This window comes from Canis lupus, chromosome 15, assembly GCF_003254725.2.
Source record: "Canis lupus dingo isolate Sandy chromosome 15, ASM325472v2, whole genome shotgun sequence".
Classification (NCBI taxonomy): Eukaryota; Metazoa; Chordata; class Mammalia; order Carnivora; family Canidae; genus Canis; species Canis lupus.
Window position 1 is genome coordinate 52,006,443 of NC_064257.1, and position 245,351 is coordinate 52,251,793.

The following is a 245,351-nucleotide window of genomic DNA, read 5'->3' on the forward strand; positions in this document are numbered from 1 at the left end:
GTAAACAGGAAGGAAACAATATATAATGGGGGTATTTCAGGTCACAGGGGAAGGTTATTGCCACCGGAATCACTGATAATCCTCTTGGATGAGAAGAAGAAGAAGAAGAAGGAGGAGGAGGAGGAGGAGGAGGAGGAGGAGGAGGAGGAGGAGGAGAAAGAGAAAAAAAAGCAAAGGAAAGTTATTCCTACCTCATGCAAAACAGGAAAATAAATTCTAGGTGCACTACAGATGTACACGTGAAACAGGAAAACTATTAAAAATTTTAAAAGACAATGTAACAATATTTCCATGATCTCAGGGTAGTGAAGAGCTTCTTCACTTACAAAACGGGAAAATTATAAAGTAAAAGACTGATTAATTCTAACTCATCAAAATAAAAATGTACCAGTGAGAGAGTGAAAGACAAGTCACAAACTATAAAAAATATTTGCAATGAAAAAACAGAAAGGATAAGTTCTAATAACATATATGAAACATCCATACACCTCAGAAAGAGAAACACAAACAACCCAGTAGAAAAATAGACAAAGTGTATCAGCATGCATTTCATATGGGAGAAAACAAGAATGGCCAAAACGCTATGAAAAAAATGCTCACATTCATTAGTAATAAAGAACTATGAATTTCAACCACAGTGAGATACCATTTCACACCCACCAGATTGGCAATAGAAAGTAGGACGCAAACAACCGTGATAGCTCTCATTCAGTGCTGATGGAATGTAAAGTGGGACAAACCACTTCATAAAACAATTTGGCACTATCTGTAATGCTGAACATATGCATCCTCTGATGTATATGCCCAGCCTAGACTCTGGGGCCTACAGAACTCCTCACATATGCACCAGAAGACACGTATGAGGTTGTTCCTAACAGCCCTTGCTATTATATCCCAGACAGGAAATCCTCACTGTCCATCAACAGTGGAATGGATAAATCAGTTGTGACATAGACTTAAAACAGAAGGCCATAAAGAAATGAAAATGCAGGAGACCCATCTGCACACATTAACATGAAGAATTCTCATTTTGAATACAAAAAATTGAATCCCAATAAAATATACAGATCATGAATCCATTTAAATGAAATTCAAAAATAAACAAAATTAAACACTTTTATTATACTGAAATGCATTTAAGTCACAAGGGAATGATTATCCCTGAAAAGGGGACATGAGTCAGCCTGGAGCAGTGGACAGAAAGGAAGCAATTGGAAAAGGACTCAAAGGGAGCACTGATGATAATGGTTGTGTCCTAGGCACCAGGTACATATCATTCTTTGCTACTCCTCTTTAAAAGTGTGTACTTTAAAGTGTGCTTATGTACTACAAACTACAGTCAAAATGTTGAGCAAAAGAATTGAGTCACAGACAAGAGGACATTAGCATGATTCTATCATAATGTTTATAGCAAGCAAAAACAAACACAGTCTGAAAACTATCATGAACACAAGGCAATGATCAATACCAAATTCAGATTACTGGTTATGGATTGCCTTGGGTAAAAGAAGAGAGATGTGACAGGGGAGGGACACACGCAGGACTTCCTGAGGTTCTAGTAATGTCTCATCTCTGGAGATGGATGGCAAGTACATGTCCTCGAAACAGTTTTCTCTGTGTTAGCATATCATCTTGTAGCCGTTTCACAATAAACTTGTGAAATAAATCTCAACATAAATAAATACTTAATTGAAAAGTAAAGAGTTTTCTGTGGAAGATCCTTTTGGACTAACTATTTTACCTGAATTTTAATGAGAGATTCCAGAAGAAATAAGGCCAAGTCTGGGCTGTGTTCAAGGGTGAGGTGGCAGAGGGGTATGGGTAGTCTGGGAAATTGCACAAACTCTGCTACTCTCCTTCTTCCTAAATGTTCTAATCTCAGCTCCTTTCCCAGGACCTTCAGACACCTGGACTGCTAGGGGCCTAAGGCTTGAGGGTGTTCACAAATGTCCCGCTTGTCCCGCCATAACCAAATGATGGGGTGAAAAGATGAAGAGCTACCTGGCTACCTCAGAAATGTTGCTGACCAAAGACGGTGTGGACCAAAAAGTCGTAACACTACCAGGATGAGAAGGCATTTGCTTGAGAAATTATCCCCTCTCAATTCTTCCCATGTGCCTGTAGTACAGATTAAATAAGGCAGTTGTATGGTAATATAGAGATTATTAAAAACATTCTTCTTGAGGTTTGACAATGGAGCAGTAGATATGTATCTACTACATAGTTGTTAGTCAAAAAAGTATGTTTCAAATAATCAATTGGTATTCATTTAAAACACAATAATGGTCTTATTAAAGTTAAATTTAATACATGCTGTATTTGGAAGTAATTTCTTTACCACCACACAGAAACCTTTCCAGCTGTCCTTTTTTTGTTGCATTGTTGACATTCAGTGGCGAATTAGAAGAATCTCATGATGAAAATGCCCTCCAGCTAGACGTGTGTGGTTATTTTCAATTCAAGCTCAATATTGATGGTCTTCCTACTATATCTCTCATTTTCCCAAATAGATGAATAAATTATAAGTGGAAACCAATTTATCTTCAAAAATTCAAAGGGTAGGCTAGGTACTGCCTAATTTGGAAATGTGAAGAACAGGATTCTTAGTACTTGCAAACAAAAAGTAGTCTTGATTTCCCATGATTTCTCATCAGCTACTACAAAAAATTGTTTCTTATTTGCCTTTCAAATGATGTACTTCTCAGTTTTCTACCTTTCAAATTTTGAGTTTCTTTTGCAGAAGTATTTCTTACTAGTAACATTAAATGTAGCAGAAAATGAAGCTATTACAGGAGAGAGAAGGATCACCTGAGTTGGAGCACAGGGAAAAAACCCCATCTTCATTTCCACTAAAAATGGAATATTTAATGTTGTCTTGTATTGGGTCAGGAGCGACAGCTTTTACAGTCACAACAGAAGTACCTGTAAAAAATTAGGTAAAAAGAGAAATAACTTTAGGAAAAGAAAATTACAGGCAAAAACAAGAGCAAACACTGGGTATTTATTATTTGCTTACTACATTTTCATTTGTTCATTCAGTGAGTAGTCATTGAGTGTCTTCAGTAAGCCAGATCCCATGCTAGGTGCTACAGAGAGAGTGACAAACAAGTTGGGAAAGATCTCTACCTGATGGTGATTATTAACTAAAAGAAGGAGACAGACAAGAAACCATTAGACAAATACATATTCAGAGTAGATTTCAGATGTGCCAAGTACCCGGGAAGAAAAAAAACAAGGTCACGTGATAGGAAACACTTTTTTTTTTTTTTTTAATGTGTAAGAGGCAGACATATATCATTTCAAGGTACAGAGAACAGACTGATGACCAGCATGATAGAAGAATTAGCAAGCACTAATAGAAGCAACAAGACAATTGGTGCGATGAGAACTGAGATTTCACTGGAAGGTTCTCAAGAATCTATTCGGGCTCTAGGTTAGCACTTTGTGGTCTTCGTGTGTAATATCTCATGCCTTTTGCTATTCACCTCCTAAGCAATCACTGATTTACTTTCTATTACTTTGTTTTGCCTCTAAAATTTTATACACATAAAAATTATATAGTTCCTCTTTTGAAAAGCATTATTTTTTTTAGGAATTAAGCATGTTATTCTGTGTATTAAGAGCTCATTCCATTTCTATTGTAGAGTGTGTTCTACTGAATGGACATACCATCATGTGTTGATCCATTTTTCCACATATGGACATTTGGATTGTTTTCAGTTTGGGGCTATTATGAACAAAGCTGCTATGAACATCCATGTATCAATGTTTGTGTGGACACATCTTTTCATTCTTCATGGGTTAACACCTGTAGTGAATGTTTACTCATGTTTAACTTTACAAAAAACTGTCAAACTGCTTTCCAAAATGGTGCTATACTGTTTTACATCCTGTTAGCAATATATGAGGATTCTAGCTGCTCCACATCCACTGGTATTGTCAGTCTTTTAAATTTTAGTCATTCCAGTGGATGTGTGGTTTTAATTTTAATTTCACTGATGTCTAATGATGTGAATCTTTTCATGTGCTTATTGGTCATTTTCACTCTTTTTTCAGATCTTTGTTCTTGGCTTTCGTTCACTATTTACCTACCACTTCTGAGAAACTTTCTCATAGTTCTTTACTAGTCCTAATCCTTTTATCTTTGGCCTGTAACTTACAGCATCTACTTGGACGCCTATTCAGATAGTGGCCCCTGCCTCTCCTCTTACTGTCATGCTGCCTGGTGAAATGCCACCTATTGGCAAAGGTATGCACGTTGTCCTAAGTGGGAGATGGGAAAGAGGTAGGCTCTGTAGGAGGCTCTCTGGCTGCTGAGTGTGCAGCAGTGGGAGCCTGATTTAGGATGGTGTCAGAAAGGCACAAGAGGAAAAGTAAAAGGAAACATTAGATAGGAACACAAGTGTTGACATGGTGTCAGACATGAGTACAGAGCAGGGATCACTAATTCAGATGCCTTTGGGTAAAAGTGAGAAGTACAGACAAATGAAGGAGCCAGAGACTGTCTGATGTGCTTGAGACACTTAGCTTCAACTCATCACTGCCAGTAGGGAAGGAAACCGGCTTTAAGATGCTTGAAATTCAGGTCTTTTCAAGGGATGCTAAAACATTCATATTTATTTTCATGTGAAATCTCCCAGTTCATAAGTGTCAGAAAATAATTTCATTCAGAGGACAAACATAAGCCATCATATGGGTTGAACAAAACACAGCTGTGGCCTGACCTGAGTCTGCTCATTTAACCATCTCTGATAGAGAAGACGAATCTCTCTTTTGTTATCAGCCTCCAGCACTTAGACTGTGGTACATATTTATCATCCATGGACTTTACTGGACATACTTGAAGACCGATCTTATCTTCCTACTAAGTTGGACTAAATTCCATGAAAGCACAGGAGATTCTCTATATATTTGTGTTTTGTATATTTCTGCAACTTTAGATTAGTTTTGCTTCTAAAATTTCATATACTTGAAAATCACAGAGTGCCTGCCTTCTTATGCTTAGCATGCTTTTTTGAGAATCAATCATATTGTTCTGTGTATCAAAAGTTTGTTCCTTTGTATATAATAGGTGCTCAATAAGGTTGAGAAGAAAGGAGGTAATAGAGGAGACAGAGGAAGTAAGGGGTGGAGATGCTCACTTAAGTGTTCTAGCCTGAGAGGGTTGAGAATGCCACTCTGCCTACAGGGCCCTTATAAAGCAGCAGCAATTATTTTTTAAAAATCAGAGGCACTTGAGTGGTGTAGTCGGTCTGACTCTTAGTTTTGGCTTAGGTCTGATCTCAGGGTGTGAGATCAAGCCCCATGTTGGGTTCCGTGCTCAGCATGGAATCTGCTTAAATATCTCTCTTCCTCTCCTCTGCCCCTCCACACTGTGCTCTCTCACTGAAATAAATAAATAGATCTTTAAAAAATAAATTAAATTAATTTTAAAAATAGCTCCCTGCTATAATACACTACCTGATAGTGGGATTTGCAGTTGTTAAAAAAAATAAATAACATCTATTCAAGACCTCTGCTGGGCTTCCACACTGATTCCTACTGTGCAAGCTCCAGGGAACAAACTCAAAAGCCATCCTGCTATAGGTTACAGTAAAAACAATCCCTAAACTAGAACAAATCAATAGATACATTTTTTTTTTCTGGATACTTACAAGGGTTTCACTAAAAAGAAGAGAAGAAAGAAAAGGCCCTAGCACACATAATATTTTCCCCAGGAGCCTTTGCAACATTCAACATTCAAAGACAAATGCCATGATCACCATACGCATTAAAGGAAACACGTATGTGGTACTGCTCACAAAACTGAAAATTTACTGAGAAAAGGCATAAAAAAGAATTCAATATGTAAAAAGAACGGGAAAACCAAAGCTGGATATATTACTCTCTTTAAAAACGTTATGTTTAACATAAACTGTGACAGTTTTAAAATCATTTATTGAGGCTTCCAAATGGTGGTTCTTTTCAAGCCAGATATGAAATCATTTAGTGACAATGTAAAGAATTTTAATTAATCATGGTGGAATCAAGTTGCTGCACATGTTGAGGATCTTTCAAGTTGCATTATAATCCAACGTTTATTTTGTTACATTTTAGGAGACATATTGTTAATACAAAAATGCCTTACATGTTCCTAGGAATATGCCTTCACAGTAGTGCAGTGTGTTTTATCTTTAGTGCTCAATCACAATTCTGTGCTTCCTGATACAATTTAGTTTTTAAACACAGGAAATTTTATTTCAACTGGCTTGTCATATATTCTTAAGAATGGCGGTAAGAAAAGAGAAATAGCTATGCAGGCAAGAGGTACAATCTTGCTGATGGTCTTTTCTCCACACTTAGGATGCTTTAATTATATGCCTGATTACAAAAGAAAACATGGAGATTGCTTGCAAGTAAAAGACAAAGATGAGCACAGAATTGTAAAGAAGAATCACATATGGACTCCCTCATAAAAGGAACAATCTTATCTTTATTGCAAATAAAATGTTCATAATATCAAGTAAAATTGTAGCACACACAGAATTTCATTCAAAATACTTCATACTAGATGCTAAAGTCAGCAAAGAACTGCAAATGTTTATATATGTTCTTACTCAGATGAAGTTTAAATTTGAGACTGTCCCCCGAAAGAGGAAATAACTGAAGGGCCTTGAATCCTTCTAGGTCTTGGCTTATCATGCACATTTTACTTTATTTATTAAAGATTTTATTTTTAAGTAATATCGACATCCAACATGGGGCTTAAAAAGCACAACCCTGAGATCAAGAGTTGCACACTCCACAAACTGAGCCAGCCAGACACCACAGCTTATTGTGCACATTTTATGTCTGTCTGTCTGTCTGTCTGTATTTGAGAGACAGAGAAAGCACACAAGCTAGGGGAGGGGAAGAGGGAGAAGGAGAGAGAGAATCTCAAGCAGACTCCCACTGAGCATGGAGCCTGATGAGGACCTTGATCTCACAACCCTGAGATCATGACGTAAGTTGAAATCAAGAGTTAGATACCCAACTGACTGAGCCACCCAGGTGCCATGTGCACATTTTAAATAAAAGTCATCTCTGGGCATCTAGAGAAGATTTGCAATTACTGCTCATTTCATACCAAGGTAGAAATGATAAAATGAAAACCAACACTGTACCTCTAATTCCCTTGAACCAAGTGAAACATAAAAACATTTACATTTTCAGCTTTTATGAATTTAAGCCTAACATTGCATGAAAAAGTATAATACATTCAATGTTCTTGTTTTTTTCTTCTTTACAAAAATGCAGTTGAAAAATTAATAATATCTACAGCAGCAGTGAACTATTTAATAGCAGAATTATGCAAAGATTAATGTTATAAAAATCAATATTCATGGAAGTATTTAGGTAAAATAATAATAAAAACATTCTATTCAGAGCTGTTCATGAGTAAGTACTTCTAGAGTTTTACTTCTGTCATATCTAAGCAACAAAAGTATTTTCTTATTGATTATTGACTTCATATTTTTTAAAGCATTCGGATGGTTTTGAATCATCCTGCCACTGAAATGCTGAACATATTTCAGTCATTTAAGAAAGAAAGTTGGGAGTGACATAGCAAGATGGCTGAATAAAGTCCTCATCCTCATCCTCTATAGACACTGAATGAAAAACGATAGTATATGGCTCAAAAAGCCTTTATGAAAACTCCAGACTAGAAGGGAGTGGTATGATATATTCAAAGGGCTGAAAGAAAAAAACCTGCCACCAAGAATACTATATCCAGAAAAACTGCCCTTCAGAGATGGGAAAGAAATAAAGATCTTCTCAGATTAAAAAAAAAAAAAAAAAAAAAAGCTGAGAGAGTTCATCACCACGAAACCTGTCTGACAAGAAATGCTAAATGTTTCCAGTTGAGAAAGGAGACTATTAACAATGTGAAAGCATATGGAAATATGAAGCTTTCTGGTAAAGGTAAATATATAGACAAATAGCAAACAAATCTCACAACACTGTAATGATGGTATATAAATCACTTTTAATTCTGGTATAAAATTTAAGAGATAAAAGCATAATATAACTATAAAACTATGTGAATAGATAAAAATATAAAAAGATGTAATTTATGAAATCAGTAACATGAAGTGGGAAAGGAACAGATTTTTTAAATGTAATTGAAGCTAAGTTGTTACTAGTTTAAAATAGATTGTTAAAACTATAAGATGTGTTATGTAATCCCCATGGTAACCACAAAGAAAATACCTATGGAAGAAATGCAAAAGGAAATAAGAAGTGTCTCAAAACATGTCACTATGAAAAACCAATGAAACACAAGGGAAGGCAGCAAGAGAAGAAAAGAAGAATAAGATCAGAAACATACAGAAAACAATTTAAAAATGGCAGTAATAAGTCCTTTCTTGTCAGTAATTTTTAAACATGTAAATCAATGAAATTCTCCAATCAAGAATCATGGAATGGGGCAGCTTGGATGGCTCAGCGATTTAGCGCCGCCTTCAGCCCAGGGCCTGATCCTGGAGACCCAGGATTGAGTCCCACATCAGGCTCCCTGCATGGAGCCTGCTTCTCCCTCTGCCTGTGTCTCTGCCAATCTCTCTCTCTCTCTCTCTCTATCTCTGTCTCTGTCTCTCTTGAATAAATAAAATATAAAAAAAAGAATCATGGAATGGCTGAATGGATTAAAAAAACCAAGATCCAAGTACAAACTGCCACCAAGAAACTCATGTTAGATATACAGACAGACATAGGTTGCAGGAGGAAAGATGGAAAGAGATATTCCATGCAAATAGTATCCAAGAGACAACAAAGGTGGTTATACTTACATCAGACAAAATAGAGTTTAAGTCAAAAACTGTCATGAGATAAAGACAGAGTTATATAAAAGGTTTTTTTTTTTTCACCAGGAAAATCAAGAAATTATAAATATATGTGCAACTAACAGCAGAGCATCAAAATATATAAAGAAAACGCTGACAGAATTGAAGGGAGAAATAGATAGTAACACAGTAATAGTAGAAGATTTCAATACCTCACTTTCAATAATGGATAGGTCAACCAGACAAAAGATCAATAAGATAACAGAGAACTTGAATAATATTATAGATTAATTGGACCTAACAGACATACACAGAACCCTCCGCCCAACAAAAGTAGAATACACATTCCCAAGTATATTACACATTCCCATATATATCCTGAAGTGCACATGGAACACTCTACAGGATAGATTACATATTAGGGCACCACACTACTGTTAACAAATTTAATAATATTAAAATCATACCAAGTATCTTTTCTACGATGGAATGAAAGTAGAGATCAATAGCAATGGAAAACTGGAATACTCATAACACATGGAAATTAAATAACACACTCTTAAACAATTAGTAGGCCAAGGAAGAAATCTATAAGGTAATTAGATATTATCTTGAGACAAATGAAACAAAAGCACAACATACCAAACGTGGGCTATAGCAAAAGCAATACTAAGAGGGACTTTTATAGCCATAAATGTCTACATTAAAAAAAGAAGAAAGAGAGGCACCTGGGTGGCTCAGTTGGTTAAGGAACCAACTCTTGATTTTAGCTCAGGTCATGATCTCAAGGTCCTGGGATCGAGCCCCACATCTGGCTCTGTGTTCAACGGGGAGTCTACTTGAGGATTCTCTCTCTCTCTCTCTCCCTCTAGATCTCCCTCCCTCTCTTCTTCCCTCCTTCTCTCTCTCTCTCTGTTAAATAGATCTTTGAAAAAAAAGGAAGAAAAAGAAAGACTGCAAATCAATAACTTAACTTTACACCTCAAGAAACTAAAAAAAGGAACAAACTAAAACCAAAGTTAGCAGAAAGAAAAAAATAATAAATATTAGAACAGAGATAAGTGGAATAGAGAGGAAAAAAACAAGAGGAAAAAAATCAGTAAAACTAAGAATTTTTTTAAATCAGCAAAATTGACAAATTCTTAGCCTCGATAAAAAAGGTAAGAAGCCTCAAATTACAAATATCAGAAATGAAAAAGGAGATACTACAAATGATGCCACAGAAATAAAAAATATCATGAGACTACTACAAACAATGACACACCAACAAATAAGACAACCTAGGAGAAAAGAATACATTTCTGGACACACACATTCTATTAAATCTGAAGAAAGAGAAAAATCTGAATAAATATATAAATGGTAAGGAGATTGAATCAATAATCAAAAACCTTCCCATAAAGAGAACCAGATGGTTTCACTGGTGAAAACCAATCTTTCATTAAAGATTAACACCAATCTTTCTCAAACTCTTCCAAAAATTGAAGACAACACTTGCAAATTTATTTTATAAGGCCAGCATTACTCTGATACCAAAACGAGAGACACCACAAGGAACCTATAATCTAGATGCAAAGATCCTCAATTCAATACTAGTAAACCGTACATTAAAAGGATCGTAAGTCATAACAGTATAGGATTTATTCCTGGGATGCAATGATGGTTCAATGTTTAATGTATGAAATTCAATCAATCAATGCACCTTAACAGAATAAAGTATAAAAATCACCTCAATACATCTCAATACATGCAGAAAAAGAATTTGGCAAAATTCAACACACTCATGATAAACACACTCAGTAAACTAGGAACATAAGGCAATTAGCATACATCATAAATAAAGGCCATAGAAGAAGAGCCCATAGCTCTAACAACCTACTCAACAGTGAGAGCAAAAGGCTTTTCATCCAAGAATAAGGCAAGGATGCCCACTTTCACCACTTCTATGCAGCATAGTACTGAAAGTCCTAGCCAGAGAAATCAGGCTTTGAAATTAAAAGCACCAAAATTGGAAAAAAAAAAAAAAAGAAAAGGATAAAATGATTCTTGTATTTAGTGACATGATCTTATATACATAGAAAATGCTATAGATTACTCACACACACATACACATGGACACACACACACTCACACACTCACACTGCTAGAACTGATAAATGAATCCAGCAAAGTTGTAGAATACAAAATCACCACACAAAAATCAGTTGTGAAAAAAAAAATCAGTTGTGTTTCTATGCACTAACAGTGCATGATCTAGAAAAGAAATTAGGAAAACAATCCCATTTACAGTAGCATGGAAAAAAATTAAGATAAACTTAATCAAGGAAGTGAAATGGAAAAATATTGTGTTCATGGAGTAGAAGACTCACTATTATTGAAATGTTCACACCACCCAAAACAATCTATAGAATCAGTGCAATCCATATCAAAATCCCAAGGCATTTTTTTTTCCAAGGCATTTTTTACAGAAATAGAAAAAAAACTTTTAAAACTCATATGGAATCTTAAATGACTCTAACAGCCAAAACAATCCTAAGGAAAAGAAAGCTGGAGGCTTCACACTTACTAACTTCAACAGTACAGACTTACAGTAATCAAAACAATCTTGGTATTAAGATATTTAGAGACCAATGGAACAGAATAGAGATTCCAGAAAAAAACCATCATGCATATTTTCAAATGATCTTGGCAAAGGTGCCAATGCTACACAGTGGGGATAGGTTAGTCTCTTTAACAAATTGTATTGTATATCCACATTCAAAAGAATGTATTTGGACTTTTACTTTACCACATATTCAAAAATTAAGTCAAAATGGATTAAAGACCTAAATGTAAGACATGAAACTGTAAATATCCTAGAAGAGAAGTTTCAGGGGGAAAGCTTCATGACCTTGGATTTGGCAATAATTTATTGGATATCACAGTAAAAATACAGGTAGCAAAAGCAAAAAAACAGATGAATGGGACTACATCAAAATGAAAAGTTTCCACACAATAAAACAAACCATCAACAGAGTGAAAAGTCAACCTATGAAAAGGGGGTTTTCAACCTATGAAAAGAAAACCTATGAAAAATATTTGCAAACTGTGCATGTGATAATGAATTAATCTACAAAATACACAAGGTACTCCTACAACTCAAGAGCAAAAAAAATTTTTTTTAATGAACAAAGGACTTGAATAGACATTCCCCCAAAGAAAACAAAAAAAATGACCAACGGGTTTTTAAAAAGATGCTTAACATCACTCATCATCAGGGAAATGCAAATCAAAACCACAATGAGGTATCACTTCACATCAGTTAGGATGGCCACTATAAAAGAAAAATAAAAACAAGAAAATAACAAGTATTGGTAAAGATATGAAGAAATTGGAATCTTTGGACACTGTTGGTAGGTGTTACAAAATGATGTACCCAGTATGGAACACAATATAAAAGTTCCTCTAAAAATTAAAATTAGAGCTGTCATATGATCCAGAAATCCCACTGGGTATATATCCAGAGAACTGAAAATAGGCTCTCAAAGAGATGTCAGCACATCCATGTTCACTGCAATATTTCTTATAATAGCCAAGAGATAGCAATAACCTAAATGTCCTTTGATGGATGGATGAGTGGATAAAGAAATGTGGTATACACATATAGTAAAGTATTATTCAGTCTTTAAAAAGAAGGAAATCCTGGGGTGCCTGAGTGGCTCAGTTGGTAAAGCATCCTACTTTTGATTTTGGCTCAGGTCATGATCTCAGAGTCTTGGGCTTTGCCCTCAGCCAGGAGTCTGCTTGAGATTCTCTCTCTCTCTCTCCCTCTATCCCTCCCCCACCTCCTCCAATCCAGGTCATGCACCCTCTTTTTCTCAAATAAATAAATATTTTTTTAAAATAAGGAAATCCTGTTATAGGCACTGATGAACCTTGATTTCATCAATAACTCAGTTACAAAAAGACAATACTTCATTACTCCACTTATATGAGGTATCTAAAGTAGCCCTACACTTAGAAGCAGAAAGTAGAATGGCGATTGAGGGGGCTGGAGGAAGAGGAAAGATCTGTCGTTCAGTGAGTATAGAGTTTTAGTTTTGAAAGATGAAAATGCTCTAGAAATCCATTGCACAACGATGAAGTTATCACTTCTGTACAGTGCACTTAAAAATGGCTACTTATGATGGTAAATCTTGTTATGAATTTCTTACCACAATGAATAAAAGGAAGAAAAGTTGATTTTTTTCCGTCCCACCTTCCCATCATCAAAAAATGACGGAACATATGTTACTAAAGCTTTCCAAACAATTCACCCCTGAGATGAGACAAAGCATGGAAAATCTCAAAATAAATAATTTTCCATAATCTGTGAACAGATGAAAACCATGTTTTAAAACGTAAATGGTTTGCAATCTTGAACACATTTGCTTTTGCGAACACCTGAGGAAATAATAGAGGAAGCTACACAAAGTGCTTATTGACCTTTCGTGAGCTTTAGGAAAAGAGAGATGTGGAAGAAAGCCAGCAGAGAATTAATACATGAAATGAGAAGTAAACAAAATTAAGTCTGAAATGTATTTTTAATGGGATTACAGATTTTAGTGGCCAAATATTTTAAAAGAAGGATTATCTATAAATGGATTCAATCGTTTGAAATTCACTCATAGCAACTCAGGGATAGGTGGGTGCTGAAGTGATCCCTTGACGTTCCTACAACCTCTCTAATTCTGTGCTTTACAGAAGATTTTATTTATTTAAAGCATGAGCTTGAGAGTTTTCAGTGTTGCTTCAATATTGGATCAGACTCCAAATCTTGTCTGTGGACCCGATGCTGCTAAATCTCCCCTAATTTGCCAGTGATTCCCTGTCTAGTCTGCATCCCTAGGTTGCTGACCAGACTTCAAATTCCCATCATTTTCAAGGGCTATCCTTTTTCTCCTTTGCAGCTCCCAAGCCAGCCTGAATCCAGAGCCTGCACATGTCCAGAAAGAAAGGTTGCACAATTTTTCCAAACAAATGATTCTCGACTTTGGTTGTTAGATACCCAGCATATTTCCAATTACTTCAAGAAACAACACAAATGCCTCAAAAAAAAAATCTTAAAAATATGCTTTACTTAGATTAAAGAAATGCCTTTTAAGATGTTTTTAGCTGCCACATAATGATTACTCTAATAAACTATTTTAATGATTCCATTTGATTGTCATAGCTTTAGGGAGATGTATTGCTGACCTTAAAATACATGAATCCGAAACCAGGGTTCAACATCCAGAAATGATAGATGCTAATTGAAAACAAAAAGGAAAGAAAGGAAATTCTGATATTTCTAAGTGTTTTATTCTGGTTTGTACTCAAATATAAATGACGTATCTTGGTAAACCTCACAGTGCTATAATCACAAATATCCAAATCTCTTCCAGCTTTCAAAAACAAAACAAAATGCCCCTCTGATCCTCAGGGCTCCTCAAGTTATTGGCACGTTCCTTTGTCACCCTTCATGGCCAAGCCTTGTGAAAACAGACTGAACTCGCCACCCCCACTTTGCTCTACATTTCACTGTATTTTGGCTTCTAAAATAAAGTTCTAGACACTTCATTCTCCCTACTGTTTACCATCCTCTCCAAAGTTGCTAAATTCTATTTGGCTGCACACAGTTTCTGTAAGCAGCCACAGATGACTCTGGAGTGCATTTAGGTGGTCTCAGCTCTTGGTCTCTCTTCTTGGCCAAATCCTGAACGGTTTCACCAAAGCAAACTTATTTTTCAGAGCTTCCTTTCTGGACTCTCCCACCTTCTTATGTTGCCAATTGTGTCATTTTCTCTTACTGTCTTGTCTTTTATATTTGATGCATGGACTTATCTTTTCAGACAGGCCTTCCTTTTTACTGTGTTCTCACCTCCTTATACCGAGGTGGCATCCTCAGATCATCTCAGGCAATACTCCTCAGTTCCATGGATGAGAGGTTCTTTGAGCGCTGGGTGACAGCCCACCACCTCATGCACTTCTGCTTTGGGAACAGACCTCCAACTGAGCTAGTTGTCACCTTTTAGACCTTATCTTACCTAATCTCTGCTGCAAATCAGAAGTTGTTGGCCACTTCCTGCTTCTTAAATGTGTCACTTTCCTGCTCCCCTACCACAACCCTCCAAGGAATTGTCACGGGTGCACATGCTAGCCCATCCACCTCAGTCTCCTTGGCAGATGCATTACTTCAACCTCTGTAAGATATTATCATTACTTTGGATTTCTTCCAGGCCCTCTCTCCACCCCTACCCTTGGCTTGCATGCATAATTACATGGGAGTTTTTACCAATTCACAATGTCTGATGTATCTTCAAGAATCTCATTTAATTGCTTGGGGCTAGGGATGTCTGGGTAGCAGTAATTTTTAAAAGCTCCCCAGGTATCTCTACATGTGGATTACCATAGTACCCTCCTAACTCAGATCTCTCCCCAGCTTTCACAAGACATCCAAAGTCAGCTGTTTTATCACTTTTTTGGTAATTTAGAGGCCATTAACATTGCACTAAAAAGCTCATGAGAGCCTCTTCAACTGTTTAGGATTAAAAAACAATTTTCTGATTATGAGCTTGGCTTCCTGTGTCCTTTCTCCTAGAAAGAGAGACCAAGTTATCCTGGCATGATCATCGTCATCCACATGGCAATCAAAAACTGACATTCTGATCTACACATCAGTCTCCTTTATATTGGTTAGTAAGTCCAAATCCTGGGAGAAGAACTCCTCAGTTTGTTAATAAGATAAGGCCTTGAGCCTATAATGGCTGAGGCCCAGATATGAGACTGGGGTTAATATGCAAAGATGAAAGCTGGCTTATGAGGTGTTTATCTTTTTTTTAATTAAAAAAAATTTAAAGATTTTATTTATTTATTTATTTATTTATTTGATAGGGAAAGAGAGAGAGCAAGCACAAGCAGGGGGAGCAGCAGAGGGAAAGGGGAAAGCAGCGCCCTCCCCCCAACTGAGCAGGGAGCCCAACATGGCCTTGATCCCAGGACCCTGAGATCACAACGTGAGCCAGAGGCAGACACTTAACTGAGCCATCAGCACTCCTTCTTTTTTAAAAAGATTTATTTTTATTTATTTGAGAGAGACAGACAGAGGGAAGTAGGGGGAGGGAGAGAATCTCAAGCAGACTCCCCCCTGAGCATGGACCTCAAGACTGGGCCTGACTTGGCGGCTCAATCTCATGACCCTGAGATTATGACCTGAGCCAAAAACAAGAGCTGAGGCTTAACCAACTGGGACACCCAAGTGCTCTGAGATGTTTATCTTCTTCTGAGCCGGCTGACCCTGCCTAAGGCAGTCTTCTCTATCTCCTCCAAAGCTATCTTAGTCTTAGGTAAGGTGATGAAATTCCATACTGTTTGGAAACGGTTAGATAGCATTCATTCCAATGAGTTTCATTCCACATAGAAGACTGGCCTTAAATAAAATAATGAAAAAGGGATGACAGGGAATAATTGCTTCTCTCTTTTTTTTTTTTTTCATGATCATAAAAATGTATATGTTGGGGCCTGTCCCAAAGTCATTGATAACATAGATTATGGGAACTCTTCTAAAATTATGAGAATTTTGTCACCTTGGAAAGTCTAATTGTTATCTTGTTTGGAGAGAGAATGGAGCAGAATGGAATGGTAGGGCTTTAAAAAATTCTAAGTATTTTACCATTGTTACAGAATTGTTGTGTAATAACTGGTTGCTCTGGTAAGAATTTACACTTGGTGAAATTTAGAGAATTCTATAAAGGATTTGAGACAGAAGGAGGATAGCCATAAAAAGAATAAAAAAAATGACTAGCATATTCTATGACTTCATTTAATCCTTACAGGAGCCCTGCGAGGAAATCCTTATCCCCTCCACTTTTAGGAGGAGAAAGAGAGCTCCTATACTGTGAGTGTGACCCATGTAGCTACACTAACTTCCATCACACCATACTCTACATATATGTGCCCAGCTTACCAAGAGTAAGAGCTAAAATTTAATGGATCAATTGCCAAAAGGCTAGAAGAAGGGGCTGTCCTCTGAACCATCAGAATCAGGTTTGTTTATGATACAAAATTAAATATAGATAATTGACTACTTAGAATGCCCCTATGGATCATCATGTTTTAATTTTATCTCAAGCTCTTTAAGGTCTGAGTTTTTACTTTTAATCACAGTATCAATACAATTCATAATTTCATTTTCTTCCCCTCTTAGCCACTACAGGAAATGCACGAAGTTGTGAATTGTCCACACTGGGAATCGTGACCTCAGGATACCCAAAGCACTGGGAGTGAAACAAGAAATAAATGCTGGCTTCTGGAAGGTTCATTTAAATTACTTAATGGATTGAAACAAGCAAGTGGTTGATTTTTCACTTCAAAAAATTCAGGACAGTTAGATTTCTCCTCATCTGGGTTGAAGAGGAACAATGGCAAGAGTAAAAAGAGGGGAATCACTTGGATTTCAACTCTTTCTTTCATGTTGCTATACGGGCAGCCTCTCTCTTACAGACAAATGGTATCCTGGAGAGTGACTCTTTCTTTAAGTGCACATATCATGACCAACTCTTAAAGAAACTTTACCTATGAAGGATCTGCTTTTCAAATGGAAACTATGTACTGAACTATATATTATTTTAAGCAGTTGATGTTAAATTTAATGTTGTTAGTAGATGAAGGCAATGTTAACCAAAATTCAAACCTGTGGGCTTTCCAAGAAAGAAACGTTAAATAAATATAAATACATTAGAGTCATTTGTTTCAACTTTTTGAAAGATTTTATTTTATTTTTTAAGATTTTATTTATTTGTTAGTATTAGAGATAGAGAGAGGGAGAAGGAGAAGCAGAGAGCCCTACATGGAGCTCAATCTCAGGACCCCAGGATCATGACCTGAGCCGAAGGCAGATGCTTAACTGACTGAGCCACCCAGGTGTCCCTTAGCTTTTTATTTTCTTAAAAGAATATTTAAATGTAAAAATTAGTTTAGGATGATGAAAATTTATGATAAAAAATAATTCATTCAGGATGTCAAGTGATACCCACTGATAGGATCTGAATAACCCACAGAAAATTTAAACTTCCAATAGGCACATATTTTTAAATTTGAAAATAAAATTAAAAATTGAACACATATTTGGGAGGAAATAATGCTGGAAGCTATAAAACATTATTTATTAATTAATTTATATCAAGGCCACACTAGCACTAATCAACGGATTTACAGTCTTTTAAAACCACTGGAATTCAAAAGCAAAAAGAAAAAAAACACCTTCTGGTGCCTATGATATGATCCAACAGTCTGAACTGAATTTAGGTCCAGGCAAAGCTCTGGTCAGCTTGAAATGTCAATCAATATGTTGTGCACCTTGTCACTGTTATTCACAGCAGCTTAGGAAATCCAAGTGTAGGTTAGTTGTATCTAATCAAATTCAATAGTTCCCTTTTTTTTAAAGATTTATTTATTTATTTATTTATTTATTTATTTATTTATTTATTTATTTATTTATTTATTTATGATAGAGAGAGAGAGAGAGGCAGAAACACAGGCAGAGGGAGAAGCAGGCTCCATGCCGGGAGCCCGATGCAGGACTCGATCCCGGGACTCCAGGATCGTGCCCTGGGCCAAAGGCAGGCACCAAACTGCTGAGCCACCCAGGGATCCCCAATTCAATGGTTTCTTAACTGTCATCTTTTCCTTTTCTCTTTCTCCTTCCTATTCTATGGGTAATGTTTAGCTCCTTTCTCAATTTAGACTTTATGTCCTTTACACATGTCACAGTGTAGGTCCCAACCATTGTTTCAGTCGTCTTGATATGTATACCTACCTGAATGTTTATGGATTCCATATGCTTGTGGTACTGCCAGCAGTATTTCTAGTCGTCTTTATGAGCAAGATTTAATAAATTGATTTTTTGGAGTGTTAAGGTCTATTAAGATAACAGTCAAATTTAATTCAATAATTCTAAATACAAGAGGACTAAGAAGAACAATTCTGATCAGAGGTCAAAGAAAACACAATGGTGTGGACAGCTGGATGAAGGCTTCCCATCCATTTATTCATTAGCTTTTCTGATTTAATCTCAAATAGGAGGCCCGTCATCAGAGGTAAGAAAGTAATTTGGTCCTCACTGTCTCCAGCCCTAACTTTTATTTCGGACTCGTTACTCTTAACCTTACTGACTAATCCCGATTGTGATGGCTGCGAGTGGACTGAAGGTGTACAGATTTGAGGTGATGCTGCCCAAGTGGTGGGCAATAGGCTAGAGTCAAGGTAGTCCTCTGCCAAACGGCTGCCTCCTATCAACAGGGTGAACCTGTGACCTACAAATGAATGGCACGTAGTAAAAACAAAAACAGGTGCAAATCTTGTACTCCCATGGCAGTTGTTATTAGTGTTATTTTAATTCAGTCCTGAATTCAACCACAAATAGACTTACTAATCCATAACTTTTTTTTTTTACTAATCCATAACTTGATTTCGTATTGAAATGTTTTCTGTGGGGTGCCTTAGATATTGACTTATATTTAGGTTTAATTCTGCAAACAAACTGATCCCGGGTGAGTTGAGAAAGAATATTCTAACAATTAGGGAAAGCCCAGGCACATTACTTAGTATTTAGAAATTTCATTCACTAATGTCAAAAAGTGTGATAACAGTGATGACTTCCCATGCTGATTTTTTTGAGGAATAATATATGTAATCCCTATTACTCTGGAGAATTTATATTGGATGTGAATGTGTACTAGTAGTGGTCAGAAAGCCTATTATGTGAAGGACAACCAAATGAATTAAAGAGAAAACTACTTGAGTAAAACCTAAAGTGCCCCCAGTGGTTGGCGAGGCCCCACATGATCTGTGAGTCCTTTTACTTCCTTTCCTATTATTCTTGCCTTTGCTTGCTCTGTCCCAGCCACACATCCTCTTTGCTGTTGTTTGAACAAACCAGGCAGGCTCCCACCACTTTTTCCTTTTTTTTTTCTGAAATCCTCTACCCCCCAAAATACTGTCTCCTCTCTCTAGGTCTTTGCTCAAATGTGCCTGCTCCACGATGCCCACCCTTACCTACTATTTAAAACTGAAATCTGTCCCCTACTCCAGAGCTCCCAAGTCCCTCTTAACTTTGCTCTGCATTTTTTTTTATTTGATAGCTCTTATCACCATCTAAATATAGTTATTTATTATGTTCATTGACACTGTCCCTCTATTCCTGCTAGACTGTAAGCCTCACGGGTGCCTGGGTGGCTTGGTGGCTTAAGCATATTAAGCATCTGCCTTCGGATCAGGTCATGATCTTGGGGTCCTGGGATCAAACCCAGGTCTGTGCCCTGCTCAGTGGGGAGCTGCTGCTTCCTCTCCCTCTCCTGCTCCCCCTGCTTGTGCCTTCTCTCTCTCTCTCTCTCTCTCTCTCTCTCAAATACATAAATAAAATCTTTGAGGGAAAAAAAAAAGAATGTAAGCTTCACAAGGACAAATTCGTGAATATAGCCCAGGAGACAGTACCTGGCACTTAATACTAATTAAAAAATATATATATGTGCAAGGAGCAAATAAAATATCTGAAAAGCAACTGTGTAGAGCAGTGGAGTGCTCCAGAAGGCAGAACTAGATTCATGGATAGACAGAAAAGAAGCAGAGCTGGGCCTCCAACATATGAATGACTTTCCAAGTAAGATTTTCCAACTTTGCCCTGCAGTCAAATCCTCAGTGGAGCTTGTTAAAAACAGTCCCTGGCCCCAGACCTAATGAGGCAGGCAGAAACTTCCCCGGGTGGGTTACAGATCATTAGTTTCACACCCAATTTCAAGAACCACCCTTCTAAGTGCTCAGTCACCAAAATATTCAAGTAGAGACGATAAGACCACATGTCAAGGATGTTTAGAGAAATCTTCATATTTGTACTGCAGAGGAAGGCTGGGCTCAAAGGTTCTGTAATTTTATCAGATCAATTTCAAGATTGATTAATATATTGTATTTTGTGTTATATTATTTAGAAACTGTTTACTTTCCATCAGGTTCTGCTCTGGTGTTGGAATGTGTGCATCTTAAGAGTAATAGAAATACACCCCGAGGAGTATATTTTATTGTTAAACATTCACTGCTTATGTGGAAGTCTCGTTACACATAAGAAGTTGGAAGTCACTATTATTTCATTTGATGCAGATAACTGCAATTTACTCTTAATTATGTTTAGAATCAATAAGAGGCCTTCTGAGGAAGCGACCTATGGGATAACCATAATTCTGAAAAGGGTCAAAAGTCAAGTTAATAATGTGTAACTGAGGGACGCCTGGGTGGCTCGGCGGTTGAGCGTCTGCCTTTGACTCTGGGTGTGACCCTGGAGTCCCAGGATCGAGTCCTGCGTTGGGATCCCTGCAGGGAGCCTGCTTCTCCCTCTGCCTATGCGTCTCTGCCTCTCTCTCCCTCTCTCTGTCCCTCATGAATAAATAAAATCTTAAAAAAAAATGTAACTGAAAACAACCCTAATTTAATATTCAATATTAAACTGAATATTCTTTTTTCATAGAGAAAGCAGTATGAAATGTGTAACAGGTATTTTCACTATGAAATTAGTAAGTCGATTTCAGAAAATGCAGGTTGTCTTTTAAGTAACAACTTGTGTAGGTATGGATAAAGTGAGATTGAATCCTGATGAAAGACAAAATGCAAACAAAAAAATGCCACGAGCAGGTGCACAGCACACAGCACACCTTTAGCAACCAAACTCCTCCTCTTTGTGCTTTGCCTACTTGGTGGAAAGAATCAGTAGATTCCTGTCTCCACTCTCTATTTAGATATAATTACCCTGGTCAAATGTCTTTCAATTTACAAGTATCTACACGGGAGGGTTTTTTTTTTTTTTTTCACATTGCATTGGAAAGATAATTAAAATTAGTTTTTATTTACGTTTCCCATTATGGCATAAATGTAAGGAAATAATTGGAAAATAATTTAGTGTTACTAGGAAAAACAGTTACTGTTCACAGAAGTCTGGTCTGAGCTGTGCTGAATTCTTTGGGGATCAGATATTACTGCACTGTTTGAAAGCCACTGCTGACTGTATCAAAATGAATGATAATAGTACTAGTAGTTTCTATTTACTACATGTTCACTATGTGTCAGATACTGTTTTAAGTGCTTTACATGAACCAGCTTATTCAGGCTTCAGAACCTAGTGAGGTAGGCATGATTCTTATTCCTAATTTATGGATTAGGAAACTGAGGCTCAGAGGATGCAGCTGCCCAAGGAGGAACAGTGGCTGAATTTAGATTTAAACTCGGGCAGAGGGGATCCCTGGGTGGCTCAGTGGTTTGGCGCCTGCCTCTGGCCCAGGGCGTGATCTTGGAGTCCCGGGATCAAGTCCCACATCAGGCTCCCTGCATGGAGGCTGCTTCTCCCTCTGCCTGTGTCTCTGCCTCTCTCTTTCTGTGTCTCTCATGAATAAATAAATAAAATCTCTTTAAAAAAATAAAAAATAAAAAAGATAATAAATAAACTCTGGCAGAGCCCAAGCATTTAACCACAACCTACCTCCTCTTTTATTGTATTGCTAAGAAAGTACTTTAGGAAATATACACTTGTTAAGGAATTCAGATACATTTAAATAAAAAGAATTTTTTTTAATTGTAAGCCTAAATTAACTGAAACTTCAAAAGCCCTAAATGATTTATTTTTCAGTATTTTTACTCTTTGTTGTCTATAAAGGTGTGTGTGTGTATGTGTGTGTGTGTGTTTCACTGTATTTGAAGGTACCGTGCTAATACTGTACTATGGATGAACATCAGCATATCAAAAATTGGCTGAACTCAGAAACTGGCAACTTAATCTCCAACAGCACTCCTGTTGTATAATTGTTAGTTTTAAGCATTTTGCCAAATCAGGTACAACATACAAAGACTTGAGGGGACACTCACCTGCATCACAATTTTCGGTCACAGTCCCTGTATATAGAGGGTGATTGAAGGAAATCTTGACATCTTCTCCTTCCATGTGAACGACCAAGAGGCCAGTGGCTGTCCTAGCTGGGACCCCCTGGTCCCTAACTTTTAACTGCAGCCAGATCGGAAAATATTCTGAAGATGTGTGGTGCTGAAGTTGAACTTCTCCTGTATACTTATCAATAGAAAACATTGACTGGGTCTCTGCAAAACTAAAAACAACAGTTCCATTGGGTCCCAAGTCTGGGTCACTGGCTGTCAGGACAGCAGTTGTCTGGTTAGTAGGTGCCTGGGGGGCAAGAAAAATTTCAAAGGGGTTCTGCTCCCAAACTGGATCATTGTCATTAACATCCGTGACATGTACTTTTATAATTACTGTGGTGCTTCTAGAGCCTTGGACACTACAGTCTCTGGCCACAGCCCTAAATGTGTGCTGAGATCTGGCTTCTCTGTCCAGGGTGTGGCGGGTTCTCAAAGCACCTGTCACAGGATCAATGGTGAATGCACCAGAAGCCTCATCCACTAGAAAATACTCAGTTTGTCCATTCAGACCTTCATCCCTGTCCACAGCAGACAGCATAAGAACCACTGTTCCCACCTGGGCATCTTCTCTCACGGAGGCCTGGTAAAGCAGAGTGGGGAAGGAAGGGCCATGGTCATTGTCATCCAAAACTCTAACCTGCAACTGCACTAGAGAGCTCCTTGGTGGATCCCCCAGGTCAGAGCACAAGATGACTAGGGTAAAATTGCTGACTTGCTCCCGGTCCAAAGCTCGAGTGGTTGAGAGTTCTCCTGATGTTTCATTAATAGCAAAGTATTCATCGGTATTTCCATCTGTTAAAGAAAATAAATTCAAACTCAAATTTCATTTGAATTGAAGAAGTAGTAACCCTCTGCTAGGTATATATACTTATACATATGATTCATATATATGCGTATATATGATATATATCAGTCATACATATGATGAAACATATATATAAGCATATATATATAATCCTATATATATATATAGGATTCATTCATCAACAAATAATCTGTTTCATGATTATTACATCCAGCATTTTTATAACTATTGAGGATATAACAGTGGACATGATAAAGGCCTTGCCCTCATGAAGCTTCTATTATCAGGGGATACACAAAATAATATAATTCAATATCTATCTTAATTCAAATAATTAGAACACTTGCTTAGACTGATTTGCAGCAGTATGGATTTTTGTGAATGTATTCACAACTTTTTATTTTCATATATTTTCCTCTTGAATGACTAAAATGTTTGTTTTATTTGAAATAAAACAATACCAGATGGGATAAGAAACAGGATATCATGTCCGTTTTTAGATATCAATAACAAATGAACAGATTCATAGTAGTAATGTGGACACATTGATTCTCTTCTACATTCCCATGAACCTTGTGCATGAATCATGACACTTCTGTAAGAGATAGGAGAATTTTTGTCTATTTCTTCTCCAACATAAGGAAGGATGATATGTTTATTCTTCTCTGTATTCTCCAAAAAAATCTTCCCTTTCCTATTGCCCATGTACCAAGCAGAATTAAATTTAAGCCTGAACACAGAGACAAAACAAACAAACAAACAAACAAAACATTCAAAGGCATTTTAAAGTCATCCTAAAAATTAGGAGAAATACAGTTCAGTAACTTGCTGGCAACGTCTTGGATGAGGGGCATATTCTTGGATGAGATGCACCATTCCAAACAGAGTGGGAATGGTGCGTCTGCCAGGGGCATAAGGGGAAAGAAGAAGAACAGCATTCAAGAAAACAACAGCAGAAGTAGGGTTGGAGGCTGAGGAGAAGCACTTGCATTTGTATTTTGTTCATAAAACACAACTAATTTGTACCAAATATAGGGGTGATCAGTTAAATCTACATTTCTGTGGCATTTGTAGTTGATAAAATGATGCATTCACTCAGCAAACATTTAAGGAGAACTTGTCACATGCCAAGTATGTGCTGGGTGCTGGGAATGCGAGGGCAGTAAGGCATGATCCCAGTGTGCAAGAATTTACAGTCCAGAAAGAACCTGGGTCAGTATTGAGTCAGTACTGGGACATTAAAGTGAAAATCATATGCACAGGGCACCCAGCAGCACAGAGGAAGGGTGCACAGTCCTGTGTGAGGATGGGCAGGAATGTTTATTACAAAAAGTGACATCAGAACTGGTTTCTAAAGCAGAGGAAGCCTGGCTAAGAGTTTTGGAAAGTGTGTTCTATGCAGAGGGGAGAGCCTGAGGGAAGTCTTAGGACTATGGGAACTAAAGGCTGCAAATGTTTTCATGTAGCTAGAACACAGGGTCTCCTGGGGATTTGTGTGCAGAGGATAGGGAGACGGTCAGGCGGAAAGACTCAGATTTAGTAGATAAGCAGGGGGCTAAGTCATGAAGCACCCTGTGTACACTGCTGAAGAGTCTACCTCGACATCCATAGGGAGCTCCTGAAGGATTTGAGAAGGGAAAGGGTCATGAGTCACATTTCTGCTTTTGGAAGGGAGCTGGACAGCAATGACAAAGCTGGGTTAGAACATAGGAAAGTTAGGGGGCTATTGCCGTACTCTGCTTGAGCAGCCGGGAGGTTCTAAATGAATACGTGCATAGAGGAAGTGGACACATCCCAAAGATATTAAGGACAAAAGTAAGGAGTAAGGGATGAAGGATTCATGATGAGGCTTGAGTGAAAGAGTGAAGTTGTGTTTAAAATGAGATCAGAGTACCCTTGGGGTCATATGAAGTTTTCTAAGAAGTATCTGGAAACTAGTAGTTTTAAGGTAATTCCCAGAAGCCTAGTTTACATATTCTTACTCCGAAAATTGTTCTGAGAAATCACCTAAAATCACTTGAGTCTGTCCTTTCCACATTCTGTAATGTTGTTACCTCTAGTATATCTTCTCTAGTCTATCTCTTGAGCATGGTGCCTTGGCAGGTGACTTGGCTGGTGCGGGGTGCTTCTAGAAAGATGTCTAAGTCTCTCAGTGTCTCAGGGTGCAGGACTCTCAGCTGTGGGCCTGACCTAAGAGTCTGGGCCTGACCTTTGGCTTGGGCAGGGCTGGTGGGAATGAGGGAAGGTAAGGGGCATGGCCTGGCCTTGAACAGAAGCCTTCCCCTGCCTGGGAAGTATATGTATGGTTTTTTTTAGAAGTTCACGTATATTTTTTAAAGTATTTTTTATTCTAGTTGATACTTTTAAAAGGTGACAGCTGTTTGTTTTAACATGCCAATATTTATCATATTCTGAGCAATACTAGTTAAACTTCTAATAAAAATTTTTAGTCAATTACTTGAAAAAAACATGTGCTGGGAATACATGGTTTTTCAAGATTCCACTAAGGATAAGTTGAGCAAGGTGTCTGGCAGAGACTCTAGAAGGAGATCCTGAGTGCGGAGTACAGTTGGGGACACACTGGCAATGCGATGTTGTTGGGCATAACAACTGGGTTCTTGAGATGAAACCATTTGAAATGAGAGGGAAAGAAGTGAGTGTGCTAGGGTGAAAAAAAAAGATTGGTGAATGTCTGGTCTGGCTTTGCCATTTCAGTTGGCTTCTCCCTTCACTCTGCTCTATTTTATCACTCTCTAAACTGTTGAAACCTGATAATAATGCAAAGATTCTTGTCCACAAATGCAAATTAATTATGTAGTGGAATGTCTTTGGTTATTGTCCTGCAGGTAAACCTCCTCTACATTTCAGAACTCCTTATTTCCTGGGTGTGCGAGTTGTGTGTGTGTCTATCTTGGGATTCTCTTGGACCAATTTTAACATCTTTTTGTTTGCTCATTAATCAATGACTTAAATAAAAAAAATCTTTGGCAACTGTTATTTCATTTTTGTATGAAAGTCATTATTTTACTTTTTTAAAAATGCCCCTTTTTATTTTAATATTTTATTTAAATTCAATTTGCCAACATATACTATAAAAATGTCCTTTAATGGGGCTTAGATTTCAGATACAGATAAAGATAAGGAGATACAGGGGTGCCAGTGGTGGCTGAAGATGAGGATGGGATGAAATGATGCAGTAAGAGTGTGTCTATGAGAAAAGTAAAAGAATAAGCACAAAACACCCAGGAAACTCCAATAAGTCAGAGAACCATCCACAGAACAAGTACATTGGGAAGGCTTGTCTAGGAAGGCAGATGAAGGATCAGGAGAAAGTGACTTTCTGAAGTCAAGGTGGAATCAAGGGTCCAGATCATGGTGCATAAAGGCATAAAGCAGTACGATTAAATTAAGAAGTGACAAGGAGGGACATCTGGGTGGCTCAGTCTGTTAAACATCTGCCTTAGGTTCAGATCATGATCTCAGGGTCCTGAAATCCAGCCCTGAGTCAGGCTCCCTGCTCAGCGGAGAGTCTGCTGCTTCCTCTGCCCTTCCCCTGGCTCACGTGCATGCTCTCTCTGTCTCTGTCTCTATCTCAAATAAATAAAATCTTTTTTTTTCTTAAAAAAAAAAAAAAGAAGTGATAAGGATCCACTGGATTTAGCAACAGCAAGATCCCAAGTGTCTTTTTGCAGGGGTAGTTTCATTGGAATATACATTATAGCAGGCTAAGAAATGAAAGTAAGGTAAAGATACAGAAACCAGAGTGTACACAACAATTTTTAAGAAGCTACAGATTGTGAAGGAAAAGAGACAGTGAAGGGATACACCTGAGGGAAGGCTTATTTCAAGATGGGAAGGATTGATAAATATTGATGGATAAAACCAATAGAAGGGGAAACTGACAGTATGGGGAAAAGAAGAAAATGAACAAATACTAATGCAGTGATGGGTGGCACTCTGGGGATTGTTTGTAATCAGTGCCTGACAAGATAGACACAGAATTTCAGAGTAAGCATTTAGAAAATCTTACAGAGACTTGATGGAGTTATTTTATGTCTGCATAATACCATCACAGATTTATAACTCTGGGGCTTGCACTTTGTATGCCTTGTGTTTTTTCTCCTCAGAGTAATTCATATTTATCGCATTTTACCAAAGTTTCAGCGCACAACAGATCGAAAATTAAAAAAAAAAAAATAGATCCAAACCCTGGTCCTTAACCACAGATTGTTTGGGAAGTTCTAGAAAACAAGCAGAGTTTACAAAGGAAAGAAAGTACCCAATGCAAAAGAAGCAAAATTGGGCTTGCTTATATAAATTAGCTTGAAAGGGCATTGTTCTTCTAGATGACAATACACACAGACATTTTAAATACATATGCCCTTGGATGTAATAACTCCACTTACATTTATCATAAGGAAATAATTGGGTAAGTGTTCAACTGCAGCATTTTTATAATAATACGACTGCTATTATGGTCAATATTTAAAAGACCATAAAAGGGAATGGATGAAATAAGTGATATTTTACACATGCAACAATAAGAGACATCATTAGAAATGCTAACATATATGTATATTTACTGATATGAAAAGATCACATAGTATATTTAAAAAGGACTTAAAAAATGAGGTAACAAGATAGCATATATAAATTGTCCAATATATGTAAAATTGATGTCTCCATTCACTAAGGTTCATGGAGAAGTGTTTTTCAAAATAAATGAGTTACCTCTGCAAGATACAAATTTTTGTTTTCCATAAATCTGTATATATATTCTATGCTATAGCAATTATGTATCATCTTTATAATTAGTCAAAAAGGCAATAAAGCCATTCTCATTTTGGAGTAAAATGGATGGTATATAGAAAAAGCCACTGGTTATGGATTTTTAGCAAATAGAAAGTGATAGCTTTCAGAAGCTAGTCCCACAACTGTTTTTACAAGAGCTGAAAGCAGCTTCTCCCCATCAGATGCAGTCTCTGAAGCATTACTTTCTCCTCAACTTTTATCATTCTACGTGCATGCCGACATATGCCAAAAATCAGATTCTTCGATCACTTTTTCTTTTAGATGAATAAGAAGATGTGGCTCTCTCCATACAAATGCTAACTTGATTTTGCCAGAAAGTTTTGTGCCTCTGATTCAAAGGGAGCAATATCACAAAATGATCTTCTGGGTAGAATTTCCTACAGACTCTGATCAAGGGTGGGATGTGGTTGTAGATCTTAAGTGTTACGCTGGTATTCAGATCTAGGAACTGTCTATTTCTGTGTCTTCTAGGTTCCATTTAAGAAAGAACTAACAGAAGTCTTGATGGCTCAAAATAATAAAAATATTAGTGATCATATGAAAGACACAAAAATAGAAAAAAAAGTTATGTGTTCCATCTGCACATCCAGTAATGTTACCCTAGAAAAATTCACCAGAGTTGTTGAGGGGAGATTTAGGAATTTGAAAGCCAGTGGCTCAGGGTGTCTGTGGAAAGGACACACGTGGCACCAAACAGCCCTTACTGAGTGTGTATTCTTTAGACACTGCAACACACACCACATAGAGAATAACCACCGGGGTGCTCCTTGGGGTATGTTCTGAGGGGAATTTTTGCGGAGCAAATACTTACCAATTATGTGATATCTGACAGCTCCATTATTGCCAGCATCCATATCAGAAGCCAAAACAGTGTAGAGAACCCCTGGCTCTTGGTTTTCCAGAACCTCGACGTTGTGACCAGAGACAGTAATATCCGGTGCGTGGTCGTTTTCATCTTCTACAGTACAGAGAATTGTTGTGGTGCTGGATAATGAAGGCACCCCTCCATCTCGTACGAGTACTGATATGAAATAAAAGGTGGCACAGATTGTGGCCATTAATTCATGCCTAGAATATATTGCCCCAAGGAGACCGCATCAGACCAAACTAACTGGTAGCACTGGGTCAATGACATTGTGCTTAAAGACGCTCTACAGAAATGTAAAATTTCACCACTAACCTCCTGCTGCCTACTATGCTACAAAAGTAGCATAGTCGGGGACCCCTTACCTCGAAGTGTGAAAACTTCCTGAACCTCTCTGTCAAGTGTGGCTGTCGTTACTACCTCTCCGGTGTCAGGATTTATCTTGAACAACCCAGATGAAGCACCTGGCATGATTTCAAACTGAAACTTGGAATTGATTCCTTGAGAAAAATATAAAGAAAAACTTACTAATTAGCTCTCTGGAAACCATGTTAGGCCATAGATGAAAAAGGCAAGATACTAAACAACCTTCAAATAAAAGTAAAACACACACACACACACACACACACACACACACACACACACACACACCCCTTTGCTGTTCTTGCTAAATAAAAGCCTCATGGGCTGAAATGCTTGATTTTCAAAAGTCTTAGGAGACTTCCCAACAGTGAATGCTTAAGATTTTTTCCCTCCCATAAAAAATTTCTTATGAGTGCGCAACCCTACAATATATTCCTAATTACTCCTTCTAACACCCCTGATTGTGATTTAATGACATAATTGTAAGCTTAGGGGGCAAATGACAATTTCTGTAGATCGACCTCTACTTAAAAGCTTGTACTTGGTTATGTTCTATTTATTCTCCAGCACAAGAGGCAAGCACATAGGCTTGCTTATATGCATATTTTTGTTTTATTTTCTACTTAGTATTTAGTCTCCTATCTGGAGTGAGAGGTGTGGTGCCACATTAGCATGCATTTTGAAAACAACACTTCCTATTTTTTGTGGTCTCATGTCTTCTCTGAGAAAAATATCATGTCATTTCCATCATTGATTATGAAAATCATTCATGCCATTAATTTAATGAGTTCATCCCACACTATTATAGCTTATTTGCATCTTATACAAGTTTCTTTTCATTATTTTCCTATCTTTTTTCTTAACTTACAATAATCTACAAATAGACATGAATAGACGTAGTACTCAAAACATATGATTTCATACTTCAACAGAAGATAAAATACATTTTTTGGCATTAACAAAAAACAACAAATTTCAACTACAAATCCCATCTTTCCAGTCTTAAAAATTTTCATTCCACTATTTACTGGATATAATACAGGATTGAGTGCCGGAGGGAGCAGAATATAAGTCTAGTTTTATGTAAGAACGAATATGCGTGTCTTCTTACTCTGTCACTTGAAAGAAAGGATATTTGACATAGTCTTCAGGCATATTAATGACCTTAAGAGGAAAAAAAAGCCTAATAAAATATAATCAATATATTCGATTTGGTATGGTCAGAGGTCACCAAAAAATACCATTCAGTCAGTAGACATTAGGCACATTATTCCATTAATGATTATTTAATAAACATAGTGATTATTTTGGTCACATAATGGTCACATAATCTCTTCTACAGCCAAGACAAAAATTCTAAAAATCCCAAGTAAAATTTGTTATTCCTGTCTGTCTCTTTGTACATTAGGAAAATGGAAACAATACCATCTTACACCTACTTTCCTGTTCCTCAAATACTTGGTGAACAAAAATAGATGTCAAGCACAGTGCTATTTGCCCAAAAGATGGCAGTGAATCAAACAGATGTGGCCTCTGCCTTCAGGGTACTTACATGGAGAACAGCACCTTTTAATTTGGGACCCTTTACTTTTGAAATCAATTCACTCATTTGTTATATGATTTTATCATACATTATGCATTATGTTATATTTTATACATTACATTATATGTTATTTTAAGACGTATTTAAAATATTTGATATTTTAATTCCCAATACAAATAGACACGAATAGACGTAGTACTCAGTATGAAATATGATTTCATACTTTAACAAAAATTCTTTCTTCTTTCTTACTTGTTAAATCCTATTCATCTTTAGAGGCTCAGCTTATGTAGAAGGTAACCATCCTTTCCTAGTGATGTCTATTTTTTTTTTAAAGATTGTATTTGAGAGAAGGAGAGTGAACAAACCCAGAGAATGTTTAACATAAACTCAAATCTTTATGTCTTCCCTCCCTCTCATTGTTCTCATCATTCTGTAATGTGTTTTACCATCCTACCCAATACGTTACTTTTTTCTTTTAAGTATATTTTTTAAGATTTTATTTATTTATTCATGAAAGACACAGAGAGAGAGGTAGAGACATAGGCAGAGGGAGAAGCAGGCTCCCCACAGGGAGCCTGATGTGGGACTCGATCCCAGGACCCCAGGATCACAACCTGATCCAACAACAGATGCTCAACCACTGAGCCACCCAGGTGCCCACTGTCTGATGTGAAAGGAAGGAGCAAAGGGAGAGAGGTGGGAGGGAGAGAGAAAAGAGAAGAGAGAAGGAGAAGGGAGAGGAATTCATTCTACCTCCTGCCCAATTCACTGTCTTTGGATTCTATCCATTTGCAGATAACACCCATGTATCTACACTGAGCTCCAGTTATGTGATTGTTTTGCTTGCTCATTCATTCATTCATTCATTCATTCATTCATGTGTTCATTCATTCACTTGTTCATTCATGTAATGCATATCTACTGAGTGCCAAGCACTGGAAAGATACCCTTGAGTAATAAGTAATTATTTTGGTCCTCAAAGTTCCCCTTTAGAGGGGGGACAATTAAATCAATGAATTATGGACAGTGTGGTAGGATACTTGAAATCACTAAGGAAGTGGACCAGGGAAGACTTGCCCCAGGTAGACAGTTTGTTCATTGATTACTTCATTAAATAAACATGTATAGAGAGTGATAGCAGGTGCCAAGGTACTATGCCAAGTTCTAAGACTACAACTGCCAGCAGGCAGACAAATTCTCTACCCTAACAGCGCTGGCAGGAGAGCAGTGCACACGGATAAGTAAGCAGGCCATTATGATTCCATATAAGACATCCCTGGGAGGGGCACGTGGGTGGCTCAATCAGTTAAGTGTCTGCCTTCGGCTCAGATCATGATCTCGGGATCCTGGGATTGAGTCCCACGTTGGGCTCCTTGCTCAGTGGGGTATCTGCTTCTCCCTCTCTCTCTCTGCCCCTTCTCCCCACTGCTCATGTTCACTCTTCCTCTCTCAAATACAACCTTTAAAAAAAAAATAGACATCACTAGGAAAGGATGGTTGCCTTCTACATAAGCTGAACCTCTAAAGATAAATAGGATTTAACAAGTAAGAAAGAAGAAAGAATTTTTGAATATATTCAAAGTAAAATCCAAACACCTTAGCACAGTCTAGGAAGTCCCATATGATATGGGCTCTGCTTATTTCCCCACCTCTTCTCACGTGCTTTCTCGCTATGCTCTTGGTCCTCTGGCTTCCTTTTTCCTCTCTGAATGTGCTACATTTCTTTCTGTCTGAGTCTGAGTCATGGCTGTTTCCTCTGCCTGCTTCTCCCTCAGTTCTTTCCATGGCATACTAGTCATGAAGCCATTGTGTGTCAGGTGTGTATGTATTTTGCCCTGCTCTGCCCTGCGATGCTGGGTCCAGGGACCCGCAAGCCACATTTTTCTCTTGCCAATCTCCCCTCTCCCTGGGTCTGCTGCCAGGGGACTCCGAGGGGAGAGTGAGAGTCAGCAGGAAAGGAGGTGGGACTCCTGTTTGCTCACTATCCTTGCTGGCACTGTCGCTGCACCTGCGGCAGCACGCTCATGGCTCTGAGTCTTTGAGAAGTCCCAGAACCAGGCTCTGCAAGACCTGGCCTCCCATTTTCTCTTTAGGTTCTCGCTCTCTCTCTCTTTTTTTTTTTTTTACAGTCGGATAACCTTGACCTCTTCTGTTCCCCAAGTGTTAGGGGTGCTAGATGTTCCTATGGTGATTTCTCCTGGGTTACTTCTGGATTCCCTTTTTGCTTTACCCAGCCTTCAACACCTGTATTAGAATCTCTGGTGGTCCTGAGAGCACCTGACTGCTGGACTACTTGGCAGCAGGAGTGGGTCTCAGGTATGAGGGATTCTGGGTTTGGTTATGCCTTGGCTTTGCATGCAATGCTGAGTTCTTTGACCAGAGGAAATGGAATACCAGTCTTGAGGTGATATCATAATCAATGAAATTATCACCTTTGTCGTTGGTGAAGAAATCACAATCGAAGGACCCCAGTTCCCCAGGGGACCAAATGACTCTGGCTGCAGGGGAGTACAAGGGAGTGTGATGGGAGATAGCTAATCTCTGCATGTACTAGGAACTTGCACAGAGAAAACAAACTCAAGCTTTCAACTTGCAGCTTAGTCATGGTTAAAAACCAGAATGCTTCTTTTTTTCTTTTTTTAGGATTTTATTTATTTGACACAGAGAGAGACAGAGAGAGAGAGAGAGGACAAGCATGAGGAGCTGCAGAGGAAGAGGGGAAGCAGACTCCCCACTGACAGGGAGCCCAAAGTGGGGCTTGATCCCAAGACCCCAGGATCATGATCTGAGCTGAGGGCAGTTGCTTAACCAACTGAGCCACCCAGGTACTTCCAAAACCAGAATGCTTCTATATGAGCCCTAAATCTCCTGAAGATCAGACCCAAACCAAGTGACAAATACAACAGGTAACTTCCAGCAAGGAGATGTTTATTCACATAAAGACCCATGACTAGAGTCATCTCTTTTGCAGGCAGTCATATGCAAATCTGACTCTCTTCTAAAGAATGGCAGGAGTTTTCTAATTTTATTGGAATAAACCTAGGGAATCTGTGTGCAAGTCATTTCTAAGGTTGTGAGACTCAGGAAAATAAAAATAGAACTTTGGTTTAGGCTGCAATTATTGGTGTCATGTGCTTAGCAGAGATTCTGAATTGAATGTGTTAGTTCATATAGTTTCTTATCTCGAAAGTTTCTTTTTTTTTCTTTTTTTTCAAAAAAGATTTCATTTACTTATTCATGAGAGACAGAGAGAGGCAGAAACACAGGCAGAGGGAGAAGCAGGCTCCCTGTGGGAAGCTCAATGTGGGACTTGATCCCGGGACTCCAGGATCACACCCTGGGCTGGAGGCAGATGCTCAACCGCTGAGCCACCCAGGTGTCCCATCAAGTTTCTTTGATGGACTGATTCAATAATGGCCTATCCTCACTAAGGTGGAGATGCCAGATCTCTTGCATACTGTATAGTAAGAATCCAAAATCTTGAAGAACCACAAATGTTAGGGCACGTTTACCATGTATGACATGCCTACCACCTTACCCCTATAACACTTCCCAAAAGTTCAGAGGACTCTCCTTTATAAAGATCCTGGGGAAGACATTGGTTGGAGGGATCCCAAAATTCTGTAAAAGCCCTCTGCTGGCTGGCCTCTGGAGGCTGTGAATGATGGTACCACCGGTCTTAAGACCATCTTTTGAGATCAAACACTCTAAACCAACTTGAAAAAATAATCAGAAATGATTTGTTTTTACTCATCAGAAATGATAGAGGACATCTTTACGTAAACTCTTCCGCTATTGGCCATCATCTATTTGGCAGAGATATTGCTCATCTTGGCATCCAACAGAACATCATATTGATCTACTATGTTGATGACATTATAATTGGATCTAATGTGCAGAAAGTAGCAAGTAACTTAGATGTCTTAATTAGATATATCTATTAGCCCAGCTGTTGGCAAATTACAGCCCACTGGCCTAATCCAGCACATCCCCACTTGGGTAAAGTTTTACTGAAACACACCCATACTCATTTCATTATGTATTATCTACTGATGCTTTCTTGGTACAAAGTCAGAGTTGAGTAACAGAAATTTTGTGGACTGCAAAGCCTAAAATATTTACTATCTTGCCCTATACAGAGAAATATTTGCAGGGCTGGGTCCTGGAGTCAAGGGTAAGAGAGTGATAGCAGTTGAGGATAGAGAGGAAAGCTAGAGTCACTTCATAAAGTGCCTGGCTGTTAAGCAAAAGAAAATAAAACTTCATCCTCAAAACCATGAGGAATTAATAAAAAATGCTGACCATGAAGTGTTATTTTCAGATTACTTTTGAGGAAGATCATTTTTCATGAATCCCTCAACTGTACAATGCTCACACAACTCAAAGTTCTAAGGCAAAAACAGGATCATGCCTGACTGAGTGAATGAATAAATAAATGAATGAATTCTGAAGGATGAAGGCAACTTGAAGCAGCTCCAGTTTCTCAGAACACAGAATCAAAAATATTTACTGAGCTCTTACGTCTTAGCTTGCACTGTCTTAGGGACCTGGGATAACAGTGAATAAAAGGTGTCCTGAATCCATGAGAAGTTCACAGCGTAAAGGGCAGGCAGATGAGTGAACAAGGAAGCAATTACAATACCCTGTATTAAATGAAGTAAGACTCAATCAAAGTTTTAATAGTGACTATCTCTGGGTGAGTGAAGTTATAAGTGGTTCTTCTTTCTTTCTTTCTTTTTCACGCTTACTATTTCATTAACTCTAAGACGCATTTCCCTCCACATTTTAACATTTCTGAAGTTAGATGAATTTTATAATTAATGATGTTTTAGAGTCGGTAAAACATGAAATAGTGTCATGGCAGCGTTTCTCCCTTTCATTCAAATGCAGGCTGTTGTGCACAGTTGTAAGCCAGCACAGGACATTTTCTAGAACATTAGTTCTGGAGTGAATTCAAAATAAACCCAGACAGAGAATACAGTTGGCCCTTGAACAACAGGATTTGAACTGCACGAGTCCACCTACATGTAGATTTTTTTCAATAAATACGGTACAGTACTGTAAATGTCTTTTTCTTCTGATTTTCTTAAAACCATTTTTCTTTTCTCTAGCTTACTTTAGTGTAAGAATACAGTATAGATGGGCACCTGGGTGGCTCAGTTGGTTAAGTGTTTGACTCTTGATTTCAGCTCAGGTCATGATCTTGGGGTGGTGAGATCGAGCCCTGTGTCAGGCTCTGGAGCTCATCGCTCATGGGGAGTCTCCTTGAGTTTTTCTCTCTCTCTCTCCTTCTTTGTCCTCTCCCTCTCCCACCCCGTATCCAAAAAGAAAAAATACCATATAAAATACATATAACATACAAAATATGTGTTCATTGACCGTTGATGTTATCCATAAGGCTTCTGGCCAATTGTAGCTATCAGTGGTTAAATTTGGGGGGATTCAAAAGTTAAACTTGGATTTTTGACTTATGGGAGGGGCAGTCAGCACCCTTAAACCCCAAATTGTTCAAGGGTCAACTATACATTCTTTTATGGAATGGAGAATAAGATCTCATTATGGAATTTGGCATTTTTGCATGGCAGTGTGCTGTTAAATTATTTTGTATTCACCACTATTGAGTAAATACATCAGCAGGGGGTGAGTCATCTTCCCTGGTAAGGCTCCCTTTCTCTGGGGACTGGGGGAGGGGCGCCCTGTGAGTAAATGTTTTCTCACTAACAATAGAACTCTTGTTGGTGGTACCAAAAGCTGTAGCAGTTTTAATATCTTAGTTAAAACCTGGTAGTTGTTTTTCCCTTTTAATACATGAAAAAACTCATGTTAGAAGTAGTGTGAGTCATACATCATAAACATGCAGCGCTCGAAGTCCCATGGGGTTTGAATGCCAAACAACACTCTAGGCTTACGATGTTAAAAACTGCATTGCAGAGTGCTAGAAAACACATGTTCAGCTTTCTAGTATTAAGTAATACTATCGTATTTTTAAATATATATACTGTAAAGTAAACCATTCATAAATTCCAGTGTGATGCCAGTTATGTCAAAATCTTGACGATGATATTTAATTCTTATGCATAATTCGTTTTCATTTTGGGGGAATGGCTGGACCAGGACAGACACTCAGGCTTTCAGTTTTAACCCAACAAGCAGACATAAAAAACAAAAAACAATAACAAAAGATTAAGGGAAAATGTATTCAAAAGCACTTGCTTAACAGATCTGACCTCATTAAAAACACTGAGATTAACAGTAAACCTAAATTGTCTCCACAACATGTGGAGGTGCATGAGACTCTTGAAGATGCTGATGTGTATTTCACACATCCATAAATGCAAAGCCAGCAAAACAATAATTTTGCATCTAAACCCTCCATCAAGCAAACCGTAATCTCTAGAATAATGAACTCTTCAATGAACAGTAACACTTCACATTTCACCTTGACAGTAAAAATCAGAATGCATATTTACAGTAATCATTTTTAGTTGATATATGCAAAAATTTGAGAGAAATGCTTTTCTCTCTCTTCAGACATTAAAAGGAAGGATTCCCTGGTAGTGTCCATTACCAAAAATAAAATTAATAAGATAAAGTAACATCAAAGACAAGAAGCATTTTACATATTTTAATAATTGCTGATGAGTAACTATTGCACTGATCCACATCAGTGGTTGGTTCAGCATAGGTCTGTGAACCTTGTGAAATAGTTTCTGTGCTGCCCAGAGCCCTATAGTGCTCAATTTACACCAGAGTACTCTAAGAGAACTTTATTGAACTACTGTGAAACACAAAGCTGATGTATATTTTCCATTGTTTCTATCAGCCTAAAAACCATACTGCCAGAAATGTGCTAAATGAATTCTGTAAGTACAAACTGGGAGGGGCAATTGTTACCACTCTCCAGTCAAGTGTCTTTGAGAATAGTAAGAAAAATTTTATGATCATACTGCCCCATTCTGGTCAAAAGAGAAAATTAGGTTAGTCTTTGAAAAGAAAATTTTTGTAGCATCATATACAAATTCATGAAAAATGCATTTCATGAGAAGATGATGTTTTCTACAAGGGCAAAGCATCTAAAATGGTATATAATTTAAAAGCTCAAGGATATCTATCTATTACCCTTTAGATGAACAATTTAGGAAGAAAATGCTACTGTTAATGCTATTCTTTCCATGGACACCTCTATTATAATTCTTGTAATAAAAATTATACTGATTACATAATGCCACTTGCTATATATGAATGTGAATTTAAAAAGATTGGCTTATTCATAGATTAGAGGAATTAATATTGTTAATATGTTTGTACTATCCGAAGCAATCCACAGATTCAATGCAACCCCTAACAAAACTCCAGTGGCATATTTCATAGAACTAGAACAAATAATTCTAAAATTTGTATGAAATCACAAAAGCTCCCAAATAGCTAAAGCAATCTTGAGAAAGAACAAAGCTGGAGGTGTCATGCCCCCTTATTTCAAACTATACTAAAGTTATAATAATCAAAACAGTATGGTACTAGGATAAAAACAGACACACAGATCAATGGAACAGAATTGAATGCCCAGAAATAAACCCACACATAAATGGACAAATGTACACCTGAAACTCATACAACAAAAAGAATATATATATACATGAGATACAAAGGCTGGCTTATTAAACTATTTCTATTAAATCAGATGGGGAAAATTGGCATATGCTTTCAATGACAAATATTTCACCATAATTTTCAGAACTATTTTGTTTAAAATATAGGACACCTGGGTGGCTCAGTTGGTTAAGCATCTGCCTTTGGCTCAGGTTATGATCACAGAATTCCAGGATCGAGTCCTGCATTAAATTCCCTCAATAGAACAGGGAGTCGGCTTCTCCCTCTGTCCCTCACCCTGCTCATGCTCTCTCTCTCTCCCTCTCTCTCTCACACACTCTTCCTGTGTCTCTCAAATAAATAAAAAAAGGTCTTTACAAACTTTTTAAATTAAAATATAAACAATATTAGTAAAGTTATTGAACCTTAAATACCAAAAAAGTCACAGTGATATTGAAAAGCAACTCTAAGACATTTACAAATTCCTAGCTATAGTAGCTATTCACTTCAAAGTTATTTATCTGGACATAGTGGCTGATATTAATAAGAATAATAATAGTAATGACAGAAGTTGACCTTTATTGACTATTTATTGTGCCAGTCACTGGTCTTAGCTCTTTACATGTAATAACTCATTTCTATTCATAACAGAACTAGAATTTAGGCCCTATCATTATCCCCATTTTCCAGAAAAGCTAACAGAGCAACAGAGAGAATTAGCTACTTATTCAAAGTTATACAGCTGAAGTAAAGGGTAGCTCTAGGATTCAAATCCAGGCAATCTGATGCTGGCATCCTCTCTCTTCCATTGTGCTATATATACAGAGAGGAAATACAGATCCATTTACCTTTTTGTACGCAATGTATCTAACCACTATACTCTGAATAATATGTGATACTTTATCTATTACCCCTTAGATTACTATAGATGCAGTTTATTATCAAGATAAAAAAAATTATATGTTAGTTATATATGACTCTACCATAAATAATAATGTAAATAAATAGATACAAATGTCATATAAAAAGCACACATAACCAGGGATCCCTGGATGGCGCAGCGGTTTGGCGCCTGCCTTTGGCCCAGGGCGCGATCCTGGAGACCCGGGATCGAATCCCACGTCAGGCTCCCGGTGCATGGGGCCTGCTTCTCCCTCTGCCTGTGTCTCTGCCTCTCTCTCTCTCTGTGACTATCATAAATAAATAAATAAATACCTAAAAAAAAAAAAAAAAAAAAAAAAAGCACACATAACTGAAGGGTGCCTGGGTGGCTCAGTCAGTTGGCTGAGGCACTGGGCTCATGCTCCGTGGGGGAGTCTGCCTGAGATTCTTTCTCCCTCTCTGTCTGCCTCTCCTCCCTCATTGCATACTAAATAATAATAATAATGCATAATAAATAATCTTTTTTTTTAAAAAAAAAGCACACATATCTTTACATGGGAATGGTCTTTATGTGTATGGTAATCAAAGAGGTATTAGAAGTTTGAGATACCTAGCAACTGTCTTCATTTTCCCAGGCCATAACTAGTTTAAAGTATGTGAATTTTTGTTTTTAGTATTAATCACCAAGTTTCTATGTTTTTAAATTACCTGAATCTTTGTCCATAGCTTCAACCCTTGTGACAAACTGCCCTGGATTTTGGTTCTCTTTAACTGAAGCTTCATACAGGTTCTGCTGAAACACTGGTGCCTCATCATTTATATCAAGAACAGTAATTGTCAGAGTTTGAGATGAAGATAGTGCCGGTATGCCATCATCCAGGGCCAGGAGGGTCAGAATGTGCTGAGCTTTTACTTCATAGTCCAAAGGACAAGTGGTTGTTAGTAAGCCTGATTTGAAAGAAGAGAAAAGCAATATAAAACATTTTCTAGAGAAGTTGTGCTTACTCTACCTTTGTCTAACACACCTAATTTGCTAAAGATTCAGAAACTTTCTTCGTTAAAGAATAAATCTTATTAAACCAATGTTAAGTTTCTATATTATCAAGAATAAAAAGATAACTTTTTAGTCAAAAGAGTCATTCTGGTTTAAATTGTAAAGATGAATGAGAATTCAGAAATAATCTATCATGTATCATTATCTACGGAGATGATTACATCAAAATTATTTTTCTACTTTCATTAAAAAAAGTCTAGATGAAGGGTGCCTGTCTGGCTCAATCAGTAGAGCATGTGACTCTTGATCTCAGGGTAGTGAGCTCAAGCCCCATACTGGGCATGGAGCTTGCTTAAAAAAACAAACCAAAAAATCTAGGTTGAAACAGTAAACTCCCCCATGTCAAATAACACTTCATGTTTAAAAGTGACTAAGCTACAAAAAGGTGAGTATGTCTACATTCCTTAGGATAAAGAGGTATAGTCTCTTTATACTATCTCAGTTAACTATCTTGTTTTACTAACAAAAAGATACAAAGACTCTTTAACTCAGGAAATAAACTTCACAGATAAAACGTGTCTCCATCCTACTGCCATTTAAGCAAATAACTCATCTAAGCAAAGTGTTATAAAGTCTGGCACATGTACAGCTGTCCCATGATTCCAATAATCCCATTTTTTTTCTTTGAGGATTGCTGTTTGCTTCTTTAACACATACTCATCCTATGAGCATTCATAGGATTGCCTTCAAATAATTAAAGAAGCTTACCAATTCAGATTTTATAATATAGGTTTTCAATAATTTCTTATTTCAGAGCCAAAGCCATTGCAAAACTCACTGTATCTTCTTCATAAGAAATGTGAGCTTTGCAAAGAAAAATAGCCCGTCTCCTCTGAATGCATTCAGCAATGATCATTTATGTCTTTGAAAAATACCTCAAACTGAAAGAGCTAGTACAATTGTTCAAGAATCATAATACCTATATTACTGAGGCACGACTTTAATTTTATCCATCCTCTTTAACAATCTGAAATAGACTTTCCTTAGCCATGTTGGAAAACAGTTTAAGTATCATTGAAACAGGTCCATGGAGACCCCAGCTCTAACAGAACTCAGCAACCGGGTCTGGACTATCTCTCTGTCAGTTAGATTTTTAGCTGGTGGTCATGCATGCCTCAGAATGGAACCATATGTACAGGATTTAATAAATATTTTGATGAAATTTTCCAACAGTATATAACTAACCTATCATCATGACTTCCAAATCCTACACATTCAGTCCCATTCCAAATAACGTTCTTAACTAACAGTTGGGCCAAATGGTATGCATCTGAGATGTTTTTGTCTAAGACTCTCTAGTTTTGAGAGAATGAGATGGTAGTCCATCTCTTCCATATCTCCTAAAAATCAGGTTGAGGGATGTTCATTTCCAATTTCACAAGAATGATACTTTATACATGTAGCTTTCCATCAAACTGCATCAGAACTTTTAGTAGATGTTATCTGGCAACATGGTGACAGCAAGACAAGTGAAGTGACATTTCTACAGTGTGGACAGTGAATAAATGCCTCTGCAAAAAAATAAAATGTTACAGCTGATGTGAGAAGTAAAGCTCCTAATGCCCAAATCAACCCAACCATTTAGAGATACAGTATTTCCAACTATTTACAAATGTATATTCGTACGATCTTAAAGATAAGTTTCCATTCTAAAGTCTTTGAATAATGCTGATGGTTAGTCACATTCTGCCTTGATTCATTTTGGTCCCATCTTCTACCCTGAGAGGACCACAGTGCAAAGTAGCAAACAAGTTTACTACAAGCAACAAACAAGTAGCAAACAAGTTTACTCACCCCATGAAATATGAGCTAGCCACAAAGCATCATCAATATTAGCAAGCAGGCCGATTACAGGTGGCTATTTGAGTACAACCTCTGTGCCTTTCCTATACATGAGTTAACCAGTAAATCAAGTCAAGTGTCTTTAAAGCTTACACATCTTGAGAACTGCCATTTTAACAGAGGAAAATGAAGAGGACAAATGTGAGCAAGCGATCAGAACTTTAACTGATAATGGCAGACAGTACCTGATGACTCATCTAGCATAAAGGCCATGTTTTCATTTCCTGAGAGGATACTGTACGTTATTCTTCCATTCCTTCCTTCATCTGGATCTTGAGCCATGATGTGGTGCACCAAAGAGCCTACCGTGGCATTCTCTTTGATGTGGGCAATGGGGAAAGACAGAAAAGTGGGGCTGTGGTCATTGACATCCAAAATCATGACCTTTGCCATCAGTGATCTCAGTCGCCGGTCTGTCACATTCACAGCCTGATCCGATGCAGTTATTGTCAGGATGACAGTTGGAACTCTCTCCCTGTCAAGGGGGGATGCAGTGACTAATGTGCCAAATGAAGGGTGAATGAGAAATGGACTCACTCCAGGGTGGTGGGATTCAATGAAGTACTGAATTCTACTGTTCAAAAAACTGCCATCCCCATCTTTGGCATTGAAGACATGCACCAGGGTCCCTATAGGGACATTCTCTTCTACGCTTATCACAATGAGCTCTTCTTGGAAAGATGGGGAATGGTCATTCTGATCCTCCACATCAATACTAAGGAAGACTGTGCTATTAAGGGGAGGGGTTTTGCTATGGTCTTTGGTAACCACCCTGAAAAGGTAATGAGATGTCATTTCATAATCAAGTTCCTTAGAAAGGAACAAGTCCCCTGTTGAGCTGTCAATTTCGAAGTGGCCATCCTTGTCATCTGCAGCAATACTAAAATGTAACTTTCTGTTCTGATGTTGTTGAAGGTGATCAGGTGACTTTACCAAACTCATTATTTTTGCAGGCTTCAAGTTTTCGGGTAAGACTAAGTGTCTAATATGCTGAGAAATGATAGCTCTCCCTTTAGATAATGGTATCACCTGAAATCAGAGTAGAAAGGAGCTGTTAATTCAGGGTCCTTTTAAACAGTTGAATCAATAGATGCGATGATACTATTTTGGAAGCTAGTTCCTTCCATTTGTATAATACGTGTATGTTAATTGGTGAGAAAATGTCTTTTTCAATGATAGAATCACATTATGTCTCTGAAGATTGAAAACTGCATAACATCTAGGAGATAAGAAAGTACAAAATTTTCCACTTCCCTGTTTGTTCTAATGTGTGAAATAAGGTTTGGTGAGACCATACTATAGTTAAGTTGAATTGTAGCTTTGTGATTCTCCAATGAGAATGTGGGATAAATGGTTCTCCAAATTACTCTAAATCCTAGAGACCAATATATCCATAATGACAACATCTGTGCACATTTATGTATCATGTGTCTTTGTTTATCTGAAACCAGAGCCTTGGAAATATTACGATACAGAATTTTCTCCTAACCCACATATCCTCAATCAATAAAGAATATAATTTGGAAACAAAACTCTTAGAGATATATATATTCTTGGTTATTATACATACCTTCACTAATATTACTGGTCATTATGTGCATGAGTAAAGAAATCTAGCTATGCACCAGTCATCTCATTTTTCACTGGTTAGTGTGAATTTTTCCTACAGTGAAGACTTCCCACAAGCTGTTTGCTCATTATGATTAAAGCAAAGCCTTAAAATATGGTTCTCAAGTGACTTTTCTAAATTTAAAAATAATTACAAAAAAACTATGTGATTTATTATGGACGACTTGTTTATATACAAGTTTCTCCTGCAAACTTACCAGGTCCTTGCAATTAGGAACAAGTAAAAGACAAGACACTTTTTTGTTCTTTATAAGCAAAGCAACATAAATGCCTAGGTAGTGATAAAGGTGAATATCTTGTCAGGAACTGTATAGTTAAAATGAAAAGTTATTGGGGTCTAATCATTTTTCAAGTGATGATAAAAAGACACAAAATCTGCAATGCTCTCTACGAATAGCATTAAGATGTTTAAGGTACCTTCACAGTACACATTTGTATAAAAATAAAACAAAAAGCTTCTGAACATTTTTTCCACACTTTATGGTGACGATGGAACATTACCTGGATATTAATGACTGCCTGGCCTTGAAGAGGAGGCACTCCCTGGTCACTGGCAATTACAGTCATCCTGTAGGAAGGTCTATAATCATATGAAAGGATTGTGGTAGTTCTTATTTCACCACTGTTGGCATCAATCTTGAAGTGATCAGAACTGTCTTCTATACACATACACACACAAATTAAGAAATTGATGTTAACCGACGATGCAGAAAACAGAGAATCTACATATACCTGTGATAATTTGGAAGATTTGCTCCTTTTAAGCTCTGTGAGTGTATGAACATAAAATAATATTGAACATAGAGACAGGAAACATGACAGATTTTAAATGTTTTATTATGGAAAAACTCCAACATATATAAAAGTAGATGGAATGACATAGTGAACCCTTATGTGCCTGTCACCTCGCTTCAATAATTATCAACTCATGACCAATCCTTCTTCCCTACTCATTCCTCTTTACCATTCTCTTTTGAAGCAAATCCCAGATATCCTATCATTGGAACAGTTCATTATGGAAAATCAGGATAAATGCTTGATGTTAAGCTTTTATTTAATAGTGTTCAAAATAATGGATTGGTTCACTAACATCCTCCTGCATTCTAACTATGATCATTAAAAGTTTGTTTAGTTTCTATTTTAAGAATCATAAGCATGAATTTAAACACATTAGCAGTGTTGAACACTAAATCTGAGACTATGTACTATATGTTGGCTAATTGAATTTAAATTAAAAAAAATAAAATAAACACATTAGCAGAGTTTCAATCTATTGACATAATTATTCTTATCAATGCTCAAATTGTCCCATCTTTGAATATTGGAATCCTCTTGAAGTTAATTCCCAAACTTTTCCTATATGATCCTAGTAGTCTTTAGTAGCCTCCTTACATCTGGTGTGACAAAATGGTACAGACGCATCTTGTAAATTTCTTGTCCAAGACCTGGAGTCAGCCATTTTCTTCAAGGACTCCTGGTTCCTTTTGATGGAACACGTTGTTAGGAGGCCATACTCTGAACATGAGAGGGTGCTTATTGCTTCCGGCCAGTCATTGTTTCTAGGCCTTTTTCAGTGGACAGAGAATACACACATGCACACACTAAAATATATCATAAATTCATACTGGTACTTCTAATCAAATTGATTATACAGGGTTTTATGCTGTTGTTGTTAAATAACAGGCTTATATTCTTTAATAAAATCTAAACACTTCAAACAACCCCAAAAAAACTCAAGACAAAGCCTCAGCTAGTGTCTCTCTCTCATCACTTTGTTCCAGTTTGATGAATCATTATCACAGAATAGATAATTTACCAGTTATAAGAAATATAAAGACAAATAAGAAAGAACTCTTGCCCTTAAGAAAGAGGGTAGAGCAGGAAATTATGTAACATCTCTTAGTTGTGATTTATATGCTTTGATCCATTTATTCATTTTGACATCAATAATGAAATTTTGATAAATGTTATATCTGTATTTGTTTACATTATTTTATTTAATTTCTTTTCTTTCTTTTATTTCTTTTTAGAGAAAGAGAGCACATGAGCTGGGGGGAGGGTCAGAGAGAGGATATAGAGAATCCAAAACAGACTCCATGCTAAGCGTGGAGTCTGACATAGGGCTTGATCTCCCAACCCTGGGATCATGACCTGGGCCAAAATCAAGAGTTGGACACTTAACTGACTAAGCCACCAACCACTCTGTATTATATTTATTTTTAACTCATTATGTTTTTCTTACATTTTATAGTTGGCTCTATTTAGCAACTGGATGAAGTAAAAGCAATGGTATAAATAACATAATATATACCATCATATTTTTTATATTGCTACACCCCAAGTATCATTTAAAAGCTAATTTTAAAAAATTTTCAACATTTGAAAATATATGATGAACCATGAAAACATTTCCAAATTAGTGAATTCCCCAAATTCTTCAAAAATTTTAAATAAATAACATAGTATCACTACCTCAGATGATCTGGGTATACCCCCAAGTCTCATTCCCCTCCTTCTTCCCTGTATCTAGCCTCTTTTCTAAAGTGGTGGTTTATTTTTCTAGTCCATATATTCATGAATAACATATAACCTGGTTTTGTTTCTTTCTAAATAATGGTATTATAGCAGGATTATATTTTAATATACTAATTTCTCTCTTTGTGTGTGTGTGTGTATGCAACAGGCTCATTACCATTGAATATGTTGCCTTTAGGATCTTGAACTTTCCCAAGCATGAACGTAATATGCTTTTCACTTTTTTGTTTAAAATCCTTTGCTAATATTTCATAATTTTCTATATAGAGGTCTTGAATGTCTATTATTGAAATTTTCCTCCGTATACTCCTTTTAGGATGTTCCTGTTTTGGGGGGCTTTAAAACATATAATGTGAGGGGCTCCCTTTAAGAAAAATGGGACAATATTACAAATATAAATTGTCTGCTCACCCTTACTGTCATCCAGAGTTAGCTCTTCAAGTAAAGGGACCTGAAACTTAAACTTTATTACTTCATAGTAAATCTGCCTCAATACCCTGTTAATGGTGAGCAAGATCTTTGAAAATATGCTTTAGTTTGTAAAATGCTAGCAATTTTTGGGGGGGTGCCTGGGTGGTTTAGTTGGTTGAGTAATGGACTCTTGGTTTCAGCTCAGTTCATGATCTCAGGGTCGTGAGATTGAGCCCTCTGTTGGGTTTGGCACTCGGCAGAGTATCTGCTTGGGAATCTCTCTCCCTGCCCCTCCCCCTCTTCTCTCTTTCTCTCTAAAATACATAAATCTTTGGGGCACCTGGGTGGCTTAGTGGTTGAGCATCTGCCTTTGGCTCGTGATCCCCGTGTCCTGGGATCAAGTTCTGAATAAGGCTTCTCACAGGGAGGCTGCTTCTCCCCCTGCATATGTATCTGTCTCTCTCTCTCTCTCTGTGTCTCTCATGAATAAATAATAAAATCTTTAAGAAAAAAGTTAAAAAAAAACTTTGAAAATATAAATAAAATGATAGTGATTTTTTAAAAGATTTTATTTATTTATTTATTGAGATAAAGAGATAACGTTGGGAGCAAGAGATAGCATTATGTCACATTTTGTGACAAACATGACAAAGCAACAAAAATCTTTAAAAATATTTTAAAATGCAATGCCAACTAAAGGTAATCATCAGAATAAATCTGAGATCTGTGCATTCTAAAAGGAAAACATAAACATGAGACTTTTTCAATGAAGCTCCAACATACACTCCTATATAGGTACTGTGACATTTTCTAAGTATGATTTACTTTGACCTTAAGGATATTTAGTCTTCATAGAGATTCATGGATATTTAGCATTCACAATCATATTTCTTTATACTTAATATCAATTTTAATTCACTACTACTTTAATTTTAATAAAAGTATATTTGTATTTCAGATTATTGAAAATGATCCATTTAAGATGGATGTTTGGTTGGTTTCTATTTAAGACAGAAAAACTACTATAATTTTATATTAAACTTTTAAGTTATTTAAAAGTGAAGGTGATTCTGAATAATCACAAATGCATTTTTTTTTTTTGGTACCTGGTATTGTTTGCAACATTAACCATTTTCCCAGAAGAGGATAGATAGTTGGAAGACAAAGAGGAAATTCTAAAAGCTCCTAATCCTTTATGAGGGGTGACTTTTACCTGAAGATACTGAATATACAACTTCTGCATTGTTTCCTTCATCAAAATCCTTTGCAAACACAGTTGTAACCAACATATTTACTGGTTGGCCTTCCAGAACCTATCATTAAAACAAATGGTTTAAAAATTAGTGAAATTTTAGAAAGAAATATGAACCTTTAAGTGAAAGAACATGTTGCTATTAAGCTTCTTAAAAACTATGTTAAAATCCACCCACAACTCAAATATCTACAGTATAAAAGCTTTATATGTGCAAATCCATGAAAAGAAACAACACTACAAATTTGAATAAATTTGTTCAAATTCAGTTTGGGCAACTTATCTGCAGCATTTGAATTAATTTTGAGAAAAAAATCAAATTGACTAAATAATCTTAGATTTTGTATATATTTTAAGATTTCTAGCATCTTCTCGTTTTTTAAAAGGTCCAAAATATGCTAAAGACAAATGTAAACCTTTTATTTCAGGAGACCCATCCCTTCAGGTAACATAACTTATTAGTCAACAGGAACTTTCATGGAATACTGAAATTTACATATGGAACTGAAATCCAAGTGTAGAGTCCTGCTACCATGTGCTATTTTAATGATATAATTAAAATCAAAATAATACTCCAATCAAAATGATTTGCTTTGATAGAATTTTCTTTAAATACAGCTTTGGAAGATGACTTTAAAGTTATTAACTGTCTCAGAGCCTTTTTTGAGTTGTTCAATATACATATCTGAATACAATTTGAATGTCCAATTCAGTTGTTTTGGAGCAACAGCTTCCAAACCCTTTATTCAAATAACCTATTAATTAAACAAGTATAAATACCTCCAAGATCTATTTATTAATTATGTACATGAACAAACATTCTAATTTATTATGTATACGATAAGACATAGAAAATATGGAAATGAAAAAGATGAAATAATATAAATGTAAATAGAAATTTCCACATGTGCTACCAAAGATTGAATTTTGTAATCTCTGGTTGTGTGTCTTTCTACTTTAGAGGTAAAGATTGCTCCCTTATATTTAACTAACCAGCTTAGAGATGTGTACCAGTTGCCCATAAGGAGATCTTCATAAAGATATGCATGCAAATTACTGGAAAAACAATCCATTATCTGAGCATTACTGGTAATGAGGCACCATTATGTTTGCAAACAACAGTCAAAACTACATTATCATAAAACTAGATGTGTGATCCCAAATAACACATATGACCATTTTATTTTTTCTTAATTTGTGGAGCTTTGTGCATTTTTGTTTTTGTTTTTGACTCGTGCACAATTTCTAGATCTTCTGGAAATGTATGCATTGCCACACCAACACTGATTTGCTAAATTCACACTTTTTACCACAAGATGGTGCTCAAAACAAACAACTAAGAATATTACAAAATCATTGCAAGGCTACTTCACTCCACAAACCTTGATGTGTAATTCCTTCCCAGGGAGACACTGTGGGAAATACGGCCTGTTATCATTGATGTCAGTAACTGAGACATAAACCACCATGGTGGCATTTCGTGGTGGGGAGCCATGATCAGTCACTAGGACAGTCACCTGATGGTGTACCTGATGCTCGTGATCCAATGCCACCCAACTGATAAATTCACCTAAGGAATACAGAGTAGAACAAAAGAGGCCATCACTATGTACTAAAATTACCACATCCAAGCTAATTCACAGGAAGGAAAACCAGATACAAAACTCAGAGTAAATGCACAGTTCTAAGTTGATGTACATTAGTAGTTTGGCTCGACTGCTAATTTTCTGAAGTTTCTCCTGAAAATGCCACTTTAAATTTGTCAAACTACCATCCACTATTTGAACTAAAAAAAATGAAGTCATAAAAATAAATGATAAAATATTCTGTGGGAATTGAGTAGTAATTTAGGAGATTTAAAATTACGATATATCCTTCTTCATACTCCTACACAGAATAACGAAAAGCATCCCAGCTCTGACATTACAAGTTCTGGGTTTGGACCCCAGTTTCTCCACCTCAGACATGGAAGGATCTCTCCTTAACCTACCTCTGAGGGCTACCAGAAACAAATACAATCTTACATTTAAAAATATTTTGTAAGCTGTAAATTATTACAAACGTGACAGTTGTTATCATTACTTTAAAATCATGCCAAAATACCTTCCTGAAAATCAAATACATTCTGTAGGCAATGGTTTGTCTTTGTAAATAGTTGTTTTTCATTATTATGTCACAAAACATATGTGAAGCAATGGATAGTGACTTCCCAGACGACTCAATGCTTTGCAAGCCTTATTGTCCATGTTCTTTCTCAGAACTGCTTTCTAGCAACCTTCCTCATGGTTCAGCCAGAGACTCAGGTATAAAATCATAGCTGCCTCTACCTGTTGCAAAGGACCATTGGAAGCCACATAGTCTCCCCCGACAGCCCAGCTGTAGAGTTCCACTGGTCATGGTTTCCCTCACCATTTATGGAAATATCTATTAGTGAGAAAGTCAATATGAAGGAACTTCTAGCTAACATTACCCTTTCTAAGATTGGTTTTACCCCCTTCATCCAAATGAAAGGACAGTAAAAACAAAGAATGAAATCAAGAACAGAAAGGAATATTCACAGTGGGTAAGTTGCTGAATTGCTGAGCTTAAATGCAGTGTTTACATATACATCTAGTATATAAGTTACATTTATATAGTATTTGCAAGAAGTGTGATTTTTAACAAAAGTCATCTACCCAACAACTGCATTTTAAAAGTGCCAAACTAATTCTCCTCTGAAAACACTAAATCCTGAATGGCAAGCAGCTTTTTATCCAATGAGCCAACTCTGATTGACAAGTAGCAGTATGGAGGTCAGTGGTGTTAAAGGCTTTGAAGCTCAGTCTGGAACTGGGCATGGGGACGCCAACACAGGCCTCCATGGGAGCTAGTCCCAGAGCACCCTCTGAGCTAGGCTCAGAGCACCAGGATGTGGAGATGTGGAAGACCAGCACACCTGCCATACTCAGAAGGGGGCCCTTGACCCCTGTATTGGCACACTGTACCCAGCCCTGGTGAACTGGAATCATTTGCAAGAAGGTAGTCTTGTAATCCCCTTCATAGGCTTTAACTCTTTCCCTCTCAGAGCAGGAATTATCTCTTCTATTCATGGTAAGGAAACTGAGCTCTGAGGTTAAGCTTCTTGCTTAAAGCCATACAGCAATTCTAGGAAAGGACACCTGGTCTTCTGAATCTGGACACAGGGCTAATTGTAGGATAGAGAAAACCATGGGGAAACCAACTGTATACTTTATTTAAAAAAAAATCAAGTGAAATAGAAGACCTTGGAAAACTACCTATGTGGTAGGTATGTGGTAGGTATGTAGGTAGGTATATGGTAGGTATGTAGGCATGTGGAAGTCAAGAGCCAGCAGATCATCCTGTACTGCTGTGCAGTTTGTGCCCTGCAGAGGGCGTCCCAGCTTGGGCGTGAATGGGAACTGAAATCCACTTAGCAGCCTTCTGGGCAAGTCATGTGCCCTGGTGTAAAGCTCCATCTGCTGGACGAAGGAGCACCTGTTCTTAATTCACACAACGGGCACTTTAAGGGAGTAAAGGCTTGAAGTTCATCAGAACTGAATTCAAATCCTGTCCCACCACGGGGCAGAGGGTACCAATTACAACATAAATGGTGCCTCCCGGAGTTGTACAAGTGATGGCCTCCTCTTACTTCCTTCTAGCTTCATAATCTAGGGCATGTTTTTTGAGCGGAGTCTCAGTTTCTACAGGCTGCATGGTTGCCATATGAACGTATTTTATTTGTAGGTGGTTGCAGAGTGAAATAAAATCTTTGTAAATTTCTGCAATATAAATTTTAAAATATAATAGCGTTTTAATATTTAGCTTCATAATGAAGACTTGAAAAAATACTCAGTGGAAATATTTGCCTCTTTCATCATGGTTCCCTTATCAGAATGAGAATAGGGAAATGCATCAATAGAGTGATTTTGCAATCTTACCTAATTGGATTTTTTTCTAGCTTTAGTTCAATAACATTTATAGTTTATGAAATATTATTTGGCATATTTTTAAAAAAATCTACAAGTGAAATAGAATGGTTGGGGGGATAATTAGACTTTGCATAGGGACTTATTTGGTCCAATCCTGACTGTACCTCTAATTCAGAATAAAAGCCATATACTGGCAATATGTGGGTGTGAGGCAAGAGAAGTATGAATCAATACAGGTAAAATTCTATTCAATTTTGACTTCATTTTAAAATCACAATTCTCTAACTGAATAAGGTATCTACTAAAAACTAATTTCAACTACATGTTTGTACTAATGTTATAACTAAAAGACTTGAGTTTTGTTAATTTCGATTTTAAAGGAGTAAGTGGAAGCTACAAAATGCTACCTGTATTAGGATTCATCTTGAAGAATTTTCCATCAGACAAAAGGAAATATGACAGCTGTCCATTCTTTCCCGAGTCTCTGTCAATTGCTGTAATTTTGCCTATTACCCCTTGGGGAACAGGGCTCTCCTCGACTTTCAAAAACAACACATCATGCAAGAAGGTAGGGGAATTGTCATTCTCATCCAGGACATGAACAATTACTGAAGTGCTCACATTTTGCGACAATCTGTCCTCCGGGATCCAGGCAAACACTCTAAAATTATATGTCTGTGTGGATTCATAGTCAAGCTGTCGTCGCAAATAAATCCAACCTGTGTAAGGATGGATGCCAAACACAGCAGAGTCTGTGTTGGGTTCCAGTGAGTACAGGAGCTGTGAGGTTGTGTGCTGTGGGCCAAGTGGGTAGGCCCGGATTTGCAGGATTTGGGTCATCAGTGAGAGAGACTCACTAACTTCCACTTGATAGACCAAGTTTTCAAAAGTCAAAGATGGGCTTTGCTCTCGTTCTTCAATTCCTACTGTCAGCACTAGCAGGGATGCCCGAGGAGGAATGCCCAGATCCTGGGCCATGAGTGTTAGTGTGCACTTCTGGGGCATGTCACTCCCCAGACTCTGATTGAGGTACACGACACCACGGCCCGAGTCAATGGCAAAGATGCTTGGGATCTGGCTTGCAATCGTATATCTGATGAATCCATTCTGCCCACTATCTTCGTCTTGTGCTCGGGCAAGGTACAATGCTGTGCCAGGCAGTGTGGTCTTGGATATTTTAACCTCATCGGAGGCTTTGGGAAATACTGGATGGTTGTCATTGACATCGATTACAGTTATGTTGACCTCTGTACTGCCGTAGGCTGGGGAGCTGCCAAGCTGGGCCTGTACTGTGAGCACAGCCACGGGCTGTGTTTCATGATCCAGAGGCTTCTGGGTTCGAATGATGCCCAGCCATGGGTGAATAGAGAACTTTCTGTCCACATCACCAGAGGAGATTCTATAGAAAATTGGCTCTGAAGAATCTGGAAAAGAAAGGTTGGGGGTGGGGGAAATAAAAAGAATAAAAAGAGAGAAACAAAAAAAAGCAATCCCCATATGCACTTACTGGAAACACTGAAAACTTAAAGCATATATATATATATATATATATATATATATATATATATATACACATATATATATACACACATACTATATCCATGGAAAACACTATGTGATATCTTAAATCTTCCTTCAAAATATACTGAAAAATGGACAAGTAGTTAAGATATATTAGCAGACAAAGGTAGTATCCAATGGACAAGGAGCAAGCCACAGGTTTCACTACCTTCCTTTCAATCATTTTGCATTAAGTAAAAGGGAAAGATATTCAGAAAATAATATGGATCCCTGTTTTACATATTTGGGGAAGCCAAGTTAAGCTTATGCTTGATGCTTCTCTATGATTACTACCTGTGAATGGCAAATATCCCCATCAAGATTAAGGGAAGGGAAAGAGGACAGGGAAGTAGCCTGTGAGCCTAACAAGATCTTTGGACAAATAATTCACTTCTAGGAATTTACCCTGCACAGAAACCTTTATAAGTTGTATGTGGATATTTGCTTGAGTCTTATTTGAACTAGCAAAAACTGACTATAAATCATTCAAATTAATAGAAAAAGGAAAATGTTTAAAGAAAACATGTTTATATCTAAGTCAAAATACTATGTAATCTTTTTTTTAATGAGACAGAATGATATCCAGTTACTTGAAAAACTATCCTTAATATATAAAAGTGTGGGGGGAGGGTAGTTGTCAAACCACAAATATAGTAGGATGTATTTTCATTAAAAAATTGAAAAGTGTGTGTGTGTGTGTGCGTGCACACGTGTATGTTTGGAGGAATGGGTTATAGATGCATATTTTCTACATTATAATCATTCTGTATTGTTTTAGACTTTTAAAAGTATCTATTACTTTTTTTGATTAGGAAAAAATGTAGGATAGGAATAATGTTGAAACAACAAAGCAAGCCACAGATCCTGTGGTCTTCATTCTTCTTGCATGGAGAAAGGAAAAGATTTATTCAAGATTACACAGCCTAAGAAAACACAGGAAATGTTCCAATAATGGATTTTAACAGAGTATAAGAAGTACTTACTCAAGGACTCTTTTGCTTTCACTGTTCCCACAGGACTGTCTTCAGGTACATCTTCATAAACTGAGAAAGTATACTTAGGACTTTCAAATTCAGCAGGTGCCAGTGTTGTCTGAAGAATGTGTATAGTGATGTCAGCATTAATGAGAGATGTGAGCCCGCCGCCATCTCGAGCACAGACCATCAACAAAAGTGTAGTAGATTCCAAATGACTAAGAGTTGACGTTAAGTAAAGAATTCCTGGTTAGGAGAGAGAGAGAATTAAAAAGCACAGAGCATGCAATACACACTGATAAGCAACAGTAACACTGGATCTGCGAATTCTATTGTGATGATTAATTTTATGTCAACTTGACTGGGGCATGGGGTGTCCAAACATCTGGTCAAATGTTATGTTGTATGTTTCTGTGATGATGTTTTGGATGAGATTAACATTTAAGTGGGCAGACTAATTCAAGCAGATTGTCCTCCTTCATGTGGCTGGGCCTCACTAAATCAATTGAAGGTCTAAATACAATGCAAAGACTGACCCTTCCCTGAGTAATGGCGATTCCTCATGCCTGACTGCCTTTGAAATGAGACATTAGTTTTTTTCCTGCTTTCAGTATTATACTGAAACATCAGCTCTTCCTAAGACTTGAGACTGCCAGCATCAGACTGAAACTACACCACTGGTTCTCCTGGGTCTCCAGGTGACCACCTCACTTGCAGATCTGGGATCTGTTTGCCTCCATAATCACATGAGCTAATTCCTTATAATAAATCTCTTTATATCTACATATATCATCTATCTATCTCTATCATCTATCTGCCTATTTATTATCTCTCTCTTTTATCAGTTCCAGTTTCCTGGAGAACCCTAATACATCTACTTTCCAATCCAAGAACTTGAGCCTATTTGCAAAATTATGGTCCAAATTCTGTTAGGTAATCGATATTTTCCTAGAGCTTAAACATTAGCCATCTTGGAAGTATATCAGTTCAGCAGTAAAGACAAATTGTGTTGCCTCTGTTAGGCCTTACAATCATATCACCAGCCCAGGATGATGGAATAGCAGAGCACGACCCCATAATCCAATGTAATTTTTGTTGTTGTTGTTTAAAAGTTCTGTATTGTGTTATATAAACTGTCTTCATATACAAGTACATAAGTGAAAGACTGCTCTCTTCCTTCTCCTGTCCCCCAAACATCACAGTAGACCAATTCTTGCTATTATATGATAAAGTTAAAACATACCCCTTCCTGAATTCTAAACAGCTCATTCTAGACACTAGCTTCTAAATTTTTTAACTTAACAATCTGGCACAGGCATGAACAGTTCTGGTGCTTTTACACTTGTCCCTGAATGTTTCTCTCTCCAAAGTTCCAAGCACTAATTGATTTGAATGGCCTCAAATTGGATAAACCTGACTCCTCAGCTAATGGAGGACTGTAGGGTGGTCATGATCTGCCCAGGCATCAGGATCCTAAACCTATGGAATGAAACTACAATGTCATCTTCTGAGGATTTGACACCTGACCTGAACTAGATGGTTTAGGGCAGCTCTCTTTTTCAACTGGCTCTATCTTTGTTGGTGAGAAGGTATAATGTCAACAGTTTGGGGTAAGAAAACTTGAATAAGTGTTAAAACTGTGACAGTAGGGGGGGATTTGTGGGGGGTGCCTGGTTGGCTTAGTTGGTTAAGCACCTGACTTCAGTTCAGGTCATGATCCTGGGGTCCTGGGGTTGAGCCTCGCTGGGATCCCTGCTCAGCGGGGAGTCTGCTTCTCTTTCTCCCTCTGACCCTCCTCCTACTCATCATGCTCTCTCTCTCTAATAAATAAAAATATTTTTAAAATAAATGCTAAAACCATGGGAACAAGAATGGCAAGTTAGGCTGGTGTACATAGTGTGGGTGAGAAGAGAAGGTGTGAATGGTTGAGTTGGGGAGGGATCCAGTAATGCTGAGGAAACCAGTTATTTAATATTATTAAAACCACCCTTTCATATGCCAGTTTGAAAACAGATATAACAGATATTTCAGAAATGAACATGTTAGTTTTTTTTTTAAAGAGAAAGAAAAAAAAAACTACAAACTTATCACATGAATTTACATACAAATAAATGTAGTTGAACTTTGTGGAGCCTATCACAATATAATTGGCCAGGATAGTCAAATGAAGGAATAGTACAGTTTTTGCCATTCTATGAGAAGCTGGCCAAAACATCTGAATTGTCAGCTTTCTAGACGTAAAAAAAGATGATATCCATTCAGATTTTTTTTTCTTTCTTTTAAGTCAAATCTGTCCTCTCACAACTCCAACTCCTGGTTTTCTATTTCTATTAGAAATTTAATGAAACATAATTAAATTATAATTATTAATGTTTCTCTATTGATAACACATCATCAATAACTGAAGTCAAATATCTTGTCTGACCTGCTCTGGTCTACATGGTCTATGATCTACATAACCCATTTTCTGTAGCAGTTCCTTATCTAACATGATTTTAGGCCCTTTCACTCATGACTCATTTCTCCTGAGCATGCACCAAGTTGACTGGTGAACACATGGTTCCAGCTACAATCTATCACAAAAAAGAGTATAAACACTTTTCATTGGAATATTTTTAAAATATTAATGTAACCAAGGATTATTACACCAGCTATAGCAGCCATATTAAAATTTGGGTTTATACTGATTTGGTGATCCACCAAAGCACTCCATAATTATCACATAAATTTCTAAGTCAGATTTTTCCTATCTGTTACCGATGAGCTTTAAAAATTCTTTATTGTTAAAGTCTATGCTTGGTTAAAAAAAATAAGAACCCAAATAATACAAAAGTGTCTGACTACAAAAGAAAATGAAAAGTCCCTCCACCCCCAATCATCCCTACTTCCTGGGCATATAGTCTTCCAGAGTTAACTCAGTTCCAATTACAGAGAAATTTTTTAAGAGTTTCATTTTGCACCCTTGATGATTATGACAATGAAGAGATTAATGTCTGCCTCAACTGGACCACAACTTGGTCTTCCTGAATCCAGAAGACTCCTTCTGAACCATTTTTCAGGCGTGTATTAGAATAGGCTTCCTAAATCCACATCTAGATATGTTGGTGCCTCCCCAGGTTTTCAGGATGAAGTTCAAATGTCTTATCTCTATTGACCAAGTTGTTGGTAAATGAGCCCTTTCCAACTCTGTAACCCATCTCTGGGCAGTCCTTTTTGTCTCAGGCACAAATAGTTTATAAATATAAACTATTTGTAAATATAAAGTTTATAAATATAAACTATTTATAATTTCCAGGATAGACTTTGCTCTTTTTCATTTGGATTGCTTCATCCTCTTCCTAGAACAACTTCTTGATCTTCTCTGACCTCTAGTCACATTTTGAAGCACCGTTTACATTTTGTCTGGTACAGGTGGGATTCATAGACCCTCCACTTTTATTTTATTTTATTTTTTTAAAATTTATTATTTTTTAATTTCATTTATTTATTCATGAGAGACACAGAGAGAGAGAGGCAGAGACACAGGCAGAGGGAGAAGCAGGAGCCATGCAAGGAGCCCGATGTGGGACTCGATCCCCACTCTCCAGGATCACACCCTGGGCTGCAGGCCGCGCTAAACCGCTGCGCCACCGGGGCCACCCCCACTTTGTTTTAGATCCACCTTCTACGATCCCACAGTGGCTTACATACACATGCTTATCATAAATTTAACATGTATTTTAATGAACAGTTTTGATCTTTCTTATTCATTTACGTGTTCTTTAATTGATGATTTATAATTAAAATCAAAAGACAACATTTTGAAAATATATAAACAACAATTTGGTATCCTAATAATAAGAGACGTGGCAGGAAGGGTTGAGGTAGAACTAAACAGACTCATGGGCTGTCTGCAAGAGGGAGGGACAGTGCCAGGAAGAGGAAGGCAGAGAAATAGACCCCCAAATCCAGGAGCCTGCATGATAGGAGGCTGAACCCCCATGATATTTGGCTTTGAAAACCAGAGGAGCTGAATTTCATGACTTCTTATAACTAGTGGGACCTAAAACCTGGAATTTTAAAAAATCAGCAAGATTGGGTCTGGGAGAGGTGGGAGGGTGAGAGGAAACTGAGTCCCCACCCTTAAAGAGTCAGTACAAGAAAAAATTGAATGGTTCAATCCATTGTGGTATATTAATACAATAGATTATTAATGTGGCATCTAAAAAGAATGAATATGCACGTTTTCACTTAAAAAATTTACACACTACATTTTACATGGGAAAAATACAGAACAATATGTAAAGTATAATCATAGACACTAACATATACTTTATTTGTATCCCTCCCAACACACACAAACAGAAAAATATACAGGAGGCAACATGGAAGGATCTGAACAATGATAAAAAGAGGTCAATGGGTTGAGATTATGGGACAGTTCATTTTCTACCTCATATTCCTATAGTTTTAATGAACATACGTGCTATGGACTGAATTGTGTCCCTTAAATATTCATATGTTGAAGTTCTAACCCCCGGTAGGGCTGCATTTGGAAGTAAGTAATTAAGGTTAAATGAGGACATAAGTGCAGAGCCCTGATCTTATAGGATCAGTATCCTCATACAAGGAGACATTAGAGAGCTCACTCTCTTTCCACCATGTGAAAGTAGAGAGGAGGCAACTGTCCACATGCCAGGAAGATCTCTCACCAGGAATCACATTGGCCAGCACTTTGATCACACACTTGCAGCTTTCAGAACTGTGAGAAATAAATTTCTGTTATTTAAGCCACTTTGTCATGTTTTGTGAGAGCAGCCTGAATGGACTAATATGTTAACTTTGAAATTATGGGCATATATGGGCATATATGGGCAGCCCAGGGCGTGGTCCTGGAGACCCGGAATCGAGTCCCACATCGGGCTCCCTGAGGGGAGCCTGCTTCTCCCTCTGCCTGTGTCTCTGCCTCTTTCTCTCTCTGTGTTTCTCATGAATAAATAGACAAAACCTTTAAAAAAAAGAATTACATATGTTAAAATATTAAAATATTCAGGAAAAGAAGATACATTTGTCATAAAAATATATCTACTACCTTCTTGTATAGGAAATGGATACTATACTGAAGATTTAGACTGGACATGAAAATGTGTGTCTTGAAAAATAACTGCCAGAACTCCTGCTCATTCAAATGTGAACTACCCTGTGAGGTTCAGCTCAAGTTCTATGGTCCTTAATTCCTTCCCTGAATACTCTAGAGTATTTTCCAGATCTCTCTTCTGAAGGCCTACACTCTCTATAGTCATTACTGTGATCAATAGATGGAGTTTGCCCTTAACATTTTGATTTCATGGAAGGCTAACATAAAATTATCTTAATAGGACACTGTGACTTTGTGACCTATAACCTTGATTGTACTTGAAATGTGAAAGTAGTCTCTTAAAAATAAGATAAACCAAAGGGTAGACTGATGAGTCTAGGAAAAGTAGAAAAAAAAGAGAGGCAAATGTTAGGTGCACAGATTCAGGAACAGTCCTCAGAAAAGAAGAGAGATTGTTAGCAAACAGACTTTCCTATTATTATTTTTTCAGACTGTTTATTTCACTCTCAATGAAAAGTAGAGTAATGCAGAGTGCTATAAGTCAATAGGCTTTCATATCTTTGTTCTACTGACAAGAACATCCTTATGATGGGAAAGGTCCATCAGGCTATTTTAATTTGATACCACTAAACATTAAAATGATCTCATTTCCTTCTTTAAAAATCAATGCTCATTTATAAATTCTTCCAGATATGATTTTGCTTTCTCTATAGTGTGCCTAGAATGGAAAGGTAGGCTGGACATAAAGCCTCAAGTATTCAAGTCTTGTGGTAATTATGCTTTCCACTATAACCTGATAATTGGCATTCAGTTTGCTACATCAAACTAAAACTCATTACTAAAATGAGTTTGCTTAAGGTAAGTGTGATGATAGGAGGAAGAGGAAGAGGAGGAAGGAGAACAAGGAGAAGGGGGAGGAGGAAGAAAGAGTATAAAAAGAAGAGGAAGGGGCAGCCCAGGTGGCTCAGCGGTTTAGTGCCACCTTCAGCCCAGGGCATGATCCTGGAGACCCGGGATCGAGTCCCACATCAGGCTCCCTGCATGGAGCCTGCTTCTCCCTCTGCCTGTGTCTCTGCCTCTCTCTCTCTCATGTTTCTCATGAATAAATAAATAAAATCTTTTTTTAAAAAAAAGAAGAGGAGGGAGAGAAGTGGTAGCTGGTATAAGGAACAAGTGAACACATGAAAAAGAAGAATTCTTGGGTCTGCAACCATGGTGGGAAGCAGGGCAGGTCATGAAAAGGTCTGGTGGCCCTTAACAAAGATTTGGTCTTCAGCCAAAGAGCTGTGGGAAGTCACTGAAACATTTTAGGTAGGGGAATGAAATGACCAAATCTGTCTCTATATTTGAGCAAGGTCCATTTTATGTCTCTATATATGAATTCTTTAGGCCTCTTTTGAGCAGTGACTACTTTTTTGACTTAAAAAATATATATTTATTTATTTATTCATGAGAGACACAGAGAGAGAGGCAGAGACACAGGCAGAAGGAGAGGCAGTCTCCATGCAGGGAGCTGGACACAGGACGCCATCCTGAGTCTTCAGGATCACACCCTGGGCTGAAGGTGGCGCTAAACTGCTGAGCCATCAGGGCTGCCCTCAATCTAACATTTTTAAATAAACTGAGGCATCTATTAAAAGTTGAGGGATTAGGGGTGCCTGGGTGGTGCAGTTGGTTAAACATCTGACTCTTGGTTTTGGCTCAGGTTGTGTCTCAGAGTTGTGGATCAAGTCTCATGCCAGGCTTTGCTCAGAGTCTGCTTGAAACTCTCTCTCTCTCTCTCTCTGACCTTCCCCACCACTTGGATGCTCTTTCTTACTCTTTCAAATAAATAAATCTTAAAAAAAGTTGGAGGAACCAGAAAATATTATATATAGCTCTATAATATATATTTCTTATACATATGCATACTTATATATAATAATAAGATGGTCAATAAAATGAATAGCTCTGTTTGCCTATGTATTTATCAGCTTAGGATTTATGGCATTATATTTTCATATTTTAAAGTACAGTGATTATTTGGCTCTCATTTTTCATGATATTTGCAAATTATCATTAACCACCAGTGCAGGGACAAACTTTAACTTTAGAAAAATAGACATTGATTCACTTACTGGCTATTCATGAGCTTGGTTATTTTATGCTTGATTACTGAGTGTTTGGATTTGTACATCCAATTATAATGTGCAATAATGTTTTGCCTAAGTTCTTAATCTTGTCACTTCTCATTTAAATGGAGGAAAGTATTAGAATGAAATATTTTTTAATTGACAGACTAATAAAAGAACTTAAAGACAAAGGTCCTCTCTTAATTAAAACCTAATATACATGTGATTGTACTAATTAAACAATACTGACTTTCAGAATCCAATCTCCTGAAAAAGCTGAGATGCTCTTAGCTAAGGTGATTATTCATAGTCAGAAAGCAGCCTGTGGGTCATTACTAGAATTATAAGCTATGATATAGTTAAGAACAAGCATAAGCACAAGGGGTGCCTGGATGGCTCAGTTGGTTAAGCATCCAGCTCTTGATCTCAGCTCAGGTCTTGATCTCAGGGTCCTGAGTCCAAGCTCTACACTGGGCTCTGTGCTGGGTATGGAGCCTACTTCGAACAAACAACCAACCATACAATCTTGACCATCACCAAACATGAAGTCTATAAGTGTGGCTTTCTCAAAAATAGAGATGGATTAAGAAAAAAAAAAACAACTATGGGATATCTATACCAATTTCTTATTGGTCATTGGCATTTATGATGTCTTTTTTATATTCAGTTTGTGAGAATATAGGAACTTATTCAGTAAATAGGTGACATTATGCTATTTATATCACACACAAATCTGGGTTGCTAAATTGGAGTGGCTGAAAGGAATGGAATTTGAAAATTTGAAAATTTTGTCTCATATTGGTAATGAAAAGGATTCATAAGAAAAACATACCCATTTTGGAAGATTCCACCAAATTCTATGTAGTCAGTTAAAAAGAGCATATAAACCAGGAGATAATTTGGTATTTCAAAAAGGCTTACACAAGAAGTCACAATGAGAGATCACTTTTCTATCTTACTCAATTGAGACAATGAAACCTATATTTATCTTAGCTTTGTGTTTAGTTTAAAAGGAAAAAAGGCATAATAATGGAAAGAGCCTTGAAATAGAACTCTAAGAAGTCAATTCAAGTGTCAGGTTTGTTACTGTGACTCGGCAAGTCACTAAGACTCTTAGGGCCTTTATTCTCTTAATTTGGAGATGGGCACAAAAGCATCGGCTTCATTTATGCCATAAATTGATGTAAGGCCCACACAGGCAATATATGGAAAAGATATTGAAAGGTGTTGTCATCTGAGACAGAGCAATACAGGGACAGATGACGGGTCTAGGAGAGGGTTTAAGTTCAATTCTGCCGTTTACTCACCGTGTATCCTCAGGCAAGTCAGTAAATCCCTTTCAGCCTTGATTCCTTCCTCCACTATATCAGGGAGCTGAATTATAAGGTCCCCGAGAATCTGTGATCTTATACTGAAAAAATCAGTAAGAAAACTCTCTAAAATGCTTTTGTTTCCTATAAATCAGCGCATACTGATTAGGTGTTCGTGATTAATTTTAGTCTCTGTCGTACAAATAAAAGGAAGTCATTATTTTTTTGGCATGAGTAGGCTCACATCCCTTATGAAATGAGATGTGGTTTTAATTTATTAGCTACATATCTGAATGTTCTAAATGTAGGAAAGTGGCAATCATGGAGAATTATGAGAATCATTACATGATATGAAATGTGAGCTTAAAACTAACATTAGAAAAAGATCTGCCCTTGAAATGAAGAAAAACAAAGTCTGTGCTACATTACTCACAGCCTATGTTAAAATCCACGCACCCTGTACAAACAAAAGATTACAACCAAACACAGAGGCATAGCTGCCTTTAACTCACTCGGTTACCCTTTTAATTACTTGTTCTTCTGTAATGCTAAAGTTGGATTTTGTGTACACCACAACTAAACATAGATCAGACAATAGGCAAGGCAACATAAGCTTTTGTTGTAAGTTGTATGAGAATGGGAATTTTTATCTGTCTTACTGGCTGATGTATCCCAAATACTTAAAACAGTGCCTGGTACATAATAGGTATCAAATAAATATGTTTTGAAAAGATGAGTTTGCTTCCATTTTCTTCTTTTGATAGATAAACTACACTCTTTGAAACTTTAATGGACTTCTCTTTATATCATTAACTTGCTTCTATAAAAAGAGGTAAACCAGAAGAACTTAACCAAAGGCAGTTTTAGCAAAAGAAGTAGTTGGGCTACTGTAAATGACCAACACAAATGTTTGAAATCTGACACCCTAAAGTAATCTGGCTTAGCAGTAACGTTTGCTTCAGTGTAAAATTACTAAGCAAATAGGACAAACACAAAAGCTAAAGGACTACACTTTTCATGCTACTGAAGAGAACACTTCAAACAATGGAAGAAAAAAATCTACATACAATTCATAAAATAGGATTAAAGACATAAAAAGAGCTATTAATAAGTAGGACTTTTGTGTTTCCTTTTTTTAAAACTCAAAACAGTGTGGTCTGCCTCGTGCCCACATCAAAGGAACCCAACTAACTGAGAATAGGAGAAATGAAGGCTCAGTTCAATATCTCTCTCCTGGTGCCCAAGCACATTTTACAAAAATGTTCTTTGAACCAACAACAAACTTAGAAAACCAGAAACAGAACAGGAAGATAAACCCACAAGAGAAAACAATCATGACATCACCACACCCCCTTCCAGTTTTCTCCAAAACATTTTTCTTACCAGATGAACACAGAAAGTCAAAGAGCTCTATTTTTAAAGTTTTAGTCTTGGTTGTGACACAAAGAGATCAATGGGCAATCTTTTGCCTTCAGTAAAACATGAGGCTAAACACAAAGTGTGTTAGCTTATAAAAGAGCATGTCTGATATAAGAAGCAACAAAATGAAAGGATGGATGAACCAGTGAGGAAATGAGTAAATGTCTCTAAGAGAGATTTTTAGAGTAATTCAGGAAGAAGTGACAATGTACAAATTAGCTCATGAATTCTCAAGTCTTCTCATATAATATAAAACTACACAGATATACACCTATATATAAGTACAGGTGTATTTAGTATACTTAGTATATGTATCTAGAAAAGTGCTAGCCAGGTGGGAAGAGTCTTGGGAGAATTTTGACAAAAAGCGGGGGTAGGCCATAGCATTACCTACCACACTGTGATGGAGAAAGAAGATTTTAAATGAAATTTTGCTCTGTGTTATCAATGACACTCCCTTGCAGTTTCTTTAGAATATGTAGTAAGGCTTTAAATCACTTTTTAATTATTTCTAGATGTCATTTATTCATTCATTCTACAAATATATATTGATAGAAGCAATTTCTAGATACTGCATTTATACTGGCAGCCTCAGTGAAAACAGACCTTATGGCAAAAGCATGAAAGTCCAGCTTAATATAGGTTACAGCAATAACAACAGCAACACACACAGATTCAGAAGAGGAAAACTGTATTCCAATCCCATATTCCTTGTTCTACTCTTCAAGACATCAATAGTTAAATTAGTTTTTATGGCATGGCCTAGAAGCCTATTATGTACAATATTAAAAAAATGCATTCGGAGTTGTGGTCAGCCAACAGATAAACTTGAATTCAACTGTTCAAGTTGAAGACTGCCTGTTCACTAGGCAACTTTTTCCCACAGCTAGTCGTGATGCTGTTCAATTCTCTTCTAAAGGTTAAAGTAAAGCATTACCAGGCCTCATGAATTTCTCATGAGTTGTGATTAAGCGCAACCAAATTCTAAGCACTGTTAGAAAAATGTCTTCAACCTAAATGAACCGGCATCAAAACTGCCAACAATAATACCCCAAGGCTACTTCCATTACGAATTTGGTCTTTGCTTTAAAAAAAAAAAATACTGTGATACTTCCCTAGATAATGACCCACGTAAAGCGTTCTCCTTGATTAACAATGGCATTTGTCTTATAGCCTGTGCCAGGAATGGAAGCCTGTGGCTTTATTGAAGCCAGTGCAGCAGCAAGAGATCTCTTCTAAAAACAGAACACAGTACTGCTCATTCTTCAAGACCTTCCAGGAAAAACTAGACGATGAGCATGTTGATGTCTTTTAAAAACAATCTACTAAATGTTTTTAGATCCTGTGCCCTGATCACTGGCTGACCTATATATTTTTGGCAATGCTAGCGTCCTAGAGGGCCTGACAATTTGACAAGCAGTTTAGATGGATTTTGAAAAAGCCAAGATAAGCAGACTAATTTCCTAAAAAAAAGTATTTTCTTCTGATCTTTGAAATGCTAAAGGAGCCATGTCAGTGGATTATTTTGAGCAAGGGAAGGTCTGCCTTATTAAGACTGCCATTGTAAACAACTAATCCCCCAGCCAGTCACACACACCACATGTAAGTATATTTTCCAAGCAAGAAGCAAAGACTCTCCATCTACCAGGGATGGATGGGAAGCCAAACTAAGTTGGCAGATTAGATTTGCTATGTAAATTATTGTTTGTTGCTAGTGAATATGGTTGTTGCAAAGGGTATTGTGAAGATCCAATAAAGACAATGTACAGAAAATGTCTATTGTAGCACCTGACATTATCTTCATCACCGTAGAAGTGCATTTTACCCATGCTCAAGTCAGGTGCTTTAAGAAGAAATAAAATGTCAAAGAGATATCTGCACTCCCATGTTCACAGCAGCCAAGTTGCGGAAACAACTTAAATGTCCAACAACAGATGAACAGATAAAGAAAATATGGTACATACCTACATCAGAATAGTATTTGGCCTTAAAACTGAAGGAAATCCTGCAAAATGCAACAGTATGGATGAATCTGGAAGATATTATGTTGAGTGAAAGAAGCCAGTAACAGAAGCACAAATACTACATTATTCCACTTACATGAGGTCTCTGAAATAGTCAAAATCATAAAATCAGAGAGTTGAATGGTGGTTGCAACAGGCTGGCAAGGAGGGAGAGAGAGATGGGGAAATTGCTAACCAATGGGCATGAAGTTTCAATTAAGCAAGAAGAGTAAGCTCTAGAGATTGTACGTTGTACTGTAACAACAATAATGCACTGTATGCTTAAACATTTGTTACGTGTTCTTACTACAATAAAGTAAAATTAAATTAAAAATTTGTAAAAGGAGAAATGCAAAAGAAAAAAATTTGTTTTGTTTTGTTTTTTTAAGCATCGTTTTGGGACCAGATAGCTCCAATATCTCAAAAGTACTACAAGATAATACTATATACTTGAGATTTTAGATTTTCTTGTGATCAAGTATTTCAAACATTACTTTGTTAACCAGTAAGAAGGGGGTGATAACCTCCTAAATTTTTATTATTTCCAAAAGACTCAGTTTATCCACTGGACTTCTTTGGCAGATATGCAATTACCATATTAGAGAAGTAAAAGGAGCTTTAGATATCTTATCTATTCATACACTGAAATCATGGCCATCATCCTCGGATGGCAAGATCATATGAACCGAGTGAATGGACATTTGCAAAATAAATATTACTGGCCAGCTGCTTCTCATAATTTACTGCCTTTAATCCTCACAAAATCTTGCAACATAGGGATTGATAGCACTGCTTTTAAGGTGAAGAGACTGAAGCCAATAAAGATTATAAGACCAGTAGGAAACAAGGCTTGAACTCAGATCCATGTCTCATGTAACCACAAAGCCTTGGTTCTTTACAATACACCTTGCTGCCTTCTGGAAGGTGAAGTGAGTCCTGCAACATCCCTGCTAAAAACAAAATAAAACAAAACAACAAAACAATTTTTGCCAGTTTTCTGGCTGTTACACAGAATCTGTTGATTTCAGAGGAAAGCTGTTCCAAGAGCACACACCTGTAGTAGAGTCGATGGTAAAAAGGGATGACAGGTGTCCAGGAATGAGCTCATAAGCCACTGTTCCATATATCCCAGAATCCCTGTCAGTGGCAAGAACATTGATGATCTCGGTGCCTGGCTGGGTCTGGCCACTAATGCTCGTCACGTAGGTTGACGGATTAAAGACAGGTTCATTATCATTCACATCCTCCATTTCCACACGAACAAAAGCTTGGGCACTTAGTCCACCCTGTTGGATAAATGAGAAATGATTACAAATGGATTTCTCCTGAACACTAAAATGTAGAATAATTCAAAGATCCTAGAACAGAATTTTAAAAGAACAACAAAGATATATATTCATTTTACTTTTAACCTTGAGATATGCGTTCACGTGTATCCGTCCGTGCTTCAGCACTGATTCTTAAACATGAATGAGGTTATCACTTAAAACTCCTATGAGGCAATAAATAATTTCAGACTACAGGCCAACGATATTCAAGGCGTTTTTATTTTGTCCAAAGAGAAAAAAAAAACAACACTTTTATCCCTGGGATAATTTTTAACTGCTAAAGAAGAAAGGTAAGGAAATTTCAGAGCAAGATGTAATTCAGAAAAGGTTGTCAGTGAAAGTCTCACTTAGGAATAGTAAAGATTGACGTATATGAGGGAGCTAGACTTCAGTAATCTGGAGGAAAAGCATAACAGATAGAGGAAAGAGCAAGTGCAAAGGCCCTGAGACAAGAGCACATTGTACGTCCCAGGCCTCTTCGGGAAACAGCAAGGAAGCCAATGGGGTGATGTTAGGATGGCAAGGGCAGGTCATGGAGGGCTCTATGGGTCTCTCAAAAAAGGACCTATTGGAGGGTTTTGAACAAAGGAGTGGCTTGAATTGACTTAAATTTTCACTGTTACTCTAGCTGCACCATTCAGAATAAACTGACGGGCAGCAAAGGGTGGAAGGAGGGCAACCAGTTAGGACCTTATTAGAATCATCAAGTCTGGAGCAGATGGTGGCAATGAAGGTAATTATCCTAAATATCTGGTATCAGATTTGTTTTGGAATTCTGAATTTTTTAAGTTTTAGAAAGATAATAGAGGGCATAAAGGAGTAGTGGTGGTGGTAGCAGTAGTAGCAGTAGTAGTGGTGAGAAGTAGATCCCATACTGTTTATTTTGTGTTGCCTCCAACTAAAAATCAGAGGAAGGGGAGAGAATACAATAGAAGAAAATAATCCTCTGCAATTTTTACTTTTCTAAAGTAAAACATGTGTTCCTACTTTACAGCACCATTTTCCATTTCTGTCTGGTGCATTTGGATACTTTCATCTTTGACAAAAATCCTTGGTAAGTCACAACAGCCTGGGCTTACTCACTCACTTGCCTCTCTCTCCCACTCTCTCTTTTTCTCTTCCTCCCTCCTTCCCTCCCTCCCACTCTCCATTACTGTTCAGGGATGCACTGAGCAAAGAGGAAGAAGGATTCTGCAGAAGAAAGCTTTGGCAGGAGATCAAGGGGGAAGCTCATGCTCACAGGGAGGGCGGGCAGAAAGAGAGTATCCTCTGGGATGAGGTTAACAACAAACCTGCAGATGGCTCTCAGGCTCTGAGGTCCCAAGTACCCTAGGTACTGGGGACTAAAAAACCATTGGGAAATACACCTTCAAAAATAGAGTGGTTTTCCATGTTCTGAGTTGGATAACACGCCAGGGCCATGTCAATTAGCAAATAGAACAGGAGAAATGGAGGCTGGCTACGACTGCGATGAAAATAAGGCAAGTGCCCCACTACCCTCCCCTTCTCCCCTCCCTGCCTTGTGCTTATAAAACAACCTGGGGCTGTGTCTGTCGCAGCCCTGCATGACCTGCAGGTCCACGGTGGAGGGCAGCAAGAGGGGCTGCCGGCTGATGGTCAACAGATGGAGTCCCACATGGCACCTGACAGAGGCCCCGCTGGTTCTCCAACCTGCCTTCCTTCTCCCTTGTTTTCCTCTGGCCTTTCCTTTCCCCTTGCTTTAATACTTCTCCTCGGGTTCCAGAAGTAAGCTCAGTTTGAGGAGGGGGTGAGAAAGCAGGTGGGAGAAGTGATGAGAAAGTGGGGAAGATGTGAAGAAATGGGTATTGCTCCACTTAGGATCTTTAAGAACAAAGATGTTAATTTCTAGGCTGTCCATGAAAATCCTCAATCAGGCAACGCTGCCAAAAACACGTAAAATGTTAGATGGACAACATGAAAAACGTATCCTCATGAAACAGTGAATCTTTCTGCAGGAAAATTATCATAGATCTCAGGTTTCCTGTTGTAGGAATTCAATTTTCATGTCATCTGTTGAATTCACCAGTGGTGGTGCTTTTCTCTCATAACAACCATTTGTGAATGTGTATTAAGTGTATTTTGTGTATCTTCTCCTTCTATTGTTCTAATTCCCCCTTTTAAAGACTTTTATGTTTTCTATCATTTTTACAGATAAGAAAACCAAAGCACAGAGAAACTAAGTGACTTGCCCAAGGTAAATGAGACTGTTCATTGCAGATCTGGAAATGGACCAGAGAGCTCTCCGTCCCCAAAATTCCTTGTGACTTCTTTTAAATTAGACTTTTTAAAGTATTGTGATGAGATAAATTCTACCTTTCATGAAAGGCTTGTTTAAACACAATGGTAAGGGCGATGTCAACCACGGACTCAGTCTTCGAGGAAAAAAGGAAGGCAGAGTCCATGGACTTAAAATCTATGCGACAAACACTGTACAACTGGGTTTACAGCACAGCGGAACAATCTGGAGCCAAATGATCTGGGTCTAATGCCTGCCCTGCCTGCATCTGGGATGATAGACTGGAGAAAATCAGATAGTCTGGGCCACCTCTTCTGCAAAGCAGGAGACCTGTCACCTTGCAGGCCTGTTACTGGAAGGAGGGATATAATATGTATGAAAGTACTCATAATGGTTAATCACTATCAATAATAAGATTTCATAGACTCATTTTTCTAAACACTTGGGGCCAGATAGATTTGTCTTGGAATGTTTCAAGTTTTAGAAAGGCAAGATAGTGTGTCTACTTAGTCAGGTCTGGGGCAGTACTGCATAACCAAACACTTGATATCCTGCAGCAAAATGTATGAATAGACACATTTAGAGGGATTTCAAAAAACATGGATAGCTTTTTGTCAGTCCAAATCAGGTTTCTCTCCAAATGAGGCTTTAAAACTTTCCATCTTGAGAGGATGTTGAATTAGGTCAATTCTAATGCCCGTTCCAGGTTTCTGTTTTAATCAACTACGATGGTACTATCTGCCCCTTCTTATTATTTCTTTTACAATTGGAATCTTATAAAATTGTGTTGTATAATTCTCTCTTCATGCAGGGCTATCATCAATCTCTCTGCCATCTTTAGTTTATACCAAAATGGTTTAAGTCATTACTTTTGATTGCTAATATAATATTTGTATAGATGGAAATAAGTAGCTCAATAAAATAAAACAAACTTGCCATCTGAGAGCTTTGGGGGCTTCAGAACTACAGATAGGGAATCGTGGATCTTCATGATTCAGATATATAGGCACAGAGTAGGAACACTAAGTGGAGAGAAACCTCAGTGCTGAAGGAATCCTTGAGATGGGTCCTCAAGAAACAATCCGGACTTTGGATCTCCAGCTGGTGTGCAATTCCAAGAGTCTGGAGGAGCCTTCTGAAATTGGGAGATATGGACCCAACATTCGAGATGCTAAAGTCTGGCTGCCATCTGGGTATCAAGGAGGGCCTGGTATGGTCCCTTCCAATAAGGTTCAAGGGAAGTCTTTGTTGTTAGTGATTCCAATTCAGAAAGCTGGGAAAATACTGGAAAAGTTAGTTCAAAGAGTTATAGACAGATTTTTGAGCAAACTAGAGGAGTTCAGGATCCAGTCCACTTTAGAGATGGATAACAAAACCTTAAAGAGAAATGAACAGAAACAGAATCTGGCCAGTGAAGCTATAGCCAGTCAAATCCTTCTCTTGCTTTACTTCTGCTTCTTCTCTATAAAAATCTTCCCCCAGCTCCTGAGGGTGAAGTGCTGCTAACCACTTCGAATTAGGTGCTACCAGATTCAAATTGATTTTTAAAACTCTTTAAAGAAATTTTAAACTCTTTAAAGAAATTGACAAACAGAAACAGGTGAAAATAATACCCTGGAAAATGTAATAGCATTTAAACAAATCCTCTGAGAAGTTGTAAGAAGAGTCAGCACACTAGTGTGGATGGAGAGGGGGATGGGTGAGTCCAGGGAGAGGTCCGGCAGGGTCTACAGAAATGCCTGGAGATTCAGGGGATCCCTGGGTGGCGCAGCGGTTTGGCGCCTGCCTTTGGCCCAGGGCGCGATCCTGGAGACCCGGGATCGAATCCCACGTCGGGCTCCCAGTGCATGGGGCCTGCTTCTCCCTCTGCCTGTGTCTCTGCCTCTCTCTCTCTCTGTCTCTTTGTTCTGTACATCAGTGGATTCAATCAGTAAAAAATGTGGCAGGTACACCTCCATACTAATTTATTTTACTTTTACTATATTAATGTATTATCCATATTAAAACATCACAAAAATGGAGTTTCAAATGATAAAATTCAAAGTTCTGTTTTCTTCCCAAATCCTTAAATTAAGGACACTATTGTTGTCCTTAATGAAGGGGCATGATCAAATCTAGGTGTCATCGATATCTGAGGTAGTAGTCAAAAGTTGTGTCTTGGGGCGCCTGGGTGACACAGTCGGTTGAGCATCTGACTCCTGATTTCAGCTTAGGTTGTGAACTCAGGGTTGTGGTATCAAGCCCTGTGTAGGTTCTGGGCTCAGCAGGGAGTTTGCTTGGGATTCTCTCTCTCTCCCTTTGCCCCTCCCATCCACGTTCTCTCTCTCTCTCTCCCTCTCAACATAAATAAATAAATCCTTTAAAAAATGTGCCTTAAAAATGAATAAAGGGGTTCCTTAGTCCAAAAGTTGATGAAATACTGAATTAACCAAGTCAAATAGGTCCTGTGCCTCAGGATTTCTCCCAGAGGCTTCCTTATGCCCATTTCTAGAGGGGTAAGTTTTAAGGTGTTTCACATTCTTATTTGACCACCGAACCTTCTATGGAAGGAGCACATCTGGAGACAAGTATCTCACACAACACAGTGTGCAGAAAGCTAATCTGAACTGATTTTTCTTCATTTCTCTCATAGTGTTCACCTCCCAAGTCTCTGTAGCTAATCTTCTGTCAAGACTATCCTGATAATGCAGCCTCTAAGTCATGCTGAGTCAGAACTAACCAGGTAAGCTACTTACAGACCTGGCCCTTAGAAACTGTGTGATAGTAAATGTTTGTTATTTTAAGCTGCTACGTTTGGAACAGGTAATATACCCCATAAAGTCTATCCCTGAGTATTTCTTAACTTTGTCTTATTCTTTCTCATTCTATCAACAAGTCGTGGTTTGTTTTGACACAATTTTAATCACTTAATTTTTTAAATTATAGTAAGAAAGAAGAGTCTGTCACTATAGTTTTAAAGATTAAGTGATTAAGGATATCTAGGTGGTTTAGTTGGTTAAGCATCTGACTCTTCCTTTGACTCAAGTCCTTATCTCACAGGTCCTGGGATGGAGACCTGTGTGGGGCTCTGTGCTCAGTGGGGAGTCTGCTTGAAATTCTCTCTTCTCCCTCTGCCCCTTTCACTTGTGCTCTCTAAAATAAATAAATAAATCTTTAAAGATTAGGTGATTAAAACTAAAATGGGAATGGGAATTACCTCAGATCGGAGGTGGGGGGGGTGGGTGAAATAGGTGATGGGAATTGAGGAGTGCACTTGTTGTGATGAGCACTGGTTGTTGTATGGAAGTGTTGAATCACTATATCGTACACCTGAAACTAATATTACAAGGTTAACTAACTGAAATTTAAATAGAAACTTTTGAAAAATATATAGTAAGAGACTCTTAATCAATCTACCTGAATTCCAATCCCCTCAAGTTGGGAGTAGTTTGGGAAAGCACCAAGCTTGAAAACATATTGGAAGCTGGTTGTCTAGGGAAATCAGCAGATCTGAAAAAGTTTCTGCCATTATTTTTATTTCTATTTTAGCCATTGTCTGCCATTCATTGTCTCTGTTCTTGCCTTCTAGGCCTTCTCAGGCTCTTAACAGTAGAATATTAATATCTCATAGTTCTTGTGGGCTGCAGTTTTCTTTGTTAATACATTTTTGTAAGAGTTCATAATTCAGTGAGCAGAAGTGAAGGGAAATGAAAGTCCAATTTGTTAAGGAAAACAAACAGAACAAAACAGTAAGCTGCGGGGTCACCAAAGTCAAGAGAAGCAGCATCCAAAGAATCATTTCAAGTTCACTGAGAATTCGAATAAATGAAAATAAAGAAAGAATTTCAGGATGTGGCACACGAGAAATCATGTTCTATTAGAGAGAGTTTTACTAGAGAGGTTGGTTGGGAAGAATGGATCAAAGAAAGACTGCAAAGTGAGGAAAGGAGAGACAACTATTTTAAGTTGATTTGCTGTCAAAAAAGAGGAACAAAATGGTTTTCTAAAAAGGTACATGAAATTTAAAAAGAGATTATTTTTTAAAGATAAAAACCATTATTATTCTTTGAATGCTTCTGGGTGACATTCAATAGATTTTCAGGTATTGGGATCCCTGGGTGGCTTAGTAGGCAGTGCCTGCCTTTGGCCCAGGGCATGATCCTAGAGTCCTGGGATCAAGTCCCACATCAGGCTCCCTTGCATGGAGCCTGCTTCTCCCTCTGCCTGTGTCTCTGCCTCTCTCTCTCTCTCTCTCTCTCTCTGTCTGTCTCTCATGAATAAATAAATAAAATCTTTAAAAAAATTTTTCAGGTATCGGTGATGCAGGAAAAAGAGAAAATATTTACAAAAGTGATGCCCTTAGGAAGGCTATACTGGGTGGGACACCAAACATTAGATTTGTTTTTGATGAAAACAGACATCTTTAACAAGGTAATAGGAAAGAAAGCAAGGAATGTGAGCTGATACTAGGCAGGAAGGTCAGGATTTGTCCCTCAAGCAATTATATGGTAGTATTTTATTTTATTTTATTTATTTTATTTATTTTATTTTTATTTATTCATGAGAGACACAGAGAGGTAGAGACTTAGGCAGAGGGAGAAGCAGGCTCCCTATAGGGAGCCTGATGCTGGATTTGATCCAGGACCCCAGGATCATGACCCGAGCCAAAGGCTGAAGCTCAACCACTGAGCCCCCCAGGCATCCCTAAATCTCTAATTTTGTTCTTCTTCAAAAGTATCTTGCCTTGCGGCATCTGGGTAGCTCAATCAATTAAGCATCTGACTCTTGGTTTCTGCTCAGGTCAGGATCTCAGGGTTGTTAGACTGAGCCACCCAGGTTCCCCCATGGTAGTATATTTTTAAAACTGGTAGGCAATCAGTTTGAGATATAGTTCAGACAATCTAGCTAGAAAACAGGAGCAACTGGGTGGCAGCTTATTCCTGAAATTGGGGTGGGGGGTAATCAGTGAAACATAAGATAGAACAAAAGCAGCTGAATATTGGAAAGTGAGATAACATAATCTAGTAAAATTAAATGGATGCACCCTAAGTTTCAGTTATGCAGGATGAGTAAGCTCTGGAGGTCTCATGTACAGCATGGTGATTATAACTAATATTACTGTATGTATACATGAAATTTGCTGAGATTAGATAGATCTTAGGTGTTCTCACCACTCACTATGTGAGGTGATGGACATGCTAATTATCTTGACTATGGTAATCCTTTCATAGTGTATGCATATATCAAATTATGGCTTTGGGGCACCTGGGCAGTCCAGTAGGTTGAGCCTCAGACTCTTCATTTCAGCTCAGGCCATAATCTCAGGGTCATGAGATCAAGCCCAGCATTGGGCTCCACACTCAGTGGGGAGTCTACTTAAGTTTATCTCTCTTTTCTCTCTGCCCCTTCCCCGCCCCGCCCCCCAGCTTGCATGACTGTGTGCGCTCTCTCTGCTCTCTTTCTCTCTCTCAAGTAAATAATAGATCTTTTTTTTAATTTTTTCTTTTAGAATCAATATGGCTTTGAATTTCAAACCAGAAAGCTTCCTCTACTTTATTTTATTTTTTTTAAAGATTTTATTTATTTATGATAGAGAGAGAGAGAGGCAGAGACACAGGCAGAGGGAAAAGCAGGCTCCATGCAGGGAGCCTGACGTGGGACTCGATTCCAGGTCTCCAGGATCATGCCCTGGGCTGAAGGCAGGCGCTAAACCGCCGAGCCACCCAGGGATCCTCTAAATCTTTTTTTTTTTTTTTTAAGAAAACATGATATTATACACCTGGATGTATATGATTTTTATTTATCAATTATACTTCAATAAAGCCAATGAAAAGATGAGTGTGTGCTTTCACTCTGCAAGTTTGCTTCTAGAGATCTATCTGCATTAGACGTAACTGTGCAGTACAACTTCCATAGCCAAGTTTTATCATGTATATATAATGGTGAAGGGCTAACTCAATTTACTTTCTATATTGCTAGTCTGATGCTACCCTCCCCTAAGCCTGCAAAGGCAAGATAGAATTGAAATAGCTTATCTCAGACACACATTTCAACTCCTGAATTCAGATGTCACAAAAAATAGAGATAGAATGTTAATAAATACATACCAAAAAGAGAGATTCATTTGGTAAAAATGAATGGGAAAAGGAAACAAGGAATTAGAGATAAGCACGGAATAATTAAACTATAGCACTTTATTGTGAAAAACCACTTGCTTTCCAATGTAATCCAATTGTTTCCATTATGCAATTTTATAGTATTCTCATGGCTTCCATCTATGAGATAAACAGCAGCAGCAGTAGCAGCAAAAAAATAGATTATTTCAGAAGTAATACCAGTAGAATAGGAGAAGTGATTAAGTTAAAAAATATTGACAGTCATCACAAGGATAAATAGAGCAGCAGCAAAGAAGCCCAGAACATCTAGGTATTTCATAAGAAAAAAATTTTCTATCGATAGATAACAATCTCCTAGTGACCACCAGCAAATGGGTTCCTAGCAGTTTTCTTCCAAAGAGCTTTCAGGATATATAGTAGAAAGGAAAAAGTATCAGAGGAAAGACCATAGATTATGAGGGTAATTATGTAAAGTTAAAGGTCTTCTGTTAAGATGCAGTTCATTGTTTTGAATAAATTCATTATGACCTAGAATCCAACATTCTGAACCTAAAATATCTTGTCTGAGTTCATTTATTCTTCAAATCCAAGCTAGATTGTTATCATCATTATTACCAGTCTTTTTGATTAGGGACATATGCTACTAGTAGATATTGCACAGAATAATTATGACAGATGCAGGCTTCACCCTGTAGAAATGCACAGTTCATCACAGAGGAAATTTATAAAGATTATGCAGGCAACAGTATAAATACTGCACACTGGATAATACATATATACACAGATGTACACACACGCTCACATAAGCACTATGTTGCTTGCCCTTGTATTTTCTGAGGCAATCAGAGGAACGTTGGAGACAATATTAAGTACAAACAAACTGCATAGTAAGCTGTTAAATGCTTATGATTGGGATGGAGGTGGGACAAATTTTGTAGTTTGTCTTTAAAAATGCATCACCAGGCCTGCCCCGGTGAGGATCCACTTCTTGGTGGGCTGCACATGCAGCTCCCTCCTTGGGTGTTCCTGTGCGGCTTCAGACCCACATTATGGTCAAAAAGGAGAAAAGGCCACTATAAGGGGAAGAAAATGTCCAAGAGCTGGGGAAGGAGGAGACCTTGAAGCTCTGATAGGCCACCTCCAGACATGAGATACTAAACACTCAAATTGTAGAAATGCACATTCCCCACCTTCACCAACATTGAAAGTGTTTTTCTCTGATCATCCTGAGAAAGATGAATTGGCCATATTCCCTACATAGATCTTTGGGTCTTTCATTTGGCAACTAAGGTCTGAGACCAAGTCAAACCAACGAGGGGTCCTTTAAGTCAAAGTGGGTATCAGATGGTAACCTGGAAGACATTGTTAATTCTTTTTTTGGTGTTTTCCAGGAGGGTACATGGGATTACATCTATCACTATGACATGCATGACTTTAATCTGGATGCATTAACATGGAGCAAGCTGTCCCATGAGGAACAGGGTCCACACCCAAATTGGGCTGCCAAATTTCTGTCACTCCATAGGGGAGCATAACCATGAATGGAGGCTATTGGAAACAGTCAACAAAGGTGGACAAACACACCCTGAATTCAGATACGCTCCACTAAAGTCTGAGGAAGGAAAAAAGGCAAATGGGTATGGATTCAGATTATCCCCTGGGGAATATAGTTTACTCCTAAATCTAGCATTTTGATAGCCGTGGTCTGAATGCCTCAAACACTGCTTTTGGGGGATGTCCATAGTAAGAAAGAAGAAGAGTCTGGAAGTATACTTCTTTGATGAGTCATACTTCTATAACACCACAAAGAGCCTCTGGTTTGCAAGAACAGCTAAAGGGACTGGGTCAGAGAAGAAAAAAACATAAACAAGGCAAAAAAAAAAAAAAAGTGAAAAAGTAGAGCAGTGAAAGTGATAATGAGCAGGAATGTGGGGAAGCCGCACCCAGGAGTCCCTAGGTGGTCAGAAAGGTCATCACAGAGGATGGGGCAATGATTAGCATTGAACAAATGCTCTCTGCCCCAGGTGGCAGGAAGAAGGAAGATGGTTCTGATGAAGCCAGTAGCCTTGACAGAGCTGAGTCCTTACACCAACGCCATGCTGACCAAGAAGCATGAGCTGCTCTATTGTTTACGGGGGCATGTCTGAAACAGGTGACTGCCAGTTTATCCTGAATGATTTGTACTACTTTGAACCCCACAGGATGGAAAAATGGAAGACATTAATACAGATGGATTCACAAACTCAAGAGCACCCAAAGGAGATAAATTTGGAAGAGGGCACAGATGAGGTAAAAAATGCAGATGAAGATGAGGAGGACGATGACATCAGAGAGGAAAGTGGGGAGGAAGATGAAATGGAAGAGCACTCACATTTGGCGTCTGATGAAAAGTATGTGGGCCACCTGCCCAGGACCTAGCAGTAGTGGGTGAGGCTTGCAAGGCACCACATGGAGCCTAACACAACTGACAACAAAATGCTGAAAGGAGCCCAGGCCATGACAAAAACTGTCTTTGATTACTTAAGATGCTACGCTGGAACAAAAGTGAAAGTGGATAGTGAATTCTCTCAGTATCACTGGGTGCTATTTCCAATACACTGAGTAAAACAAGGGAGCTGCAAAGGTTGTCTTTTCCAGAGCCTTAAGTATACCAAAAGCTCTGGTGAGCCCTACGCCTTCCTCTAGGAGGGGACTCTGCACCAGGGTGGTGTATGAGCCCTGTCCTTGGTGCTCCGATGCTTTGACACTGGGCCTTGCCAATCCTGGAAGATTGCCTAGGATCAGGTGAGCATGCTTTTCCAATGCAAATCCATCAATCTGGAGCCCCAACCCCAACCAGATCCTTTATTGGGCTTTCACCTCTCCAGGCCACTACTTACCTGCCCTAATTACTCCAAGGGAGCTAGAGATGGCCTCTAGGCCCCAGGGTTCATTGAAAGTACTCAAACTAGCCAATCCCAAATCACCCTATTCTGCTTTTCTCATTCCTTCCCTTGCCCACAGTTCCCCCCCTCTCCCGTCCCCTCACCTACCTCAGTGCTTTCCATTGTGCACATACCCAGCCCCACCCCATGGGGTGGTGTATGACACCTCCTCCACCCCCTGCCCCATCTTGGAATTTATGAGCACAACAAACTGTTTTTTTCAATGGCAGCCATCTCCTTGCCCATTCCTAATAATAATGAAACCAATAGTAAGCCACTCAGGGGACACAGCAGCTCCAATCTGTGCCAGGGCCTGGTTTAGTATGAAATCACCTAAAGAGTAGGGTGAGATTTTGAATACGAAGTACCCATAGGGAGGTTGTTTCTCTTCAAACCAAACTAAAATATGTTGTGCTTTGTTGGAGCGCTTTCCTTATACAAAGCAAGGAATTTTCAAGTAGAAGAATGTTATGACTCACACACATCATTGTCTTAGTCCATTCCAGCTGCTCTCACAAAGTACCATAGACTGGGGAGCTGACAAACAACAGAGACTGATTTCTCACAGTTCTGGAGACTAGAAGTCCAAGTTCAGTTGGCAGCACAGCCAAGTTTGGGGCAAGGCTGGGAGACTGCCAACTTTTCCTGGTGTCCTCAACTGGTAGAAAAGGCTAAGAGGCTCTCTGGGGTCTCTTTTTTATAAGAGCACCAATCCCATTCATGAGGGTTCCACCCTCATGACCTAATCACCTTCCAAAGGCCCCACCTCCTAATATCATTACTTTGGGCGTTAGGTTTTCAATATATGAATGGGGAAGAGGGTGTGTACAAATATTCAGACCATAGCAATCATCAGCCTGGAGATGGTCTCTTCTCTGATTTCTAAAAATTATCAAAAAGCTGTGCAGAGCCTGTAAACATTTTATTGGTTATTTTAAAAATAAAATACCTTTTGGCTAGGAAATTAAAAGTGCATCCCATTTGTTCAGTCTGGTAAAGCTCTGTGGAGAGATGCTGTGGCTAAAGATGCACATGAACATTGCAAGAGAGTCTGGTAAGCTGAGAGAAAAGGGAAGCATTCTTCATAATGTGTGTAGACTCGGCTCAATAGGAAAACAGACAAAAGCAAGGAGGTTTAAATTAAATATCTGGGTTGATTTTTTTTATTCCACTGCCAATAATCGTAATTAATTGCACTGCTTTGGGGGGATAAAAAATTTCCGGCATTAACCGATCTTACTTCTCTTAAGATAATTTCTTTATACACTTTTATAAGATCATCTGAAACCAACTAATTAGAAACAGATGTTCAACTACTGCAGAATTGGATTTAAACTGGTTACTCACTTTTAGGATGGGCTTTTACAATTGTCTCAAAACCTATTAAGAATATATTTCTTGGGGGCACCTGCATAGCTCAGTCGGTTAAGTGTCCAACTCTTGATTTGGGGTCGGGTCATGTGCTCAGAGTCATGCAATTGAGCCCTATGTTGGCCTCCAGGTGGAGTATGGGGCCTGCTTCAGATTGTCTCTCTCTCTCCCCCTTTCCCACTTCCTCTGGCTTGCACATGCACATATCTCTCTAAAACAACAACAACAACAAAAGAATATATTTCTGAAGTCTTGAATTAATATTTGTGTGTGCATATATTGAGCTTTACATAATCACATAGATTTGAATTAATCTAAATTCCTCTGTTTATCCCTATTTTTGTTTCCTACATCTTTTCTTACAAAGAAGCAAGAATTCCTAAAACCACATCGTTAGGGGTTGATAAAATCTAGTCAAATCATACTAGTTTTACCAAATATAAATGACTTCATTTTCATGGTAGTTTCTACATGTTTACTTGTCGTAAATATATTTTTTACTTTATTTGAGAGAGAGACAGAGCAGAAAAGGGGCAGAGGGAGAGGGAGAAGCAGACTTCCCACTAAGTAGAGAGCCCAATGAGGGACTTGATCCCAGGACACCGAGATCATGGCCTGAGCTAAAGGCAGATACTTAAACCACTGAGCCACCAAGGCACTCCATGTAGTAAATATATTTAGACTCATTTTTTTCCCTAACAAATTATGTCTTAAGTAGGTAAATCTGACTATTACTTTCAAAAGAGAAAGTTTAGACCAGATTCATGTTAGTAGTACCCAACAAAGGAGTAGTAAGCAGATAAAAAAGAAACAAGGAAAGTCTCCAAAGCAGAATAACTGAAAAAATAAAAACGCAGAATAGTATGCATATAATAGGTTATCTTTGCTGTAACATATTGAAAATTGAAAAAGCAGTTTCTGAAATGGACTTGGAAATGCAAATGGAGGGGATCCCTGAGTGGCTCAGCGGTTTAGCGCCTGCCTTTGGCTCAGGGCATAGTCCTGGAGTCCCAGGATCGAGTCCCCCACCAGACTCCCTGCATGGAGCCTGCTTCCCCCTCTGCCTGTGTCTCTGCCTCTCTGTGTGTGTGTGTCTCTCATGAATAAATTAATAAAATCTTAAAAAAAAAGAAATGCAAATAGAATAGGCAGAAATAGCCAAGGCAATCTTGAAAATGAAGGACAAAGCTAAAAGGATATACAATATTATGACCTATTACAAAGCTTAAGCAATGAAGAGAGTTTGATGCCAGTACAGAGGTAGATAAATAGGTAAAAAAAAATAGGAGGGTGCCCAGAAATAGACATATACGTACATAAGCACATGATTCAGGACAAAGAGACACTCCAGTGCAATGATGGAGAATGGTCATCTTAGTATCCATATTAGAAAAAAAATAACAAGCCTTCCTCCTACTAGATTGAAAAAATGAGTATGAAAGGTTAAACAAAGTTTTCAGAAGAAGATGTAAGGTAATGCCTCATATCTCTAAGGTAGGCATATACTTCTAAAAAGGACAAAGCATCAGCTTAAAGATAAGCAAATTGATAAATTAAGCTTTATTAGAATTAACAACTTCTGTTCCTCAAAAGGCACTGCTAAGGGAGTAAAAAGGCAAGCCAGAGAATGGAAGAAGATATACACAATAAACATATACAACAAAGGGCTTGAATCCCCAAAATATAATGAATTCATATACAGAACAAGAAAGGAATCCAATAATACAATAGAAAATAGGTAAAGAACTGAAAAGACATGTCACAAAATCAGTTCTACAAACAGCCAATAAATTTATGAAACAGTGCTCAATTCATTAGTCATCAAGGAAATGCAAAATAAAACCCCAATGTGATACACCACTGCATGAGTACCAGAACTGTTATAATTAAAAAGACATTAAATATCAATTATTGGGAGGATGTGGAGCAAATGAAATTCTCATACCCTATTGGTGGGAGTATAAATTGGTACAGTCATTTGAAAAATTGTTTGGCTTTCTTATGATCTAGCAATTCACTCCTAAATATATACTCAATAGAAATGCTTGGGGTGCCTGGATGGCTCAGTCCGACTTTTGATTTCTGCTCAGGTTTTGATCTCAGAGTCATGGAATCAAGCCTTGCGTTGGGCTCCTTGCTCAGTGGGGAGTCTGCTTGAGATTCTCTCTTTCTCCCCCTCTGCGCCTCCCCTGCTTGTACTCTCTATATAACTAAATAAAATCTTTAAAAAAAAAAGAAATTCTTGCATTTCTTCACCAAATTACAGGTATAACAATGTTAATAGAAGCACTATCTGTAATAGCCTAAAATGTATGCTATCAATCATAGAATAGATAAAAAATGATAAAAAATTCCCATAAAAGAATACTATAAACCAATGAGAATGAATGAACTATTACTACACACAACAGCATGTATGATTCTCAGAAGTAATGTTTGGCAAAAGAAACAATAAGAACATGTAGTGTATAAATCTATTTGCTGAAAGTTTAAAAACAGGCAAATGATATTTGTTGTTAGAAGTCAATAGTGATGGGAACGCCTGGGTGGCTCAGTCCATTAAGCCTCTGCCTTTAGCTCAGGTCATGATTTCAGGGTCCTGGGATCAAGCCCTGTTTCAGGCTACTGGCTTTTCCCTCTCCCTACACTCCTCCACTGGCTCACATGCTCTTTCGCTTGTGCTCTCTCTCAAATAAATAAGTAAAATCTTTTTTTTTTTTTTTAAAAAAAAAAAAAAAAAAAAAGGTCAGTAGTGATTAACCTGAAAGGCAGTGGTTGGGAAGGTGGGGATGATTGGGGAGGCAAGGGATAAGCAAAAGGCCTAGAGACGGGCTTCCAGGGTTCTAGTAATGTTTCTTCATCTGCTTCCATACACGTGTTTATTTTACAAAAACCCACTAAACTGTACTATAATTTGTGCACCTTTATGCATGCATTTTATGTCAATTTAAAAGTTTACCCAAAAAAAGACATAAAAATCAAATTGAAGATGACTCTACTGACCTAAGATGAGTCAATATGAACATTAGAAAGAATAATGTCAGCAATGAATGAAATGCAACAAATATGTAAAAATCTAGGACTCTATAGCACACTAGGAAAGAAATCATCCATACCCTTCAGAGATAGTAAATGTCCCAACTCATTGTTCTAAAAACTGATAAAATAATGAGAAATAAGCATTACCCTGTTTCTTCTCTATGAATCGTATTTCAGGATAATCGAATTGTTGATGAGAGAACATTCTTAGTTGAAAAATTCTAGATAATAAATGCAAGAGGAGTAACGGAATTCAAAAGTCACCTCATTGCACTCCCTAATGGAACAATGGCCTGTGTCGGCTGATACAATAAGAAGCACACAGTACCACCTAAATGAATCCAAAACTAATTAGGTTTCTGACTTGGAATGCCAGTTCATAGGAAATATGATAAAAGAGGACATTAAATGAATCCCAAGATGTAATCAGCCACATTCTGAATGTGGAAAATTTATAGGTCAAATAATTTGATTTCTTCCAAAACCAAATACCATCAGAAAAAGGTAAGAAGGGGCAGCTGACTGTTACAGATTGAAACTTAAGGGATATTGCACAATTTTTTAACTCATTTGGATCTTAATTCAAATAAGTCACCTTTTAAAAGACATTTTTAGATAATCCAGAAAATGTTAAATGGAGTGGATATTAGATATTATTAAAGAATTATTAATATATCGCAGTCTTGCTTTTAAAAAGTAATTTTCTGTTATAGATATGACTGAACTATTTATGGATGAAATGATATTTAATAATGTCTGGTATTTGCAAAGGAAAGAGGTAGTGATTTGTGAAACGAGATTGGCTAATTGGTAATCAATGGTACTCTCTGATATGTACATAGTGGTTCACTGTTGAGTATGTTTGAAGTTTCATGCATGAACACTTACCCCATCCCTAGCTTTCACCAAGAGGTCATAGGTTGCTGGATCCCTTTCCCTATCAATATCTTGAGAAACACAGATTCGCCCATCATGTGGGTCGATCTGGAACGCTGGAGATGCATCATAGCTTTGGAATCCATCATAAAGAGAGTACTCCACAAAGCCATAGAGTCCTGCATCTGCATCAGAAGCCTTAACCTACAAGACAAGAGGTTTTAATCAGTAAGGAAATGGAAATGTTAACATTACTTTTCAGTTGGTCATTAATTACTATCACGATTTGCACAGCCATTCATTCATGAAGCATAGGTTTTGGTTTCAACTCTCTCCTTTTACCTTCTGTGACAGTTCTCCTTCTTAGTCTCCTTAGCCTGTTTCTATACTTTCTTTCTTTTCTTTTCTTCTTTTTCTTTTCTTTCCTATTTGTTCATGAGAGATGCAGAGAGAGAGGGGCAGAGACAGGCAGAGGGAGAAGCAGACTCCCTGTGATGAGCCTGATGTGGGACTTGATCCCAGGACCCCGGGATCATGACTCGAAATAAACGCAGATGCTCAACCACTGAGCCACCCAGCCATCTCAAAAATGATCAATTATTTTTTATCAGCACAATACATATGCAGGAGTTCAACCCTCATTATTATGCTTCCCAAATAAAACTTCATATCAATAACATGCCTTCCTCTTCATTCCATTCTATCTGGAGCGTATAACTGGGATGTGACTTTGGGGGTTCTTCATGCAGTCTGGCACAGTGGTTCTCAATCAGGGTCAAGTCTGCCCCCAACAGGACATTTGGCAATGTCACAACTGGGGAGAGCGTGCTGTGGCATCTGGGGGTGGAAGCCAGAGTTGCTGCTCATCATCCTACCATACACAGGGCAAACCCCACAACACATAATGATCTGGCCCAAAATGTCAACAGTGCCTAGGCTGAGAACCGCTGCATCTGATGAAACTCAACAATGGGCACTGTTATTTCCCTCTTTAACTGCCTTTATTTATTTTCAACTGATGACACAGTCTTGTAAATTTCTCTTCACTCCCATCTATCTCATATTCTCTGGCAATATTATTTATTCTGTGCAACCAGCTAACATGTTTGTGAGTTATTCTTCTCATCAGATGGGCTGAACCAGGAAATCCACAAACTTCCCAACTACAAAGAGCTAAATTCCAAGTACATTTGGTCTATTCCATTCTGGCAGCTGTTAATGATTTAGTAGCCTCAAGTTCTCAAAGACACCAAATATATTTTCTAAAAGCATATGGGATTCTCAATAATTTTGGCTTGATTGGAAGATAAGTATAATGAACTTTAAATTCTAAAACTCATTCTCAGCCTTTCGTAGCACATATTAACAAATAATCTGGCTTACATAAAATGAGTTTCCTTATTTCCACTTTTGAGACCTTTCTCTCATCTGGACTTTTGGCAGGCAAAACAGAAAAAGTCAGAAGTGGGATAAGAGTACTGATCTCAATTTATGTCAGATGCTCAGATTCTGAGCTTCAAAATCATAAAATAAAAATGTATTTATTCCTCCCTGGTTTTACTCAACTCCTTAAAAATACTGACCTAGTATTTTAGAACAACATATTTTTCCTGCTACTATTTGGTCTTGAATACCAGTAATGAATCTGGCACCTTCATGAGGTCTATATTTTCCAGTATCTGTTGACTTACACATAGAATTTAGGCAATTCAAATTATAGAAAAATGGGGAAAGCTTTGCCAGATCTTCAAGAGGAAATTTGATTAGTAAAAGCTCACTGGGCCTTTGCTTCAGAGATCGCTGCTTATATAAAAGAGAGAAACATCTGGTCAGAGTCTATTATCACCATCTCATGGTGCTAATTTTGGATCGAGAAGAGATCTCAGGAGGATTGATTCCTGAATCTACTCAAAGAGCCATGTCCAATCTACCTGTCTTAGACTGAGCTGAATGTAGAGATTTTCACTCTAAACTGACCTTGAGTCAGAGTTGTTCTCCCTTAGTCTGATCTCTCACAAATTTAATGCAGACATTATAAAATGCAAAATATTGATATAATATTAAGATTCCCCTGGTTGCCTTATTAGCTTTCTGAAATAAAAATTTTTTTGACTGCTTCCTTATATTAACAACTGGGGAGATAAACTGAGAACACTGACTCTTGAATACATGTTTTTTGGATGTTCTATAAGTGGAATGGATCTATTTACACTTCATTCACCAGCACAGACCTCACTATTTTGTAGGGTCTCCTTTTTAACAACTGGGCAGCTTTGCTGGAAGTCACCTGCCCAACCATTCACATCGGTACCCCTAAGCCCAAAAGTCAACCCAAAGTCATAGGGTGACACACTGTGAACAACACTGTCCTCTAAGTATTCCTGGGAAATCACATCATTGAATTCAGTGACATTTCTAAAAAAGCCTCAAAGCTCAATAAAAAAAAAAGAGCAATCAAACAGGAAAGTCATAGAAAAAAAAATGGTTGCAAAAAATGACTTGTTTAGATGAAATTTAAAATGAAATAACCCATTTTAATTTTTTTCTTTTGGTAATTTCCAAAATTTCTACCAACAGCATATAACAGTTTGTTTGAAGAAACCAAGCTATTGACACCACACACATTACAAACATGACTTCAAATAGAAAGAAAAAAATAAATTACAAAATAACTTTTTAAATTCTATGTGCTTGGCCCACCACTGATCCCACAGTGAAAACAGGATTATAATATTCCAGTGGAAGCTGGATTCAGCACCGAAGACCACAAGAGATGCAAGCATGCTACTCTCTGAACACAATTTTGGCAAGTTCATCAATGACTTGTGTTTCATAAATTCTAATAATCAAGGCTCGGTCCTTATTTCTACACAACTCAGCAGCTTTCCAGACAGTTAATTGTTTTCTTATTGAAGTATTTCTTTCCCAGACACCATGCTCTGGCTCTCCTGCTCCTCCTACACTTCTCTGACCTCCTTTCAGTTTCCTCCACTGGCTCTGAGTTCTCTTCCTGGCCTCTGAGTGCTCTAGTGCCCCACAGCTTAGTCTTGAGACCACTTCTCTTTTCAATCCACACTACCTTGCTTATGGTGGGTGAACAGTGGACCCCGAAGACAGGTCCGTGTTGTAATCCCAGGAGCCCGTGGATATTGCCTTACACGATAAAAGAGTGATTATTGCCTTATATTGCAAAACATGGTTAGGTTAAGGATTTCAAGAGCAGCTTGTCATGGATTATCCAGATGAGCCTTTCATCCAAAACAAGAGCCCAGAGAAGACAGAGGCAGAGATCAGAGTGAGAGGCTACATACCAGAGAACACCAACAAGCATTAGAGCTTAGAAGAGACAAAGAGAGGGAGGGAGAAAGGCCCTGCAGGACTTTGGATTTCTAGCCTCCAGAAGTATGAGTAATAACAATTTCTGTTGTTTTAAACCAGCAGATTTATGGTTATTTGTTACAGAAGCCGTAGGAAATGAATATACTCCTGAGTGATCTGACCCAGGCCCACAGTACTAAACCAACATATGGTGTCCCAATATTGCTATCTTTGTCTGGTGCTCCAGATTCATGCATCCTGCTACCAATTAGACAGCACCTCTCATGTGGCTAACAGGCACTTCAAATGAGGTATGTTTAAACAGAACTCTTGATACCTACCATGCAAATATGCCACTCTCCCAGTGTCCTTGGTGATGGTGATGCCATCCACTTTTTGTAAAGGCAGCCAGAAAGATACAACTCAAATGACATCAAATCATGTCATTCTTCTATTCAGAATGTTCCAACAGCTTCTCCTAATCACTTCAGTAAAATCAGACCCTTTAATTTGATCCTGACCACTTTTCTGACCTTATCTCCCACTACTCTCTGACTCACTCCTTTCTGGATATGCTGGGCTCCTCAATGGTTCCAGAAGCTATCAGTTTGAGTAACTTGCTTCCTCACCTCTTTCAAGTATCTGCAAAGACCATCTAATCACAGAGACCTTTCTGAATCATGCTACCCAAGAGTGTCACCCTCATTTCCGCCATACTCTTGCTCTTTACCTTGCTATGCTTATCTTCCGAGTACTTATCTCTATTTTATACTGCATTATATATTTTTATCTATTTGTTTATTTCTCCTCATGGAATTTAATCTTCAGAGCAAGTATTACACTTATCTTGCTCCTTGGTATATCTCCAGCACCCATAATGCTAATGCCTGGCTCATAGTGAGGATGCTGTAAATATTTGTTGCACGAATGAATCAATCTCATGTTGTCATAAAATGCAAGCATGTTCTAGAAATAGCTTTTGTTATTATTTTCCTTATTTTGACCTTGGAAAAACAAGAATGAAAAGATTCTCAACATCATTCATCATCAGAGAAATATAAAACAAAACCACAATGAGATATCACTTCACACCTATCAAAATGACTAAAATCAAATAAAAACAACCAGTGTTGGCAAGGATGTGGAGAAAAAGGAATCCTTGTGTGCTGTTGGTGGGAATGCAAACTGGTGCAGCCACTGTGGAAGACAGTAGGGAGGTTCCTCAAAAAAATTAAAAATAGAATTACCATATAATCTAGTAATTCCACTACTGGGTATTTACCCAAAGAATACAAACACACCAGTTCAAAAAAAAAAATGCACTTTTAGCACTCTTAGTTTATTGCAACAGTATTTACAACAGCAAATTATGGAAGCAGCCCACATATCCATCATTGTATAAATGGATAGAGAAGATGAAATATCACTCAGCCATAACAAAGAATGAAATCTTGCCATTTTCAACAACACAGCTGGATCTACAGAGTATAACGCTACGTGAAATAAGTCAGTCAGAGAAAGACAAATACCATATGAATTCACTCATATGTAGATTTAAGAAACAAAGTAAACAATGAAAAAAAAAAGAGGCAAGCCAAGAAACAGACTCTTAATTATAGAGAATAAACTGATGTTACTAGAGGGGTGGGGGACAGGCGATGGGTGACATAGGTAAAGAGGATGAAGGGTACATGCACCATGGATAAGCACTGATAATGTATAGAATTGTTGAGTCACTGTATTGTACACCTGAAACCAATATAGCACTGTATATTAAGTATACTGGAATTAATTTTAAAAAAAAAGAAAGAAAGAACAAGAATAAGATAGCTGTGCAGACACCATCACCACCTCCTAGGGCTGTACCACACCACACAGCCATGCCCCACTCCACCATATTCTTTGACATCATCATCGCCAATGAGGCCTTCAGCCACATCTCCTGAAAGCTGTTTTCAGACAGACTCTCAAAGATAGCAGAAAACTTTCATGTTCTAAGCACTGGGGAGAAGGGATTTGGTTATAAATGCTCCTGTTTTTAAAGAAATTATTGTGGGGTTTAAGTGGCAGGATGATGACTTCAAATGCTATAATAGCACTGGCAACAGTCCATCTAATGGAAAAAAATGACAATGAAAGTATCATCCTGAATTATACACATCCCAGCACCTTGTCCATATCAAATGCTATGCCAAACATAAATGGTTCCCAAGAATGCCAAGACTGTGTGGTTAGATGGTAAGCCTGTGACCTTTGGCAAAGTGAAAAAAAAGTGCATGAATACTGTGGAAGCCATGGAACAGTCAGGTCTAGGAATGGCAAGACCAGAAAGAAGATCTCCATTGCCGGTGTGGAAAACCGATAAATGTGACTTGCATTTTATTTTAACTACCAGGCCATTCCTTCTGTTGCTCAGGGGAACACCCCTCATCCCTGTTTGCTTCTAACGTCTGTAATCTTTGTATTCACACTTCAGTTCTTTGGGTTCCGTATTTTCTTTATCTGACTCCAAGTCTTGCTGGATTGCAGAGTTAAGTTTATGATTATGGAATAAAAACCAAACAATAGCAACAACAAAAGAACAAGATATTTCAGAACTTCCATCAAATATTCATTGAGGAATAATTTTTAACACCTCAGACACAATCTATTAACCAACCCATATCATCATAGAATAAAATCCAAAATGCTAGAATTGGCAAAGGAAAAAAAAGACTATTTTAAGACATGTGGAACTATTCAGAGGTTGGAAACAGAACTATATTTTATTTTCACCTTTTAAAATGTATTTCCATAAAAGTTGATAGAGCTGTTAGAGGAATAAACTGTATATCTATTTTCAAGTTACAGAAAAAAAAAACCTTATTGTTCTAATAACATGTTTCTATTGCCTTAATTGAAGAATAGGATTAAGAAACCACTAATTCTACTACTCTTTGACCCACCCACCCCCAAAAAAGCAACCAAAGAAAATTTTATAAAAGGAGATCGATGGGTGGAGGGAGGGGTAACTTGTCCTATGAGGTATTACAAATAAACAATTAAAACAGTGTGATCTAAAAAAAGAATTGGCAGGCAGATCAGTAGAACATAAAAGCAAGACCTGAACGAGAATCTGGTAAACCTAAATTATTTTTATATTACAAAGGAAACATCATAAACCACTGAGGAATGTAGGTTTATCCACATAAGTTGCTAGAAAAATTGGCAAAGTACAGGGGGGAAAATCAAGTTTGATATTAACCTTACACGAAAGTAAATTCTACACAGATATGTTAAATTTAAATAATGAAATTGTTTAAAGCACCAAAAAAATATAGGGGAATATTTGGCTGATGCTTGTATTGGAAAGAAATTTAAAAGCAAAAAAGGATTACAAAACTAAAACAGATGGATAAAAATCACAAAGGAGAAAATCAATACAATGACTACATAACCATTTGAAATTCTATTATGTCAAAAATACCATACACAAAAACATTTAAAGGTGAATTAGGTGCAATATCTATTATATAAATATAGATACAAATATGAGCATGCATATACACAAAAGCTAATGTCCTTAATATGGAAATAGGCATTTAAAAACAACACTGACTTCTCATTATAAAAAAAAAAAAATGGGTAAAGGACAAAAGCAAAGTCACAGAAAAATAACATGTATTTAAGAGATACAACTCTACCAGTCACAAAATAAATGAAAATTAAAATAATATTTTAAAAATATTGGCAAACATTAAAATAATGTTTTAAGTACAACAAGGATGAAATCAATATGCAGTCATTTTTAAGCCTATCTGGGAAGTAATTTTGTTCTTACCATATGCATATGGTAAATATTCTCCAAAACTTAAAAATATTCATCTCTTTTGACTCAGTTAGTATATTTCTAAAAATATATGCAGACAGCTATTCGTATGAAAGACATATAATGTAGCATTATTTATTCTAGAACCCAAATGTCCAACAATAAGAGTTGTTAAATAAATTATAATTCTTCCATCGGTAGAATATAAATGTATAATGAAAATTGTACATTTAAAGACACATGTTTAGTAAAAAGGAAATAAGTCAACTAAAAAGTCATATATGATATCTCATTTCTACAAAAAGTATCCAACATACAGAATAAAAATTAAAAGGAAATAAACCAGAGCAGGGAACCCTTCCAAACTCCATTTTATGAGGGCAGCATTACCTTAATACCAAAACCAGGCAAGGAAACTACAAGAAAAGAAAATTATAGGCCAATATCTCTGATGAACATAGATGCAAAAATCCTCAACCAAATATTAGCAAACCAAATCCAATAGTACATTAAAAGGATCATACACCATGATCAAGTGGGATTTATTCCAGGGATATAAGAATGGTTAAACGTCTGAAAATCAATCAATGTGATATACTACATTAACAAAACAAAGTATGAAAATCATGCAATCTTCTCAATAGATGCAGAAAAAGCATTGGACAACTCAACAGCCATTCATTATAAAAACTCTTAACAAAGTGAGTATAGGAGAATGTACCTCAACATAATAAAGGCCACATATGACAAGCCCACAGCTAACATCATGCTCAATGATGAAAGCTGAGAGCTTTTCCCCTGAGATCAGAAACAAGACAAGGATGTCCACTTTTGCCACTTTTACTAAACAGAGTACTGGCAGTCTTAGGGAGATTAGGCAAAAAAAAAAAGCACCAAATCAAAAAGGAAAAATTAACACTCTCTATTTGCAGATGACATGATATTATACAGAAAAAAAATCTAGAGTTTACCAAAAGAAAAAATTGTTAGAACTAATAAATGAATTCAGTGAAGCTGCAGGATAAAAAAAATCCATATACAAAACTCTGTTGTGCTTCTATACAGTAATAATGAATATCAGAAATAGAAATTAAGAAAAAAATCCCATTTATAAGGGCATCTAAAAGAATTAAATACCTAGGAACATTTACCCAAGGAGGTAAAATACCTGTATACTGAAAACTATAAAAGCATTGATGCATTAAACTGAAGAAGACATAAACAAATGGAAAGATATTCCACGCTCATCCACTGCAGGAATTAATATTGCTAAAATATCCATACTACCCAAAGCAAGCTACATATACAAAGCAATCCCAATGGCATTTGTCATAGAAATAGAACAAGCCATCAAAATTTCTGTGTGACCACCATAGGTGCTGAATAGCCAAAGCCATCTTAAGAAAGAAAAAACAAAGTTAGGGGCATCACATTTCCTGATTTCAAACTATATTATAAAGCTGTAGTAATCAAAACAGTATGGTACTGGCATTAAAAACACACAGAAAGATAAGTAAAAAAGGATAGAGAGGGGTGTCTGGGTGGCTCAGTTGGTCAAGTGCCTGCCTTCGGCTCAGGTCTTGATACCAGGGTCCAGAGATTGAGTCCCATGTCCAGTTCCCTGATCAGCGGGGAGCCTGCTTCTCCCTCTCCCTCTGCCACTTCCCCTGCTTGTGTTCTCTTGCTCGCACTCTCTCTCTCAAATAAATAAGTAATATCTAAAAAAAAAAAAAAAAAAAGGACAGAGAGCCCAGAAATAAACCTACACGTATACGATCAAACAATTCGTCAAAGGAGCCAAGAATAAACAATGGGGAAAGTTTCTTCAATAAATGGTGCTGGAAGAACTGGACAGCCATTTATGCAAAAGACTGAAACTGGATTACTCTCTTACATCACACACAAAAATCAAGTCAAAGGGAATTAAATACTTGAACATAAGACTTGAAACCATAAAACTCCTAGAAAGAAGCATAATGGGTAAGCTCCTTTGCATTGGTCTTGCTTGCTAAGATTTTTTGGATCTGAAACCAAAAGCAAAGGCAACAAAAGCAAAATTAAACAAGTGGGACTATATAAAACTAATTTTGGAAAGGAAACTTGTATTGCTCTAAAATTAACCAACAGGAAAGAAAAAGAAAGGAAAAGAAAGGAAATGAAAGGAAACAAAACGAAAGTAAACCATCAACAAAATGAAAAGACAACCACAGAATGGGAGAAAATATATGCAAATCACTTATCTGATAAGGGGTTAATATCCAAAGTATATTTTTAAAAGACAACAACCTCATATGACTCAATAACAAAAAAGGGGGGATCTGAATAAATATTTTCCCCAAAAAAAAAAAGACTTAGAGATGGCCAACAGCCATTTTTTGAAGGTGTTTAATATCACCAATCATCAGAGAAATGTATATCAAAAATCACCACCAGGAAATATCTGTCAGAATTGCTCCCCCCCCCCAAAAAAAAAAAGAAAGGAAAGGAAAGGAAAGGAAAGGAAAAAAAATAACAAGTGATGGCAAGAATATGAAGAAAAAGGAATCCTCATGCATTGTTGGTGGGAATGCAGACTGGTGCAGCCACTGTGGAAAACAGTATGGAGATTTCCTCCAAAAATTAAAAATAGAACTACCGTATGATCCAGAAATCCCACTTTTGGAGCATATACCCAAAGAGAATGCAATGTAATCAGTATCTTGAAGCGATACCTGCACTCTCATGTTCATTGCGGCATTCTTCACAATAGCCAAAACACGGAAACAACCTAAGTCTATCAACAGATGGATGGATAAAAAAAGATATGGTGCGTATATTCAGCAGATTATTATTCAGTCATGAGAAAGAAGGAAATCCCACCATGTGCCACAACATGGATGGCCCTTGAAGGCATTATGCTAAGTGAGATAAGTCAGATAAAAACAAGTACCGCATGGTATCACATATACGTAGAATCTTTAGAAAAAGAGTCAAACTCGTAGAAACAGCAGTAAATTGCTTGCCAGGGGCTGGGGCAGGGTAGGGAAATAGGGAGTGGCTGGTAAAAAGGGAGAGGCTGGTAAAAAGGTATTCAGCTATCAACTGAATGAGGTTTGGGAATCTGATGTAAAACATAGTAACTGTAGTTGATAACACTATATTGTATAGTTGAAATTTGCTAAGTGACTAAAACTAAAAGTTCTCATCAAAAAAGAGGAAGGGAATAAATATGTGAGGTGGTGGGTGAGTTAATGAGCCAGATGGGGGGAATCTTTTCATGATGTACACATACACCAAATCACCATGGTATACACTTTAGATATCTTACAATTTTATATGTCAATTATACCTCAGTAAAGCTGACGTCAAATAATGAATAAATGAAAACAAGCCAAACATTAAGTAATATAACATGGGGAATAAGTGATTTTTATTTTCACTCCATTCAGTTTTTTGTGCACATTCTCATAAATTTAGTTTCATGGTAACAATATTATGAAAAAGAAACAGAGTATCAAAACTACAAACCTAAAAAAAAAAAATTGTATTTGATAAGCAGCTGCCATCCATTTATTCAGCCATTTGTGAGGACAGCGTCTGGTACCTCATTCTTGCAAACGCACCAGGAGCAGATACAGAAGAGGCATAAGGCCTACACTATCATGGACTTCAGAAGCAGATTCCCACGAACTGTTCTGTAAAAGGGTAGATAATAAGTATTTTAGGCTTTGCAGGTCGTCAGGCCTCTGTTCCAATGATTTGACTCTGCTATTTTAGCACAAAAGAGCCACAGACAATAGGTAAATGAATGGCTTTTTTTCTAATAAAATTGTATTTGTAAATACCAAAATTTGAATTTCATATGCTTTTCACTGTTACGTATTCACTGATACAATGCTGACATACGAAGAGAGATAAATACAGGCCTTGTAACGTATTATAAAAATACTGCAAAAATTATTAAGTAATTAAGGAAATCTGATCTGATCTTTTTGGGTAACATTTTATATTATTTTTGCCTTTCAGATTGGAAAAGATGAAAGGTGTTGATCATGTCCAGTGAATGTTAAAGATATTCTCACTTTCAGTAAAAAAATGGGAATACAAAAGCCCACTGAAATGGAGATGGTTAACTTTAGAGCAATACAGCAGACTAGTAAGAATTTGTTAAAAAGAATAAAGCAGATAGATCCATGCGTGCACACATAGAAAAATAACTGGAATATATTTTTAAGAATTAAAGTTTAAAAATTTGCAGTAAGGTCCCACTTTTGAATTTTCAAACATGCTATATGTGGTACAGTAATCCTATTGCTTTTGACTCTAGGATCTCACAGGTCAAGGGAAGAGAAGGGCTTTTATAATGCCTCCCCTCCACCCAAAACTAGAATGATCCGTCCTCCACTCCAGAGGCAAAAAAGGATGGATCAGAGAATGAGGAGAGCCAGGTTTGGGAGAATTAGGTGCTGAAGGAGTAGACTAAAATGAGAAAGACTGACAAATGGAGGCAAACTAATGCTTCTCCAGGAGTGTGCCCACATGTCCAAGGGAACACAGGCCAGGCCAGGGGACAGGGCGAAGGAGCAGCTGGGCAAGGGGCATCATGCTTGGCTTCTCAACACCCTCTCGCTACCATGAGGGTTGCAACTGCACTGCAAGACTTTTTTTTTTTTTTTTTTTTTTATTTATGATAGTCACAGAGAGAGAGAGAGAGGCAGAGACATAGGCAGAGGGAGAAGCAGGCTCCATGCACCGGGAGCCCGACGTGGGATTCAATCCTGGGTCTCCAGGATCGCGCCCTGGGCCAAAGGCAGGCGCCAAACCGCTGCGCCACCCAGGGATCCCTGCACTGCAAGACTTAAAGTACAAAGGGGACTTTACATGCTTTGGGGTTCCATGGGTGTGGTCACCAGCGGAGGAAGAAGAGCAGATACAGTTCTCCCCACCATCACCTGGACTCTTTCAACATGAACAGCAGGTGAAAGCGATGGGCCACGTGGTACCACCTGACCTGCTGAAAAGTACGGCCTACTTCCTCTTGCCCAGCTTCCTAACTCAAGATAGAACACCACTGTGCAGAGTTGCATAAATGTTACTATTTCCAGAGACAATAAAAATCTGAAGAGCATGCCCCAAACTACTCACAGGTGTTCTCTCTTGGGATGCAATCCATGGCAAATGTTCACTTTTTAAAAGATGTGTTTTTGTAAGCAGCATTTTCTATTGAGCATGCTTTGGTTGATGCACAAAGCTCCTATGCTGTATGACTTTTAGGGCCACCCTCTCCCCACTCCGCCCACAAAGGACACCCTTCAGGGCCTGTGAAGTCTAGAAAGGGGAGCTGGTTGCTATATATATATTTTTTAAAGGATTTCTGTGAAACATTAAATGTTCTTTCAGCCAGTCGCTGCTTCGTTAAATGAGGGTGGGGAAGGAGAGAGTGCACATGTAGAAGAGAGAAGGGCCTCCGTATCTCTGCATTTCAGAATACATTCTGAGTATATGCCTGTGTCTTAATTTTTTGCAGCCATGCTTTTTTGTTACTATTTTTCTGCACTTTATTTTTTATTTACATTCAAGAACGAATCTTCTAAAGACTCTTCATTTTTTAAAAAAATTGATTGAACTTGTTTCATGATGATAACACTCTGGAAGTAGTTAAAGGCAAGTGGGTGCAATACATACGTGCTTCTAAGAAACATGATTTCCAAAATTCTTAACTTCTTAAAAAGAAAAAAAAAAGTGTCTCATTCTCTTTTGAGGATGAATAGCCTAAATTAGAATCATGTGACTTTTATCTTTTAATTGTAACCTTCCCTGCACATGTTTTGTGAAAACAAAGAGGTCTGCTAAATTTATGAACACACAGGGTCTTCCCAGTAGAAGGGAGCACTCTCAGACACAAACATGAACAGATACACTCTAAACTCCAGGGGCTCCCATGGGTTGGAAACTCCTCAGGAAAAGACAAATGGTGGGAAGGCAAAGGTAGGAAGTCCACAGTCTAAACTTAAAGCTGTGAGGAGTTCCAGAATGAGCCCTGAGTTGCTCCAACAGAGTTAAGGGCTGTTTTTACACCTGCAAAAGCACCATAATCACAGTTGACAAGTGTTAAGGTTTGGAAACTTCAGTTCCATTTAGCAGCTTTGCTTTCTGGGAGGAAAAGAGAAGGCGGTGTGGGTAGATGGAACAGAAAAGCCTGGGCTGCGTGGCTCTACCTCCCTGCCCTGACGCAGCCAACTGCTGTAGAGCTGCAAATTACCATAAGTATATATACTGTTCAGGGAATTTCCTACCACATATCAGTGTTCCCTTTATGAAGACCTACAGGGAAAAAATTCCCCCAGGCTTTCATTCCAGGAAAGTCAATGCCACTTCTCGGGAGCAGCAGAAATGTTTCTAACTGGGGGACTACATGAATCCTTGTTCCTATGGGGAATTGCATCAGCTTTAATGCATATGCATGATCTTGCCCACTCTACTTCCATGTACTAAATTCTTCCTGGTTTTGTCTTATTATGTAACTTCGTGCTCTTTTCACCTTGATTTCCTTAATTCTATCTTTCGGAATCTCATGTAGTTTTGTTAGTAGCTTCCTCTTATTTTTTTTTAATTAGGTGGAGTACAAAGTACATTAACTTAATGAAGACTATCTTATAGAAATAGATACTATAAGCATAACAGTTACATGACGATAACTGAACGAGGAATGCAAACTTAAGAGACAGAGACCAGGGGCAGCCCGGGTGGCTCAGCAGTTTAGCGCCTGCCTTCGGCCCAGGGCGTGATCCTGGAGACCCAGGATCGAGTCCCACATCGGGCTCCCTGTGTGGAGCCTGCTTCTCCCTCTGCCTGTGTCTCTGCCTCTTTCTTTTTCTGTCTGTGTCTCTCATGAATAAATAAATAAAATCTTAAAAAAAAAAAAAAAGAGAGAGAGGCCAGAAAAAGGCCAAGACCACTCTAAATACGTAGCTAAAATGAATTAAGCGCACAGCCTCTTCCTTGCAAATTAGAGCCTCTATAAGTTGACTGAAGGCCCACTCACATGGCTGTCCAACTCATCCCACAATGTTTCAATAAACACTTGGGCCTGAAACCTTTGAGCTGGGAGTGAGACAAAGACAGGACGAGGAAAGTAAATGGTTATTTTAAAAAAACAAGCTGTGTATCTTCATATAATAATCAGCTCTTTTATCTCATGTCAACATAATCATGAGGTTTTCTGTATCCCAAATGCCACAAGTGCCATATCAGTGCTGACGACTATGTCTAAAGGAAACTTTTAAGCCAAAAAGCAGTACTTTCTTGCCAACGTATGCTACAGACTTTTTCACTATGACATATACCAATCTAAATTTTCCAGTTTTCCAGAAATGTCCTATCAGTCTTCTCCACCATTTCAGCCCTGAATTAGACATGCTCCTTTTGTGACCCTGAAGTCTAAGGAGCAACTCCTCACTACTCCTCCAAGCACGTCCAGGGACGCTCAGAATTAATTACATCAGAGGTTAATGATGTCTCCTCACACGGCCTTATTTGTATTCCCAGGATGGCACAAATCACTCAACACATACATACATAATCTTGATGTGCATAGGGAATAATTCCTTGGTCCCAGATACATCCATACTCAAGAATTTAAAAATCTATATAAGATTGGTCACATAGCTTTTATATCCATGATATAGTCATATATTAATTCTCTCAGAAAGCACAGGTAAAGGTGAAGAACAGAAAGTTCTCTCCCCCTGCTCTATAACTGTTATTAATGAAGGCGGCTAGAGTCCAGGCCAGTCTTAGGGCCACCAACATCTTACTCCAGGCCAGACTAATATATTACAACAAATTTCATTCTTTACTTAAGTCGGCACTATTTCACTTGTAAAGCAGTGAAAGATCAGGACAAGTAGAGTGGTGTTACAGCTAGTGATTAAGCCGAGGGCTTCTCTCAGGAGCCAGAGTAGCTTTGAAATCTGGTTTCCCTTCTTAGCACCTTATCTTGAGCAGTAACTTCTCTATGTCTCCGTTTTATGAAAAGGAAATAACCCATCTGTAGGCATGTGCTCAGTTGCAAGTAACAGAAAACTCAACCAAGACATCTTAAACAATAAGAGCACTTGTCATTCCCCTTGTCAAGAAGTCTGAGGGTAGAGGAATTCCAGGACAGGTTAGTTCAGCAGCTAAGCAATCCCATCAAGATTTTCAGTCCTTATACCTCATTTCCTCCACCCCCTGCTTGGTGCAGCTTGTTTTCTTGGGCTTGATCCTCACTTTGGACCAAGTTTGCTATTTGGTGCCATACATCATTTGCCAATGGTTACATGCAGAGATAGAAAGGAGAGCATGTTTGCCTTGACTCTATGTTTTAGAGCAAGACACCTCTTTTCAAAAGTTCCTACCAGCCTTTCCCTTAAGTCTCAGAACTGCATGACCTGCACAGACTTAAGCAATTACTTAGCAAGGCAACTTAGACCATTATTATTTGTTTAGACCAATTGCAATTTGCTTCTAGGGGAAGGACTGGGGAAGGGCCAACAAGGAAATGCCCTTAGGGAGAAGGATAAAGGAAACAAGGACTGTATACCAAGGGTAAAGGTGCTAAGACGACTGTTGGGTAGCCAACAACTGGGCTCTGCTGTGCTATTTCATGGGACCATTGTGTAAATGAGATCATGTGTGTAAAGCTCCTAGCACAATACTTAGCAACCACAATGGTAAGGAGAAAAAAAAGAGCTGTTTGTATTATTAAGAATATTTTTAATAACATCCATAAGCATGAGTACCACATACTCTTTCTACACAGTGTTCATAATCTGTTTATTTAAATACAAAGTTTTTTTAAAGAGTATTTATTGGGATCCCTGGGTGGCGCAGCGGTTTGGCGCCTGCCTTTGGCCCAGGGCGTGATCCTGGAGACCCGGGATCGAATCCCACGTCAGGCTCCCGATGCATGGAGCCTGCTTCTCCCTCTGCCTATGTCTCTGCCTCTCTCTCTCTCTCTCTCTGTGTGACTATCATAAATAAATAAAAATTAAAAAAAAATAAAGAGTATTTATTTAAAAGAGAGAAAGAGCGTGCACAAGTGGGGGGGCAGAGGGAGAGGGAGAGGGAGAGAGAATCCTTAAGCATCAGCTGGCTGATGCTTCCCATCTATCCTCATAGCCTCCTGGGTTGTGGTCTCTCTTCGCTCACACATCAAACACTCTGCAAGGAGAGGGACTGTTTGTTTCTATGTTGTTCACTGTTATTCCCCACTGCCCAGTGTGCTGTTTGGTCCAGCACAGACCCCTCATTGAAGGCCCTGTTCTAATAAAAACATTTTATCATTGACCAAGTTTTATTGGTACACTCAGAAGTTTGTCAAATTTAAATGATGAGTTAAAGCATTTCCAAAGCACAAGCAAACTTTCTTTCCAGTGAAGAGTAGTTAATAGGACTATTACAGAAAGCAGTTGGGGGGGGGGGGGGTTGTCTTGGAAAGTATTCAAATATCTTTAGTGGAGAAAAGCAGAAAAGTTAAGAAGGGAAGTTAAAGGATGAATCAGAGGACAAAGAGGAGTTATAGTAATAAGAGCTGCTATGAAAAAAAGAAGAAAGAGCACATAAGCTGAAAACACTAAGGTTTATTAACTAATCGTTTCTTTATGTGTGAAGAGTATGCTAACATTTCATTGTGCTTTCATTTGACTTAAAAAATCGAGGAGTTATTCAAGGGAAGAATTCTTATTACCATTTTATAGTTTAGAAAATTGAGTGAGGTAAACATTTGTCATTTTTGTGGTTACACAGCATCCTGAGTTGACAAGAAAAAATTGAATGCAATCAGCTGAGGCCTCTGGGATTTGCATTTTAGCTTTGGTCTTAGGAATACTAGAATTCTCTCTCAAATATAGGTTCTATGTCGGTCTGTTAAATCTTCATCCTTCGTATGTAGAAGATTACTTGGCATAACAGGTACAGATAACAGATGCTCAGTTATTTTGGAAGGAAGGGAGAAAGGGAGGGGGGGAGGGAACAATCTCTCCTGTGGTAAGGGGCCTGACTATGCAAGATAGGTCTTCAACTGCCCAAAGTTTATGTCTCATGCCAATTTGGTGATTCTGATGAATTCAGTGGTGAGGTATCAGTGAGCCACCGGTGTAGAAGTCCATTTCCAATCAGCCTTAAAAGTAACAATGATGACACCGTAGTCACATTTTGTTGACTACTGTGATCACTTAATTGCCTCTGAATTCAAAAAGAGAAAAGAGTTTATTGGGCCACCAACACCAACACTTTACATCAGTTTCCATGGTCTCCCCAACCCACCTTTATAACCTCTTGTAATGTCTATATTCCATCAAGATGCACAATGTACCACTTCACGTACTCTTTGCTCCAGGATTTGCCTCATGGTGTACCTTCTGCATGGAATTCCTTCCCCGTCCACTTTAATATGATCAAATCCTATTCATAATTCATTCATTTATCTGAATGTGAGGGCCCAATGCAATTGCTACCTCTTCCAAGAAACCTTCCTTGATGTGCTCCACTGAAGTAGTCTTCCCTTCCACTGAATTCTCATAACCACTTAGCTGTTTCATTCTTATAATACTGACCATTCCCTATTTATTTGTATGTCTTAAATCTTCTCCCATCACTTCTTTAAACAAGATCTCAAAGAACTGAACAGCCCAAGAGAAGAGGAAGATACCCTTAGTGAAATAAATGGCCTGAGCAAAAATGTTAAGAATCATGCTATCCCATGGCTGTGAGTGGAGGAGGCATGGAGGCAGGTAGTATAAGCCAAGAGTAGACAAGGGTATTATCCTAGGAAGTAGAGCATGCAGTCAAATGTGTACTTTAACAATCCTGGAAAGTCCATCAACAATCCGGGAGAGTTGAGATAGGGAAGGGACATAAACAGTTATCTGAATGAACATCTATTAGGGCAAAAAAATAAGCAACACATTTGTCTAATCATATTCCACCACATATACAGTGGGCTAGGATTTAATGGCTGGTTATTTGCTCTATGTCTGTTCTCAACTTCTTTCATAAATTAAGCCAACAGTTTAAAATTAAGGTTGTTTAGGTCTAGAACACCTGTTCTACATTCAAGAAGAGAACCAATTTGTATTCCTGAATGTGGCTCAATTTAGGACATGGGCTCCATTTATTTATTTATTTATTTATTTATTTATTTATTTATTGTTTTTAAAGATTTTATTTATTCATTCATGAGAGACAGAGAGAGAGAGAACGAGAGGCCGAGACACAGGCAGAGGGAGAAGCAGGCTCCATAGAAGGAGCCAACATGGGACTTGATCCCGGGTCTCTAGGATCACACCCTGGGCTGAAGGCAGCCCTAAAACGCTGAGCCACCTGGGCTGCCTTCATTATTATTTTACATGATATAAAATAAAAGCAGTTCACTTTTACTTCCTCAGCTTCTTCCCAAATACAACTTGCTTTTTCACAAAACTGTGGCAATCCTTTAATCAGATACTGCGCCTTTTGGTTTTGTAGACAACTGCCCTCCTAATGGGCATTCTTTCACCTTCTCTTTAAGCCTGACTGTGCTTAACAGTCAGTTGTGCCCATCTCACGGTTAACTCGCTCAAGGACAGACAAAGCATTTACTGTCTACAAAAGGTCTCTTCTAAACAGACATTAAAGCAACCTGAGAAATGTGAAAAAAAATTTCCTGAGCCCCAGATCTCACCTTTGCCAATGAATTCTGTATGCTGCTTTCATAGCAACAGCTTCTCAAAATGAAGATATGAGGAAAAGGCTGAGAAGTCATTTCCCCCTCTCTTTCATTTGCAAAATAATAAATAATGAAAATCTGGCCCATCATCTCAGTGTATCTGCTCATCTCTGGGCTGGATAGAGTGAAACCGTGCAGGAGGGATGCAGCTAGTAAGAGGAGCATCTGAAAATATAAAAGAAGGGGTTACTGAATGGTCTAAGAACAGACTGGAAAAGGAGAAAGGGAAAGGAATGGAAGTAGGTATGCTTTGATTTTTGTTTTTGCTTTTGGGAGGGGGAGAAGTCCCACCTGATACATGTTTACCTTCTATCTTTTTTATTTTTTTATTTTTTTAAAGATTTATTTATTTATTTATGATAGAGAGAGAGAGGCAGAGACACAGGCAGAGGAAGAAGCAGGCTCCATCCCAGGAGCCCGACGCGGGACTCTATCCCAGGACTCCTGGGCCAAAGGCAGGCGCCAAACTGCTGAGCCACCCAAGGATCCCCCTTTTTTTAAATTTAACTTAATTTTTAAAATAAAATTGTATATATTTAAGGTATGCAGCATGATGTTTTGAAATACATACACATTGTGAAGTGATTACTACAGTCAATTAATTAACATACCCATCTCCTCATATAGTTGTGTGTGTGTGTGTGTGTGTGTGTGTGTGTGATGAGTGCACCTGATAGCTACTCTTATGGTACACAATTTCCAGTATACAATACAGTATTATCAACTATTGTCACCATGCTGTACATTGGATCTTCAGAATGTATTTATCCCACATAAATGAAACTTTGTCCCCTTTGACCAATACTTCCTCATTTCCCCTACTCCCTGCCCCTTGGTAACCCACTGCTCTACTCTCCATTTCTATGTAGTAACTCTCTTTAGTTCCACATAGAAGTGATATCATGTTGTATTTTTCTTTCTGTGACTGTTTTTTTTCACTCAGAATAATGTCCTCCAGTTTTATCCATGTTGCTGTAAATGCAGGGTCTCCTTCTGTTTTAAGGCTGAATAGTCCAAAATCTACATCCCCACAAGGCCATATACTATGATCAGTGAATATCTGTTGATTTGATTTTAATGTCATTCAAATAAAGGATTACATATGATAAATTTTCCCTGTGCCCTAAAGAACTGGGGCACTACATAAGAGCCTGAATCCTGGTCCACCATTTACTAATTGTGTCAAATGGGAGTAACAAGCACTTTCCAGGGGTAAAGGTGAAGATTCAATGAAATAATGTACAGAAAGTGTCCGATGCCTGACATGTAATAGCCCTGAATAAAGCTTGGTTACTATTATTCCCCGCTCTCATTCTCCTGCTCACCCTCATGTCTTTCTTTACCCAACCCCACCTCCAGCCCTTCTGTTGTCACATGGTGTGACTCAGCAGTTCTCAACCCCGTGCTCTAAGGTGTAAGGCTCGGCAATAAGGCATGTCTCAAATACTGTGTTTTTGATATAGAATAACTTCCAAAATTTTTGAATAATTTGGAAAGTGAGCTTGGCATCTTTGATGCCAAACCTCACAAGGATATCCCCATGATGATGCTACTTCCAGTTATTCTCATTCTATAACCTCCCACATAGGACACCCTCAGACTAACTGCCAGCCCCGGTCATTAAAGCCATATAAATTTATTGTATGAAGACATTTATTTCTCCATTCCTACTCAAAACTAAGGCCTGAGTCTAGTTATATATACCCAAACTCATTAAGGTCCCCAACTTCAGATGGTTCAATTTAGGATTTTTCAACTTTGTGGTGGTGCAAAGGTGATACATACTCATTAGAAACAATACTTTGAGTTTGGAATTTCAATCTTATCCTGGCCTAGTGGTACATGGTACCACACTTTCATGTGATGCTGGGCAGTGGCAGCTCCCCGTCAGACATGTCATCACAAGGGTAAACAGCCAATACACTTGCAACTATTCTGTACCCAAATCATCATTCCGTTTGTCACTTTCAGTATAGTATTCAATCAATTACATGAGATTTTTCATGTTGTGTATAAAATAGGATTTGTGCTGGATGGTTTTCCCAACTGTATACTGTATGCTAATGAAAGTGTCCTGTACATGTTTAAGGCAGGTGAGGCTAAGCTAGGACATTCAGAGGTTAGGTGTATATGCATTTTCAACTTGCAATGAGTTTATTGGGATGAAATCCCATCTTAAATCGAGGAAGATCTATATTTAATAGAGGCAATTCATCACAGATCTGTACTGCTTGAAGCAAAACATTGGCAATGGTTTTAGAAGGACATTTTTTCCTTTAACATCATCAAATTCTTAATCAGGACTCCCTTCTCTACTCTCTCCTCCTTCCCACTAGATCCAAGGGGAATAGGAAACAGACTTACTTTCCCCTTTATCGGCATAAGCTCTCAGTGTTTGTGGGTTTTTTCCATGCCTCCAAAACATCATCTTAAGAGGAGATTTGGAGTTTCATGGAAGATTTCATTAGATCTGTCTTCTGGGAGAACTGGAAACAGAAACTGAGTTGTAAAATGTTAGACTGCCATGCCTGAAAGCAACTTCCATTTTCCATTCTGGATTGATTTTAAAATATGGTATCATTCCCAGAACTGTTAAGAATAATTCAACTTTTACCTACCCACCCTTCCCCCTTTGCTCTTAATCCTTCCCTCAAATCAGATGGCATGCAAGATTTTACTATTAAAATCTGCCAAGAAATATGAAAAACTAGTGAGCACAAATCTGTTAATAGTTAGAAATATATTACAGAAATACATTTTTAAGTACTCTGCATTTAGAAAAAAAACCTCACAGGTTTTAAGACATGCTTTATTGCTGAGTTCTACAATGATATATCGAGTGGGGGTGGGGGTGGGGTGAGGTGGTCAAGGACAACTGAGTCACAAAGTAGAAAACAGAAGGGAGGTGGGCAGGAAAATGGGAGTTGGGGATAATAGTAACTAAATTTTATTAAGCTTCCTCATAAACATGTTGTTTTAGTTTGGGGCTGGTATCTTTATATGGCAAAGAGATAACAATCATACTAGATGGGGAAGAGGGTTGAGTAGTAAGATGCAAACTCCAGGCCAGCAGAGGGAGTTGGTGGCAAAGGGATTCATACACCAAAGTCTGTCCATAACTAATGCAGGCCTTTAGAGGCTGAGCAGAAAACAAAGTAAATTCCAGCTGTGCCCAGAATGTTCTGCTGAGGTTCCATAGCTCCAAGCTGTTGCACAACAGTTAGGGAAACCTAAGGGTTCCCCTGAGAACAAAGGAATAGAGAGGGAGTTCCAAACTGCCGTGAACAGGTTGCAAGAGAGCATAAATCCGTAGGATGTTTCAGTCTGTACCAGCAACCCATGAAGAAATCACCAGGATTTTTCATTTATAAAAACACAAGTAACATTTTCCTTTAAACTACCTAGACTGCCAGGTGTGGCCCTTATTGTGTGATGACATAAGGACCCCTAAAGAACTACCTTGAATGGCCCTTCTCATGTAGGAAACCAGACACTGGACACTGCGCTCCCCAGTACCCACCTCCTATTGCCCTATGTGGAGAGACTTGGAAATGTGTGGGCCTGCTCACGGAAAGCCACACGCATGCCTCGTCTCAGTGTGGTGACGTTACGGAACAACACAAATCTGCCCTGAGAGCCAAGACTAATGGAACTCTTTAGGTTTTTGTTTTTTTTTATTTCTTTTTTTTTAATAAATTTATTTTTTATTGGTGTTCAATTTGCCAACATATAGAATAACACCCAGTGCTCATCCCGTCAAGTGCCCCCTCAGTGCCCGTCACCCAGTCACCCCCACCGCCCGCCCACCTCCCCTTCCACCACCCCTAGTTCGTTTAGGTTTTCTTGAAGAGATGATGAGACTTCACACTGCTTGCAAACAAACAAAGCTCCCTAAATAGCCTTCCCTGCTCCCCACACTTTGTCCTCATGAGAACAAGGAAATCCCTCCCTCTCTCCCAGGCCACCTTACACTCACAGTCACCTCTCCCTTTACCCTATCTCCATGTTGCTCTCTGTCCACCTCCATCCACGCATGCAGATCCAGAAAATGAAACGAAGAAGTCCACTCTCTTAAGTGCTTCCCCTCACCTTTTTATTACCGTGGAATTTATATTCAGTGATATGCATTGAGCTTAAGGTAGAGCGAGATGAGTCTGGATGTATATATATTCATAACATATAAAACCTAATGTATAATATATAAATATATCTGTGTAACCAACATACAAATCAAAATATAGAGCATTTCAATCACCCTGGGAGTTTCCTTTTTCCTTCACCCAAGCACTCTCCACTCCAATACGCAACTGTGTAATTTCTGTTGACATAGATTAATTTTGCTAGTTCATTAATTTCACATAAATGAAATCACATGTGTGATTATTTTTTTGTGGCTGGCTTCTTTCATTCTACGTTAGGACTTTGAGATTCATCCATAGTGTTTTATGTGTTAATGCATCATCAATCTTTTCTATTGCTGCGTAGTATTATATTGAATCTACATAACCCAACTGATTTTTCCATTCACCATGAGCATTTGTGTTGTTCCTAGTTTGGGACTATTATGAATGAAGCCGCTATGAACATTCTTGTACGTGTCTTTCCATAGACATATATTGTCATTTTTCCTGGGTAAAAATCTAGACGTGGAACTGAAGGGTCATGAGATAGGTGTGAGCTTTAACTTCATGAGAAACTACCAAACACTTCTCCCCAAGCAAGATGTGAGTTCCAGTACGTTGATGTTCTCATACTTGTTATTTTATCTTTCTAATGGATGTAAGTAGTATATTATGATTTTAGTTCCCGTTTTCCTGATGATTGATGATGATGAACACTTTTTTCATGGGTTTACTGGACATTCCTAGATATGTTTTTTTTCAGTGAAGTGCCATTTCAAGTATTTTACCCATTTTTGTAGACTTGAGATTTTATTATTGATTATAGCAATATAGCAAATATGCTCTCCCAAAATGTAGCTTACTTTTTTGTGTTCTTAAAGGTGCCTGTTGATGAGTAGAACTACCCAATTTTTAGTTTTACCAGGGTTATTTTTTCTTTTATGGTTTGAGATAGTGTCCCTCTAAGAAATCTTTTCCTGTCTCAAGAGTGTAGAGTGTTCTATTGTAGAATTTTGAAAGTTTTGTCTTTTAAATTTAGGAGTATGAGAAATTTCAAGTTAATTTTTGTGTACAGTAGGAGATTGGGATCAAGCATTTCCCCCGTTAGAGACATCCCATCATTCCAAAATACTTTATTGCGAAGACTTCTTTCACTACTGAACTGCCTTTGTACCTTTGTCAAAAATCAATTGTGAGGATCTCTTTCTGGACTCTAATTCTGTTCCGCCAATTTATTTGTCTGTCTTTATGCTAATACTGCACTCTCTTGATTACTGTAGCTTTATTCAAAGTCTTAAAGCAGGACTAGTCTCTCAACTTTTTATTTATTTATTTATTTATTTATTTATTTATTTATCGATCTATTTATTTATTTATTTATTTATCTATTTATTATTTTGATGTCTCTCAAAATTTTTTTCAAAAGTGTTTGGCTATTTTAGATCCTTTCTATGATTGTACATAGGTTTTTTGGTAAGATTGATTTTATTTATTTTAGAGAGAGAGAGCGAGAGCGAGCATGTGCGGGAGGAGGGGCAGAGGGAGAAGATATCAAGCAGACTCCCTGCTGAACTCTGAGTCCAAGGCAGCGCTCAACTCAGGGCTGATCCCACAACCCTAAGTTCAGGACCGGAGCTGAAATCCAGAGTCGGTTGCTTAACTGACTGAGCCACCCAGGGCCCAGACTATACAGAGTTAGACTCAACGTAAACTTTTTATCAAATAAGCTTTTTAGAATGTTGATTGAGACTGTGAGAAAGCTATTCAATTTGGAAAGAAGTGACATCCTAAATGTATTAAGTGTACTAATCATGAAGAGTATATGTTTCTCTATTTAGTTACATCTTCATTTTCTTTCAGCAAAGATTTGTGGTTTTCAGTGTTCAAATCCCATATATCTTTTATACAATTTTCAATGCTACTTAAGAATTGAATTTTTAAAATTTCATTTACTATTTTTTACTGCAAATATATAGAAAATCATTTGGTTTTGTATATCCATCTTATATCTTGGGATCTTACTAAATTCACTTATTAAGTAAGTTGAAGATTTATTAGAGTTTTCTACATAAAAAAATCATATCACCTCTGAATAAAGACTTTTCCACTTCATTTCTTCCTACATTTTTGTCTTTTATTTCTTTTTCATTATTTCTAGTAAGCACTTTCATACTACAATATTGAAAAGAGTGCTAAAAATAAACATTCTTGCCTTTTTGCTGAACTTAGCAGGAAAGCATTCAGTTTTTCACTATTAAGTATAAAGTTAGCTGTAAATTTTTTGTAGATGTCCTTTATTAGGTCCTATTTGCAGTTTGTTGATAGCAATTTTCTAAAATCTTCAATAAGTGTTGAATTTTGTCAATATGTTTCTGCACTTATTGAGATAGCCATACAAATATCTCACTTTTTTTTCTACTGATGTGGTTAATTTACACTGGTTTTCAAATGCTGAAAAACTTGCATTCTTAGGATAAGCCCCACTTGGTTTTATTATCCTTTTCATATATCATTGGATTTGATTTTCTAGTATTCTGTTGAAGAGTGTTGTATCTATGTTCTAAAAGATTCTGGTTATAATTTTGTTTACTTATATCTTGATTTTGGTCCAATGTCTTGGTTCTGATGTCAGGATTATCCTGGACTCACACTACAGTTTGGAAAACAGTCTCTCACTTAATATTTTCTGGGTTTATGTGAGATTGGTATTAATCCTTTTGAATCTCTGACATAATTCACCCATAATACCATTTGAGCCTGACGATATATTATTTTGAGGGAAGGTAGTGGGTAGTTATTATAAATTCTATTTTTTTAAAAAAAGATTTTATTTATTTATTTGAGAGAGAGGGAGAGAGAGCATGTGCAAGCATGTGCGAGGGAGAAAGCAAAGGGAGAGGGAATCTCAAGTAGACTCGGGCTGCGTGCAGAAGCCAATGTGGGGCTCAATCTCACGACTCTGAGATCATGACCTGAGCTGATCAAGAGTCAGATGCTTGCCCACTGAGCCACCCAGGCACCCCTATAAATTCTTATTTCTTAAGTAGATATAGAGCTACTGAGATTTTTTTCTTTTTGTGTCCGTTTTGTAATGTCAGTTATTTGTCTATTTCATATAAGTTATCAAATGTATTGACATGGAGCTCTACATGATATCTTTTTAACATATGTAAGATCTGTAATAACATCTTTACTTTCATTCCTGATATTGATAATTCATTCTTTTTCTTTTTTTTCTTATGATTCTTACTAAGAACTAATCAGTTTTATTAATCTTTTCAACAAGTTTCCATATGGTCATTATCTTTAATATTCATGTTCTAGTTTATAGAATTCTCCTTTCTCTTTATAATTCCCTCCTTCTATTTACTACGTCACTCTATCTTATATCTTTCTTCTTTTATAAGTATGTAAAACAATATGCTTCCCTCTACTAACTGCTTTAACTGCATCCCACAAATTTTATTGTTGGATATTCATTATTCAGTTCAAAATATTTTCTAATTTCCTTTTCAATTTATTTATTGACCCATGGATTATTTAGAAGATTATTTCTTCATTTTTAAAATATGTGGGGCTTTTTTTGTCCTAGAAATTCTATAGTTATTGATACCTAATTTCATTGTGGTCAGAAGACATAGTCTCTGTGATTTCAATCTCTTAAATGTATTGAGAGTTTTTTATGGTCCATAATATGATCTATGATGTAGAACCTTCCATGTGTATTTGAAACAATGTGTGTTCTCCAATTGTCAGATAGAGGATTCTATAAATACTATGTCAAGTGGAGGAAAGAGTTATTTATATGCCTTTTTTGTTTTTGTTTTGTTTTGTCTACTTGATGCATCAATTACTGAGTAGGGCTATGAAAAACTCCAACTTATGTATTTTATTGTTTCTCCTTTTAGTTCTATCAGATTTTTGCCTCAGGTATTGTGAAACTCCATTATTAGATGCTTACACATTAAGATGATTACATCCTCATGATTAATTGCCCTTTTATCATTAAGAAATGTCCTCCTTATATTACTCAGCCATTAGAAATGACAAATACCCACCATTTGCTTCAACGTGGATGGAACTGGAGGGTATTATGCTGAGTGAAATAAGTCAATCAGAGAAGGACAAACATTATATGGTCTCATTCATTTGGGGAATATAAAAAATAGTGAAAGGGAATAAAGGGGAAAGGAGAAAAATTGAGTGGGAAATATCAGGGAGGGAGACAGAACATGAGAGACTCTTAACTCTGGGAAACGAACTAGGGGTGGTGGAAGGGGAGGTTTTAAAATTAAAACAAATTTTAAAATAAATTTATAAAAAAAAAAAAGAAATGTCCTCCTTTATCTGTGGTAATAGTTTTTGCCTACCTCATCTGAAAAGACAAAGCCACATCAGCTCTCTTATGCTTGTTGTCTGTTTTGGCTTATCTTTTAACCTGTTGTCCCTTAGTATATAATATGTGCCCCCAACTCTAATCCTAACCACTTTCACAATTGTCTCTTTATCTTTAGTCTTTGGCAATTTTTAATGATGATATGTCTATGTACATTTCTCTTTTTACTTACCCTGCTTTGCTAATTTGTGGTGTTCTTAGATGTGTGCATTTGTGCTTTTCTCCGAATCTGGGGAATTTGGTCATACTTTCTCAAATATATATATTTTTATATTGCTCCAAATCACTCTATTTTCCCTCAGGGACTCTAATTATGTGTATAACAGATTATATTGTCCCAAGTATCACTAAGGCTCTCTTCATTTTATGAAAATCTTTTTTTTCTATTCTTCAGATTGGACCATTTATTTCAGATATTCACCTTTTCATTACTAGAGTTCCCATTTAGATTATTTTTATAGTTTTTTTTTCTGATATCCTCATTGGCTCCCTCACTAGGACTGTCTTCTCTTTTAAGTCCTTAACCATATTTATAGAAGCTGCTTTAAAGTCCTTGTCAGCTAAATCTAACCTCTGGTTAAATCTGAGGTCTATTTCTCTAGGTCACATTTTCCTAGTTCTTCATATGCTTGGGTTTTTTTAATTGTTCACTGGGTATTGTGTGTGACACACAGTAAAGAAGCTAAAGCATTCGTCTTCCTTTAAAGACTTGGCATTTTGTTCTTAGGGTATGGCATTACTTCAGGGCATGGCCTTTCTGTGTTCTCAAGAGAATGCCCAAGTCGTTCAGTGAGGTCTCCCCACTCTGTGATGGAACCCCAATATCTCATAGCACTGGGTAAGCTGAGGTTTCTCTGTGTTGCCTCTCTTTCTCACAGCAACTGCTCTCTGCTGTATTTCAAACAGTCTTGGCTCAGTCCTAGACCACAGACCTGGGATAAACATCCATCAGGTTTGTGGGTCCCCCGTGGGCAACTTCCTCTTTTCTAGTGCTCTACCCACAACAGTGAGCAGCCCCAATTCCCAGTCGCTGCCTCTCAAGTCAGCAGACCACTACCTCTCTTGGGCTCCTGTTTACTTCTCCTCTTTTAGAAAAGTCCTGCTCTGCCTATTCTTGAACACCTGAGAACAGTGGTCTTGAATATCCTGTTTTCATAGCTGTTTATGGTGGGAGGATTACTCTGTTGTGGCCAGGAGTGCAAGTGATTGCTCTTACTGTGTTTCTTTGTGAGAACCACCCCACCCCCTCCAAGAATTTTGATGAGTAGATTCCTTCACTTCATTACACCTTACACCAATAAAACCTTTTGGAATTCTGACAAATCGATTACATACTTTTCTCTTAGAGGGATGGTGTGTTAAGTTCACTTGAGGGAGGGCTTCTGGGTAGCTCAGTCTGTTAAATGTCTGCCTTTGGTTCAGGTCATGAACCCAGGGTCCTGGGAATGGCTTTGCAATGACGGGGCTCCCTGCTCAGTGGGGAGTCTGTTTCTCCCTCCCCCTCTGCTCCTTCCCCCACTCATGCTCGCTCTCATAAATAAATAAATAAATAAATAAATAAATAAATAAATAAATAAATAAATAAATAAAATCTTAAAAAAAATATTGACTCTTGGCTACTGAATCTCTTGACTTGCAGCATAGATCACACTTTTCTTTCTTCTGCTGCTATAATGTTGGGCAACATTACCAATTTCCCTACTGCATATGACCATATACGCCAAAATTTCTTCTAACAAATTTTGAAACTAGGATATGTGTCTGTCTTGGAAAAAGAGCAGTCAGCATCAGGCTCCAATCCTCTCCTCCTCTGGAGTCTACACCTCTCACCAGAGAAGAAGAAAAATGCTAGGTCGCCTAGTCCTTTCCCTCGTGGATGTAGCCAGAAACCAAATACTGCCAGAAATATGGAGATGTCCACACTCCCAAAGTTCTATGCAGTCTTGAGACTGCTCCACATATCTTGGAGGTGTGCAATGAGCTAGACAATTAGTGGCTGCAGAAATTTCCTTTATGACAATGTGGGGGAGGACAGGATACACACTAAAATGTCTAAATTCTTGGCTTAAGGGGCCTTTTGCTCAGAATTGAGAGCTCTTTACCTCCTTGTGCATCATGAGAACTTTCTCACTTATTACAGATCTCACTGTAGGAGGAGGATTCATATCTACCTTAATTTTCGTTCAACAAATGTCTCATACCTGGCTTCATGTAAGAAAGCTACTTATTTTCCTCTTTTTTAAGTCAACCTCAATCTGTTTCCCCAAGAGCAAATTTCAGAGCCTTCCCAAGTGTGTGGTGCAGCCGAGATTATGTGGTAACTGAACTACCATTGATTCTAGCATAGACCCTGGCCAAGCAGACATTCAAACTGAATATGCATAGAAAACTTTTCTCTCCTGCTTATTAACAATCACTTAGGACTTCAACTGTCCCAGAACGCTCTCCCCTCCCACATGCATTAGAGCATTCACATAGTCTACCAAGGCAAAGAGGTCCTGTTCACTTTCCCTCAAACACGATGAGCATACGCATGTACAATCCCTGGCTGGCTCAGTGAGATCCTCCTCCACACAACCTTGAGTCTCTTTTCCCTGGTCTTTGTCCAGTGCTTCTTACCTCGAGGGTCTGGAACAAGGCCAGCTGTGCCAATGCTTATACAACCTGCTTAACTGCAAGCACCACGGCAGTGCCAGGAGAACCACTTTCTGTTGGTGGGATAGGGCAAAAGCCTATCTCCATGCATTCCCAAAATGACATCCCACATTTTCCCCTCTTTCCTGACCATCTTCTTCTCTGATTTCCTTCTAAAACCTAGCATTTCTGAAGCTGGACTTGCCTGCTTCTGCTCTGACCCAGCCCAAGCACAGTCTGTCTTTTACCCTCAGACCACTCGTTTCATTGGTGGTCCCTCTGGTTGGTTCTCTCAACAGTACCTTTCATCTCCATGTGTGTCTGATATGGAATTCATCTTCAAAAGCAAGTTAGAAAATGAGAAGGTTAAAAAAAAAAAAGAAAATGAGAAGGTTAACACAAGTATAATCTTACGAGTAATTTCTTAAAAACCTAGGTTCCAGGATTTAGTGGTAAAAATGCAAACTTAAAACATTTCTTTCATGTGTGAAATATAGTCAGCTATGTCATTTTAAAATCACATTAATAATATCTCATTTGATATCCAGTGATTACTCCAATTGACATATTATGATTGCGCCTGAGTTACGATTAATGAACAAATTTAACAAGACTAGCACTGAAAGTCTATCCAAGAAGGTGAACAGTTCCAGAGGAACTTCCATAGGAGATCAATCTATAATTCATATATGTTGAATGGGGAGAATTAAATATATTGGTCTTTCCTAAAATAGATCATTATTTTTGTACATAATTTATTTTTTAAAACTAGCCGAAAGTTAAAAAGAAAAGATTTGAGTTATAAGGCAAATTCAGTTCCTAAAAACTAAAACACACACACACACACACACACACTATCTACTTGTGAATCATGAAGCTCTTTTTTCTAAATGAATCTTGTCTTGTCAACATCAGAAATAAAGAAAAACCACATCAAGTCCCTAAAGAAAGATCTCTGTGAATGGGCAATGCCAAGTCAGATTTCTTACCTCTTCTGGAGATGTACCAATGCTCCACCATCACAGACTTCACTTTAGCCTCTCCTGGAGGTGAGCTCCCTGGTTCTCCCCTCCTCAGTCTGGCTGACTCTCTCCCAATTCCCTGCCATTCCTGTGTGAGATTTTAACCTGCCTAGCTTATTGCTGAATTGAGGCCTAGAATCCTCAAAAGAAGGAAGAGAAGGAAATGCTCCCATGGAGTGGAAAGAAATCACTTTGGACCCAAACTCAATTACTATGGGTCTCTCACTGAGAAAGTTTTCCTCTTCTATGGTTTATGCAAAATTAAAGTCTTATGGACACTTGATGTGCAGTAGGTTATCCAGTCAATTTAATATTTGAGCAAAGGAGTGCTTCTCTGAAAATGGTTTGGAATTGAGAATTCACCCACTTTCAGGAATGTAAAGTATTGCAGCCACTGCAGAAAACAGTATGGAGGTTCCTGAAAAAAATTAAAAATAAAACTATCCTACAATCCAGTAATTGCACTACTGGGTACTTATCTCCCAAATTCAAAAGCACTAATTCAAAGTGATATATGCACTCCTATGGTTATTGCAGAATTATTTACAATAGCTAAACTATGGAAAGAGCCCAAATGTCCATTGATAGATGAATGGATAAAGATGTGAAATATATATGCAATGGAATGTTATTCAGCCATAAAAAGGAATGAAATCTTACCATTTGCAACCAACTAGATGGAGCTAAAGAGTATAATACTAAGAGAAATAAGTCCGAGAAAGACAAGACTATATGATCTCACTCATGTGGAAATTGAGAAACAAAACAAATGTGCAAAGGGGAAAAAAAATAAGAGAGGCAAACCAAGAAACGGATCCTTAACCATAGAAAACAAACTGATGGGTACCAGAAGGAGGTAGGTGGGGGGATAGGTTAAATAGGGGATGGAGATTAAGGAGTGCACTTATCATGATGAAATAATAATAATAATAATAATAATAATAATAATAATAATAATAATTAAAAGAACAAGTTAAAATAAACTTTATCTCTTGAAAAAAACAACAACAAACCCACCTTTGTAGGGCCAAAATGTGCAATCATTTCAGTAATCCCTTCTCCTTAGTCTTTAATGCATTCTTCACAAGAAAACTAAGTCTTCTTGAATAAGAAGAATGTCTGATATATAAAAAGTGCTCAGTAAGTGTTAGCTATTATATCATACTCTTGTTGAATTACTGAGAGACACTCTGGAGTGGTGGAATTGAAACTAAACTCCCCAGTTGAGTTGGAACATGGTCTTGTTCAATGCACTGTCTTACTGCTTACTTACTGCAACTATGCAAATTATGGATATTCAATAAAGGCTTGCCGGAAGGCACAGAGGTCAGAAGGGAGGGGAAAGAAACAGAGAAAAGAAGAGAGGGAGGAAGTAAGGAGGCTCGCTAGTGCCTACAGATGTGATTTCTACACTGAGTGGGAGTTTAGAAGAGAGTAGGTTTATTTTAATTAGAGGTCTCTGATTCCAAAAGGACTAGAATCATTCAACCACTTTAGTCAAATTGTTCCTAAAATGTGTCCCATCTGTGCACTTTGACACATGACATTTTATAGTCCTGGAATATTTCCTTCCTTCTCAACTATTAATAGTCTATCCATTTCTTAAGCTCAATTTCAATTACACCAGCTCCATGAGATGTGTCCTCACCTTCCAAAGTAGAAGCGACCTCTACTGTTCTCAAACATAAGTTATAGCGTATAACACTTGTATTACCTATAATCAATTTTATATCATTAGTTTTCTTTTCATCAACTTATTTTTATCACTTCCAATAAACTGCGTGTTTCTGTGGTAGAAATTCTATGATGTTTTAGATCACCACCCACTGTATGTTTCATATGATGTTCCATTTCTCTCTGGTCCTGAATAGTCTACCAGGCCCTCTCAGTCTACACTGTTCATGTTTTTCCCTCTTGCTCTGGGCCCTAGAATATTGCCCTGCATAGACTGCATCATCCAAATTCCTCACTCTGCGACTTACAGTGAGCTAGGCCAATGGGGAACCTCTAACACTGGCAACAAACTTCCCCAGTTCCCTCCCTGCAGAGATCCAAAGACTGGCTGAGGCCCCACTGAAGGTCAGAGCCCTTTATGGCAGCTCTCTCCACCTGGCTCTCTCCATTCTTTGGAGATGGAGACCCCCCATCTCCACTCATCCAACTGGGTGGGTCTTCCTCTTCAGGGTTTGCTTATTACTAGCCTCAAAATACTACATTAATTTATGAGGTTTCCTTACCTTGTCCCTGTTTATATCCTTGCAAATAGAGCTTTTATCAAACTTTTGTCAAATTATCATAATTTAAGTACACTCTCTCTTTCTTGCTGGGACCCTGATAAATACATCTGCTCCGTTTTCCTGTTTGCACTTAATATCTGAAACGATCCTATTAATTTATGTATTTACTGTTTTATACTCTTTCCTTCCTCATCCCTTAATAAAGGAACTCTAGGTCCATTTGGCAGGCATCTTGTCTTGTTCACCACTATTACCCTCAGCTTCTAGAATAGTGCCAGACAGAGAAGAGGCAGTCTATTGAACAAATAAAAATTTGTTCAATGAGTACATGTATATTCTAATTCAAAGTAATACCACTAAAGTCTATAGATTTAAAAGATGACTCCAAAGCACTAAGTCAGTTACTGACTCATATTTTCAAGGTTTACAACAACACACTAATTTAGAGTCTGAATGTAGCATTTCTTTAAGCCCAGTCAAAACACAAAATGCTTAGCTCTCCACATTATTTTCCTAAAGTTGAGCTTCTAACAAAGGGAAACAAAGAAGAAAAATCCTGGGGTATAATGTAGAAGGAAGACAACCTCCAAACAACCTTTTTTTTCCCCCAAGGGAAATTTGATACTTGCCAAGAAATTAGGCTGTAATTCAAGAAGCATCTCAGATATCACTGTAAATCGTTTCCCAACTCAAAACAAAAATTTATCACTGTTGTTGAGTTGCCCTTCAACTATAATCTTCTTATTTCCTGCCTAAAATTATGCTTCTAAAGTACATTAATATCTACCAAGATAAGGCATAGGTCTTTTTCTCACATGTGTTTTAGAGGGTTTTTTTTTTTTTTAAGATTTTATTTACTTATTTATGAGAGACACAGAGACAGAGGCAGTGGGAGAAGCAGGCTCCCTTTGGGGAGCCCAATGTGGGACTTGATCCCAGGACCTGGGGATCATGACCTGAGCTGAAGGCAGACACTCAACCACTTAGCCACCCAGGTGCCCCTCTTTTTCTTACATGAATATCTAAAAATTACTTTAGGTGTTCAAGACAGAGAAGTGAAGGAAAGATGGGAAGTGAGACCCTACCGACCTCTTTCTTGAATGAGATATTGTGGACTATGTGGAAAACCAAGAGTGAGATGCACAAAAGAAAATTGTTTAGAAGACCTGAATCTTCCATGGCAGTCATGCCACTGGGGAATGCAGCACTTCAGTGGTAGAAGTACTTTCCTTTCTTGACAGCTGTTAAAAAATGAAGTTGGATCTGCAGTTCCAAAATGAGCTCATGTGGGTGTAGCAAAAATCTTGTCCCCTATAATATGTCCTCCAAGAAGCTCTAACAGCTGTTCAACCACTAACAAATGGCTATTTTCTTTGGCTATTATCACTAAATTATCCTAGTCAGAACCACAATGCACCTAAGGAAGCTGATATTATCTACAAATCAACAGATGAGGAAACTCAGCATATAGTATAGTATATAAAATATACTGAACAGTAATATAGTAAATAATATTTACTATATAAAATACCACATAAAAATAATAATGTAATATAGTAAACAGGATTTTCAGGGATTCAATAGAAATTTGAGTGGTATTTTCCATTACTTACTAGTAGGATTCATTTCCAATATTCTTTCTCAAATACTGATGAAATGTTTCATGATTTGTTTTGACTTTTACATAAATTTAATTGTGTATACATTTGATTGGAGCCTATGACTCATTTGCAATAGAATTTCCTAAAACTTCCACCTCATTTTCAGCATTCTCAGGTTTCTCAGAGATACAGCCTCTCCCAGTTCCCAGAAATTTGCCACCTCTGGGGATGTTACTACATTATCACCTAGAAGCATACCGACCCCCAGATCTACTCTTGAATGAGCTGCCATTTGACAGAATTTCTCCTTGCTCAGAGAAGCAACCAGAGAGACACGATGAGATCATTTAGATATTTATCACTGACTCCCGATACTGAAGGAAAGCTAGAAAGTCAATACTCTCAGCTAAAGATTCTCAAATAGGTCTGATCTTAAGTAGTGGGAGCTAGCACTGTGGTCTTTCCAGGCCCTGCATTTAAGTTAGGTGGAGCCAGTCAGGAGGTGAGGGACGCTGGCGAGGGCAATGTCTTAGGAGACAGGATTCAGACCAAGGTGAAGCTCCTGCCCAGCAGGGGTCTCCAAAAGGAAGAGGAGCACTCCAAGGTTTGGTCAAGGGCACAGACAGAGAGGTGGGAAGAACACAAATTTATTTTAATCATTTCCTGACCTCTTCCATTTTCTTATTTCTGTATTTTAATATTTCTATCTTATACTTCAATGTATATTTTATTATTGTATATATTTATTTATAAAACTCCAAACATTGTATATACTTCCATTTATACACATCCATACATAATTCCTTTATATGGTCTATAAGGAAATAAACATTTCTGGAAATGATTCCTCAAAAATTGTTATTAATAGGTATATGAACAGGAAATTCAAGAATTTTTGAAGACTAGTAGAAATGAGATGGACATAGAAGAGCGAGTTGGAAGAGCGAGCTAAGAGTTTGGGGAGCACCCACAGGGCACAGAATGATGAGATACCAGAGAGAAAGAGCAGCATGAACTCAGAGAACTGCCTGGAAGGAGGGTCCAGATCAAAGGCACAGGAGGACTGTGGCCACTAGGAAGAGGAAGCACACACTGCCGGTCTCTATTTCCTGCCAGGAGAAGAGGCCTATGAGGAGCCAGACGGACATGGCTGACCTCACAGTCTCCCCAGCAGCTGGTCATTAGCTGACTGCGCCAGGGACGCTCTGTTCACCCAACATCCTTTCCTTGCCTCCAGGCCTCCGGGGCTAGTCTCCATCCACTGAGGAATGAGTCTTCCTCTGTTTCTAAGTCTTCACACTCTCTGACTCTTCTCACTATTGTTTCCCTGTTTCTGCCATCTGGTCCTCGAAATTCCTCTTGTTCCTGCCTCGGGAGAGGGCCGCTCAGACAGCTGAAGATTCCAGAAGGGGTTAAGGCTCTGCTGGTCCACATCCTCCCAGGTCCCACGGTAGCTCCACCGCCTCTCCTGAGCACCCCGCTTATTACCACAGAAGGGGAGCTGGGGAAAGCCAAAATTAATGTTTCTAAAGATGGCCAGTCTTCCCATGTGTAACAATAGGATTTCTCCATGGTGGTTGTTTTTCTTTTTTTTCTTTTTCTAACTCTCAAGGCTGGGGGCCGAGAAGAGGGAAGTAGTGTCTGCTCTAGTTCCTCACACACCTTTTTTACACAGTCTTGGCAAAGGTTCACATTTCCAAGTCAGCTTCACTCATTTTATTTCCCAGATGTTTTTATGCTCCACGACCAAAGCTAAACTCCAACTGCTCCTTCCCTGTCAAATGCCGACACCATCTGTCCCCGTCACTTCTCCCCACCCCATTACTGGCACCCCAGCTGCCAGGATCCCGGAGGCAGAGAAGCACCTTTTTATTGCAATATTTACATGAGCACCCTTGCCATGGGGTCATCTTCTGTGAGAGGCCGTACAAATGGGGTTCGCAGGGTGAAAACCACACGGAGATCACTCTCACCACCTTAGGGCAGTCCTGAGCGGGAGGCTAGTCAGGGGGGCGGGAGGCCTCAGTCACTCTTTCCAGTCTATCCTGTGGACTTCCAGGTGTCACTGCGAGCAGATTTTTGACAGTTTAATGTTCAGGATTGGTAACCCTTACCAGAATTCCTTGGCCAAATTCAATAGCTACTTATATTCAAGCCAAAGCACTTTGTTCTTACTCAATAGGTGTTTGAATTAACTCCCTTAAAGCACCTGTGACCCCTATAAGCCGCTTCAAGGCAAAAATCTTGTGATATTTTTGGACTTCAAGCCCTCAGACACTAGTGGACTGATAACATTAACTGTCCTAGAAGTCAGCTTGTTTCACACATTTGGAACATAGTTTACTAAAATAACTATCGATTGTTTACCTAAAATTCAAACTTAACCGGGTGTCCCGTATTCTTATTTGTTAAATCTAACAACCCTACCACGCCCTGGGGAAAAAAAAAATTCCAGGACTTGGGGCAAAATACCTCTTAATAATAAAAAACACAAAATACCTTTTAATAGTAAAAACTATCTTAATAATCAACTAGACTTCCAATTTTCTTCCTATGTCCCACCACTAAAACAGAACCTCATGCTGTTCTCCCAACATTCAGAAAGCAAAACAATAGAAAGAATTTTCTCAATTTTAATCTTTTCTTTAGCAATAGCTTCCCTAACCATTTTAGCGCTGCTTACCTGCCAGCTAATATCAGCTATGTCAGAAAAAGGGAACAGCTGTCAATAGGAAAAAGCACTTAACCATCCTTGGTTTGGAAGTTTGCCTTTTTCATGGACAAGTATTCTTATTTTGTTCCATTTATATTGTATGGTCAAATTTTCTGATAGTAAAATTCTTCCCAGTTAATAGGATGGCTTTAAATACATCTGTCTCTCATTGTGTTCTTGCAGGGACAGTTATTGGAACAAATGTGAAAAACATCAAATTAATCAAATCTATTCCTTTTATTTCACATATGCAGAAAATGAGGCTCAGAAAACTCTAAGAACGTGCTTAGAGTTAGGTGGATGGCCCTGATGTGTCAATGACTAAACTTGGTGTCTCAGGGCCCAGACCAAGGCCTGATGAAAGAGAGGACGCCACTTTTCCATCGGTCGAAGCCCCCAACCAGGTCTTCCCTGGCCAATGAGTGCCTTTAATCTAGTCACTGAGTTTCTCTTTCCCTCTTTCCCCATTTACAAAAGGGAGAATGTCATACCCCTGCAGAGAAAACAAGAAAATGTATCCAAGTGGCTTAATAAGCATTTATTAAAAATATGATCACCAGCTGTTTTACATAAGTACTGAATCACTAAGTGTACAACTGAAACTAATATTACACCCTATGTTAACAAACTGGGAGTTACTTAAAACTTTTAAAAACCTACTTATTTTTTAAAAATCAATGTAACAAAATACAAGCTATGTGTTTGCTATAAAAAGTTGACACTAAATACCAGTTGTTCTCCCCTTTCAAATCCGTACCCCTTTGTGTGCTAAATGTCCGTATTATCTAACTTTCTCTATCCTTTATAAAATCAGTATCATTTCCTAGCTACAATATAAAGAAAAAGTAAAAATAAAGTGATTTATAATTAAACAGAACATAATTTCTGTGACCTCAATTGCCACCCATATGCTGAGAGCCTTTCAATTTTATTACCTGCCTGTAACGCTCATTTGAGTTCTAGTCCTTCAAATCTAACTCTTTAGCGTCTCCATATGGGTGACCACAGGTCCCACAAACTCAGTATGTCCAACACTGAACCTTGTCCAGGTGATTCCCATTCATTCTTCAAAGCTCAGCTGAAGGGACACTCAATCAAAGAAGCCTCTTGTGCCTGGGCCTGAAGTCCCCATTATATCTGCTCACAGCAGATATAATGCTCCTTCTCCATAATCCTGTCCAAAATAATTTTTAACAGCCTTATTGAGATACAATTTACACACCATAAAACTCACCCAAAGTACATTGTTCAATGATTTTTAGTATATTCATTGATATGTGCAACCACCACCACGGTCATTTTTTGAACATTTTAATCACCTCCAAAAGAAACCTATACCCTTTACTATCACTGCCCTATCCCCAGCATCTCTGCCCCAGCCCTAAACTAACACTAAAGTACTTTTTGTCTCTAGATTCCCCAAAGCCCCTGCAACATATCACTCCAAATTTGAAGGTGGAGAATCCAATTAAGCATCTTTTTATCACTGGAATAAGTCACTCTGCAATCTATTTTTGTACATTTTAGCAATAGTTTGCAAATGATAAAAAATCTACAAATGTGTCTTTAACATTTTACATACCTCTGCATGCTTTAATGCAGAATCTGATTCAGTAAATCTTGGGTGGGGCCTGAGAACTGGCATTTTTAAATTTTTGTTTTAATTTTTATTTATGATAGAGAGAGAGAGAGAGAGGCGCAGAGACACAGGCAGAGGGAGAAGCAGGCTCCATGCACCGGGAGCCCGACGTGGGATTCGACCCCGGGTCTCCAGGATCGCGCCCTGGGCCAAAGGCAGGCGCCAAACCGCTGCGCCACCCAGGGATCCCAGAACTGGCATTTCTAACAAGCACCCAGGTGATGCCAATGCTGGTGCTCCAGGAACCACACTTTGAGAAGTAGGGTCTTAGGCCATCATACTTTATGCTCTTCAAGCTTGCTGGCACTTAAAAATGTGTTCAAATAGTTTTTGATATATTATTGTACTTGAGATTCATACAGTAGGAACTCATCAAATATTTGTTGAAGTACTACTTAGCAAATGAGTAAACAACATTCAAATATAAAAAGGCTCCCTTACAAGTGATAGTAGTTGGGGTTGTTTCTGAAATAGCAGATAAAAATAAGAAGCCTCAAGAATCAAGGAATCCAAGAAAGAAGTAAATCAGATCCTAAACAACAATAATTCAGGGTATAAGGAGACGTGAGTCACTGAGTTGAGTATAAATGATAATAAAAGTGAAGCCAGGAAAGAACTTGTGAACATACCAACCAAATGTTTACACTCTCTGAAAAAGAAAATAAAAAGCTTCAGTTGTCTTTATACAATGATTATAAGGAGCTTAGGCAAATGAGAAACTACAGCCTTGGAAAAATGAAAATTTATAGTGGATAGAAGAAAAAAAAAACATGCAAGAACAAGAAAATGAAGATGAAAGCCAGCTACAGATCTAAACAACAAAAATGAATTTTCTTTTGAGAAAATGAATCATGCAGACATGAAACTGAGTTACTAAGTCAAACTACAATCTCTTGGATTTCAGGATAAACAGCACAAAAGCACACTGTGAAGAAGTGTATGAACACCGATACCAGGAATTTTAAAAACTACAACTTGTCAGAAAGCTCATAGGCTCTCAGGAAATGCATTAGGCATAGGTACCTCACTAAGCCTTTACCACAAATCAGACGCCAGACACTATACTGGAAGGTAATCTTCGTTTGAGTCTGTCTTATTTAAGATTCAGGGTTGCATTATCTGCAAATACTGTCTCCTCTTCCACCAGGTAATGAATGGGAGCTGGAGGGCTCAGCTCTAGGACTTCCTCCTCTCCCCATGATAATGACATTGACAACAGATACAGAGTCCAAAGATAAAGATAACCACGAAACTCAATAATTCACTTTTGGCAGCTCTATTTCTTTTTTAATTAACATCTTTTCCAAACAAGTGAGAAGTCCGCGCTGCAGAAAGCAGATTCCTGATAAGCACACCTTGACAGCTGCAGATAAACAGGATCTGCAGGCTGAGGGATCACAGCCAAGTAACGTGACAGAAATTATTCACCAGGGCTGTGCAACAAGGCCTGGTGGGGTCTATCCCCTTAGTGAAGAGATTTACCATCAAAGTCATCCCAAAGTCGCAGCTGAATGAAAGGACAAACTACTTTTCAAAAGCTCTAGCACCTTCAGAGGAAAAAGCAGCTTTGTGGACTGTGTCATGCAAATGCTTGGAAACAGCAACCCCAGTTATCCCTGGTCCCTGAAGTGGAGTTTAGAGGATTCTTCTCTGTTCAATCCTAAACTAAGTAAAAGCTACATTTCTTCCAGATAGAATAATTTAATTGACCGAGATCACTTTTACGTCCAAATGTTGCCAAAAAACATCTAGTAAGAATACAAGATCGCTGCTCTATTTAGAAGCCAAACACCAATTAGCAGGTCCCCTTCATCATTAAGACTGGAGCTCTCAAACTGATGTGGTGGTTAGTTAATTTGGAGAATTTAGCACTTTAACACTTAGCAGGAACTGAATTTCCATTCCATCAGATCTCTGCATTATATATTAGAAAGTGCATTTCTGGTTCATCAGGCTCCACTTAACTAAGGCAAAACACATAGCTGTGAGGTAACTCTCAAAGCCACAGTGCTTAAATGAACCATGACCAATTTTTAAACAGGGCTTTTTAAAAAAGTAATACTGTCATCAGCTTCTCAATCCACACACCACAGACCCTCACCCCAGCCAAGTGTGTCTAATTGCTTCTCTGCTGGGCCCACCCGCACTCTGGGAGCCATTCTGTCCCTGGGCAAAAAATAAGGACGGGTCCAGTGTCGCACTCCGTTCTATTACTAAAACGTTCTGTAGTTATTCCCCGGCCTTCTCCCTAGGACCGAGACACCCTGGGGCCCAGCCTGCATGGAACTGTCGCATTTTTCCTTGATCCCCTGCCCCTGCACTGTTTCTCAGTTCCCTTGGTTGGCCGACCTCTTGGCCTCTCTTTTTCCTCACGATGAAAGTATCCCCCTCCTAGACCTGAATTACATGCCAGACTCTTCCAGGGGCCTCAGCCCTGTTGCTCAACTCCAGCTCCTCTTGGTTGTCCTGCTGTCATCCAAGTTGTCATGTGACAAACAGGCAAGAGAAAAATCCATTTTATTTCATCTCATCTTAGTATCATGGTATATCTCACTGGACTTTATTTCATAGTAGCGGACAGTGAAAGAAGTGACTGGCTAACAGAGAAAAGCTGCCCTTGGTTAGTAACAGTGATGATCACAGGGAGCCTTCAAAATCACTGTTTTCCCATTTTGCATTCTTTATATCAGGATGTATTCCATCTCTTAGTGATAGTACCTGATGTAAGAGAATAAGCAGGAAGTCCCATGTGGCCCCTCATAAGACCTGTATGTGAAAGGCCATAACACAAAGTGTTGCTCTATGAAAGAGATGAAATACCATGGGGAATCAGAGGTGGTGGAAATTTCTCAGAGCTACAATGATTCAAGAATACTTCACTGAGAAGGTGGGATCTGAGTTGTCTTGAAAGATGGGGAGATTTGGGTCATGTAGAAAAAAAGGGAAGAGGATTCCAGTGAGAACAAAAAAGTAAATGCAAAGAGATGATAGAATGTACTAGAAGGAACAAAGACCTCTGAACTACAAAGGCGGGATTTGAAGTTCAGCCTTACCATTTCCTATCACAGTGGCCTAGGGAAAAAGCCCCAAATGTCAACTCTCTTCCTCTTCAACTGTAAAATGGAAAGAATAAAATAACTTCGCCTATGACTTTTGTGATATTATATATATATATACAAAGACATATATATCCAAAGACAGTCAGTTGCCCTACACATTGCATGTAGTCAACACACAAATATTCACTCATAGCTCGGCTGGAGGGAAGAATATTTGAAGGTGGTGAGGGAAGAAGTAGGTTGGGGGTGCAGGCCGGGGCCACATCATGCTGCGCTCTGAGCTCAAACTCAGGGAAGCTACAGCCATAGAACAGTATAAAGTAAGAGCGTCATGCAGACAGAGCTGTGCTTCAGAGTAACTTAATTTGGTAGCCACATGGGAGGGCAGATTGGAAGAGGGTAGACTGGAGATATACAATCCAATTAGATATAAAGGAATTCATGCAAAGAGAGAGGGGGGGGGTGAAAATAAGAAGAGTCAATTCTAGACATTAAAAAAAAATAACCGTTCAGGTTTGGTAACTACATGGATGTCGAAGTCAAAGGGAACAGAAGAAAGGCAATTGGGTAAAAAGGCAGTGCTACAGATAGATTTAGAGAACCCAAAAGAAGGAGCAAGCTTAAAAAGATAAAAAATGAACCTAATTACGTTTGAGGTTCTAGCAGGGCATTTGATTATAACAGTTCTAAACACTTGGGAAAACCTTCAAAAATTAGAGCATCATCTGGCAGCGGTATAAATATTATTTATTTCCTGTGTGGGACCACAGGGCTATTGTTGCATATCCTAAGTCTGGCTCTTGCAGACGACGCTCCCATTTGTTGGCTTGGATGCAAGTGCCTAGCAGGCCGCGTTTGGTGAGCAGAACTGGCTGATGGGATGGACACAAGACAGCAAATAGGAGCGCTGTCATGACTATCATTTTTTTGGCTGCTCAACGTCTAACCCCCTTTCCTCCTGTGGGAAGCCTTCAATGTGTGGGTTTTGATGGGAAGCCAAGTCCTACTTCTTATTGCAAAAGCAAAGGGAGAAGGCCACATACTCCCTCTCTTCACCCTTGGCAGATGGAGCATGCACAGGTGTCCGAGGCTTGGCCAAACAGAAGTTCCTATAAGAAAATTGAAATTTTGGGGGCACCTGGGTGGCTCAGCAGTTGAGTGTCTGCCTTTGGCTTAGGGTGTGATCCCTGGGGCCTGAGATCAAGTCCTGCATCCTGCTTCTCCCTCTGCCTATGTCTCTGCCTCTGTGTGTGTGTGTGTGTCATGAATAAATAAATAAAATCTAAAAAAAAAAAAAAAAAAAGAAAAGAAAAGAAAACTTAAATATTTGAGCAAGTGAAGCAAGGCCCAGGAGACAGTTTGGAGCTCAGAGTTAGCAGTGGCACCTAGCAGCAGTAGACTTATCAGCCACTTCTCAACATGCCCCACCCTCTCTGGGTTTCGTCCATATTCTAGTCCTACTTTCCTGGACTTTGGATCAATTTTTAAAAGTATCCAATATCCTTACAAGACTTGTTTTTTCTACTTAAGTTAGCCAGGGTCACTTACTATGGCCACAGAACTTGAAAACTTAAAAACTTCTCTTCAGTAATCAACTTCTTGTCTGCATAATAAAAAAGTATTATACAGTAGTGGGTAGCCAGGACCTTAGTATATGACTCCCCTGTGTCTGTCCCCAGCTCTGTTCCTTACTAGCTGTGTGATCCTCATGAATCACTTCACACCCTATGCCTCAGTTTCTACATCTGGCAAAATAGGGGTCCCAGCAGTGACGCTCCTCATGGTGATGACTTGGGAATAAATTTGATAATATAAAGTGCCCATGGGAGGGCTTGGCATACAGTGAACATAAATGTCAGCTGTGATTATTGATAACACTATGACAATAATAGTGTAGGTGTCCCTCAAATAAGATCGCTGTCTTTAGCACATTGGGATCCAATTGAAGAGGCAAGAGGTATCCCTATTCAATATTCTGGAAGCAGGAAAGGATGGTATAGCATGAATACATAGGACACAAATATGAGTCTACACCCTGTTAGCATGTCAACTTATGGATGTTCATTTTTAAACTAGCCACATTTATGCCACTGAAAAATTAGGCCATGCCTTAAGGCCATGAAAAGTTTCCACGGTTCACCTAAGAATTGATGACAGGCTAAAAATTAAAGAAGAATGAGCAAAGGACATTTGTTTCAAGCCTGAGTGGTGTCAAAAATTCCAAAGTACTTCAGGAAAGTCTATTTCAGTGTTCCCTAAGGGTTCTGGCCAGACACATGGGAATCCTAGGCAGAATAAAATTAAGAAATGACCTCATAAGATCCTTCCTGAGGGAATGTGAGACTAAATCCCCCTGATGAGGAGTTAACCATAATCCAAATAAAGTCTCTTCTGCAAAGCAGAAGATGCTGTAGAATTCTTGGACCTGTTCTCATTGCCAAAGTCTGAATCACGCATCTTTTTTTTTTTTTTAAAGATTTTATTTATTTATTCATGAGAGACACAGAGAGAGGCAGAGACGTAGGCAGAGGGAGAAGCAGGCTCCCTGCAGCGAGCCTGATGTGGGACTTGATCCCAGAACCCCAGGATCATGCCTTGGGCTGAAGGCAGGTGCTAAACTGCTGAGCCACCCAGGTGTCCCTGAATCACGCATCTTTTTAAATCTAAGCATGAGTTGTGTGGTGTAGCATCTATCAATAGTCTTGAAATTTTATACATCTCTGATCACCTAAGACAACTACTTTTCAGGATTCAATTTTAGCAACATCTAGTATACCTGCCTTTAGAAATTCAATTTCATCTTTTCCTTATAAGTTTCCAGTTGTTCCAGCCCAATTTATTGAAAAAAACGATCTTGCCCTGTGGCTCTGCAGTGTCACTTCTAAAATAAATCAAGTGTCCACATGCACGAGCCTGTTTCTCTGTTCTTTTCCACTGATTGATCTGCCCATTCCTATGCCAGTGATACACTATCTTAATTACTATGCTTTAATTCTAAGTCTTCTTTCCTGGTAGCTCAGGTCCCCTGACCTCATTCTTCTTCAAAAGTGCCTCCGTTATTCTTGGCCCTCTCCCAGTTTATACACACTTTAGAATCAGCTCATCAAATTCCATCAAAACAAAAAAACACACACAAAAACCTTCAACCCATCGGGATTTGTATTGAGATTACACTGAATCTACAGGTCAATCTAGGGGAACATTAACATCTTTACAATATTGAAAGAGAGAAAGAGCAAACAGACCTCAGCTGGGAGAGATTTAACACTAAGTTAAATTCTGAGTTTTGGCTATGACCGGGTACTGAGGATTCGATTTACTGAAATAAGACCATGTGTGTAACTCTTTAAAGAGAACCTAATACTTATTACCAGTAACCAGAAAAGACCGGCTGCTCAAGTTGCAATCCTGGGGCTGGGAAGATTCCTCTGCTGGATACATTTTAAAGGGAAGATAAGAGACAAAACTCAACTTGCATTTTGATTATATTGTAAGCAGTGCTTGCTCAACTGGTATCACTCGATTCCAGATTGTGCTTTTCTCAGAAAGTGTCTTGCACATCTTTTCTTAGGTGTATTTTATTAAAAAGTTAGTTACCTCCCCTTCTATTTTTCTCATTGTGCATTACTACTACATGGAAACGTTTCTGAGTTTTTGTGTTAAATCTTACACACCTCGAAGAAGTCATTCCATAATTAGTTGATACACTTTCTTGGATTTTTCTATGTAGACAATAACACTGGTTGGCTGAATCTCTTCTAGAACTTGTGATGGCATTTCAGGGCTCCCATTCCATGAGGACACTGGGATGTCAGATTTCTGGCCTCAAAGCCCACAAGAAGCCTAGGTCACCTGGCTCTGAGTCCCGAGGCTGCATGGACTCTCAATCCTCTTCACCTGCAAAAGCTGAACTCTTAGCCATACTTCCTGCTGCCAGACCATCCTGGGACCAGTGCCCAATAAGCTGAAGGCTTTGGCTCCACTCACCATTTTTCATTTTTGCTTCATTTCTGTTCCACAGAGAGGAAGGTGCTCTTTTAGAGCTTGGATATGTATTTTAGTTTCCTATTTTAATATTTCTTCTGCCATTATTCATGTTTGTAAAGAAAGAAATTTATTAAGATATAAACTACCCATGACACTTTCTCAGAATATAATACAATCGTCTTCATAATGTCTTAACTATGGAAAAATTTTTGGATAAAGCACAGTGTATAAAAACTAAAAAGTAAATGTGAAATTCTAAGAGATCATTGGCAAATATTTAAAGAGCAAGATACTCTCAGGGACACTTGGGTGGCTCAGCAGTTTAGTGTCTGTCTTCAGCCCAGGGCATGATCCTGGAGTCCCAGGATCTGGTTCCGCATCGGGCTCCCTGCATGGAGCCTGCTTCTCTCTCTCTGCCTATGTCTATACCTCTCTCTCTCTCTCTCTCTCATGAATAAATAAAATCTTTTTTAAAATTAAAAAATAAAAAGCAAGATACTTTTAGCTACTTTGTCTAAAAGACAATCTTAATAGTGAGTATAATCTTCTCACATTTTCTACTAGATGTTACAGCATGGAACATATTTTACCTTCCAATTCTCAAAGTCAAACACATAATAATGCTAAAGACTCTTTAGTGGAGTACTGCTTGACTTAAGGCAGGCCACATAACCTCCAGAGCCTCATTTTCCTCATCAAGTTGCATTATAATAACAACTATTTCAAAGAAACCATAATTGTGTATAAGCTGGAAGAGAATGATGGGAGGTAAAGTTCTTACATTGCTCAGTAGAAGGGTAAAGCTACTGATTTTAGACTTGAAGTCAAATATGCATGTTAAAATAGGCAGGGTGACAACTAAAATAATAGATGTGGAGAATAAAGTTTTCAGGGAATGATAAAATGAGAAAAGAAGAGATAGAGAAAAAAACCTCAATCAATCCAACAACAGCCGTACCCCCAATCCTGTCTCTGCCCTGTCTGGCATGGTCTGTGCCCTTCAAAGCTGACTTGTTTGGACCACACCCTGAAGCTCTCTTACTCTCTTGGTTCCCAGAGAGTTTGGCCAATAAGAAGCAGAGTAGATGATTGGGGTCAGGGAGTGGGGAGAAAGAGTGTAACAGAGTATCTATTCCCTAGCACTATCCTCACAGGAGCTACAGCTTCTGAAGGAGGATCTCTACAAATTCATTCTCCTGTCTCTCTTTCTCCCTCCCCCATCACGATTCCTGTAACTTCTCCCTCCCCGTAGTTGTTTGAATTATGTCCTTCAATGAATGTTCAATTCCTAACCTCTAGTACCTGTAATAAGAGCTTATAAGAAGTAGGGTCTTTGCAGGTGTAACCAAGTTAAGATAAGGTCAGACTGAATTAGGTGGGCCCTAAATCCAATGGCTGGCATCTTTGTAAAAGAAAAGAGAAGAAGTTTTGGGTGCAGAGATACAAACGAGACACAGGAAAGACCATATAAAGGTGCAGGCAGCATTTTGAGTGAGCCAGCTGCAAGCCAAGGAATACCAAGGAGTGTCCTTGTGCTAGAAGCAGAGAAAGAATCTATTCTAAATCAAAAAGAGAATGGCTTTCCAATACCTTGATTTTGGTCTTGTCTCTAAAACTGTAAGACAATAACTATCTGATGCTTTAAGCCAGTAATTTGTTACAATAACCCTAGGAAATAAATACAGTCCCCTTGTTCCTCTAGATTCATGCAATGACTTTGCTGCTCTTACTAGCTCCAGGTCCTCACACTATTTTTGTGGTTTTCCTACACCCTGTAAACCTACTTTGCTTTTGTAAATAAGAGCTTTAACAACTCTCTTCAAATTACCCAATTTTAGAGTTCACCAGTTTCATGCCAGGACCTTGACTAAGACAGAAAGGAAGAGAAGAAGGGGAAAAAGAAATAGAAAAAAAGCTTGATAAAGAGAAGGTACACAACAGGATAATAGAATAAGATAGTAAACCCAAGTATCAGTCATCAAGTAGATAAATATCATAAAGTTGGGTGAAAAAACTCAAATCATAGAAAAATACATGTAAAATTACATATTTATGTAAAATCCAAAAAACTGGCACAAAAATAAAATATATTGTTTAGAAATACACATTTAAGTTGTAAGATTTATAAGAATGATTAGACAAAATCCAGGATTGTAGTTATAGAAACGAAGACAACAGAAAATTTCCAAGTTGTTTGCTTCTTAAGCAACTTATGACAACTAAAGGTAATGAAGTATCCTGAATGGGATCTTGGATGGAAAAAGGACATCAGGGAATTAAATATGGAGTTCAGTTAATAATAATGTACCAATGTTGGTTTCTTGGTTTTAACAAATGTACCATGGAATACAAGATGCCAACAATAGGAGAAATTGAATAAGGGAAATATACACTATCCTTGCAGCTTTTCTGTGAATCTAAAACTATCCTAAACTTAAAAAGTGATTTGGAAGCTATTAAAAGCAAAAACAAAACTAAGTTTTTAAAGTTAAGCAGCAAATTCTTCAGGTACCATCCCAGGTAACACTTAAAAATTACAGGAATCATAAAAACAATACTACTTCCGAAGTAAAACCAATAAAAGACAAAAGACAAATAGCACAGAATTTACATCCTCCCTGTTATCCTCCTAGCAAAATAACCCAAATCATAAACACTAATTACCAAAAATTAAAACTGATAAATGAGGTTAGAATATCAAAGATTTTATTTGGGGCTTGTTATACAAATGTTAAATGTGAGCTGCCAAAATTTTTCTTATTGTTAGTGACATTAGTGTTTGCTTCTAGACATAAGAAACCTCTAAAACCCCAAAATGTACACTCTGAGAAAAGAATTTTCTCTATCTATTTATCTGTCTCTATCTTTACCTCCATTTCTATCTTTGTCTCTACTCCCCCCGCCCCCCGCCCCAACCTTCATTAGGCTTTTGGAATTTAAGAAACTCTTGGTCAAAACAACAGCTGAACAGAAATTCAAGGATCAGAGACTTCAGTGACTATGCAGAAGAAGGAACACAGTCTTTGGGGGAAAAAAAATAGTTTTTTTGGAATGTCATGGAACTAATGGCCACCTGAAGCTTTAAATAATCAACACCAGTAAACTCTGAGGGAAAGGTGAAATCTGAATTCTATAGTCACCATACTATAATATTTAAAATGCCAAAGTTTCAACAAAAAATTACAAAGCATACAAAGAAACATGAAAATACAGTCCATACAAAGAAAAAAAAAAGACCAAAATAGTTCCTGGGGAAGCCCAAACATTAGACTTTCCAATGACTTAAATATGCTCCAAGAGCTAAAGGAAACCAGGAAAATGATGTATGAACAATGTAACAATATCGACAGAGTTCGAGATTATAAAAAGTAATCGAAAAGGAATTTTAGAGCTGAAAAGCTGAAATTAAAAAATTATCAGATGGATTGAACAAAATATTTGTGAAGGTAGAAGAAAGAATCAGCAAAATTGGAGATAAGACAAACTGAAATTATCCACTCTAAGAAGTAGAAGAAAAGAGAAGAAAAGTGAATAGAACTTAAAGGATCTATGGGGTACCATCAAATGGACCAATATACACATTATGGAAATCCCTGAAGGAGAAAAGAGAGCTAAAGAGGCAGAAAAAAATATTTGAAAAAATAATGGCACAACTCCCAAGTTTGATGGAATACATGGATATATATATTCAAGAAGACCAATAAAATCCAAGTAGGATAAATTCAAATAAATTCATACTGAAACAAGCTATAATCAAATTTTCAAAACCTAACAAGAGAATCTTGAAAGCAGCAAGAGAGAAGCAACTTGTCACATATAAGGGATCTTCAATTAGATTAACAGAAGACTTCTCATTAGAAACCAAGGACTCCAGAAGACAGTGAGTTGACATACCTCAAATGCTGAAAGAAAAAAAGTCAACCAAGAATTCTACATCTGGCAAAACTATCTTTCAAACTACTATTGGCTAAATCCTGTCAATCTAAATTTCATGACTATGTAAAAGCTTCATACAAAGAGTCTATTATAATATTAGTTTTAGAAAATATAAACCAATTATTAATAACTAAAGTTCTTTATATGTGAACTATTTTGTCAGAATCACAAGCACATGTTCTCTAGAGAGTACTTCTCCTGAAAATGATGAAATACCATTTGCCTGCTTATAGGTATAATCAATTTCATTATAGAACATTTAGTAGGGATCCCTGGGTGGCGCAGCGGTTTAGCGCCTGCCTTTGGCCCAGGGCGCGATCCTGGAAACCCGGGATCGAGTCCCACGTCAGGCTCCCGGTGCATGGAGCCTGCTTCTCCCTCTGCCTGTGTTTCTGCCTCTCTCTCTCTCTGTGACTATCATAAATAAATAAAAAAAATAAAATAAATAAAAAATAAAAATAAATAAATAAATTAAAAAAAAGAACATTTAGTAATAATAAAAAAATACAAAAAAAACATCAACATGTGCACCACCGATAAACTGATTCATATCTCTTAGACTCTTATTATTATATACCTTTATAAATACAAACTAGGATCATGCCACTGCATTTATAACATGTTATTTTCCATTTACTATATGATGATCATTTCCTGTGGCCTTCAATATTTTCCAAGATTTATTTTATTTCATAATATATATTCATTGTAGAAAAGGCTATAAATACAGTTAAGCAGAGAAAAATATAAATCATCAAAAATTCCATAAATACTCAGAGTATTAACATTTCAATGGATCTTTTATTTTTATATGTTTATATATAAGCAAAAAATTATCTCATATTATCCCTACAGTTTTATAAGCTAGCTTTTATACTTTGCCTGACAGTTCAATATCCTTCTATATCAATAAATATTGATATAACTAATAGTGAACCACAATACATTTTATTAATTCCTTATTACTAGACATTTAGGTAACTTCCCATTTCATACATAACATTGTGATAAACGTCATTTTATCCAAACTTTGTGAACCTCTCTGCTTCATTCAGCTAAATTCCCAAACTGGAACAAATGTTGAGTCAAGGGGTAGCCATCTTCATGGTGTTTGATATAGACATTCTTCCAGAGGGTTCCTCAAAGACTGAGACAATCTTCCCTCTACCGCTGTATTATCAAACCCTCCCATGCCCAACTGATGGGAAGAATTTGAACCTCATTGCTAGTTTTAATTTTTTTGCTAATAGTGAAGTTGAATTTCTTTTTAATTTATTGGTTCTGGGATCCCTGGGTGGCTCAGTGGTTTGGCGCCTGCCTTTGGCCCAGGACGTGATCCTGGAGTCCCGGGATCGAGTCCCACATCGGGCTTCCTGCTTGGAGCCTGCTTCTCCCTCTGCCTGTGTCTCTGCCTCTCTCTGTGTGTCTCTCATGAATAAATAAATAAAATCTTAAAAAAATAATTTATTGGTTCTTTGTTTGTCTTTATGTACCATTGCCCTTCTCATTTTTCTAACAAATAAGAAGTAGCCCTTGATAAAAGATTAAAGAAATAATCTATGCTACAATATATGTTATAAATATTTTTCCCAACTTTGTTGCTTGATTTCTAATTAAGGATGCAGTGTTTCTGATTAGTTAAAATTTAGCTTTGCATGTAGCCAAATCAAGCTATTTTTTTCTTTCATGACTTCTCCCATATATTTTCATGTTAATAAAAGCCTGTGGCACTCTCAAGATCAGGAAATATTGTCAACTGTATTTTATACACATGTCGTATGGTCTCATTTAAAGTCTTTAGTTCATTAGGAATTTATTTTGGAATATGTGAGGTAACGTACATATATTTAAATACACATTTTAAACATGCATTCAGTTCTTATACATAAAGTAGAAACTAGTAAGTCCAAATCTTCATCTAGGCTAAAATTTGTATAAGCCAGAAAGGCCCCTTTTATACTGTTATGGTCCAATATGGTAGCCAGTAGCTATTGATCCTTGAAATATATCTATATTACAGCAGAAATCAAGCTGTGGTTTAAGTGTAAAATATACAGGAGATTTCAAATATTTAATCCCAAAACAAAGCATGTAAAATATCTCAAAAACTTCTTATATTGACTGTATGTTAAAATCATAAAGTTCTGGATTTACTGATTTAAATAAATTGTTAAAATTTCACCTGTTCCCTTTTCTTTCTTTTGATGTGACTACTAGAAATTTTTTAATTATATATGTGGTTCACACTACATTTCTTTTTTTTTTTAATTTTTATTTATTTGTGATAGTCACAGAGAGAGAGAGAGAATGAGGCAGAGACACAGGCAGAGGGAGAAGCAGGCTCCATGCACCGGGAGCCTGACGTGGGATTCGATCCCGGGTCTCCAGGATCGCGCCCTGGGCCAAAGGCAGGCGCCAAACCGCTGCGCCACCCAGGGATCCCTCACACTACATTTCTACTGGATAATGCTGATCTAGATTCTAAGGCCAAATTAACTCTCCTCGGCTGTTTTATCGCTTGAGCTCCCTGCTACTCAAAGTGTGGCCCCTAGACCAATCTGAGAGTTTAGTAGGAACTTTTAAACATGTAAGTTTTAGGGCCCTTTCCTGAGCTACTAAATCAGGATCTGCATTTTAAGAGACTTCTCTAGGAGATGCCTATACATACAATAAAGTAAGAATGACTGCTTTAGATTAATATTCAAAACTTTGCCATGTAGATCTTGCCAGTGATCACCCTCATGAGGAAAAAAGTCTAGGAAAAATAAATTCAGTGACATGGGAGGGGGATAGCAATCTATTGAAAACCTAAAACAAAACAAGCTTAATTCAGGCTTTCCTTGGGTAGAGATGGAGGCACTTCCACCCAAGTGGATCTTTGGGAACTCCCTAAAGCAATGGTACAGAATCAATTCACAAAAACAAAGATGTTGCCTATTAGTCCATTATGGACTGAATAGTTGTCTCCCTCCAACATCCTTATATTGAAACCTAACCCACAATATGATGGCATTTAGAAGTGAGACCTCTGAGAGGTTATTAGGTCATGAAGATGGATGTGGTTATGAATGGGGTTAATGTCCTTATAAAAGAAACTCCTAAAACCCTCTCTCTGCTCTTTCAACCATGCAAGAATACAAAGAAAAGTTGACAGTCTGCAACACAAAAGAAGATTCTCTCTTTTTTTTTTTTAAGATTTTATTTATTTATTCATGAGAGACACACACACACACACACAGAGGCAGAGACATAGGCAGAGGGAGAAGCAGGCTCCATACAGGGAGCCCGACGTGGGACTTGATCCCAGGACTCCAGGATCATGCCCTGGGCTAAAGGCAGGCGCTAAACTGCTGCACCACCCAGGGATCCCCCAAAAGAAGATTCTCACCAGAACTTGACCATCTCAGGCATCCAGCCTCCTCTAGAACCATGAGAAGTAAATTTGTTGTTTATAAGACACCCAGTGTGTGATATTCTGTTAGGGCAGCCTGAACAGACTAAGACACAGCCTTACGTTTATAATCAGGCCATGCAAATACCATTGGAGTTTTTCTCCTACCATTTACAGGTTTCATTTGAGGGGTAAAATTTCAGAATCTACATAACCAGTTTGTGCTATAGCCTCTAACTTTATTACTGTTCCTGTTAATAAACCTTGATTTTCAGTAGCACAGATTTTGAACCTGGCTTATTTTGTTTTTCCTTGATAATTTATAGACCTTTAGTGACTCTTCACTAAAATAGTTATCACCATATATGAGAAGACTTCCAAAAAGTGCCTCTCAGTCTCCTACTTAGAAACACATTGTTTCAAAACTCCTTTTTTCTTCTAGGGTCAAATTTTATTTCAAATTGACCCTCCTCAATCCCTCTGTAAATGCTACCTCAGGCAGACCCCTCCATCCCTCTCTCCAAGGGCACTACAGTTACAAGACTTTGTCCCTAAACTCACTTTGTCAGGTAAACCTCATCAAATGGTCGCCCTCTGCCTGTCATACGTGCCTAATAGAGTACCAAACACTGAGTTGGCACAAGGTGTTGTGAAGGCAACAAAGGAGTCAAGGATGATTTTGGCTTGTTTTGAGTGATAATAAAGAGCTAGGAGGGCTAACTGCAAGTTTCCAATAGACAAATGCCAATCAATGCCAAAGAGGTTGTAGTGGATAGCCAACTAATTTCTGACTTTCCATTCCGTTAAATGGATCTTCTTGCCTAATCATGGGCCAAGTGCTCACTATTTCCATTATTTTAATTTTAGAATACTCTTTAGTATCTGGCTGTGCAGGCACATTCTCATTATTCTTTTTCAAGATTTTCTTAGCTATCCTTGCCTATGTGGTTTTTTTTTTATCTTGCAAAAGAACTTTAAGATCATTTTATCAACTTTAATTTCCCATGGGCTTTGACTAGATTTACACTAAAATCTATAAAGTTCTATTGAATCATTCAATTCAAGAACACAGTGCATTTCTCCATTTATTGGGGCTTTCTTTTATATATCTCAATAAAATTTAATAGCTCTCTTTCTACAAGTCCTGCACATTTCTTGGTGGGTTTATTTCCAAGTAGTTTATACTTTTGTTTTCATTGTAAATGCAATCATTTTCTAGAATTCTTTTCCTTTTACTTAATCATGCAGTAATACATGAATAAAAAGTCCAAACATTACAGAAAAGTAAAAACAAAATCTCTCGTCACTCATCCTGCCAACCCCCAGCCCTCTCACCAGCAGGAACATCTATGAAAAGTTGGGCTTGTATCCATAAGGACAATTTTCCACGCTCTCTGGATATTGTTGAGTTTTTGGCTTTGCTATGTTTTACATAAACAAGATCATGCTGCATATTTTCCCTATGATTTTTCATAGAGCAGTATGCCTTAGAAGACTTCCCGTGTCTGTAGCTATAGCTATAGCTATACCTATAGCTGCATATTATACCATTATCAGAATTTAATAATGTATTTAATAAATTTCTCCACTAATGGACATTTAAACCACTTCTGACTCTTCACAATGAAAAAATTACTTTGCCAAACATTCTTGTACATGACGTCTATGGGCACATTTTTGTAGGAGACATTTCTGAAGACAGGATTCTGGGATTCTGGTAATAAGCATTTACAAAAACTGAAAGCTACTGTCCAATGACCCTAGAAAAAGGATTTACCACTTTGTACCAACATTATAAAAGGATTCATTTTCCCATACCCTTTATATTTTACATTTCACTCTTAGTTTTTGGTAATTTGCTAAAATGTTAAGTAATTTTTTAAAATTCATAATTCCCTGAGGACCTAAAAGGCATTTTCATACTCACGTTGGCCATATCAGTATCTTCCCCTATAGCCTGTTTTGTCATAACCTTTCTTTGATTGGCCATGAGTTTTCTCCTTAATTTGACAAATTTGCCATAGGATCTCTATTTTTATTATAAATATATATCTCTTATCTCTTATATATGCATAACGTGTCATTTTCCTTTCAACTTTGTGGTGCCTCTTATCCAACAAATGTGACATTTAGCCATTTATATAGGCAAATGTGAGATTTATAAGAAATGTGCTTTATTAACACATTAAACAAGATCTAGAGGTAGGTCTAGTAACAGTGTACTGCAGTTTCAAAGTACTGATGACTATAAACTATATTTTAAGATATCGGCAACTACTATCATGTGCTATGAAATATTTATGATTTCCATTGGTGACAAAGTCCAGATACTGCTATAATTCTGTAGTTTGCCACATCATAATTGAAGGAAACAGTAAATTTCAGATGGATTTAATTGAAAACAACGATGTAATTGTTTTCCCATCCAAGTTTGTAAACTCTTTGGTCTAAAGTCATCTCTCTATTGAATCTTTTCCAATCACCTTCTAACAAAGTTAACTATTTCTTCCTTTGTGATCCCACAGCTGTCTACACTTGCACTTACAGAGTGTTTCATGCCAAGTGCTTTACTTTTCTTATCTCATTTATCCCAAAAGACAGTCAGCTCCTAGAAGAGAGGACAGGGTGAAGCAAAGCTGAGCCGGCCAGTACTCTGCCTCAGAACCCTGGCATGTAAGGAGCCAGCTATAAATAGGCTGATGTACTGAAGACTCAGTGTAAGACTGATGGTTAGCAAGCAAATTAAATTGTACTTAAAGAATATGCAACTGGAACTTATTTTCTAAATCTATCTCTATCAGCATACCGGTGGTCCTCGCTATATTATAGTGCTGGGCCTTCCATCTTCAAAGACTAAATCTGTGTTTCTCAACCTTTTTTTAAATTACTGTCCTTCTAAGGAGCCATTTTAGGCATTTTTCCTTCCTCCCTTCCCATGAAATTTAGAGATATACTACATATATACTTATGTACAGTGACTTTTTGGAGGGCCAAAAAAACTTTGGTGTCAGATTTTGGTTTTTTACTCCTCCCCCACCCCCACCTCCAAAAAAGCAAACAGACAATTTTGTCTTCTTGGGCAAAACCGATTATTGCCTCCATTAAAGATTCATAGACTAGATCAAATTCTATGAATTACTGGATGTATTTGTATTCTAAGACATATAAATCCAGATCATTCTAGAAACAATTAGGTCTTACCCTCTTTATCCCTACAGGCTATGAATGTGTAAAACCAAATACAATATAAAGAGGTTATGAAGAAAGAAAGTTTTAAAAATCACAATTGAACCCCATTCTTGCCACATAATTGAGGCTTTCTCTGTTTCACCAAATAATGTTTTTCACATGTTTATTCTACCATATATCATTAGAAAAAAAAACATGGGATGCCTGGAGTTATAATGTGCAAACGGCACACACACACACATATATATCACCAGTAAGTTGAGAGTTACTATGAAGTCTCTTTGAACTTTGCCAGCATTTTAGAAAAATGACTCAGACTTTTGCTGGCAAGGGCAAAAATAAAGAGGCACTGCAACTCTGACAGTCCTTTGATATTAGCGTACTTTTAAAAGAAAGGATGCTAACTCTTTGTTGGAATCATGTACTAAAATAGAATGGAAAACCTCATTGACTTAAAAGCTACATGGAAATTGGTGTGATCATATTTTAAACTTTGGCCAAAATTTCTTCAATATGATAATACAGTATGTTCAAACGATTTCCACATTGACTGTAGCAATCTATTGATGCCCCGAGAGCCAGAAAGATAAGATACTGGATCAGCAGTCTTGGAAGCAAAGAGATTACAATAGTTCATGAATTAACTAAATAAATGGTCAGTGTTTTTCCCAGTTTACTTAATACATGTGAAGTCCATTTTTAAAGCACACAAAGTGCAAAATACATATCATAAGTATATATATCTGATAAGTCAGATCATAGTACTTTGCTGGTCTTGAAAGCCTCTGCTCACTTCCAATCACACATAGAATAAAATAAGAAGCCTTTCACCAGCTGGTCTTTGACCATCTCTCCAAACTCATCTCTCCCACGTTTACCATTCATTCCTCATTCAGCTCCAGTCCCAGTGGTCTCTTTGTGGTCCCACAGGCAACAAGCAGGATCGTTTCTCAGAGTGCTTGCACTTGATGTCTCTTCTGCCTAGATGACTAGTCCCACACAGATGGGTTTGGTAGCTGGCTCCCACTCATTCTGGTCTCTGATCAATGTCCCCTCCTCAGAGAGTATTACCTGTCACTCTCGTTTCTCCTTCTGCTTAAATTCTATCTGCAGCATTTGCCACTACATGTTATTCATTATTTATTACTTTATTATCTTTCCCCCCTCCTAGAATGGCTCCCTGAATGAGGGGATTTGGCTCACTTATGTCTCCAGGGCCTAGAATAGAATCTGGAACCTAATAATTCTTCAATAAATAAATATTTTCTGAATGAATAAACGTGTGAAACTTTCTTGTCTTTGTGCACTACTTCATGTGAACAGGAACTCCATTTCTCCAGGGTATTTGGGATAGGAGGCAATTTTCCATCTCACTTTTGCAAGTAACTGAAGGAAAACAGGTATATATATGTTCGTCTTCCTCCCTGGACACCCTAGAATAACCTCAAATAACTGGTTGTCTTATAAGTACACTTCCCCCTACTATGAAAGCATAGGTCACCTGCCCTCCTGTTTGAACCTGTCCATGTCCCCTGAGTAGGACAAAAACTGATTATAGAATCCTAAATGTATGAATTTTTTCATCTATCCCTGAACAATGATTCCAAAATCTCTCTGGGTACAATAAAGAAAAGAGATTCAAAACTGAATTTACAGAGGCTAAGAAAATTCCTTAAAGAATTGCTAATTTCATCACCATTTTCCTGTCAGAACATTTCGTCTTTGCTTCCAGTAACCAGTCTCACTCTCCTATATTAGTAGTCTCCTATGTGGTATCAGCTCTTAATAAATCAATAAGATTTCTCAGGAAGTAGAAAAGATTTAAAAGTGTAATCCGTAACAGCTTACACTAAAAATGTGAAAGTTAAAGGGGTTATCTTTAAAAGTTTCATCATAGTTCTGAAATTGAAATACTTTATCATAGTCGATATATCTCTGGGAGGCAAATGTACAGCAACACATTTATATTCATACCAAAAACATAAACATACCCTAAAGTTATCACAGATCTTCCATCAAGAGAATGTCATGGTTTCCACAGAATGAAGCAGCTCAGTCGCAGAATTTGTTTCTGGAATTTTCACTGACATATAGATTATAGTCTTGAATGAATTAACTCTAAAGTAATAAGGAGCATAGTTCTTGCTTATACAATGTACTACCTTATTTTCAGAACAATGTTGAGAGGTAGGCCCTGTTACCATCTCCATTTTACAGATAAGAAAACCGAGTCAGAGAGAGGTGAAGTAACCTGCCCGAGACCACACAGACAAAAAGGCAAAGGGCTGCCTCTCAAAGACATTCTGAAATGACCAGATTTCAAAAGTAAAAGGAAATCACTGACTAGTATAAAGAAGGCAAAAAAATTGGTTATATTTCCTCTTTGACCACTTCACGTATAATTTGTTATGAACTATTCCAAAATAGATGGTTAACTTTTTTTCTTGGCAAAAAATGTTGACTGTGCTGGTGGTTATGCAAGCCTACCCATGTGACAAAAATCATATTAAATTTAATATACATACACATACAAGTAAAATGAGGAATACCTAAATAAATGGGTTATATTTAATGTCAATATCTTCATTTTGTTATTACAGTTTTGCAAAATGTTACCACTGGGGGAACCTGAGTAAATGGTATGCAGGATCTCTGTGTACTACTCCTCACAATTCTAGGTACATCTACAATGATCCCAGTAAAAATTTCAGCTACAAATTAGTTTTTTAAGATTTTTTAATTTATTTATTCATGAGACACACACACGCAGAGAGGCAGAGACACAGGCAGAGGGAGAAGCAGGCTCCCCTCAGGGAGCCCGATGTGGGTGGGACTTGATTCCTGAACTCCAGTATCATGCCCTGAGCCAAAAGCAGAGCTTAACCGCTGAGCCATTCAGGCGTCCCTCAGCTACAAATTATTAAAACTACGTACATTAAGGGGGTTTTGGTATTTTGAAGAACTACTTTTGAACAGATCTGGATTTTCCATGCTGAATTTCAAACTATGTTTTGGTCTTTAGGTCTAAAAATGGGTCTCCATAGGTGACTCATGGCAGAGACCCTTAGGATTTTTTGGAGCAAAGCTCTGCCAATAAATACCCTCCTTTTGAGAAATGGCTTTTAGATTGCCACTGGGCCTTAATAGAGATTAGAAAATTAACCGTGGGCCACCAAGTTATCATGTGACCCAAGCTGCCCATCATGAACTGGGTTTTATTGGACCTTCCAAGCTTTAAAGTTTGAGTTTGCACAGTGGCACTCCATTATCAAGTACAAGTGTTATACAGGATCAAAATGTCCTGAAGGCACAAGTTATATGAAGAAGTGTGCCAAATGTTCATGGTCCTCACTCCTGCTAGGTTACCTCTTTTCTTCCAGCTCATTCATACCTGTGATCTCATGGGGGGTTCTATTTAATCATATGACTGAGGAAGAGAGGGCTCAGGCCTGGTTTACAGGTGGTTCTGCATGGTATGTAGTCTATCCTGCTTCATGGGCTGTGGCCAGTGGTTTGATTGGATGGTCAGGAACTTGGAATTTGATAAAAAAACTGACAAAGGGGAGATCTGGGGGGAAGAGGTATGCAGACAGACCTCTCCAAATGAGAAAACAAACTTAAAAGATATTTTGTCCATGTGAATGTTCAGCAAAGGGTTATTTCAGCAGAGGAGAATTTTAATCAAGTAGATAGAATGACCTGTTATGTTGATACCAACCAGTGCCTTTCTAAGATATACCTGTCATCACCAAAGAGCTCATGAATGAAGTGGCCATAGTACTAATGCCTTAATCTGGTTCTTGCGACATACCACTCAAAATCCACAGTGTCAATTGTCATCATAGGTTCTGTGTCCACAGTGATACATACTGCATATCATATAACTTGATACTATAATTTAGCATAATAACTACATAGGAGGAAGAGAATACTAACATTTGTTTACATATTTAATAAAGGCAGAACCACATCTTTAAAGATATTAGCTTCTCAAGAGCTTAAATGATCTCTACTAAAGAAGCTTCAAGAATCAGAAGTTGGGTTTCATTTCACATATTTCAAAAGTGACCCTTTTTTCAAAAGTGAAAAATCTCAATTAATCTAAATAACTGAAACTACACAATATCTCCATGAGTGTGCCAGGAAAAAAATTTCTTGAGGAAAAAAGCAATATTTGCTACTTATTACAAATAAATAATGTGATGGATCCAGGCAGCTGGAGGTTCTTTTATTTGCTGATTATAAAAGCATCATCTTGAGGATACTAGCTTTATAAACATCTGAAGGATCATGAGTAAGTGCTTCCACTTCAAGCAGTATGGAAGACTAGGTATTCTAAAACTGCCTTGGGCAATAGTTCAAACAAACTGGGCTGAGAACAACAAGCCCTAATTCACTGCAGGTCTCACAGCGAGCTGTAAGCTGAAGTCCAGGCCTGGTGCTAGAGGGCAGTAAAAGCAAGGAGACAGGAGACTGCTCTTTGAAGGCAGCCAAACCTGAGACTGCTCCTGACCAAACCTCAGACAGAGGTCGGGGTCAGGACTGCATTCAAGAACTCTTGGAAGAACTGCCTTGTGTATTTGCTAGGGGACTGAGACTAGAGGTTTTAGGGCCCTCCCCAGTAAGGCAACTGGAACAGGGGCCACGCTGCACCCTAGATGTGCAAAAGGTGGGGGTGGGTGGGGTCAAAGATGACCTCGTGAGGATTATATTTGAGAAATCATAAAGATTTGTTCACCTTGTCTAGCAAAAGAAAAGTTAGAGACTGCTTCAAAGTTTCCAGAAACCATTTCCTCCAGCACTAGCCCAGGATCACATAACAGGAGCTGTAGATGCTCTTCTTAAAGGCTGGCACGCCTCAGGGCCGGAGTTCAAGGCTAGTCAAAGAAGGACCTGCATGCTTCAACTCGTCCTCCCTCTGAGCTGTAAGGATTACTTTAACAGCAGCAATCCAGACAGTGAGGGGGACTGACAAATCCCTGCTATGGCAAACAGAATTTTATGGCTCCTTTTATATTTAATTTCTTATTCCAGCTGGAATTAATTTTGGCATGTGGTTTAATTTGAGACTCCAACTTGATTTTATTCCAAGTACTTAAATGATTTTTTCATTCAGGGATGGGGAATCCAAAAGTCACAAAGGAAAAGAGGGAACGATCTGACTGCACAAAAAAGCTTGAGACTTGTATACATTAAAAAAAATCTCAAATAAAATGAAAAGGCAAAGGCATATTAAGAGAAAAAAAAGAACAAATACAAAAAGGTTGATATTCTTAAAAACAACTCTTTCCAATCAATTATTCATGTCCTACAAGAAAAGTAAGTGGAGGACAAGAACAGAAACTCACAGGAGACTAAATAGAAAAACACAGGGAAAAATGTCCAATCTAACTGCTTTTAAAAAGTATAAATAAGCTAATATTTTTACATATCAAATTGGAAAGGCATTTTTTAAAAATACATACAATGATGAGGTGGATTTATTGAAATAGATAATCTCATATAGCTAATGAGAGAAAAAACAACAAATATCTTAAAAGCAATTAGTGATATGTGTTAAATATCTTACAATGAGAATAAACTTTGACTCAGCAATCTCATTGTAGTGATTCCTCTTAAATAATCAATGATATGATGAAAGATGTAAGTGAAAATATATTCATCATTCTTTAAAATTACAAAAACACCTAAGCATGCTGATATCATAATTAAATACATGCTAGCACACATAAATCATGAAAGCAACCTGCATCCATTTAAAAACCATGTTTTCAAGGAAAATTTAATGATTTGGGCAAATACCAATTCACTGTAATGTTAGCTAAAAAGTGGACAATGAGGAATTGTAAATGATCTCCATTAACTACACAATCTCTCTCTCTCTCTCTCTCTCACACACATACACACACACATACACACACATACACACACACGAACACACACACACACACACAGAGTATATTTCTTCATATGTAGACCTCTCAGGTTCCAGATGGGGTTAGACTAGTAACAGCCCATCTTCAATGGCCAGCCCAGCTACCCATGCAGAAGCGCTAACCTCGCATGACTTCTGGGCATCATCAGCTTGCCTATGTGTTTCCTAATACTCCTGCTCCAGCTAACCACTTTCAGTGATTTTCCGGGCATCCGTTGAACACCCTCCAACTACCATCGTGTCTCATTAACAAATGCATACACCTGCTCCACGGACATGCTCAGCACAAGTGCCATCTTCAAGGTGATCTATGCTGACACAACAAAAGTTGGCCATTCTCTCTCTTGAGGTACACTTGATAGGATTCCAAAGCCATACTTCTGAGCCAAAGCTCTTGGTGGTCACCAGACATGAGTTCCATAGCTCCCGGAAGACTGAAAAACACCTATAATTGGCAGCCACCAACAGAGTCCCACCCTCCTGGGGGAATCTGGGGCTTTTTTAATGGGATAAATATACCTTGGTTGGGTCTCTCTTCTCTTAGTATGAGCTCCCTCTTAGCCAGGCACTGGCAGGCTTGTCAGGCCACTGCCACCAGCTCATAGCAGAGATGCACATGGGGTGGGGCTGGGGTTTTCTCACAGGAAACAGCGCATCCCCTAATTCAATGGGTATTTACAGACACTACTAACAATCCCTGTTAGATGCACATATTTTAAAAGATTACAAAAGAGGCATTATGAAAAGTTAACTGTGTACTCATTTCTAGTGATGGAAATAAGGGTGATTTTTTAATGCTTTTTAAAAGTTTTTTTAAAGATTTTATTTATTTGAGAAAGATAAGGAGAGAACAAGCACATGAGTGGGGAGGGGCACAGGGAGAGGGAGAAGTAGGCTCCCTGCTGAGCAGAGCCAGAAACAACTGTAGTTTCCACTTAGCGTTTTGTTCTTAATCATTTATATTTGTCAAATCACTTAGGAGTTTTAGTGTATGACAGCTAAGAACTATATTGATATAATACCAATAATAATACTTTTAAAAATAAGCAATTCTTTAGCATGTATGGAATTTATTTATTTTTAAATATTTTATTTATTTATTCATGAGGGACACACAGAGAGGCAGAGACATAAGCAGAGGGAGAAGCAGGCTCTCTGCCGGGAGCCCAATGTGGGACTTGATCCCATGGCCCCGGGATCACAATTGTTAAAGGCATCTCCGTTTAGCTCAGCTCATGATCCTGAAGTCCAGGGATCAAGCCCTGGAGATGCCCAACTGACCGAGCCAGCCAGGTGCCCCACCTTTTTAAAATTTTTTTTAAAAAGTTCCAGTATGTCTAAAATAAATAGGTACCATATTTAAAATCAGAGAAAGCAATTAATACTACTCTTAAAGAAAACAAGAATTGATTTCTAGATCCTAGATGTCGGTGGAAATAAATACTACAATGTAATAATGGTTATAAATCTTCAAATAAAATAAGATTAGCCTCTATGTTAGCAGAGAAAATACAATCTCATGTTGGCTATTCTATGTTTTGCATAACTCCAGTGTGTTTGTAACAATCCCCAATTACCAGTGATAATGTTTACATGCAGGAATATTTCAAATGTCAACGCTGAAGCTTGCTGATAGGTTGAATAGCCTGCCATCCTGCATGGTTGTGGCAGCCACGGTCCTGGATGGCTCGGCCCTCCCTTCCAGGGAGAAGCTGCTAGGAGGAACGAGGTAGCCTCCAGCTGCCGCCCCTCAGGAGCTGCCAGGGCACCTGGGCCAAGGCCAAGCCATCCCCACCTGCTGCCAGCCAATGACTGAGCCCAATGTGGGGCCCTTCTAATGGGCAGTCTTTACTCAAGCACCTTACTGGCCGAGCCAAGAGTTTTTCAGGGCTGTATTCAGTTTGAGCATCTTCCCATCCAATCCTCCCTGCTTTCCCCGTCTCCTTTCACAGGGGTCTTACCTCAACCACAACCTGAGTCCCTTCCCACTTAATCCTGCTCCCCTGCCCTTTGTTCTTTACAGGTTTGTCTCCCAGTGAATCTTCTGCAGGCCTCATTCTGTCATGGAACCTGCTTCTCAGAGCACCTTCATTGACGTACTAATCCTCAGTGCTATTTTGTATTGGTTTTTTATATGGTTTTGGAAGGAAAGACTACTGTTAGTGTAGGTACATAGCACATTAAATTTCATGAATGTGGGGCACCTGGGTGGCTCAGTGGTTGAGCATCTGCTTTGGCTCAGGTTGTGATCCCAGGACCATGGGATCAAGTCCCACATCGAGAGCCTGCTTCTCCCTCTGCCTATGTCTCTGCCTCTCTCTGTGTGTGTCTCATGAATAAATAAATAAAATCTTTAAAAATAAATAAATAAATAAATAAATAAATAAATAAATAAATAAACTTCATGAATGCTAAGCAATTGCTTATTTTTAAAAGTATTCATTTGACAAATACTAATATAGTTCTTAGCTGTCATACACTAAGACTCCTAAGTGATTTGACAAATGTAATTGATAAGAACAAAATGCTAAGTGGAAACTACAATTGTTTTTGCATAGTGCAGGGATTGTATCCATCTTCATAGTCTGAATGGCCCTGGTACACATACTTACACCTAGCTTCCGGGATCTCAATGCAGTCGGCACAACATGTGCAGGTCTTCCAAAGGAAATGATTGTAATCAGACAAATAAGTCAGCGATGACCTACTAATCACAAATCTAGGCTTGAAAGTATGCGTTCTACATAGGAACTGAGTAATCACTACATCTCTAATCTGAATTATGTGAACTATCATCAGACAATTTATTTCTTCAGCTTGCACCCAGGACACTACAACAAGGCAAAACTGCAAAGCAGGTAAAGTGGCCTATAACACAATCCCACCCATTTTTATTCCTTCAGGATTCTTCCCAAGTGTTTCTCTTCATCTCACTGCACCTTTGGGGCTGTAACCAGGTCCTTCTCCCCCTTCAGGTACACCAGTGCTCCCTTCAGGCTTTAACAGCCCAAAAAGCACTTTCAGGCTTCAGGATTTTACCTTCCAGCAGTTTCCAAATCCAGGTGTATCATTTTCTTCTTGATATTTTTTTTCTTGATAAATTCAAGGATAACTTGTGTCTTCTAAGGTATTGACAAGGGATACGAGTTCATAATACAGTTGCTTTTCAGGAAGATAACAATCTGGGCCACTCAGAAAACTATCCTCCCAGGCTGCCCCTGGGACCTGAATCCCAAGGGATTAAAGGCAAAGCCTCATTGATTTGGTGAGACACAGCTGACTTCCACTTTTAGGCTGCACCACAGCTTTCTAACAATTCATTGTCAAACTGTGTTACTGTGGGTTTTGTCTCCAAAGATGTTAATGTCAGGCAGATGCTAGAGAATTGGGTAAAGACAAAGATTTCAAATAAGCGAGATATACAGATAAACATTCAATTTGTCTGTATGTTAGAAGCCCAGTTCAGTAAACAGTCTTCCACGATTTTTAAAAATCCCAGCCACTGTTCAATTTCCCAGGTCTACACCTACATTTTGCTGTTGATCCTCATCTAATAAAGTCTGGTTTCCTTCTTAGAATTTATAATTAATTTACCAACCATTTAAGCTCAAGAACAAACCTACTTGAGAAAGCTCCAGGCCAGCTCATGAGAACAACTGGACGTGGGCCATTTTAAATAAACAAAGAATCATCTGACTTTATAAATTGTCATGGGAAATATCATAGGAAGGAAGAGATTGGGAATGGAAAATGTAAATACTCTTGGCAATGACTAGGATCCTGTCTTTTAACATATAAGATATTTTGTGATACAAGTTCCCACCATTTCTGCAAGTGATCCTTGTTTTTTGAATATTTTTCACACACGCTATTCTATTTAATTGACAGAGCAGTCCTGTGCTATTGGTTTGTAGTGGCTCCGCTTTGCAGATAAGGAAAAGGTTGTTGTTGGAATTTTAGTGATTTGATGAGACCCCAATTTACTATATGGCAGACTGGGGACTAGACCCCCCATATGAACTCTACGACACAGCTCTTCATTACCCAAGCCACAGTTTAATGGCTGTTCAAAAAAGCATTTCTTTGCCATGAAAGATGAACACATTACATGATTTAAAAGTTTAAATGTAACATAAATGAGAAAAAAAAATACCCGTGTCTCTCAAAAACTTAAGAAAGCATTTTCTCTAGCTAAACTATAAAGTGTAATATTTTCTTTTGAAAGAGAATCAAACTAAAACTAATGAAAATGATAATACTAGATGGGCCAGTATAATAAATGTTATTACTTAGAATATATTTCAAATCTATAATGAGTCAAAACAGTGTTCTAATTAGAAAATGCAACAACAACAACAAAAAACACTAAAACTCCGAATATCTGGAAACTCCAGAGAGCCAAATGTTCTGGAGAATTGATGGTTTATATCTTTAGGTGAACAGTTCTGTAAAGCTCAAACACTTGAATATATTTTAGTTCTTCTTTAAAGATGGGCAAGAATTTCCTATGTTATCAAGTGATTAACCTTTGTTCTCCAGATTGTTGTGCTTCTATGATCTTTTTTTAAAAACAGATTTTCTGTTTTGTCCTTTGCTGTAAAATTGTCAAGGGTCTCTCCTCACTGTTAGCCTACGTCTCTACCAAGAAACTCTCTTGTAATTTACTATTATTTCTAACAGGCTATAGGATTAGAAATCAGTCTACCCAGTTGAATTCATTAATGCAACAAATATTTCTGTAACTCCCTGTATTTGTCACCTACAGCTGGCAGGCGCCGATGACACAGTTGCATGAGATGGGACCCTTGGCCTCCAGGACTCCACAGCCTCACTGAGGAGAGGAGTGGAGAGGGGGAGAAATTCAGTAACAGGACTCCACACTCGAATGCAGACTAGGCAACTGGCTCAGACTAGGAGACTGGGAATGGGTCCCCAGAGAGAGTTTTGAGCTGAAGAATACATACAATTTTGTTAATCCCCAAAGAGAAAGTAAGGGCATTATGGGTACCAAAGAAAAAGAACAGGAGTAAAAGCACGAAGTAATGAAAAGATCTGATGGGCTCAGAAAATGTAGACAATATAAAAATTCTGAAGCAGCTAAGACACTGTAAAATAAACTCTGTGTCAGAGCTACAAGTAAAAAGCACGGGGATTAGTAAATGGACCTGCTGGCATGTATTTTGGGTTTGCAGAGGCCTATTTTCCTACTCCCTGGTAAAATCTGTTTGAAACTGTCATATGACTGAGCCCTGAGTAGGTAAACTGTCTTTTTGCTGCATGGACCTATTGGGAATTGTAATTTTTTTTCTACTGCGCGACCTCAGCTTACTGTAGGTACCCATCTGTGGCTTCATCGATAACATCCACTTACTTAACTACAACTGCAACTCCCCAGAATTGAGTTCTATGAAGGTATGGGCTTGGGTTTTCTTCACTGCTGATTCCTCAGAACCTAGAGCACTTCAATTTGTTCGGTTTGTTGATTGAACAAATGCACACGTCTCATTTATATAGCACTCTACAACAAAGAGGATATCACTTTCATGTCCTCTTTCATCTCACTAGCCCAAGACGAATGAAAGCAAGCCCCACTTTAAATCCAGAAGCACTCCCCCACGCCATCACTGGGGCCTAACTGCTGTGATGGCAAACTTACAAAGAGGGTATACGCCCCTGCCTGGGGTTAGGAACGCTGCCTTAAACCAAAAACAGTCATGCAAAGTCTTCTCCACAAGAAAGGACTTTTACAAATTAAATAACCGACATCATTAGTCCTAGTGATTTTGTTCTTTCGAATATCTATGCCATCTGCTGCACCTGGTTTGTAACAGAGAGGTCTGATTTAAAAAGTGATACCACATTACAGGAACTACTCCAGGTCCCCAGAAGCCCTGGAAGGGTGTGTTAAAACACATATTGCTCACCCCTACCTCCTACTGAGGGTTTCTGTTTCAGGACATCTGAGATGGGACCCGAGAATCTGTATTTCCAAACAGTTCATTGATGCTGATGCTGCTGGTCCGGGGACCACACTTTGACAACCAGTGATCTGGAAACTCAATCTATTGATGCCAGATGCAAAAATATCACACCAGCAACAGTCCATTTATGGCAGTTACACCAGTATGATCTGTGCTTTCGTGTTTATCTGTCTTTAGTAAACATGTTTGCCCTATGTCAATCCTCAAATACAGAAATCCATGTTCAGATGAATTATTTTATGAAAACTACAGTTTCGTTCATCTTCTTGCTAATAAAAATGAGTTAAAAGAAGAAAAATTACACAACTCAAAAGGGAGTGGGTAACTATAGAGAATTAAGGCAAGACAAATTATTTTCAAAAATTATATATTTCAAATTAGAACAGGTTTCTTTTGGTCAAACTAAACAATAATTTGCTAAAATTTTAAGTAAAAATTCCTATTTAAGTAGAAAATCAGACCCTATTTCCAGAGGAATGGAATTTTCATCACAGAATCAAGTTACTTGGTTCATAAACTTAGTACGTAAAAGCTTCATGCTTCCAAAGGCCAAACTAGAAAACAGTGCTTCATATATCTCTTCCTCCCTCTAAGTCCTTCCCGGAGAAGAGCTAATTTTTTTAATATTTATTTATTTACTTATTTGAGAGTATTTGAGAGAGTATGAAGAGGTGGGGGTTGTAGAGACAGAGATTAGGGAGAAGCAGGGTCCCCGCTGAGCAGGGAGTCCAACACAGGGCTCTACCCCAGGACCCTACTATCATGACCAGAGCCAAAGGGAGACACTTAACCAACTGAGCTCCAAGAAAAGCTAATTTTTATTATTCAAATTATAAGCATTGCATGGTGTTTTTCATTATGAAATTCACTTTGGTTTTTGTTTTGTTTTTGTTTCTTTTGAAGCTCAAAAGGTGATGATTAACTGTTCAGGTCAGGACTCATGAAGTTCTAGAAGTTGGTGAGCTCAATTAAGATATATGTCATCTCTTGCACACACCATATTACATCTAGAATTTGAATTTAGATAGTTATTAAATGATCATCTGTGTTACTATCAAAATATCTGCATGCAATTCATGCACATAATACATGAAATATGTACGTATGTATATATATGCTTGAAAGTCTCAGGAAAATAAAAAACCTAAATTACACTGCTCACTGATTTTAAAGTTCATTGGACTGATTGTATTGATTCCAAATACTGCCCTCGGTATAGTTTCCAGATGCACAGACACTCTGCATGTGTGTGCAAAGCAAATCCAATCCTATAAAATGTTTTAAAAAACATTATTACATTATCTTGAGTTACAACAGAAAATACTATAGTGATAAACCACTTCCAAAACTGCAACCCCCCACTATATATAAATATATAGTATATAGGACAAATATAGATTTATATATATATTTCTAAGAAAATACCTCTGCAGTTACCAATGGAGGCTAGAACCCTGAAAAATTATGGAGAATTCCCATTCATCACATGTAAAGAGAAGTTGGATCAGGAGTAGTAGCTCCTATCAATGATATATTTCACAACTGGTTGTGTCAGGGGAGGTTATGCTTCCTCTGGCATTTTGTCATCCAAAATAGAAATCTCCCTAGCAAAGGGTCCATTTGGGAAATCCTCTTTTAAAAATCCTGAAAAGGAAGGTTAGACTGAAGCAGACAGCCAAATGATAAAACTCTTGCCTCCGTAGGTGTCACCATTCCTAAGAGGAATTCATGTTTCGTTAAAAAGGAGACAAATGACATTCAAAAGACCATGAAAAATTCCAAAGGCAGAAGTTCGTTCTCTTCTCTTGTCACCAAAGGGAGAACAAAGGCAGAGAGCACCTACCACTCTTCCCACAAATGCTGTATCTGTACCGCCACCCATCGCTTCCTCTTCCCTGGCTCTGCTAGTTCTCACAAAATGACCCTGCAAGCTGCCTTTCACAGGCTCCCTTGCCTACTGGCTTCAAGAGATTCCCATAATGGGATGTGACAGGAGACTGGAGAGCCCAAGGCTGGAAACCCCAAAATGTTTCACTGCCTCCAATGGTGTCTCTAGCAATGGCTGCATCTTTGCTGTGGTCTAAGCTCCCATTCTCTCTCTCTCTCTCTCTCTCTCTCTCTCTTTTTCTCTCTCTCTCACTGTTTCCAAGTTACAAAAGCCAATCCAGATGTAAAAGTAAGTTCTCTGGGACCATTCCACTGTCACAGAAAAAGTCAAGTCTTATCTCAAAATCTGATCTTCAGTTTCCCCAGCTTATCTGAGTTAATTATACTGAAAAGTTTCCAATGGTTAATTAAAGAGATGCTTGCAGGAAATAAAAACAAAAACAAAAACAAAAAAGTGCTGCTATGTAAATGCTGAGTGTTATTCTGATGACCTGCAACTTTCCTTCTTAAACACATATTTTATTGAGTGATTTACTCAATGCCGATATAAAAATTTTCCATGCGTGTGCAGTGGAACTCCCTTTGTCACCAGAGAGTTGTAAACCTCCGTAATATCCCCAAGAAAGGCATCCTACTAACAATGCCATTTATGATCTGTTTGACACACATTATTTTACTGCTATAAGACTCAGTTTCCATGTTTATAAAATGGCTAAATAACAGAACCTACCTCATGGAGTTGTTAAGATTAAATCAGATTATTTCATATAAAGTGTATGGCATTGCCTAGCACATGGTAAGGATGCTATAAATGTTAGCTATTTATTGCCAGTTACCACTTTATGCCAGCAACAGGGAAGGAATACAACGAGAAAAAGCCACTGACCTACATAGTATTTGATTAAAATAACAACAATAATAAACCATCAGCCTAAAATATCCACATAACATGTACAATCCCTGTTTTTACCCTTGGATTTCAACTAAAAGCTATAATTGAATTACTGTGTGCCAGTGTTACCTAATTGATGTTAGACCAAGAAAAACTAAAATTAGTTAAAAGGGGAAAAGGACAAGTAAGTCAGTGAGCAAAGGATTAAGATACGAAGCATGATGTTCTGAAAAACATCAGATTCCCCAGAAAACTATTTCCACTGGCCCTATTAAGCCCTGAGGGGGATACAAGTGGGTGCTTTTCCTATACCAGTCCCCGGCTAAGGAATAGCATCGCTAAAATCTCCTGTGGTCTAACTATGTCCCACCCAAACCCATTTGTTTGAAGCCCTAAGCCCCAACGTGATGGGAGGTGAAGGTGGGGAACTTGGAAAGTATTAGGTTAGATTAGATCATGAGAATAGGGACCTCATGATGGGATTAGTGCTCTTATAAAAAGAAAAGGGGACACAACGTCTTTCTCTTTCTCCACCTTGTGAGCACATAGTAAGAAGGCAGCTGTTTGTAGACCAAGAAGAGAGCTCTAACCAGAACTCAGCCATGCTGGCATCCTGGAGTTGAACCTCCAACCTGCAACACTGTGAGAACTAAATTTCTGTTGCTTAAGCCACACAGTGTAAGGTACCTGTTATGGCAGCCCAAGCGAAAACAAAATTCAAATAGAATTTTAGGTCTTATCTAAGAATCTAGAGTTTTTCATTAAAAACATATTGATCCTTTTCTTCTATGAAATATCCTTTTCTGTTCTCTTTCAGCATCATTTTGTTATATGTCCAACATATAGCTGCCCAGGGCTTAGCTAAGTAAAGCTGATGGATATAGTTTTAAGAAAACAATATCATTCTAGAATCAGGAAAGCAAATAATTCTATCTTCTATCTCAGGATATATCAGTATTTAGTGTATCTCAGCAGGAAATTTATATTTACCCATCTTTTAAAAGTTAACATTTATTTTTCTATGCTACTAGAAACATTTTTCAGGAGAGAGAGAAAATATATAAATATGTATATGACTAAATAGATTGTGACATGGTGTAATGGTACATTATAACTCAGAATAACATATATAGATAATTAAATACAAATTATCATTATAGGGGCGCCTGAGTGGCTCAGCTGGTTAAGCATCTGACTCTTGGTTTTGGCTCAGGCCATGATCTCATGGGTCTCAGGGTCAGGCTCTGTGTTGGGGGGGTAGCCCCAGCTCAGTGGGGGGTCTGCTTGAAGAGTATCTCCTGCTGCACCTCCTCCCACTTGCATGCACACATTCTCTCTCAAATAAATAAGTGTTCCAAAAAAAGAAATCATTATAAATGATATAAATATAAATATTCTCCTTTAAATCTATATATAGAAAGAAGGTCTAAAAATGTTGCCTTTTTTCTTTGTGCTCCTAAGATTATTACCATATGGTTGCATCAGATGGATCCTTCAGTAACTGTATTATATCATTTACAGAAACATAGACCAAGAACCTAGAAGTGTCCAAGGGATGGTGAGGAAGCAAAGTTTTCCAAAGGAAGACCTAACCATACTTGCTCAACTTCCAGTTTCCCAGAAAGTTTTCCCTGAGGTCAGGAACTGATATTCAAAGTCCTGCACTTGATGCTAAACTAATCAAGAGCACAAGAGGTAAGGTCACACTTTTAAAATTCAGAGGAAGGAAAAGGACAGAAGCCATCTGGCAGGAACACTCCTACCCCACCCTGTCTTCACCCCTCCCAATCCCACTCTCAAAAAATGAGATGTTTCCACTACTTCTCATTAGTCTAACAATCACATTTTATCATGAGGAATATTTATCCCCTTGACATACAGTATCTTTTGCTGCTTCCCTCTCCCCCAAGTTACAAATGATATACCTGACATTTTTCCTTAGACTTTTGGCTTCATAAATACTGATTCCTTCAACATCTTTTCTTACTTCAAAATATGGAAAATTGAACATCTCAACTCGGTGCCCTCTACTTAACACTTTACAATGGAGGAAAGGACTGCACCTAATCGTACTTTATGTTTGCAGGTTGTACAGCTTACAAAGGCTCTTATGCATACTATATATTTCTTGCTCCTCTTCACAAACCTATAAGGCAAGTGAGAAAAAAAATCTTATTATTCATGTTCTCAGACAGAAAACTAAGTGTCTGGAAAATAGTTTTTAATATTGACTCTATGTTCTTGGATGGATGGAGGGATACACAAGAGGGAAATAGTTGTTTAAACTTCTGTTACAAGGTTTTACAACTACTAAGTGATAGAATTTAAATTCCTTCCAGAATTTCTCACTCTGGATTCTGTACATACAAATGACAACTATTCAGGTCTGAAATGTGACTTTGGGAGATTTAGCAACTCTAATATATACAACCAAAAGGCATTAAACATTTGGATGAAGAAAAAGATCTAAGAGGCTTAGTATGCATACTGTCCAGAACCTAAAACAAATAAGTGTGTAAATCCGATATCTAGTAGAGACCATGAGAGAGAAAGATTATAAAAGAGGATGATACAAGGAAATAATTGCATATCATTCTTTTTCAAGTAATGTAAGATAATACTACTAATATGTGTCCACATAATGTTTAAAGCCACTAGGTAATTGGGAAAATGACATGTGAAATGCCATAAAGTCAAATAATTCAAAGATGTGAAAAGAAAAAGTAAGAGTTCCTCCCTTACCAAATCCTTAATCCCTTCCCCAGTGTCTTCTTCAGCTTTTTAAACATTTTGTAGACATTTACAAGTACACACACACACACACACACACACACACAACACATATCCTGAGCTTTGGATATACAGCTATCTTTTTTTTTTTCAGTAAGAATGTATCTTGACTTTTTTCTAAATTAACATATATAGATTTAACAAAAATTACACAGGTTTATTCCCCACATAAGGTCTTAAGATTCCCAACTAATAATTCCTCTATCATGATATTTTTCAGAATCATTTGTATTCCATGTGGTTTGGAGTTGGTAATTAAGCCGCACAAGCTTATTTACTTCTTTACTAGAAATCCCATATAAAAATAAAACCCATCAAGATTAACTATGCATAAAAAAGATTATGCATAGAATAACAAATATTCAAAGAGGTAGAGTATATTATAAAATATGCTATTTAGCTTCCCATTATCCAAGTGAAGTCAAAATATACCACTTGTGTAGCAGAGTAAAACTCGGAAAATAAATTAACGTCAGAGTATCCCATTCACATAGACTGGAAAAGTAACCAAGTCACCATGTGAAATTTGTGAGCCGAGCATATCAGACTGGTTACCAGAAGAGTACCCTTCAGAGTGTCAGATGGAGGATACACGCAGAATTTTTAGGGAATTCGTTAAACCACCATACTGAAACTTATCACTGGATTTGTTTTGTGTCTTAAGAAGTATAAGGAAGAAGAAACTTTTCCTTCATTGCTTTGTAACTCCTCTGACAGAGGAATGAGGGTGGAGTTTGACGTCTTCCAATAATGTTGGACTAGGTAGTTCCATTCAGTCTCCTCATTGGACAACTAGAAAAACTGGACAAAATATGTAAAGAAATAGCCAAGCGATGGCATCAAAGAGCTCAATGTAGTAAACATTTGCTGGGAAAGGAATACAGCTTAATACACCTCAAGTTTGGAGCAACTTCTTCCCCTGGAAACCCTACCAACTCCAGGAGAGAGAGCTGGAAGCCTGAGATGCCAAGCAGGATTTGCAACAGCTTCCTAGAGCTTAGCTCATGGAGACTGCTATCCAGGGCCTATAAAGGGTGGGGGAAGCCCTGCCAAACTCCCTTACCATGGGCTGGGACCCCTCCGGACTATCTCTTAGGAGCCAGGGTGAACTATAGGTAGGCCCTCGAGGAGGCTGCAATTCAGCTTTGAATCATCTCAGTTTCTGAGACTGCTAACAGGTGATTCTGGGCTCACCAGGCTCCCTAGGTGTCCTAGAGTTCTAGCATAGCACCCCCAGGTGATCAGCAGAACAAACAGAAATCATAACTGTTTAAATAGATCATCGTCTGTATTAGTTATCAATTGCTGCATGAAAAATTATTCCACACTTAATGGCTTAAGACAGTAAATATGTACCATCTCATAGTTTCTATGGGGCATCAGAGATCTAGGAGCATCTTAGTTTAGTGATTCTGGCTCAGGCTTTCCAACAGGCTTAATTCAAAGGGTCAGATGGAGTTGCAGTCGGCTAAGCTTTGGCTGGGAGTGGAGGAGCCACTTCCAAGTCCATAACATGGTTGTTGGCAGAAGGCTTCGGTTCCTCACCATGAGAGCTCTCCACAGAGCAGCTTACAGGATGGCTTCTACTGAAGCAAGGCATCCAAGAGCAAGAGAGGATACCCTCTCTAGGAACATGGGAGCCAGTCTTTTTGTTGTCCTGCCTCCATTCTTTTAAATTGAGTTATAATTGACATATAATATCCTATTAGTGGGGCACCTGGGTGGCTCAGTGGTTGAGCATCTGCCTTTGGCTCAGGACGTGATCCTGGGGTCCTGGGATCAAGTCCCACATCGAGCTCCCTGCAGGGAGTCTGCTTCTTCCTCTGCCTATGTCTCCGCCTCTCTTTGTTAATCTCTCATGAATAAATAAATAAAATCTTTTAAAAATATCCTACCAGTTTCAGATGTACATCACAGTGTTTCAATATTTTTGTACAATACAAAATGATCCCCACGATAAGTCTAGTTACCACCTGTCACTGTACAAATTCATTACAATATTATTGACTATATTGTCTATGCTATACATATATCCCCATGATTTATTAATACTGTAACTGGAAGTTTGTACCTCTTAACCTCGTTCACCTATTTTGTTCAGCCTCCTTAAATCCCTGCTCCCTCTGGGAACCAACAGCCTTTCCTGTAGCTATGAGTCTGTTTCCATATTGTTTTGTTTGTTCATTTGTTTTGCTTTTTAGACACTTACATATAAGAAAAATCATATGGCATTTGTCTTTCTCTGATTTTATTTCACTTAGCATAATACCCTCAAGATCCATCTATGCTGTCACAAGTGGCAAAAGTTCATTCTTCTTTATGGCTAATTTTATATATATATATAACCAGTATATTTAAGTATACATATATGTATATCTGTGTGTGCGAATATATATATTCGCACACACAGATATATATATATATATATATATGTATGTATGTATATCTCACAATTTCTTTACCTATTTACCCAGTCATCTATTAATCTATTCGTGTTAGATATTCCATATCTTGGCTACTGTAAATAAAGTTGCAATGGGAGTGCATACATCCCTTCTGATTGGTATTTTCATTTTCTTTAGATAAATACCCATAAGTGGAATTGCTGGATCATATTGTAGTTCTATTTTTAACTTTCTGAAAAACTTCCATTTTGTTTTCCACAGTGGCTGTACCAATTTACATTCCCACCAACAGTTTACAAGTGCTCTCTTTGTCCACATCCTCACCAATACTTGTTATGTTTTTGTCTTTTCGATAATAGCCAGTCTGACTGGTGTGAGGCAGTACCTCACTGAAGTTTTGAACCATACTTCCCTGGCGATTAATGATACTGGGCACCTTTTCATGTGCCTGTTGGCCACCTGCATACCTTTTTTGGAAAAATATCTGTTCAAGTCCTCTGCCCATCTTTAAATCAAGTTGTTTGGTTTTCTTTTTTAATTACATTGTGTAAGTTCTTTATATATTTTGGCTATTAACTGGCTATCAAATGTATGATTAACAAATATTTTCACGAGGTTGCCTTTTCATTTTGTTGATGATTTCCTTCACTGAGCAAGTTCGTTAGCTTGATATAGTCCTATTTGCATATTTTACCTTTTGTTGCACTTGTCTAAGGACATTGATCCAAAAAAGAAAAAAATGTTGCTAAGACAAATGTCAAAGAGTTTACCGTCTATGTTTTCTTCTAGGAGTTTTATTCTAGGTTTCAAGTCTCATGTTCAAATCTTTGATCCATTTGAAATTAGTTTTTTATATGGTACAAAGCAGTGTCTAATATTATTCTTCTGTGTGTAGCTATGCAGTTTTCCCAACATCATTTACTGAAAAGATTATCTATTCCCCATGGTATATTCTAGACTCCTTTGTCATAGATTAATTGGCTGTATATGCGTGAGGTAATTTCTGGGTTCTCTGTTTTATTTCATTGATCTATGTGTCTGTTTTCATGCCAATACCATATTGTTTTGATTGCTATAATTCTGTAGTACAGTTTGAAATCACAAAGCATAAAATGAGTCTGTAACTTAATCTTAAAAGTGACATACCATTATTTCTGGTATTTTCTATTAGTCAGAATTGACTTACTAAGCCCAATCCACACTCAACAAAGGAGACTACACAAAGATAGGGTCACAGGGAGGGACCATCTTAAGCCTGGATGCCTCATCACCCTAAGACTCAAATTATTTTTACGAAGGGTTCTGCAAATTCAATAGCCACATGCAATCACAGATACCAAGAAATACAGGATCGAAATTAAAAAGAAACAATAGACAACAACAGATCCACAATGTCCCAGATATTGAAGTGAGTTGTCAAAGGATTCAAAAGCTCTCTATTTTGTTTATGGAAAACAAAAAAAAAAAGATGATGAATTTTCACATATAACTCTAAATAAAAAAATAAAGCCCTAGATTTCTACTTCCAGGCATGATGTACTTCCCTGATGCAACCATGACTGGACTTAACCAATTTGTCATGAGCAACTAAAACACTGGACAAAATACCGGAAGGAACTCTTCTCAAATTGTGACTCTGAAGCAGAGAGAAGCAATGTGATTTTTACAATCACCCAGTGTAGAGGTTGAAAGAAGACAGAAAATCCAAGCCTCTCAGACAGAAATGAAAGACTCTTTTACTTCCAGCAAGAGCAGCATAATGTCAACAAGTTCAAGTCGGTTTCCCATGCCCAATGATTAAGGGTGGAGCAGAAGGACAGATGATGCCTGCACAGGAGGCAGTGGGCTTCTTTACAGGAGACGGACACTGAGCTTGAAGAACCCATTGTTTTAGAGCAAGCAGTAAGCAAGCCTGCTCTTTGTTCTGAGTGGAGACATTACCTCATCCTTCAAGGCTGCTTGCTGCAAACATAGCCTGATAAATAACCTAAGTAAAGAGTAAGGACCCTGCATTTTTGGCTTACCCAGCAAGATGTGTAGGACCTATGGGAAACTGACCTAGTCTACATCTAAGTACCTTTCATCAAAGTGAAGCATGTCAACTGGGTCAGAATTATAGCTCTAAAAACTGAACTATTATTCTTTGCCAACTTAGGAAGCCAGACTGTTTATATTCAAAATGTTTCTTAATCAAATAAGAGTTTACTGCTAGAGCTTATGCAATTGATCCAACATTTTACTGTTTTAGCTCAAGAAATATAGGTAGTAGATACATATTTTTATGCAAAAGGGAATTTAAGACTTAGCTATTTCCATAATTCCTTTTTTTTTACTAAAGCTTCCTTTGCTAGCATACAAGTAATAATCAACAAAATTCTTCACTTTGTTGAGAGTTTAACTACCTTTCTTTCCTATATTCACAGATATTAAATGTACACCGACACTTTGTCAGTGTTTGATACCGAAAGGAAAAGTTGTTTTCCAAGCAGTTACTGCAACATCTATGAAGGTTACTCAATATTGCTGATTTTAAAAAAATTTAAAGAAAATCCACACAAGAGAAAGTTCTAATTTCATCCAGAGGTCATTCTAGCTAATCTGGTATACATTTTTTTAAAAGATAAGATTGAAAGTTGTTCATGAGTATAAAATGTATTCATGTTTTGAAGTATATTAATACAGAATAAAAAGTAACTTATAAATTTAATATACCATAAGTGTGCTGGATGTTAGGTTGTTTGATACTCCAGAAAGAGTTCATACTCTTAGTTCTATATTTAACTTGAGTCTTATACAAGTAAGGAAGTATTGCCAGGCATAAAATGATACTATGTGATAGTACTTACTAACAAAGTAAGGCATATCTCAATACTTTATTTTTATTAAAATTATATTGTAAGTGGTTTTCATTCTAAATATATATATACTCGGTAGCCATTATAGTCATTTGTACAGGGAAGCCCCATCTTTTAAAATTGCTAAAATAATAAAAATATTCAAGAAAAGTATTAGTCAACTTTTCAGAAGCAGAAATGTTGAAAGTTTAAAAAATATTTGTAAGTTATCATAAGCTAAGAGGTATAACTATTTCCAAGAATAATACCTAAAATATGTACAGGTTTCTGGAAAAATGTTTAATGAAAATAGATATTTAATAATAATTCAAATGCTAATGAAAATGATACTTAAAGGTAATTTTGAAGAAATTATTTATAAAGAAAATAATCTTTTTTGTAAAATATGTGAACTTTTATAAATTGGACTTGTTTAAAGGAAGGTCATGTCTTTATACATGTTTTATGAATACTTACAGAATGATATTCAATATCATAATCCCTGAAGTCTGATGAAATCATTCTGTCATGTGTTCATGCCAAGATTATGGAATAAGCATGAAAATATTTTGAAGATATATGCACATTTAGTCATTGTGATGTGTAATATCTGGCAGGTACACATTTAAATTAGTTTGACGAGGTAGAGCTTTTTAATGCCTGACCATCATTATCTTAAAAGCAAAACCTCATCTGCCTGCGATCTTATTTGGTGTCCACAGTCTTCCATGATTAGTTGTTTCATATACAAAGGATTATTAAATGTGAACAGTACTCCAGCCGGACATTCTTACCCAATGACAAGAGATTTTTATTGCACATACATGTTTCATGAGCAATAATATCACATTTTAGAATGTTTCTTCAGCTCATCTAGATACAAATCATAAAACAACCAAGATTATAATATGCAGCAAGATTGCTGAATGTGTAAATTATAATCATATATTATTACACTTATAAAAGTTCAAGCATTTTATTTTAAAAGTTTTCCAGAACTTTCATAGAGCACTTATGTCATTTAAGCTCCCTAATGTAGAATTTTCTCCCTCAGAATCATTATTTTGCCTGGCCCATTCTCTATGTTGAGTTTCCAATTTATTCAGTGGACAATTTTCCATATGAATGTGTTCATTAATGTTCTCATCTGCCATAAAGTATAGGATTACATTTGCTCTAAAGTCATGTATTGATGCAATATCATTTTAATCTATGTTATAATGGCATCCAGTTAAATAAAACAAGATCAGTCTATTCCATAGCAATATTTCCTCATTGCTATTGATACAATAGTCTCTTAAGAGAAAAATCTTATATTCATTAACTCATTTATTGAATTATTCACTGATCCCTTTCTGAATACCAGGTATTACCTAGCTCTAGTAGGCTTAGGAGTAATACTACTATACTTTAAACCATTCATTTATATAACAAATATTTATTGCAGATAGTAATCTGCCAGGCATTGGTCTCCTAAAACTAATAAAATATGAACCATGTTATTAGGAAGCCACGTGGAGTCTAGTAGGCAAAGGGGTGGAAATGCAAATGAACAGCACAAAATGTTAAGTGCAATAACTAAAACATGTCAAATTTATGTATTTATTCAATTTCTCCTTCAACCAATAATTTAAATCAGCCTAAAAATGGTCTATAAAAATATATACAACCTAAAAAAATAGAAACACATAAATTAGGGAGCTATAACTAAGAAAAAAATGTGGGTAAATGATAAGGAAACAGTAAAGCCACCCATAAGAGCATAACTTACCATACACTGCCAATGCAGGTATAAGGAAGCACAACTTCTACCGATGAAAATTTGGCAATATTTAGCAAAATAAACACATCTACCAAAATTATATATTATGAAACGTACACTGTTATCTAGCAATCCCAATTCTGAGAATTTTATCTTATAAATACAGCGTGACATATGAAAAAGTTATTCGCGGTAGCACTGTTTTTAATACCAAAAGACAAAAAATAACCCAGGTCTATCAATGAAGTCTGATTAAATAGCATATAGCACTTCTACTTGATGGAAAACCTTCCTACTCCCAAATAGAAAAATCTGTGTGTGCCGAAATGAAAAATCTCCAGACTCAACTTTGGGTAAAGAAAGCAAGATGTATACCAACAATACACACACACACACACACACACACACACACAACCCTTGCTGAAGAAAGAAAGGAAGGGAAATAAGAATATATGTTTATACTTGCTTGTATCTGCATAGAGAAACACTAGAGACTCATAAGAAACTAACGTAGGAGGTTGTCTATTGGGTGGGTGATTGGTGAGTTGGGCAGCGATAGGAATGGGAGAAAACCTCAGTATATAAATTTCTATATTGTTTTTACTCTTGGATATCATAAATATATTACTTATTCTAATAAAATTTTGAAAAGAAGAACATATACTATACAATAGCATTTAATTTGCTCAAGGAAAACTGCAAATTAGCTCTGAATTTCCTACAAGTCAAACCAAATGGAGAAACTGTTTCAAGAATCAGGGACAAGGTTGAAAAAAAGCTAAACTGTTTCCCCAATTTGAGATTTGACAGGAGTTTCTCTGCCATATACTCATTGATTGGACATTGAGTGATTGAGTGAATGACAATCTCAGTAACATTTTTAAACACACAGTCATGAGGTATCCAATCTTGCCCCTGCTTAAGGCTCTTCAATGCCCTTCTATTGAATCAGAACGAATCCACACCTCTCCCCATGATCTCTGACACCCTACATAATATGACCCTACCTATCTCTCCTCCCATGTTCCTTTGCGTCGTGAGCTCCAATCACACTGGTCTACCTTCTGAACCCCTACCCTAACAAATAACCTACCTGTCTCAGTGCCTTTGCACTTCCTGCTCTTTTCTGCCATCAGAACTATTCATTCAGGTAGCAGCACGGGTACCACCTGCTCATCATTCAGGCCTTAGATGGAATCCCACCCTCCTAGAGAAACCCTCTCTGCTCTTGCTAAAGGAACACCATCTTGTACCTAACCACTCTATAGCCCCTCACTATGTTTTATAGTCTCTGTAATGTTTAATACAGTTTATTTTTTTTATTTTCATTTTTTTACTTCTCCCACAAGAAAACACCCCTGAAAGTTGTTCATTCTGTATTTTGTATCTCCAGTGCCAAGACCAGGGCTTGGCACATGGCAGATGGCCAATAAATATTAGCTGAGTTGAATGAGTAGATGACAAAGAATGAGCAAGTAAGAGAAAGAATGGAGGGAGGGAAGAAAGAGGAAGGAAGGAATTTTTTAAAACTCATAACCAACCAAACTTCTTCAGCTAATATTAAGTAATATCTGTCAGCTAACTCTGACATTACCTCATGTGATATTTTTAGGCATCAGTGGCTTATCCACAATTTTCAACCATTGCTAGGATGGGCTCAGAGTTTTTTGTTGGTGGCAGCAGTGGGTTTTTAGGGGGGTTTTTGTTTCTCTAAGTCACTCTTTTATTTTTTCATTTCTAGTTTTGTAATTTTTCTAATTAGAGTACAGTTGACCTACAGTATTATACAGATGACCCTTGAGCAACATGGTCTTGAACTTCGCAAGCCCACTTAGACACAGATATTTTACAATTAATACAGCACTGTAAGTGCATTTTCTCATCCTTATGATTTTAATAACATTTTCTTTTCTCTAGATCCCTTTAGTGTAAGAATGCAGTATACAGTACACATACAAAATCTGTGCAAATTGACTATTAATGTCATCAGTAAGGCTCTGATAACTAACTACTAATAGCCACTCAACAGTAGGCTATTAGTTAAGTTTTCATGGAGTCAAAAGTTTACACAGAGTTCCACATGCACGGGGCTGGTGTGTCTAAACTCCATGTGTTCAGCTCTGTATAGTAGTTAGGGCCCAAATTTTGATGCCATTGTATATAGCCACTCACCTCACAAGCTATATATCTTAAGAAAACCCATACTAGGAACATTCTAAAAGTGTCATTACCACCTGAATTTCAGTTTGATTCATAATGAATTTGTTTTTCAAAGCATTCTCTCCTCCCCCCCCCAATTAATAAAGATTCAAAAATGAGATTTTTATGAAACTTTTCCATTGTAAATTTGATAATAGTCAAAGTTAACTAAAGATCACTCTGGGATAAATGGAGTTTCATCCACATGTAGATTTGGGCCACCACACCTGAAAATCAAGAGAAGTAACTTGGAAAAGGATCTTTTAGACTGGTGGGTTTCTGAAGCTGGGCTACAGAAGAATCTACCATCAAAACTTAACTTTCCAAGCTGCTGGGTGTTTCAGTTGGTTAAGCATCTGCCTTTGACTCAGGTCATGATCCCAGGGTTCTGGGATGGAGCCCCACATCAGTCTCTCTGCTCAGCAAAGGTCTGCTTCTCCCTCTTTTTCTGCCCCTTCCCCTGCTTGTGCTCTCTCTCTGTCAAATAAATAAAATCTTAAAAAAAAAAAAAAAAAAACACCTTAACTGTAGTCCAGCCATTCACAGTGGTTGAGCAGAAGAAACCTACAAATGGTTTCTATTTATTGGCCAGAATTTAACATTTATTTATTTATTTATTTATTTATCTATTTATTTAGGCTGGATTTTATAACCATTACCATGTGGCTTCAGGACACACTGACTTACTTAAGGTTACACACTAAAAATGTCTCAACTCCACAGTACCTCTGACAGCTCAGTTTTGTATCAGAATGATTCCACAATCTACACAATGTGTTAAATTACTCATACAAAGATTACTCCCTATTATTTGCATCTGTTAAGGCTCATGTGCTTTATTTATTCCAGCACAGGTCTGAAATAAATTATGGTTAAAAAAAATGTGTTCCTGATAATGCTCTTTTCATATCACAGCATGAGGGTAACTGGTGTGAAAGCCTTCTCACTTTTGATCAAACTATGTTTTCCTTTGTTTTCAAGGTCAGCTGTAAAAAGAGCTATGTTTCTTATTGAGTTAGAAATGATTTATCTTAGTACCTTGCTGGCTGTCCCCATCATAGATGATTTTCACTTTTCAATTAATAAATCCTGAGATGCACTGACCTTTCTGAGATACATATGCACAAACCTAAGAGGACAACGGTCCTCGGGAGCAAACATCTCTGCCATCGCCAGAACTGAAGCCTCATCGTGGTCACATGCACAGCATCAGTTCTGTGTCTTTTCCATTCTCTAAACGTTAGAGAATGCTTTAGAGTCTGAGACTGAACTTTTCCCTGGAAGAGTAATCCTTATTATTGCAAATCGATGCTAAATCTTCCCAAAAGGTGTAGGGGAGAAAATACTAGCCGAGGCAGAAAATAGATTAGCTCACAGTCCAGGTCTTGAAGCTGATGCACATTTCAGTAGGTGATGTGAACACTGCTGGAGATTTCAGACTGAAAACCGTCTTCACGGTCTTACTTTAACAGTGATGTCGTTAAGGATGCCACGGAAAATACTGTATATCCTAATGTTCCGCGAGCCTCTAGCAAAAACAACTTGCTATTTAAAGCACAGCTCTGGGCAAAGAAGGTGGTTTGGATTGCACGAAGTTATTAATTAACATGACAGCAAACCTTCGGGATGTGAAACCACAAAGCAGCTCTCTGGCCGCTTGTCAACGGTGTCACACATGTGTAAATAATCCACAGCTTTAAAAGGCCCTTTCCTCTTCTCTTCTCTGCTTTATCCCCTTGACACTAACACTCTGTGCTGAGATCTCTTCCAAGTCTAACATTTGCGATCACAGGACAGTCTGAAAAGTAACCTTGATTCCAATTACTTTCTTCTAAACCTCACAAAATAAAATCATCCCAGAAGTGAGCTCTGTCGTGTTCTGAAAGACGAATCAGACTATTCGATGTGGACCCACTGTGGTCTTAACCAAGCAGGTAACACTAAAGTCACACAGGAACAACAGGGAGCGTGCACATATATTCTCATGCTCTTGGTATATTTGTGAACATTACCTTCTTTATCAACATATGAGAAAGTTCCTATTTTTTCCCCTAAATTTTGGCATAGTAGCACTTAGAAGTTTTTTTTAATTTATTTATTTTTTTATTTTTTTATTTATTTTTTTAGAAGTTTTTTATTGACTGGCTGCAAAGGAAAGAGTTTACTCTTCTTAAAATATATAAAGTGTAATGCATTTTCTAGTGTAATTTTTTAAATGGGCAGCTAATATCGATGGGAACGTGAAGGCGCTGCACACCTGCCTTGGCTCTCAACAGTGATATTCAATACACGTTTCAGAGATGATCCAATTCTGTTAGAAAGACACACACACACCAGCACACACACACACACATCTCACACATCCACGTCTCTCACACACACACAATGGGAATCTCTCACTACTAATAGAAGCTGCTTCTCTATACTAATAACATTTCAGTTAGAAACCAAATGTGAAAATCTTTCAATATTTTAAATACCAGCTAACTTATCTGGATAATTAAGTAAAGCTAATCCACATAGAGTAATGGGAAGCAGCATGATGCCTGACTAGAACCGGTGTTATCTAGTCCCAGTTCAGCTCCCGCTCTGCTGGGTTATCCTGGATAAACTGTGGCACCTCCCCAAGCCTAGAGGGCGCACCTGGGGGACTCAGTAGGTGAAGTGTCTGCCTTCTGCTCAGGTCATGACCTCAGGGTCCTGGGATCAAGGCCAAAGTGGGGCTCCCTGCTCAGTGGGGAGTCTGCTTCTCCCTCTGCCCCTCCTGCTTGTGCACACATGCATTCTCTCTCTCTCTCTCTCTCTCTCTCTCTCTCTCAAATAAGTAATTAAATAAGCTTCAACATGAGGAAGGTTGACAAGATGGACTCCATCACTTCTTCAGCCACTGCTCCAGAAATTCTAAGTCTGTAGTTACTTCAAAGCAGTCCTTCAGTGCTGCTGGTTCTACTGACCAGTCCACCTCCAAGTAAAAGAAACAGTGACCACCACCAACCACGCCCCTGACCCTGGGCTCCATATGTGTAGAGACCCAGGCTCCCCTAGGCGAGGGAGCACTTCCTCACAGGATACGGTGATAACCCCATGGCACTAAGTTTAGGTTGATGTTGGGTCACTTCAGCCTCCCGGTGCCAAGGGAGCAGCAGCAAGGAAAGAAGCTGCTACCCTGACAGCAGGAACTGACACGGATCATTCGGGGCCAGAGCTGATAGTACCCAGTGAGGATAGGAGGGAAAACCCTTGCCACTCGGGACATAAACTGAAATAATTTTTGGTACTGCCTTGCCCAACTCTGCTACCAGCTGGACAGAAGCAGCAGATGCAGCCTGAGAAGGGTTATGGCAATCAGAGACGCGAGACCCTTCAGGGTTGGAGGGCGGGGTCACAGCACCTTGACCAAGGGAGGCAATAGGTGTTGGTGAGTGTGAGGTGATTCTAGAATGGGCGGTAGAAGAGGCCGGGTGCTGGGGATCAGTTACAGTAAGAACACCAACGGGGATCCCTGGATGGCGCAGCGGTTTGGCGCCTGCCTTTGGCCCAGGGCGTGATCCTGGAGACCCGGGATCGAATCCCACGTCGGGCTCCCAGTGCATGGAGCCTGCTTCTCCCTCTGCCTGTGTCTCTGCCTCTCTCTCTCTCTCTCTGTGACTATCACAAATAAATAAAAATGTAAAAAAAAAAAAAAAAAAAGATTATTATTAGAACACCAACGGCAGCACAAGCAGGGTTAGGGCTTCTCCCACTGGTCTTCCTATGTTAAGTCTCCTCAGTGAAAGGAACCAACTAGAAGCCTGGAGGAGCCCTTCCCAGATGGGATGAACTTATTACAGGAAGCCAATGGGCCCAAGAGCACAAAGGTTTCTATATTTCCTGGAACTGCCATAATCAAGTCCCTCCAACTGAGGAGCTTCATACAGGACCTCACTCTCCCACAGTTCTGGAAGGGTGCCAGGAGTCTGACATCAAGGTATCAGCAGGGCCATGCTCCCTCTGAAGAGCCATCCCTCCTTGCCTTTTCTGGCTCCTGGCAGCTCCAGCGTTTCTCAGTGTGCGGCAGCATGACTCAGTCTCTGCCTCCTTCCCACTGCCTTGCCCCCTGGTTTGTCAAACCTCCTTCTCTTTTCTCTTATGACACCGGGTATTGGATCTAGGAGCCACCCATCCAGTATGATCTCATCTGGAGGCCTTCTCATCTATCTGCAAAGTCCCTGTTTCCAAACAAGGTCACAGCCACAGGAGGGCTGAGTGGGTGGTGGGATGGACCCCCAAGAGTCCCGTGCAGGCCCCAGACACTCATTCCCCCAGCTGCTGGAGAGCTGGTGACACAGTGTCTACTCAGGACCCACCCTCAGCCAGAGAGAGCTGCCTCATTCATGGCTCTGCTCCTTCCCAAGGCCCAACTCAGGACAGAGCTGAAGGGCTCCTCCAGCCCAAGGCTCCCTAGAGGACAGGCTGAGGTCTGCTGTCTCCACCTCATGCTCCACCTCCCCCTTCTGCTCCCTCCTGCCTTGGGGTGTTGTTCCTGGGGACCCCTTCCATGCAAGTCTCCTTAGCATCTGTTTCCAGAGAGCTTGACCTGAGACACTCTGCCCCTCACTAGCTCCAGAACCTTAGACAAAATACGTAAGTTCTCAGCTCCTGAGTTTTCTTATCCGCAGGATGGAGATGATAATAGTGCCTCCCACGTGGGGTGTTGTGAGGATGAACAAGTTACCCACGCACATTGCTTAAGGCGCTACCTGGCACAGAGTAAGCATTCAATATATGTTTATTATGAGCTATTTTTATGGGCCTGTTTTTTTCTGTAGGGAAAATATTAAAAAATGAATCGGTTTTTAGATTAGCATTTTTTCAGTTTTCCTCAAGTTGTAAATCAGTTGAACAATGAAACCAAAAGCAAAAAGTCATAGTTTATGTTACATTCTGATATTCCAATTATAATGAAATTAATATGCTAATAATTTAAAAAATCACTATTACATTATCATAATTTCCAGGTATAATTATTTTTCAACATGGGGATGAAGTTGGTTCTTTCCTTGTAAATATCAAAGGAGTGAATGTACTTAACTCCTTCTATCGACTCACATATTTATTCTACACTTAGTATATCAAACCCAACAAAATAAAAAAGGAGGAAAAAAAAATGTACAATTTTAACCAGAGCCTTCAGCCATAGGCAACAAACTGGTGGTTACCACAGGGGAGGTGGGTGAGGGGATAGATAAAATCGGTGATGGTGATTAAGACTACACTTACCATGATGAGCACTGCGTAATGTAAAGAATTGTTGAATCACTCTATTGCACACCTGAAACTAACAGAATACTGTACTTTAACCAAACTGGAATGAAAATAGATATAAAAAATAATAAACTCAACCCTTGCTATCAGAGTAGCTCTGGATCTTACATATCCATACTGTAGAACTCGGCCCATCAAAGCCATAAAGTCGCCCTTGGAGAGCAATATAAAATTAAGGGTAAGTTCATATAGTTAATAAGCTGAAATCATAAAGGAGTAAATTGGCCACACTTTCCTGCTTATAATGCAGCCATGACTTGAATTCATTTTTCTCAGGATTATGATGTATCATTTGTGGCCATGCCCAGTCTCATCATTTGTTAGCACAAAATGAACAGTTATAAGAAAAACTATTCCTGCAGAGGGGGGACTTGTATTCCATTTGTTGTTATATAGTAAATACTTTCTGCATTGCTTTGTGCAGAAATCACCCAGTCGGTGAAGAACAGTCCTAAGAATAATGGGTGATTGAGTTAACATGCTTCCACTTGTAAGAAGTAGTCTTGACTTCTTAAATGCTTAGTGTGTGATAGTGTTTGAAATAATAACCCTTAAAAGTACATATTATTATCCCATTTACCAGATGAATACAATGCGGTTCAAAAAACACCTTATAATATGCAGAGCCAGACGGACCCAAATCTATCTGTATTCTTTCCTCTTGCTGTCTCCCACTGAGCATATAACTATTAATAAACCAGCTCATATTCTGCTTGAAAGGATTTGGAAAAGTGCTTTACAGTATTGGCATTCCTCCAAAAAAAGAAGAGGAAATATATCTTCTGTAATCGCTCTTTTTTTTTTTTAATTTCAAACTGGTTTATTTTTCAAGTTAGATAACAGACAGAATAAACTAAAAAATTAAAATATTGCTACATTCCTAAATTAATTCCTTATTTCTTTGGATAACTGTGTGTGTGTGTGTGTGTGTGTGTGTGTATACATGAGTATCTTTAAAGACAGATTAAAGGACTAACCTGTGAGACATTTAAGAATCAAAAAGACTCTAGTAGTATTTCTGCAAATATGCAAAATTCATAGCTTCATATTCTAAGAGTGAAAAGAGGCACTGACAAAGATCATGTTTTTTACATGAAATGAGAATTGTCTGGTACTAAATTACAACATAAACAGGATATTAACTGTCTAACTGTATTACAATGTTTATGGTAGATGTTTCAATGACATGCTTTTCAGAAAGTCATAAGAATGCTGTAGGATATGCTCAATTCCTGAAGCAGTCAACACTCATCTACGTGGGTACCATGCAGGTTGTTTCATTTTATCATGGGACAAATCTTACTGTTATTATGTGCTGAGCATTTTAGTAAACACTTAGCAGTAAGCAAGACAGATAAGCTAAGCTTCTACCGTGATCTCACGAAGCTTATAATGAGCAGGAGAGCTACCACATGGGTTACCTATATGAGGTGTGCTAGGAAAGAGGTTTATTGCATAATGCATATAATCTATGGGTGTTTACAAGACAGGACTTAATTAACAGTGGTGGGACTTAGATGGTCAAGGAAGACTTCCTGAGGACATGATATTTTCATGGAGCCAAAAAGAGTAGTGGGAGAAGGGAGACCCATAGCAGAGGGGACTAAGATAGAACATTGCAAGCAAAGAGAAGAACTAGGGTCTTAGTTCAGGCTGCTATAATAAAATACCATGGACTGGCTGACTTTAAAAAGAAAAATTCATTTCTTCCAATTCTGGGGGTGGGAGCCTGAGATCAGAGTGCCAGCATAGTCCAGTCCCAGTGAGAGCCCTCTTCCCACTCTTTCCTCCCATGATGGGGAGAACAAGCTCTGATCTTTTTATTTTTCTTTTTTAATTATAAATTATTCAATTTATTTAAACAACAACAACAAAAAGTTCACTCATTTCTCCTATCCTCCCCCTTGCCTCTGACATCAATTTATTCTCTATAAGAGCTCAGTTTATTTTTGTCTGCTTTTTGTTTGTTTGTTTTTGTACGCTTTTTAGATTCCACATATAAGAGAGATCATGTGGTATTTGTGTTTCTTTTTTCAATATATTTCACTTAGCATAATGTCTTTGAGGCCCATCCTTACTGCTGCAAGTGACAATATTTCATTCTTTTTTAATGGCTGAATAATATTCCATTGGGTATATATACACTACAATTTCTTTAACCATTCACGTGTTGATGGACACCTAGGCTCTTTGCATATCTTGGCTGTTGTAAATAACAGGCAATGAACACAGGATGAAGACATCTTTTCAAATTAATGCTTTTGTTTTCTTCAGATAAATACCCAGAAAGAGAATTGTTGGATCATAAGGTAGTTCTATTTTTAATTTTTTAAGTAATCTCCATAATGTATTCCATAGTGACTGCACCAATTTTCATTCCTACTAACAGAGCACAAGGATACACCCTTTTCTCCACATCCCTGCCAACACTTGTTATTTCTTATCTTTTTTTATTTTAGCCATTCTAACATGTATGAAGTGATAGATATCTCACTGTGGTTTTGATTGGCATTTCCCTGATAATTAATGATGTTGAGCATCTCTTCATGTACCTGTTGCCCATCCACACATCTTCTTTGGAAAAATGTCTGTTCAGGTCTTCTGCATATTTTTTAAATCAAGTTGCTCTGCTATTGAGCGACATAAGGTTTTTTATATATTTTGAATATTATCCCCTTATCAGATAGATGGTTTGCAAATATTTTCTCCCATTCAGTAGGCTGCCTTTTCATTTTGTTGCTGGTTTCTTTTGCTCTTCCTTCTTCTCACAAGGACATTAATCCCACTGGGTGGGGCTACCCCACAACTACATCTAAATTAAATTACTTCCCAAAGGCCCCACCTTCCAGTACCATCACACTGTGGGGGTTAGGGCTTCAACATAAGAGTTTCAACACAAGACAAGCATTCAGTATATAACACAGTAAAAAGGCCTGAGGTGAGATAGAGCAGGGTGCCTTCATGAAATATGAATGAATTGAGGAGAGGTCCTTGGAACAAGGATAGAAAGGCAGGCAGAATGGATTAAGCAAGGATTTTGAACTTGATCTTACAACGAGTGCAAAGTCATTGAAGTCTTTAAAGCATGAGTAATATAATCAGATCTGTGTTACAGATTTTGAAAGAAATCACTTATCAAAGGAAATGTGTTTCTATCAGATACATGATAAGAGGACAATGTATTTGGTAAAAGATGACTGTGAGGTATTTGGGCTCAAAGCCTTGATTTAAAAAAGAGAAACATAGGAAATGAATTTCTACTTAGACTAAAGTTTCTCAAACAAAACAAAGAAAAAAGAGACCAATGAGAAAACAGACTATTAGATACAAAGAATAAATTGGTGTTTGCCAAAGTGGGGTAGTGGGAGGGGATATAGATAAAATAGATTTTTAAAAATTCTCTGGCATGAAATGTAAAAACCTGGTCTTAATGATCCTAGTTGTTTGCATTTGGACAGGGCTTGTGAAGAACTGATTTTCCTCAAATGGGTCACTGTAAATTCTATTCCACACAGATCTTAGCCAAATTCAATGATGGGAAATATCAGATAACTCACGGAGTTGATTTCCATCACCACATTTTCATGAAGGATTATTATTTGTTCAATTATAATTATAGAATTATAAATACATGAAATTATTTGTTGAGTCTGGGTAAAACTAAAGTACATTTAAGTGATTTTAAACTGTTAACATTTACTATCACTAACATTAATCTGTGAAACGCTGAATCAGTAAACCTTTGTAGTTGAACACATTAGCTGCCACTCATTCATAATCTGAGAACAAAATTCTACAGGCTTTATTTTCAAAAGGCTTTTACCATTAAGTCTTAATCATCTGAATCTCATTGAAATTAATAGAGATTTGAGTTTAGGGAAAGAACAGGGGTTATGCTTCTGGTATGACCCATTATGCTCCAAAAAACCTATTCTTTTGTATGCAACAACTGTAAACTGAGTAAAATGGAATAAAAAATACCTGAACATTCTAAGGACTGAAAAAAGTAGTCAGATTTTCACAGGTAGTCAGAACTGGAAGAATGGACTGATATAAAATGAGTTTCTCATTTTTACATCTAATCATCATCATCATCATCATCATCATCATCATCATCATTTTGGCCTGCTACCTAATGATAGGTATCAGTCAAGGCATCAATCAAGGTGACTAAATCACCAACAAAGACATGCATTTCTGAACTGAAGAACTTTAACACAGAATTCAGGCAACCATAGCCATTAAGAAAGTGGAAGGGAGGGCAGCCCAGGTGGCTCAGTGGTTGAGCACTGCCTTCAGCCCAGGGCGTGATCCTGGAGACCCGGGATCGAGTCCACGTCGGGCTCCCTGCATGGAGCCCTCTCCCTGTGTCTCTGCCCCTCTCTCTCTGTGTCTCTCATGAATAAATAAATAAAATATATATAAATATATATATAAATTATATATATAAATATGTATAAATATATATAAAAGATATATATCATAATATATATATATAAGATATATATATAAAGATATATAAAGATATATATATCTTTATAAAGAAAGTGGAAGGGAAATCCCAGATGAGAGAAAGCCTTCCAGGCAAGCCCCAAATTCTGTATATATACTCTGCCCAAATCTCTCACTGACCCTAAACTACACATGAGTGGGGCAGATTGCAAATAACCCAGTTAAGAAAAAGCAGAACTGAAATGAGATCTGTACTGGCACCAGGCATTTGCAGTATGAGTCCAACTGAGTTAATTGCCTGCTGAAACAAAAATATCAACTCTATTCTGAAAAACATAACAGAATCCAGAATATCCACAATAACATACACAATATCCAGAAAATACTGCAAAATTATTCAGCATATGAATAGTTAGGAAAATGTGATCTATTTCCAAGGGGAAAAAACAAAACAATCCAGGATTATTCAGATGTTGGAACTCACAGACAATGGCTCTAAGGCAGCTATTCTAGGGAAAGACACTCTTTTAATGAACAAAAAGATAGCGAATATCAGCAGAGGAAACACAAACTATAAAACAATAAAATGAAATTCTACAAATGAAAAAAAACATCTAAAATGTTAAAAAAAAATTCTTAACAACAGAATGAAATAAAGCAACAGAAACCACCTGGTCTGAAGAACAGAAGGAGAGTTACTGAAAAGGAGAATGAACAGCACCTCAAGGCCTCAGATCAAAAAGTTTAACATATGTGTATATGAAATCTCAAGAACACAGAATAGAAAGAATGAAGTAGGAGGGGAAAAAACACCTTAAAGGAAAAGCAACCTCTAGAAAGATTCTTCTACATATGTGGAACAAGCTTAACTTTCTCATTAAAAAAAAAATAGATCAGCTATCTTCACAAATTACAGATGAAAACACTAACTGCACTTCATAGGTTAAAATGCATTTAGAGAAATAATAGCATTATTTTTAAGATATTATGAATCAGAGTAAGAGCACAATCATGCCCCTCTGTGTATGTAGCAAAACTATTACCAGGTTCCAAAAAAGAGTTGTCCTTCCTTTAAAATGTACTAAGATTCAAGACTCAAGATAAGCTTATCAAATGCATCTTGTGGTATGAGGAGTATGCTGTCATATACACAGAATCTATATTTTTAATGCAAGTAAGCAAATTTACCTAGAGTACTGTCAAACATTATAAATTGCACTTCCCATCACTCTCTTCTTTGTGCTGGTCACTGACAAAGGCAATGAAAATGGAGCAGACATAAGCATGCCAATCAGATTCTACACAAGAAGAATATCATATAAAAATTCTTGTGAGATGAGTCCAGGAAACAGAGTAGCTGCCAGCACTGAAATATTGTGTTCTTGTTTATATGCAATGCAACAGGACAGCCTTTGTATTTTTTTTTTAACAGTTCAGTACTTAAAACAATCTATACTTCAAAGGAAAGTAAACAGGCATGTGCTTAGATTGCTCTTTACCTCCTGACTTGTTTCTTTTATAGCAGACACTCTGAAGAACTAGACAAGTCAAGCTCTATGTAAACAATAATGTCCTCTGTGCTTCCAAATGCAGACATCAAGTGGAGTATACAACCCAGGAAGTTTCTTTGGAGACAACCGTTAAAAATCAAATAGTGTTTAAGTCCATTTATGGTGAGGCTGGAAATGATATTTAATCTCTTGAAAATATAATCAGAACAATGGCTATGCCTACAGAGCTAACTGAAATGAAGAACAAAAGAGCACTCAGGATAATCAGACCAGAAGAACTTTTAAAGGTGGAGAACAGTCTCTTGAACAGAATTTTGGGATCAACCGTCAGTATCCAAACTGATCAGAAATTGCCTCAAGTTCTCTTTTGTTCTCTTCTCTTTGCTATCCTTGTGAACACAAAGCTATGCTATAGATCCTCCTTGTTTTTTGCCACACTACATTTTCCAAAAGCATACCAAGTAGATGGTATTTTCTGGTCTGAGGAATTAGTATGAAGTAAGCCAATAATAGCATAGAAAAAAATGCAACAATTAAAAATTACTACCATGATTTAAAATGGAAAACACAAGTTTCAATTTCTAAAAGTGAGCATAAAAAATAACTTCCTTGATCTCGATATATCAAATGTACACACAGCATATTAAAATACAATCAGGGGCTCAGTCAGTTAAGCGTCTGACTTTGGCTCAGGTCATGATGGGGAAGTCTGCTTCTCCCTTTCTCTTTGCCCCTTCCCTCTGCTCGTGCACACTCTCTCTGTGTCTCTCAAATAAATAAATAAAATCTTTTTAAAAAATAAAAATAAAATAAAATACAACTGAAAAATTTACTTGAATATTCTGATTATAACAATATTTTAACACTAAGTCTCCTATTTTGTGTGCAAAAGAACTTTTAAGGAATGATTTATGTTGTTCAGCTTTCTTAAAGAAGGTAGACAAATAAATTTTAACTGATGTCTTTTTATCCTGTTGGTAAATTTCCTACAATAAATAAAATTATTCAAAATCACCCAGTGACTTTATTTTATTCTTAGTCCATGCTGAAGTAGTGTGCTAGTTAAAGGTTACTAAAAGGGGATTCCTGGGTGGCTTGGCGGTTTGGCGCCTGCCTTTGGCCCAGGGCGCGATCCTGGAGTCTCGGGATGGAGTCCCACATCAGGATCCCAGCATGGAGCCTGCTTCTCTCTCTGCCTCTCTCTCTCTCTCTCTCTCTCTCTCTCTCTGTCTATCATGAATAAATAAATCTTGAAAAAAATACAATAAAGGTATGAATCTTTAAAAAAAATAAAAAAATAAAAGTTATTAAAAATGATAGTGTTCCTCTTTAACTGAAAGTAAATACAAGGCATCCCTTTCTTCCCTTTGCCCCACTTCTACTCCTGAATGAGAAGGAGAAGTTCAACCAATTAAAAAATGAAGACTACAGTCAGCCACGTTCCAGGAAGTCAATGCTTTTCTCCCTCACTGGGATAACTTACCTCTTCGGAGACAGGTGCAGCCAAACAAAACCTAGTGGTGCCTTTTTCTTTAAAAATGCCCCTGACCTTGGAAGGCCAGAGAAGTGTCCAGAGTAAAAGCTGGAGAACTGACAAGTATGACCAGACGTGAACCACGGGAGACTGTCAGGAACAAGATACTCAGGCTAATCTTTACTTTATATCAAGAAGGTGAAGGTATCCTCATGGCTCACATGGTCCTTCTGATTCTCCATGGTAAAAACCAGACTAAATTTGGGACTGAAATGCTATGTAATAAATAAGCCAGTACACTTTCCCAGAATGTCATTTGAGGTTCAGGATCATATTTCTCTAGCCATTTAACACTAGCCATTGAGATCTTTAAAACAAAAGACTGACATTTATTTCTTCCACTCTCACTTAGCCTCTCAGTTTAATCAAATAAAAGTGAAGGTACAAATAATAAACTTTCTAGGGAGTTTACTACGTGCCAAGCACTGCTCTATGCACTGGATAGTCATCATCTCCTTCAATCCCCACAATTACCTTATGAGGTAGATCCTCTTATCATCCCTATTTTATGAATGAGAAACTGAGGCTTCCAAAGGTATGGCAACTTGCTCCAAGTTAAGCTACTAAGGGACAGAGCTAAAATTTAAACCCAGTTCTGGGGGACCCCTGGGTGGCTCAGCAGTTTAGCACCTGCCTTCAGCCCAGGGCATGATCCTGGGGTCCTGGGATCGAGTCCCACATCGGGCTCCCTGTGTGGAGCCTGCTTCTCCTTCTGCCTGTGTCTCTGCCCCCCTCTCTCCCTGTGTATCTCTCATGAATAAGTAAATAAAATCTTTAAAAAAAAAAACAGTTCTGCCTGGCTCCAAGTACACACTTTTATCCACTAGATCACTCTTCTTCTGTTCAACTCAAGGACACCTGGAAATAATGAGAACTAGAACGCCTCCACACACTTGGGACTACAGTTTCTTCACAACTTCATTATCCTAGCAGATGCTGAAGAAGACCACTTTAGCTCTAGAGGTGTTCAATCCATCATCAAGGGACACGAGATACTAAAGACAGCAGCAGAAATTTCCAGAACACTTCTCCAAGTGGAAAAGGGTTCTTAACTTATGGCTAGGTCCAAAAAGAGATGTGCCAACAGGTGGCAAACTTGATCATTATAGGGCGCTGAGGTAGGAAGTTGAGCAAACTGGGGCAACATGTCCACAGACTTGGTTTGTACACACTGCCAATAAGAGGAGAGGCACAGTATATGCTAAAGAGAAGGGAAGAGTAGAGAGGCAGGGATAAAAAGGCATAATTGAGAAGCAATGTCAGAAAAGATGGAAGAGGTGAAGTATGGAGAAGCCATGAATGGGTTTGATTTGGACAGAGGAGAGCCACCTAGTCCTTGCGGACTGGATGGTACAGTGACAGGAAAGTCTGATTGTGGGAGGCAAAACACAAGCAAGTTTTCACCTTCTGGAGTCTACTGAGTAGGAGGTATGATTACCTGTAAGAGAAAAGGGAGAAGATATGATACTCACAGAGAGTGAAACTGTGGGAGAGATGCCAAGAGGAAGACAAGATTGCCCAGCAGTCCTGAGGACCCAGCTCATACCACACACTTACAATGGAACCAACCATCATTAAGAATTACTCCAGCAGCGGGATCCCTGGGTGGCGCAGCGGTTTGGCGCCTGCCTTTGGCCCAGGGCGCGATCCTGGAGACCCGGGATCGAATCCCACATCGGGCTTCCGGTGCATGGAGCCTGCTTCTTCCTCTGCCTGTATCTCTGCCTCTCTCTCTCTCTCTGTGACTATCATTAAAAAAAAAAAAAAAATTAAAAATTAAAAAAAAAAAAAAAAAGAATTACTCCAGCAGCGCTCCATGGGGCAAGTGTGGGGGGAAAGCATATCACTGGATATACTACTGATCCACCATCAATAGTATGAGCACAGGTATAGAAGAACAAGGGTTAGTAGGGCGCATCCAGGAATCCTAGCTGGACAGAGAAAGAACTAAAGCAAGGAGGGGGTGATATCTAAAGAAAGGAAAGGAAGACAAGGGGCCTAAGAAAAAGATCTAGGTTCAAAAAATAAATGTAAATTAAATCAAAGACTGAGAGAGCTGAAATGCTAGGAGGCTATGATCAGAGACTGGAATACGCACAGCTGAGAGGAGTGGTTCTAGATGATTCCAGGCTAATAGAGTCTGGCTATGGGAGAGGGTTCCTGGAGTAGAAGTAACAACAAAAGACCTCAATATTAGGCCAAATGGGAAAATATAAGACCAGTTCGGCTGAGTGGCAAGAGTTACAATGGAGACAAAAATGGCTAAAATGCATATGGGGGGCTGACAGGGAGGTCTGTGGGAAGGAAAGACAGCAGGGTAGAGAAAAGAGCACAGCCAGAGCATGTGCCTCACTTAGTGCCTGGCAGTGTGAGAGACGCTGAGTATTCGAGAAGCAGCAGCTCAGAAGACAGGTTAAGGGTGAGCTGCACTGTCTGGGGTCTGGTCCACTAGGCTGAGGAGACCAAGGAAACGAAACAGCAGGAGCAGCACAGAGACCTGGCCTCCCACCACATAGGAGTGGCAAGACCCTTGTCCCAGCCAGAGTCCTAAGCCATTGACTCTTCTCAGTATCTTCACTTCCACTTCCACAGCTTTAATTATCACCTCCCCTCGAATGACTTCCAAGTTTCTCTCTCCAAACTCAGGCTCTCTCCTGCCCTTGGTTCTGAATATCTACATAACCATCAAGCCATCTCTTCCTGGACTACTGGCCTTAATCCATACTCAACATGCCAAACACTCAACCGGGTGAGCGTCCTTCCCCCAAAACTCTCACCTCCAGGTTTTCCTATTTCTCCCACTAACCAGACTGAAAAGGTGGCACCATCTTTAATTTCCTCCACCACGTCTCCCCTCATATCTTATTCAGGTTGTACCAATTCTTCTTTTATGACACCTCTAAGGCCACCCTTTCCATTACATTACACTACCACCACCACCACCACCGCCCCCCGCCCTCCCAGGTCAGGCCCTCATGGCTGAATAGAGATTATTACAAGACTGTGTTGGGACTCTCCTCCCTGGTTTCCTTGTCTTCTTCTTGTTACTAACCCAAGACAAAGTTTCCTAAAACCTCACTTGACACGTGTCAATCACTCCTCGAAAACCTCCCATCTCTCTTGTTTGCTTCCATAACAAAGGCCAAACTCTAGGTGAACACTGCAAGTCCTTTATGGGCCGTCCCTTCCTACGTCTTTACTACAGGAACAAGACACACGGTGGTCATCCCAGTTCACATGGACTGTGCAATCCTAAATAGTGTTCTAATTAAAATTGATAGTGGTCATAATATTCATCTGATCTACCTGTGTCATAAAGCACAAAATCCTTTTAAATAGACATTTTAATTCAGTGAGATTCAAGAAGTAACCTTGCATTTCTAAAAATGATCTAGCATAATTTCCCTAATGGGCTATGAAAGTATAAATTACTTCTATAGTTGCTCACTTTTAATTTATAATTTAGAAGGCAAAGGGCTTGTTAGTGTAAGTCTGGTGTCAAGGTGTTAATAAAATTAATTTATTGTCAATTTCAATCCTCAGAGAAAGGAAATCTTACTGATCACAACTTTCAGAAATCCTTCCTAAATGATGCTCTTTTGGAAGTGATCATGGCTAGGAATGCATTACACTTTTTTATGCAAAAAAAAAAATGCAGAGTTACAGTAGAATGCTTCCAAAACAGGACTGCAAATAAAAACATATGTCATAAAGGAGGGCAGAGGACTCCCTAGAAGGTGCATATCTAGTGAAACCTCCATCCAGATACTGCATAAAGAACCTTTCACCTGCAAAATTCCTTAACTCTTCCTATACCAAAAACTTCCTACCACATAGTATATATTATCTTAAATCCTTACAAAAATGTGCTGTTAGAATGAATTCGCATGTAATGGTTAATGTGTCAACTTGACTGGGCCACGAGATGTCCAGGTGTCAAGCTAAACATGATTTCTGGGTGTGTCTGTGAGGGGCTTCCAGATGACATCAATATTTGAATTGAGGGAATGAGTAAAACAGAATGCTCCCCCCAGGGTGTGTGGGCATCAACCAGGCCTGAAGAGAATGAAAAGGAGGAAGAGGGATGAGTTGTCTCTCGACCTGAATGGATTAGCTGGGACATGAGTCCTCTGCCCTCTAACTGGCACTTGCACCGTCAGTTCTCCTGGTTCTCAGGCCTTCAGACCTGGACTGAATGACACCACTGGTTTTCCTGTGTCCTCAGTTTGCAGACGGCAGATTGTGGGATTGTGAGATTTCTCAGTCTCTGTAATTGTGTCAATCAACTCCTCATAATGTATAAACACACTTTTGTTTTTGACTAATACCCATTTCACAGATGAGAAACTGGCCAGAAGAGTTAGTAGAGATAGAGGTACAGTCAGAGTTGGAACCCAGGTATTCTGACTCTAAATCCAGTGCTCTCTCATTCCATGCTTTCCCAATAAAAGACTCTAGAGAGTAGTAACTGATAAAGACCCTCATAGCCTTTCTGGGAGGTGGAATGGGGAGGATTGCTATTAAGAGGTCATCTGAAACTTCCTTAAGACAGGTGGGATCCACAGGCCCATAAGACATTACCAGTGTTCAAATTAAGTACAACAGATTTTTACTTTCCTTGCCAGAAACATCCATCTAGCTAAAACCCGATACACAATTCAAATTTTTTTCTGCTCCTCTTCCAACTTTTAGAGCAAGAGAATCTTTATTTGAAATGTCATTTTTAATTACTGATTGCTAACTACATCAGGCAACTTTTCTAGAAGTCTTACTTACTAACATTTAATAATATATAAAACGTATTAAGTACTTACCAGGAGTCAAGCATTATTCTAAGCAAACATGTATTAATTCATTACCCACATGAAAACTCTATCAAGCTGACACTAGTGTTATCCGTATTTTCCAGGGGAGGAAACTGAGGCACAGTGCTAGGAGATAGTGGAACTGAGATTCAAATCCAGGCACTCTAGCTCCATAGTCTGCCTATGTTTTTCATCACTGCATGCAACCTAATTTTAATCTTCAAAGCTATGAACACTCTACCATGTAACATCAGTTATCTTTAATTATAGAACCAAGAACTAGACAAATTCCTGGCAAGTTAAATGTTGACTATAACTAGAGACACATCCCACAGGTTCTAGGCAATATCCTTCCTGTAACACATCCAAACATATTACATCTGATCACCTTTCCCAAGCAGGAAAAGGAGAAAGGAAATAAGCCAGCTGATGGGTCTTGGGTAGCAGCTGTGTGGGGAAAGGAAGAGGACGGATATCAAAATGAAGTCCAAGAGAGAATTCTACAGTTGATCTCCAGTGCTTAAAACAGGTCATCAAAGCAGAGCCAGAGGCATACACGGCACATGCTGGGAGCTAAGGTATAAGGCCAGCAAGAGTTGGATAATCGGGGAAGATTACAGTTGGCAGGTTATCTAGACATATCCTGGAGTCAGGAGCAAATGACTGCTGTTGAAATCTAACATGCTTCAATGCATGTGTGCAGAGAGGACAGGTCCATTTAAAAGAACCGGAAAAGAAAAAAAGAAAAAAGAAAAAAGAAAATACGTAAAATAGCCAGAAGATGACAATCATACAATTGTGCACATAAGGGTAATACTGTGATATGATCAAAGTATATACCATCAAAGCAGGTCTATGCTATGCAAGTATGTAAGCAGGCGTGTAAGGTCAACAATAAGGGCATGGTAGTGGTAAGGTGAGGGATAAGCGATGCAATTCAGACTGTAAAATTCCAAAGGATCAATGATAAGTTATATTGAGGAAATGTGTTTTAAAATAAAATTAATACACACTCAGATGCAATGTAAAAAATTAAAAAGTAACTCTGACTAGTAACTCTTAGCATTTGTTTTCTCTGTGTAACTCTTCAATACAGTTCAACAAGGTTATTGATCTTCTAATACATTAGATGGAGGACACCAAGAATTATAGGGGACTCAAATACCATTAAACTGCAGCCCCAGAAGATACTTACAATCCATTAAACTGCAGCCCCAGAAGATACTTACAATCCACCCTTATACTAATACAAGTAAACAACTGTAGCACTCTGAAGAACATTGAGAAAAGAGCGGGTGGGGGCGCCTGGGTGGCTCAGTCAGTTAAATGTCTGACACTTGATTTCAGCTCAGGTTGTGATCTCAGGGTCATGAGATCCAGCTCCACATCAGGCTCCTCGCTCAGTGGGGAGTCTGCTTGACATTCCCTCTCTCCTTCCCCCTGCCCTTCCTCACCCTGCATACACGTGCGCTCACTCTCTCTCTCATTCTCTCTCAAATAAATAAACAAATCTTTGAAAAAGAGAAAGAAAGAAAAAGAAAAAAACACCAGAATGAATGACAAGGCATTTAGTGGGAGGAAGTGGCATTTAGAATATGTCTACAAGTCTCTCCAGTTTGAAGAATAGGCAATCTGGGACCTGAAGTGATGATGGACAGAACTAGGGTGATGGCACTGGGTGGGACAGAAGAAATGAAGGGACAGATGTAAGAAACACTGAAGCCCATGGCAACTCCTGTGGTCAAATGTGCAGGGGAATCAGAGATGACACTAAGAATTCAGGAAACATCTTTCTTAATAAAGTCTATTACTTCCAAAGGCACTAGAAGAGGCCCCAGAGAGAAAGGGCCTCACACCATAGTAAGAACCACTTTATCTCAGCATCCCTTGTGGATTTCTGCCTTCGGGGAAAGTGACCACTAGCCCAGGACACTTTGACTAAAGCCAATTAATCACCCTTCATTAAATCACACCACCTCCAGGGGGCATTTGGGGTTCTCCATTTTTACCTCGATAGTACAGCTGAGACAAAGCCAGCACATTTAATAACATTTTACTAACAGCCAGGAGATATTTAATAAAATGAAATAATCCTAAAAGATAAAATGGATCAGAAACAAGATACAGTTTAGTCCTTTCTGGTCCATGGAACCCCAGTTGCAGTCAGGCTCTCCCATTCCTCAGGGTCTTCCCAGAGGTAGATGCCACCTTTAACGTCCACGGCTGGGGCACCTTCCTAGACAGGTTCCTCAAAGTCAGACACAGAGAGAGGGAACAAACAAGCACGGCCAGGTGCCCCCTCCCACCTCCCCAGGCTGGAATCTCCAGACCTGCTTTTGACCCAACTGTTTGGTTTGAGACATGATCATGCTCTTTACCCTCGTACTTTACCTTCCCACAATACAAAGCACAACCACCCAACAAACAGCAAATCCACACACACAGACACATACCACATGCATAAAAAACGCCCATGGAAAGGACACATGAACAAAAATGGGCAAGTTTCAAAAAAGAGCTAATGATTGAAAGATAAGAAAGATAGAAGCTAGTCCTGGAAGGGAAATGACTTTGCTTTGAGAAATGTCAGTTTTAAGGGGCCAAAAAATATATCCAGGTAGAGATGCATGCAAGGTAGAGAAATGTTAATGTGAGTTTATAAGAGAGGCTGACCCTGTAGATGGGGGAAGGGGGGAAGCGGTTCCAGGAATATATAGAAAAAGGTATAGGAAAGGAGAAGCGAGGGGAGGAGAGACCCCCATCCCCCCCCCCCCAGCACACTGAGTGGGGTGGCACAAGAGGAAAACGAGGGGCCGGCAAGACAGAGGCGGAGAGAGAAGGCAGTAGACAAAAGAAGAGCAGCATTCAAGAATGAGGCAGTGGGCCACAGTCCAACGTGCTTTATGATTCAGAAAAGCTGATTGGATTAAAATTTTAAAACACAGCTGCCTTTTGAGAGATAGGATTTAGTACAATGATGAGGGAAAGTGAGGACAGGGGGCTGTGGAGTGATGAGCTCTTGGAGGCGGGGCAGGTGTCCTTCCTTCCTGAGGACTGGCCTGGGAGGGAAAGTGAGAGAGAGCCCCTGCCACCACCACCACCACTGCCCCCACCGCCACCACCGCATGCTCTGCTAGCACAGGGACCTTGCCCCTCTGCGCACCGCTGCATGCTCAGCACTGAGACCAGTTCCTGGCATGAAGGAGGTACTCAGTAAACATTTGCTCATGGAATGGTGTGTTTATTCAATGAGTCGCTGTTTGATTAAATAAGCGAATTAGTGAATGAACACAGTGATGGTATTTGAGGAAGCCTGAGATAATATTCTTGTTATGGCACTTCTGTGATTCAGCTATAAATGCTGGAGATAAAGCCTGTAAGCACAGTTCACATCACTGTACTTCGCTGAAGTCAGTCTTCTTGACAGTAATCCAAGGAAAAAGAGAATCCTCCAGGCCAGATGCTGAATTTGGAGAGGCAACCCTCGAATCTCTACAGAGTGGAAATCCCTCTCTGCCTTAACCATAAGGAGATACTGAAAGGAGCTCCTGAGGGGTAGGTGGTGAGGAAGGGGCTCTCCACATGGGGGACAGTGGGGAGCAAGAGATTAAGAATCCAGGTGAGCGCCTTCGAGGTTGTGAAAACCCGTTGGTCCCGTCGGTCACCTATCTCAGGCTGCTACTGGCTCTCCTACATCACTCTGCCCCACATTTAAAGTCTTTGTAAAGTTCTGATCTGGGGATGAGACTATAAAGGGGTTCGGGCAGCACTAGGGGACAGCACTGCGGTGGCAGCAGAAGGCAGTGTCAAGAGTGGGAGAACCCCAAGGATCAGTGATGTGAGATGACCGCCAAGACATCTCGAAGGTTCGAGGATTTGTTTCATTAGGTGACACGGTATTCCCTTACAAGGAATATAGGAAAGAACTTTTTATTTTTCCTGTTGCTTCTCATTTTGATTTTGTTTGATTCAGACAAAGGAGAACTGAGCACATACGCAGTCTAGAGGGAGAAAACTGGTGGAGAGCAATGGAAAGAAGGTAGGGTTGTAAGGACTGATATAATGTAATTAAACAAAACCCTGGAAGAAAGGGGAGGCCATGAGACCCAAAGGCTACCTGGGAAGCTTCCTTTTTTACAAAGTGGTATAAAGAAAGATAGGGAATGAAGATATATAAATAGATGCCTGGTGAGGCTTCCCTGGAAGTTAGGGGACAGAGCCAGCTAGGGGACTTAGAGAACACAGAACGTTCACGTAGCCGCTGGGGAAAGGCCACCAGAGAACCCAGTGAATAAAGAAGGTCTCTGCAACCTTGAGGGGCTAGATCACTGCAATTCCCAGAAATTCTAATTAGCACGATCTAGTGCTATTTACAGCAATATTTGGCATACAGAAAAGGTATTTTTTTTTTTTTTTTTTTTTTTGCAGTTAGAGATGCAGTCCTACGCTTGAGCCAAGTTCAGCTCACCTAATGGATCCGCTACTACTGAGTCACAAAACCAGGATAAACACACCTCACAGCAGAATCATCTCATAATTTTAGAAACAACTCTAAAGACAGGTTCTAATCAAAGGAATCACAATTAATCCACCCTGCTTATTTTCCTTCAGACGGAGCCAAGCTGCACTGTTTCATACCAAGATGGTCAAGGTCTTCCAGATGGAAGACATCTTAGAAATCATCTAGTCTAACTTCTCACTTATTATGACTTCATTTTTAGAAACCCATGGCAGAAACTATCGGTGCACACTGGCATCCCATGTGCTCCTTTACATTCGTCAGCCTCCTTTGGGGTACACCTGAGGCCGCAGGGCTGAACTCTGGCCAATGAGACGTCGGTGGGCATGATCTAAGTCACTCCCAGGCCGGGCCCCACCTTGGCTGGAGGAAGACCGATCAATCTGCATCATGTCAAACTTTGCTTGAGAGACAGATAACCTTCCATTGTGCTGCTCACTGACATTTGTGGAATTGTCTGTCTCAGCAGCAAGCATTAACTGATTCCCAAGACTTCTCTGAATAACTTAGCAACTCAAAGAACTGCCAGTCATGCTAGAGAAAGAGATGGAGATTATTATGGCCCACAGATCCAACGGATTAAAAGGATGGAAGCAGTCATGAAACTCATTTTTTATAGTATAGTAGCATCTTAGTCATCTAAAGGTTATTATTTGAAGACATAGCCTACAAAAGTTAAGGTCTTCCCCAAGAACCAGTAAAAAAGCAGTTGGGGTCTTAAAAGAACCCAGCCTAAGAGCCAAATAAAGCGTTAGAGGTTCACTTACGAGTTAGTCTCTCAGGCTGTATGTATTCAAATTATCTTGGAGTAAATAAATCAATCTTAAAAATCTGGCTTATCTCAGGTAAGAAACTGAAAATGGGTCTGTTTCTGCTTTGTTTGCTCATTTATTTTTTTTAGATTCCACACATAATTGAAATCATATGGCATCTGTCTTTCTCTGTCTGACTTTTTCACTTAGCATAATACCCTCTAGGTTCATCCATGCTGTCACAAAAGTCAAGCTCTCATTCTTTTTTATGGCTGAATAATATTCCAACGTGTGTATATGTGTGCATGTGTGTGTGTGTGTCACATCCTCTTTATCCATTTACCTATTGATGGATCCTCAGGTTCTTCTGTATGTTGGCTATTATAAACAATGCTGCAATAAACAGAAGGGTACACACATCTTTTCTATTTAGTGTTTTTGTTTTTGTTTTGTTTTGTTTTACCAGTAGTGGAATTACTGGATCATATGGTATTTCTATTTGTAGTTTTTTAATGAACCTCTATACAGTTTTCCACATTGGCTGCACCAATTTAAATTTCTACCCAGAGGGGAGGTGGGTGGAGAGATGGGCAAAATAGGTAAAAGGGAGTGGAAGTACAGGCTTCCGGTTACTGAATATAGAAGTTCCAGGGATAAAAGGTATCACATAGGGAAATGCAGTCAATGACTTTGCAATAGTGTTGTATGGTGACAGATGGTAGCTCCACTTGTGAGCGTGGTATAATGTATGGAGTTGTCAAATCACCTTATCGTACACGTGAAACTAATACGACCTTGTGTGTCAACTCTTCCTTTGAGATAAAAGAAAGGAAGAAAAGAAGAGAAAAGAGAAAAGATGGAGCAATAAGGGCTGGTGCTAGAAGAGGCCAAATCACATTCTGAAAGTGAAGGAGATCAGAATTTTAAATGCAGAATTTGCAAAAAGCAAGGTAAAGAGCTCCATTTTATCATGGAGCCTGCTACTTCTCAGAGTCCTGAAAGCATCATTGGAGGAACTCAACCCACCATTGATTTAAAAAAAAGAAAAAAAAAATGACCTAATGTCCTCAACTAGCATTTGTAAGCATCTAAGGGATGTACAAAATGTGTAAGAAATCTCTGGAAATGGTAACTCAGTTTCTGTACTTAAAGTATGTTACTATTATCTGGAAAAAAATAATTTTTGAGGACCACCTTATTTCCCCACACAACGATGCCCAAAAATAAGAGGCACTGCCTTCTGCACACTGCTTGCGAGTGAGAGGTTCCTTCCAAGCCCATGTGGGTGCACATATCCAGCATGAAGGAAACCGGGAGTCCGTCCTGAAGCAGAATCAGGAGCCCAACACCATATGAGGTAGAGAGGACCTTAGAGAGCACTCAGTGCCAGCCCTGGGAGAACAGCTCGGTGCCCAGAGGGCACCCATTCACCCCACTGTGGAGGGGTAACCCCCTTTGCTTTTGGAGCCAGGGTACACGACCACCCGCATCACAACGTTCCTTCCCTGGACAGGCCTGATCTTGCCCCCACGCCCTTTCCCCACGCCCTTTCCCAGGCCTTCCCGGAACCCAGAGGTTGGTGGGTCCAGAGGCCCTGACGCACTCACCTGCAAAAAGCAGTGTCCTACTGGGGCATGTTCCGCAAGGGTGGCGTTGTACACCTGCCTCCGGAAGACGGGCTCGTTGTCGTTCACGTCGTCCACGGTGATGCTCACCAGGCAGGTGGCAGAGAGCGGGGGTGCTCCGAGGTCTTGGGCTACCACTCTCAACTCCACCGCCTCCTGCACCTCTCGGTCCAGACTCCGGCTGGTGCTGATCACGCCGCTTTCGGGATCAATAGCGAAGGCCGGCGCGCACTCCCCGGGGGCCCGCGCGCCCCGCGGGGAGCAGCGACCCGGCAGGTGCACCAGCGCGTAGCGCAGCCGGGCGTGGTCTGTGCCAGCCTCGTCCGCGTCGGTGGCGCTGACCCGCAGGACGGCGGTGCCCGGGGCTGCAGCCTCGGACACCGAGCCCACGTAGCGCTCCCTGCCGAAGACAGGCGGCCGGTCGTTGAGGTCGGCGACCCGGAGCAGCAGCGTCTCCTCTGCGCTCAGCGGCGGGGAGCCCGCGTCCGTGGCCACCAGCCGCAAGTCATAGAGGTCGCGCGCCTCCCTGTCCAGGGGCCCCGCGACGCAGAGGAAGAAGACCCCGGGGGAGCCCCCGGCGCGCAGCGCGAAGGCTCCCTCCCCGCCCTCCAAGGACAGCGAGACGCCCGCGCCTCCGGGGCCCGCGCCCGGCTCCCGGGGGGCCACCTCGCGCGGCTCGGGGTCGCCGTCGTCCGCGTCCGACACCGAGACGCGGGCCACGTAGTCGCCCGGGGCGGCGCCCTCGGAGACGCGCGCGGCGCCGCCGTCGGTGAGCAGGAGCAGGTGAATGGCCGGCGGGTTGTCGTTCACGTCGAGCACGGCGACCGACAGGCGCACGGTGGCCACCTCGGGCGGGGCGCCGCCGTCGCGGGCCTCCACCAGCAGCTGGTGCCAGGCCTGCGCCTCGCGGTCCAGCGGCCTGCGCACCCGCACCACGCCGCTCAGCTCCTCCACCGCGAAGGGCGCCTGGCGCGCGCGGAGGCTGTAGCGCACCAGGCCGTTGCGCCCCAGGTCGCGGTCGGTGGCGCGCACGCGGCAGACCTCGGCGCCCGGCGGGGCGTCCTCCCGCACGGCCGCGCGGTACTCGCCGCGCTCGAACACCGGCGGGTTGTCGTTCTCGTCCAGCACGCGCAGCTCCACGCGCAGGTGGCCCGTGCGCGGCGGCCGGCCGCCGTCCCAGGCCTCGATGTGCAGCTCGTGCGCCGCCGCCGCCTCGCGGTCCAGGCGCCGCAGCAGCACCAGGTCCAGCGGCTCCGGGGGCGACGACCCCGGGGTCCCGTAGCGCAGCTGGAAGAACGGCCCCGCGGGGTCCCCGGGCGCGGCGGGCGGCTGCAGCAGGGTGTAGCCCTGCGTGCCGAACAGCCCGGCGTCCGGGTCGTGGGCGCCCGGCAGGCGGACGGCGGTGCCCGGGGGGCTGAGCTCCGACACGTCGAGCCGCAGCGAGTCTCGGGGGAAGCGGGGCGAGTGGTCGTTGACGTCGTTGACGCGGATCTCCACCTGCACCACGGCGCCCAGCAGCGTGGCGGCCGCGAAGCCGTAGCGGTCCCGCCGCTCGCGGTCCAGGCGCCGCGCCGTGCGGATGATGCCGGTGTCCGCGTGCACGTGGAAGTCGTCCAGCAGCGGGGAGTCGTCCGAGTCCTCCGAGAGGAAGAAGCCGCCCCCCTCCTGCTGCTGCGCGGCCGGCAGCCCCGCGCGGATGTCGCCCACCAGCGTGTCCGGAGGGAGCCCCTCGTCCACCGAGAGGCTGAGGTTGAACACCTGGGCAGGTGACCCCGAGGCCGCCCACAGCCCCGCTTGCAGGCAGAGCCCGAGCAGGAAGCGCTGGGCCCCGGGGGCGCCGCCGCCGCCCGGCAGCCCTCCGGGCGACCCTCTCCGCCCGCGGAGCCCGGGGCGCTTCCCGGCGGGGCCCCCCGGCCGCGGCTGCCCGTCGCCCATCCTCCGCCCGGGCGGGCTCATCTCTCCGCCGGCAAATCGGGCGGGCTCCCGGGTAACTGCCGGCCCGCGGACGGGGGGGGGGGCGGGGGGGATCCGGGAGCCTCCTCGGCGTCTGGGCCACGCAGGAGAAGACTGTGTCCGGCGCCCAGCACAGCGCGAGGGGCCGAGGATCGGTCCGCGGCCGAGGGGGGACCACGGCTCCGGCCGCCCTCACGCAGCCCCGGAGGCTCCGGCTGCGTCGGCCGCTGCAGCCACCCCTCCGGCCCCTGGCGCCCTCTCAAGGACTCTCATCTCCTTTTCTCTCTCCTTTTATTCCTTTTACATCTGTTCCTTGTTCTGCTCGGCTCGTTGTTTCCCCCTGGTAAAGTCAGGTGCATTATTTCTTTTGCCAAAAAGGATGAAATTATTTAAAGCGCACACACAGGGAGAGGATGGGGGTCGGGCCGGGGAAGGGGGTGGAGTGAGGGCGGGAGGGAGTGCGGGCGCCGGGCGGGGGCGGGGGGCGGCGGCGGGGTCTGCGGCTCCGGGGGCGGCCTGTCCCCGCCGCGTGGCGGGGCGCCGGGGACCGCCGGGCTCCAGCCCCCACCCAGCCCCGCCCTCCGCTCCCCTCCCCTGCCCTCCCCTCCCCTCCCCGCGGGTGACGCGGCGCACGCGGGGACGACTCCAACCTGCGCGCGGGCCGGGGACCCAGGGGCGGGGAGCGCAGGAGGCGGGGCGCGCAGTGGGAGCGGCGGTGGGGCGCGGGGGGGGGGCGACAGCAGCAGCCCCTCGGCGCCGCCTCCCCGTCCCCTGGACGGTGCCTTCGGCGGGCCTGACGCTTGGCTCGGGCTGAGCACAGGGCGGGGGTTACGATCACTTTGGGGAGCCAAACTTGTGTTCTCCATTTGGCGAGAGAGGCTCGTCCCCAGCGGAAGGACAGATGGAGTCAAAGGCCGACGCGCAGCTGGGGCCGGGATGGCTGCAAAGGGGCGGGGGGGGGGGGGGGGGGGAGGCGGAACTTGGAAGAAAACCTTCGCGAACCCCCGGGAAATCTGTGACACACATGGTGCAGACCCTGCTTTATTATGCCGCGCTACTACTCAGCGACGTGTGAGCCGCTTGTCACTCCCCCCTGCCACCGACGATGACGACAAAAGATTTGGCTTATGAACACTTTTTTTTTTTTTTTTTTTGCAATGCATTCAGCGCCATCCCAACACTTCCAGGGTGTTTTACGATGCTGATTTATGGGCAGAAAAATGGGGCAGCTCAGGCCAGACCACCTTGCAGCACTTCGCCACCGCCTCTGAGCAAGGGAGTTTGCGGCCAGGGCCGCTGTGGACGACACTGAAACTAGCTTCTGCCGGAGTCCAAGAAAAATGCCGATGAATTGCCAGTCGCAGGTTTCCTCTTCCATTATCTGTAACGATAGGTAGAAACTGATAAGTGGCCTCGAATAAAAAAAAAAAAATGCCTGAGGAAGGACTCTCTGCCTTCTTGAGAATGGCTGGTCCTATGTAGCCAATGGTTTCTGCAAATTTTGCATTTAGGCCAAAGGGAAGCATTAATTTCCTAGATGCTGTTGCTGTCCTTTAAGGAGGACCAACAGCTCTGCATGATGGTTTCTGGCAGCAACAGTAAAATGCCTTTTAATATTTGGGGAAGGGGGTTTTATATATATATAACGGCACCTCTACACCATTATCTCTACCTCTGACAAAATAATAATGAGACAATTTGTTTGATAGCAGATAAGTTGCAAGTGAATGGAGACATTGGTAAAATACAGCCAGCCGCCTTTCACCAGTGAGGTCTCCTTACCATTTAGGAGAGACTAGTTGTAAGTCTTTAGAATCTTCTTTCACTTTAACCTCTTTAATCTCACTTGAACTAGTCCCGGGTCTCTAGCCCTGCCCCCCTAGAAGTAATTCTCAGCCAAGCATCTGGATTATTGTTTTTAAAGCTAATTCAAATCATGTCTCCCCCTGCTTAGAACCTGCCAATATATTTCCATTACACTCGGGTTATAATTGAGACTCCTTCCAGTTGTACAACTAACATGGCCCTACCCACCTTTCCAGCCTCATTTCATACCACCGCTCTGGATCCAGTTATAGTGCCTTTTTTCTGATCTTGGTATTTGCTACGGACTGAATGTTTGTGTCTCCCGCAAAATCCACACTGGAGGGTATTATGCTGAGTGAAATCAGTCAATCAGAGAAGGGCAAACATTTTATGGTCTCATTCATTTGGGGAATATAAAAAATAATGAAAGGGAATAAAGGGGAAAGGAGAAAAAATGAGTGGGAAATATCAGAGAGGGAGACAGAACATGAGAGACTCCTAACTCTGGGAAATGAACAGGGGATGGTGAAAGGGAGGTGGGCAGGGGGGTGGGGGTGACTTGAGTGACAGGCACTTAGGGGGGCACTTGATGGGATGAGCACTGGGTGTTATGCTATATGTTGGCAAATTGAACTCCAATTAAAAAAAAAATCTACATGTTGTCCTACACACCCCTCTCCCCAAGGTGATGGTATTAGGAGGTGGGGTTTGGGGATTAGGTGAGGTCATGGGATTAGTGTCATAAGAGTCATGAGAGAGCTTGCTGCTGTCTGCTCTCTACCATGTGAGGACACAAGAGGTGAACAGTCCACAACCAGGAAGAGGGCTCTCCCCAGACCATCTCCTTGACCATGCCAATGCTCTAATCTCAGACTTCCAGCCTCCAGAACTCTAAGAAATAAATTTCTGTTGTTTATAAACCACCTAGTCTATGGTACGTTGTTATAGCAGCCTGAACAGACACAGTGCATTTGAATTGTTAAAACCTTTCTGTCCCTGGGAGTTATTTCCTCTGCTTTGTGAAGATTTGGCCCATTCTCATTAATTCAAATGCCAACTGTTTGGAATCCTCTCTTGACCACTCTACTCAAGTAAACTTCTCCACCATAAACCCTTCTCCTCCCATTATATTTCATTGAAAACACCTATCGATGCCTGATATCAGTTTGCTTAATTCATTTGTTTATTAGATTGTTGTGATCTCAACCCTCTTCGTGCTCTTGAAACATGGCTTTATCCCAGAACCCAGATCAGTTCCTATCGCATAAATGGATCCCCATTCTCTAAACATATGTTGGATGACTGGAAGGATGGTTGGTTTAGCTGATGGGTAGATGGAAGGATTAAGTCTTTTAAAGGAGGGATTTTAAGCCATAATTCAGAATTAATTGACCATGAAATCCTTTATTGTGATGGACTGTACCTTCACAATTTATTCATTCTAATCATCCTACAAGGCTTCTTGAACTAATTTTTGAACTTCAGCTTATTTTGCAAAGTGTATTGTTACCAAATATTTACTTGAGTCTAAAAATAAAGGAAAAGCAGCTAGTTATTCTGCATCTTTCACTGACGTTCTTTGTAAACAGTGGTTTGGTTTAGAAACAAATGAAAAATCAGAAACTTCAAACATCTATTTCCACATTAGTTCTTAGGCTTTATAATTTAAGCACGTTCCATCCAAGGTCTCCTGCCTACTTCATACCCTTCACTGAATGCCTTGATCAGCATTTTAGTTTGAGAATTCAATTTGGTGGGGTTAAAAAAAAAAGAACATTTCTCAAATATGCAAAAAATAATTTTAGATTCTAGCACAGAAGCCAACAGCTTACAAGAAATAGTCAAGGTCTGACCCACTTGGGAGAGGTATCATGGTGTAATAACTGGCATGAGTTTGGGCATTGAGGCTGGGCAACTCTGGTTCTGCTCTATAATTATAGGCAAATTATTTTTTTAAAAAAATTATTTGAGAGAGAGAGAGAGAGAGAGAGAGAAGAGAGAGCCTGATCTGGGGAAGAAGTAGATTCCCTGCTGAGCAGGGAGCCCAACACTGGCCTCAACCCCAGCCAGGATCCTAGGATCATGACCTGAGCCAAAGGCAGACGCCTAACCGACTGAGCCACCTGGACACCTTAATTGTAGGAAAATTATTTCACAGTCTTGTTAAGCCTCAATTTCCTGTTCTCTAAATTGGGGGTTATACTATCTAATTTATAGGACATTATGAGTCTTAAGTGAGACAATGTATGGAGACGTTGTATGGAAACAATGTGTGAAGACATCACCGAGTGTTACTTCTCTTGCCCCTGTTGTTTGTGCGATGAAGTATTTTAGGGGTGAAGTGTTTTGGAATTCTCAGTCATATCAAACTCTGACTTCTTAGCCCTCCTGAGTGTGTGGAGAGGGAGATGAAAACTTCCCAGTATCACAGACAGCAGCAATCATGGGCAGAAACACCCAGAGCAGACCTTCACCCAGTCTTACATGGTTTAAGCAGTATAGGAAGTCCATCATCAAAAAACATTTTCTCTCAGACTATAGATAGCCCCTAGCTTTGTAATCATTAACATAAATAGTCTAAATGGTTACTAAGTGCTCAAAATGTCCAAAGCATCTCACATCAACCCTTTAGGGAAGGAATTATAATTACTACCCCATATTATAGATGAAGAAACTGAGGTTCAAGGCATTGCAAGTAACTTGGCCAAAGTCACTTAAGTGTAAAGTGGTGGAATTGCGATCTGAACCCAGACCCAGAGCCCAGACAGTTTCGTTTCAGTGCCCATGGTCTTTGGAGCTTTTCACCCATCATTTATCATCTCTATGATTTTCTGCTTAAGGCAAACTCTTTTCCTCAACTGCAGCAGGAAGAACCCTGGACAGCATGCTTGTGTGAATGGTGGGATGGCACAGGAGAATAGCCACGAGGAAGTGATTACTTGAGAGTGCAACGGGAAGACACTATTTAGAAGTGGGCAGCCTTAAAGCCAAGTGAGGAGAAGTATCCTGTGGAAAATATAAGGTTTCTTCCCACCTCTTCCCCCAGAAGGAAGACCCTCCGAGGCTAGGAGGGACACCTTGACAGCAGGAAACCCCTGCTCTTTTTGGCTCACATGTTATTATCTTTCTAAAAGGATGAGCTAAAGAATGGAGCTCGTGATGTTTACATATTACATACTTGGCTAGACTATGGTGCCAAGCATAGTAGGTAATCGAGCACTAGTCTAAATGTCGTTGTGAAGATAATTTGGAAATGCGATTAACATCCACAATGACTCAACTTTAAGGGGAGGTTGCGCTTCATAATGTGGTGGGCCTCACACAATCAGTTGAAGGCCTCAAGACGAAACTGTTTCCCAGAGAAGGAACTGTGCCTCAAGACCGTAATATAGAAATCCTGCCCGAGTTTCCAGCCCACTAGCCTACCCTCCAAGTTTTAGACTCACCAGCCCACACAATCATGGGAACCAATTACAAAGTATATATTGGTTCTGCTTCTCTAAAGAACCCTGACTGAGGCAGAGCTTTCTAAGAGGAGATGATTTAATGTCTATTATCATAGTCTGTCTTTGATATGCACATATTTCATATCCTTAAAGATTTAAAACCAGAATTCTGGACATGATGTCACCTGGACAGGTGATTATATGATAGGTAATTAAGTCTACTTCCCTATCTTAGAACCTAAGTATCCAAAAGAGATGATAGTCTTTTCCCTCTTTTTAAATTTTGATCACAGGTTGTATACACACCCATTCTACTTTCTGAGCCCAACAGAATATGATCAAATTTTATAGGGCACTTGTCTCTGGTTTTTGTATCAGCATATAGTTATTTTGTCTGATTCTTTGGGAAGCTGAAAAAAATTTATCTCAAGATTTCATCATATGGTTGGAGAGAGGTATAACATGGCTTATCATTAAGGGGATTTAGATCCACTATACCAAATCCTATTTTTCAAATCTAGTATGAGCTAGAATGCAAGGGCTGCTACACCAAAGTTCTCCCTACATTTGAAGTTTATAAGACAGACCCTCTAGCTTAGAGCACTTTCTGCTTGATTTTTGCCAAGTCTCCTCTCTCTCTTAAATTGCTTACTCTCCTTCCCAATAACTGGGAGGGCAGACCAACTTCTCCCCACTCCCCCTACCAGGCTCCAGATGGCCTACAAAGGCCAATCAAAACCGCTCAAACATAGCCTTTTAAGATTTGGCTTCTTTGACTCTGTCTTTGGCACACACACACACACACACACACACACACATACACTCATACACACACCATCTTGCTTTCCCTGAACGCTTTTCTTTGGATAAAATAATCCCAGCTCCTTATTTCCCCAACCCTTTAATCATTTTCTTTCTTTTCTCTGAACTCCTTCCAATTTCCCTATATATTGTATAAGATGTGGAAACCAAAACCACACACCATTTTCTAACAAGGCCTACGTATTGCCAAATTTAGGGAGGCTGACTTACTTCTTCAATCAGAAATCAAAGCCAAGTCCAACAGGTTCTTAACAAGTGGATGTTGGAACAGGTGTGACACCCCCATTCAATAAAGCAACACCTTCTGAGTAGATAATTATTCGGTGTGGAAAGGTAATTTCTTGCTTTCACTGAAAGGGAGTTTTAGAATATTCATGTATTTGTATCGAGTAGCATGAAGGCTGTAGTTAGTGCAGAAAAAGATAAATAGTGGTTAATTCTGCTCATATTTTTCTAGGTGTAATTGCTCTTTGTGTGAAGTAAAGGAAACTGATCCGTTTCCTGGGACAAAGCAAAGTTCACTGAAATACATATACATAATATATGTTATAATAATTCCAAGCAAGAGAAAGCAAAGGAAATACCCAGGACCCTGCCAATCCCACAAATATTCAGTGAGAAAAACACCTGGATTCTCCCCAAGCCACAGCTGTTCAGTTGGAAAATGCCTGGATCCCATTGAATCAAGGCAGTCAGGGAAAAGAGCCACATCCGGCCCAGTGTGTCTCCTCAGTACGACAGGCACACATGAATCCTATTTGATCAAGACACAGTTATTTTGGAAATAAATAGATCCTGCTGGATTCAAGCACAGTTCACGATTAGCGCACACAGATGGGGATGGACTGGGTACAGATACTATCTACAAGAAACCCCTGCAATATACAGACATTTGGTAAGAGCTTATGCCACAGATTTTTGGCCATGTCAATATCTCGGTTATTTTTCTCAGGGAACATATGTGAGTCTGGGGGTGCTGTTCCTTGATCCAGTTTGCCTGGGTCACACAGGATCTGAGTATCTTGCCCTGGTTCTTTAGATTTAGCAGTGTGTATCCATAAAGAGAAATGCAAAAGTGAACAAAGCCCCTTTGGTTTTCCTTAGTATCGAAGCAGCAGCATAATCATAATAGGAATGTTCCAGGCCTTTCGAAAGCATGTAAATTGAGAAAATAAAAAAACAAAAAAAACCTGTATCTCTATCAACACAGTTTACATTTTCTACATACCCCCCCTTTTTTATACAAACTTCTTTGAGCCCAATGAAACATTTTCACTATACTTTCCAAATAACTTTTCAGCAACTCATGGTAAAAATACTACTACTGACTCTGAAACTAGCCAAAAAATTAGGTAGATATTTACAACAATTAAATAATTATTGTACTTACCTACTTTAAGTCATACAGAGGTTTTCTACAGCTATTTAAATTTATAAGGATTATAGCAGTGCTTAATACCTTTTTTTTTTTTTTTTCTAGAGAGAGAGCAAGCAGAGGAACAAAAGGAGCAAAAAAAGAGAATTTTAAGTAGGTTCCACCCTGGGAGTGGACAAGGGGCTCGATCTCACCAACCCTGAGCCAAAATCAAGAGTCAGATATTTAACCGACTGAGCCACTCAGGTGCCCCAACAGTGCTTAATACTTCTATAGATGTTTTTCTTTCTTTTTTTTTTTTATTTTTATTTATTTATGATAGTCACACACACAGAGAGAGAGAGAGAGGCAGAGACATAGGCAGAGGGAGAAGCAGGCTCCGTGCACCGGGAGCCCGACGTGGGACTCGATCCCGAGTCCCCAGGATTGCGCCTTGGGCCAAAGGCAGGCGCCAAACCGCTGCACCACCCAGGGATCCCCTAGATGTTTTTCTATAATAGTTGAAACTAATCCTGAAGAGAGAAACTATGCGTTGAAAAGTCATAGATTTGGAGTCTGAGGGCCCTGAAATCCTGAGGTCTTGGGAGAGTCTCCACCCGATGATTTCCCCCGGAAAACAAGGTTGCCATACCTGCACAGGCAACGGTAGGAACTGCTTTGTGAATTCAAGTGCCCTTCGAATGTCCTCCAATGACTGCCAATTTCTTGTTTCCCATAACTATTTGTATCCATTATAAGAAAAGAGAAAAACAGAGGAATGGGATCCCCGAAGGAAGTTCTTCGACTGGCAAGATGCAGTCAATGAATAAACCACAGTCTTGCAGGAAAGCAGGCCTAAATCCCATGGTCAGCGATCCGCCTTCTGACCACTGCACACTGAGTGTTTTCACCATCAAACTGAGCTCCAGGGTATCTGCCGTGAGCAACTTTACTGAATTTGCAGGAGCGTCTCCTCCAATACAGCTTCCTGTGTCTGCAAATGTATATATATATTTTTTTCCCTTTGCCTTCACGGGCTTTCATCTGACCCTCTATTTATAAATCCAGCTTTTGAGTTTTTGCTCTGTGCTTTATATTCAAGATCTCTTTTGAAGGCTCTCAGCTTCTCATGCATTTTTATCCCCAGCTCACCTGCTTCACCTGTGTGCATTATACAATGTTCCTTCTTTCTTTTAAGCCCTGGTCTCTCCAATCCAGGCAGAACAAGAAGGCTTAAAAATAACAGTTATAAAAAATTCACCAGAGGAGATGCCTTAAGGACCCAAATGATAAAGACCTTCGAGAGGCACAGATGAATATTGGGCCGGCAAGCAACTACCAGCAAACAGGGAGGCAATTGCTCATTTTCTTCTTTCTTTCTTTCTTTCTTTCTTTCTTTCTTTCTTTCTTTCTTTCTTTCTTTCTTTCTTTCTTTCTTTCTTTCTTTCCTTCTTTCTTTCTTTCTTTCTTTCTTTCTTTCTTTCTTCTTTCTTTCTTTCTTTCTTTCTTTCTTTCTTTCTTTTCTTTCTTCTTTCTTTCTTTTTTTTTTTAAGATTTTATGTATTTATGTGACAGAGAGAGAGGGAGAGAGAACACAAGCAGGGGGAGTAGCAGAGGGAGAGGGAGCAGCAGACTCCTCATGGATCAGGGATCATGACCCAAGGCGAAGGCAGATGCTTAACTGACTGAGACACCCAGGCGCCCCCTAATTGCTCGTTTTCAAGCAAGTGGGTCATGCTGCCCGTGAGGGGAAAGGTGGGCTTGTACAAGGCTGCAGAATGGCCGCAGCTCCCAACCCTTGGACTCTGCAGGTGCCAGAGTGAATGTTTCCAGGATAGAGGCCCTTCTTCTGCAAGCGTGTCACCAGCATTGGAGCCATTTTCACAAATTAAGATATATCTGAAGGACTATTCGTGACCTCGTTTTCCCTTGCTCCTTAACAGGCATCCTTGCAGGCCCCTGTGGGAGGTCAAATAATGCTGCCCCTCAAAGATGTCCACATCCGAATCCCCAGAGCTTGTGAAGGTGTTACCTTACATGACAAAAATGACTTTGCAGATGTGATCAAATTATGGATCTTGAGTTGGAGAGACTGTCTAATGGGCCCTTATAAGCAATTGGAGGAGAGTCAGAGTCAGAGACAGAGATGGGACAAGGCAAGCAAAGGTCAGTGCGACGAGGCCATGGGGGAAAGAATTCAATCAGCTTCTACAAGGTGGAGAAGGCAAGGAATGTTTTCTCAGAGCACCCAGAAGGAAGGCAGCCCTGTCAACATGTTGATTTTAGCCCAGTAAGACCTGTGTCAGGCTTTTCACCCCCAGAACTGTAAAATAGTACATTTGTATTACTGTAGGACCCTAATTTTGTGGAAATTTGTTGCAGCAGCAATAAGAAACTAATACTTCCTTCGACAGTACCAAGGTCAATGTGTCTTCCTTCTGGCATTCTCCATAGCGAATACCTATGTCCCCAGAGCTTCTGCTGTCTCTCAGACACCTGATCCTCAGTTGCAAAGAAGGGGGAAGTTATCACAACATTGGTTTTGCTTCCAGCCAACAGCATCTCCAGGGATTAGTTCCAGCTAGAAATTTGGGCAGATTCATGTCAGGGAACATTTCTTATGATGTCCAGATGAATTTTTTTTCTTTGATTTAAATGCATTATCCAAAGTTTTATCTTTGTATAAAATGTTTAAAAATATACATCTGCAACAGAAAAGGACTCCTGCTGGAACTTAAAGGAACGCTCTGCAAATAAAATACAGTCACGATGACTAGGACCTTAACTTGATGTGCATTTGGGGTACAGTTGAGAAGTAGCCACAACTTATGGGAAGAAAGTAAGGGTCTCTGGGAAAGGAGATGGGAACACAAAGGTTACTTTGAAAGCAAAATGCATGGCCCCAAAGCTAGAAAATGGGGAGAGAAATAAATCCTGGCTGCGGAAACTATGTAAATGTTGTATAATGGGCCATGAAATCTACTCAGTTGGGGGTCAGAGGCCCAAGAGGTAGGAAACCTGCTAATGCAAAGGCAAGGAATGTTTCTTTTCATCTCCTCATACTCAGATGTAAATGCAGTGGTTTTCAAACTTTTCTGACCCACTCTACTAAAATATATTTCAGTATCATATGCCACTACAGACACACACACACGCACACACACACTCACTCACTACAATAAAACAATAGTTTTATGACACCCTACTTACCCTTACGATGTGAAACAGACTCTGATATTTCCTAATTTTTTATTGTCATTTTTCATTGTTATTTTTTAAAATGCTGGCCAGCACCCACTAAGTGGTTATGATCTGCAGTTTAAAAACACATATTCTGAGGTATGTAACATTTAGCACTAAAATAGGTATTTCCTTCCCAATTAGTACTAAGAATTATTCTCATTATCACCAAGTAACTTTAAAATGAAACGCTAGTTTCAAACTGACTACTTTGAAGGTCTCTTCCAACTTTATGATTTCATAGTTTCTCCTCAAAAGGAGCATTATTATATCCACGGTTTCTTTTTCAATAAATGAAGCTAAGATTCACAGCTTGGAGACTTCCTTTTAGTAAGTTTGTTTAATAAATGTTTTTTTTTTTTCTAAAATAGTTCTGATACTTCTTATTCTTCAGTGATTAATCCCTAATCGAAATCAAGAACTGTTGAAAATATTGTCACAGTTTTGGCCATATGGGCATTGGTATTTGTGAATTTTGATTTCAGGAATTAGGGAGGCAGAGTCACTGCTAAGGACTGGAGAGCTGTGAGTCATTCCCTGAGAGGATTTTGATTTGTGATCCTGGCTACAAAAATCCACCCCCCACCCCCCCATTCCCCATGGTTAAAAGTGTTCAAAGCAGGTATTACTTGAATCCTAAGACTCAGAAAACTGCTCACCTTCACTTTGCTTTCAACAATTATGCTTCGTAACACACTTCTCAGATTCTTGCCTGCAGAATGGCAGTAACACTGAACTCTCAGGGCCGTGGAATAGTTAATAAACTGTGCTAACCCTACAGAGATGCAAAACAATAGCAATCACTCATCAGTTTGCTAAGCGGTGACAGATTCCAATTTCCCATTTTCCAGAGACACTCTCCTTATTACCAGGCAAAATCGGACCAGTTAACTTGCCCAAGATCTATAGCTTTGCTGTAGTGATCTCATCGGTCTGTGTCCCTGATGGGGATTCAAGCAGGTGGTGCAGAGAGCAGCGAGCTGACATATGGAGACATATTGCCTAAATAGGCTGATGCACCAGACCAGCTAATTTTCCCTCTATTTTGAGAAGAGCAATTATTTTAAATCGCCATATATCAAAATGACTTTGCACTTGCTCCAAAATACAGCAAGTCAATAAACTGTGATGTAAATGAGTGACTCCAGCTACTTTGATTTTTTAAATTAAAGATAAAAAAAAAAAGTAGAAACAGAATCTACACGGCTTCATTTAGAATTGAAGAAGGATCCTCATAATTCAAGGCTTAAAATAGTATCCTGATAAGTATAATGCATACTATTTTGGAAGCCTTTTGACTATACGGTATAGCAAAACTACTTTGTGGCTTGGCCTTTAAATCCCATCAAACCTGAGAGTTTTTTGTTTTATGGGGAAAGACAGGGTCTCTTTTATGGAAAGTGGTAGAAAGGTAGAAGGACAGAAAGGAGGCTGGAAAATAAATGCTGGACATAAGAAGGCAGCTGGGAAGGTACCAAGAAAACATTGGCCTATGTCACCTATTTCCTTGAAGCCAACAATACCAAAGGAAAATACCAGTCATGAGCCCAGAAAAAGCTCACCTGCCCATTCTGTCCAGAACCAGAATTTAAGCTGGTTCAAATGTTCCATTAGAAATGTGGTTTATAGAGAGAAATGCATTCAGAATTCTAAATAAGGATTTTGAAGGGAAATTTTAATATCTATATTTAGATTTAGCAGCCCTGAAGGGAAATAGGGTGTTGATTTATGAAGCTGAAAGAAATTATGAGCAGCTGGAACATTAAGGACACATTGTCAGAGGGGGGCTTTCATCTCTATTTTGGACTGAAGTTTCAGAACCTTCCAGAGCTGTGATATGGACTCAGAAGATCTTAGAAGTCCCTATCTAGTCAATTTTAAAACGGAGGTGTTACACCCAACCCTTGGACTATTTGATTGATAGAACAGAGCAGTTAAAGATAAATACAAAAGGTAGTTAAATTCTTGTTAAGTGGTATAGCTTTCTCTTTAGAGGTAACTTTTTATTTTTTAATTTATGATGAGTGATTTTTGAAATCGAAAGACATTTAAAAGGATAATTGAAAAAAAGAAAGTCTGAAATCTCTTTATTAATTCCAGAAAGCCTGACTATCAGACTACAAAGCTGTTCCCTAGGCAAAGCATCCAAATGAATATAAGCTTCCTCTTGTGGACTGAGCTTGCAGACAGAGGAGTAAAACAATAAGAATAATGTCTCAGGGTAGAAAAATACATAATTATCTTCTGTATTATTGAATGAATAAATTACTGCCGAGTAAATTACCTTAACCTCTTTCTCTTCAGATTTGGACAAAAATTGTTTTCCTCGGGTCTTGCAGAAGGCTTCTACATATCCTAAATCCATTCCTGATTGCCTTCTGGTTTCTTCCAGTAATCTTTAAACCAACATAAAGATGAATAGCTTAAAAAAATAAAAAATAAAAAGATGAACAGCTTAAACCACTGAATTCTGTCTTGGTGTTGTTGAGGATTTATCTAACTTGACTCTGGTTGTATAGACAAGTTGCCTGCCTTGGGGACTCAGTCGTCTACGCCCTACACAGGCAGACTATATGGGGTATGCGGTGCTCCTGCAAGGTGTGGATACAGCCAGATTTTTCCGGCTGCCATTCCAGAAGCCATAGAGACTGATTAAGTAGAAGGTATCAGGAATCCAGGGAAGAATCTGGTAGGACAAAATCCCTTACCTAGAAGAACCCACAATGTAGTCAGGGAAGCAGCCAAGTAAAACATTTATTACATGACAAGATGGATACAGCTACAGGAAGTTGTGGAACTCAGAGGACAGCTTCACCTTCACTCAGATCCAGTCTCCCTAAGCGAGCCCATTGCTCTAACCAGCTCCTAGCAATGACCTTAACATCCTTGACCCTTGACCCTTTTGAGGCTCCAACTCCTTCCACAGCCTTCCATTCTGGATTCATCCAAGTGCCTTTTTGCTTTGTTTTGGTCTTCCTTGAGACGTTACCTGCCAGGCAGGCAATCCTTCCCTCACTCTGGATCGCATCATTTCTTATCACTTTGTGAAATTAACAGCTTTATTTATTTGTTTATTTGGCTACCTGTTTACTATCTGCTTTTCCTGTAGTAAGATTCTTGTGCATTTTGTTTACTTTTCTACCCCCACTGCCAACAACAACAGTACTGAATAAAGTTCGAGTTAATACAGATTGAAATCATTTCAAATCTATGGGTTCCAACCTCCACTGGGGCCTCCCAGCTCTTCAATCAACCTTTTCATCAGCAAATCCCATTCTTTGAGTCGGGAGGATCAGCCTCCTCCCTCCATTAGCTGAAGTGGTGTCCTCCCACACCCCAAGGGCAATGCATCTATGAGGGCTTCAAGGCATTTCCAGCAGCCACATTTAGGCCTTTCTGTTGCATTAGACAGGGTTGACCGCTCCCTCCTTTAAATGTGTCCTGTAGCTTACACAAAAACTTTGTGTCGTGGTTTTCTTTTCCCAAACCTGCGGAGTCCAATCTCCATGCACAGGACCCATACATTGTGAATTCTTTTCTGTTACTGTTGTTATCATTATTTATTCATGAGAGACACAGAGAGAGGCAGAGACACAGGCAGAGGGAGAAGCAGGCTCCCTGCGGGGAGGCTGATGTGGGACTCAGTCCCAGGACTCCAGGATCAGGCCCTGAGCCAAAGGCAGATGTTTAACCACTGAGAACCCAGGCGTCCCGCATTGTGAATTCTTTTTTAAAGAAGATAGGTAATTCTGGTGCGCAGGTGGGATGGACAACCGCTTCCCCTGGCTTTCTTCTCATCATCCCATTTTCTTGTCCAGGGAAGGTTTTAAAACTTAACTAGGGAGGACATCAAGGTGACTGTCAGGATGGAAGAGTGGGAGGAGATTAGACAACCTACCTTTGTATGGCAAACACATCTTTTTTACTTGCGTTACACATTTTCAGAATGCTGCAAATGCGAAATTGTGCTCCAGATGCCCTTGTGCCCAATTTACACAAAGGCAATTGCTGTAAGACACAGGTATTTATGATTCAGAAAATATTAGTTGCCATGTAGAGAACACTGTTATTACCATGGTGATTATTATTTGGGGGATAAACTGTCCCTCATTCTTGACATTCCCTGCACTTGCACACTCCTGTGGTGTCAGCTTTCTACCTAGACCCTGTCGTGCCCCAAACTATAACTTTAAGATCACACACTCTCCCAAGGACTTGAGGGTAACTTCTAAAGGTGTAGCAGATGCACAATGGAATTGACCAAAGGAGAAGAAAAAAAGAAAGGAACAGAAGAAATATGACTGAGAATTTCCCTCAAATTAATTTCAGACCCCAAACCTCAGATACAGGAAGCTCAGAGGACACCCAGCCAGATAAATGCAAAAAAAAAAAAAGAAAAACACCTACATCTAGGCCTATCATTTTCTGGCTACAGAAAATCAAGATAAGGAAAAACTCCTGAGAGAAAGAGAGACTGAAAGAACTAGAGAGAGAACGGGGAGATAGGAGGCTAGAATGGGGAGAGGAGATGATAGGAAAGATGAGAAAAAGAAATGGGGAGATGTCATGCCCTAGAAGAGAAATGGCGACAGAAAGGAGAGCTCAAATAAAGAGGTCGGGAAAAGGAAGACTGGCATGAGGGAATTTAAAATGTCCTAGGACAAGAAGGCACAGTGACATAGTCAAATCATATGATATTATCTGTAAAGATTTTGTTTATTTAAGAGAGAGAGCAAGTAGGAGTGGTGGGGAGGTGGGCAGAAGGAGAGGGAGAAGCAGACTCCCCACTGAGCAGAGAGCCTTATGCAGGGCTCTGATCCCAGGGCCCCAGGATCATGACCTGAGCTGAAGGCAACGCTTAACCGCTTAACCGACTGAGTCACTCAGGAGCGCCACATATGGTTTTTAATGCTGTATTTCCTCCAGAGCATCTTGAGGTTCAGGGAATATTCTTTTTCCTCTGCAACGCCTAGCTTGGTGCTTAGCATATTATAGGTACTCAATAAGTATTTGATGAATCAACAGTGAGGAGATTGAACTAACCTTCTTTCTGTTTCTTGAACACATGAAGCACCAGCCTGGCTTGGAATGCCCTCCCCCAGAGATCTACTTGGCTCACTCCTTCACCTCTTAGAAAAAAAGAATCACACTCCCTTTCTTCCTCAAACCCTAATTCCTTTCTTAACTGGTGACTAGTCTCCTCCAAATGATATTTTACAGGCAAGGCACCTCAACTCCCATGTGCCATTTTCTCTTTTATACAATTCATTTAGTTATAATCATGGGACTGTCTGATGAGGTACCTAATTCGGGAATCCTCTCTCTTTTAAAGCCCAAAATAATCACTGAGGCCTACTGACTACACTTGTAAATACGATTCAGATCTCTCCTCCATCTCTCTGACATTGTTTTAATCTAGATAATTAAGTCTTATTTAAACCATGAGACTGCTTCTTGACTAGCTAGCCTGCCTGTAGTATGTAATTGTTCCCCCTCCTTTCATATCAACCTCTAAAATACCAACAGAGTTACCTTTCCAAAGCACAGCCTGATGATTCGTGCCCCTCCTCTTGTTTGAAAACCCTTCGGTGGCTGCCCAGTGAGGACCAGAATCAAACTTCCTTAGTCTGGGATGCAGAGCCTTTCATGATCAAATCGTAGCTTATTTCCCAACTTCATCACCTTTATTTCCTCTCAAGACCTCAACCAGCTGGAGTCATTTGAGAGTTCTAGAAAAAGTCACTAAATTGTAAATATCCAGATATATTCAAGAACTAGGCACAGGATCATCCCTCCAGCAATGCAAATTCCTGAACAATCCATTTGTTTTTCTTTGCCAGTTGGTTTTATTTTACATGCCAAGGTTCTTTCATATTATGTACTCTGATTTTCCTATAGCAATTGTGTCCAATTCCATTTTAAGTCAAATTACTATAGCAGCAAAGCTCAGAAACACTGCCATCTTGTGATCATAGGAGAGGGTGGAAAGCAAAATGATCCTCCCTTTATAATTTATATATAATTTAACATATATATATATATATATATATATACACACACACACACACATACAAGAGGAGCTAAGAATTGGAGAAATTCTCCTAGTATTTCTTTTTCCAAGCCTTAAAATTAACAGCCACTCAATTACCACTAGGAACTCTAAATTAAAAACTTCGCTTTCCATAATTCTAAGTGACTCCCTTTGGAGGGTTCTATTGATTTCCCTTAACCAGATTATTTAAGGGTATTGAAAGACACATTTATTTAGGTGCCCTTCGCAGGTTAAATCTCCTATTGGTTCAGAGAAATTTTTAAAGTCTTTTGAGAAGCTAATATGAGCTCCAGACTATAGCTGTCAGCTCTCAGAAGACAGGAATGTAATTAACTCTATTTGCCAATATAAATGCAGAGCAAGGGATGTACAAGTCCTGGAGAACTACTTATTGAAAAAAATAAATGAATAGCTAAGTGGATAACAGATATGGTGACAACTTCAAAAGTGGAGGCAAATGTCTTCTAGTATTTTTTAAGGCACTTGTTTCATTTTGAAATTTCAAGTCCATCTTGAAATGTTGACATGTTCTATCATCTTGATTACCCAAGAACCAAGGACACCTGGAAGCATGCTACTTTTAAGGAAAGGCTGAGAAAAAAATTATAGAGGTGCAGAGAGGTAAAGTGACCTGTCCAATAACATACCAATAATAGGTTCAGAGCAATTGTTCAAGGGCATTGCAAAGAGGGAGTCCGTGTAGGTGGGCAAATGGAAACCTTAGAAATTCACAAATATTATGATATGGCTTTGAACAAAATAGCTTTGTTGAGCTCTTTCCTTTCCTTCTTTAAGTCTATTTCTCAGTCATTTCACCTCATATACTAGGTTATTTTTTTTTAAAGCTGTTCTCAGAATGATTGTTTTCAAATCACTTAGAACTGGATTTCTCATGTGTAGCATGGTAGCCATTGGAGACTTTTGTATGTAGGAATTAACTGTTCTGAAAAGTCATTGGTCATTCTAAAGCTCATTTGTATCATGTGGCATCATAGAATAAATGCTTTATAAATAATTCGTTTTTCACAGAGTCAATAACTAATTACCAGTTCATGCCCTATAAATAAATCAATATTGAAAAGTAAGTCTAAGTGGATTCATCATGGAAACGATTGGCTGACTGACCAGACAGCAAGCTCCAGGATTACTACTTGACTTAGTTGCTTTCTTTATGTTTCTTTTGTAAACCACCCACTCCTCCCTCCATTATTATGACAAAATATAAAAAATAGAAAAGGTGAGGCAAGGCTGGTCAAAGATGTGAATTTAAAAACCATTGATCGGGATCCCTGGGTGGCGCAGAGGTTTGGCGCCTGCCTTTGGCCCAGGGCGTGATCCTGGAGACCCGGGATCGAATCCCACATCAGGCTCCCGGTGCATGGAGCCTGCTTCTCCCTCTGCCTGTGTCTCTGCGCCTCTCTCTCTCTCTGTGACTATCATAAATAAATAAAAATTAAAAAAAAAAAAAAAAAAAAAAACCATTGATCCTAGTAAATGTTTTTGTGTTTTGAGTTATTCAGACAAAGCAGGTTCTATGACACAACAGAATTCACACTCAAGGCAATAAGTCAAAGAAAGACAAATATTTGCAGAATGAAATCATGTCACTGATCCTGCAAGAATTCCACTAGTTTAAGTGCTTGAGGCAATTAAGCATTGTCTCTGATTCTCAACTTTCCTTCTCACTCTTCTTCAAGGATCTTTACCATTTTTTTTTAAATTAAGTTTTCAAGACAAAGGGACTTGCTTTGGCCACAGTGAGGACTATGACCAGGCTAGTGGCAAATGCCAGAGGAAATCCAGTCCTCCTTTGCTCTCAGTATCCCCATGCCCCACCCGTGTCCATTCCATTTAGATAAGCTCTCTGTGCTGTTTTTGGCTTGCTTGTACACACAGTGAAGTTCTGGCTGGGCTAGGGATTCTAGGATGGTCTGTTTCTTGCTAAAACACCTCCATTCTGGGTGCAGTAAAACCAAGATCTTCATGACTGCTGAGCCCTAGACAAAATGCAAATATTTGTTACCTGTAGAACTGGGGGCCTAAAGAAACTATCACAGGAAACAAGTAGGAGATCACAAAGCCAAAAATATGAAGATGTCCTAGCTCCAGGAATTCAGTGATGTGCTGTCCAGATAATGGGGCCTGGTGGCCAAGAGGACCAGCAGGTAGAGCTAGTGAAGCCCATGTTCACTAACGGGTTTGCCATTCTCATCATAAAATTTTGTCTCCACCCTTATTGAGGTATACTTGATAAATAAAAATTGTATATATTCAAGGTGTACAATGGGATATTTTGATATACATTGTGAAATAATCACCACAATCAAGACAATTAACATATCCATACCTTCCAAAGGTACCATTTTCTTTCTTTTGTGTGTTTGTGGTAAGAATACCTAACATCCTCCCTCTTAACTAATTTCAGTATACAACACAGTATTGTTAACTATAGCTATCATATTGTACATTAGATTGTCTGAACTTATTTATCTTGTAAAATTGAAAAATGTGTACCCTTTGACGGACACCTCCCCATTCCTCCCTATCCCGAGCCCCTGGCAACCACCATTTTACCCTCTGCTTTTATGACTCTATTTTAGATTCCATATATAAATAAGATCATTCATTGTTTGCCTTCCTATGTCTTATTTCACTTAGAATAATGGATATAACATATACATATTTCTTTATCCATTCATCCATTGACAAACATTCAGGTTGTTTCAAAATCTTTATGACTGAATAATGCTGCGATGAACATAGAAGTGCATCTTGAAGATGCTGATTATATTTCCTTTGGAAATATATCCAGAAGTGGGATTGCTGGATCATCATGTAGCTCTATTTTTAATATTTTGCGAAACCCCCATGCTGTTTTCCATAATGGATGCACCAATTCACATTCCCACCAATGGGCGCACCAGGGTTTCCTTTTCTCCACATTTTCAACACTTGCTACCTTTTATCTTTTTGATAATAGCCACTTAACAGGTGTGAGATGACACCTCACCTCACTGTGGTTTTGATCTGCATTTTTTTAATGACTACCTACGTTCAGCATCTTTTCATATACCTGTTGGCCATTTCTATGTCTTCTTTTGTGCTCGCTTTGGCAGCACAGATACTAAAATTGTACGTCTTCTTTTGAAGAATGTCCTTTGCCTACTTTTTGATCAGGTTATTTGTTTTTCTGCTATTGAGTTATATCAGTTCCTGATATATTTTGGATATTAACCCCTTATCAGACATATGCTTGCAAATATTTTCTATTTCATTCCAAAGTTTGCCTTTTTTCACTCTGTTGATTGTTTCCTTGCTTATGCCGAAGCTTTCTAGTATAATGCAATTCCACTTGTCTATTTTTGCTTTTGTTGCCTGAGCTGTTGGTGTCAATTCCAAAAATCATTGCCCAAACCAACACCAAAAACTTTCCCCCTACATTTTCTTCAGTATTGTTATAGTTTCAGGTCTTAAGATCACAAGATGTTCATCTGAAATGCTAATTTTCCACATTCAACCATTTTTCATACAGATAAAATCACCAGCACAGCTTCCATACAACCCCAGGATAAAGTGACAAAACCTTAACCCCCTGAGTGGTAAGCCATGTAACTAACAACACAGTTACATACACAAAATAGTTTTTCAAATATGTTAATAAATATTGAAACTCATATATATTGGATATTGGAAAAATTCCAAACAGCCTTTTTTTTTTTTAAACTATATACCACATTTAATTTTCTGAAGAACTTCCAAACTCCCTCCTTGCTACAAAACAACAAACGAAAACATGAATTATGTAGAGATAGGAGTAAATCTTTGAGGTTAAACTGCCATCTTAGTAGGTATCAAATCCTAGCTGAATCTAGTAGCATGAAAGAGATATTCTTATACCCTGAAATGGATCATGACATACTTGGGTGGCAAACAGCCTTTTAATTTAAATGGGACCTAGAGGCTCCCTGGATCTACTTGCCATTCTCTATCTTCTCTGATTTCCATATTTCTGTTTTGCACTGAAAACCAGCCATTTCCTACATCCTTGATCCGATAAAAACAGAAGACTAGACATGGTGGATAAAGATCTCTACCTCACATGTTGGCAGCAGCTAATTAACATTATTCAGATGTCAGACTTTTCATTTTCTGCCTTTTGCTGGGAAAATATTTCCTGAAAGAATCCCTTTATGTGAACATATAAGAGATACTCTCTGTAGTCTGTAAAACGGATCTGACAATTCCAACTGTTTGACTTCAGCACAGTATAATAATGCACATAAGGCTACTTTCCCTGCCTCTCAAAAACACGCCACCATAGTATAACATCACCTCACCAGAATGCTAAATTTTTCTAGTTTATATGTAGAAAATCCAGCACCATCACTTGGGAAATGCACAGACATTTCAGTCCTGCACAAAGCATAAGCCAGGGGTTTTTGTAGAGGTTATCCCTGTGTGGGGGATACAGTTCTCTCTCTCCAACTATAAGAAAGGCATTTCATTCCAACACATCAGATTATTGCACATTCATGTTCACATTTACAAATCTCCCACAAGCAGACAGTTTGCAGAGACCATATGGGTAGAAAGACATTTTGTCTTATTTTTAAATTTTTTTTGATAACTGTGATATGCAGATTAATAATTTATCCAGCCAAATAATGTCAAAAGATGGGAGTAAATTCTTCAGATAATTATCATTGGCCCCATTTCATATAAAAAGACCCTTTTCTATTTTGAATATATTTTTGGTATTTATGTAATAAATTAAATATTTATAATATACTTTAATGTATTATTTGCATCCTGCTTTTTACATAAAGTCTGTTAAGTCTAAACTTTTCATAATGAATCTGTGATGCAATTAGGAATATCACTGACTCAAATTCTCACTGCCCTCAGGATCTGCTTATGTATATGGAGCAGTTTCTTGCTACACTAAACAAAATGAAGAATAAAAATCATATGATCATCTAAGTAGATCCCCAAAAAAGCACTTGACTAAATCCAACCTAAAAACAACAAAGTGGCTGTAGAGGGAATGTACCTCAACATGATAGAGGCCATATGTGACAAGCCCATAGATAATGTCATACTCGATGGTGAAAAGCTGAAAGCTTTCTCTCTAAGATCAGGAACAAAGCTAGTCCATTAATTTACAATGAAGGAGACAAGAAAATACAATGAGGAAAGGACAGTGTCTTCAATAAATGGTGCTGGGAAAACTGGACAGCCATGTACAAAAGAAGGACAGTAGACTACTACCTTACACCATTTCTTTAATCAAAATGGATTAAATATTTAAATGTAAGACCTGAAACCATTAAACTCCTAAAGGGAAAACATAAGAAGTAAGCTCCTTGACATTGGTCTTGGCAATGATTTTTTTGGATCTGCCTCCAAAAGCAAAGGCAACAAAAGCAAAAATAAACAAGTGGAATGGTATCAAATTAAAAAGCTTCTACATAGCAAAGGAAACCATCAGCAAAATGAAAGGCAAACTACTAAATGGAAGAAGATATTTGAAAGTCATATATGTGATAAGGGGCTAATATCCAAAATATATTTTTAAAAACTCAATAGCAAAAATATACGCATTGATTAATAAATGGGAAGAGGATCTGAAAAGACATTTTTCCAATAAGACATATTCATCGACATGAAAAGATACTAATATCACTAATCATCAGGGGAATACAAATCATAATCACAATGAAATATGACTTCTTACCTGTTGGAATGGCTGTTATCAAAAAGACAAAAAATAACATCTATTGTTATGGATATGGAGAAAAGGGAACCCTCAGTCACTGTTGGTGGGAATGTAAATTGGTGCAGCCACTGTACAAAACAATATGGAGGTTCCTCAAAAATTAAAAATAGAACTACCATATGGTCCAGTAATTCCACTTCTCGGTATTTATCTAAGGAAAATGGAAACTAATAACTTGAAAAGACGTATGCAATCAAACCTAGCAACAGAAAACAAATTTTCAGTTCTGTGAGTTAAAATAGTGATTTTTTGTGTAGCTTTCGTACTTGGATGAGGTGTCTAATAACTGTTGCCTTAATTAAAAAAATAGTAAAGAAGGAAAGAATAAAAAGATATATGCGCCACTACGTTCACACAGCATTATTTACAAAAGCAAGATGTGGAAACAACCTAGGTGTTCATCAATGAGTGATTGGATAAAGATGATGTAGTTTATATATACAGTGCAATACCACTCAGTCATAAAAAAAAGAATGAAATGTTGCCATTTGCAACAAAATGGATAAACTTTGAGAGTGTAATGCTAAGCAAAATAAGTCAGAGAATGACAAATACCTTACGATTTCACTTATATCCCCCCAAAATCCAAAACAAATGGATAAACAAAACAAAATCCATAGGTATAAAGAACAGATTGGTAGTCACCAGAGGAGAGGGAGGTTGGAGAATAGACAAAATGGGTGAAAGGAGTCAAGAGGTACAAACTTCCAGTTATAAAATAAATAAATCATGGGGATGTAGTGTACAGCATGGGGAATATAGCCAATAATACTGTATTATGCATATTGGAAAATTCTTAAGACAGTAAATCTTAAAAGTTCTCACCACAAGAAAAGAAGTTTTTATGACTTTGTTTGATGACAGAAACTAGAATTACTGTGGTGGTCATTCTGTACAATATACAAATAGTAAATCGTGATGTCATATACCTGAAGCTAATATAATGTTATAGGTCAATTGTACCTCAATAAACAAACAGACAAACATCCCAGACTGAATTTTCTAGGCCTTCTTTTTTTAATTTCCACATGTTTTCTTGTTTCCTGGGGCCACTTCTTATTTATTTCAATGAATTTATTCCTAGTAGCCCAGGCTCTTGGTATATTCTAGATTAAGCCTCACTTGGCTGTGACAGGTGATTATTTTATACTTGCTAGTATGTACCAAAACATTCACAAATCTCCACATTTACTGCTATCCTGACAGCTGATGATTTCACTCCTAATATGTAGAAGAGTCTTCTTTCATCACTAGAGAATGAAACTTGGAGATATGAGTGTTAGTGATTGACAGACTGACTCTCTAGAGGACCCTCTGTGACATCTTCTCATGAGCAGGATTCAAAACTTTCAGGTAATAAAATTGAAAAGAGCTATAGATCAAACGCTTCAAGGGATTTTTCTGCAAATTTAAAAGATCTAATAAATTGTATATACCATTAAATATCTACAATCGTGAGTGATTTTAGTGGCAACTCAAATATCTTCAAGAACTGGCAAATAATATAAATGTGTGAATCAGTCAAGTGTAAGACAGTAGGGAATAGATGAAACCTAGTGCATGGCCCTATTAATAATATAGGTATCTTTAGAAATACTACCGGCTTAGGCAAACACATACATGCAAGTCAAATACGGCCTCTAGATCCTTGTAGTGAATTATACCAGAAAAGCCCATAGTTCTCCTGCGTGTCGCGTTTACTACTCACATAAAACATTCACTTCTGGTCACCAAATGGGTGGGGCGTTTCCCCCATCACCAAACAGTTTAACCCATTCTGACATGATCTGCCTGGAGATAGGTCAGATCCCACAGTTTAAAGACTCAGTCCCACAGGAAGACTGTTCCCTCTCTTCTTTGGATGCCATCACAAATCCAGGTTGTTATCTGTGCTCCTGACCAATTGGCTACAAATCAGAGGTTCCCGGGACACTCTCCTTGGGTTCATTAATTTGCCAGAGTGGCTCACAGAACCCAGGAAAACAGTTACCTATGCTTACCAGTTTATTAAAGTATGTGATAAAAGATACAGATGAACAGCCAGGTGAAGCGATACAAAGGGGTCGGGGAGGGTCCCAAGAACAGGAGCCTCTGTCTCCATGGAGTTGAGGTGCATCCTCCTCTTGGCATATTGGACGTGGGGTTCACTCCCCATGAAAGCTCTCAGAATCCTGTATTTTAGGATTTTTATGGAGGCTTCATTCATCACATAGGCATAATGGATCATTAGCTCCATTGCCAGCCTCTCTGTCCTCTCTAGAGGTGGGGGGTGGGGGTGGGGGTTGAACGTTCAAGCTTCCAATCATGCCTTGGTCTTTCTGGTGACCGGCCCCCAACCAGGAGTGATCTAGGAGTCACATCATCAGCACGAAAGATGCTCTTAGTGTTCTTATCACTTGGGAAATAGCAACGGTTTTTGGAAGTCTGTCTCAGGAACCAGTGGCAGAAATATATTTCTAATATTATCTCACATTAAAAGTTTCACTTTTTATTTATTTATTTTATTTTTTTAAATATCTTTTTTCTTTATTTATTTATGATAGTCACACACAGAGAGAGAGAGAGGCAGAGACACAGGCAGAGGGAGAAGCAGGCTCCATGCACCAGGAGCCCGATAAGGGACTCGATCCCGGGTCTCCAGGATCGCGCCCTGGGCCAAAGGCAGGCGCCAAACCACTGCGCCACCCAGGGATCCCAAAAGTTTCACTTTTTAGACTATCTTCATCAGGTTTTATTTTTTAGTAATAGGGTAATGTAACTTCAGAAAATCAATTGGGAAACTCTTTCTTTTCAAGTACTCTAAAATAGCCTTATCTCAGGAGTTTTCTTTCAAAGTATGAAAGAGTACATAGTTAACACCATATGGCAAAAATGCTTTAATAATTTTTAAGGTTTCTTTAAATAATATTTTTAGTTGCCCCATAGTTTGGGGGACATTCAGGACACTCTGGAAGGAAGCAGTGCGTGGTGGTTCTGAGTAAGGGCCCTGGAGCCAGATTGCAAGGATTCACATCCCTACTCTTCTAGTTCCCAGATGGACAGCTTGGTCATGTTTCTCATGCTCCCCTGAGATTTGGCTTCCTCATCGGTGAAGTAGGAGGAGAATAGTGCCTAGCCTACTTCACAGAATAGATCTGAGGATTTCCTGAGACAGACAAAGAAAGGTATTAGGACGGTGCTTGGCACATGGCAAAAGCTCAACACTGACAGGTATCACGGTCATCATCATTAGAGCATTATATTTGACCTAGTAAGGGTCATACATTCTTCATTCCCACTGATTCCTCAAAAATTCTATTAGCCCCTGGGCTCTCAGCATCTTGAATCAATGGCATTCATTGTTTCCAGGAGAAGGCTGGGCTGGGTAAGACCTAGAACAAGATATCATTAAAGTGCTTAATTAGTTTTTGCACATCTATTACAGAAATAACAAACTAGAAAGCCACACATTCATCGGCAGGAGTCTGGTTTTGTTGAGAGAGAAGAGGACTTGTGTTTCCACAGGCCCAGAAAGTGGAGCACTGGAGGTGTGCTGTAAACCACCACACAGAGAAGCAGCAGGCCCCATGTGTGCAGTTTCCTTCCCCACAGAAAAGAGAGGGCGCCCCTCCCTGCACTGGAGAGAGAAGGGTGAAGAAGATGAGAGAAAGCAATAAAATGGCCCCTCCATGCCCCACCCCAACCCAGACCTGGTCATCAGCATCTTAATCCCAGGAAGAGGCTGTCCTGAAACTCCAAATGTGCTTCGGTATCCAAAAGCATGGGAGGCCCGTTCCCTAATTCCTGTTTGGAACCCTAAGAGAAAATAGCTTCACAGGGGGACCCTGTGACAATTGGAGCCACAAGGGGGAAAACTAGCTGTGTCCCAGAGCAACCACACAGGAGGGAAGCGTGCGTACGTGTAGGGGTGTGTGTGTGTGTGTGTGTGTGTGTGCGAAGGGGGCCAGCCCAGAAAAATTCCACCTGAAGAAGTTTAAATCCTGACCTGACTATATTTCAAGCCAGAAGTGACTGCAGTTCGTTGGATGGGCGAGATTATTTTTCCCTACTACTAGAGAGAAATGGGAGCTTTAGGACTAAGTTGATTTGCATAAAAATTAGTTGCCAAACTGAGTCTTACTGGAGACTATCGCTCTTCTCCTTTGATTACTATTTGTCAACTGATTTCCAGGAGGTTGCTCTTTCTCCTTCCCTTTACTCTGCTCTGGATTTCTGGCTGCCAGCTCCGTGTATGAAGGAAACAAAATCATGAGCTGACACCTTTCAGCTTCTTGACCGGGTCTGTGCATCTGATTGTTCTCTGCCATGGTCTCCACCCTGAATGTTGCAGCCACGTGGAAAGAGAGGAGAGTTTCAAACCTCCACTAGTGCTATGAATCGATTCTTGCTTGAATTCTAATATAAAATCGATCCTCTGTGGCCAGAAATACGGGTGCTGTATCATTTGCTGAGCATGTCAATAAATACCCTCCCTGTTGGCGATGCTGTTCAATCATGTCATGGCCAGCGTCTTTGGGGCACATAAGCTCGGAGTCCTTACAGTTAGCCATATCTTAATAATCCACATTTTATACATATAAGGTCAAAGTTTCAGAGATTACTTAGGTTTTCCTTCTACTACTTCACTGCTCAGTCCGACATATACTTTCTCAAATCAAAAGACATCTAGAAATGTATATGGGAAAAGAGTACTTTTTGCTGAAAGAATTTTCAATTGTATTGAAAGGGAAAGATCAGCCTAGAACTGATTTTCGGTGGCATAGGGCAAATTTTTATAAATGTGGACTGAACTATGGAAGCCCTGGAATTAAAATGAAAACTTGAGCATGAGAAGTCTCTTTGACTAATGACTAGAGATTCAGCTGAGTTACTCATTACAGCATGAGTGGAAGCCCATCCATTTTGGACAGGCACAGATTGGCTGTGTTGACCCCTCACCCCCACCCCAGCCAGGTGAGAGTTAAGGCTCAGGTTGGGGGATTTGTGTCAGTGGTGGCCTGTGCTGGATGTTTTCCTGATGAGTCTTGATAGCCAGTACCCTCAGGTGTCAGTGCAGATGGAATCAGGTTATGAGATCACAGGGCGCCTTGGTGGCTCAGTCGGCTAAGGATCTGCCTTCAGCTCAGGTCGTGATCCCGGGGTCCTGGGATCGAGCCCCCCACCAGGCTCCCTGCTCAGCGTGGAATCTGCTTCTCCCTCTCTCTCTGCCTGCTGCTCTGCCTACTTGTGCTTTCTCTCTATCAAATAAATAAATAAAATCTTTTTTTAAAAAATCAAAAAATAAGAATACGAGATCACAGCTCACCCTTCCTGCTTCATCTTCTCTCCTAAGACTTTCAGGTGTTTCGCTGGGTGGGGCCCCCAAAACACCGGATGAGGGCTGCATATAAGGAGGAAAAGGAAACTGAGAAGATAAGGAAATCGAGGAGAAAAATCCCAATTGGTCTTGAAATCCTTGTTCATCCCCAAGCACGAATACCAGCATAACCTCACAAGCTAGTCAAATCGCAGGAACCAAAACAAATAGTTTGTAAGGTTCTCAGACTATCCTGAATCGAGTTATCTTGAGGTAAATTGTGTTATTTGTGGCCTGCTGTTCCTACCGCTACTATAAACTTTCAGATGTAAATCTGTAGAAAATGTCAATCTCTTGATTGCAAAAAAAGTACGTGTCCTCTCATAGTCTTCCTGTCTGTAACCCTTAGTTACATTCACAACATAACTCAGCAGTTATCAAAATTACTTTTCCAACTACAGAAAAACCCCAAGTATCTAAGTAGAAATATGGTGAGGAAAAAAAATCTAAACATGGCGGTAAAGTTCAGGGAGGCCATCTCAAGTCTACTCACACAGCCACCCACTCCCGACTGCACTTTCTCGGGTCAAAGCCTTCTTGCTGGTGCTCCATAGAGCAGCACTGAACTCTGCAGTGAGGAAAGCATTCTGAGTCCAAGCGATCCAATATGGTAGCCATTACCCCATGTGGCCATTGAGCACTTGAAATAGAACATGTGTGAATGAGAAACAGACGTTTTGTTTCATTTCATCTCATTTCATTTCAATTAATAATAATTTAAAATTAACTAACCATAGGAGGCTAGTGGTTACTGTTTTGGACTGGGCTGCTTTAGAGGATCTCCAGGACCTGCTTATGAAAGTCCCTCTCTCACAGAAAGGGCAAAGCTCCAGGAGGGGGGGGGGGGAGAGGAAGAGGCCCCAGCCCCAGGCGTAGGCATAAGGTAGGACACTACATTTGACCTTGCTGGTGACCCTGTTTGGAGCCTATGAGGATCCCAGAAGCTGACACTGGGAGAATGGAAATGGACTAAGAGACCCTTTATGATTCTCTTCCAGGCCCATGAGAATTCTATCCTATTCATTGTGTGTAATTGGAGTTTCTCTCTTCCTCCAGACATTTTTCTCATCTGGAGAAGTGTTGGTTGCTAGGAGACTGAATTGCCTTTTCAAGTGGAGTATTTTAGAGAGAAACAATTCACATGATTTTCTTCTTTAGTAAAATTAAAATTTGTGAAATGTTTGCAATGTATATTGAAAAAGTCAAGCTTTTTCATTTCTTTGTATATTTATTGTAGCAATCATACAACCTTTCATTTACTTTTCCCACTGCTTCGCGCTGCAAGAAAGAAAACAAAAACTGACTGCTCTTTCTGTAGAATTTCTTAAGAAAGAATAACATTCCCAGGCTTATTCCCCCGCTTTTTCCCAGGGATGGTGAGGGGATATACACCCTGGTTACCCGTGCCCCACCCCTCCACCCCCTGGGGAACTGTGAGTGAGAATCAAAAATAATAACATTTATAATGGAAATGGAAATTCTAAAGCACCATCCACCAAAAATATGTTAGTATTATAATCAACGGCCCATAGTTTTATCTGACTACTTCTTACCATGATTTTCATAATTTATCTTCACTTTATGGTTTTTTTTTTTCCTACTGAAGCTTAGCTGACCTACAGTGTTGGGTTAGCTTCAGGTGTACAACATAGTGATTCAACGGCTCCATACGTTATGCTATTTTCATAAATGTATAAAATCGACCAGTCTCAACGCCTCATTTGATAAATGAAGAAACCACAACATGGAGAAGTGAGTGAGTTCTCCTAGGCTTCTAAATTCTATGGAAAGAGTCCATTATACCACTGCCATTTCCCAGGGAACGCAGACACTTGTTGGTAATCTCCAGGCCGACTTCTGCAATCACTCCCAACAATATTTGAACCCTGGAAAGAGACTTGTGTGATGAAATGAGGTACCTAGATAATTCACCTCATACAATGTTTGGTGCTTAACAGATACTCATTAGCGCTATGAAACCATAATCATATGATAGACCTCAGCTAAGGAGGATCTTTTCTTTCAAATTTCTTGCCCCCTGCTTTAAAAATCCAATTGCAGGAACTTTTTTATTAGCCAACAACAGAATTCTATAGTGTTTGAGAAGTTTGACAACATTAAGCGACAGTCAGAAGCTAACAGGCTTCCTTCTCTTTTGTGTGTATCTGGGCAGTAGAAGAGTTCACCAAAGGGTGACCAGGAGCTTTTGTTTTTACAAAGAAAGATTTTATGATGTAGAAATGGTATAGTTGAAAGAAGCTATTTGTGAATTATATCGGATGCCATGTTTTTCCAGATTTTCTATGGCTTTTGAGGGGCCCAAAGGCCTTAGAAAATGTCAGCGTGGAGAGTACCCTGGGAGTCCTCTTCCTCAAAGGAACTCACACAAGCAAGTACTTAGATACAAGCCTGCTCCTAAGGATGACCGCTCGCCCACAGCCAGCACCCCCCAAACACAGCACCTCCCAGCTGGCCGATGTCATCTCCAGGGCCACCCTGAGGCTCTCAAGCCCAGCTACACGTAGAAGCCTCCACGTGAGCTTTTTAAAATACCCAGCTTGGGTGGCTCAGTCAGTTAAGTGTCTCACTCTTGATGGTTTTGACCCAGGTCATGATCTCGCAGTCCTGAGATCGAGCCCAGGGCTGGGCTCTGAGCTCAGCATGGAATCTGCTTCAGATATTCTCTCCCTCCCTCTCTCCCTCCTTCCCACTTATGCTCTCTCTCTGTCAAATAAATAAATAAAATCATAAAATAAAATAAAATAATAAAATAAAATAAAATAAAATAAAATAATAAAATAAAATACACTGCCTCTTCCCAGGCCAGTGCCCATCTCTGGGAGATGAGGCAGGTCCCTGCAGTTAAGGGCAGCCAGGGTTAAGAACAAGGGCTTCCACTAGAAGATTTCAGGTTTCTCTGACATAAAATAAGCCCTTCCAGGTCCACAGCCCCACTCTAAGCCCAGCTAAAGAGCTTCGAGAGCAAAGTTCCTCTGCACCATCTAACCAGAGACTGTTGCCAGGAGATCTGCATGGAAGCTTCTGCCCCCCTCCCCCGTCCCCCACTGTGCCCTTTCTCGGTCTCCCTTGCTCACACCTCTCTCTCTTGTTCTCTGTCCCTAGCTCCCCTTTCTCTCTCAGTTCTTGCTGTGAGAAGTCTTTCCCTTAATATCCTCCTCTCCCATACTCCTTCTTTCTCTTCCTTTTCCCACTTCCTGCCAGTTTATCTCAGGAATCTACCTTCCTTTTGTTACATTTCCTGTTACATTTTTGTTCCATCCATTGGTGAGCCAAGCTACAGCTTGGAGGGGACAAAGGGGCGACCGTCCAGACTCAAGTAGAAACACTGAAAAGAAACAGTTTCAGTAAGAATCAACGCCACCCACTGTTAAAACCTTTAAAAGTGGGCACAAGTCCCATTCAGAATCTTCTTTATCTTTCCCCAATTATTAGACTTGCCTCTCCTTAAGCACCGGCATTCAAAGCAACACACTGCTCTGTTTTGGGCAGAGTTGACTGCTCTCCTCTTTTACTTAAAGGCATTGCAGCATCACGGTGCTATTTTTCAGAGCTTTCAGGGTTCAGTTCTTCCCTTCTGTGGCCGGATGCCAACTGTTCTGTGGCTGTGGAGCTGGAGAAACCTAAGACATTAAGGAAAGACTGGTTTAAGGTCATTGAGAGGAGCATAAATCCATTAGTAATTATATTATTAATTTCCACTTGACATCCTTTGCTCGCTTTGGAAGATCCCTCGGTCAGCCCATTTTAGGGAACTGCTCATAAATTTGACTCGCTTTATTAAGAATAAAATCAGGGGCACCTGGGTGGCTCAGTTGGTTAAGCATCTGCCTTCAGCTCGGGTCATGATCCCAGGGTCCTGGGATCGAGCCCCACATTGGGCTCCCTGCTCAGGGGGGAGCCAACTTCTCTACCTGTTGGTGTTCAGGCTCTCTCTTTTTCTCTCTCTCTCTCTCTCTCAAATAAATAAATAAAATCTTTAAAAAAAAAAAAAAGAAATAAAATGCATACTAAAAGGCATTGGTCTCTGTGTCTGTTTTCCCAAAGAAAATGAACAATGTATTTCTGAAATGCTCGGTCATCAGCTGTTTGGGCTCCTATCTGCCTCTGCTTCCCTGGGTCCCTCAGGCTGGAATTCCTCCCAGGTCCCCCTCATGTTTTGTTCCCAGAGGAGGCTTCTGTGGCTGAAGTTCACAGTCTGCCCTCGTTTTTGCCATCTCCATGTCTACCTTTAGTTACTTCACCTAACCCTAGAAGGACTGGCTTACAACTAACCTACATGAGACCTAAGTCCTTGAGTGATACAAATGTGTACAGAAGTTCAGTTACCAGAACTTTTTTTTTTTAATCAAAGAAGGGATGAGGAGGCTTAATTAAACAGTTGTTAAGCTGGTCCACTTTCCTTGGGCTTTGGCTGACAGACCCAGCAACCCAGATGCCAATATTTTTCTGGAAAATGCTTCCTGAGTTCCGAATAGCCAATGTGCTGCAAGTGGATGCCATGCAATAGCTATTTAATGAATAGTTGCTGTTCTGTGACTTGTGAGCTGAGGCTTGCCTCAGGTGATAGGAATTCAGGTGTGTTGTTCACGTGTGTTTTGTTGGAATTCAAGTGTGCTGTTCATAGGTGTTTTCTCTTGAAAAGTGGTCTCAGCCTTTGGGATCCTTAAATCAGCCTGGCTAAGATTATTGGCAGAATTGGCACTGAGGTGTTGGGGATGAAAAAAGCCAAGGAGGAGGACCAGACAGGGCAGTGGAGGGGTTTCTCCATCTTCCACCCCCAAGGTGTGGGCACTTCCTGCCACTGTCGCTCTGTGCCCAGATTGCCTCATTGCCACCACCTATAATGCACCCAAAACGAATAATAACCCCGTTCCCTCCAGAGAACCAAAGGTAAAGGAGAACAGATAGGATTTAATGTGGTACATTTCAAAAGTTTAAGAAATAATACTATTTAAACAAGTTAAAAGTGGATGAAAAAAATAAACACAAAGGGTGTAAAAAGCCAAACTAGGGATGCTTGGGTGGCTCAGCGGTTGAGCGCCTGCCTTGGGCCCAGGGCATGTCCTGCATTGGGCTTGCTGCAGGAAGCCAGCTTCTCCCTCTACCAATATCTCTCCCTCTCTCTGTGTCTCTCATAAATAAATAAATAAAATCTTTTTTAAAAAAGCCAAACTAATGTTAAGACGGCTCTAAGAATACAATTTTAAATAATTTAGATTACACTTAAATAAAAATTTCATAAAGAATACGTGGAATGGTGAAATCAACAAACCTCTCTATTGGATACCTAAATATTTTAAAAGAAAAAGTATTTTCCTTCAGTTCCAACTCTGTTAATGGGCATTTTGCCAGAAGAAGGCTATCATTATAAATATTGAATTCTAAATGCTTACTTCACCAGAATACATTAAGGAAGCATTATTAGTAAGCCTGCTAGATCATGAAAATTCTCTCCCTCTAACTGAATTTTCATAATGCTAATTAAAATAATTTCCTGCCTTTATACATGCATGACCTTACACACACATCCTCATAGATATCTAGACAAACACTAACTGCCTGTCTTGTAAACAATGCATGAATTCTAAATCCCTATAGACCAACGCACATAACAATTTCATATTGCTTTCCAAGATAGCAAAAAAGACGAAAATAAGTCTTGCTCACACATATAAATTTTCTATGCAGGCATTATTCCCTGGTTATTCAGAGCTGCATTGTTAACGCTGTTTAATTTTAATAGCCTGTTCAATTTTGAATCCTACTTGCAGAATGTGTGCTCAGTTTTTGCTATTTCACGCTTGACTTGTCCACGCACCTGGAACACACCTGGGAGAAATTTCAATTTGGATTTGCATTCAGAAGTGTTTTTAAAGCCATCAAGTCGGGAACAACTAATATCTGAAACACAACCAAATAAATCTTCTTCTGTTCAGATCACCCAGAAAAACCAAGATTAGCAAGAAGGAATATGCTTTCCAAGCCTCAGTGTTTATCAATATTTCCTTAGGATCAAGAAGATTTGTCTTGTATTTTTGCATATGTGGAAGTAAAACCAAAAGGCACAAACACATATTCAACTGTTCCATTAAGTTTCAAGCTGCTTATAGGATTAAAAAATATCTATCATCTATCTATCTATCTATCTATCTATCTATCTATCTATCTATCATCTATCTACCATTTGATAGAATCCACTTCTACTGAAGGAGCTAGTGTGAGCAGGATAACATCAAATATGTTTTTTTTTTTTCAAATATGTTTCTAATGATCATTAAATGAAGTCTCAAGAGTGAAAACATCTAAAAAGATCCAATTCTTGGAATGGTGTAGAAAAAAATGAAACTAAAATTGAAGTGTCTCTTTCATGGATTTAGTGAAAATTCGCTTTGAGAAAGTACGGAGTGGTTGCTAGGATACTCAGCAAAATCTATTAAAGTAAGGTCTTTTCTTTAAAGGGTTGGGTAGGGTTTCCATTATTTCAATATGACTTTGAAAATCATGATGTATGTTTTATTAGGTTTTATCTACGTGAACAAAACAAGTGATTGAATGGCCCTTAAAGGAAACAAATAAACAAAAATGATTGTCAAAGTCCTAAAATATCATTAGCCTTGTCAAAGAGATTTGCATTCTCAGTCCTGAAAAGAAGAAACAAAAATCAAAGGCCAACTGGACAAATGCAAAAATCCCTTGGCGGTAGTGAAAAGCCTATTACTGATGGGAGCAAGGAGGGAGTTTACATTTATAATAGACCTATTATTTGGCAGGTAGCTTCATAAAAGCCCCCTGTTTTTTCTGGAACTGAAAGTAGCACAGATGCTTCAAGTATTTCACTTTTTAAATTTCTGTCAATTAGCCAGTAAAAAAAAAAAAAAATGGAAGCACTTCTACAGGAATGTTTATATCTAGTTCTGTTAGGAAGAGGCAGGCTGGGAAAAAAAGATGAACCAATCAGAGAAAGAGAACTAGGAACATGTTTAGTTCCTAGTCCCAAGGGCACAGAGTGAATGTTCTTTAATATGCATATCTCTGGAAATTCCTTAAACCTGGCTCTTTTCCTTTCTCCTTTATAAACTGGATAACAACTCTGAAGTAGAGATTAATTTTGTGTGACCAATAATGAAGACTCTGATGTCAATACTATTCAAAGTGATCCAGATATTATAAATCCCAGTTGTGTCCTTTGTTTTTTGTTTTGCACAAATACAAAAACCAATCCTAAGATTCATATAGAATCTAAAGGGATTCCAAATGACCAAATGATCTTGAAAAAGAAAAACAGAGTTGGAGGTCTCATAATTCCTAATTTCAAAAATTACTGCAAAACTACAGGAATGAAAACAATGTGGTACTGGCATAAGAAACACACTAATGGAACAGTATAGAGGTACCAGAAACAAACCTTCATGTATATGGTCAAGTGATTTTCAACAAGGATGTTAAAACAATTAAATAGGAAAAGATAGGCTTTTTACAAATGACATTAGGAAACCTGGGAATCAAAATGCAAAGGAATGACACTGGACTCTCATCTTACACCATTTACAAAAATCAATTCAAAATAGATTAAAGACTTGAGCATAAGAGCTAAAACCATAAAATTCTCAGAAGAAAAGACAGTGGAAAGCTTCCTGACATTGGATTTGGCAACGATTTCTTGGATATGACACTAAAAGCACAGGCAACAAAAGTGAAAATAGATTAATTGGACTACATCAAAATTTAAAACTTCTGGGATCCCTGGGTGGTGCAGCAGTTTGGCGCCTGCCTTTGACCCAGGGCGCGATCCTGGAGACCCGGGGTTAAATCCCACATCGGGCTCCCGGTGCATGGAGCCTGCTTCTCCCTCTGCCTGTGTCTCTGCCTCTCTCTTTCTCTCTCTCTGTGTGACTATCATAAATAAATAAAAATTTAAAAAAAATTTAAAACTTCTGTGTGTAAAAAAAAAAAAAAACCTTCTGTGTGTCAAAGGACACAATCAACAGAATGAAAAGTCTACCAATGGAATGGGAGAAAATATTTGCAAATCATATGTATGATCAAGTGTTAATATGCAGAATATGTAAAGAACTTTTAAAATTCAACAATGAAAAAATCAACAATGCTATTTAAAAATGGGCAAGGAGCTTGAATAGGCATTTCTCTAAAGAAGATATACAAATGGCCAACAAGCACAGGAAAAGATGCTGAACATCATTAATAATGAGTGAAATGCAAATTAAAACTGCAATAATATAGCATCTCATGCCCATGATAATGGCTGCTATGTTAAAAACAAAACAAAACAAAACAAAACAAAAAACAGAAAATAAGTGTTGGCAAAGATATGGAGAAATTGCAATGCTTGCTCATTGTTGATGAGAATGACTATGATGCAGTGACTATGGAAAACAGTATGACAATTCTTCCAAAAGCTAAAAATACAATCACCATAAGATCCAGCAATTCACTTTCTGGGCATATATACACCCAAGAGAATTGAAAACAGGATCTCAAAGAGCTATTTGTACACTCATGTTCATAGAAGCATTATTCACAACAGCCAAAAGTGGAAGCAACCCAAGTGTCTAAGCATCCATTGATGGATGAATGGATAAGCAAAATGTGCTATACACATACTGTTAAAGAAAAACCAAAATGAAGCTCAGATTCGAAAATTCCCTAGCAGATATTTAAGTCGTACAAGCAGAACTTATTTTAACTTATTCTGCATAACAAGCAAAAATTTCAGCAACTTTTTTATAAATGCCTCTGAAAATCATAAGCAAAGCTTAAGCTATTCACAAAAATTGGCGTGATTTCTTCCTTCATCACTAGGAAACCCCTAGTGCTATAACCAACCATTATAAAGAAAGAAATCATTGAATGAATCATTACATTTTTGCCATATGAGCTGTCTTATGACAATATACCTCCGAACCTCATGCCACTGCAGGTTTGGGAGTTCCTAGTTTGTGAACTGTTCCTTTGTGAATACTAAACTCTTAGTGAATACTATTTTTTTTTTGATCTGGTGGTTCTGATTTTGCTATTTCTGGATTTTTGACAAGACAATGGAATATTATTGAGCCTTAAAAAGGAAGGAAGTTCTGACATATGCTACAAATAATGAATGAACCTTGAGAACATGATGCTAAGTGAAATAACTCAGTTACAAACAGGCAAATACTGTAATATTCCTCTTATATAAGGTGTCCAGCATAGTTAAATTCACAGAGACAGAAAGGAGAAAGGTGGTTTTTCAGGAGGTGGAGAGAAAGGGGAACGAAGAGTTGCTGTTTAATTGTTTATTGGGTCCAGAGTTTGAGTTTCCCAAGATGAAAAAAGTTCTGGAAATTGGCTGCACTGTGTGAATGTACTTAATACCATTGACATGTACACTTAAAAATGGTTAATATGGGGGATGCCTGGGTGGCTCAGCGGTTGAGCGTCTGCCTTCAGCCCAGGGCGTGATCCTGGAGTCCAGGGATCGAGTCCCACATTGGGCTCCCAGCAGGGATCCTGCTTCTCTCTCTGCCTATGTCTCTGCTCCCCCACCCCCATGTCTCTCATGAATAAATAAATAAAATCTTTTTTAAAAATGGTTAATATGGTGAATTTTATGTAATGCATGTTTTACCACAGCTAAAATAAATTAAAATGAATGAAAATTCTTTTGGAAGTATGAGATGTTAGGACAAGAGATCTCAACCATTGAAAACAAAAATAAATCATTGTTCTAAAAATTCCAAGAGGAACATAATCTTGAGCACGTCCTCTTTGACAGTAGGACCCTGATCCATGTGAGCTAAAACAAGTCTAACATGATGAAAAGTCTTTATAGACAGCAGCATAGGGTTATCAGGTATCACCAACTAGAATTGATTATAATCCAAGAACAAGAAGTAGCAAGCTTTGATTGTCAAATATTTCCCCAGCTTACTTACTTTTCAAACGTAAATCACACATATTACATTGACCTAACATAAAGATGAAACCAACCAACACATTTAACATTTGTCACTTGAAAAAGAGCAGCCTAGGAAGGAAGAAGAGGAGAACCAGAGCTGGAGAGTGAAGGAAAGGGAGTAAAGGGAGAGTTGGTCCACCAGATCTTAGGGAGATCTAGGCCATGGAGAGCAAAGGAAAGGGTACAGCGGAGGACATAGAGAGAGATCAAACTTTAAAAAGAAGAAATCTCCTTAGAGTGTTAGAAACATAAAAATAACATTTCGCTTTGTGAGAAGAATATTTCTGAGATTTCTGTTTATGATTATACAAAGCTAGGCCGGGAGTTTTTAAAGGATAAAGCTGGTGTCACAAATGGCCAACAGACACATGAAAAAATGCTCAACATCACTCGGCATCAGGGAAATACCAATTAAAACCATAATGAGATAGCAGCTCACACCAGTCAGAATGGCTAAAATCCTGACTTGCTAGTTGGGAAACAACAAATGCCTACGAAGATATAGAGAAAAGGGAACACTCTTACCCTGTTGGTGGGGATACAAGCTGGTGTAACTCCTCTGGAAAACAGTATGGAAGTTGCTCAAAAAGTTGAAAATAGAGCTACCCTATGACCTAGCAATTGCACTATGGGGTATTTATCCCAAAGATACAAAGGTAGTGATCCAAAGGGGCACCTGAACCTCAATGTTTATAGCAGCAATGCCCACAGTAGCCAAACTATGCAAAGAGTCCAGATGTCCATCAAGGGATGAATGGATAAAAAAAGATGTAATATATATATATACACACACACACAATGGAAGATTACTCAGCCATCAAAAAAATGAAACCTTGCCATTTGCAATGATGTGGATGGAACTAGAGGGTATTATATTAAGTGAAATAAGTCAATCAGAGAGACAATTATCATATGATCTTGCTCATATGTGGAATTTAAGAAACAAAACAGAAGTGCATAGAGGAAGGGAAGGAAAAATTTAAAAAATAAAACAAGACGGAATCAAACCGTAAGAGCCTCTTAACTCTAGGAAACAAATGAGGATTGCTGGAGGGGAGGGAGTGGGCGATGGGGTAACTGGGTGATGGGCACCAAGGAGAGCATGCGATGGAATGCGCACTGGGTGTTAGGTAAGACAGATGAATCACTGACCTTTACCTCTGAAACTAATACTACATTATATGTCAATTAATAGAATTAAAAAAATATATTTTTAAAATAAATAAATAAAGCTGGGGCAGCCCCGGTGGCTCAGTGCCGCCTTCAGCCCAGGGTGTGATCCTGGAGACCCGGGATCGAGTCCCATGTCGGGCTCCCTGCATGGAGCCTGCTTCTCCCTCTGCCTGTGTCTCTGCCTCTGTGTGTGTGTGTGTGTGTGTGTCTCATGAATAAATAAATAAAATCATAAATAAGTAAATAAGTAAATAAATAAATAAATAAAGCTGGTGTCAGCCTTTGATTTGGATATTTTCACTTGTGTCTATGTTTCCATCCTTAATAAACTAGTATGTATTTATTTCACGAGATACCAAAGATCACATATTTATTGGTTAGCACAACCAAATCAGAAGAATATTGCAGATCATAGAATTTATCTCCTTGTTTAAGATAAATTAATTAAGCGAAGAGAAGAGGGCTGTCGTTCACCAGCCTGGCCTTCCATGAGAGGTCAGATGAAGATCCTGCAGGGGCAGGCTGGAGCTGGGGGGTGGCTGGTGAGCAGTGTCCTAGTGCAAACACTGACCCCAGAGGGGGGCTCTGCGGAAGGCCTTACACCCACCCTGTTGGGAGAATTCCCAGACACCCAGCCCGACTACTCAAGCTCTCCCCAGAACTGGAATAATGGGGATCTCTGCAGCACATTTGAGAACCAGGATAAATCAAGAATGCTATATATCCTGAGACTGCTTATGTCCACGAGTACCTTCTATCCTGTGGCTGGGGCATGGGGCAAGGGAGGGAGGAGTGGCAGGTGGTGTTTATGTTTTTCTTTATTTCTCCAAAACCTTATAAATGGAACTCTGACTTTTCTCTGTGTCATTTTTAAAAAGTATAGATGCCAGAGATTTAAAATCAGCCACCCATGAATCCATGAAGTTAAATTAGGGTAAATTTTGCAAGTCAAACCCATGTCTCTCTTACAAGGTATTTACCAGAAAGTATCTAAAGGAATATCTCACCACTTTCCAGCTCTGATTCAAGTTAAATAATAGAATAACACTAAAGCATTCATTCTCCTGTAAACATATTTATCGATACAATTCACTATAAAACACTGGTTAAAATCTCAGTACCACACAATTTACTGTCTAAATGTGAAAAGGCTGTATTCAGGCAGGTTGGTGGATTTCACAACTAAATGACAATGTACCCAACCACGTTTAAGTTTGGAATCCAATATAAAACTATACCATTATGATCAAAATACTTGAAGAATTTTCCCATTCACATGAAATCCTAACCCATGTATCTCACTCTCCTGTTACTACACTTGATAAAATAAATTCTTACTGGCTAGAATGGACTGATAGCTAAGAAAGTTCCACCTCTGGTTTTGTAATTTAATAAATTAAAAATGGATCAAATGGACTAGCAAAATCAATACAATCACAAAGTAGTAAAACTTGAAATTGAATCAGTGGCACATTCGGAAATCAAGTATAACTTGTATTGCCTACGTTACAAGTCCTATACGCAAGAATAATCATATTAGTTATGCTATTGCCAAAACCTCATTTTCTCATAAATGATTTTTAAAAAATTCAACAATAATTTTATTTTATTTATTTTTTTTAAATTTTTATTTATTTATGATAGTCACACAGAGAGAGAGAGAGAGAGAGAGAGGCAGAGACACAGGCAGAGGGAGAAGCAGGCTCCATGCACCGGGAGCCCGACGTGGGATTCGATCCAGGGTCTCCCGGATCGCGCCCTGGGCCAAAGGCAGGCGCCAAACCGCTGCGCCACCCAGGGATCCCCTCAACAATAATTTTAGATAAATATGTACAAACACACACACACACACACACACACACACACACACACATTGTGCATATAGTTCCAGAGGTTTTCAAATTAAAATAAAGAGATAAAAACAGAGAAAATGTGCATCTGTGCTGAAAGGGAGAAAGGATGACATGGCCATAAATGTTTGATGAGTGAATGAATGAATCACGCAAAGATTCAATATCTTATTAAAATTAGAACCTGCCACAGCTAAGACCCAGAAATAAAACAGAGTTACTTTCATTACACCTGAAGTGCATGCCTGCAAGCTATTTCTACCAGTACTTTGAACCCTCTGTTGAAAGCAGGCGAATGTCAAATTTATTAAACCCCAGTGGAGAACAATGAGGGGGTGGCATTCTGACCCCAGTGAAAGCAAACTCCAGCACTTTCTCCTAGTCACAGACTCTTGTTTTGTTTTGTTTTGTTTTTCTTTCTTTCTTTCTTCACCAATATCCCAATCATATTAGTACTTGAAACTGTTTTAGTTCATCTTGCTTCCCTATTTTGTTCTGGTCTCCCCACCTTCTCACAGAGACTCTCCAGTTTGCTCTTGCAACACTCCCGATGTAAGGGGTTGGCTATAATACATCTCCACGTTCACACTTTTTAAGAATAAGATGAAAAATTCTACAAGTAATTCCTTCTGGAAAAACAATAATTTCATTAACGTTTAATGCCACCAAAGGCATTGGAAGAAATGTGATGGCAAATATCTTTCAAGAGGATGGTAGATGGGCAAGGTGTTTTATTCAAAGAGCTAATTTTCATTCATAAAATATTTATTAAAGATTGATAATTTCCTGCTTTCTTTAAGCAAGATCTACAGTATTCATGGGTTCTCGTTTTGAGAATTTTCTCTTAAAACAGGCATGCTCAATACAAGACAATACTTCTTAGGAGGTTTGATGAATATTTTTCTTTTGATAGAATTTTAAAAAATAAGTAGAAATCACACTGATTGTGATTTCCTTGAGCATTTTTTTTTTTCATTTTATCACAGTGTTGAAGACATTCTGGGGGCAGGAACGAATAGTAAGATAGTATCATAAATATTAATCCTTGTGTTTTTCTCCCTTTTACTTCCTGATCTTTTCACTCATTAGCCAGAAGCAATCACATTTCCCAGAGGAGAATTAAGATTGTTAGAGCAGGAATTCAAAGAGAAAGAAACTATTTATAGTATTATTATTTTTGACTCCCAAATTAGAATTTTAAGATTTAAAGGGGAAGCACCAAGGGGAATGTTTACAAGAGGAAAGAGTGAGCCAAATGCCAGCTCTAGCCCCTGGCACCATCAGGAAGTTAAGCTAACCCCTGAGACCCATCCCTTGCCATTCCGGTGAGCTCATTATCTTGCCCCTGGCAAAGAAGCTACAACTTCCCCTCACTGTTGCCTGCACACTGAACATCGGGTCATTCAACAACAACAACAAAAAACCCTTTCCTCTCCCCCTCCCTGCCCTGAGACTTTAATAACTTCCCATCTGACTTGCCCCAGATGGGGAACCACTTCTATACATATTGAAATTCTATATGGCTATGGGTAATAGAAAAGCCAAAGTGACAGTAGCTTAAGGAAGACAGAAGTTTATTTTTTTCTATCATATAATAGAAGTCTAGAGGTGACCAATCCAGGGCTGGGATAGCAGCCTTGTGGTCATAAAGACCTCAGGCCTCCATACTTCTGGGGCATTATCCCAGCTTTGGTTACCATCTTCAAGGTCTACACTTGTCCAAGATGGAGGCTGGAATTCCAACTATCACACTTGATTATTGACAACAGAATGGGTGAAAATTCCCCACCTCCCAACTGAGGCAACATTTTTTAATCAACCTTTCTGGAAGTCCCACCAACATTTCTGATTAAATCTCACTGGCTAGGACTTTGCCACATGGCCGCTCATAGCTGCAAAAAACATCTGAGATATGTAGCATTTGAAGTGGATGCCTTGCCCCCTCCCCCTAAAATATAAGGGTTCATTTACTAAGAATGAAGAAAAGAGGGGTATTGGATCTTTGCCATATGCCTCCCTCCTCTGGAAAAAAAAAATCTGGGACTTTGAAGGGGAGCTGGTGTAGGATTGAATACACAAGTACATACCTGGTGGGAGGCTGGATAGTGGGGAAAATTCATCCTTGTTTGATTATAAGTAACCAAGTAAATAAGCTTCCATTAATATTTTTAAATTAAGGAATTTTGAATTATGAAAGTAAAATGCTTCAGGGCTCCTGAGTGGCTCAGCAGTTGAGCATCTGCCTTAAGCTCAGGTCGTGATCCTGGGGTCCTGGGATCCAGTCCCACACTGGGCTCCCTGCAGGGAGCCTGCTTCTCCCTCTGCCTGTGTCTCTGCTTCTCTCTCTCTCTCTCTGACTCTCATGAATAAATAAATAAAATCTTAAAAAAAAGAAGAAAGCAAAATATTTCTAGTGTATTATATATATTATGTATCTTATGTATATAAGAAGAAAAGCTGTGGAAAAGGAAAGTGTGTGGCAGGGGGAGATATTGAAAACACGTTTGCAAGACAGCATAGATGCCCCATTCAGGACTGTGGATGATCTTGATGTCTTGATCTCCACCGAAACCAAAGAGCTGCTTTGCCAGTGGCCTAGGAGAGATCATGTCCTTGGGTTTAGAACTAACTTAGCAGCTCTAGATAGAAGTGGGAGTAAAGAAGCTGCCACATATTTAGGCAATTACAGAAGGCTTAGTCTGCAGCAACTGAGAATGCTAGAAATCTCTGTATTTGGGGAAATCGTAGTTAATACTTAGTGAGTGTTTCCTATTTGCTGGCCCTGTTATCACCACTTTACTCTTTAACGGGCCCAGCAACTCTATGGGGCTGGTATTATTTTTATGAGTTAGGAAATCAGGGAACAGAAGAGCTTGGTAACTTGCCAACGGGCACATGCACTGTGAGTCGGTGGCAGGGCACAGTCGAGCCAGATGGGCAGGTCTGCGGGCTGTGCTCTGAACCCTGAGCCTCTGGTCCTCCTCAGGGGCAGCCAGCTGATCAGAAGAAACGATAATAGGACACGAGAGAATCATCAGGATAGTGCTGATGGTGGAAAAACTGAACTGTCTGAAAATTCTGAAGAAGTTCACAAGCATCGTTTTAAGAATGATGTCAGAGACACCAAACAAATGCTGCTCTTCTCAGTGGTGGGCCATTCTGATTCCAGCTTCAGAAATTTCCAGTTGCTACTTTTTAATCACCGCAGATGATGGCTGTAAAGAAAGGCTGCTTGAAAAGCATGTCAGTCCTTGCCTTTCAAAAATTCCGTTTATGATGAAGCCACAGGGAGAAGATGTTTATCTCCAGGGGAGGGGGTCTTTCCACTCAGTGTCGAGCTACAGGAAGCAGGGTCGTAGCCAAATGAAATGTTTTCACCACTGGCCTTGGGACCGTCCTCATCTATTTGAATTTTGGAATTCAAGACAGAAGTTAGACAAGACTGTGACACATATTGGATTTATAACAGTGCTTCAAGACCCCAGGGTCCCTCAGAAGTGGACATGCTGTGAAAGGTGACATTGGATGGAAAAACCTCAAGCAATTTTGAATCCTTGTAGAGATCTTTAAACCACAAGCTGTACCAAAAAAGGGCAGAAGAGGGTGCAATTTGCTCAAAGAAGAAAACTGCAGAGCCCCCCCACTTCTTGAAAAACTGAGCAGTGCAAATGCTGTGGGATCATAACTCAGACTTTCCAAATTCAGTTCACTGCCATCAAAGTAGCTCCCAAATCTGAGTTTGCTAAGAGTTAACTGTTAATTACATTTTAAATTCATAAAAGTCTAAATTATCCTCATTAAAATTACTTCCAATCCCCCATTTTTTAAAATAATTCATTCAATAATTTCTTTTTATTACAAAGGTTAAAAATATCTCATCAGATCACTGGGAGGTGACTCTCCCAATTTCCCAATTACTTAGAATATCTGATTTCAATTATTGAACAAAACATACTGAGAACCTACTATATTCCAGATGCTGTTCCAAGTGCTGGCAATACAGTGATGAGTAAACACATCCCTGCTATTAGAAGCTTACACTGTATTAGGGAAAATGGACAACTAAAATGAATAAGTCATATTAAAAATGAAAACTGAGAAGACTAAAGCAGAGATACAGGGGGGATAGGGAATGTTACATGGTTTAAATGGGAGAGTCACAACTTTAAAACAGGTAGAAAGGACACCTGTTCCTTTCATTATGAGGCAGAGGAATTCAGTAAAGTTCAGCTTTTACCAAATTAAACCATGATGTGTGAAACTTAAGTATCAATATTTCTATTTGGTATGGTGACATAATTAGGTAACCAAGTGCCAATATGCTTTTACGAAATAGACTTGTATTTATATATAAAAGAATTGAAAACAAACAAACAAACAAACAAAAACCTTGCATACCCTACTTCATCAAAGTGTGTGAGGATAATCCAAGGTCTTTTTCAAGGACCTGAACACAAGTGTGAGCAGGGAATGTTTTTGTAGTTCCTAAAATGAAAGCAACCCATTCACATCTGGCAACAAATTGCACACAGCAGAAGCCTAGATGTATCAAAGAAAAATTTCTCAGTGTTTGACATTTGTGCAAGTGGACCAGAAAAAATAAATGAAAGAGCAAAGTTGAGAGAGAAGCCTTGGCATTCCATTAAATGGTAGGCATGCGTCCAATTTAGGAAGGCTTACTAAGGATCCATCGGTCTTTGTGAGAAAAGAGATTTTAAAAATGTTGGTAACTATTATAGCCCCCATGCTATCAGCCATGACTGTAACAGAGTAAGCCGTCGAAGAATGCTTGTTGGTGAGTATAATTTTAAAAATAAATAAATATATAAAAAAGCCTGCTTTCACTATGAGCAATTCTGAGATGGGCAATAACCAGAGGAGTATCGATTCCACAAAGCAAGGATATACTTAGTGAGAGCTGTGTGTAAGACACGGATATGCACTGAGGCCTTCCAAGATAACCAGGAGGTTCATTTGCTAAAATTCCGATCCATTGGAAAGGAAAGGGTGGTCGAGAATTGTAGAGCTCAGATTTGCCTTTTGTCCTCCAGCCTTCTCATCCATTCATTTTCATCACTGATTTGTCTACCTCGAAATCCAGGCCTTCCGGAGAAAGCATTTTTAATTTTGTGCCATGTCATGGATTTCTTAAAATGTATTTTCTGCCACAATTGATATAAATTTTACGAGGTGACAAGCATGTTTCCTCCTGATAAATAATAATACCCAAAGTCTAATCTTAACATTTTTCACAATAGTTTTGGGAGCTTTAAGCTAATTCCGTGATCCTGGATATTGGTATTGGCGGTAACTCCTAAAGCAGGTGACCAGAAGCAAGCTCTGGAAGCCTTTTCAATTTATCCACGCCAAGAGAGCCCACAACCCCCAAGTGACTCGGTGAGGCTTACGTGGTTGGGACATGATAAAAACACAAAAATGTCATCCAAACCAGAACCTTCTCTAAATGCAATATGAAGACAATGAGATTATAAGAGACACAGATGACCCAGGAGCCCGTCATACCCTTTCTTACCCATGTGGCTTCTCCTATTAACCAACTACTTATGCTGAAAATGACAGTTCACGGCGAGAAAGGGAAAGATGAGGCGATCCATGCTTCCTCTCCCTTTCACTTCTTCCTTATTCATCAGTAAACCAGAGTGTTGGTAAGACTTGCATGTGTTAAGAAATGGAATAAAACTATTGAGTTAGTTTTGTGCTGCATTTCCATTGTTCTGATAAGAACAGATTATATACACATGTGTGTGACTCAGGAAATACAAATTGCAATTTTGATAATGTTTCATACGAGTTAAATGCTCACATATTTTTGTTTAAAAAGGCACTGTAAAATATAAAGATGAAGGCTAAAATTCATATTAATAATTTAAATTTTCAAATTTTGGGGACTCCTGGGTGGCTCAGGGGTTGCGCATCTGCCTTCAGCCCCGGGGGCGTGATCCTTAGATCCCCGGATCAAGTCCCACATCGGGCTCCCTGCATGGAGCCTGCTTCTCCCTCTGCCTGTGTCTCTGCCTCTCTCTGTGTGTCTCTCATGAAAAAATAAATAAAATCTTTAAAAACATAAAAATAAAAATAAATTTTCAAATTTTTTACTTGACATTAAGTAGCAAATTTTAGAAACACTATACAAGAGGAAGAAAGAAAAAAACCTTTATGTTTTAGTACCTATCATTAATGGCGCTTTCTTCCTCATCTTTAAACAGCAAGCTCTGCATTTTTATTTTGCATTTGGCCCTGCAAATTATGTAGCTGACTCTAGCTTTGAGGATTATGAGTTAATACACATAAAGCTACTTGGAATAATGCCAAGCAGAGAGCAAATGTTCTATGAGTGTTTGCTTTTACTATCATTATCATTATTAAAAGATGCAGTCGTTGAGACAATTTCTTTTAGATAAGACAAAAATTCATCCATATGCCATTTATAAAGATATCATCTGCAACAAAATGTTAAAAGAAGGTTTAAATAAACGTATTTCCTATGTTATTTGTATTTCCTGAATGGATTTTTCTTTTATGTAACTTCAAGCATTTGCCCATTTTCTAGAAATCATGTATTTCTTTTACCATTATGTTTCCTTTTTAAAAAAAAAAAAAAGATTTATTTATTTTAGAGAACAAGAATGAGCATGAGTGGGAAGGGCAGAGGGAGAGGGAGAGAGAATCTCAAGCAAATGCTGCACTGAGCATGGAGCCCCATCAGGGCACGATCTCACAACCCTGAGATCCTGACCTGAGCCCAAACCAAGATGCAGACACTCAACTGACTGCACCACCCAGGAGCTCCAACCATTATGTTTCTTAATTTCTTACTTTTGTTAGGCAAACATCCCTGCTCTGTACCATTTGTAACACAGAAATGTTGGAATGGCTCAAATGACTAACAACTGGCAATTTAATTTGCTTAGCAAATTAAAAGTCCTAAGATAATTTGTGATCTTTCTTCTCAACATGTTGGCTTTGCTCAAGCAAATATTTGCTATAGCTTCTGAATGAAGAAAGGTTTATTCACTCAAATGTTCATTGATTGATGGATGGAAAAGTATATATTCATATGTTGGTTCACAATATTTTGGGGAGCTTCCCAGGTGTAACCTGAAACTCTACCCCATCCCCCTTCCCATCCCCCACCCTCACCCCCACCATATGCAGAGGGCAGAGAATGACTGGAGAAAGAGGCAGGCCTTTCCAGATTGGTAGGTGGCAGGTTTAATGAACCAGGGAACTCCCGAGGCTTGTCTTGGTTGACCACCAGATGAGTAGATCTCTTTGCCAGATCGCCAAATCTTACAAGCTTATATAGAGGTGCTTTTTTAAAAAATATTTTATTTTATTTATTCATGAGAGACACAGAGACATAAGCAGGGGGAGAAGCAGGCCCTCTCCAGGGAGCCTGTTGCCAGACTCGATCTCAGGACCCTGGGATCACAACCTGAGCCAAAGGCCAATGCTCAACCACTGAGTCACCCAGGTTCCCCGACAACTGAATTAACTAAGTTCCGTCACGTATACAGGTGGACAGCCTCAACACCACATCACTATCTTAAGCCGTATCCTTGGGACAGGTTTTGGGAGCGGGGACAGATGTCTTTTTGATAAGGATACTCATCTATTTCATGAGAGTTCCACCTTCATGACCTAACCGCCTCCCAAAGGCCCCATCTCTTAATACCATCCATCACACTGGGGTTAGGAACTCAGCATATGAATTTGGTGGAGGACAGAAACATTTAGTCCATAACATTCTGCCTAAGTACATGTGCACCAATAAAAGCCTAGATAGTGTGTGTGTGTGTGTGTGTGTGTGTGTGTGAGCATAAAATAGGAAAAATAGTCACATGAAATTGCAATGAGATATAATGTACATTGTCAATTGTTCATGAAGTAACTTTAGCAATTTATATTTACCTCCAGTAGTTTATGAGTGTAGTATTAATATAATTTGACTAAACCAAACATTTTTGGAGTTGATATATTCTGTATTTAGGAAAGAAAAATGTATTTTTTTTTTCAAAATACTAGAAAAAGAAAGTTTGAGAAAATTAGTTTTGCCTGGAGAAAGCAGGATAAAGCAATGATTTACAATAGGAGCCATAAAAATTTCCCATGGCAGCAAAAGACATGAACAGAAATCTCACAGAGGAAGACCTAGACATGGCCAAGCACATGAGAACATGCTCCGCATCCCTGGCCATCAGGGAAATACAAATCAAAACCACAATGAGATACCACCTCACACCAGTGAGAATGGGGAACATTAACAAGGCAGGAAACGACAAATGTTGGAGAGGATGTGGAGAAAGGGGAACCCTCTTGCACTGTTGGTGGGAATGTGAACTGGTGCAGCCACTCTGGGAAACTGTGTGGAGGTTCCTCAAAGAGTTAAAAATAGACCTGCCCTATGACCCAGCAATTGCACTGTTGGGGATTTACCCCAAAGATACAGATGCAATGAAACGCCGGGACACCTGCACCCCGATGTTTACAGCAGCAATGTCCACAATAGCCAAGCTGTGGAAGGAGCCTCGGTGTCCATCGAAAGATGATGGATAAAGAAGCTGTGGTCTATGTATACAATGGAATATTACTCAGCCATTAGAAACGACAAATACATAAACCACATCTTCTTTATCCATCATCTTTCGTTGGACACCGAGGCTCCTTCCACAGTTTGGCTATCGTGGCCATTGCTGCTATAAACATCGGGGTGCAGGTGTCCCGGCGTTTCATTGCATCTGTATCTTTGGGGTAAATCCCCAACAGTGCAATTGCTGGGTTACTCAGCTATTAGAAATGACAAATACCCACCATTTGCTTCAACGTGGATGGAACTGGAGGGTATTATGCTGAGTGAAGTAAGTCAGTCGGAGAAGGACAAACATTATATGTTCTCATTCATTTGGGGAATATAAATAATAGTGAAAGGGAAAATAAGGGAAGGGAGAAGAAATGTGTGGGAAATATCAGAAAGGGAGACAGAACGTAAAGACTGCTAACTCTGGGAAACGAACTAGGGGTGGTAGAAGGGGAGGAGGGCGGGGGGTGGGAGTGAATGGGTGACGGGCACTGGGTGTTATTCTGTATGTTAGTAAATTGAACACCAATAAAAAATAAATTAAAAATAAAAAAATAAAAAAATAAAAGGAAAAAAAAAGAAGAAAAAAAAAAAGAAACGACAAATACTCACCATTTGCTTCAACGTGGTTGGAACTGGAGAGTATTACGTGGAGTGAAGTAAATCAATCGGAGAAGGACAAACATTATATGGTCTCATTCATTTGGAGAATATAAAAAATAGTGAAAGGGAATAAAGGGGAAAGGAAAAAAAATGAGTGGGAAATATCAGAAAGGGAGACAGAACATGAGAGACTCCTAACTCTGGGAAACGAACTAGGGGTGGTGGAAAGGGAGGTGGGCGGGGGGTTGGGGTGACTGGGTGACGGGCACTGAGGGGGGCACTTGACGGGATGAGCACTGGGTGTTATTCTGTATGTTGGCAAATTGAACACCAATAAAAAATAAATTTATAAAAAAATAAAAAATAATAATAAATAATTTTAAAAATATTAAAATAAAATTTCCCATGGCAGGTATCTGTGAGTCCTTATCAACAGGGCCCTGGCTTCCATGGCTCTGCCTTCCTGAGGAATCTCATACACTAACCTGGCCTCCAATACACCTGGCCTGGATCTAACTTCTTCCTTGGTTTCAGTACCTGAGTGGCTCGCCAGTTCCTATGCATAATTTGGCAGAACAAAAGCTAAATTCTCAGCTCAGTATTCAAGGTCCTCTTCAACACCGTGCTGTTCCCACATGACCAAAGTCTTTCTCCATCCCACACCCATACGTCATCTTTTCTACCCAGCCCCAGCAAGCCCGGCTATTCTCAGAACACACTACACACTTTGTCACCTTTAGTTTTGACCTCACTG

The 245,351-nt window shown here is 39.0% G+C and overlaps 1 protein-coding gene and 2 long non-coding RNA genes across 3 annotated transcripts; 2 read left to right on the top strand and 1 right to left on the bottom strand.

The window, feature by feature from the left end:
* Positions 1–1,374: 1,374 nt before the first annotated feature.
* Positions 1,375–194,581, bottom strand: DCHS2 (dachsous cadherin-related 2). The gene is made up of 14 exons (XM_035698787.2): positions 192,577–194,581; positions 84,641–84,832; positions 67,793–68,024; positions 54,828–55,064; positions 52,692–53,708; positions 49,738–49,925; positions 48,317–48,416; positions 44,659–44,816; positions 42,714–43,557; positions 40,341–40,580; positions 29,617–29,751; positions 29,198–29,407; positions 22,704–23,561; positions 1,375–2,922 (listed from the first exon to the last, which is right to left on the bottom strand). Exons 1-14 carry the CDS (start codon positions 194,548–194,550, stop codon positions 2,762–2,764), a joined length of 6,546 nt encoding a protein of 2,181 aa, XP_035554680.2. The 5' UTR covers positions 194,551–194,581; the 3' UTR covers positions 1,375–2,761.
* Positions 16,522–17,539, top strand: LOC112654460 (uncharacterized). Its single transcript, XR_003133043.3, has 2 exons — positions 16,522–16,844; positions 17,005–17,539. It is a non-coding gene; the product is annotated as an uncharacterized LOC112654460 (long non-coding RNA).
* LOC118350692 (uncharacterized) lies at positions 70,237–79,024 on the top strand. The gene is made up of 3 exons (XR_004804954.2): positions 70,237–70,281; positions 72,956–73,045; positions 78,620–79,024. It is a non-coding gene; the product is annotated as an uncharacterized LOC118350692 (long non-coding RNA).
* Positions 194,582–245,351: the final 50,770 nt, after the last annotated feature.

What these genes read in the sequence shown, in the direction of transcription:
- DCHS2 (XM_035698787.2), bottom strand. Translation starts at nt 194,550, where the DNA reads ATGAGCCCGCCCGGGCGGAGGATGGGCGACGGGCAGCCGCGGCCGGGG. An exon ending in TGTATATTCAGTATCTTCAG is followed by an intron (nt 44,817 to 48,316) that starts GTAAAAGTCACC and finishes GTATGTGTATAG; the next exon opens with AAGACAGTTCTGATCACTTC. An exon ending in TGTCAGATATCACATAATTG is followed by an intron (nt 23,562 to 29,197) that starts GTAAGTATTTGC and finishes TTTCTTTAACAG; the next exon opens with ATGGAAATACCGATGAATAC.